Below are 288,358 nucleotides of genomic sequence, written 5' to 3'. Positions count from 1 at the left end.
GTCGGGCTTAAGGAGATGGGGTTTCTTGAGTCTCCAGCCCTGGGCATGCCATCACGCACATCACGGAATGACAGAAGAGCCTTGATCTCCATGTCGTGGGCGTGGGATGGGAGTTGGGGCCCAAGTGGACCCATCTCTGTTGTAGAGCTGGGACAGCAAAAGCAGGAGCAGAGCTGGCTCTAGCCCAGCCACAGATCCTGAGACACAAGCAGCTGCTACCAGCAGCAGGACTGACAAGATCATCTATTTCTCTGAGAAGCTGCAGCATCTGGGGAACATATTACATTTCAGAAACACTGTGCATCGATGTGTCTGAAACAGACTTTTCTTAGGATTGCTCGTTCATGTGAAGTATTGAGGAAGGCTTGCTTTCGTCTGGGAAAAAAAAAAAAAAAGTTTTCCACCACCTGGAAACACTGGGGTTTTAGCTGTCTCTATTTGCAATAGTCTATGTCTGAGATAGGAAAAGAGTCAGGCCAAGAATCCCTCAGGATCAACCTGACCCGTCCATTCAATTTTGCTTATTATCCTTTCAGCTGAGGCTGCTCAGAGCCCTGCATAGGCCTCATCAGCTCCAGCAAGTGGGAAGTACAGGCACGTACAGCCTTATGCTTCTCTGAACTGAGGTGGCTCGTGCACATGGATAAAATTCTCCCAAGTCATTGCAAGTCTCACAAGCTGAAGATAAGTGTTTGAAAGAAACATTTAACACTCTAACCTGAATCCTTAATTCAAGGTGACCTTGGAATTTTTATTAATGCTTTGATCACCTCCATGTCTATGAAATGACATGATTCGATTACCATGTGTTACATCCTTGCATTTACTTATACCTCAGAGGGCCTAATTTGTGCCTCTGATGTATTTCTGAAGTGATTTCTATGGAAAGATAGTTTTTAAATTCCTTTAAGTGTTTAAATTGTATTATTAATTCAACATACTACTTTTGCTCCATTGTTCTTTTTTTTCTCCTGCTGTTGGAATACGTGAGAGGAAATTTAAGTTGATGAGATGTTAGAAATGCATCACCTCTGTACATCACAGAAGGAAACATTTTGCTTCCATTCTTGTCCGTGTAGAGATAGGTGCTTGAATTCCTGCACAGATGGATTCTTCAAGATGAAAATCTGTGATCCACCATTGTCAGTAGCAAAATTTTTACTGATTTAAATAAGGTAGAATTAAACCTAGAGAGCGACAACAAGGCATCTCTGTTCAGCACGTTGGTCCCTCCTGTTATCTGTGCAACACATGGAGGTTGTTGATATCTTAATATGAATAAAATATTCATTGACATGTTTTATGTGTGTCTGCATATGCACTGCAGCTGGATGTACAAGTCATCATTCCAAAATCTTAACCCTTTTGTCTGATCACAAATTACAAGCCAAGGCAGTGATTTTCATCACTTTTATTCTATTTTCTTTAAGCATGCAATATATCCATTTAGGAATGCAAGCTGTATTTTGTAACTTGCTCACAAATAGTCTCTTCATGTCTGCCTTGATTCAAGAAAGAACTTAAATACGTCCACAGAAGGAGCTGCACAACATTTTTAATATTTCTTTGCCCACTAACTGGTGTCAGCATGAGCCTCAGACTTTGAGAAACAGAGCTGCCTCACTGGTGGTTAATGACTCCACATGGAAATCTTTTCCAAGAACTCATCTAGTCTCCCTTTAAGTTCATACAAACTTTCAGCTTCTACATCACCCTGCAACAAGGAATTCCACAGCTTCATTTCATGTTACATGAAAAAACATTGACTTGCTTTAAACCTTCCAACCCAAAGGGGATAAGAACTGATAAAACAGTTTTAGTAAATATCTAAGACTCTTGAATGGATATCAATATTCTTTTTCCACTAGAGAAGAAGAAATAATACATTATCAAGCAACGGTCAAATACAACGGCCAGCTCCTTACTCTGTTTCTTTCTACACTCTGCATTACAAGGAAATTTCAAAAAAGGCCACAGCATCATTTGTAGTACAAACATTCTCATGTATAATTATTTACTGCATATTTGCTACAATTCCTGCTTTCTGCAAAAATTATGGAGGGATAAAACCTCTCTTGCTCAGCTGTTCACAAATAAGCCAATAAGCCAGGCTGCAATTGCATACACTAGAAAATCAATCATTGAAACTTCAGTTGTTTTAGCTCATTTGGAAAGACATACACAAATATATTGGTGTGGTGTTTGCTTAATTCCAATATCGGTTCACGTGCCTGTATACATTTCCATGTCAAGATACAGTAATTAGATCTATAAAATACAAACAGCTCACATTTTTACACCATTCTCCCTCCCCTCCTCCCCAGTGCTCCTATATTAGTAACTAGAAAGAGCAACATGAGGCAATGGGGGAAGGGAAGGCGTAAAAAATGGCTGATAGCCACAAAACCTTCTTAGGGAAAACTTACTAAGCGGCTCAGTGTACCAAGGTGACCTGACAGTCTTCTCTTTAATTACCCGTACTTGATGTGACATGTCACAGCACCGCTGTGGTGGCACTGCAATGCACATCTGGCTCCAGAAAACACCACCTTAAAAAAGCAGTTTTCACAATATGTTACCTCCCTCTGAAAACAGGAACCAAAGGAACAATGGTTGTGCCTTTGTCCTGTGCAGGACAGAGAGGTGCAAAGGGGGAGGCTAATACCAACACAGCAACTTTGTTTTGGGGGCTCTGGGTGAGCCTAAGACACTCCTGATAACTGAAATGCTTGGGATTTCAAGTTAGCCATGTTTGTTTTTAAAAGGTCTTCAAAGAAATCAGGATGAATTCCCTTCTGCTGATGAGAATCCAGTGTCATTCATTTTCCCTTAAAACAAGGACACTCTGCCGGACAGGAGGGAACAGGTATAAGTTTGTCCAAAACCCTAGAGCGTGTGCATGTGTGCATCTGTGTGTACATGTGTAGACAAGAGAATTATTAGTGGAAAACAGCTCTTGCTTTTTAAAGGAAGTCTGGCTTGTGAACCCCTCCACCAGGAATCAATATGCAAATGGCAATACAGATGTTACCTAAGGTGCAAGCAAGATCAAAGTGGTGCTTGCAAAGTTCGACTTCAATTCTTGGCAAAGGTGCTGATGGTGAAGAGGGATTAAAAATAAGTAGGGCACAATAGCTCCTGCATGAAACTCCACTCCTTGCAGGTAACACAGCAACCTACACAGAGACTGCTGAAATGCTGAAACCAGCTAGACTGGCAGGTCTGATAGGGAAATGGAGTCCATCACACTTGAACTTCGAACAGGGTCAGGTAGCACACTGATCTGCATGCCAGGGGCTGGGAAGGTAAAAGGAGAGCAGAAGATCCGATACCAGGGAATTCATACCTGGCTTGCTGCCAGCAGAAGGGTCAGAGGCAGAGAAGGGCACAGTGAAGGAGAGGGAAAGCATTTTGCAGCAGGAAAATGCATTACTCAGGTTGTTTCAGTGCTCTGAAGGATGTCATTCAAGCTACTTTAATATCTGCAGAGTACAAAAACATGCATTACCAGTGATTTTAGTTATCCTGCCAGTTTAGCTTTAGTTAAGGTTTCATTGCTTGCTATTTAGTAAGTCTTTCTGGTCTGAATCACCAGTGCTTTTATCATAGACCAGATAGCTACACACAAACTCTCTCAAAGAAGAGCTATACCATCCACTTTTGCTAGAAGATCATTTGCATCTCTCCAGACTCTTAGCCAAAAATGCAGATGGAGGCATTCCCACCAGTAAAAGTATCCCAAATAGAGCTTCTCTTGGTGAACTCTGAGGTCTGAGAATGAGGCAAGTTTGGAGGAAGAGATAGAGAAGGAGGGAGGGAGGGAGGGAAGGATACAGATACACACAGATGTAGCTGGAAAAGACTCCACAGAAAGAGCAAAGGCGGCTCTTCTTTAGGTCAGAGACAGAAGCAAAATCTTCAAGTTAAAGAGATTCTGAGAACAAATGTTCTGAGATTCACTTAATTGTGGGAATCACCTTGTCACCCACTCTCTGATAAATGCATGCCAGTACTCATTGCTGCCTGAATGACAAGCTAAATTAAAAGGCCTAAGGTGAGAAAAATTTAGAGAGTATTAAAAGAAAGATACTAGACTATTCTCCTTTTATTGGAGGTCTCTTACACCAAAATGCCCCCAGCAGCTCTTACAGTGAATACGGATCAGGCCCATTGTCTTTTAAACAAAGTGTCAGAAAATAAATGTATATTGCACCTTTTACATTTTTTCTCTCATTGTTCATATAATAATGAGCAAACCCTGTCACAGGACCCAGAAGATTACATTTCCCATCTGTTACAGACAGCACAGAGCAATGGTTTTACATTACCATGTAGGGTTCAGGAGCTGTGTTCAGAAAAGTCTATTAGGAATGCACACTGACAGGCAATTCCAATTTGGCAGCTTACAAATGTAAAAAATAAACAAATAAAGAAAAAAAAAAAAAAAGGAAAAAAAAAAAAAAGGAGAGATTGCATTTAAAAGTTTGGCACAGAGTCTGAATTTCCTGGAAGACTATAGTGTTTTGGGCTAGTTCTTCTCCAGGTAAATATGCAGAGCTCATAGCACAATGAGGACAGCATCAAGACTGGCCATGCATCGTCTATTGTTCAATGTAAGAAATGCAAATCAGCCTTGTGCATGATTTTGCACAGAAGAGTCAATGAAATGTATTGACTAGTTTAATTCAGCTAAAGAGGAAGGTCAGGGACTCTGTTGGGAGAAAGAGGAGTTTAGACCACGCCTGGTAAACAGGAAGGGCAGGGACCACAGCGACAAGACCCAAATGAGTGTGCTGAAAGTTGGCGAGCAAAACAGCCACAGGATGGGTCTGTCACCACTTTGTAGACTACATTACCCAATGCTAGTCCCAGGAGGACAGGTGACTTGAAAAGCATGAACTCTACCACACAGCCTGTGATATTCGTCACCTCCCTTAGTCTCTGGTTCACCATGAGAAGGCTGACCCTTTCTCCTGAACTTGAAATGAAACTGGCTAGAGAAGTTGGCCTTTGACATTAGCTCTCAGCTTTGACTTTAATCACAAACATTGGCTAAAGATCAGTAGTCCCCCTTCTTATTCCTTATTTGTGCATCTTCTTTCCCACTTTTGATGTATTTTCTGTCCTTTTTTTTTTTTTTCTTTTTCTATATTCTTTTCAGCAAAGAAAAATAAAAAGCCTTTAGTTTAGGTGGCCAGCACTGATCTTTCTCCAAAGCTACTGTGACCAGGGAGATGGAAAAGAACATCATTTGTAAAATCAGCAATTGCTCTACTGCTGGTGGAAACACCAGCCTGAGAGAAGCCCATAGCTTCATTTCCCATCTGCCTGACTTCCTGGGCTCAGACTCCAAGCCATGGACACTGAGCCAAGCTTAGGTTACCTGTGGGTCAACTCATCCACTCATGAAGGGAATTTGCTCGTGTACCAGGTCATAAACTCTTGGCCTCAAGGTGTGGTGCCCAGCCTTGATCTGTGCTTGCAGAAAACTGAAGCAGAAGGTTGGCACATACAAGCTTGTTTACCAATGTCAGGCAGACCTACAACTGAGAGTCCATAGCACTTGGCAACAGAAGTGGAAACAGCAGTCTCCTCGTGGGTGCTTTTTTCCCCTTTGCTTTTTGAACATGCTAGTCTTGAAGGGATCACGGTCAGGCTCCTAGAACAAGAGAAGGTCTAGTCCAGCTCAGCTTACCTCCTCCCTCAGAAGGAGGTCGTTATCCTCTTTCATGACATCAAAAAGACAAGCAGATGAGGAGGTGGGTCTTCCTAAGCAATCCTCTGCTACCAAAAGGATACCACAGGTACTGTTAGAATATCATATTCTGATATTCTTTATATTTTATATAGCAAACATTTGTGGGATTTTTTTTTCTGTTTCCTGTACCTTTAAGAAAAAGATTAAGAGGTTTTAATAGTGCAATTGTTTGTGCTAGAACTCAGCAATGTGAAGACTTCACCCTCAAAGCCTGTACCCGATGTAGCTGTTTAATATTGCACAAGTCACAGAATTCACATTGACGCCTTTGAGACTCCAGGTCCTTTCAGTACTTTCAAATTAATCACAGCACACTCCGGTGCACCCCCAGTGAACCATGGCTGATACAGAAACCCACTGCACAGCTGGTACTGCCAACACTTTGTGTCCAACCTCTGGCAGGCACAGCTCTAGGAGTTTCTGGAAGAGCTTTGTTTTCCAGGGCACATGAAAGCTGTGTCTCCAGGGCAGTGTTGGGCTGAGCAGCCCCAGGTCCCTCTGCTCTGCAAACACAGCTGTGGCCCGGGGCATGCCAGTAGAGCAGCGTGCAAGTTAGGACCTCCTGCAGCACAGAAATGGCCAAGAGCTCTCTGTGCCTTTTCCCTGTCAGTCTGGAGCACACACCAACCTCTGAGCCATGCATGTCCCAGGAGCAATGCAATGATGTTAGCTTTTACCCTCCTGCCATTGTGTGAGGCAGAGGGTCTAAACATAGAAAAGATTTCACAGCTTTTATAGCATCCTCCCTAAAGCTCCACCTGGTTGGCAATATACGATGGTGCTTACACAGTCAAAGAAGCTACAGCTAAGCAACCAAGGGAGGCAGCTGTGATTCCAGACACAAATGCTGCAGCAGAGCAGGCTCTGTGCTCAGAGCCCTGCGCCAGCCCACAGACAGCTCTTGCAGGAGAGGCTCGCAGGTCCCATGGGTATAAAACTTTAAACCACTATTTGATCACTCACTCCATCTGCATGCAAACCTGTTCCAGGCTTCAAAGCAAGCGTTACACATGGCCTCACCACACAAGCAAGCTTTGTACACAAAAGCCAAGTTAAAAATTAACTTGGGAAAGGAGGAAAGAAAGGGGGTCACCTGGCCAAGCCGTGAGCTTATGAGCAAAACACTCCAAGTAAACTTATTACACATAATGTAGTAACATATGTTCACTAACTGGACCAGTCCCCTGCCCTCCTAGCAAAGCAGAACAGATGTCTCTGAAATCAGATCACCTAAATGCCCTCTATTTTTGGGCATCACCTTTTTTCCCTTGCTGCCAGATTTGAAAGTCCAATTTGCCAGGATAATATCCCCTGCGTGCATGGAGGCTTTCAAAGTTGAAGCATCCGTCTCTTAGCAACTGGAGCAGCTTGAAGGAACCTTTTCTTTTTCCCCTGGTACCCACTGAGACATGTCAATCTCTCCAGATAAACATACAGGACCAGATGTCCTCTCCCTTCTGCCCCCACCCCAGCCACATAGTGCAGAAAGACTGCACTCCACATAGGGGGTAAAAAAATCATTTACTTGGCAAAGGAAGAACGGGGCAGACAGGCTGTTGCATCCTTCTGTCCATTGACTCCGGGGCAAGAGTTACGTGTAGATGCTTGGTCTTGTAATAGAGGCGACAATGCCAGGAGGGAAGGCAGGAACCACAGGCCTGTGAGCCTGACCTTGGTGCTGGGAAAGGTTATGGAACAGATCATCTTGAGTACAATCACACAGCATGTGCAAGACAACAAGGGGATCAGGCCTAGACAGCATGGGTTCATGAAAGGCAAGTCCTGCCTGACCAACCTCATTTTCTACAACCAGGTAACCTACCTGGTAGATTAGGGAAAGGCTGTTGACGTAGTTAACCTAGCCTTCAGCAAGGCCTTTGACATGGTCCTCCACAGTATTCTCCTGGAGAAGCTGGCAGACCATGGCTTGCACAGGTACACACTTTGCTGGGTTAAAAACTGGCTGGATGGCCAGGCCCAGAGAGTGGTGGTGAATGGAATGACATTCAGCTGGCAACTTGTCCAGTTGATGAGGTAGGATTCAAAACTCAGTAACAGAAAATGGAGACATTGCCTCCTCTACCTCACCCTCAGTTGTGCTTTTAGGCATCTCAGAAAGCAGGGATCAAAGGGCCACATTTCTGGCTGGATTCCCAGCTCTAATCCAAATGCAATACTGTCCGCTACATAGATTTTTAACAGAGCAAAATACACTTGAAATAATTTGTACTGTAATTAGAAACCTTGCCTGCAATTTTAATTGAAAAAAATATCTCCAATAAACAGAATCTATTAAATACTCACCGCTACTCTGAGGTGTTTATTATACCATATTTACAAGTTTCCGTTCAACCTTTGGAAGGTTTAACAGGAATGAAAATACATGATACAAAAATAAATCTTTATCTACCTATGCCCTTCTTTACACACACACAAGCACAGTAAAATGCAACTAACCTAAGAAACCAAACCTGAATTAACATCTCCCTGTAATAAAGAGAGCAAAAAAAAACAAGAAACATTCACAGACACAAGAAGGATATTACATTTCTAGGGATACCTGTCTGAAAGCAATGGGCTGATCATTACAATTTCTTATATTAAGTTAGGAGATGATAGATAATTTTGTGGAAACAAGAGTCTCCTTTGCAACATCTACATCTCCTGCTAACTCGACACACAGATGCGAGCATATTTGCTGATGGAATATCCCTGAGAATGTGGGTGTGAGAAGAGGTAAGGCCAGTACTAAGTGCTTAAAAACCCACTCATGTCAAGTGATCTGGTCAGCAATACTTAGCCAGCAGGCAGGACACAAAGTAATTATGATGGGATTATAACGGTTCAGACCAGCAAGCGATGAAGTTGCTGAATTCTGAACAAGCTGCAAATGGACAGGGCAGTCCCAGCAACAAGAACCCTACAGAGAGACACAAGTTCAGCCTAATGCATCTCTCTGCTTTTAGCAGCAAGGGCTGTTCCCACAAGGTCACCTCAGACCTTAAGGAGCAGTTAATGGAAGCAGCTGTCTCAGAAAGCTCTTCTCACATGTCCCAACCCTTGTCTTACAGCCAGGAAGCAGTACATAGGACCATCACCCCATGCCCAAAAAATAGTTCTGCAATTTTGGAGTACTGCTGGGAGTGAGCAGCACCCCAGATGCCTTTGCAGGGCCTGTCCTCTGACTGAATGCGAGCTGGGGCTGAGGAATTTGGAGGAAAGTTCTTGAGCTGCTTTTGCACAAGGATTTCTTCTTGCTTTACCCCTTCTCTAGGCTGAGCCCTCAGCGGTACACATGGGAAAGTCCACTTCATAGGTGTACAGGAGGGCAGGATGAAAACTTAGCCATGCATCAAGACTTACCATGAAGTGGAATAGCTTACATTTTGGATTTAGAAAACAGACCAAATTATGAGATCCAGTAAGAGTACACAGGGTAGCTCTGTTCTACTGCAATAAGTGAAAAAATAAGGCATAAAACAACTGTCTGTCTAGTGATCGTGTCCCATCAGAAATTTAAAGGCAAAAGTTCCAGCCATTGCCTGCCCTTTTTTAAATTACTTTTGTCCCTATTCAACATGATGCTACTGCAACTTTGTTATTGTTTACACCAGCTGCTGATAAATTACCATTTTTGGACTTGTAATTATTTGCAAAACTCAAAGAATATCAGCATTGAGAAGGATGGTATTGTTTTGAGGTTATCTTTATTATTTCCTCAAAGGAACATAGCCCACTAAGACTGTTTAGTTTGCATAAACCTTGTAATCTTTTCTAACAAATCACGTACAGAAATATTTCCCAGTGTCTGTTGAACATTGTGATAGCAAATACATGTAGGCACAGCATGTAATTTAGAGAATATTTTTGTTTTATTTATAACATGGAAGTGAACAGGATGGTCTGTTTGCAGTTGCCATGGAAATTGCTGGCATTAGCTGACTTCTTACCAAAGAAGAAGCAAAGAGCTTTTCACTTTCTACTATTTAACCTCTTTTAATATTAAAACCCTATATACTGCAGTAGTATAACTCTCTCCTCTTTGGAAGGTCAAGGGCATTCTAGAGATATCATAGCTAAAAATAAATTAGCTAAAAAGAAATTTTGAGTACTGTGCATATGCTTTGTGAACATGATATTTCTTGAAACAGATTGAGCTCATCTGCTTAGAAGCATTTCTTTTTTTTTTTTTTTTTTGCTCTTTTAATATTTAAGACAAACCTTTGGATTGTGAAAGCAACAAAAACTATGGCAAAAGATTGGCTAAGGAAGTTAATGCAAAGCACCTCCACATAATTTTTACTAACTTCTTCCTACCACATTGCTGCTCTGAGGTGTAATCCCAAGGGATGGAGAGTCACACCAATGACAAATATCTACTGCACTGACATCCTTCTCCACTCTTAAAGTTCAAACAACAAAAGCAATACAAAATCCCTTCTCCCTTGCAGAACCTTGAAGAGGGAAAAGTGACTCCATGAATCCGTATGGCATTTCACTTTACCTTTGCAGCTAATGGCAACTAAAATTTTCTGTTTGATAATCAGGTCAGGTAACAGCAAAAAACTCCTCCTGGATATGACAGCAAAATCCGGTTTCAGTGACACTTGATTCTGCCAGGATCTGTACAACTACAAAGCAGCTATAATGAATCTAACACAACTCCATTCTGTCAAGGCTGAGTGTCCTCCAGAAAAAGGAGAGAAGGATCCACCTGGTCTCAATCACCAGTGGTTTACAGTGTTATCAAAGATTAAGAAGCCTGGAGGGCCCACTTCTGCCTCTAAGTCTGACCACTGTTTGAAAATATATATATATTTACTTAAACTAGAGTATATCTTTAAAGAGAAGATTTGAAAGTTTCTGGTGATGGAAAATCCACCAACCCTTTGAGAAAGGGGTTAATCCCTCCATCTGGAGTAGATATGTTAAATAAGCCTATCTGGTTCAGGGAGGAAACAGGTCAGCCTAGGAAAGGTGGCAAGGAGAATTTTTTGCAAACTCCTGGAACATGCAGGGAATAACATGCTCCTCTGCTTCCTCTATGCCCCAAATATCAAGGCTGTAAAATGTTATAGCTGTAAAGAAAAAGGAATTGGGCAAAACCATCAAAAACTTCCTTCCCAAAACATAGTCTCCCTTTTCCAGCCAATCACAGAAATTGAAAACATTTTAAATACAGGGGGAAGAAAAACAAAACAAAACAAAACAAAACAAACAAAAAAAACCACGAATGTCTAAATGCTAGAAGTAAAGCAGTAAAGCAGTCCTTCAACCACCTTGTTTTTAGTTAGATTGTGCACAATACCCCATTTCAACTGTCTCTTGCACCTCTTCTGCCTGCAAGGCCCCCTGGTACTCATTTTTTGGTTGGCACTTGGCAGTTTCCTGCAGTCTCCCAGTGTTTCTGGTACCACAATGTGGTGCATGGTGTGAGATGATTTCTCATCTACGTGTTTGCTGATGCAGGCTGTGTGCAGGCTTAGCTCCACAGCGCAGGGTACAGAAACTGCTGCATTTAGCCACAGAGGATCTCCAGCATCCAGTTTTGCGAAACACAGGGCTTATCAGCCAGCAGAGCAGGCAGGACCTGGCAGACATAGCCAACATCAAGTCAGGTTTTTACTATTAGGGTAGGAAATTAAAAAGATAGAGGAAAAAAATAGGCTGGGCTCGTGCCATCCTGTTTAGAGGTGAGCTGCAGACAGTCTGTTAGTAATGTGGGTGATGTGCAGTGAGGTGCCAAGTAACCTTCCTATCATCATTACACAGGGCAGTCAGCACCTAGCTAGGCTTTCATCTCACTTCTCAAAGCACGCGTGTGTGTTTGTGGATAAAAAAGTGCAGTTCATCTTTAACAGGGAGCTCTTCAAGTCAATATATTGCTTAACTGGCAAATAACACAACGCTTTGGACAGAGGTGAAATGTGGAGATCATCTCTCTATTACGAGAGCCTGGCAGCAGCATTCAGCACCAGCTGGAAATTGTACGGGGCCTTATCAGGCCAGGCTGTCAGGAGGGAGTCACAATAATCTAATCTTGATGTGAGAAATGCACGGGTAACCAATTCAAGGTCAGGACAGATACAGACCATAGATATTTGTTAAAAGATAAGGCAGCCTCTGAAATAACTTTCAGGATCTTGATTTGCTGAGGTAGACAAAATTTTTTTAAAAAAAAAAAAAGCTTTCCGGTGAGGGAAAGTGCAGGTAGCAGTGATGGACAAAGAGCGTTTCACCTCAGACAGAGCTGCCTTTCAGCACTGTTTCAGACGGTGATCCATCTGCATCATTCGTAAGGAACAGTAATAGGCTGCCAATATTTTAATAAGAAGCTGCCACAAAATTCCCTCTCAGCTGTGATAAATCTACAGGCTCCAGGGAAGGGTTGTTTGTGGAAGGAGCGGGCAAGAAATTAGAAAACTATCCATTTTTCTTGCCCTTCCCACTGAAACGTGCACTTCAGTAAAGCAGACCCAGGGAAGGAGACGCTGATACCATGAGGTGCAGCTCTCCACCCACACTCTGTGCTGGCAAGCCACGAGCTTCCTCCAGAACCTATTTAGACTCATTAGTGCACACTGAGCCTGTGCTAATGACTCCTGTCTCTCAGCAGGGCTCACCCCCGTGCAGGGTTTTTGAACAGGAGTGAGCTGATGCCTGTCTGGCTCTGAGGGGCAGAAGTAACCCACACACCAGCACCCAACCGTGCTGCCAACACCTAAGAGACCGAAACAGAGAACTGTAGGGCCAGGGGGTGAGGGGGCTGGGGTAGGAGCAGGTAGAAGGAAGGGAGAGCAGGATGCCAAGCAGAAAGGCAGGGCTGAAGGGTTTCAGGATGCTTATCATGTACTGGCACACCCTGCGGTATCAACGTTGATCTGGTTTTGCTCCTGTACATTCATCCTACCTCCCAGCCCACACCAACGCACACTGAAAAACAGGCTCTGCCCTGGGTTCACAGCACAGCTGTGCACCAGACGCTGTGGAAGGGGTTCGCCCAGCAGCAGTACCTTTGAACAGAAGCGTGATTTTTTCAGCTTGTTTGGCCCGTGCCCATCTGAAAAGCAGTACTTTTGGCTTTCCAGTTGCTTACGAATATGTGGAGCTTGTAAAATGGGTGAGACTTCCTTGGGTAGAGTTCAAAGTCACAGCAATCGGTGCTAAGAAAGACACGGGCAGTGTTGAGAACTGATCCAAACCCAGAAACCTGGAGTAAGATATAAAAGCAATTTTTGTCAGCTTGCTAAATTAAGAGACAAAAGGGGCCTCAAACAGACAATTAGATACCACCATGCTACTGTTGCTGACTGCTCCCTCCTTGTCCCTGGTTCCAGTGTACTACCACTGCCTGTTATTATTACTGAACGTCTGCAATCAAATGCATGCTAATATTTTACTTCTGAGTGACAATCAGCTGTTATAATGATAGTGCATAACCCTACAAAATGCTCTGCTGATCAAACACAACAGCTGACGCACAGCACATAGCTAAGGGCTTCTTTTTTTCTTTTCTTTTTTTTAAGGAATCATTGTTGGCATTTCTTTCCTTTTTCTTTTTTTTTTCTTTTCTCAATTATTCAGTAAGAATTCTGGTATAATGGACAAGTTAGTGGCTTGTTGGCTTTGCTTGTTTGTTTTGTAAACATCACCCAAGATAATTTTTTAACAGAATAATCCTATTTTGCCAGCTTTTCAGTTGTTAATCTAATACAAGGAGTAAAGTCATTGCAGTCCTTTGAATTCTTTTACTTTGGTCAAATAAATTTCTATAGAGGATGTTTTTCTTTCTAGCTATTGTAATGAAACACATTTGTTGACTTCACTCCAGAGACTGTAAATAGGTATCTATCCTTGTTTAATTTCACAGTAAATAAGGTTTTCTATACAGCTGAAATAGTTTAAGCTAGATTTATTTCCATTTCTAGTTCTTATGGCTTTGTAAATACTAATAGAAAACTATGCAGAACTGCTGCAAGGTAATCAGATCTCTGGTGGTAAAGCAAAAAAAAAGCACCAAATACATACTCTGAAGTAAAATGAAACAGCTATCTAGAGAGAACTGAAAATGCATTAATTTTGTCACCTCTCCCTAGCCCCCTTTGGCACCCCAGGGAATATAGAGCTGGTGAAGACTAGCATTCTTCAGAAAATGATAGAAAAAGAAAATTTCCTGTATTCCCATATGCTGCTGCTGCCAAATGGAAGAGGGGAAAGTAGCTGAATATAAGAGGAGCAGCAGCACCTTCCCCTCATTGACAGTACTTCATTGTGAAAACAGAGAAAAGACTGATGGAGAAGGCCAGTAGCACCTGATCCAAAGCTGTGACTGACATTGGGAAGGAATCGCTATTCCTGTTTCATATTCTACCACTGCAGTTCTCTACGTACTTCTAGAAAAGGTAATGATGCTTTATTAGATTTCCAGAGAGTCTCTTTCCATTCTGCGGTCAGTTTTGTTGTATAACTCCTATTTTTCCATTATTTCCCCCCCTTCCACTTAATTCGTAATTGCCATTTTCCCCCTCCAAAGCTCCTGCCAGTCAACCATCACATTGGTGATTTAGACTGAGGTAGTGCTGAGTAAGCTTTACGACAGACCAGGGACCCCGCTGTGCTAGGTAGGCTGCAGACACAGGAAGAAAGAGTCTTTTGCTGCAGAGGGCTTGCATTCCCAGCCCCTTCAGTCTGTAACGCTTTGTCTTCTGAGGCTTAAAACCTTATTTAACAGCATCCAGCCAACGTATCGCTGAGGGCTGTGCAGCCCTCCACACACACACACACACTCCTCAGGAGACCTGCATTGTCGGGGATACTTCCAAACCAATAACAGCGCGGCCTCAAAGTCTTCATTCAGCAGCTTTCTTCATTCCTCCTTCTCTGATTGTATACCCAGGCTCCCAGGGCTCATTGCCTTGGGCTGTCTTACAGGCTGGTGGAACAACCTCCTCTCTGAAGCCTCCCAGCACTACCTTGGCCTAGCCGGGCCCTGCTGTAACAACAGGCTCCTTGTTCTCCTCCAGGAGAACCTTTCCACATAGCACTTCGCACAGGGAGCCCGTAGCCCGGGCTCGCTTCCTGCCAGCGCGTTGGCCAAATTCTCAGCCATTAAACATGAATCCTGAGCTCTCCTGGATGCCCAGCGCAGCTCCAGTGCTTTGAGCATGAATAGCACAATCTGGGGCTTTATCCAGCTCCAGCCAAGAGCTGGATGTGAGGGACTTTAGAGCACAGTGAGCTTACTCACTGCAGACCTACAAAACAACCAGGGTCACCTCAACGACACGCTGAAAATTGGCTTTGATAGTAAGGGGATGCCAGCTCTGAAGGCTCCCTGTGTTTCATCATATACATGGGGTTAACAATCTAAACACCCGGATAAGAAATGATGGAAAGTCTCTTTCCAAAGACGAAAGTGAAAATGCCGTTGGATATCATTAGACCAAGAGGAAGCTTATCATTCCTGGGGTACGACAGGAGAGAGAGACCAAAGGTGATAGGGTTTAATGGCTTCTGAGGCTGCAAGGCAAGCTCTAGGAGTTGTGTATCATTTTTCAGTCACAAACATTAAACCACAGTGACCACAAAGATAAATACAAGTGCCCACACAGGATCCAAATTAAATAGAGTCAGGAAGGGCACCATGAATACAGATAATTAATCAATAAGCTTTGCTATCAACAGAGCTGGGACAAGACTGGATTATTTTTTATTTTTATTTTTTTTATCAGAACGATCACCTCAAAATGAAATATTTTGGTGGGCTTTGGTTTGCCCCAGTTTTCAGTTTTCTGTTAAGATGCTATCTTATGATGACAAATTCTTCCTTTCATATCATTATCTCCTTCCAAGTAAACTTAGGTTTATCCATTGTACTTCTATTGGTCCTCATCATACGAAGGCAAGCAGGTGACAAAAACTTTCAGACACAATAACATTTCAGAAATAAAATTTGCATCTTTCTCAGTTTCACTGCTCCCTATCCACAGAACCAGTGGATTGTACCAGAGTACAATCTGAAGGAGACTAATAATCTGTGAAAGACTGTAATTACCAGTAACAGCCAGCTATACCAATACTACGCTTCAGGGAAAGAACAGATAGCCCAACATTATTAAGCCAGGGAAGGAAAGCATAGGGAAAAAAAAAAAAAAAAAAAAGAAAAAAAAAAGCTAAAAAGCTTTTCAAAGGAAAAGATGACTATTAGTCTTATACTAAAATCCATTTTATGAGAGTTTATATTAAATACTCCTTATTGTAAAATTAATACAAGTAAATTTTGCTCATGCTTGTATTGAAAGCTATATATTCAGAAGGCAAAATATATACTGCTTATATATTCAGGGCAAAAAATCAGGGTTGCTCTGTATTTAAAAAATAATAATGTTGGTACTGATTCCATAATCAATAAAACAGGAAGAAGCCTTTCCAAGCACTTTAGTATGTCTCAGAGCAAAACTTCCATAGCTAACTAACAGATACTGAATGACCTGACTTTTCTGGTGCAACTTCAGGGTGACCAAGAGCAAGGACGCATCATCTGAGAACATTAAACCCAGCAGGGCACCCAGCAGCTTAGTAAGGCAGTGAAATATATTGATATATACTGAAATACACTGATCTTTCAAAAGACATGGAATTAATAGTTCCCTGCAAGTCTTCAGGCTTCTAGTAGAACAGGAAAAATCACCTGGTCCCGCTCAGCTAGCACGAGCCTAAAAAATTCCAGATGAAAATGTGAATGAACTAGCACGACCAGGCCAAAGTGGAAAAGAAAGACACAATTCTATTCAGAACTGGTCATAACTTAGTATTTCTCTGCTGCTGAGAATTCAAACGTTTCACAGATTTTATTGAGAGTATGTATGAAAACTTAAAAACCTCAGGTTCTTGTAGGAAGCAAAAGATTTTAATTAATTTTTTTCTGAAATAATTTTTTCTATTTTTTTTCTCCAAATGAGCTGCAGAAATTGGTAGTCCTGGCTCCAAGAAATCCTTCAAGCAGCCACAAATTTGAGGGAAAACTAAATTGCCTCCTGGAATCAAATGAGCTCCCACTGTGAAACAGAAGACTCTTTGTCACAGCTCAACCCCCAGGTCTCCAGCCGGTGGTACGAAGGCAGCTCTGCGCATTGGTACTGCTGCTATTAACCTTAGTGCTGTAAAGAAACCTCCCACCAGGCTACACCTGGAGTTCCTGCCCAAGACAACTTCATCTATGTTTCAGTGAAGTCCACTGAAATAAGAAATAGTCAATAGGCTTCTCAGGACAACCTGAGTTTTCCCTAGACCCTAAATTTCTCATGACAGAGAGAGAAAGAGAGAGAGAGAGAGATAAAACACCCCAAAAGTAATGAAAATAATACTACTCCAGCACCTTTCTCTTCCTACAATCTTAGAAAACTAGATTACCATACTGGGATGTTCCTTCAAAGCCCAGTCTTCCCTACCTACAAGCAATATTTAAATACTAGGCATTCAATTCAAGGATTTAAATATACAAACTTTACTGGCAAGGAGCAAAGTGTGAGCAGTCCTTCCCAAAGGTCTAGGCTTGCAGCCAGGAGACATGATGACGAACACCCACAGCGCATTCACAGCCTTCTATTACTGGACAAGTTAGGAGCATCTGTAGGTGCTGCCCTAAAGAAACTCAGTGTTCACAGCAGCTGTTTACAGAAGAAAACACTCCCTGAACAACCACAGCCCACATGAAAGACTTTAACTTAGCCTCAGGTGAAGAGAACGAAGGTCCAAAGCCAATTGCCCTTGGTTCATTGTAGCTCTAAACTAGTGGGTCTTAACTTTCTGTTAGAGAATAGGGACGGTACCCTAGAAATGTCAGAGGAGGGAGGGAACCAGTGTGAAGTGTAGTCTCTACAGTCTTATATTCCCTCCAGTCTTTGTAGTCCATGCCTTGTCTCAAATACTAAGTTCATACCTCTTCATGAGAAGTAGGTGAGCTGTCTCCAAGTGTGTCATGCCTCACTGCTTTCTACAAAGAGACATATGCATCTACCTCACAGTTGCCCAAATGTTGGGTTGCTCTTCTTCTTGTTTACAGAGAGGATAGCTGTGAGCTTCCAAATTTCCTGGACTTCACACTACCATGCTCCTCATTCTTCCAGAAGCTGCACTAGGCATGATGGTTATTGGCCAGGCTGCCTTTAGCAAGAGACTGGAAGATACAAGCCAGCTCTGATCGGGGAGGTGGCCAGCGAAAACACGCACTAAACTTCCAAACTGCTTTCTCCTTATTTCTGCAGCTGACCCTTTATCAGGGCAAGCACAGCATCTTCAGGCAAGCCTGGCCGCTCACAGTTAAAAAAGAGGCCCTGAAGGAGACAAAGGAAAAGCATGCAAGCCCTTTCCAGAAATGCTTTTAATTAGTGCTGTAACAGGCTGCCTTCTTTCAAAGACAGTAATGGCGAATTCCCTCCCACCTCTTTAACTAAAAATTAAGATTATAAATGAGATGGTGTATTTTAAAAGAAACCTATTTTGATTTTAGAATCCCACACTTATCTTTACACACAGTGTCAGGATGCCTTAAAGTGTTAAATAATTCCCTGCCATCCTCCTCTTTGCAGAAATGTCATTCCTCTATTGCTCCCTCCTCCTCCTTTGACATTAATAATTATAATTGACATTATTGCTCTGGCCTAGAACTCAGACTGTCTTGTGCTAGGTCTTAGCTCTGCCGCAGCATTCTTGTATGACCTTGGAAAAGTCATTTCATACCCATTCTTTGGTTTCCATGTGGCCAGATGAAGAAAATTTTACTTTATAACCTCCTTCTCCTCTTTGGCTCACAGGATGCATAGTGCTTAACAGAATATGGTCCCGTTTTAGGTTATCACCAGTAGGCATTACTGCTAAATAAATCCTGCTATGCTGCTGTGCATCTTTCCCACAAGCACTGCCAAAAACACAACACAAAAACCAATGAGGCATAACCTGAGCCTTCTGGTGGGAGAGACAAGGATGATTTTAGGACTCAGCTTCAAAGGATAAATGTTTCCATTGTAAAAGAGCTCCATATTCAGTAGTACAAGATCAAATCAGGACATCCTCCAACACATCACAGCTACAATCAGTCAAAAAATAGCACCTAAAACAGCAGAACAGCCAAATGCTAGTGAACATCAGTGGGATCTCGGTGCCCAATTCCCTTCCTGCTGTTTTGAAAGGCCGGGATGGAAGAACAGTTGATAACTTTTGGAGCTTCCATTATCCCTGCTCCCCATTGCGCTTCTCTCTGTACGCTGGGCCCTTGTCAGTGATATCCATTTAAGAGCACTCTCCTCAGCAGAGGCCAATAGCTGCACCTAAAATAAATTGCTCTGCTAATCAGCAAAAGCTGAAGTTAAAGGGCTGAGTGGCTCTGTGAATATCAAGAGTGGCATTCCATCTGTGGGATGCCATCTGTGGCTTAGGTTCAACCAGAGAGCCTATGTTTAATTAATGTGGCTGTAATTTGCTCTGATCTTAATAGATCATGGACCGTTCCACTTAATCACAACATGCAGTTTGGCATATCTGAGCCATCCCGCATGGTGCTCTGTGGGCTGAGCAAACACAGAGGCTGAACTACCTCTCACCCTCCGTAAAAAGTCCAGGTCACTGCAGAGGTCAGTGCTGTGTGAAGCAGCATGGCAAATCTCACATCGCCATTGCCTGGCCGGTACCTGACCTGGAAATATTCACAGGATTGATGTGCATAGCTTTGCCAGTGCCTTCTGCAAAAGCAGAGGTCTCTCACTTGAAACGCACGAGCGAATCCTGTAAGCAAAGTGAGGAAAAGCAGCCAAAGGCCAGAAGCAGAGAGAAGTCATGGGTAAACTCCTGCTGGACTCTGGAGGAGCCACTTCAAGTGGTGTTAGCAGCAGGGAAGAGGGAAGCACAGCTTGAAGGAGGTTGTGGCTGAACAGAGGTTGCTGAGATGCATGGGATGTGTGGGGAGGAAGGAGAGGGGTACTCTCTCACAGTGACCTTCCTACTTTTTCATTCATTGTAAGGCTTGAGTATATATCATCATACATATATTTAAAAAATCAAAAAGTAGGCAGCTACTGACATAGGTCAGACATCATCATTGTTTATTAGCCAAGGCATGTATTTAATATTGCTGAGGAGCTGAAAGATAAATAAAAATAGAAATAATAAACAAAAATAAAAAAGAAAGAGCTGTTTCCTGAGCTGTTAACATTCCTTGACCTAATCCTTGTTAATAAGGTCCCACTTTAAAAATAAGAACATTGGCCTACCTTAACCCTTACCCCATACCTCCAGTCCTTCCCCAGACCCAGCAGCCCACCGTTCATTTCCTGCTGTTCTTCCTTCAGCCACATGGCCAAAATTTAGTGACTGGTTAAATGAACATGCACAGGCACTGAAGCTTGAGGTCTGAGCAACCCAAAGCTGAGGATTAGCTGTTGTGATGGTTTGACCACTACATGGTAGGTTCTCAGGGCTGACACAGAAGAGAGCTGAACAAACAAGCTGCTCTGATATATCCTCTCCTAAGTAACAAGCATACAAAGGCTTCCAAAGTAGAGGGCTTTCTCCATATGCATGTCCAAATTGTTTGTCAGTCACCTCTTAAACATTTGGGCTGCAGGGACCATATGAGTGCATGTGCATAGTGCACACACAGACAGAAGGATGGGGACCAAAAGACAAGAAGGTGTTTCCCCATTAGCATGGGAGCACTAGGGCTGCTAAACAGAATGGGACAAGGAAATACAAATATTTTGAGCATTTCTTTTTACATTTTTATAATACTAGCGCGAACTGCAGCAAGTGATTGCATTTCATCCTCTCGAACAATAATGAAGAGGTGCCAGTTCATGTAAACACCGGATGTTTGCTTTCCTTAATGAAGCTTGATGAAAACTGAGGACGTGCAGCAGAGAGGAGCCGGGGATGCTCGGCTCAGAAGAGCCAGTGGGGACCTGTATTTCATGGCATCTAGCTGATGAGCCTGCAACATGATCCAGTGGAGGAGAGCTGGAGAAAGACAGATTCTGCTGGAACATAGGCACTGATCGGCCCTTTGCTGCTGCTGTTTGTTACAGAACTAACTGACCTACAAGAGATGTGGGAGGTCTGCCATCATCTGCAGCCCAAACACTTCTCCAGAGTGCTGTTTCTGAGGCAGCTTCTCAGATCGTGGTGTCTGTACCACCAGTAGGAAGTGACCCAGCACAGAAACAGGAGGCAGCGTCACCAAAAGCTGTGCCATCTGCTGGCCATGGCATCCTCCGTGTCACCCCTTTGTACCGCCAGCTCTATGCAGCAAAACCCTGAGCACAAAGGCTTGTAAATTGCTTTGGAGGGCAGAGAGACTCTCAAAAACACATCTCAAACACTGCCTTACTCAGCCAGCGTTAAATCAGTCTCTCTGGCATCTCTAGCATGTAGCCATGGATCACCCTGAAATATCAGCACAAGTGTTTCCCAGCAGTAGTAAATCCATCAGTTCTGCACATATCATGCCTGAGCTGCAGCCGTTTCAGCCTGCTATGGCTGTTGTACTTGACACTTTCTCAGGCCTTACGACTCAGTGCCCCATTTCACCATTCTTCCTGGGACTTGTAGATGTTTCCCATTACCCTGAGCAAGTGTTTTCCTAAATAACAGCACCTCCCAGCTGCTGGGACACCTTTCATAGCAGTGCTGCTGTTTGCAGCTATTGTTTCCGATTTCAGATACTCACAGCAGCATCCTCACAAAGTCCTGGCAGCATGCATGGCTTCAGCTGCCTGTGCTTTACCCAGCACTTTATACACAAGCAAGTTGCCATTGATGTGCTGCTTTTCAGCAGGCCACAACTCATGCCGTGCTAGTGATGCTTCACCAAACCACAGCCAGGCCAGAGCCTCAGCCTGGAGACCTGTTTAGCAGATAACTTACGGGACTGGCATTGCTTCCCTTCAGCCCACGGAATTACAGATAATTGGAATTAGCAGCAATATGCGCTCACTGCAAAACGCTTAAATTTACGCCATGAAATTCTGGATCGCTGTCAGAGTTAATAAGTCTACTCAAAATAGATGTGACAGGTCTCATCCCAGAGTTTGCTGATGTAGGAGGACAGCAGTGCTGTGCTATCAATCAGGTGTGGTCCCACTGCGTGTCCAGCCTAGTAGGTCTCTTTCTTCGGTACATCCCTCTCCTTTCTAGGTTAACCTTCCTTATAGTTTTCTGGATTACTGTATGCTTTCTATATATTTCAGTTTAGGCTTGATAACTTCATTGTCCTGGCAAACAATACTTTGTGCAGTTTCATTCTTTTTCAGTTATCCTTGCCCCATGCCACAGTTACGAATACAGTGAGGATCTCAGGAACCTAAATCCTGTTGCTAAACCAGTTCAGTCCCAGACTAGCACCCAATCCACCATAAACTCCAGTTCTCCTTAAATTTCAGTATTTCATGTTTGTGGTCCTGAGCTACAGAAAAACTAGTAAAAACATCAGGGAGGAAAAAAAAAAAAAAAAAAAAAAAAAAAAGTATAATTGAAATCAGGCTGCCTTCTGCCACATTCCAGTTTGGGGGGCACTTGTACCTTGCAGACACAGTGTAAAATATTGGGGATACATCTCCCCACCCCCCAGATAGCTTGTATTTTTAAAAATGCTTGACTCTATCAGAACTGTTACTTGTTTTGTTTTTCCACTCAGCATAATTTCATGTTTTTTTGTTGTTGTTGTTGTTTTTAAATCTTCTGGACCCCCAAGTTGTTCAGAAACCACTTAAAGCCAAAGCACTTGAGAGTGGCTTGATTTGAAATATTTCATCTCCAAGATGCAGTTCCTTGTGACTGACCCTTTGGGGCACCGACATATGCTAAGGAAGGGCAGCGATTTAAATACAAATGGCTGGAAAAAACTTGTCAGAGCCATAGCAGTACACCAAGTATGAGCATCAGTTAGGAAGAGGGCGGAGGGGGAGGATGGAAAAATACCAGCATTTAACAACAGAATTGTAATCTGCTAACAAAACAATCAGCAAAACAAATAGCATCTCCCCAGCACACAGAGAGGAGATGCGGGGAGGGAGACCCTTAGAGTGCCAGAGATAAGAAAATCACATCTGCTGTGCTCTGCTGGTGGGGCTGGCCCCCAGCCTTTAATGATCCCTAGCACAGCCACGTTTATGTCCCTGAACCAGAGTCCGCAGTTTACCAGCTGGAGCAACAGGCACCAAAGTTCCAATCCAGCCAATTTTTTCCTGAAAAATCATCACAAAATTGTTCATGTCTGGTCATTAAAATGATTTCAGCCCAAGCAGATGGACGTTAAAGATTTAACAAATGGTCAACACAGCACAAAAAAAGCCACCGGTGTTTCTGTTCCTGAATACAAAGCCCCAGTGGTAGCTGTGCCCATGGTGAGTTTGCCATAAGGGGAGGGGAGGCTTTGCCCCCTCCCTCAAGCCTGCCTTTTGCTGGGAAAAAAAGGCAGAGGGTGGGCAAGGAGGCACACGGTACAAGTCCAAGGGGGCCTGGCTAATGGCAGATGTCTGCAGTGACCATGTCACACACTGCCCAAAAGGGAGTGACTCAGGACACGGAACAAGGTGGCAAAGCCAACAAACCTGCCAGTGTTGCACTATGAGAATGAAGAGGAGAGCAGGGCTTTGAGAAAGGGTTAAAAAAGCATCAGACCAAGCATGGAGTTGGAAGGGATGCATAGAGGGAAAAGTGGAGTGGTAAAGGCAAACCAGGAACCAAGAAGATGCCTAATTTGTAGCAGCCAGACAGCACCACTCCCACCCCTTTAGCAGCTGGAGCATCGGGCAGCTGAACTCTAATGGAGTCAATTTGCTGCTGGAAATAATGACTAAATTACTCCCATTTGCCCAGTGAAGAGGCTGAAGTCTAAGTAGATGAACATCGGGAGGTAACAAACTGTTAGGAGCAGACTGCTGCGTTGTGAGGCCTTCGGTGCCTGTGAAAGGGAGCTGACACCCCCAGCACCCTTCAGCATCCCTGGGCTCCCGTTACTACTGCAGAGCCCTTCCACCAGGTTAAACAAGTTTCTCACTCAGTTCCTGCCAAGCCCCAAGGAAAGAGAGCTTGGCCGAAATGTCAGCTAATAAACTGAAGGGTTTATTTGAGGAATAAATGAGGGACAAGGCTTTTGGCAGCAGCACTTTCCACCCTGTGCTGCGCACCCCTCTCAGAGCTGGGGGAGACAATCAGGATGCTCAAGAGAAATGGGAAGGGCTGGCTATTTGCCACTTCTGCCAGGCAGGAGCAGAGCGGAGCTATTTGCTCTCATGGCAAGGGGGGATTTGATTGCTGTTGGGATTCTGACGGCATGCTAGGACAGCTCCCTGAAAAGCCCTTTGGGGTTTCTTCAGGGCTAACATCTCAGCCCCACAGAATGCTCACACTAAATACTGAATTGCAGCACAGATGTCAGGCACCTTGTACTTAGGTATTGTGATACCTGGCTTTCAGGATCTCATTTTCCTTGGACCTTTTTCCTAAAGGCCATCGGGATGTTTATCTCCCCATCCCATCCAGACAATTACTCAATTACTGTTCCCAGGGTAACACCCAAAGTCCTTGACTTTACAAGCCCCACATGTGAAAAGCCCTGGGGAGCCCTGTCAAAGGGGAAGCGAGGCTGCAGGAGACAGCATCCCCCCTTCAGTGCCAGCCGATGATTCATGTGCTCCCTGTCACTCAGTGAGGGAAATATATTGCAACACTCCATCAGCATCACCCAGCCCTGATCCACGCAGACATCCCTCAGCCAGGAAAACTTCAGAGTTAAAATCAGCAGCAGCAGCAAGGGAGGACACCAGGCTATTCCACAGTGAGCCTGGACCAGCTGAGGATTGCTGTGGATATATTCCTGTGACCATGCAGCAGTTCAGCAGCAGGCACTGCTCTGTGAATCCACTCGCCTCCCTGATTCCTGTCACCTCTGTCACTCCATCCTCCCAGTGCAGCTGTGAAGGATCCCTGCAAATCCCTGCTAGCACTGTCTTTAGCTGTTTGGCATTTTGGGAGCATGTGTTCATTTTATTTCCTAAAGGAGGTTGTCAGTTCTGGGCCCTCTTAGGGCCCGGGTAGGTTTGACATGTTGCAGGAGGAGTCAGGGTGACTTCCTGCAATGCCCTGCTCCTGGATTTGATGAGGAGCACCTCCCCACACCTTGCAATGGACAGGCACGAGCCACTTCAAGCTGCACGCACATGTCCAGCACCCCCACGGTCTGCATTTACAGGATGCCTGTCAGATGGCAGGACTGGCTCCTCCAAATAAAGCTTTGCCTTGAGAAGGGAGGGGATCTACCAGCCCATTACAGGCTCTTAAAATAGCTGCATTTTCAAACACACTTCAGCTGTCAGCTGCAGCAATCCCTCCCCACCCCGAGCCTCCCAGACACATGCCGTGAGCCAGGACCACAGTGCAGGCATGAGGCGGTGATCCCAAACACCATGCTGCCCCGGCATTTCAGTAGATGTGCTAGTAGAGATGCCCAGAGCACTTGGACTGCCACCTCATCGCTGGCTCCCAGCTTCAGCCTCGGGGCAGCAGGACAGGGCTCGGTCTGCTGGTAAGCAGATCTCTCGCCATCATCCCTCTGGCATGGGCCTGCTGTGTGAGTCATGCATTTAAGCAGATTAGGGCTACAGATAAGGTGCTCTGCGCATTAGCCGTGACAGGGAAGCAGGTAGTGAATGAGCAGAGCTGTTTCAGTTGTCTTCCTAACAGGAATGATCTTTCGCTCTTCATTACCCAGCTTACTGCATCGCAGCATTAGCATGCATGTCCCAGTGACTCTCTGGGTGAGTCACCAAATGTAACATATTACAGTGCAACTGAAGCTCTAATAAACAGGGCTCTTGGTGTTTTTTTTAACTTGATCTCTATTTCCATAATAAAAGCTTTCTGTTATTATCTGTGCATGTACTTGTCAAATCAGAATATTCACAGGGATATTCTCAATTCCCAATCACTCAATAACTTATAAGGAATGCAGAGCAGACACAAAACCCAGGACACCTGGGTCCTGCGTCTTGGAGAACAAACAGAGCAACACAGCCCTGAGTGAATGTACTGCATATCTGCCTGGGAAGACTTCCCAGCCTGCGTCAGACCAGAGAAGGAGCAACAGCATTGTCTTCTGAAACAGAAAACCCTCCAGTCAAGCTTTGTGGAAAAGGGCTCTGGTAGACATCTACCTCTGTCTCCCAAGGGATATAGCATGATGCCTGTAACCCAGCCATAAGGAGGATTTCCACACTAAGCTGTCTTACTGTGTGCTGTCCTGCAGACAGTCTTGTGTTTAGCTTAGGCACCTGAGTCTTCCCAGAGTCTTGAATAAAGACCCCATACATCCAAACTGGGGCGTAGGCCCTACTAACTGCCAAAATGCCTGCATGGTCCATGTCATACTCAGTGCTGAGACATTTACATCCCTTCACAGCTTACAGACCTTACAGGATATATCCAATTTGTGGTTTTTGTTGGTTTGTTTTAATAACTCTTTTCCAGCACTTCCTCCTCATGAAGGATCATCTTCATCCTACATTTGCACTCAGTCCACTCACTGTATCATCCAGGACTTCCATGACCCACATTCAACAAACAAACGTGTTCTTCAGATGAGTTTCTGTTGAGGAATGCACAGCTTCAGCACCCTGCACAGGCACTGAAGAGCCACGTCACTTACTGTGTCACTTGTGGCACATCTACCACACCGCTGTAGGTGGCCAGGCTGTGCCACCTTTCTGGTTGAGCAGTGACCTTGGTGGCCTGGACTTGGCACCACACTACCGATCTAGGTGTTACAGCACTGCTTCCAGCTCCTAAAGCAGTAACTTTCTGCTGTCTCCTCTTACCTCCAACTGTTCATTCAGTGTGGGCTGGCTCACCTTGGCTCAGAGACAGACAAAAAATCAATACTTGACCTATCTTTTGGTGGCACACCTGACATATCTCTCTTCAGTGCTTCTATCATATTTGTTTACCTACAATGAAGTAATGTTTTCAAGATTTTCTAATCGATATCACACAGGGCATTAAGAAGGTGCTGAGCAAGATTATTTAAAAATAATCTAAATGAATCAATGAAGACAGCTAGACCATCAACAAAGTTATTACTGTCATCATATTGGAAAGATGGAGGGGGCTGCTGGGTCAGGCTGATGTTCTGGGAGTTTGCTCTGAGACTTTGTGATGGAAGTCCTTGGGGCTGGGCCTCAGTAACACTGCTATAAACGCATCAAGAGAGTAATCGTGGAAAGACTTGGGAGGCAGCAGGCTCAGAAGAACAGATCTACAGGTAGAGATGGTTTGCAGGTTGGTTTCAGGAAGCGTTGGAAGACCAAGGAGGTGAAGGGACAGGAGGGGCTGACACTGAGATTTGTGCTGGAGGCCCAGGGAGGGAGCAGAAAGGGGCAAGAGGAGAAAGGGGGGACAGGAAGACATGGGCAATCCAGGGTGAAACCTAGACCATCGTGGCGTACTCATGTTGCCCACCTTCAGACATTCACAGTTGGTGCCTGAGGACTTTGGTCCACCTGGGTGCCCAGCAAGGATGGCAGAGAGGGCCTGCTGGAGGGGGGCAGGGTCTGAGGGGCTTCTTCACCCAGTCCCTCAAATTAGGCAATTAAATTAATTGAATTGCCTCCTGGCAGCGAGCCATGACAGGAGGCATCTGGGCTGCAGCTGTGCCCTTAGAGGCTTGGCAGGCTGGTGCTGGCCCTGCTGCAGCCACAGGAGAGGTGCTGTGCAGGGGACAGCGGGATCCTCACACCACCACCATGCCTCTGTGTGGAGACCTCTGTGTACCATGGTGGGGGATTTCTGCACAGCCAGAGGCTTTAAGAACATGCTTTTGTTTCCTCTCAAAGGAAGCAGAGTGCATTCAAACCCTGCTGATGAGGTTTTTTGCAAGTGCATCCTTTCTAAGGAGAGGTCCACATGGGGTCTGCCCAGCTCTCCTGCAGCCAAATGGGCTGTCACACAGCACTTCGTTTCTCCCTCTGGCCCCAATCCTGCCATAATCCCATCTATGAGCCTGACTTTGAAACTCTTCCTTTGAACTGTTTTTGTTTTGTTTTGTTTTTCCTTTTTCCTTCTGCAGTCAAAACTGTAACAGCTTAACCTCAGTGCAGCATCACAGGGGACACTACACAGGGGAACTCATCCCTGGGACATCTCGCTCTGTCATGTCACAGCCCTTTGCTCCTGTCTCATCCCCACCAGCAGAGAGGCAGGGTCTCTCCTTCACTCAGGCAGTACATTGCTAAATTATGCTTTCTGCCCAAGAGGATTTTTTTTTTTTTTTTTTTGCCCCAGGTTAAAAATGGCCACAGCCACACAGTCAGGAGTCTTGGTGACCTGACCCAGAGCTCACTCCAGCTGTGCTGGGTGCACTCTTCTGCCTTGCAGAAGGCCAGCAGCAAGGGAATTGCAGTCGGTTCAGATGGCAAAGGCCTATAGTATTTCACATAATCCTCTGAGACATCCTAAATCCTGGGAGCTAAGGCTACATAAGAAAGCGAGGGTTTCAGGCTCAGACTTTGCTATCCAGCAAATCCTGAAACAAGAGCTGATAAATACAGGCTTGGGGGAGCAATGCAAGAGCAAACCGTACCAGTCAAAGGAGTCAGGAGAGGAAATAGTCAAGGAAAGGGTGGGTACTGCAGGTCTGGAGCTCAGAGGAGACAAGCAAACAGCCTGTAGGGACACCATAGAGACTGCCTGGAGGGGACAGCTCCAGGGGTGAAATATCTCCAGAACAATACCTGGATTTAGACCCAAAGGAAAATAGCTGATTTCCTCCAATGGACTTTTTCAGACCAGAGCAACATCTGTGGAGCACTGGCAATACAGGAACCAGGGGGTGGAAGCAAACCAGGGCACTGGTTTATTTGGCAGTGCAGGTAACACCCCCAAAAGTACGGGTTAGTTGTGGAAAAGGCAGGTGCCTTATTGGGAGAGAAAGAAGTGGAGGACATTGCCTTCAAGACATACAGAAAGGTCCTGTCTTGACCAGGCTGGCCTCAAGGTACCCACAAGAAATAACAAATCTGAATTTCCTTCTGCTGTACCAAAGGGAAGGTCTTTCACCTTTTTTTGGATCCAGCTTGGGCATCTCTGCAGGACAGCATGACGCACTGACAAGACGTTCTCAGAGAGGCTTTTTGTGTCCCTACTAATTACCTATATTTTTAATTGCAGGAAGGAAATTTTGAAAGCCACACACAAAAAAATCTAAAAGCAGATTAGTTAAGATGAAATAAAAGAGTCCTGAAAGTATACGTTCAGGTAGCAATAAAAAGACTTTTTACCATTGCTTAGAGGCATACAATAAAAGTATATTTTCAGTGCTTGCCTGCCACAAATAACTGAACTACAATTAGATGTGTGTATTATAAAATTGTGTGGGTGTGGTAATTATCACCCTCTGCAGCAGAATATATTTATACAGATCCTAAATTACAGCACAAAGAAACATCATTTGAGAAGGCTGGGGAAAAAAATGGGGGGGGGGGGGGGGTTAAACTTTCCATCTTATTTTGGGGAAATATTCTATGAAAAAAGTAGGATGCATCACTTACGGTGTCAGTCTCTAAAAGTGTAACTAAACATCAGACACGGGGCTGGGAGAGGCAGCCTGCATACATTTCTCTTCATTCATCACAGGAGTGCACGAGGGAGTGCGTATGCAGGCACACACACCGGGCAGGGCCTCTACACAGATATTTTTAGAGCCACACGCAGTGTGAGCTCCTCCTCGCTGCGAGCTGTGCCCAGCATAGCAATCCAGACCTAACTTTGGATGTACAGCCATACAGTGCCAGGGCGAACTCATACCTGCAGAACTAAGATGAGAATCGGCCCTGCTCTGCCGAACCTTTTTGGTACTTCTGCACCTGCAGCACTTCTTCAGCACACAGAAAATTCATGGGTACAGCGACGGGAGCAGCTGGACCCAACACCCACGGGTTAACCTCTCCAAGGATCTTCCCTGCTTCCTCATCTCTTCAGCTGTAACCTTCCTTGCATTTGATTTCCAAATGCAAGAATCCCTTGATCCTATAATCTACTCACCATATAGCCTCCGAATTAATTGGCCCCTTATGCTGCAGTTCATACAGTAGCCTCAGATGAATCCATCACAGTGTTCAGCTTTGCCTCTACTGTGGTTTTGGGGAGATTCTCTTTATCCTAAGAAGTGCTTCTACCGCATGTGGATCCATCATGTTTATCTCTTGTATAAGACTGCTTAAGCACTTGCTTGCAACCTCCTAGCATCTGCCTAAAGCCACTACAGCTCTTTGCAATGAGATGGGGCTTGACTGGGAGCTTCTTATTATTTTGAATCCAATATTCCCAGCTTGCATATTATATTCACAGAAGCCTTGTGAAGCTTTATAAAAATTCTGTCACATTCTGATAGGGCTATTTTCATTGTGTTTCCACCTCTATTATTTAAGAATTTTCTAGCTTGCTCTCCCAAATGCCATTTTCATGCAATTTCTTCTTCTAATTTGATGAGTGCCTACTATGTCTCTCTTGCTTGTTATATAGCTCTGTTGAAATTTCCTAAAAGGTCAGCTTAGAGGGCAGGACATTTTCACTATAACCGCTGTATTCTGGATTTTCTTAGCTGTGTAAATGAAATTAATATGTTATCCTTCAGCAATATTGTATTGACTCTCCTTCTGTAGAAGGCTGTAGTTTTATTTGGTCACACTATTGTTTGCATGAATAGGGGGCCAGAGGTTAGTAAGGTCACAGCTTCACTACAATAGTTCTGTCTTCATGTGCCTCGTTTCCTCCCTTGCACATTGGTGTTTTCAAAGGACCAGCAGAGCTGGCCTGATGAAACATTTCTGCCTGCAAATTCAGCACAGAGCAAGACACAGAACTGCCTGGTCTTTGTGCTGGTACCACACTGCAGGATGATGCCAGGGAGGGAAGTTTTCTTAGTGTGTCCTTGAACTAATTCACAAAGCTATTATTCCCTGCTCCCTCAAGTGCTTTCTCAAGACACGCTTTATATGATACCTACAGCAATATAACACATTAAAAATGCCAGGCTGTTGTGACCAGTGACAGACACACCATGAACAGAAACCTGTGCTGCACCAGTACCCAGAATCCAGGGAGTGGGAGGAGGCTGAGGTAGCATGCAGATAGCATGAGGAATCTCCTGTTCTTCCAGCCTTTCTCATGTTACTGGCCCTGTGTGACACCTGAGACAGACCTGGTTTCAGGTCAGGCATCTGGACTGCAGGTGCCACCTAGAAGGTTAAGTCAATTGTGACAAGCAATCTGTCAAGGCAGCTTTTCCAGCTTGCATGAAGAAAAAACTCCTACTGTACATCTGGTGAAACCCAGGTTTCTTACAGCAACATTGATAGGGCTGGTGGGGGCCTGGCCAACATTGCCGATGCGTGACTGTGGTCAGATCCAGCAAGTGTACAGATTTTTCTGTGAAATGTGTAGTGGAAGAGCCAGTACTGCTGTGAAAACAGGGTGAATGCTGAAGACACAAGGATAGAAAGGAAACTGAATGATATCACGAGCCTAAAGATCTTCAGTCTGCACAACAAAAACAGCCATAACAACCAAGTCTCAGTCTACAGAGTGATGCCAGAGTGAAACAGCACTTCCATATTTATCAGAAATGTTGCACCTGTTGATCAGACAGTATTCAGAATGAACAAACAGCCGATTATACCGGTAACAAAACACCGGCATCTCCTGACACAACTAAAACTCAGATTTCAGTGTTTGTTTACCAATCATGATATATTCTCCTACACAGCAATGCAACAGAGAACTGCTAAAGTGGGAGAAAATACAACAATTCAAGTGCAAAATGTTAGCAGCAGCTACCACCCCAACATTCATTAAATCTTTACTGGAAATATTTTTTTTTCTTTACCCTAAAACTTTAAAGAAAAAAAAATATTTTGGCATACCATAGTTAAAGGAACTGTAGTTCCTTTCTTAGATCCTCTTTTCCATGGTGCCCAGTCCTCAAATGTCTATTTTCCCATAAAGTATCCAGGAAAAGGTAAGTGAGAGAACTGAAATATAACCAAAAAGGAGGAGGCACATCTGAGGAGCACAGAATGGGGGCACAAGGGCCACTTAAAAGTCAATCAAAAAAACACCTTTTTATTATTATTTAAAGGTTTATTAAAGGCATAACAATTCCTATTACCAACAGTTTCAAGAATATTTTTTGTTAAGCCATTCTTAAAGCCAGCTTTCCAAGAACGATGCCGTGTAGTCTTAAGAGAAATTGCCCATATTGACCCTATTTCTGGTTAGCCCACAGTTCCATGGCTTGCCAGCTTTTTGTAGCACCTTATCCTGAAGAGTTGCATGTCATAACATTAAACTGAACAGAAGAGTTCACTGTTGAACTCCTAACTAGCTGAACAGAGGCAGCCTGAGACCCTATAGCAGTGCTCAGGGTGCCAAACCCCAGGCATTGCCCACTGGCTGCATATGGGGACACAAAGTTCAGTTAGGGCCAGTCCTACAACCAGCAGACAGCTCAGCTGCTCACAGATAGCCATTCTGCTCCCTCTGACCACAAACCCCTCCCTTGAACAGAAAAATTTCTTCCCAACCCAAAGATTTCATTTTCCCAGGCTCTGTGATCAACAAGTCCCTCAGGCTGCTCCCTCCTAGGTACCTTCAGCTTTGCCAATTTGCAGCCTACTCCATGCAGTCCCAAAGGGCTAATCTTTGCTCTTTCAAGGATTTAAGGTCAGAAGCTCAGAAAGTTTGCTACACTGGCTACCACAAACCAAAGAGCCACCACCACTGGCCAGGTTTGGCCTACAACTGCTTTTTGAGCTAGCTTCTTTCTGACTGTCCACAAGCATCAGAGCAACAATCCCAACCATCAAAAGGCCCAGGCACAGAGCAACACAGCCCATAGCATTCTGCTGATGGACAAAAAGGAGCTTAAAGCCACTTCTGCACCACCCCAGAGCCTTCCTGAGGCATGAACCATCTCTACCCTGCTCTACATCCACTCTGGTGGCAATGTGGTTTTATCTCATCTCAAGGTTCCCTGACTGTCTACAGTTATTTCAGAGCCAGTGAAGATCTTTTCCTCTGTGATGTGACAGTAAGATTTATAACAAGACACACTTCTGGAATATATTTACCCTCTTCTCCCAGCCAAAAATAAAAATAAAATAAAAAACAGTAATATGCTGTACAAATAACTGTGTAAATAAATGACATTTGAAAATGTGCAGAAGTTTTATCACAGAAGTTTTCCCCTTTCTGCTTGTACCTGAGTCTTTTGATGAAAGGAAGATATTAAAAAGAAGCATCTTCTTTCTTTGAAAGTTTCCATTTTTAACTGAAAAAAAAAAAAAGAACAACCACTTCAGATGAGAACGAGAGCATTCAGTCAAAACCCTTGAGATTTTTCTCTGACAATTTCAACAGACTTGTTTTGGGGTCCATTGTTTCTATGCTGAAGGAAAAGCTGTGTGAGAATGTTTTCCCCAGTCAGTTCTGTAAATGAAAATTAGAAGTTCCTGCTTCTTTTATTGTGTTTTTCTCCACTGAGCCCTTCTCACCCAGGTTTACTATTTTTATATTGTGTCCCAGCTGCTAACTAAGCCTTGGCTTAGTGCTCTTACTGCAATGATGAGGCATTTCCATTTCTGATTTCTAGCATATGTTGCACTTAATATAGCACTGCCCTTGTGTACCAGTTACCCCAGAAAAATGACTGTGCCAGCAACATAACAGTGGTATAGTCCCCGGAGAACAACCAGGGCATGAAACCTTGTGTGAATATGCAGATATCACAGTTCATAGAACAATAATAGATCATTGAACTGTATAGAGAGGGTTTGGGGGTTGTTTTGTTTCTAATGTATACAGAAATATGTTTGATACTGTGATGAAAGGTTTTTTTAGCTTTCTCTTAAATGAACTTGGAAAAAAATATCTGCAAAAGAGCCAAGAGATAATGATGAAAATCTGAACAATTAATTCTGGGGATGAGGCATCCATAGACTGCACTGATTTTTTTTCACTCTTAGGTCTGTAGCCTGGACTAACTGATTGCAAACATGAGGCTCTTGTACACTATTTATGGGACTTTATCCTTTCCAGAGAGAAGACACAGTACTGCAAGAGCTTCCTAGCCCATGCAAAATGTTTTAGGACTTTTGCTTTGGACACCCAGAGTAGAACTGAAAATGGAAAATAAGCAACAGATTTGAAACCACTATTGAACATAAGTAGTAATAATTATCTGCTGATTTCTGATGTTCTACATGATGCCATGAGCAACGTCAGTGGAGATCTTAAAACAGTGGCATCCTGCAAGATGTTGAGCTTGCAGCATTTCTTTTGGAGACAACAGGAGAGGACCATTGCCAGCATTTTGCCAGGCTGGCCCCATCAGTGACATGACTGGGTTCTGTACAAGGCAGACCTTATGACTTCATGGGTGGTGTTTTGTTTTGTTTTTTTTCCTTCTAGGAAAGAGGAAAGATTCAGCTGAGCAAACATCTTCAGGGCCAAGGTGGCCATGAGGGGCAGCCAGTTTTCAGTGCCTAGTAAGCATAGCTCATCTCCTTGCTCTGGGACTCAGCCCAGAGCTGAGTTTTGTGAAGGTACAAACAATTATTCCACTACTTCCTAGCTGAATTGCCCAGAAGCCTGATCTGAACAACAGATCTGTCTAGCAAAAAATCCACCTTAAAACCCAGCTTTTGACTGATATAGGAATTTTGAAAACAAGTGTCATCTCCCATCCATGCAGTGCAGCAGAAGCAAGATGGGTAAACACAAAATGAAAATACTTGCAAAAGGGGGCAGCTTACACCCTCCTGCAGGAGTAGTTGTTTGTATTTCCAGCTAAGTCAAAAGTCAAAGGAAATTCTACCCAGGAGACAAAGTGTGCATTACATAAGACTTCATATAACGTAAATTGTCATCAGATTTATTGCAGCTAGAGAAAGGCTGGTCTGTCCGTTGACATAAAATACGGACTTTGTTTTAAGATGTTGGTGAGGAAGAAGGAAATGGTATATTTGGGGTTCCTTGTCCTGAGGCTTTCTGTGTAGAGATCTGTCAAGCTTTTGGAGCTGAAATGTTTCAAGGACAAAAATACAAATGTGAAGCAGGAGTTTTTGATCAATTTTGGTTGTATGCATAGTATCAGAACAAAGCAAGAAATCAGACTTCATATTCCACAGTAAATTCTGAACTTTCACTGTTTGTTTTTCTCTCCAATCCGGAGAAAAAGCTAAGATGAAGACCTTCTCAGAATTTGAGTTCAAAGATTATTTAAACCATGGAAGATCTTATTTTAATGTGTCGTTAGGAACAGCTTGCTCGAAGGCTATTTGGCAGCAAATGACTCACATGACAGTCCTTGGTGCCTACTGCAAGGGGGTGTTTGTGAGCACATTACTCTTATCCTTTTCGTGGTGGGCTGGGCTTCATACCTGGAATACATGTCTTATGATGCCTCTGTAGGGAGGACCATGACACACCACAAAGCCCAGTCAAAACAGAAATAGCAGTCAATGGGCCAGGTTTGTGCAGCTAGCAGCACTAAGGCATGGACAGACCCAATTTAACAGCAAGCTGATTCAAAACAGGATGCTTCTGTTTGGTTCAGCAAGCTAAGTATTTTTATTCAGAGGAAAAAAAAAAAAAAAAAAAAACACACTGCATTAATCTTTCTCCTACCTTGTGAATTTTTTTTTAATATTCTTTTCTTACAATAAATTATAATTTTGTAAAAACTGTGTCCCATACAAAAAACAGTACTATTCTTTAAGTCTTATGGATAGGTTATTAAAAATAATCAGAAGATCATTTTTGCCCCCCCTCAAAGAAAACATTTAGGACTGTAAAACCTGATATCTCGATTCGTTGTCCGTTAAGCTGATACTTTCCTGTAAGTCACACAAAAAGTCTACAGACAGGAAAGACAATGAATCTTGATCAGAAAGACAAGGAGGACAGTCAGTAAACTCTGATCACAATTAGCACCAGCTGTAACCCAAGTGAACTCCCCAATTTAATGGTTCACAGGAGAACACATAAATACAGTAAAGCTACCAACCAGATCAATTCACTCTCCTTCCCCCAGACTCTCCCCCTCCTCCAGGTCCTTCAGACAAAAGTCTATTTCCCTTCGTAGCTGTAAAAAATATTTTTAGAGCTCTTCAGATAGAGAAAGCAGAAAAGGAAGAAAAAAAAAAACAATAGAATTTGACACAAAAGCACCCTTCTCATTAGGGCTTTTTAAATAGCATTAGAGCTCATTGAATTTCATGCACTAATAACATTCCCACTCAATCCAAGGCAAACCAGTCAAATCTAAATCTATCAAATTTTACAAGCAAAGGAATATTGCCAAGTTCTAATATTTCTTCTGCATTCACTGTCAGAACAGGGCAGGGACTCTCATCCAAGCTCCATATTTCCTTTCTTCAAATCCCTTCTTAAGCTACTACTCCATGGTGGGGAAGGAAAAAAATAAGAGTTAAAAAATAACTAAAATCTCAAGAGCGACATCTATGCAGGGTTGTCAGACACACAATGTTTTCAGAGTGAAGCAGTCATGAAGCTGGCTTTAACTCAATCAGCCAGGATTTGAGATTAAAAAGTTGCTAAAATCCTACCAGACAAAGCTCTTGGACAGATGAAGCTGATTGCAGGAATAATTAAGCCCCTAAAGATGCAGAGACTTGTCTGAATCCTTGTTCCTCAAATCCTTCGGCCATACAAAACTGAGCTGCTATGCCTCCAACTTTGACAAAGCAGCCTGCAAGCCTTGTGCTGCTGCAGTCAGTGAGACCAGACATGGACCTGGCACTGAGCACAGGCTGTTGGCTCCTCTGGGGCTTCAGGACCCTGGATGCAGCTGGATTCATAGGAACACAGAACCACTGAGGTTAGAAAAGGCCTCCAGGATCATCTGGTCCAACCACCACCCTACCACCAATGTCACCCACTAAACCATGTCCTTAAGCACCATGTCCAACCTTTCCTTGAACACCCCCAGGGACTGTGACTCCTCCACCTCCCTGGAGGACCCATTTTAATGCCTAACCAAAATTGAGCCACTCCTGTGAGTCAGGCTCACAGGGCTGATGGCAGAGACATGCTATCAACCCTGCTAAAAGTGCCAGCAGAACACCAGTAGGAGATGTACAAGGCATTGTGGCTGAGCAAATAACCACTGATGGGGTGTGCAGCACGTTTCCATTGAAAGGCTGGTGAATATAAACAATAAGAAGAAATAAAACACTAGTCAGAGCTCATTTTATATGGTACAGGGCATTTTGGGGTTTTAATATATTTGCTTCTCACGTTGGGTCTCAGCACAGCCCTCCAGATGAGGATACCTACTTGTGATGCAGGTTGCACTACAACTCATCCATAATGAGTAAAACAACTTGTGAAGTGGATTTAGAAGTCATTGAGTTATAGATTATCTGGCTAAATAGGGTGCAAGAACTGTGGCAAGAACCCCATGAAGTCCATTTAAATATTAAGGAGAGTTATAAACTGAGAGCAGAATGAATAGCAGGATAATATCACAGCAAAACATGCCCTCCAGTGAGGGACCTGCTGCCATGTATTGATTAGAAAGAGCTCCAGAAATCATTGAGAAAACCCATAAGAAGTAGGTCATAAATGTGGACAGAAATATGAGCCCGCAAAGCCAGAGGAGAGATGGGATCCAGAAGATGGACCAAACCCTGTCTGCCTTACCTCATGAGAGATCCCACAGCAATTTCCTCTCCCCTGGTCTGTAGGGTCTGCACTAATGCAGTGTTAATATATTGAGTAGGAGTGGAAGAATCAAACCTTTTGACTGAAAAGCCATTTCTGGGAGGATTTTCACCATGTGAATATTAATTCTGCAAGTGTCCACACATGCATCTTTCTTGTGTCTAAACCATCTTGTATCTGGAGAGGTAAGAAGATGCTATGTAGTTGTCTCATTTTTCATTGCATCCAAGGGTTCAGATGGCTTGGAGTAAGAATTACAGAATTAACCCTCTGCTGAAGGTGTCCAAAGCAAATCTTGGGCTGTGAATTGCCAGCTGGACCTAGCACAGGGATTTAATTCTTGCTACTGCCATGTAGGAAGTTATTCTTGGAGCTAGGGGAGAAGCCTTACTGATTTCAACCTAAAATTGGTGTCAAAAGAAGAAAACCAAGATTGCCCTTAGTGCTAAGAGATTTCACAGCAATACTGAGCACACCCTGAGCTGACCAAAAACATACAGCTCATGGCTGCTTTGAAGCCATCCAACAAAGCAGAATCTGATGTGTGCCTGGAAAAGCCTGAAGGGCTTCAGATGCAGCAGTCCAGGTGAGCCACCTGGGCACAACCATTACCAGCAGTCACCATCACTTGCTGCAGCACCCAGCCAAGGCACAACCCACCCGAGGCAGGGAGGACAGAAGCAGCCTCTCCCAGAGGAGCAACTTGCAAGAGAAGTACTCAACCCTGTAAGGCACAGCCAGGGAAGGAAAAATTAATGATTGCCCAGGACAGAAACACAGGTGGCTCTTTCAAACCATGCCCATACGGTGAGCAGCAAAATGGGCTTTTCAAAACTTTCCTGGCGCACAAGCCCTGCTCAGTGCTGAGGTGTTTCATTAATGCTTCAGAGCAGCTCTTGAACCCAGCACCGTCCCTCCCTGATGCATTGTGCACAGTGAGATGAGGTCACATGCTCCAGTGCTAAATCCTCAGCCAGAGGCATCAGCAGCAGCCAATTCAAGTGCATGCAGAGCCTTGAAAATCAAGAGGTTCCTGTTCAGCATGCAAGGGCCCTTTGAAACACAAAAGCACTACTCCAGTTCCTTTGGGTTCGTCTCATTCCCTCCCCCCAGACATGTCTAGAGACTTCTCCCCTATTTGGGGGGATTAAGGGAAAAGGCTCTACAGCTGGCTGATGGGCCAGAAGCACCCTCTGCATGAGGCTAGGAGCTGCTTTTATCAGGAAAATTGAAGCTGTTTTGGAGGATGAAGCACTCTACCCAGCTGAAAAAAAGTGCTGAAGAGCAAAATTCAGGGTGAAGTGCAGGAAACTGTGAAGGTGTGAACTGTCGCTCGGCCAGCACAAAGAGAAACATGCTCCTGGTGGTACGGAGAGAACGGATAGCTCTGTCACGGTGTTACACCTAACCTTAATTTATCGCACGACATTATAACCAGTAATAACAATCTAATGGGAGGGCATAGCTGGCACTTCTGAAACTCTCAGATGTGAAGGTCACTCATTTTTATCATCTAGACAATCTAAGAACACCGTTGGTGTGAAGCATTAACAGGAGGTGATGAAGGCTTTTAATCTAAAGCCTTTTATCAGCAGCAGGCTGTAGCAGCACACCACGCACCTGAAGCCTGGGATGCTCCAGTGAGCAAACACAGCACAGCAGCAGCACTGGACTCAAATTGCCCACAAGTCCAGGAAGGAGGCTTCACACTATGCTGCTTCTTGCAGGCTGCCACCTGTAGTGGTGGTTGGTGGAGAGGTGCAAAGGCAAATCCCCATAACTCCATCCTGAGCATCTGCTGTGCTGTCACCCGGGCTGTGGCACAGTGGAGGCACCGTGCCAAAGGGGTGGCTTTCATTTAGGTCAGGCCCCACCTACAGCAATTAACTGTCAAAGCCTCATAACGGGATTAATTAGGATATTGCCAGAGAGACTTATTTTCTACCATGAGGCTATTTAACCCCTTTCTTGACCTCTAAGTGACTAGTGAGCACTCAGCAAGCCATGTGCACACAGAGTCAAAGGCAGGTGAGGAGGAATGGAGCAGCAACAGGCTGTAAGATTTCTCTATAAATCACATGGACAAAGTCCAGCCAAACTCTGCTGACTAAAGCCACACTAATACCAATGGATAACAGTCTCTTCACTGCTAATATTTTGAGCTCCAGAATTCATTTTATCTAATGGGTAGGTAAGTAATTTATATTAAGAATGACAAAACAGCAGTTATTTTCCTTCTGCTGTGACACTGAACTCCTTTCAGACCAGAATTAGAAATACGTTAAATACAATTAATCTAGTGGATTGCATTCTGTATTTTATCTTTTCCAGACACTTAAGATCATTGCTTTATGTAAGGCTTTTTACATGTGCAGAAGTGGAGACAATACTCAAACCTCACTCATTCTCCTAGTTTATAAAACCCAGGGATCAACAAGCCCATTGCACTCAAGAAATGTGAACTATTGGATACACCTCTTCTCCAGGAAAAATGAGCTCTTCAGTTAGAGTGAAGCCCTGAAATCTGCTCCCTTGCATTTTGTTGTTGCCCTAGGGTTATAAATTGGAGGTGCTATGAGACAAGCCCATGGCACCTCCACCTTACTCCTGCCGTGGGCCACATGGGAAAAATACACCCCAGCTCCACACAACAGTTCTCGGAAACATTCATCCCAAGCTCTGGCCACAGGCCAGCACTTCAAACATTTTTGGTTACACTGGAATCCCCCAGGACTGCATTTTGGAAACTTCAAAGCCCAACATGCTCCCCAGCACTCTCCAGCTGCTTGTCTGGCATGCAGCAATGAAACCGTAGCTGCTTCATATTAAAATTGGCACTGTTTCATTCTCACCTACCCCTTGAACTAGGTTTAAAATCCGTTGTTGCTGCTGTTTCAAAGGCCTGAACCTTTGAAAAGCACATCACAGTCTGCAAGTGTGAATCAAGGTCTTTTGAAGCAGCCCCCCAGCCTTGCTGGGTGCCCGGGTCCTTCACCGCCCATCTGGGATTCATGGCTCAGCAGCTGGAAAGAAGCCAGACAGGTGAGCTGGCAAGAAACTAAGAGTTTATTGGAGAGGTCTAGCATTGAGAAAGACCTCCAGGAGAAGTCAAGGCCCCTGAGGAGGTGCAGTTAGCCAACAGCAGCGCTCTCATCCTGGGCTCACCCACACCAAGTGGCTGCTGTAAATCCACCAAGGGGAATTGCACGCTCTCGGGTTTCCTAGTATTGCACCAGCACAAAGAGATCTGGGCATGCTAATTGCTGCTTAATGATCACCGTGCACAGCAGGATTTATTTTACAGCAGGATTTATTTTACCAGGTGCATCCAGCTTCCCTGGAAGAAAAGCCTGTACCAACACCGGTCAGGTGTGGCTTGGGGGAAGATCTGACCCAGAACAAGGGAGGCGAGGAGAGAACAAGTGAGGAGCAGTGGGAACTGGTACGAGCTAGATGTCAGGAGAACAAAATCTGGACTAACCATGAGATGCTTCCAGCTGGGAGTTTCAGTTCCTTTCTGGGGAGGGAGCAACCACATGTAAGGGCAGCACTCATCCTAGCTTCTACCACACAGCAGCAGACACTACAAGAAAATCTTTCAGGTTTAGGAAAGAGGGATTGCCAGCCTCCCCGTCCAAGCCTGACACCAGGACCTGGTTCCCCAACTCACAGCAAGGCTGCAGAATAAACACAGGGCACTTGCTCCATCACCTGAGCAATGAGGCTTCCCAGCAGGCTGAACAATTGCTCTCACCCTGATATGCGGAGCTGACCGCCAGCCATCCCTCACTGTGAAAGTTGTGTTTGCTCTGCACATCTGGGGTGCTGGGTAACTGTGTTCAGCCTCCCTCTTATTCCTTCTTCCACTTGTCCATGTGGATATTTAATTGAGTTAGAGTAGTCGTTCTGCTCTGCCCTGGCCCTTCCCCCCCCCTACAACCAGGGTGATTTTAGTAAAATTAATTGTTTATTCCAGTAAAGTTTTCTCCACTCTGGAGCCAGGCAAGAAAGAGAAATAAGCTTAATTTAGAAAGATTTGAAATTCCTGAAATAGATGACAGCTGAGAGAAGACTGGCATGTTAAATCATTCCACTTCATAAACACCCAGCTCTCATTTAGGCTTGACAGATGTAAATGCCAGCCAGGTACTACCTACCAGCAATGCTGTCTCTCCTTTATTTATGCAAATACATAATAAAAAAATCCTTTTTATGTACATTAGCTGTCTGTAGAGGAGCGGATCTACAGCCATTTTTCCCCAGTTTCTCATACATGTCATGTGCAGTGGTAGGAGGACAGGCTTGACATCTTTTTCAGGTTAAATAGCTAAGAGATCATCAAACGCTTCACCTTAACCTCACAAATCATGTCACATGTTCTGCCAGTGTCCTGTCCTGAATAACATTTTTCTTATGCAACCACCAAGAAAAAAAATACAGCAGGCCTGTAGTAACTCTGGTAATATGACAGCAGGATAAGCCCAATCCATAAGAAAGCCAGTCCTTGCAAATATACACTATATAAAAACACCTACCTGTCAAAACACAACTGAAACACACTATCCATTTAGAAATCAGGTAGAAAAATAATATTAAAAAAGAACATTCTGCGCCAGAATGAAATTCAAACAGAACAGGAGGTTTCAAGCCAATTGCCAGGTCTACCAAGAAGCAACACCTTCTGGTCTGTGTGGCAGATCCTGGGTTATTTTGGCAGGCACAGAGCTGTTCTGGGCATAGCACTAAGGTCACAATACTGCTTTTCTCAAGGTCACCCTGAGCACAATACGCTCCAGAGACTGGTTATCACAACTGGAGATGCAGGGGGTAGAAGGACAGGATTGTGACATACTTCAGATAAGCAGATCTCTGTGTTTTACATTCATCACTGATTTTCCATTAAGGAAATTCCCAGCTGCAATTTCAGACTCAGGAGCTGCCCCCTGTTTAAGAGGTGGTTGGCTTGAACAGCTTCCCAGCCATGACATTTTCTTGCTCAGAAAGTGAGTGCCAAGCTAGAACTTGGTCAAAACTGGCTGGTTTTGAGCTGGGAAGTTTGGTTATTACACTGCTCCCTGCTTTGCTGACAGAAGCCTACTGCAGGAAGAGAGATGGATGCACCTGCTTGTTTTTATCCTGGATTAGGGACTGATCAGAGAACAGGAAAAAAGTCAGGGCCACCTGTTTTACCCAAGCACTGGGTAAGTGACAGTCCGTAAACCAAAGAAGGACACCTCAGACATCCACCCTGGGGGCCCTAGAGTACCAGCCTGGATCTGCTAGGCACTATGAAATTGTGCTTGGACATAAGCTGCATGAAGCCAGACCCTGACCTAAACAACCTGTAGAGATTTTAAGATGCTATGCATGATTCAAGAGGAAAAAAGGGTAGAGGCAGAGATAGGTACCGTCACATCTCCTGCGCTGAGGAGACTACCCCATCCAGCCACCCCCATACCAAAACCTTATCTTCTGCCTCTCTTCTTTTTTAAGCCTGGGAAAGAAAATAAAACATGCTCAGAGCCCCAGGTCTTATTCTAATTCAATCATTCTAATCCAACCTCCTTTGGAAAATGCCAAGACTCAGCCTAATTTTTTTTATATATGTATATATATATATTTTTTTTTTTGGGGGGGGGGGGGGGGCAGTCAGGACAGAGGCAATATCAGAATGTGGCCCAGGGATGACAGAAACCTCTGGCATCCACAAGTGGGCAGATCCAGCACTCTGCATTAGCTCCTATTCACAGATGTGCAGCTTTAACAGGATTGTTCACAGCTCCTTCTTCTCAAGGCATTGACAGATGCCAAGCTGAGCTCACCCCTTGTTAATTACATCCTTCATTGGAACACTGGGACAACATTTCAGACATCTCTCCAAAAAAAATTAAGGAAGAAAACAGAGCTTTGCTCTCCTCACCTTCTTGTTAATTCCAGTCAGCCTCGTGCTCTTCTGATGTTGCCCAGCTCTGCTGTCTGGGTAAGAGAGGCTCTTGTAACGAGACAAAAAGACGCTTGACACATCCTGAGAACTGCAGGCAGCTTCCACACTGCCAAGCGCAGCTGAAAACCTTGGGGGCAACAATTCGGAGGGCCGCAGGTTTGTGCCTGTGGCAAGCTCTGATGCCAAGGCACAGATAACAAAACCTGCCCCAGAGAAGCATATCTCAGAGAAGCAGCTCTGGTGCCATCAGCTCCGTAGGGGCAAGTAGGGCAGGGCTGGTGTCCAAAAATCCCTGCACGACCCCTCCAAATGCTCTGCTGGGGCTGCCAGGACTTACCATGGCCAGGCCCTGGGGACAAGGTCTTCCTGGTGAGCATCTCTTGCTTGTACGGTTCCTTGTGACACCTCGCAGCAGCTGGCTCTGCCCAGGAGGTGACAAAATGCAGGTAAGGCCAAAACTTAAGTTAACAGGAGCAGAACATACAGTACCTTGCAAAATTATGAGTCTGCAACAAGTAAGAGCAAAGCTAAGTGCGATAGACACTGTACCTATACATACCTAGCACAGAATTCTCACTATAGAGAATGTAACATTTTATATAGGATATTAAATACATAGGATATCAAATTCTGTCTTGCAGTGCCCCTTGGATTGCTGAGTAGTGGCATCTCTGGCAGGGTTGGGATGTACTGCAGTGCCAGCTCCAGCAGGGATGTGTCCCTCCTACTCAGTAGCTGAGCATATCCTCCGGGAAGAGGCATCCCTCAGTGCAGGGAAAACATGTTAAACCTACCTCTAAATAACCCTGACAATCTTTCCAAAAAGAAAAAGTTCAATTTCCTTTGGCAGCAACTTCTGCCACACACCCAGCTACTCCCTGTGCCCACCCCAGCGCCTCAGTCCAGCCCAAAATCTGTCAGGATCTCTGGCAGAAGCAAGCCTGGAAGAACAGCCCTTCACTCCTCCAGATGCACAGAAAAAATCCCTTCCTCCCTGCAATGCAAATTCCAGCATTCTTCACACCTTTCCCATGCCCATCTCTCTGCTACCACCCCTGAGCTTAGCTGCCACCAAATTTGACTGATGAAAGGTGACATCTCTATTATGTTAATTCTCTCTAGAAAATGGAAAAAAGTCTTACATGCTTTTTATACCAAACAACATGTTTCAGAGTTTCTCTGCATGTGCTGTGGCTTGTCTGGTTCCTCTTCCGCATGAAACATGGCCACTGAGCAGAGCGTTCCCCAGACTAGAAGATGCTCTTGACAAACAAATGGCAGGTTTTCACTTATTTCCATATTATGCACACATCTAAGATTAAGTATGCTTGTCCTATGTTGGGCTGATCCAGTACAATTGCTGCCTGCAACTTCTGTTCTAATGGACCCAAGCCCTGTCTGCACTGCCAGAAAGGTGTTTGTAGAAGACAGCCCTCAGGCTATAGTCTTCAACGCACAGATTCACACCAGAAACTGACTTATCAGAAAAATAAACAAAAACGAAAAGCCCCAAACTTTCCCTAAGTAGGAAACTTTCTCTTCAAACTGTCACTGTATGAACTTGAAATAAAGCACATCCTATAATTTCATCTTCATTTTAATGACAGCCTGCTTCCATCCTCACAATCCTCTGCCCATTGCACTATCACGGATGCTTTTTACAGCTTAAACACCATCTTGGTAACAGCTAATTGCACCAATCAGCACGAAGTTTCTCCACATGACAGTAATTCCCTGCTAACACTGCCATTAGATCTCATGTGTCTCCAGATTTTTCCATAGCTCCCTTTTACAAAGCCTGTGCTATGGTTTGTCCCAATTCCACACCTTGCACATGGGCAAAACTGCCTTTTCACCACAAGAAAAGGATCTGGGCTAAAGACCTCCTCTCACCTAATAAAAAGGTTATTTACAGATCACCTTCACAAGTCTTTCAAGCCAAAGCAGAATGAGGAAGAAGGTTGCCTTTTGTGTCTTCAGCAACATCAGTCCTTGGTTGTTTCCCCACACTACATTTGTTTCCCAAGCAAGGCAGCTCACACAGCCCCAGCCCCAAGGGCAAGGCATTTCCTGGAGGACACCCTCCCACCCACAGCACCCGGTTTCCAGAGCAAGTTGAGCCCCTGAAGAAGCAAAGCAAACGCCCAGAACACCCATATTAAGACACTGGCCCATGCAGCCAGCTTTGTATTAAGCATGAATCAGCCAGAAAAGCTGAAAACACTTGACTGTTGCCTTCTCCATCTGGGTACAAAGGAAGGAGCAAACCTCCCAGCCTGCAGCCAGTGGACTAGCAAACACTAGCTAAGCCCCAGCTAACCCAGGCAGCAGGATACGGAAACTTCCTTTGGCAGCCAGACATTCCTTGGACAAAAGCAGGGGAACTAACTGCATTTTGCCACTCCTTGGTTTTGTGCCAGCTCCTCAATGCTGAAGCCTCTTTGTGCCGACCACCCAGAGGAACAAAGAGCTCAGGGACAGCCCCAGCTTCGGGCTACTGCTGCTCTCCTTGGCAGGAGGCTCTTCCTCCAAAGCCCTCCCGAGCCTTTTCCCTTAAGACTTGGTCCAAAATCCTCCTGTTTGTGGACTGCACACCATTCAATGGCCTCTGAGCCAGACCTTTCCAATCCATTGCCCTATGGACCACAGCTCCTGGGAAACAGAGGAAAAGCAACAGGCGGTGGGAAACGCATCGCTTCCTTAGCACAGATCACTGGTGCAGAGACCAACCAGTGCTGCATACAGGAGGCTGACTTCATCAGAAGAGGGTTATTTTAAAACCCAACAATGAGGGACTGTTCCTATTGGAAAAGGAAAATATATAGAGAGAGAAGGAAAGTCTCCTCTGCAGCAATTTCTCAGGAACAAGAGAGGGTATGAGCAGGTTTTGGAGGAGCCTGTAGAGATGGAGAATTGGGAGCTCCCCTTTACTGACTTTAAATATTGTGCTGAGAAGAGGGCAGGAACACTCTGAAGCTGGGAAACACATGTAAAAAGACTAAAATGGATGCACATGCAGACATGCACAATTATTCTGTTCTGCTCCTGGGGGCTCTGCAGCCAGAAGTCCCAGTGACTGGGTGTCTCCACACCACAGCCTGGCCCCACACCCCAACGGGCTGGTCTGGGGGAGCTCCACAGGCCCCTGAGTATGTGGGGGGACCGTGGCTCTCCAAAATTAGCAGCGTCTCTCTCCTCTTGTCAGATGAGATCTTCTACTTCACCTCCCCAGCACAGGAACACCTCCCCAATCCAAAGTTTTCCTTTGAGTGTGTCAACCAGACCAGACATCTTGCAAAGGACAAAGAGATTGTGAGGGTGCTTTCACAGGAAGGAACAACACCCCCCAAATAACTTCGTGTAGCCCACATGGCCAAAGGATTGCCTTCAACTGCTGTCAGTATATGCTGACCTTAAATACATAAGAAAATCTTGAAGGTTTTAGAAAACTGGAACATCTGTATCTGTTCAAGTTGGGCAGAGGAGGCAATGTGGGTGAGCAGAGGACACTGAGGCATCTCAGGACAACTGCATTCTGCCTTCCATGGCCCCAGCACTGATGTACTGAACAACTTGTGATAACTCCCTCCTTTCTGAAGCCCCAGCCTGCTGTCACAGGGCTGTGTGTGTTCAGCACCTCGCTGGAAACAGGTCCTGACCTCAGCTGGGCCTTCAAGCCTCACTGGAACCAGACGTGGTTGTAGCACCTATAAGAACAGGCACTCATTAATTTACTGGTTCAGGAAACTCATCTGCTGGTGGATTTAGTGAGAAGTAAGGCATCATACAGTCATGCCATCCAAATCCAGCATGCAGCATCCAATGTGACAGGCCACTGTAGCTTTGGGAGGACAGATGTAGCAGCATCTGAGAGCTACAAAAAAAGCTTCCTGACCAGCAGAAAAGTAGGAGGCCCATAATCTCACCCACCATGACCTGTGCATCTTGCCATGCTTTTAAAAGGTTATTCCCCTGCCATCAGAGCAATGCAGCTCTGCTAGGGATTTTGTATTCATTTGCTCTCCTGTCCCAGGCCTGTCTCCCAAGAAAGAGACTTTGCAGCCCTCTGCTCTTAGCCTCTCTGACAGACCTGCCACTGATGTATTTAGTGTTGACCTCTCCATTTATGTTAGCTTCACAACCTTGACTTGTATTATAAACAATGGTTCACCTGCTGACTTTGACAAAGAAGCAGGAAGGACCAGGACTGCGGTTTCTTCCACAGCTCAGAGATCCCACATGCCCAAGGAATTTCCTTCCCTTCATTACTAGCACTGTAAGTGAGCAATGGGGGCAAATCCATTATCCCATTAAACTCTGAAGCATCTGTGCTCACCTTCCCTGCTGCTCCCCACTGGATGGAAAGTGTGAACACTTCTCCCTCACACCCAGCACGTGGAGGGACCGGCAGCTCCGCTGTGGGGGCAGCACAGCACAGTTTGGGTTTCTTGCCAAGGGAGCAGAGAGGCAATCCAGCGTGGTGAAAAATCACCACAAGTGCTGCACTTTGAACTCCTCCAGCTCTGTCTCCATCAACTCATCTCTTATCCAGCTGTGAAAAAACTCCTGGAGTGCTCAGAGGTTATGTACTATGCTGTGGCTTTTTGCCAGTTCAGTGAGGATTTAAAAAAAAAAAGATTAAGGCTTTAAAATTCCTATTAGAACCAAGTCCTGCAACACAAACCTTCATTTCTATATCTCAGATGCCAAAACATTGCATCAGCCACCACAATAGCCTGGCACCAACTGAAGAAATACTGTATCATCCCCTCATGCTCAGCTCACAGATGCCAAAGCCATCAGTGGCTTGAGCTGCTCAGAAATTTAGGGATGAAACCAGTTTGTCAAAACATCCAAGTTCACTGGAATGAGAACTATTTTATTCAAAGCCTCCAGGCTGATAAACATTAGCTAAGCATAAGGCAGAGGCTTCCAGTAGGTCAGCAACACAAGCTGGGACCAGTTCTAAGGCAGGTGATGGATACAGTCAAGACTGCAGGGCCCCAAACAGCTGTATACTGTCATTGCAGTGTTGGCCACCATCCTGATAACAAAACTGCCTTCACTGAGCAGCTGTATGGTCTGGGGACATCCACTTTGCCAAAAAACTGGAAATATTTTAGTTATATTCATAGTGAGATCAAAAGCAGACATACAGAAACCAAAACTTCTGGCCAAACAGACTGCCTGGCTTCCAGATAACTGTCTTCACAGTCCCAGATCCAGCTCTCCACCTCCATTCTCCTTACACTCCCCCATCCTCATTCAATCATCTTGCCTTCCTAAGGATTTATTTTTTTTCAGCTTCCATGATATTTTTCTGTCCTATTTCTACTCACACTTCCCTCCACCTCTCTGAAGGCTCTCTTCATCTCTCATCACCTTCTTATTAGGGCCCCACTGGGTTCTGCCCTCAATGCTGTGTTGTCTCACTGAAGTTTGCCTCTGATGCCACCTCCACCTTGGACATGAATTCAACTCCATGTGGATGAATCATCTCCATGTGGATGAATCCTGGCTCAATCCTGACTCCAGACCTGCTCAAACAAAACCTTGCACTGTCCCTCCAGCGTGAACCTAGCTAAAGGCCCTCAGACAGACTACAGCCTCGCTCTTCTTTCCACACCAAAGTTCAAGATCACCTTTCCAGGGTCAGCACCACCAAGCCAAACCTTCCAGGTTAAGTCCATGTGATACCATTCAGGTTTAGCTGTACAGATTAATGGAAAAGGCCATAAGAGCAGCCCAACTTTTAGCATCAGTTACTACAGCATCATCTCTTCTGCTACTCATCAATACAACCCTCACCCTTTTCAGAGCCACTCTGAATGTTGCTGCATAGAAACAATACTCACACTTCATACCTACATATTTTGTCCCCCCCACCCCATCAACAACACAGGCCACTTTTCTTTCCCATCTCCTTTCCCCACAACTTATCCCTAGGCCAAGAGGCAACCTCTAAGGGCTCAGCCTGCCATGCAGTTTTCTATAGCCACTTTCAGCCACACTGCTTGCCACATCCTGCTCTCAGCAGATCCTTCAGATTTCTCTTTGCTTCAACACCTCCAAAAACCTGTATCCTTCCTGAACTGCTAAGGTGCCACCACAGCCCACTCTGCTGGCTGTCATCACATTACTGCCTCCTTGTGAGGCTTTATCTGTCCAGTACCTGCCTGCTGCTTCTAATCCTATGTACAGGATACAGACTGTGAGGGAGAGCCTGGCTTTTTCTTCGTTAGTACAGCACCTAGCACCACCAAGTTCTGGCAGTATTCAGATAAAAAAAGTTATGATTATTACTATTATCAGTATTTTAGGGACTAGTGTGCTTAACTATTTTTGAAAGAGATTTAAGACAGCTCATATTTATCAGATCCATTCACTCCCTAAGCACATCACTGCTCCCCATCACTCTCCTCCCAGTGCAGCTTCCTCAAGTCCACCAGCATCAGGCTGGTACCACAGCACAAACTATGGCCAACCCCAGAAGCACCATGCTCAAAGCACGGACAGATCAGTATCCAAGTCACCTTCTGGATGGGAATCCAGTGAGCTGCCTTGCCCTGCTTGAGAAAAGTGTTATTGTCCTACACAGTGTTTTTATGAGCTTTGATGGACTGTGCCACACGTGGATTTTTATGAGCCACCTCACCATACCTGCAGCATCATCATTCCTGTGCAGGAAGCCATCCAGCAGTTTCTTTAGGCTGTGTGCTAAAGAGTGCCACTAATCTTTAAGAGGCACAGTATGTTACAGCCATAGAGTCAGGCATGTTTCAACTCTGAGATAATGCTCACTGAGAAGAGACCAAGCTCTGCAGACACTAAACAAGGTCTGTTTAATGGGTCTGATTTTAATTTCAACTAACTGTTCAAATCCCATGTTAGCCAGTGGCTCTCATTTTGGCCATAGGAAGTCCAGAGGTGGCTGCTCACTCTGTTTGGTATGGTCATCCCAGCTGGTTCCAGTTCCATATGCTCACCCTCAGATATTGCTGGTCTCTATAAGACACAGCTGTAGAAAATGATCTGGAGGATCAGAAGAACAGGTGTTAGGGCTATGCTGAGTGATGGGACATGCCTCCATCCTGAGATTCCTGCTCCCCATGGGAGAAAACTGGTTAGCCCGGAGCTGCACCAAGCAGAACACTGCCCTCCTAAACAGGTCCTGACACTCAGGATGACCCAGCCATCCCACATGTCACCCTGTGCTGAACAGACAGGCCAGCCTGCTCAGAGGCACCTTGGTGAGCTCTGTTCTGATGGAGATGTGCCCTCAGCTAGCTATGGCTATGACCCCACCTGGAAGGCCTTTAAGTTGCATTAGCCAGATAAATTGAGTTGATCCGGAGTCACCTCTGCCTACTTTTTGTTCCCCTAAGTGCCCTTCTTCCTCCCCCCGCCACCCCTCAGTACCAAAGATTGTCCCTCTCCCTGCAATGTGTAACTAATTACATTGCACTTACCCTCGTGAGCTCTCCTCTGTGTCAAACAGACAAAAAACAGAGAAAACATCCACCTTTGAGCAGAAAGGGAGTGCTGAAGCTGCCAGCTGGGTACATAGCTTGGCCACATCCTAACTTTGTGTTGGAATGAAACCTATACACCCACCTTCCTATAACACCCATGTTTCCACTGGGAAAAGTCAATTTTCCAAGCCTGGATTTTTAAGTCTGAAAATCATGTTTGTGTTTCCCATGCAAGGTAATTTGCCTTAGCCCAACAGAGGATCAAAGAAACAGAATTAAGAAAGTGCCAAGCCAAGCAGCCAGCTACAATAAATGCCACAGGCTAGAGACTGCTGTGCTTAGATGGGCAAGCCTGCATCTGGTCATCAAATGCCGTATGAAAAAAATACACCAAGAAGCAGAAACCCAAGCTGTGGTGGGAACCACACAACATGTGAAATTAGGTACAACTCAGGACATAAGGGAGATAGTTTCTGGTAACTGCTCAGAGGCAGACAAAGCTCACAAGGATGGCTGAAGGAGCAGGGCTTAGATCAAGAAAATCCCTCAGCTACAACTGTTTAAGATGCCAGAAAGTCAGAGGAAGCAGAGGAAGACCATCCAGAGACAACCTTACCCAGTGGAGACAGTCAAACACCAGAAGCAGATCCCCTGCAAATAACAATTATGCCAAGATGACACAGCCCTATTTCAAAGCCCAGCATGCCCATAGGATGTGGGCGCCTGCTAGACCACAACAGAACGACAGTAAAAGCTATGTCCTTAGGGTGGCCTACATACTGGCAACCACTGGCTACAGGAAGTCAACAAAATGCCATACCCAAAGTAATAAAGGTTGCCAAAAGATGCAGTAGCTTGCCTGTAACCAGGAGAAGAGGTATCCAAGCTGCAGAAGGGAAAAACTTATGAGAAGCATTAGAAGTAAACCAGGATGCTATGAATGCCATCTCCAGACACATTTTGGAGATAATTCTGCTAATAAGGAACCTATGTCATTGCACAAGAAACAAGTGTCTCATATTCCCCAGCACCTGATGCACAGAACAAAGGGCCTCTTATATAAACACCAACTCTACCCAGATCATTTTTAGCTCATAAATCTGTTGCTGCTTCCAAGCCTATACTTCAAAGCAGCCAGGCCAAACAAACTTCACTCAGATGTAAGTAAAGAAAAAGGTAAAGTGCCTAGCAAGCCAAAAAATAGTCTAGAAAAGGGAAAATTTATAAGTTTTCTTGTAAAATAAACTTGCACGGATGGAGGAAATGATCTGGTAATGAGCTGAAAGGCAGCACCAGAGAAATTAAAGACTCCTATAACATCATCGCCCAAAGAGAAACTGGACTGCAGAAAGCAGATCAGTTATTTCACAGAAGAGCTGAGAAGGAAGCAAACAGATGGTGTCACTGAGAGGAGATCAGCATTTGTGTGCAAAGGAAAAAGGCCCCATGCTCCCTGGATTCCCAGGCAGCAGGAGCATGAAGCCAGCTCACAGGCCAAGGAGGTGACCATGGCCAAACTCTGGGCCACTAACACCAGGACTTGCACTTACCTCCCTACCTGCGAAAAACACTGCTTTATTTGAAGGAACCCCAAATCCAACAATGACAACTTGCTGGGTGTGCAAACAGAGGGCCTGAAACCTCACTTGGGCTCCACAGTAAACACAGACAAAACACTGCACAAAGGCCCCCAGCTACTGGTCAGGAGCTATCCACAGGTGGCAGCATGTCTTTTCTGCCAGCAAGAACCAAGCTAACCCCCCCCCCACCTTTTTTTTTTTTTTTAAGGGACACTGACATACATCAACAGTTTTTCAGCCACCTTGAGGCCTTCTGCAAGCTTGTATTGGCTGGACAACACATGCAAGGTGGACTTCTAATATCCCAACCTGCACATCAAGCCTTCACCCATACATCTGTGTTTCTATTCAGATAACATCTCCCCTTTGTCATGATTGCCTCCACTTCTCCTTTTTGCAGGAAGGGGGAGGAAATCCAGCCCATCTCCTCCACTTTGAAGTTGGCTTCCAGCAACATAATAGCTTTGTCTTGAATCTCCCTCCCCGGTGTGTTATGCCAATTCATCTCCACTGCCATAAACCATGTGAATAGAGCTAGGTGTGCAGGGAGACGGGCCAACATAGAAGGAACAATTCACAGGCTATGAAAGGAAAAAGTGTTGGAAAGCTCCCAAAAAAGGTCTCACACAGGTCAGTGCAGGAGGCTCAGCTCCGTAGCAGTGTGGGAGGAAGCAGCTTCATGTTACCAGTAGGTGAGGTGCATGAAAGTACAATAAACACCTCATCTGGGGGATGCTTTAGGTTACGCTCGGATGTTTCACCTCACACCTGAATTAGCACAAGGAAGTGACATTCACAATGGCTGTAATGCCACTGAGAGGCTGCAGCAGAAGCATAGGGTTTCATTGCATTAGTCCTCCCTGGAAGTCACAGCCTCCACTTGCACCCACAGAAAGGCACCTTGTCATCTGTCTGGGGAAGCAGAACAGTCTCACAGTGGTCACAAACGTCACCATCATAGCACCCTTCACTCTGGCAGGGGGCTGAACATGGCCCTGTAGCACAAATTAGAGCCCCATCCAACCTATTCTCTTAAGGGACCATACTGCCTGCATTATCACAGTAAACTTTTTTCTTCCACGAGAAACTAGGTTCAGAGGACAACAAAATTAATTTAAAAGCATATAAGCTACAGGATGACATGGTAGTTTTCTTACAGGGTCATCACAACAATTTCCCTCTTGTTATGCAGATTTGCTCTGTTAGTATTTTCTGAACATAGATGTTGAGTCCATATAGCACCTTTCAGAAGCACAGCTGGATTTTCAGCTAAGATGCATTGATATAGCTGGTCTCTTCTTTTCAAGCTGAATTTATTTTTCTCCAAAGTCAGGAGGAGGAAAAAGAAAAGAAAAACACAGGTCTTCCCTGAGCCTCGGGCGTCTCAGATCTAGGTTACTGCTGAAAAATTAGTCATTCATCCACAGCCAAGTTCTGCTTTCCCAGAAACTTCAGCGGGGGCCCGATCTTCCACCACCAAGCCCCAAATGCCCTTCCTTCCAGGCAGCACAATCTGTTTATGGGTTACAAACATCGCTGCAGGCAGAGAAAAATATTTTTAAGCAAAGCCACACCTTGCCCCAGACACTCCTGCGCCCCTGGCAATGCCACGGCCAGATTCTACCAGCAGATTTGTGAGTAGACAGGGACCAGGACGTGGTGCTGAGCGACTGGCTCGCAGGCAGTGCCCAAAAGGCTGCAGGTTCGCACGAACGCCTGACAGTGTGTGGTCGGGAATTAGGTTAGCATTGGTTGGGGTGAGCTGGCGGGAGCATCCTTCGCTTTGCCCATAGACAGGCAGTCACATGAGGAACAGCTGGAGTGCACACAGAGCCTTCTTTAATTAAAGTGCGACTCGCCATTTCTCTGGCAGGGCGCCCAGAAAAGCAATAAAATGGCAGCAGAGAAAACAAATGCTACATAACACGCTTCCCCACTCCTTTATGTTCCCAACTCCCCCTTCTCCCTCAAATGCAATCATCTTATTTTCTTTTTTATATTATTTTTTATTTTTTTTTAATAATCATTCTTTATGTGTGACAGGCTAGGAAAGGAAAAGGTCAAGAGTGAAGAAAAAAGGGTCAGGAGAATTGAAGCAGGCATTCATTGCCATTCATGATTAAACATGTGGAACAACGTACCTGCTTATTAGGACATCTCCTGCTCTGAGAAAACATCTGCAAAGTATACACACCTTTTTTAGGAGATGCATGTGTCATGAACACATGCCTACACCTTGTGGGGATGCTAACAGCATTCACGTCTCAGTCGTTATGGTAACATTTTTATTTCCCCCACCCCATCTTCCTCAGATCTAATGCTTAAACAAGCTTGGGATTGTCAACGCACCAATTGCTGCTGTTGCCTTCCAAATTAGCCAAAGTTTGTTTGGTTTGGGTTCGCATTTCTCCAAACTCCATCTCCTATTGCAAGCACACGGATGCAGGAGGACCGCCCTCTGCTATGGCATACAGCCCATTTCACAGACCAATCTGTTCCCAGCACAAAACCTGCCTGGTGCTAATAATAACCATTATACTATTTTTGTTGTTGCTGTTATATTATTAGACTCTTTTCTGTACAGGGCATAAAGACACAGGGACAGGCAGAACAGAAGTGTGAAACCAAAGGCAGGTACACGCTGCTCCCATTATAAAGGAAATGAGTAACCATACTCTGAACAGGAGAAAGGTTATAAGGGACGTGCATGCTGAAAAAGGGTATTTCATGCTGGGAGAGCACCTTGGAGCTGAGAAATTGGGCACTTATCCAGTACAGGCAGTATAACTGGGGCTCGGTGGGACAGGGCCTAAGCAAGCATCTCCCAGCATGAGGAAGGAAGCTGGACCTAAATTAGAAACTAGCACCAGATCCTCAAACCCAAAGCCCACAAAGGAGCTGATCTGAAAGAGAGAGCATCAGAAATTTGGATCTTAATTTTTCAGCTTGAGCCCATCTCTGCATCAGATTTACAGTTTGACATGTTTATATTGAAACAAGATGGCTATAAATACAGTATATTTCTCTCCCAGTAGAGTCTGAGGAGAAGAATGTTTAAAAGCACTCAGCAGGGGTCTAGCACAGCTCCCAGTGAATTTAATTATAAACTCTCCCTGCTTTTACTCCGAGTAGTTTAGGCTGGGAGCAGTTAGACTGCTTTTGAAAATCCCGCTTTATTTGTGTAGAGCTACAAATCATCTATATTTATATAGCTGGACGTGCATCATAAGAACATACACAAGAACATTTTTATTACCACAGATCAGGAATTTTCCATGCAGGATTTTTTTTTTTTTTTTTTTTAATTTAGGGGCTGAGGGAGAAAATACAAATTGAGTTTAGTCCATAGGCCAAAAACAGATTTTGACAAAAAATTGATATAGTGAATACTCAAATTATTTCACTTTAGCTGAGCTGGGGCTGAACCATCACCTCTGTACACTGCCAGCATGCCTGAGGTGCTGAGGACTGAGGGGAAGACAAGTTCATCTCCCAGGGCTAGACTGTCTCTGGCCAAACTACGTGCCCCATCTTGCATCAGTCTCATTGCTGCTCTAAAAGCAGCCTGGTATCATTCTGAATAAAACCAACACTGCTGTAAGTAGGCCAGCATTGCACAAGAAGTGGCAAGTTTTATCAGATTTGACTGATGATCCACAGCAGGGACAAGAACCTGTTGCAAGAAATGTTATCTGTGGCTGTGTAATCTTACCTGATTACTTTGCTCATTGTCTGAGCAGAAGTAGCTTGTATCATAAGCATTTCTGGCCTTTTGGTCTGCACAGAATGAACCAATTTTAAAAATGAAAAAAGGTTGAAGGCACAAAAGCTATTGTGGCTGTACAGAGCCCTTAATTATAACACTTTACCTTTGGAGAAAACTATTTTTCATTAACTGAACGGGTAATAGGATATGATGGTGATTAAGTTTAATGGAGCAGAGTCCAAGGTGGAGAAGATAAAGTTACAACTGAGAATCCACTTTAAGTGCAAAGCCAGCTTCTGTTTGGAAAGGTGTTTGATGGAAAACTGCACTGCTTCTAACTAAATGAGGTTTAAATAGACGTAATTTTGTATGTATTAAAATTAAGATTCCTTTAGGTATAAACCATGCAAGTTTCCATGCAATTACCACTCTTGAGAAGCAGAGGAGAGCACACACCATAAAGAAAATGGCACTTTCTAATTTTATAAATGAGACTAAACACATGCTTTTCCAATGGGAGAAGGAAATAGATCCATCAATGAGCTAGGTTTAGCCAAAATAACTGAACAAACTTCAAAACCATTCACTCCAGTGAGTTTTGCCTGTTCCAACCTAAGGGAAATATTTTCCTTCCTTATCCTGGCTCTGTTGACTTGGTCCGTATCACTTCTCCTCACTGGGTCTGTCTCTCCCCCTGCCTCCTGTGCGCCTTCCAGCTCCTCAACCCCAGCTGTAGCCACAAGGCCAGGAACTTGCACAGCCTTTTTGGCATCTTTTACCTGCCTCAGCTCCCTGCACTTAACCCAGGGGTTTCCCCACGAGGAGGAAGGGGCAGATGTTGCAAGTGGGAATTTCTCCACCTGGGAAATTTTAGTGGGCTTTTTAGTCAGCCCCCACAGGCTACTGCAGTGATCTGCCCCCCATCTCTCAAGCACTGAAAAACACAGAAAATACTTCATCAACCATTGTCCCCAGACAGAGCAGAATAATAAAGCAAGGGGGGGGGGGGGGGGGGGGGGGGGGGGGGAAGATAATAAACAGACACCATCTCACAAGGATGTCTTGATGAGACAAATATCAGACGCTGAACAAAATGCATCCCCTCTTAAGTGGCATTTCTATATTTAACACCAGCTAAAATGTGATAATTTACACTGTCACAACATGTCTCTTAGAAACAGTCCCATTTTATTTGCAGTCAGCTGAAGTCTGGAACTCAATTTCTGACCTCCTTTCTAGGAGGGGGAAAAAAGGAAAGCTAACATCTGGCAGAGCTGGGTATTTATTAGACTTTATAAAACTCCACGCTTCTGTTATACATAAGACAGGCACAAAAGGGGCCCCCAAAGTGTTATTTCCTCACTAGTGTGAAACAAGTGGCTTATTCAGTAAGTTTTCAAAGAACAGAGGCAAATGGATTATCTCAAGGAGAAGTCAAACACAGAAAAACGCACTGTAGCTCACTGTTGGGTTTAGCTGCCTGGTGCTTGTGGAGGGAATGAGGGGAAATCTATAAAATCCATCATCACAGTGTCCAGCTGAGACTTTACACTTCTCAGGGAAACCTGAGCTGTGAACCACCAACAGCTGCTTTTCTCCCAACCTGTGAAATCACCCATGGAAGGAAAGTGTTTTCTTAAAAAAATTCTCAAAACACAACAAGGAAGAGGCCGCTAAATCCTCCAACTCCTTGTGTTGGGTCAAGACAACAAGATTTTTCCAGCCTAGCTGTGACCATCAGGTGTGATGAGGTGTGATTTGCAACTAATGTAGCGGTGCTGGCAAAAGCCCCAGTCTGGTGAGAATTACATGGGCTTTTGCTTGTTTTCCTTCTCCATCACCAAAGCACAGGTTGCCCACTCACAGCCAGGCCCTCCCCAGGGTGCTCAGCTGGTTTCCCACCCCTAGATTTTTGAGCATGGATCTGGCTCAGACCTGACTTGGCCTAAGGTAGAACCTGCTGTCTCCTACACATCCCACCCTGGGGTGAAGCTCCTGGAATCTGCTTTAATCACAGGGCCCAACACTTGGGCCCCACACAAAAAGTGTTTTCTGAGGTGCATGTACAGGGAGGAAAGAAAAAGGCACCAGTGTTTGGTAGTGAAGTTCAGCCAGCAAAATCAAGGAACTGCAAGTGACCTGTAACAATGAGAGTAATTTTTCCACCTGACTTAAAAGAAGCAAAACTGTTCTAAGTTCAGCTTCTTAAGTCATTGCACTTGCTGCCATCAGCAAGGCCCCTCAGATGGAAGAGGAGAGTAGGTTTGCACCCCCACACCTGGATACAACTCCTCTCTTCCATCTCATCCACTGCTGTTGATGCAATGGGGCACAGGCAGCAAAGACTTTTGTGCACCAGTAAACTGCAGTGTTCAAACACACTGTGTGGAAAGCAGCAGGTGCTTTTAAGGTAATTATTTTGGGGAGTGAAGTGTTCCCAGTCTTTTGGGGATGAAGGCTACCAGGAAGATGGAGGGAGACTCTGCTGGGATGGGCAACATGGTACTTGGTCCTAGGGCTGTTGTTTGAAGTGAGGCAGAGCTGCCAGACAGTGGAGGAACAAAAGAGTTCTGGCTGACCCCTGGCTCTGACCACAGCACAAGTCTCCCCCCACCATCAGAGAACACCAGAGGGCTGAAACTGAGCCCTTCCCAGGTGGGTCCCACCAGCCAAGCTAATTAATCTTCAGTTAATCTTCCTTCTCCACACTAAAGAAATTACAGTTGCTACAGGTTCTTAACACCAAGATATCATCAACCAGTAACACCAGTTTACTGATGGGCTGTGTTTCTGCTTAGTGCAGCCGTACAAACTGTAGGAGGCTGACCTGACATAGGGGAAGAATTATTTAAAAAAAAAAAAAAATCAGAGTGAAGCTGTTAAAAGATCCTCTTTCGACCAACCTAGAACAATTTGGTTTGCGCTCAACAAATACTCTTAAGTGTATAAACAGTTTCAGGGCATTTGGCACCCTTCACAGACGGACACGGATGATGTCTCTTATTGCAGCATTTCAGGCATTAATCTCAGTTCAAATCCCCTCCCTGTTGAATTCAAGATCTTTTTCCTCCAAAAATAGCCTGACCATCCAGAGGTGGGCACAACATGGTCTCTCCATACACCAGGATCTGTGCTCCCCTCCTGGGCTCAGCCCCAGAAGACCAAGGGCAGAGCTAGCTCCCCTTTTCCCCCTCATCTCCTCATGTTTCCTACAGGCAGCAGCAGAGGTGGAAAGCAGCCCACAGCAGAGGCACCCTGCTCGAGGATCCACCTCCTCACCCCAGGTTATTGTCTCATAAACAAGGAGCCATGTAGTGAAAGGAAAGAGGAGAGAGTCAGGCCAGGTATCTGTTCCTACTCTGCGAGTCCAGCCCCTCAGTCTTATTTATAGGACTCATGCATAATGCATTTTTGGTCGAATAAAGCACTCATTTAACCCTGAAACATCTTTTTTTTTTTCCTTTTACTTTGCAAATTCAAAAAACAGTCAATTGGAGGCCAACCTAAGTAATTGCAATAATTACTTTAAGGTTGAGCTATTGACTCAGCCTAAATCAATTTATTCATTCAGCCTGTGCCCTTCGCCCCACCGGCCAGGTTTTATACCACCTAGCCCAGGGTGGCAGGTCCAACCAAAGAGAGAGACCAAAACAGCCGCCTCAGTCCCTGCCTCCCTCCATCTGCAGCAGAGATGTGCCGGTTACCTAATGGCATCAAATTAACAAATGAACAGGTCTGGTAGACCAATTAGCAGGGAGTGCAAGCAATTTTCAAACAGGCTGCAATTGTCAGCTAATGACCTTGGGAGACGCTTTTTTTTTTGCCTCTCAGAAAAGTCCACATTAAAACAGAGTTGATAGCAGCTGAGTGTCACTTACTGGGCTTTCATCTCATGGAAATGCACTGGGTGAAAAAGAGAAAAGAGGGCAAAACCAGGAGGCTGTGTCAGTGTAATTCAAGCTTTACCAGTCAGTTAAGAGGGCTGCAACTTTGCTCAGCAGACGGATCAGTTTCTCCCCAGGAGCATGAGCTTCTCCACACTGAGTTGTGCACTAGACACGAGCTGTGGGGACCATGCAATGAACTGGGAAACAGCAAGATCCCCTCAGTTCCTTATTAGCCCAGGTTTCCTTAGGGCTTTCATTAGTAAAAGAAAACCACCTCCTCACAGCATTCAAGGAACAGCCCAAGACAGTCTGGCCAAGAGACTTTCCCTATTACTCCTCCTATTTTAAAAACCAAACCAAGAACCCTTTGTGAGCCACAAGCAATTGTCTGCCTCTAACCATGCAACTATCAAGGGTTAGCTGCACTTGAGGCTCTCACTGAAGAGCACAGTGATGAACATAAGGTGGGACAAGCTGGGTGTTGGCACACCGGTGCATCTTGTCTGGGACCATGGCTCCATGTAGTTGCTCTGTGGGTCATGTTATCTCCTTCCTCCAGCCAGCCCCTTTGCAGGAGCTGCAATCAGTCCTGGACGGACCACTGAGGGAGTTGACAGTCACCATCACAGGAGATCTCAGGGCTAAAGGTGAAAGGCCAGGTCCTCACCTGTAGGATGCTGGCAGGGCAGTGTTAAAGGCAGCAATGTCCCAGTGATGTGCATCATGGAAGATGCATCACATTCCTGGGAAGGAAAATCCTGAGTTCCCTGAGCACACAGGTTTTGTTCCACATCTCTCCACTGCAGCACAGCAAAATCTTAGTAAGATTTAGAGGAATTTAGAGCAGGTTCCTGGTTTCTCAGCTTTCCCTACCACTCTCTTGGATTTCATGATTCCCAGATGGGTATCACAGGAGAGCTGAAAGAGGGAATAAGGTAGTCCATGAGAACAGAACTACAGCTGTGTGGTTGTCTTGAATGGCATTCACTACACCCCTTTGTAACAGTCCATGTTTTCTCCCAAGCTCATGATACTTCAGACCCTCCCCTTTCTACCACCCTCTACCCTGCCTGAATTTGGGAAGGTCATGCTGGAATCTCTGGTGGTGGTCCCCATAGTGTTTCTTTCTGCTGCCACTTCCACAAAAAACTCAAGACTGAAGTACCTCTGAGATCTCTCCCCCTCTGTCAGCTCCAGTTGGCATCAGAGGGGCTCCTCCTTATTAAAGGTCAAGGGGAAGATAAGAGACTGCAGGTGTATGGCTCCTGCAATTGCATCTGCCTTGTTCCTTTAGAAAAACAAGTTAAAGATGGGACTGAAGGGATTAAATTCTCTTAAAATGCTTCAGGACAGCTTTGCTGGGAAATATACTGCATATCCACCACTCCTCACAGGGAACAAGATGTAAAGATTTTAATGGTAATTTGCCTAGGAGGAACAAATCACAAATTACTTTTGTCTTGAATGCTCCTGACTAAAGGATCAGGCCAAAATGAGCCTGACAAAGCCTCTGTAATATCTCCTTACTATGAGGTAGTAATAGCATCATCTGTCCTACAGCGTCAGGGTCACAGATGATTGTGTAAATCAGTGAACTAGACAAGCATCTTTCATCTGAATCAGCTATTCTGTAAGCTATTTGGTAGCGCAGTGGCTCTGAAGTCTTAATTCTAGTTCTGTTATCAGGCCTGGTCTGAGACCTTCACAGGCTCCTGTGCCTCAGGTTTCCCACGACATAATGGGGATATTAGCAACAAACCAGCTTCAGAAAGGGCTTAGAAACAGAAACTGATATTAAAAGGTTACTGTGAACTACATAAAACCTCCTGCTGTCACATAGCCTTCAACGTTTGCACTTTTTTGACTTGTTACAGCAATAAAAAACTAATAACACTTGTACAGGTGTAGACAAGCTGTCCTTTAGGCACCACCAGAAGTCAAGAGAGAATAAAATCAAGTGCGAAAGTGGACTGTCATCCACCTTTTAACAGCCACTGTATTGAGGCTACAAGCACAGATCCCTACCTCTAGGGGCTTGTTCCCCCCCCTCAGCCTGCCCTGGTCCCTCCCTGGGGGACTGGGACAGGCCCAGGCTGGCAGTCCCCACAGTGCTTTGCTCCCCTTCTCTTACAGGGCAAACATCAGGCTAGTCACAAAATTTCCACAAGTATAACTTAAGCATTGCCACTCCTCACTGATAGGCAGGGAATTGACAACATAACTCGACAAAACAAACAAACAAACAACTGTCAGCCTTTTTTTCCCCATGGTCTGGTTGTATGCTGAGTGGCTTCATGTAAGCTCTATCCTCACATTACCTCCGGGAAACCAAAGGACAGAAACATTCCCCTAAGTAAGAAGAGTGAGCCAGAAGGATTCAGTAAGAGACAAGACATTTTCTGCTGAGATGGGAAGTGAGTTGAGGAGCTGATAAGAGGGAGAGATTTTATGTGGCTGTGAATACGTTGTGTTCATGTGGCCTTATACCACAAGTATGAGTTAATAAACAAGATCTACTTACATGGCTATCTATCACATCCAGCTGGTGATAAGTACATTGTAATGACATAACCCTACATCCTATATATCCTGATATGCCTTGCTTTTTTTAGCAACTTATTATAGTGTTTGTGGACATAAATGTATCTATTTGGCATTTATTTGGTGTATACTGTGTGACTGGGATTACATTTTACACACTTGAGTGTGTATGTATGCTTGTGCTTGCAACCCTGCTACAGACACCTTAAAATCTCTTAGGATTTCAAGCACGCTCATTTCCTGCTGCCCAAAAGCTCACCTGCACATTTCTGTAGGGAGCAAAATGTTGGGTTCAGAGCATTGCAAGACTGGGAGGGTGCCCAGCCTGAAGAACCCTCCATCCATAACGATGAGCACCCTGGATTTTACCCCATCACTTTGAAATCACACTTGACACAAGCCAGGTTATGCCAAAACCTAGCAAAATAAAATCTAAAGTGGACCACGGTATTTCAAAGGTTTGTAAAGACGTCTATTAGACAACGGAAATAAAAGGACATTTCATGTCGTTGCTTTAAGCTCAAAAGCTGTAGAAAAATCAACTCCACAGGGGTTAACTGAGAGCCTGGAGACTCTTACCTCACCAGGCTTGGTCACAGGATGCCCGCTCTGCATTCTCAGTTTGCATTCATGGAAAAAAAGTCCTGGATGAACACAGCATGTTGCCTCACCTTCTCAAATTCAAACTAAGTCATCACATCGAGGATGCATTGATCCCCCTCCAACTGGAGGTAATTTCACCAATCTTCCCTCTGGGCTAGGGAGAGCTCTTCTCTTCTTGGAAATGCAAATATGCAGTTGGGTAGCCAGGTGCAGCCATCTCCTGTGCTTGAAACCCATTAGCAAATCATTCAGCTCCTGAAGAACAATCTGATCTTTCCTACCTGGGCAGGTGCTCGGCAGCCCTCAGCGTGAAACCTTTCTCCATCCTTTATCGCAGGAAAGTGCAAATTGCCGGCTCAAATCTGACTGAACATGCACATATGTTAATGCGGGGTGCTCTCAAATGCCTCTTGGTTGAGACCAGACCCAAGCAGAATCAGTCACTTTAGGATGCAAATGCCCTCTGGGGGGACTGACCCCCCACATCCTCTCCAGGAGAAATACCGTAATACCCTCCTACTCTGCCGGAGATGAATTGCTTTAATACCTCCTAGAAACTTGCTGCAGGTGTGAGCACCAGCAAGGGAGTGCCTCCATATATTTCCAATTTGTACTTATCACAAAGAGCAGTTGTACTTAATTTACGTTAAAAAAAAAAAAAAAAAAAAAAAAAAAAAAACAAAAAAAATTGTAAGCAGTTAAAGTTCATTTGGAGCACACTGAAATAGTGACAGTATTTTTCCAGCCCCCCTGATCAGACAAAGGGATTTGCAAAAATATGCTCATTTTCCCCTTTTCTTCCTCAAATTCTCTAAACTTCTGACACATCCTCCCTAGCTCTAACTTACATCAGAGATGTTCTAGATTTCAGTAGCCTAGCAGTAGGTTTTGTTTTGTTTTTAAGCATTGGCCATGGGGTAAAATGACAAAAAAAAAAAGATCCTGTGAGCAACAGCCTTCAGATTTTCTTTTGGCAAAGAAGCATGCCTAAATCACCCCATTCCTGATGATGGAAGGTTATAACTGATGGAGGGAAATTATGTAAACTTGGGTATGCACATGAAAGCAGTGAGTCGTTCCATGGACGCCACTGCAAAACCTTCATTTTACACTGCCTTTGGCAGGAGGAGAAGATGTTTAAACACATTAACCAGTTTAAATAGGCAAAAGAAAAGGGAGTAATTTCCTTTAGAATCTTTAGCACACTGTAAATCAAAGACACTTTCTGGAAAACGGAACAGACATGCAAAACCAGATAAAAGACAAACCAAAAGGAAATCAGCTAATTGCTATAGAAACAACAACAACAACAACAAAGGTCAAACTCTGGTGTGTTAGATCCTTGCTCCCTGGTTGCAGGATTTTCCTTAAAAAAGGAAAAAGAAAGAGGCATGTCGATCTGGTTTCTGTCTGCCTCAGTCCATCCAGTATGTGCCCAAAAGGTAACCAAGAGTGTTTGGTCTGTACTGTCATACTTATTTAATATCTCAGTGAGCCAAAGGGATGCTGAAGATAGTAGGGAAAAGAGCAGCCTTGTTAGCCCACCTTTGATCTTTCATACACGAGATATACAAACAAAACACTGCACAAGAAAATTAGCTTGGTCCTTGAGTTTACTAGGACACAGAGCCAATGTTGAAGCACAGAGATGACTGGAAAGCAAAGTGGGTGCTGGGTCAGAGGATGGAGAGCACAACTGGTGACATTTGAAGGCCATTTTACAAACCAGACCCCAGCTGAGGGTCTCAGACCAGTTTCACTGCAGTGGATGGAGCTGAGTACCCCACTCAGGCTACCCAGCCAGCTGCAGTTAGCAGGGCTACTGCGTGGGGTGTGGATCTCATCTGCCTCTTTATAGTACATGATATCTCTGAAAACTTCCATTTATCTCTGTTAATTAATGGGTTTTAGTATTAAATAACTCCCTGAGAAGAGTGGCTGCTCAAGGACAAACGTCCCATTCAGCCAGCCCAGCTCCAGGAGGGGTCACACCAGGCAGAGGAGCGCTGCAGGTAAGTGGGGGCAGAACCTGGCCCGTCTCCCTCAGCCCACCCTGCCAGCCAGCATGTGTGTCACAGCTTAGTTTTGCCCGTCTTCACTTTCTTTCATCTACTGTGTGGGACAAGGATCTGTGATTTAAATGTCTGAGACCGTCACTTCAAATTGCACATATCCCCGCTGAGAGCCTGAGACAGATGCCAAGAATGCTGTTTTATAGTCAGTAACATCAAGGCTGACTCAGATTATGAGAGAAACTCGTCCTCTGCTGAAATCAATGAGATTCCTTTGCGAAGTGCCATACTGTTTGGTTTGTGAAGCATGAGGGCCTGGGAAGTCATTTGGTATATATATTTTTGCTGGCAGTATTTAATTACATAGCCACTTGACATTTCTTCCACAACAGCGCTGCCTCACCATAATGAATGTGCTCGAGGTATGAGTCAATGCTGGGCAGCAAAGGAGAGCATTTACTGCCTTCTTTGTCTGCAAGGAGAGAAAGGAGCGTGAAGGCTGGGGAGAGAAGAGAAAGCCATTTGTTTTAGCTGGGACTGACAGTGTGATCCCTGTCACTTCCCTCACCCGTCACTTGTGGTGTGCTCAGCACGGCTCGGTCCCTGGGGGCCTGCTGGGAGCCATGGGACATGTGGTGGTGTAAAGGTAAGGTGCTTGGACAAAGGAGGTGCACTTCAGACAGGAACTCAGCCTCCTGGCTCTTTGCTTCCCTTCAGCCATCCATTCACTCACTGGGCAGCAATGGGCACAAGAACCCTGGAGGGTTTGAAGAGAGCACAATAGCTCAGGCCTGGGGCTGTGCGTCCAACAATAAGGAGCCAGGTGTCTCAAATAGCTGCTCCGTAACAGAGAGCCATCGTTCTCTGCTTTAGCTAAGACAGGGTTTAGTAGAAAAAAAAATAGTTTGTGACAGGTTAAGGGAAGATGAGATCACGGTGAATTAAGGTTGCATGAGCAATCCTGAGTCTGGCTGGCCTTAACGCTAAGACCTGCACAACACTGAGCAGCAGTGGGGTCTGTGGGGAAGCAGCGTGTAACAGCTCACACTGAACAGGACAGTAATCACAGCGATATGGATAGGGCGACTAAAAATTCTCCAGGTTTTCAGTTTGGTTTTTTTTTTTTTTTTTTTTTTTTTTTTTTTTTAAATAATAATTAAAAAAAAAGGAAAGAAAAGCAAGCAAACAAACAAAAAACACTCCTCCTCTTACTTCCCTCACCAGCAGACAGAAAGGATATAAGACCTTCTCAGCACCAAGTTCCCATAAAAGCCACACAATTCTTCCCCAAATATTGTATTACAACAGGTCACATATCCTACAACATGGAAGATTTTTTTTTTTCTCCTCTATTCTTGTCTCTGTCCAGGATCTTCCAAAATGGTAAACATTTCTGGTTGTAGTTGAAGGTTAGTTGAAAGTGTCATTCTCTTCTCTTCATGCTCCCCGAGGACAGAGTAAAGAGAATAGATCAAGGCTGTGGAACAAGAGGTTGAGGCCTATGAAACACTTTCTGATGCTCAGAACAGCAAACCACTTGTGAGAGTTCTCAGACAGATGGCAGAGGTTTCTCAGGCCAGAAAAAGGCATCTGCCAGGTACAGGTTAGGTCGAGCTGATCCTGTCAAAGACCAGGAGCACGGACAGAGAAGTTCCTGAACTTCCTTCTTGCCTTTGCTCCCATTATTTGTGGCCACCAGTAAGGCCTTGGTGTAAGACAGGACTCACAGAAATGAGAACGTGTGTAACATTAACCTGGCTGAAAACACAGCAGTAAGGTTACAGGAATGGCCACACTGGGTTCACCATGGGTCTGTCTCACCTGATGTCCTGCTCTAACATCAATCAGTCAAGTTTTCCCTAGACACCTAGGGAAAAGGTAGGAGGATGGGGCAAGCGTATAGCAGTACCTCCTCAGAAAGCTCTCCTAGATCCCAAGTTTTTCAACTTGAAAATTTCTTGAGCCCAAACCATCATCTTTGCTACAAACTAACTCTGGTGGGCTCTCTTCCAAGTGTTTCTCCATCCCTTTTAAAATTTCCATTGATGAGTTCCAGTGAAGCTGTGAGCCATGTGACAAACGGCCTCCTGCAGTTTGCTTTGAACCTGCATCCCTGTGGGGAATTCCTAGTTTTCCTAAAGTATTTGAGAGAAAGAAAAGAGTCCAAATGCCAAATTATTCTTTATTTATCTGCTCCTGATGCTGTAAGGACTTTATCCCGCCCTCAGAGGACAGCTGATGGCCTCTGTCTTCCAGACCCTCACACAACCTGAAGACAGCCCTTTGCCAGGCGCACATCACAAGGAAGCCACTCCAAACCTCCCCTCATCTCTGCAGCATTTCTGGATCTGCCTATCTAATATGAGGTGTGTACACTCAGGGCTGCACAGAGCACTCAGTGCAGGGGGACCTTGCTTCGATACCATGGCAGAATGATGCTGGTGGTTTTTATTCTCTTCCTTATCTGCAGTGACATGGCAGGGTGGGCCAGGAAACAGCACAGGTCAACCAAAGCATGCAGCCAGACTGCCAGCGTGATTTAAAACTGCTGCCACTGCATCTTTACTGTTCGCATTGCCAGCTGTAGCTGGATTAAATGGTCCTAGCAAGAGCACAGAAGTGCTCTGTGTGTTTACAACTTCTATTACAATGGGGATCTAACCCCGGGATGACCGTACCACAGTCCAGCCCTCAGCACATCCCAAGCACACACAGCCCTTTCAGTCAGTGGGTTAAGACACGCAGATGCCCGTTGCCAACAGGACCTTTTCACTCTGTTTCTGCCCTGAACAGTCACCCAGGTGCAGCAGGGGCAGCTGGTCCTCACCTTTAGCTTGGCTGAAAAATGAGGCTTCACGTCATGACTCAAGCTTACTATCTGTGGGGACAGCAGAGGTCCTTCCTCTACCACAGTGCACCTAAAAAAAAAAAAAAAAAAAAAAAAAAAAAAAAAAAAGAAAAGAAAGAAAAAAAAAAAAGAAAAAAAATCAGTAAAATAATTGAGACAAATCTAAATACAGTGTTCTTCTCCAAAAGTGCAATTTGTTTTGTAACAGGAGTAAAATGTCTAGTTCTGCATGTCCACAGTGTCTGACAGCTTCTCCCTGCTCTACAGGCTGTTAGACTGGCAGCAATGCCTTTGCTAAGTGGAGTTTTACTTTGTTAACAATATCTCTTTCTTTTTTTCCAGACCACTGCTTCTCTTCTTCTTGGGGACATTTGCCATCTGTTTTATAATTTCACCATTATCTGATGGTAGGGCTCAATGACCTTTCTAGACTTTAATTAAAGTTTCTTTCTTTTTAAATCATCTTCATCAAATTCATGTTTCCAAGCCACCTCTCTTGTGAATATTTTATCATTCTGACTGCAAGGAGATACATGACAGAAATACATTAATTATTTTTTATTTTATCAAACTGATGAATTAATCTGCGATTGGGTATGAAAAGGGTAGAAAATGTCTCCTGAAGACTATATAGATGTCATGTTAGTCATTTTATGAGTCACTTTACAATTTTTACACTGTTTGAGTTTTCAACTGCAAATGCAGCTTTTAGCAGCTCAGAAAACAACATGTAACCACCCAGTTAAGCCTGGCTAAGCATTTACAGCACCCAGACTTCACTACATCACACGCAGAGTGGTGGATTGCCTTCCCCTGCAGCGTGTGCTTAAGGTGGTGGAAAGGAGGTAGCGAGGTCGTCCCAGATGGAGGGACCGGGAGGGGAGAAAGTGGGGACACGAGCTTTGGGCACGCAACCTGTGAGCGTGGCTGTGGATCCGGCTCCCTTCTCTGCTGTAGATTTATTTAGTAACGAACTAACTGCAAGTGCAGCCCTGGCTGCACCTGGTCACCTGCAGTTGCTGTGGGGACTGCTGCCACCCCAGAGCACACGCCTGTGAGTGCAAATCTCCACAAGGACTGAAAGGTGTTGCTCAGATTAGGAAACACACTCCTCAATTAGCACTCTGTGGTACAAGGACCCCTTTCTTGTGCTTGCTGACTAGTGTTTGTTGCACAGAAGTATCATAAAAGACTGTGCATTTAATATCTTCATAATATGATGTAAGAGCTTTTACCAGACTACCTCCATAATGGAATTAGAGAAACAAGTAGCCTAATGTTTGGACCGCTAGTTAAAGCATAAAAAAGAATGAACACTCAACAATTCCCTGGTGAGGAGGAGCAGGCAAGGTGAATCCATTCCTCTCTGATGAGTATTGAGTGGTCTCCTACATCCCACCTCTGCAAGCAAGCAAGGTAGGACTTTGAGGGATGGCACAGGCAAGTCCAGAGCATTTTAACTTCAGATGGCATTGCATTGTCCCTGCGCCTTCACCTCCCCTATGGTAAACAAACAAGGCAAGGAAACTCCAGCCTGAGATAACAGAGGGTGATTCCAGATTCACCTAAGGGAAAAAGAAATAGAAACTGGGTTATTAAACCACGAATATTAAAAAGGGGTCCTGAGACATAGCAAGTATCCAGCTCCCTAACACACAACCTCCAAGCCATTCGAAGGATGCTCAGCTTTGAGGGAGCAGAGACACCTTTTCCATTGAAGCAGGAGAGTGAGCAAGGACACCTCTGCTCTGTTCCTTGGTTTACTGTAAATTATCTGTGCTAATTGCTGAGGCTTTCTGTGCCTCAGTTTCTTCATCTTCATGATGGGGAGGATGTTACTCCCCTCCTGAGAAGCATTCAAGGAGTACTCAGAACCCCTGTATGGACAGTATGTTTTCTTAATGCTTGTGGCACTGGGCAGTGCTGCACCTGTCCATGCATCTGTCCATCCATCCCTCCATCTGCAGGAGCATGCAACCTGCTGAGGGATCTTGTCCCAGCCCCCTGCTCTTGCAGGCTGTACCTCCCCTGCAGTGCCGTTTTGCCTCCATCTCCCCATTGCCCTGTCTGTAGCTCAGAGAGTGATGTGCAGGACCCCGTGGGACTATTAGTTGCTCTGAAAGCAAACCTTTCCCCTCCTACACTGGCCTCTGCAACACACAGCAGCACCTCAGGGAAATAACTCAGCCCCTCTGCCTGCCGTTTATCTCTCTGATCAGCGATCCCACCGACGGTTCCCTCCCACCAAGCAACTCTCCCCTGATTTTACAGCACAGCCCAAACAAGCGTCTTGCGCTTGGGTTTTTCCCCCTCCGGTTGGAGAAGGAGGAGTAATTGCATTTGTCACCTCTGTTCCTACACCCACAAGCCACTGAAAGCGAGCCATTATTCTCATTTACAAACAGGTAGGTAATCTCTTCTCACATGCCCTTAAAAATCATTGCGCTATCGGAGCAGACTGTGCAGATTAGCCGATACTGGGAGATTGTCTTCAGCAAAGCAGTAAAAGCCCTAAGTGCACTAGATTGGTTTTTGATTGACTTTTGGAGGAATAGTATATCAGAAGAATCCCAATAAGCTCTCCCTGTGGTATTTTAAGTGGATATAATGGTCAGAACTGACAGACAGTAATGAGCCTTGTAGACAGGGGCAACTGTATGTTATTTAATTTCCACTAAAGAAGATATCTCAGCAAGGAAGCTCAGGTTTAAGACAACACACAAATACTCAGCAGCCAGATTTTGTTCCCATCAATGCTGAAGCACAGGGTGGTCGAGTTCCTTCTACAGCTTAAAATTTGGGGGCAAACATCTTAAATGTCACCAGCCAAGGAAGGCAAATAAAAAATTACTTCCTCTTTGGAAAGACCAAGCGAGCATGTCTCTCACACACACTGCTTCCTAGCATCTAATGGCTTTCAGACGAATCATTTCAAGCTGAAAATGTGAAATCACTGATTAGCACCTGGGGAATTTCAGCTTGGATGTGGGAGAATGAATCCCCTTCGCATCAAATGTCAGGCAGTGAGGCATGGACACCCTGCAGCCAAAGGTACTGGGGGGCGTTCTTTGAAGTTGTGAGGCTTGAAGGAGAGTTTTGTAGAGAAGGTGGATTAATCACACTGTCAAGACTCAAGAGGGTCTCCTTGGCTTTGCACTTTTCCCTGAATCAGAAGAATTAAAAGCAAAATTAGAAATAACCCTTTAATGAAAATTCCTGCTGAATTACAAAACATTATCTAAAATAAACAGGGCTGGTTGGGCGCTTTCATCTGCTCTAGCAAAGATGTAAACAGGCTCTTTTCTGACTCATGGTCTTGCTGTTTTCTCATGGCTTCTTCCAGACAGACAACCAGCAGATGGATCTCAGCCCTCCGGGTCCCAGTCAGCAGCGGGGTGGGACCGGGTGGTAGGGTGGGCAGTGACATGGGATAGGAACCTCTGCCTCCTCCATGCCCGCACCTCTCCTGGAAAAGAGCTGGTGCCAACCCATGCTGCTGTCTCTGGCCCACCATCCAGCCCAGGTGTGCTGCTGCTCCAGCTGATGCTGGAGTGATCAACGCCAATGTTTTAATTGGGAGCCAGCCCAGCAAAGCCACCTCGGCTGGGCTTCTTCCCAGAGCTCCATTCCACCTCCTGGCAGACACTATTCACCTGCCAGCCACTTTCCTAACACCCCTCCCTTCAGGTGTAGAAAGTCCTTCAGCTCCCACAAATCCTGCAGAGGAATTGCTGGCCCCAGAAAATTGGAGTTATTTTTATCATTGTTTCCTATTCTGCCTATTTTTATCTTGGTGGTCTCAGCAGCCTGCTTACTGCTGCCTGCCCACTTCCCTGCCTCTCCTCTTTCCTGACTTTTTAGCCAAAGACATCAAGTTCCTAAAAGAGTTGGTTAAAAGCAGCCTGAGACCTAAACGTATGTCTTTACGGTGAGAAAGGTCACTAAGACTCACACCTTACTGATGGTTAAAGGCGGTGATCAGCTGGCAAGCAGCATGCATGCATTGGCCCACCGCACAGCCAGCATTGCCCCAAGTGCATCACAGCATCTGCTGCTACTTGCCATCCGACGGGGAGCTGACAGGGCTGGAGGCACAGCTGAGAAGGGGCTGAAAAGAAATCTATAGGAGAGGAGACGGCAGTGATTCTGCTTGTTTAATGAGGGATTCATGTGCTGGGGTTCGGTCTGTTCTAGAGAAAAAAGAATTAGTCGCTGCTCAATCCACCTACTGCTGAAGCAGAAAGACCAATGTTGGGAGATCTTTCTTGTGTGCTGAGAGACGTGTCCCCACTGTGTCCGAAGGCTCCTGTGTAAAACTGATGGAGTCCCATGTGAGTGACAGCACACGAGCACCCTGAGAGCTCATGGCCTGCAGCCACACACATATGGACACGCTCTCCCAGGGTGCCAGCGGATGGATGCTATTATATGGATGCTTTTATATGGATGTCCCCAAGGGAAGGGAAAATGTCATGTTGAGGCACTCTGGTGAAGTTCAGAGCAAGCCTCAACATAGCTCTCTAAAATTTGTGTTTAGAGTGCAATGCATTTTCAGCACATGGACAGAAGGAAGCCAGGCTGTGTCAGGGGCTGGCTGCTGCCAGTGCATGGTGTGCAGCTGCTTCCCAGGGGATGAAAGCCCTGCTCAGATACAGCATCTCTGAGGGCTGATGGGTAGGGCAGTGTCTGTGCATTTCAGGTGGGTGGGAAGGGACTGCGAGCCCCCCTTCATGCTCTATTTCTAAAAGTCAGACCCACTTCTAGCTCATGTCCAGGTGAGATGTCTGAGGGCACTGGCAGTGAATTAAAGGGTTAAAGTGTGTGTAGAAAGCACAATTCTTATTCCACAGAACCATCACAGTCTGTTCTTTTTCAGTTCTGAAGTGCTTTACTTTGTTTCTTTGGAATTATTTATTTATTTATTTATTTATTTATTTATTTTTACAGATTTTGTGGTGTTCTGTGCTCTCCAGAGGAGATGAAGAACCATGGTTCAAGAAAGTCTGCCAGTGAGCACAGGGATGCACTGGATACCCACCGCTTCCCACCCATCACAGCCCACACAGAAACCCAGATTTTGTTTGCTGAACTCAGTCTCAGATGTGGGAGGGAAGCAGCTTTTCCTTCCTCTGGCACTGGCTCAATGGGCCTTGTCCCTGGAGGATAGTTCAGGAAAATTAACACATAGAAGAAACAGCTAAATAGGCTCTGACTTTCTGCCCAGGCTGGGAGAGGAATGACCGAGAGGAGCTATGATAAAGGTCTATAAAAGGCCTAGAAATGCGAGAGCAGTATGGAGAAGGTGTTCAGGGAGCAATGGCTCGCTGCTTTCATAGCACAGGAACGAGCTGGCATCGAATGGGTGGATGGCAGGTGAAAACCAAACAAAAAAAGAAGGTTTTCTCCAAATGACATAGGGGACCTCTAGAAGCTCCTCAAAGAATTGCCCTGAGGGTGCTGAGTGTTTACCCGGCCTTGAAGGAAAAACAAGCACATCCTCACAAAATAAATCCTCTGGGGATGGTTACACATCTGGCCAGGGAAGTCCCTGAGCTGAAAACAGGTATGGGCTGTGGGGCTGGGAAGGGGAACCACTGTCCCAGGTCTGCTCTGCTCTGAGGCCTGGCTCAGGGTGACCACTCCTGTGCTCACCCAAACCAGGCGATTCCGTGGTCAGAAGTGGAGGAACGGCTCCACTGGGACACCAGTAACGTAGTCAGGTGCTCAAGGCAGAGACTGAGTTCATTAAACGTGTCTGTGCTTAAGCAGCCTAAGAAAATGACTTGAAAAAGGGGATCGGGTAAACTTTGTTGGGCCCAGCCAGGTGGGCAGGCCCGATGCTGCGAGGCTGAGCTGCGCCCTGCCTCAGAGCACCCCACGCTTCTCCCCACGCAGCCCCTCACTGGCTCCATGTTCAGCTGCGCATTCAAAGGAAAAACACTATCAAGTGCTTAGATAGTGGTTTTCATTTTCCACTGCTTTCTAATCAGCGACTAATTAATTCTCAATGCCCCTGTGAGGTAAATATATCTGTTTCATGCATTAATACATATATATTATGTTTGATCTTTCCCTAACAAGTCCCCATAGCCCTGGAAATCTGCCCTGAAAACAGAGCGGGGGGGGGTTAGGGGGAAAACAGCACCAGCTTTGAAATCCAAAAGATCTTCATTTGTATGTCAGGCTGAAAGTAAAAAGAAAATAGTCATTTGGCAGCTCTGTTCCCACTGAGGGACTGCTTTGCCTCAATTTGTATTTAATAAGTGTACCACCAAAAAGTATTTAATGCATAATGTATAATATAACTAGCACTACACTAAATAATAACCTGTGACTTTAAACATTAATGACTGTTTGTGACTATTTCTTTTGAATTTCAAACTACAGAGAAAATATTTGTCAGCAATAAAAATAAGCTTGCAATAAATAAATAAAATATTGGTGCAATAAACCCAAGTCATGATGTGTCTATTTAAATGCATATATACCTCTGCTTAATGGAGAACAGTGAACACAGTAAGATTTTATGTAATACTCTACTAATGTGTACACTACGAGGTAGTAATAGTCAACATCTGCTGAAGGATTGCCAGTTCAATACAACTCTCACAGCTGAGGGATATGTTTATACATTCTCACTTCCCTAACTTCACGGTTTTTATGCAAAAAGAAATTCTTTCACCCACATACAGACAGGAGATTTCACATCAAAGACTATTTAGATGAGATAAATCAAATTATTGCGATTTTGTTTAATTATAGTTTTTACATTTCTGGAAACTGTACTAGGCTCACTCTCTTCATACAAGGTACCCATGGAGGCAAGAGCTTCTGCAGGGATCTTCTGAGCAGAAGTGAACTGGGCGCTGAAAAAACACATAAAAATTAAGTACAAAATGAAGGCTGGGAACACATTTAAGTTCTGTCCTAGCTAGGGCTGAGTTGAATCAACTTCATAACTCTTTTCTCAGTCAGGGCTAAAGACTTATGTTTTGTTTCATTTTTTAATTGGATTTGATATCACACTCAGATAACAAAATAAGATGCCCTGATACGTCTTTGATGCATTCAACACACCGACTTTTCGCTATGACAGTGATGTAGATCAGAGCCTAGAATTTTGGCCCTCCTAACATTTTTAGTCCTTCGGTTCCTCAGAAATCTCCAGATTTCTGAAAGCTGCCCTGAGCTGTCACTGGAGACCATGCTGACGGACCCACTGCTCTTCAAGCTGAAGTCATGCTTGAAAACACAAACCCCACAAATGTCACTTCACCCAGAGCTTCCGCATGGGGCAGGGCACAAGAGGCAAGACCTGGGTGTATCAGGCTGGGTGCTCCTTGTAGGAAAAAACATCCAGAAATGTTAAGGTGAAACAAAGATTTACTACAAAAGCAAGCTTTCAAGACGGCCAAGGTTTATTAGCTTGGACCAAATTCCTTGGTTTTGTTCCAAATATATATATTAAAAAAAAAAAAAAGGAGTGGGGGCAGGGAGTGGATTTCATGGAAATTCAGGCTTGCTTTTGAAATACATGGCTTTGTTTCAAACTACATAACAAGAAAAAAAAATAAATAAATAAAAAAGAAAAGAAAAAGGAAAAAGGAAAAAAAAAAAAAAAAAAGAAAAAGTTAAGTATCCAAGCAGTCAGTCATTGCATTCTTGGTAAACCAAAGCATTTTGTTTAATATTTCACCTTGCAAAAATAGTTTTGAAAAATCTTGTTTGGATTGATCTAGCTTGAGCTTCCTCTTCAGTTTTCAGTTGAGTCAATGAACAAAACAAAACAAACAAACAAACAAGCAAACAAAACCCAGACATTTACACAGTTCTGTTCAGGCAGATGTCCTGTGTTGTTATGAACCAAAACTGATCTTTCACTCCCCTGGTACCTGGTGAAAGGGAGCCCCAGCACCCCCTGCCTTACCCAGCCTCTGCTGCCTGTGTATGGAAGCTGGGCACAGGCAAGTGTCCCAGAGGTCTCAAAAAGCCCCAGATACTCTATTTCCAAGGGAAAACTACAAAGTGTGAAACAAATGCAGCTGATGCATTCTTGAGTTTGCTGAGAGCCTGGGACAAAGGTCTCTGGGGTGCCTGGCTCGGCCAGCTGAGCTCACAGGGCAGTCTCGCTTTTACACATCTTCAAGGCAACATAGGAACAAATAACCGATTTTATAACCTGGCAATCTGCCTAAATAGCAAGAGGTCAAGGACACTCTCATTTTGGTGCACAGAGACCTTTGCAAGCACATGGCAAGCACCACTCAAATTACAAATGCTCCAAAAGCGCCGTGTTCATGTCTGTGTTGGTAAATGCAATGTTAATCCATGGCACAAGCGCTCCCACAGCACGCAGTTGTCAGGGCGAGGTTGTACCCAGGTTTCTGAGGCATTTGGGGCTGAGCCGCTGCCTTAGCACTCGATAACCACTGATGGCTCAGAGGCATGGCCACATGCTGCTCTCTGTTACACTGGATTAAATCTGGAACCCATAGGATGCTAAATCTGGATTTGCACTTGCTTTCAAAACGTGGAGTCTGGCCCTGTGCCCCTGCAAGGTGCTGGAAAGCACAGCCACTGCAGACAGCGACTGCAGCATCCACAGAGCTCGCTGAATGCAGCAGCTTCCAAAATCCACAAGCATCAGACCAGCTTCCCAGCTTTTTTATCAGGAAAAATAAATAAAAAAAAAAAAAAAAAAAAAAAAAAAAGACAACAGAAGAGCAGAAGCTATTCCCAGAACATAAACTACACAGTGCTTTATTATGCCACTCTATTGATTTTAATGAGGATGCTTCAAAGAGGTACAGCGGACACTCTGTGCTTTTACAAAGAGCCCTGCAACCTCCATCACCTGAACCTCAATTATCCAATTTCCCCGGTACCTGGAAAGGCAATGCATGTTAATTACATCGAAAGTTATTTTCGTAACTCAAACATTCAAATTTTGCAAGGCTTCTCATAAATTCAGAGAAGCCAAGGTTATGCTGCAGACATGGGTGTGTTCACATCAGCTTTACGTATCTAAAAAAATTAAAGACTTGACAACAATTTAGAAAATGAGTTGCTGGATTTTTGTTCTGTTTTGTTGTTTTTCTTTAAACACAAAGCAGATCAAAGGTTTGAGGCAATTTGGGGATATGTTGCAATTGTTAACTGCTTTGGAAGGGATCGCCCAGCCAGGCTCTTAGTTTGAGCAATTGTCCAAAAATGCTTAGGACTGCTCCAAATCCCCCAGCCTCAGAACTAGCATGGAAATATGCATGCAATTTACTGCAGCAGGGAAAAAAAAAAAAAAAAAAAAAAAAAAAAAAAAAAAAAAAAAAGTGGAAAAAAAAAACCACTTCTCATTTGGAGTTGGGCTAATCTCAGAGCAAGACAGCTGAGGCAGGAAAAGCCATTTAAGTAATGTAGTGTTTAAAAGGCCTGGGCTGACCTTCATTTCTGTCTATCTGCTTCCTTGCAGCGCTGCCTCTGAAGTGCTGTGCAACACAAATAGCATCTGCCCTGGGATTTTTAGCCTGAGCTTAGCAGAAATCACTCTGGTGGCTGTGATGCACCCTTTCTCCGTGATTAGTCGCTGAAGTTCTGCAGTTCTTCTGCCGTTTGGAGCATGTGTTACACTTCTACTTATCCAGACAGGCCCAGGGAGGCACCTAATTAGGAGAGGTGGAGGGCAGCCTTGCTCAGCAAACCTGCACTCCAGATAAAAATAGAAAGCGCGTAAAGTAGGAGGCTGAGAACCAGCCCAGCACGGAAAGCAGCTTTATCACAGTTTTCCTTCAGCCTCCAAGGGCCTTGGAGTTAAACCTGTCACCAGGCAAGCTGGCAGAGACCCCAAGGTCTTCCTTGCCCTCTCTTGTGCAGGAATATGGACAGTGTCCTGGGACTGTGCAAGAAATCCTTCCTGCAGAGTGCAGCATCTGTGGGGCTTGAGGACCTCAGAGGGGCTGGCAGGCTGCAGCAGAGCATCCTTGCATGGGACAGAGAAACCAGGGGAGCAGCTTTTATCCCTGCAAACATCTGGGACGTTTCCAAGGTCCTCTTTGCCTTTGAGGGACCTTAAAATATTTATCACAGCACTGGCAAAGGCAGGCTATATGTTTAAGGCCATTTAGAAGCCCTGCACTTCTTAACACAGGCAGCAAGCTGCCAGCGGCTGATGGAGCAGAATCAGCAGCCCTGACCGGACAGTGAAACCATCCAGAAACATCCAGCCTTAGGCGCTCACTGGCAACAGCAACTCAGGCACAAAACAATCCACGCATTTCTTCTCACCACATCTCAGATGTCACACAGGAAAGAAAATTGCACGAGACCTCATACAAATCTAATCTGATGTGCTCCTAATCCCAAACTCTGCAGAGCAAAACACCATTTCTCCATAGGGTTATCTGGCACATCAGGAGGTGGGACCATCCCACTGCTCCCCTCTGGGAAAGCCTGGGATTTGTGCTAGCAATTTGCAAGGTCTTGCTTGGGGTTTCCCTTATGGTTCCTGCCTGGACATAACAGAGTACCAGGAGGCTCCCTGTGAGTTTGTAGGCACCTTGTACGGTTCTGCACACAAGAAATGTTGCCTGACCCTTGGTTTTTCATTCTGTGTCACATGGACAGACAAAAGATGGGCAACAGGAACAGCAATATCCTCAGGCTCCAAACCAGGCACTCTGGACAAGGTGCATCCATACAGTGCTCGAGGGCTAGGGATGGTTTTCCAGTGGCACTACATAAGCAAGAAGGGTTTGCAGAAACAGTAGACATACCAAGGGGCATGAAACTACTTCAATTTTCCCTATAACTAAACCAAGCCAAAAGGCATGGCTCTCTGGTGGCAAAGGGAGACTGGCTGCTTCTTTCTGCCAAGAGCAGCTGAAGAAAGAGTTATCGCCGAGAGATGAAGAAACCACCAGTAAGCATTTCCATTTCCCTCTCTCCTTAGATGGAAGATCACTGCCTTCTATAGAAAGACCTGGAGCAACACATGCCCTGTCCAAAATCAGCCATCCCAAACGGGACCCTGGTATCGACGTCCAAGTCTGAAACTCACAGTCCTTAAACAAACAGAATATGAAATTAATACGGAGAGCAGGCAGACAGCGCTCACCATTTCCAGCACATTTCCGAGGAGCGGTTTTCACTCCCTGAGCCTGAGGAGGGATCCAAAGAAGACAGCAGGAAGATGTTAATAAAGTTTTTCATGCGATTTTTATCTGGTGTCAAATGTCAGCCAGTTTGCCCATCTGGGATATTAATAATGCAAATAGTGTTAAAGGTTGCTTTGCTCAGAATAAGCCACAGGAACTTATAGAGTTCATTAGACTCACATATTTCCTCTCCTCCCATTTAAATAAAGAGAGGAGATGCCATGCCGTTTCCTTTCACACAAAACTGTTGGGCTTTGGCAAGGTTTTTACATTATTTAATTAGCCCACTCAAATTTCACTGAATCGGGAATATTCTAGTGACAATAATGTCCCTCTCCTGCTGAGTATCAGAAAGTGGAAAATAAAAAGCTCTGTCATGCAAATGCAGCCTCAGCAAAACGCCCAAGGTGGTCGGAAAATACCGTTCAGTCAAATTATTCTTCCTGCGTTCGCCTGTAGATTTGGGGAAATGGAATTGAACCTGGTTTCGCCTCTCTAAAACCTTCTGCTGTCCCCCCTGCAAAAAGCAGCCCACGTTTCAGCCCTACCCACTATTGGTGCAGCATCCCATAACACCCCGCAAACATGTCTTGCAATCACTACCAAAACCAACCATCCAAACAAAAAAACACCACAAGACATGCACAACGAAAGTAAAATATGATAAGCAGCCAACCTGATTCAGAACCTCATGTAAAATATCCCTCTACCATTCATCGAAGGTAGCAAGCCGACGCGTTGCTCACTGATTGATATATTATCCTCCCCTGCCAATGCATCTGGGCGCATCACAAAGTGGAAAACAGTACATTAATCTCTGTCAGAGGGAAATCAATGGGAATCAGGCACCTAATTCCCTTAGCTGCTTTGGGAAGGCCCACCCTTTCTCCACTTACCATAAATCACATTTGGAGGAACTCTTCCCCTGCCCATGTGCACGCCGCATCTGCCCAGCCCTGCTCCTCCTGCCGAAGCTCCAGCTCCAGGACCGATGCTGCACGAGGCTGTCACAGCTTTGTGCTTTCTACCCAATAATCTCCAAGAAGGGGAAACTACAGTGGAGGCAACACCTCAAAAAAAATATGGAACCGAGAGTCAAACATTAATTTTACAGCCAGATACTGGCTGGCTGAGTTATTCCGCTCCTCAAAGTGGCGTAGCATCTGCATGCGGTAGGAGCATTTGTCAAAATCACATCTGTTATTTGGTTGGTACCAGTTCAGCAATTTAGATACATATCTCTGAGCAATCGCTTTCTCATTCCTGGCTTACAAGGTTCTGGGTTGGCTCTTCGTTGGAAATGTTGATTAATTACAGGAATCGGAGGATAACGTCAGGAGGGCTGAGCAAGATGGAGAGCACCTGGTGGCTTTGCCTGCTTCACGTTACACACTTGGGTCCACCACAGTGTTGCAGAACTTTCCCACTGCCCACAAGCTTTTGATGTTCTCCCCCAAAACCACATAAGCCCAGGGCAGCCACTCTGGATGCGAACAGGCCTTACACCCACCTCGGCTGTGTCCACAGAAGCCCTGCTAGATGTGTTCCTGCTTGTTGCCTGGGGGAAGAAGGCATCAGCCTCCTGTGTCCACTGCTGAGCAGTGCAACCACCACTGTGCTAAAGGCAAAAACATTTTTCTTTTTGTTCCCTGTTTTTTTTTTGTTTTTTTTTTGTTTTTTTTTTTTTTTTTAAATCTTCAGGAGACGTTCATTCATGTTAAATTGTATAGAAATAATTCTCTTTTCACAGCGCCGCCAAAGTCCCTTTCTGTCACGACGTCCCACCTTTGTACAGCTGCTGGCTCCGTGCCTATTCATTTTCTCCTGCAGAAACCAGCAGGAGGACAGGCAGGCGCTACCCCTGGAGACAGAGCACAGCCAAGGAGCAGGGAGCCACGCACAGCCCCGGCTGCACCCCAAAAAACATCGAGTGTGTCAGTGCAGGACAGCACAGCCTTGCTTTATCTGCTGAAATCACCACCAGGGCAAAGGAACGATGCTGGGAACAGAGGTGTTGGGAGCAGGGGAAGGTGCTGGTGCTGGGGGCAGAGGCCCCATAGTGGCTTTGCCCAGCGTCACCAGGAAACTTCTTTGTTCAGGGCCTGTTCAATCAAAAATGAAGGTTTGGGTGGGCCCAAGGAATTCACAAATCTGTGCTGAAGTCGTTAAGGCAAAAGAGAACCCAAAGGATTGCTGGCAGGGGAAAGTCTGTACAGCACTTCTTAGAATCTCTCTATATAAGAAATAAAAAGGCTTTTCTTCTTGAAGCAGCATTTCCAGAGTTTCCATACAGCCCCTTACTGTAAATGTTAGGGTATCTTTGAGGGGGGTGGAAGTAAACAGAAATACACAGTTTATCTGAAGTGTAATAAGATATCTGGATTTAGATCAAGTGAAACACTTAGAACTGCGTTTCCTTCCCTGCAGCCCCTTAGCTCAGCTGGCAGACCCGAGCACCCATCACTGCCCCCCCCGAGCCCAGGGGGCAGCTCCAAGCCTCCCATCTCTACAGGGGCTGCCCACGAAGCCACCTTCCAAAGCGTGAGGGAATCAGCCCCAATGAGCCCTGCAAGAGCTGCCGAGGGGCTGAAAAAACATGCATGTGAAAGTGAACCCAGTCACACCAGGGGCCGTTCATTCATCTGACAGGCTCTGTCCCACGCAGCTAAAACAAACCCTCCGTACCGGCAAGGCTTTCCCTGTAACACACGCACCGAGCACTCGGAGCATGTCACTTCATCACAAGGAGCTCGTTTCCCAGCAGCTGCTCTGAATCCCGCCTCATCTCCCTGTGATCTTGCTATTTTTGCATCTGTCAGAGACTTCGGTCTCCTGCCACTCCAGCATCCCAGAAGAGGCTGGGGAAGGCAGGGCAGGCCCTCCTCTCCCACGCTGCTTCCCAGCACACCCGCTTGTTCGTGCTGTTGCTGAGATAAGGATTTACAGATTTACAGGCACGCGCACACAAAAAGCACACAATTTCCCCCAAAACACTGAACCCAATGTTCACGAACAACCCCCCATTTTACAGCTAACCCCAATTTGGGATGAAAAATGCAGTTTGGGAGACTCTGTTTCCACTCGCTGAAGCAGAGCCCCTTGCCCCGTGCCTCACAGTGAGAGCAGGCACTGGTGGGATGCTGGGGACACGTCTGCAGGAGCGGACGGTGGCCTGGCAGGCAGAACAAACACCTTCGCACCTTCCCTGGTCTCAGAGTGGTTTTCGCAGCACATTAGCACTCCTGCCTCTTCTCCTCACCCTGTCACAACATCTCACCCTGCCTTTGTCTGCCAGCTCCACTGAAATGGCATCCTGCATGCACCGTGCTGGCAGTGCGGCCGTGCCCAGGAAAGGAAAGTTCTTACTTTAAGGAGAGAAAAAAAATAATAAAATAAAAAAATAAAAATAAAAAAGTAGAAAGAAAGAAAATTGGCCAGGCTATTTTTAAAGAAACTTCTGCTCAATTCCTCCATCAGTGGGCCCATTCACCAGGTGATCAGCATGACCCTGCAGCATGACGTGCGCGAGGAAGTGGAAAAACAGCTGGCAGGAGAAAAGACAGGAGCTATAAACGTGCAAAGCAAAAAAAAAAAAAAAAAAAAAAAAAAAAAAACAACAACCAAAAACCAAAAAAACAAGGTGAGATTTTGGTGGCTGACACACAGCTTCAGCATGAGAGGCTCTGGGCAGTCAGCCAGAGAGGAGGGGAGCTGTGTCCCCACACAGCCCATGGGGTGCTGCCCCCAGGGGCCACACCACGACCCTTCTCCTGTGGCTCAGGTCATGGATTCGCAGAGCCATCTAGGTTGGAAAATACCTTCAATATCAAGACTGCCCATCAGCCTGACCTACTGAGTCCTGTCACGACACCATGTCCCTCAGTGCAGCATCCACACTTCCCTAACACAACTCTGTGGATGGGAACTCCACCACTTCCCTGGGACCCCTTTGGCACTGTTGTGCCCGGTCCTGCAGAGCGAGGGCAGCAGGCTGGGAAACCAGTGCCCTTCTTTTCAATGGGAAGCTTTATTTTACTCGACAGAAAGCCAAGAGCATGCCAATCAGCACGATCCCATCCCTCCCCTCTCCAGCCCCATCTTCCTGTGACATTTTTCTGTTCGCTTTCATTGACTTCCCTACTGGCCTCCCACCTCCTGGTTTCTGGCCAGGCCAGGTGCCGTATCACCAGTGCTTGACCCTCTTGGAAATGCTGCCAGGAGCCAGCCTGGTGGTGGGATGGGAGGAGGGTGCTGACCGTCACAGGGCGCAGGCAGGGCTCGGCATCAGCCCTAAGCACATTAATTTTATGCTGCTGCCAGGAGCAATCAGCAGCAGGATGGTCAGCGATGCTGGCAAGCACCCAGCGCCGGTCATTACATTTCAGACTCATCCTTGGGATGAAGGGAGCAGCCTTTATCTCCCTCTCCAAACAAACAGAACATAAAACCAGGAGAGACTTCACAGAATGCCGACAAACCTTCCAGTTTTCAGCCTAGATTACTTCACGGTTAATTTATTCTTATTTATTCTTATGCAACCTTGTTTTCATTGCTTTTCCCTTTGCTGGTGCTTGCCCCTTTGAAGTATTTATAGATTGAACTCAGATCCCCTCTTTGCCTTTGCTGGGTGAGACAAGCCATGCTCCTACGAGTCACTCATAAATGCTTTATTTTCCTACCGATCTGCTGGCATTTCCATCCACGTTGTTGCAGTCACCGGGACATGAGATCTGGATGTAGTCGCCTGCAACCTTGGGAAGACTTTGGCCCAGCAGCAAGGGCAGGTGATGTCCTGAGGCCACTTTTCAAGGCCACTGGGCTGCCAAGCCCCACGCGCCATGCAAGGGATGGCCTCACGCAACCAACTCATCCCCCTTTAGGGCCATACCTCATGGTGACCCCTTGCTTAGCATCCCAGGGGCCAGGCAGCTTCCTTCCCTGCGAGCACGGTTGGGTTCCTCCCCAGAAGAAGCCCCAGGGGTTGGCACAAAGCTCCCAGATCGTCTCTTTCCCATCGCTGCTCTGCTCACACCCCACCAGCTCTGCCCCCACGTGTTTCATCTTTCCTCTCTGTCAGGAGCGCTTACGGAAATTTCACGGTGATGAAAATCCGCAGTGATCAGCCGTGTTTGTCTGGGAAACAGCGAGCGGCAGGAATGGTCTAAATACTTTCAGGCCTCTGGCAGTTCATAGAGCAATACCCCAGGCAAAGAAAAAGATATCTTGATTAGAATAATTATAATTGTCTTTTCCTTCGTTCTTTCTACAGAAATTCCAGGCTAAATTATCATCTAATTTCAGAGAGCTCCATGACCGAGATTATCTATGAGTCATTTGTAATTATGTGCCAGATTGTATTAAAGCATGAAAATACAAAGGTTTCTCATCAAATACTAAGGGGGGGAGGTGAGAATCAAATTACATTGGAGCAAGATAACTGTTCCAGACACTTTCTGATTCATGGCGTCCAGCAAACGCAGAGGAAAAGGAGAAAATTCTCATTGTGATAATTGTAGAATTGTGAAAACTGACAAATTACAGGAAATTCCAGTTTAAGGCTGACATACCTTCCTCTTCCCATGCTGCTCCAAAAGCAGCGCTAGGCGCTTTACGACCCTCCCGTTTCGGCTCGGCCCCAATTCCCAGGGGAATTTCCATGGTGGCTTCGCCCTGGACCCGGGTTTAGAAGCGGGTAGAAGGGAAATGCAGCCCGAGCCCATCTGGCTGGGAGCAGCACACAAACCCTTGGCATTGCTGCTGGGTTTTGGGCAACCAGAGGGAAGCAAAACAGGGAATGTTCCTCATGTGGGGAGGGGATGTTGGCTGCGGGGGTAAAGCAGGGGCTGAGCATCCAGGGGGATGCAGCGGGATGGTCTTGACAAGGCTCTGTCAATGAATGCATGCATGAATTTTCAATGAAATGTTAACACGCTGGACAACTTGGATGGGGCCATTTGTCCTTCCTGAGAGAACAGGCAGGCTCATTTTCCCTCTGCAACAATGAGCAATTATTGAGCAGTCACAAACATCAGGGAAATAGCTCAAACCCCAGCAGCCATATAAAAACAAAGCACAAGATGATCGGTGGGGGCTGAACTTTTTTGTCCATTTTTCTCAGCGTTGCTGGTGGCATCTCCCAAGACTGACCCCAAGGGTCCACTCCATTACCCCATCCCTTGGGGGAGGGAGGTGCTGCCCAGGGATGTGAGCCCTGCAGCCTTGCTCACAGGTTTGCCCAGCCATGGGGCTACAAAAGCACCTTAAATCATGTTTGGCTCACCCAAAGTGAAGGTAAAATGCCATTAGCAGCACTGATTTACTCAGAGCCTATAAAACAGGCACCATGGTCATAAGTGTTTGTAAAAGTCATGGAGAAATTAAATAAAAATATATTCATGAGCATCCTTAAGGCGGCATGGGACCCAGCGAAGCCACCAGGCACCTGCACTGCTGGGGACATCAGTGCTGTGCAGCAGAGGCAGCGTTCAGGGACAGCTTCAGATTTCCCCATCTTCCTCATGGGTTGTTGGCTCCAGCACTGGCTTAGCCTGGCTCACACGAACTTCAGGTTTCCCTGATTAAACACGCACGTGTAGGAGGACATGAGACAACTTCACTAATAAAACTTCAGTGTGGGAAATGCCGGGGAAAGAAGTTAGCAGCAGCAATTAACGTGCAGGGCAAGTAGGCCAGCTGCAATTTATTCTGCATGTGCTTCAGACATTTCAGATTGTCTCCATTCCTCACGAAGTTTTTGTGATGCCTGTCGCACGGGCACATTTCAGGCACCAAATTTAGCTGCAGTGAGCATTGCTTAACAGCCTCCCAAATGCTCGCTCTGCCTTCCGTGAAGTGGCAAATAAACAAATTATTAATCTATTTGTGGCGCAACGTTTTACAATGCCTCGTCAGCTTGGCTATGTATGAAAAGCTCTTTTGTTTCATGGCACGTGATGGCCAGTTAATAGTAGGAGGGAGGCTCTCCAGCTCTTCTGGACAATGAGGGCCAAAAGGCTGAGGCACAGGGCAACGGGGTTTCCTCACAGTGCCTGCAAGGCTGACAGCTCCATCCCAGTGCACCCAGTCCTTTATGCTCACTGGAGAGAAAGAGGCTACCCGGGCAGTCGCCAAGCAAAGGAGACAGCTTGAAATGAAGCAGTGGGTTCTTCAAGAGTCTAGAGCTCTGCAGTGTGGGTGTCCACGTGTATGGGCATGGCTGGCACTGCTACATCTTGGAGCATGGAATAGCCAGTCTGGCAGTCAGCAGGATAAATAAGTGTGTAGGTGACACACTTTATCTGCAGAGAAAGGAGAAAGCTTTCCTTAACGGCCTGTGTAGTGCCTATAGCTGCAGGGCTGTCCCAAATCTGTAAAGCAGCTGTTGAGATAAGATCAGCTAGACCTAGAAAAACCAGCAGGATGGAGGTCTGCAGCAGTGCAAAGAGCTGACACTGATGCTTGGCCAGGTGTAACAGGGCCAGCAGTCCAGGGGAGGAACAAAGGGGTGGGAAGACTAAGAAGGGAGCCAGGCACTTACTCGCTTAGTAGGCATATTTTACTGGTTTTGTCAAGCCTGATTCATCTCCTAATATGCCTGGGGACAGCCAGTCCTCCGCCTGTGCAAACGAATCACCACATGCCCCTGTGAGGCCAAGGCCCCACATGGCCACCACGAACCCTCGCAGGAGGCCGGTCTGAGTGCCAACAACCCATGGAACATCACAACCAGGAGCTCACAGACTCAAAAGGACATAAACCCTCCTTGTCATGGCCTGGGAATGAGGATACTCATCAAGGGACAGCTCATGCCCCCGAAGAATGTGGTGTTGGTTACTCAAGGAAGAAACATAGGCCCGGAAGAACCACGCAGGCCTTGAGGTTTTGGGGTTTTGTTGACAACGGCCATATTCCTACCTGGCTTTCACCACGACCACCTTCAGGAATTTGAGCAATGGTGGAAGAAGAAAGCCAAAACTTGCCAGACTGTCCTGTGTGGACAGGGCCTCAGGGTCCTACCATCCCCTTTTTCTTATCCCCCATGTGCCAACATCCAGGAGGAGCGATGGCCAGAAGGGGTTGGCACATTGCTGCCCAGCCTGCGAGAGGGCTCCCTATAAACTTCTCCCCCAAATCTCTTGGCCACTGCAATGGAATGAGGCAAGTATCTGAGCAATGCAATATTTCTCCTGAACTGCGTCATCCTAATGACATTTCACTCTCCCTTTGCACCTCTGTAAATCAGAGCGAGTGAGGAACTCGGTGATGTTACGCTGATGTAAAATCGCTCTCAGGAGGGAGCCAGTCACCATAAATCATCCCCTTCTATTTCCTTGTACATAATCTGGTGCCAAGCTCTGCCAAAACAAGGAGAAAACATTCCCAGGATTTTTCCTAAAGGCAATAGCCCGCCTAAGCACAACTCTAAACGTCTGCTGTTAAAGTTTTCTTCATCTCATTAAAACAACTTGAAAAACCATCTGCTAGCTAATAAAGACTTTTTAAAGCTTAAGTCTTGTATTTTATAATGAAATATACTAAGGGAAAACAGGACATGTACTTAGAAAGGCAGAACAGCAACAATCTGCTGTTCTCTCACAGAAAGCCAATGGCATTCACTCCCATGACAAATTAAAGAGACTGAAGACTTCAGCCCTTTGACGATTTCTTGTACAAATACCATAATTCTGAAATGCATCCACATTTTTATTCAGACTGCTCCCAGACACTGCAGCATTGCTGATATCACACTGGTTTCAAGTTAAAAAAGGCAGATTTCACTTTCATGTCTGACTTGGTTCCATTTTGTTAGCGTTTTACACCTCCAATACTTGTTACAGATCCCAGGGACACCAGTGGGTAATTTTGCTTCCTCTAGAGAGATTCCTTGCTGGCAGATGGGGTGAGCACACGGGAGGACTTCTACCCGCCCATAAGGCCGACTGTGGCACCAGGTTTGGACTCACCAAGCACCGATGGCTGCACCAGCTGAGGATAAAGCTCAAGGTCTTGATGAGCTGCTATCCAGAAGCAAAACCCACTTTTGTCCCTAACGCTCTCCTCTGGAGCTGGCTGGGGAGCAGCTGTCACCCGGGAAAGCCTGATGGCATCCCCTGCTATGCCTTGCTCCCAGCTCAGCCCATTCTTGCATGCTGCTCATGGAGCAACTGATGTCTTCATGCTCCAAGTCTCACCACAATCCTCCACCCATGCTTCTTTTTGCCCCTCTTTCCTGTACCATCTGACATCACTGCTCTTCAGTAGTGACAGCTCGCTCCTGCTGGGCACTGAGGACTCTGCTTAGAAAGAAAGCTGCAAGTCCCAGCAAAGTGATGGCAATGTACAGAAATGGACAGAGTAAATGCAAATATATATATATATATTAAAAATCCACATTTTCTTGGATGGCAAGCTACCTGTGCCTCCAATCAATCCAAGATCTACACAAAAATTTAATGAAAGCTAAGCTTAACTGGGAAAGCAGGTTTGAAATGATGCTTCCTTCCAAACCTTACCTACATCCTGTAATCACCAACAGTCCTGCTCTGTATTCATTCTGCCCACTTCTGATCTTCACTTGAGGTGCTACGGATGGTCTCAACTGCTTATCTCCTTCCGAGCACATGTGCTGTGATAGTAAAGGTGGATAAACAGACGGGACTAATCCACGGGCTGAACACAGACCTTGGAGCCCCAACCCTTCTTTCCCCCACTCACGTCAGCAGCAGACTGGGACCAATATAATCTCCTAATAGACATACCCCACCGAGCACAGCCATCTGAGATGTGGCTTCACACCAGAATTATACCTGCAGGCACCAGAAATGCTTGGGGTCTCTCCTGGGCTGCTTTACAAGGTCTGGCAATGCTCCTCTGGATAGAGATTCCACGATTCCCAGGAGGACAGGGGAGATCAGAAAATTTATACTTGCGGCTGTGCCGAGCACACCAGCTAACGGTGTTTTAGATGGCACTTCATTAATGCAGTGCAGCCAGCTCCTCTGAACCTATCTAAAATATACAGGGAAGATCAAAAAGATGAAAGATCCTTCATCTTACCTCAGGCAGCAAAATCCACTCAGGCCCTTTCTCTTGGTGCCAGGTAGTCCAGAATGAAACTGCGATGATTCACATGGCACTGAGAGACCTCAGAGCCTACAGTGGGTCCTGCTGATTTAATGCAGCATGCAGCAGTATCAGGCACTTTCCCAGTGGCCTTGTGTAAGAGTTTGCTTGAAAACAGTGACTGGAGTTTTGAAACCATTTGCTTTAGCTGTATTTCACCCTGTGTCAGCCAAAGCATCTTAGCTGAATTGTGCTGGGGTGTGTGTGTAGAGCCTCCTTTGGTGGGCTCTCAGTGAACAGGGAGGAATCAAAGCAGATACAAGGATCTACACTGTTTCCCAGACACAGTGCTGCTGAAGAATCATTACTCAATTACAGATCCGCGTTGGAGTAGTCTATTACCACCTAGAGAGAGAAAGTTTTGACAGCCGCAGCCGTTCCCATGCAGAGCTGAAGAGGAATGCATTATGTGCTGCACGCTGCAGCGGGATCGCCACTGAAGTTCCCATTCCTCATTTATTTTAACACCAGCAGAATAGGTAACTCTGCTCTGCTGGTTAATGAGGAAAGGCAGTCTGATGTGCTTGACAAACAGAGTGTGAATTGGCTTTGGGCAATGTTCCTCAGCATCACAAACCCGTGTTTACCCCAGAGCACTTTCCTGCCTTCCTCTCCGACTGTTACCAGACCTCGGGACTGTTGTTAATGGCGCAGATCCTCAGCTGATGTAAAGCATGAAGCTGATGTAAGGCCTGATGCTGTGACTATCTATCATGGGTATTTTCATGTGCCCCTCTATTTTTATTAGTCCTTTGCATTTTTAGCAACCTCAGACTCCTCGTTACCAACAGACCATGCTTAGGGCATGGATCATGCTCTTCTCACAGGACTTCTACTCAAAATGTTTTCTCCAAACTCCTCATGTGCACAAAGGCATTTAGCCAAAACCAGGAGCAGCACCTCTGCAATAAAGGCAGGCTCAGGAAAGAACAGGAGTTGAAGACTTGCCAGCTCCACTTCCTTGCAGGCTACTTGAGGATGGACGGCTGCACCAGCCGTGGGTGTTATCCTCCAACACTGGGCCGTGCAAACAGCAGTTCGGCCTGTGTCTTGTCCTGGTTATAAAAAGGCAGAGTTAAGAAATGAGCGTGTTGCCTTTTTTTCCTGAAAACCTCACAGATTTTTCTTTGGGAATGACTGGCTATTGGTAGGAGAGCAGGAAGCATCCTCACCGAGCTGCAAACGTGTCCATGAGCCCATGGCTGGGGAACTCCACCACCCATGACCCACAGCAGGGCAGCTGACATCTCAGGGTCGGGTTAGAAATCACGCCACGACCTGAAAAAGCAGAGGTATCACAGAAACTGTTTGTATGGCCCAAGATTTCAGTTTTTAATGTAGCTGTGAGACCTGTTCAGTTTCCAAAGATGTGAAAATTGCCCTTGGTCTGTTCCCATGTTTACTGCCTGTTGCACACTCTAATACCTCACTGCAAAGAAATCTTAACTATTTTTTCTCATATTTTTATATTCAGTTTTGTACCTTAGTGACACCTCGCCATCTCCTTTTCCTTACCTGGCCAGGTGTCCTACTACTTTTAATATCCCCCAGCAGACTGATCCACTGGTCTGCACATTATTGAAATGAAGCGGGATATACCATGAAAAAGGAGTCAGGAAAATGGACAACATTTCATGTGTGGAAAATGGACAACGCTATCTCACCTCTGCTGTTGCCAAGATGCAGCTTTAGCACCTCTTAGTCTCTCTGTATAAATACATTTTACCATTCCCACAGAAGAGCACTGAAGAAAAATTACCTGGTAAGAGCAGTGTTGGTGCTGTTTTTTTTCTTTGCTTTGTTCAAATTCCTCTAATTTGCTGTATTTTTCGGGTTTGAAGAATTGAGAAATCTTACTAGGAGCACTAAGAGCAATAAGAAAGCATCCTTGCTGCAATAGAGACAGATAATAAAATGACTGCCGTCCTGGTGTCTAGTACAATGCCATTTACTGCCAACTCATACAATAACAAACATTAGATTCAGACTAGAAGTCATTAAATCCTTTGCTCCTAGAGTCACATGGCAGGACGGGAATCTCAGTTTGCATTTTTATGAAATGTATATGCCTCCCTCATTTCCATGAAAATGCACAACAGTCCCAAAAGAGTAAAACAATTAGGATGAGGAAACTCATCGAGTAAATTTGTTAGGCTGTAAGCCATGAGTTTTCCTCCAGCTTCATTTCTCAAGCACTTCATCCTTCTCACTAAACAAACAACCACTCACCAAGACCACAGCGAGGGATCAGGGCTAGCAAAAAAAAATTACCAAATAATATGCTATAACTCTTCTTATATATGTGACTGGAGTAGAAAATTACAACAGCCTTTTCTGTGTTACAATATGTGAACCTAAGAATGAGTGTGCTATGATTTACTGGTGACAAATGAAGCTAATGTGAAGCTTTGCAAGATTTCAGCTTTATTAATATTATTTTACTTCCAGACCCTTAAAGGAGGCATATTCGATGAAGGCAGTTGGGAAGACAGCATGGTTTTGGTTATGAAAGCCCAGTGTTGTAGGGAAGACAAAAAATACAGGACAAAGGTAATAAACTGTATTGTTTGGGAAGAGCAGATATGAGGCCTGGGTGGCCAGTACTTTTTAACAGCTTAGATGTTAGGACTGAGAGAACATCAGTGATGGATATCACTGGAGAAATACCCAACCACCAGTGGAAAGGGTTGGAACAGCTGAAAAGAAACTACAGATAAAATCACCCTGAAGTCAATGAGAGCAAGGCTGTACCTAGATGAGAACCCAGTAAAATGTTGGCATGAAACATGCTTAATGTTGTACTGAAACTACTGGTAATTGCCCTACTACATGCTGAAATTTTGCAGTAAACACTCCTGAGGGCCCAGGAAGCTCCACTACCAGGAAACATAAAAGAAGCAAATACCCAAGTGCATAAGGGGTAGATGCGGATTTTGGCCTCCAAATTGTGGTGACCAGATGCTGATAAAATAACTAGATATTTAAGTCAGCGTACACCTTATTTATCAAGATACTGCTTTCAGAAACAAGCATTGGAACAGTTCCATTAAACACATACACTGTATATTTTTCCCACAGTCATTTAATTATATAGCTTGGTGTAAAACCTCGTCAGTGTTATGCAGTTTACAGAAAGTATCTACATTTATCAGCAGAACCGTATCTTGCAAAAAACACTTACCTGATTAGGCTTGTCTCTGCTTTTAGAGACAAAAGACAGCTCTGAATTGCAAGCATTTTGTCCACTATCAACCAATCACACAGCAATCAAAAATGAGCATTCATAAGAATGAAGACAAGAATCAGAAATCAGAAGGAAAGTATCATCAACGATGGGTTTTGCAAGGGTTTTACTTTTTATTTACAGCAAATATATTACAGTAAAAAAAGCTTGACATGGCTCATAGTGTGGTGTGTAAGGAAGATACATATGCTTACATCAAACAGGTTTAATTTCCTTGGCACTAACTGAACCAAATGCAAGGTTTCAACACAAAAATAAGAAACAGAACATTTATTAGGCAAAACTCTACATTAACTGTACACATCTGCGACTAGAGCTTCAACGCAATCCAAAGAATACAAACAAGCCATCAGGATGGCAAGAACTTTGTAGACGAACACATTTAACCCTCACGACAAGGTTGTCTGGCACCATTTAAAAGTTGCTGTACTGAACACAGTGATTTTAAAGAAATGTCATGGATGATTAAGACACTGAAAATGCACTCACCACAGTGAAGAATCCCCTTATTTTCTTTATTTCTTTTCTTTTTTATCCCCACAATAAAAGACTGTTAAAAGGCTGCACGGCAGACAAGCTGGATGCAACAGCTGGAGGGTTTTGCTTGTCAAGCAAAGTGACTTGCAACGAGACATGCTTCATGGAATAAAACCTATGATATACAGCTTGTATGGGTTCAAGGAAAAAAGAACGAGGAACAACAAATATTGAAGCCTTATAATCTCTCTTCATTATAATCAGAATCCTGAAAAAAGCAGGGTCCAAATTACTCCAAGAGAATACAGGCTCACTTACATACAACAAAATTGTCCAGATACATCAACAGTAGTAAACAGAGTTAATGCAGTGTTAATCTTTTTACATTTTAATGACTAGCTATAAAAACAGAAACTAGCATGTTCTAATCTGTTTACATTTCCTGAGCTTAGTTAAATCAAGAAGGAATGAACATTATAAAAGTCCCGGTAAGTCACCAATAAATTAAAAATATACATAACCACTATAGTTTAAGAAGCCTTAAAATGCTCAAGGTGAAGTCTCCCTACCCAATACCATGGCTTTTCCTTTAGGACTCCTGTACAGAAACTGTGCCATTAACTTCACCAGCAATATTGAGATGCTATGGATTTGCAGGTCCTTTTTTTGCTCTCCAAGTGCCCTTCTGGCAGACTATGTGATAGCCTTCTCTAATCAAATCACATGAGAGCATTCAAAAACAGCATTTTTTTTTTCCTCTCCTATATAGAGAAGCATCCTCTACTCCCAGTGCAGGAAGCAATGTTCTCAGCAGTGCAACGTGCTACTGAAATTCAAATTTACTAGCAGGAGTTATTTGAGTGGACTCTCAGCTCTCGCACATAATGTCACTACATTGGCAGCAGGTTTAGTATTCTTTCGGGGGAACAAACCAATGAAAATCTACACAGAAAACTGCAGGAAAGACCCTTAGCAATAAAGAACTCATCTTAGCGGTTTCTTTAAGAACCAACATTATGCATTTGAGAAAAGCACTCGACCTACATGAGTCATACGCATGTTTATTTATGCATGTTTATTTCCTGCATAGAGAATAATGTGTACCTTGGAATAAAACCCAGCTTTGAGAATATACTGAGAGCACGGGTATTTGTAATAGTGCTATTGGCAGATTAATTCAAACCCAAATGCTCAAACTCAGCTGTCTCAAAGACTTGCAGACCATGAACTTTGATAAAACAAACTACTTTTCTTTTTATTGTCTGCTTACAGCATGATTTTGAATTATGGTATAGATAAAAGAGAGGTAGAAAGGTTTATCTCCTCAATGTACTTTTTTTGTGCAGTATTTATAAAGTATCAGAAAAAAAATCTATCGCTTTTGGGTGAAAACACCAGCTGTTCCCCTAAGAATTACACGGAATCTCTTCTTTCCCACTGAAGTGCTGCGAACCAAGTAACTGATCTCTGGTTCAGAAGAGCTTTTCTTCCCATTAGCCTCACTACATCATTTTTGTTACCAAGTTCTGCTGTTAAGAGAAATCACTGCAGAAACGCTGCTACTCACTACTCAGAAATATCTAGCAGATACAACCTACTCAACAAACTACATTTACCAGCCAAAGAAAATCAAGTCTGCTCCTAACACAAGCACTTGCTCTTGCTCTATTTACACAATCTCTCTTATGCATGTTACTGAAAGGGACAGAAGAGGTATGGAAGGCCATATGGTCCTTCCCCTTGTTGGTGATGACCACAGGTACAAGCACCATCGGTCCTTTCCTCTGTCACTCTGATTTGGAGGAGCTACACAGCTTCCCAAGGCAGGTTCTTCTCCTGCCACTAGCCACCCAACATGGCAGGAGAAGGAGAGGTGCTTTAATGATCAGTGCTCCTCAAAAATAGGAAGGATGAGCCGGCCAGGAAAGACAGCTTAACAGAAACCACGTTGGTAGGATGAACATTCATCTTTCCCCGGTAGAAGAGAAATCTACATTCGTGATTGTCTCAAGACAAGGGAGAGAGATAAAAACATCTTTGCTCCTGCAGCTGCAGTCATCAAGACCAAAACCCAGAGTGCCATGCCTCTCACACTGAGCTGAGAGCCTCAGGCCATGGCAGTGTCGGGTCAGAGGCGACAGGGTAGGATTTGGCTCCATCCCTGACCCCCTGTCCCACCGTTTTGCAAAGGCTGCTTTATCTGGATGAGAAGGACCTGCTGACATTTTGGGGCACATGCAGCTGGAGCTCCATGTAGCAGCGATTCAAGGGTGGGATTTGAGCCATGAGAGTCAGACTGCTGCATGGTGACCTTTAATTTACCCATAGAAAGTTAAATAAATTACATTAAATTAAATTCAGCCAAAGCAGATGCTAGCTTATTTATTAAAAAGCTCAGCTTTCTCTTGCTTTCAAGTGGTTTTAGAGCCAGGCAGCTCTGGGGAGCAGACCTGCACTCCAACTCAGTTGGACAGGAGCAGCTCTACAGAGGTGGCAAGAGTTACTCTCCTGCAGCAACATCAGCCACAACGAGACCTGGCTGTCCCTCAGGACTCCAAGCAAAGGTACGTGACACCAGCATTGTCTTCTGCTTTCCCTATACAATCCTTGCCTCACCCAGGATTTTTTCCTCCTTCCACATAAACATCTCACAGCATAAGACAACTATTCACTGCCACCGTTACCTTCTATTGTCATAACTTATAGAACATCTATGAATTGATTAAAATAAAGAAGTATTTACTTCATTTCAGAGAAACAGATACTGCCCTATGATATAAAACTTGTCATCAATTTTTGATAGGCTTGGGTATGGCAGCTTGCATACAATGACAGGGTCAAGTTTACAATAAAGATTGAAAATGTTTTCTTTCGGTTGTAGTATTGTAAGACAATTAATCCAAGTGTACTCAAATAATCAGCGGGTGGGCTTCTGGTTTTCACTTGTCCTTCTATCTGCCCTTCTATGCGCTCCCTTTCAACAGTGTGTGTAAAAGCAAAGTCACATAAATAAGAGATGTGTTGCTTCCAGCCACACATACTTTATACGCAGTCTATTTTGTCTCTTTTCTTGTGCTCTCTGGAAACACAACTCCCAGGAATTTCATTCTCAAACCATGATCTACCAAAATTAAAAAAAAATTCAAGTACAAACCCAAACTTAGTGCTGGGTTGTGGGTCAGTGTAAACTGGACCTGTCAGTGTAACCTGGAGTTCACTGTACTGAAGTAAGGATTGTTTGATGCCATTTGCTGACCATAGACAGCTTCTTTCACCATTCACACATTTTGAAGATTGCAGACTTGCTGGGAACAAGAAACTGTCCATGTCCTTTAGAAGCAAATAGAACTAATAGCCATCATCGTCGTCCATATCACAGCCATAATCTGAAACACATAAGACAAAGGCATATAAAAATGCAAATATTCCAGGTAGATGGAGTATCCAACAAAAGTACTGTTACTTTCAGGTTGTTTTCCTGCTGTGTAACTAGATGGTAAGTTTTGCCCTAAGCAGGCATTTAAAAAACCATGTATTTTCTAGGGCTAAAGAAGTTCTTCCAGTTCTTCCTCCACTAAATAAAATTATTTGTAAATATGTATGTGTAAATATTTCTTCTCACTTGTCACTGAGCCCTCACTTAGGGATATTTGGCACATGGATATGTGAAATACCTGGTTTAATTTAGAGGTTAAGGTGATCAAGCCTGATTGTCAGAAGTAATTTGGAACATGGCAGCTGAGAAGCAGCAGCATACATTTACAAGTAGGCATGATTCTCACTAGACATAGACACCAGTTAAAGAGCTGGCTTGTTTATATTATTCATAGATTTATAAGCTGAAACTGCAAGGGTTCAGAGATAGCTCAGAGTTCCCATCAACAACAAAACGAGTCTTGCAATGAATCGTGACCGATAGATCTGACTCAGATCTCCCACATTTACTTACTCCTACAGGAACAACTTATTTTTTTGCCCATTTTTTCAATCCAGTTCTGTTTTCTAAAACAATGCTGATTGCGAAGACTGCGTGTTTTGTGTGTCAGAAGGCATGTTTGTGTTTCTAATGCACTGATTTCTCTCCTACGTGCTTCCTGAAAAAAGTGAAACAGTGAACATTTTCTGTTGCAAAGTCAAACCAAAGGATAACTATTACATATGAGCATTCAGTAAAGTTAACCTTTATACTCCAAATTTAATACAGTGCAACATTTCATCCAAAGTCAAGCAAATGCTCCGAAGCAGAATTAAGTGTAATCTATAATAATTTGCGTAGAATGGGTGAAGTTCACCATTTGTAATTCCTGCACTTATTCCAGGCAGACAGGTCTAAAAGCCATGAAGAAAGCAGTTAGCAAGGAGTTATTTGTTCTGCTGAACAGCTCTGCACACCTGCATTTGAATTCTGGGAATACTCCTTTCCTTTTTATTTTTTTTAAACTCTGATTTTTCAGCTGTTGTCCAGACCAGACAGGGAGTAGTGGAATGTTCTCAGAATGGTTTAAAAATAGTAACATTTACAAAGAAAAAAAGCTCAGTGACCTTTATTCTATTTTTGTGGGGGTTTTATTAATAAACATGGACCCACCCTCCCCCACATGGGTGCCTTTTCTTGGGAACGTTATTCTAATAATAAATTCAGGCAACAAACTGTTTTTCCTGACATTCAGCAATTATTTTCCAGTGGAGAAATCAATTTAAAAGTAACACAGACTCTTATGAAATGTATACATACTGTCTATGAAAGCTAAATTAATAGTTCTGGAAAGATTTTTGGAGTAAATAAAATTTCAGTGGAAACCTTACTTACTCTCATCTTGCTTTTCCAAAATCCATAATCAGCCGCCCTTATTTAAAAAATATATATTTTAGTGTATTTTCAAACCTCAATTCCAAGGGGAAGTTTTTAATAAAGGATAAATGTGGATGTGTCCAGCTGCAAAAAACCACAATGGGAAGATACTGACTTTTCCTGTCAGTAGAGAAACCTAATTAAATGAGTGGCTTTGCTGGGTAACCCAAAGAAATTAGCACACATCTGTGTGCCATATAGCATGCCACACACTATCAATGTTATTTTTGTATTTGGAGAACTCCTTCTTCCTAACACTTACCCCAGAAACGGAGCGAGACGATTCTCTTTGCTTTGAGCTGGACAGCCAAGTCTGCAGGGTTCATGCACAATCATGAGGCAAGGAGCCCCAAGCACTGCTAACTGAGGGGTTGCTGACCCCTTAATTCCTCAGATTTGCTTTAATAAATAGAATTCTGAAGAAGGCATAACATTGGTTCGTTCTTGAGAAGCCTTCTTAGCCTAAAGCTTGAGATGCAGAGCTTTCTCTGGAAGTCTCCAGGAAGGTCATGTTTCTGACGGGGGTGACTCCGGGCTTTTCTGCAGGAATGTGCTCTGCTTGGGACGAGCTGGGACAAGCAGGGGAACTCTGTCTGTCTCGAGCCCTGCAACAACGAACCTTGCAGCACAGGCAGAGAAATAACAGGCTGTGCTTTAGGCAACATCCCAACTCACCGTTTCCTCCCATTAACTGCAACGCGCTCATGCAGTGATCGTCATCTTCTTCTGCTTCCTCCTCTTCCACCTCTTCGTCAGGGTTATAAGCTACTGGGCCACTCTCCACTAGCACAGCTGCTGGTTTTGATAAGTCAGGGGCTTCTGCTTGTGCAGTTGGTAAGGTCACCTGCAAAAAAAAAGACAGGACAGCATTGCAGCCTTTCCTTTATTCAGTATTTGTATGTAATGTTAGCAGCTTCCAAGTGGGGCAGGAAAGCTGGAAGCCCACATCTAGTGCTACAGGCTAAACTATTCCAGGGAACATCCGAGTTGCTCAGTGAAATGTTGCCTGAATCCAAATCAGGAATAAACATTCACAGCTTTCACGTATTCCAGAGCCAGGCAACTGAAGTATCCAGAGACAGCAACAGCAGAACAGGAGCCTCTTGCAAGCACAAGGTAAGGAGAAATTTGGGAGTGAAGGCTCATCAGCAGAGCTCTGCAGGAAAACTTACAACCTTCTCATTGTGTTTGACTCATATCAGGCCTATTATACAGTAACAACATTATTGACACTTTAATGACAGCAGAAATGTACCCTTCAAATCAGAAAAAAAAAAAAAGACTATTAGTTTTGACAACTCTGGTTGGATTTATTTGGAGGCACAATGAATAAATGATGAATAATGATGAAAATGGTGATGAATAAATAGCACTCTTTAGACAGCACTTAATGCTATGGTAGAGCACTAGGTTGATAATACATATCAGCACCTGTAACATTACCTATGGGATTCATCAGAGTAATGAGCTCCAAGCTCTAATTGAGGAATTGGACACTGATGGGCCCATTCCAGCAGCTGCACCTGCCCAGATGCTCTAAGGTGAGGCAGGACAAAGCAGGGAGGATAAGAAAGAGTAGCAGAGCAAGGAGGCAGAGGTGAATTTGGAGCTGAAGGTAATGGTGTGTCCTGTTCACTACAGACTGATCTGGGAATGGGGCAGGCTCCAGCTCCAGCCCCTGCAGCGTGGGGGTGTGCTCTGCTATGCTCAGTGTGAGGCACTGCCTCCCCGTCTCATCCAGGGAAGGAACATCACAGCTTCGTAACGGGGCACTTCTCCACTCTGTTCTGTACTTTGGGGTTTGTACAAAAATGTCCTACAGGGCTCTAGGGTTAAATCACAGCACACAGCAATGTGCTGCTGCGATTCTGTTGGCATTAAGGTCTGACTTGCATGAAGCATTTATTTATAAATGTATTTACTTGTGATGAAGTGACCCCCAGAATCCTTCCAGTTCCAGGCGCGTTAGAGATACACCGTCACAGAAAGCCCCGGTACCAGAAAGCTGATGGGCTAATTACTCAAACATCAAAGCTGCTCCTAAGCTTGTCACATACCATGCCAGTCAACCTAAGGAATCTGCCAGAGATTTTCAAAGTCACCTAAGGGTCTGCTCCAATAGCTCATTAATAGGGCACAAGACACCCATTAATTTTAACAGAAAATCAAGTATTTAGGCATTCAGATCACTCAGAGACAGGTTTTCATGATCTTTTAATGCTCAAATTAATCATCTTATTTAGAGGAACTTCCCTCCAGTTTATTTTAGATTTCCTACCACTGTTTTTGCCCATAGAGTGATCACACTGAGTCCATCTACACTTTAGGTATAAGTAGAAATAGACACAACAGTTTGAGACGAATCAGCATCATAATGTCTATCATTTTTTTTGCTTAAAGTATCCATCTGCTCTGAAAAAGTGGCCGAATATAAAAGAGCTACAATTGAGTCATTATTTTTTTAAATTGCACCATGCTAATTAAAATGTGACCTTCTTCTAATTATCATGTCCACTTCCAGACTGCTATAGTTCTAAAAATGTGCAGGGTTTTCTAATGAGCATAAAGTAAGTGAAAATGTATTTCCCTAGGCAGGATATCAAACTGTTTCTGAAAATCAACGGGTTTTAGTAATTTTAAAAATAAGGCAGTCCAACAACACCTTTAAATAGAACTTCCTGGATTCTTCCAGACAACCTGGACGTCTGTTTGGCTTGTACCTTTCCATGGGCATACATCTTTCACGTAGGCATTGTGAAAGCCCAGTAGACTATCAAAGAATACTAGCATACTTTCAAAAGGGCACCAGTGTCACACACACATGGGAAAAGCAAGAATGCTTTCCTTTGGTATATTAGGAACAGGATTGTCAGATACATGGTAGGCAGTTCTTTTATCATCTGCAAAACACAGGTGTTTGTTTCGTACAGTGGAAGTACAATAGCAGAGGAAAGCTGTGATTGCTGTGACTGGTAACAATCACAACCCCCTCGTCCCAACATACACATTCACAAAGCCACCCAGGGAAGATTTCTGATGGTGGCCAGTTACCAGCACTAACTTTTCTATGGAAATATTACTTCCAAAGTAAACAAAACAGAGTAAGCCATGCTCTGTTGGGTACCTTGTCGGTTCATGTTTCCTCACCAGTCTCCTGAGGCAGACCCCAGGACCCCAGCCCTTTCCTTGAGCCCCCACCAGCTCCACAGAAGCAGCACTGCGTTGTCCCCCTTCTCTGGGGGTACGGTCCAAGTGATGAAAGAGGCACAAGCTCTGCCCTCTCCTACTGCTCCTACCCACTTGTTCAAACGTGCCCTTTCAGAGCTTGCAGGGAGTTTTCTCTTTTTCCTGTCTAACCAGGGATTATGAGGTTAAGGTTACTGGTGGGTAAGTAAGGGCAAATCCTGGTTAGAAGGCAAGTAACCTCAGCTTTGCAGTGTTTGCATTAAGCAGCTCCTGCTCTGATCACCGAGACAAGATTCTCCTTTCTTTTGCCCATATCAACCGCATAACCTGAGCCAGGCTGAGAAATGCTTGTCACAATTTCCAGACTCTAACCATGGCACTACAAGAAGTGCTGGACTTTACATACCTCTTCGGTGGCAGCCTTTTTAGCTAGCTGTGTAGAAATCAAAGGTCTTAATCTGGAAAAAAAGGAAAGAAGAAACGGTGAACATCAGAGAAGATACACCACACACAAGAGTTTGACACACACATTATTCACTATCCAAACAACGAAAACACTTCACTAGAGTTATACTGTGCAATTACTTCTTTTAAGATACAAAACAAAGTTCACAGTGGATAGCCACATACTTCACAATAATTAATACACACATTCCCTTGTAAGCATCTGCCCCAATTCAGGATAATAAGAAAAAATGCCAATCAACAAGCTCAGTAGCAAAACTTCATCTCAGACTGCAGCTCCAGCTCATCCTGAAGGTCTGTAAAAGAGATGGCTTTATCACATATTACAAAAGTCAACAGACTCAAGGAAGTGATGAGGAAAAGAAGACCAACAACAGCAATGCTTCATCCCTCTGTTGCTGTCTGAATGTGTGGCCGCAGCACTTTGGAGCAGAGCAAAACCTGCACCTGCAGGCTGCCTGCCTGAAAGCACCGGGGATGGGCCCAGGGAGACAGGTCACGCTTTTGGGCACAACAACAGATTTTTTGGAACAATGCAGACATGACAAAAATAAGGCACTTTCTGAATTGCCCGGCATTACTCTACTTCCCTTTAGTTGATGACATATGCAGGATACCAGTAAGATTACATACACAAGGATACCGTAATTATCACAAACTGAATTTTAACCTCCAGCTACAGAAACCATTATCAAGAACAAGGGGACTCTGCATACCTTGAATGAGAAGTGACAGAAATTGAACCGTAAACACTAAAAATACCCTGCAGCGGATACAAAAAGACCTGCATATTTGGGGAGAAAAGATGGATCAGCATTACTCTACAGCTAAGTGTTAAATATTGTTCTTTTCTGAAAAGCATTTCACAGCCGGTTGTCTCCTTAGTGCCATGAAGGCTGTTCTCAATCCATCATTTACTGTTGCTTTCTGGTCTCTCCTCCTCATCGAGACATACCCAGTCATGAAAAGGATGACTTGTTTTCTACAGAAACACTGCTCAGACAGCTCCTCAAGTTTGTCTTTTAACTAAATCTCCACAAACAACTTAATGAATACCAATTTATGTCTCTAGAGATACAGTCTTTTATGATAAGCAGTATCTTTCTTATTTTTCTATTAGTCATTCCTTCCTGTTAACACGCAGATACTGGTTGTTTTCCTACTTCTATATTTCAAATGATCAGCAGGAGGAAACAAAACCCCGGAGAATGAGCAGGGCAGACTTTAGATCATTATCTCTGATAGAGAAGGCAATATTAAAATACAAGACCCTGGCTAAGCTCCAAACATGGTCAGAAAATGGTCATCTCTGGAATGCTTCACAATACCTGAAGGGCATTTCAGCAACCAAAGCAGCCCAAGGTGACTCTTTACAATAGATCTAAATGAAAAGATGGCACAGGAACGCTTCAGGAGCTGTACTACTGCACGGTCCAGAACAAATTATTCTGCTACAGATATTTCTTGTCATATTTCATGATTATCAAAAACTTCAAGAAAGAGATATTCTTGACCCACATAAATTATCTATTACTTACAATTCCTGGCAGACTTCTGGGCTTAGAAAGAATGCATTTCAAGGTACACACAAACATCTCCCTACATGCCTGGCCTCCTCTTTTCTTTTTCTAATGTGAACCGTACAGTTTTCCCAAAATTTGAGACTACCTGTCAATCACTGCTTTCCAAAAGTCACCCTGTTTAGATGCTTACAAACATACAAATGCAGCGGTGTCAAAAGGTTAAGTAGCTGAAGGATGCTAATTATCAACCAGGTTGTATTTCATTGACATAACTGGGAAAAAAACAACAGGGGGAAGCAACGAAGGACCTTTATTTTAAACCACTAGTAGTGATTATTGTAATTAACATTGTACCAAAGATAGCAACTATTGCTTCATGCTACCAGAAGACTTCAGACCTCCCTAGAGCACTCTGAAATCTTTCCTTCCCCCCAATTAAAATCAAGCTGTTGAGTAAGACTCACAAGGTAATCAGAAACTGCTGACACTTCTTTTAGAGCAAATTATGCATGTGCTCACACAGTGAAGAAAACCATCACAGCTATAGGAAGCAGAAAGTAAACATTCCAGTTTAATTTTAATTAAAACGGTCACCGAATGAAAATAAAAAGATTCATGCTTATGAAAGGCCTATTTGCAAACTAATGCTAAATCCAGGAGCCCTTCCACACCATTTTTCAGCAGCGAGTGACTCTCACACCCATTCTGAAATTAAAGGTGTATTTCTGCTCCGTGATAATTGCTCACAAAGCGTACTTCTTCACTCCATTACTAGAAATATAGCGTTGTCATCCAATTTGGGTAATTCAGTTTCTCCCTCAGCATAGTATTTAATGCACCCAAAAGCACGGGGCTGGTCTCCCCCCTCGGCGAGCTGTGGCAACTTGCCACATGGGCTGAGCCCTGAAAAAAGCTAAAACCATCACAGAGAGAGAAAAACTTGTTTTCCATCTAAAATAATACCTTTCAATGCAATTAGATTAAAATAAAATGTTGATTTCTCTCCCTTGGCTCTCTCAGGTCTATGGAGAAGCCTATTACTGTACAAAACCATTCAGGAGGGTTTTATAGGGGCGCTTGGGTTTTGTTTTGTTTCTCAAATGCCCCGATGCCTTGACCTCCTTAAACCAGAGCAGCTGCTGCCACACCAGCCATATGGAGCAATAAATTACTGGCTGCCATGGCTACAGATACAGGATCCTTCTGCTGTCTGGCTGCACCACACAGGGTGGAAAGAAGTGCAGGATGTCCTCATGGAGAAGCACGACTGCTTTCGAGGTTGAGTCAGGTCTGAGTATTAAGGATCAAAAAAGCAGCTTGAAAAAACAGGTAACTGAAGCATCTTACCCAACTTTTAATGGGCATTACTCAATCTCATCTATAAAACGCTTTCAAGGTACACATGTGCACATAGACCTTATCTGTGAACAATTTTGTCCATTTAAGTCCACTTTGAATTCAGGGTTGCCAAGTCCCATAAATAAGCATCCTATCCTGCACCGAGATACAACCCCATATATGCTAAAGCAACCACAGCCTCTGTTTTCTCAGGGACATGGTTTAATAGCAGTAGACTTGGCAGTGCCGGGTTAACGGTTGGACTTGATGATCTTACAGGTCTTTTCCAACCTAAAAGATTCTATGATGTCATGATTTAAAATGTAATGTTGTGACTAGAGAGCAGTGGTGCCCCTGGCCTTCCCAAACATTTCAGTTATTGCTCACTAGTGATGCCAATTTCTGGTTTGGGGCACTCTCATTATGAACTCTGCAATTTAATACAGTACACTGTGGGAGGGAGTAACAAAACAAGCAACTTTCTGAACAGCAATACAATCTGTAAAAAGAGGGGAAAAAAAAGATTTCACACAGCCCTAAGTGTTATATCCACATTTCAAACTGCTTCGAAAATTATGCAGATCTACAAATGCTCATGTCAGCCAACACACTTAACACTGGAAGCATATAATCTTGACATGTTCCCGACAAAAACTAGTGGCACGGTACATGGCATCAGAGGCTGCTCCCCGCCGAATCTGCTCCGCTTGCGCTTCGCTCGCAGTTAAGATGTGCACGATAACATCTCGGTTTGTCCTCCAGCTTAACAATTTAAAAGAAGATTCGGTATAATAGCTTCTGACAGGGCTGAAGATCACACAGACTGAACTTTCAAAGTGAACAAATTCTCTGAAAAACAAGCTGGCTGTGACAAACAACTGTTTTTATTTTGCTTATTATTTAATAACAAAGGATTACACCGCACAGAACATAATGCAGAAGGCATACTACGAGGCAATAAAAGCAGCTAACTCACATCAGGCTGTGTGCCCACTGAAAAGGTTTATGATACTGTAACAATCTCCTCAGTGAAATCCTGAAAGTAATTTGGAAACTCACCCAAAGCTCTGTTTCTTACTGAATTTTAATTTAGTCCATCCAAGTAGGGAACATCTTATTGCTGCTTACCGCACATACTAATTTTATATGCAGACAAACCCAGGATATAGGATGGCAAGCAGAGATACAATGGGGCCCAGAGCCACAAGCCTGTGGTATAATTATGCAGGTCATCTAAGACAAATGCGTATAAAACCTATATAACCATACCACAGGCATTTCATATGTATGCCACTTCAGTGACAGAAAAAGCTATTTAGAAACGATTCATTGGGAGACCGGTCAGGTTCTTCGTGCTGGTTGAGATACTCCTCCCACCTGAGGCCAGATGGTTTTGCCTCAGGAAGTCAGTTTACCAGACATCTGTGTGAGAAGGAAATTAATATAAATGTTTATCCCGGCTAAAAGTGCCCTTTAATTAGGTACTGTCAATGTTATCCTTACCGGAAAGCTGGGAATTACCTCCCTGCGAGGCTTTAATGCTCTTATTGGAAACACAGCAGCAGCAGGAGATACGGACCCATCCTTCTACCATCAGCACCAGAGGGAAGAGAGACCCACTTGGGCAGGGTCCATGGCTCTTTTCCAGAAGACGAAACACAGACTGGAATCATGACCCCAATCCCACAGCACTTCAGGGTTTGCATACATGTATAGAGCTGCAGGCCCACCGTCCTCTGCATCCTGTCATGGCTGTGAGCTGGGCCCTGACAGGAGCCATTCCCTTCCCCTGGGAGGGAAACCAAGGCCATGGCTGGTTGTGGCACTGATAAACGTCTGCCTGAGGGCTTCTGAACAGGGACTAGGGTGTAAAGGTACACTGTGACACATCAGAAGTTCAGATACAGCCACAGAAATGTCAGCTCTACAGAAAGACAAAAGAGCTCTGATGCTCACACCTTGACACCATGTGTGCCTGAACGTGAGGCAGAGAGTTATTTTTGGCTTTCTGGAAGCCAGGCTGACCGGCCCTTAGCCCAACCCGGCTCAACAGCAGCACGAAGGCCTCAGGGATCTTCTCTGAATCACTCTTTCTAGTGATAGGGCCACGGAGACCTCAGCTAATGACCGAGACGCCAACCAAGAGCATGTCCTCACTGCAGTGACCTCAGCTCACACACACTAAGCTCCTTTGGAGCTGGCTAACCCAGCACTGCCAGCCATACCAAGAGGCTGACGGGGCATGAGGCAGGGTAAGAACCCTACCAGACACAACCAGGCACCTGGCAGCAAGATCAGGGTGCGCTGAGCACCGCCTGAGCCCAACGCCTGCAAGAACTCCGTCACCTACACCAAGGTAGCCAACGTCTTCCTGCTATTTCTGAGCATGCGACACCACACAAAGAGCCATTTTAAGGAACGAAAAAGCAAAGCTAAAGTGACAACAGAAACTGGAGCAAAATGAGAAATTGTTCCCACTTTTGATTCCTACTCAGTCCTCTTTAATGCTGGATCAGAGGAGCAGCGCTTTCATCAGCACAGCATCAGACAACGCGGCACCGAGAACATCCTCAGCGCTAATGAGATCGGCCTCTTCTAGCAAACACCCAGGCTTAAGTACCTAGGGACCAACAACTCATAGGAGTAAACCGGCAAAAAAATAAGAACCCCTATCACTGGCTACAGGAAACAGTTATCAGCAAAGAGATAAGCACCTACACCATTCACCAATACACTCCTGCATCTCTCTTGGAAAACAAGAACTTTGCTTTCAAGAAAAAAAAATGTACTTTGTTCACAAGTATAGTGAACTAAACACCCATTTCAGACTTTTCTGAGGGGGGTGGAGGTTACCAACACCTGCTGTTACTAACCCACCTCAGAGTGGGCAATATTCTTCTGCATAGCTGTAGCAATCATTCCTCATTTAGGTGCCGTAAAATGTCACCTTGTTATTCTTTCCACTAAAACAAAAGATTTTCAACAGCAAAAATGAAAAGAATGAAATCTAAAGCCACCTTATTGGGACCAAATGAAATTATACTACAGCAGCAGATCCAAAACAATCTCTGCACATATCAGATTCTAAAGGAAATTGCTGCAGACCATGGGAAATTACAATTGCTCCAGGACAAGAAAGGCTGACTGATCTAATATTTCTGGTTGACACACCTTCTTCCTGGGCTTGTCAATAAAGATCCTGATGAGCTCATCTCTCCACAGGTCAGGAAAATATTAGTTGAAAATATGCTATTCCTTTCACCAGGCAAATTTTTCCAGACGAAATGATGGCAGCGAGGCATATTTGCACCTTGCTGGGAAAAACTATTTAAAATAAGGAAGCTGTGAAGCATTTTAATGAAGGTAAATGATTAATCATGATGGTTTCAGTTAACCAAGTCTAATGACAATGTCACTTTTAAGACACAAGTGTGAGACAACTCATGTGGTGACAATTCAAATACGTCCAACTATCTCATAGCATGGTCTTTCAAATGGTAACAGTGCAGAATGCATCTATTATAGCAGAAAGCACTATTATTAGCAGATAAGGCAAACATAAATCATTTTTAAATCATGCTTGGGACTACAGTAGCAGAAATGAAATTCAGAAAGTCAAACAAACCCATCATCTCAACAGAAACGTATTACTGAAAAGATCTCAGCAGTAGCACTGCCGTCTTTATTTCTGATACAAATGTATTTGCTAGACTCACAAAGGGAGGATTACAAATATTTGCTTTTGGACAGGTGTTTTGATCAATCTCAACCTCATAAAAACTGCTAATGAGGCAAAAGATGAAAAGAAAAACATCTTAGTAACCTGCAGCCTCTGTGAACAATCCGCTGAGACTGTTATACCCAAAGGTGCTGCCAGATTTATCATTAGATCTTCCTTGGTGACATTACAAGGACAAAAATCATGCTAGGCATAACACTAACTCACCACTTCCACTGCCTCTGACAACATATACCACTGTGCAAATTAAGTTTCTCTCATCAGATTACACAGCCAAAACCAATATTTCAAAATTCAGGTAACTATAGATTCATCCAAGTAATCCATCAAGGAATAAAGATGGATGACAGATTTTTTTTTTTCCTTGTGTCTGGTCTATTCTACATTAAAGAGCAGTTTCACTGCCAGCCATCTGGAAATCAATGTATTCCAAGCTTTATTTTATGATTACCAACATTCCCCTTCGTAACTCATTTCTAATTATAAGCAATAAATCATTCCCTCTTGCTTGTAATTTATAACAGCCAATTAAGGCAAACCTCTTATTTAAATAGCAAATCTAGCTTTAAAGCATCACGCATTCTGAGGTACGCACGGCACACATCTAATCAAGCAGATGAGTGGTAGATGACGATTTGACTTGGCTTTTGCAGCCAGGGAGGAGTCACAGAGGGAGGAACCTGCCCTGCTCGTGTGACCTAAGTATGCCAGGCCTTGCCAGAACCGAAGGCACGGGTCTTATCCGCCTGATTTAATGCAGAAGAGATTGACACGTTGTGAAACGTGAGCCAGTAGGCACCTCAGGGAAGTCTGGTGTGAAGACTTCCCTTGAACATACCAGGAACTGAATGAAAAGGCTGTAACAGGAGAAGAAGCTGTAGGTTGGTCTAGGGGTAAGTTCTGGATGGTTTTTAGTTTGGTTTTTACAAAGGTAAAAGTACACAGCTGTAAATTTAATACTAAAACAAAACAAAACAAAACAAAAAAACTAAAGCAACTTTTCCTGTGAGAGCATTTGTTTGAGCTCTCACAAGCAGCCTGGCCTCCTCCTTGCAAGCCCAAGGACACCATCACGCACACCCATGAGCTCACCCCCTCGGTTATCTCTGTTGAACAAGATTTTGCACATTTTATCCTATAGCGTGGCACTTGGCACGAGCACAGCATTCACTTGAATGACTCCTCTCCATCCCTCACAGCCAGCAGAGGGTCAGGCAGAACAAGGCCATGAAACGGTCTGCAAAGAGAAGGCGTCACCAAATAAATCCGGATTGTTCCTTTGGGGAGAAGTCTTTAATGGTGATTTCCTACGACAACTCTTACTGACAGAAGAATTATCAAAGAAATGTACTGGAGGATTTCAGACGAGACAAAACAAGGTGGGTCCAAGAGCACTGGCAAGGACACTGAGACATTTTTAAATGTATTTGTTCTTCACTGTAGGTCTGAATAACAGGCATGTGAGAGCAAACACAAGAGAGAGGCATCTTATAAATAGCTCTGCTGGGATTTGTCTGCTAGGAAAAAAAAGAAAGAAAGAACTCTTGTCAGAAAAGTATTTGATATAATTTTGGATGCAGAATTTATTACATGAGAAACTGATCTCAGGAACGTGGAAGTGGTTCCCACTGAGATTTTATTTGGTCATCACACAGCTCAAGTCTGTTCCAGCTTCGCATCGTGTCATCTGGTAACAGTTTACAGTAGGAATCGAGGGAACTGGATTTGGAAAAAATCCATCACAACTGACCTAAATCTGATCTGACCTGAATAATCAAACTAATACAAAATTCAAATACGGCTAGACAGAAGCAAGGAGAGATAATTCATTAGTGGCTGGAGTTCTTTCAAGAGTTTCCTTTCCTTATCCCCACACGAGGGTTATGCACCCCACCCTACTTTTCTTCCCAAAAAGCCATGATGTTAGAAGCTACCCTAGCATCTCCTTGTACCATTTGCTTTCCTTTTCAGACCCTGAAGGACGAGATGCCACAGCACCACCATGACACACAGCCTATGTGGTTATGCTGCCAACTTCACTTTACTCCTAAGAGCCAGAGCTGAAGGCATGCAGGTGCAGCAACATCTAGGCAAACACACAGCAAGTCCCCATAGACAGATCATTATTTATGTACACCTTGTACCGAGTGTTCAACAAATACTTTCGTGACTTTCAAGACTCCTTATCTTCTTTATAAAAGAGATCTAAGTATTATTTATTAATCTTCTCCAAACACAAAGCTCAAAGACATCTTAGCATCTGGTTTACACTCTCAGTAGTGAGAATGAAGCACTTGGAAGAAAGCTCAAAAATCACTGGTTTGATGTTGGTGAAACTTGGACAGGACTTCTGGCAAAAACTTTGGATGAGGATGCAACAAAAAAGCCTATGCAAAAGTGTAAAGGGTGAGAGAAACAGAGACCAAAGCTCATACATTTCAGTTTGAAAATAAGGCATCATTCCTATTCTGCCTGTGGATGTATATCTTCCCCATACAAAGTTTTAAAAGCTTTATATAAACTATACTTCTAAGTAAGCTTGTAATTAGCTAGGGACAGGCTTGGCTCTAATTATAACTTGTAGAGACACACATTATGGAAATACCTAGCTAATAATCCTAGCGATGCTCTGCTGATGGCTCAAGTCAGGCTGGCATGTGACTGCCTTGTAACCACTGGAGTACTTTCTGTCTTGTGCAAACCAGCATCCCTAAGGAAGCCTGAAGGACCGGTCTGCCAGGTCTTCCTCCCAGCTGGATAATCCAGGCTTGGCTGCCATCGGTGATGTGATCTTCTGTGTGCCTGCGTCCGCCTTCCCTGCTCCGTACGGTGTGCTGTGGGATACCTGTTCTCACCTCACCAGGACATGCTGATACCAGAAGGACCTGGGAACCCGATCGATGTGGCCAATCTTGTGCCATTTCACCCACAGCATGTGCCCAGCACATCCTTCTCTCAGATACCAGCACACACTGCGAGCATGAGTCATAGATTAGTCTTTACAGCCTATTTCAAAGTTAAAATGAAGCTGATCTCACGTCTTACCTCAAAGCCAAAATCTCTAAAAACCAAACAAAAGCCCAACAAGACGTTCTGCTGCGAGAGCATCACTCCAAGTCAAAGTCTCTGTAAATCTACAGGTTCATGCAGGTCTCTCACAACGTTGGATCCAATGTCTACTGAAACAATAATGGTCCAGAGACTAAACCATACACTTTTATTCCAACCTTGGAAGCTACTTGCATGGCAATCTCTACTTGGGTCTAAGCATACATGTTTAATAAATTATAAATATGGTATGAATCACCGGGAAAACAGCCATTTACCAATGAACATGATACAAGTGTAAAAAAGGAGTTGCCACACACTGTAAGCCCTTGCTTACACATCCTATTATGTACTAATGAATCACTGAACTGGGTCCCAGAAGCTCTTCACGTTATAAAAAGCCTGTCCCCTTAGCAATGCACTTGGTACAGACAAACAGAGCAGGGTAAAAATGTAGCCACATTTTCCTACGGAAAGAAAATTCTAAATGGAAGTGTTAATAAGGAAAACAAAACTAATTGCTGGTTTAAAATCTGTGTACAATATGTGCAATTCCCTTCAAGAGAGGAGGACACTGTTTCTAATGAAGGCAGCAGACAGTAATGTCTTCTCCATTGGCTTGGGGAAGCCCCATGCCACACAGCTCAAATTAAGTTTGCTTACCTGTTGAAAGGGAATCCTACATGGAAAGCAGATTTATTTTCATTTAGTAGTGGTTTGTTTTAATACAGCTTAATGCTAACAGATACGAATTAACCAACAGAAACCTCACTCAAACTGCAGGGGAGATGCCTCTCGCAGCCTCTTGCTCTGGTTTAACTGGATCAGTTGGAAAACCTCCCAGGTTAAGCCTGTGCTGGCCACAGTCAGGTGCATGGAGCTGCTCTGCGGTCACTCCGCTGGTCTGCTTGGGCCACCAGCCCCTCATTTGGCTCAGACAAAACCAGCTGAGTCAGCCTAAATAGATTTTTGCTACCTATTACCCTTTGAAATCGGTTAAAGGGGGCTTACAAAAGCAGGTCAGCCTGCAGATCTGAGGGCCACTGGGAAGGGGCTGAGATGGGCGGGCAGAGCACTCTGCCTTACAGAGCATCCAGATGGCTCCCGACACCTCCTCTCCCCCCGAACCCACACCTGAACGGGAGGAAGGCTGACCTCAATCGCAAGCATTTGGGAGGCCAAGCCTTCTGTAGCTGGGAACTGGTCCCTAAAGTTAATTCCTTAGCAAAGCAAAGCATGGCAAAATTCACTTGTAAGTATCTGTCCAAAAATCCTTACCCCACCTCATTTTTTACCCTTCCCTTTTAAAGAAGCTGTGGCCCCGGTGCTTAGTCCTTCAGTCACCAAAAATTGAGCTGCTGAGAAGGGTCAGTGTAAAAGCAAGGCGAGCAGTGCGTGTTGCCGACCCAAGTCCACTTAACCGTGGCTAGAGGATTCATTAAAAAGAAAATAGCTGCAGCTTTCTGGCTCCATCCTAGGATTGCTCATGCACATCCTTAACTCTGTATACATGGGAATAGTGAAAGCTCTAACAGTTGTGGTTATCTTTCAGCAGTGTGCTCCCTCGGAAACGCACAACTAAAGACCAAATCAGGTCACCTGAGGAGGAACATGGATGCTGTGCAAGCTACCTTCCTATCACAGTTACTAAGATAGGGACTGCGAACAGTAAAAGGAGTTTAACTGACCGTGAAATGTGCCAATACTACAATAAATAGATACTTATACGCTGTCTTATTCATATAAAGTCCCTCCTTCCCATCCTATCATTCATATTTTGTCCCTGTATTCTGACAAGCTTTTCAGACAAGTGTTGGCATACAGCAGATTTTAGTACAGCTCTAGTAAGAACGAGTAAAACATGAAGTAAACTTTATCCATCTCAACTAAATCCCCGCTCCTTCCTTTGTACCTTGGAGAGCTTGCAGCCTGAAAAAAACAATTGTACTGAACAGAGAAGACAGTGAATTCCCACTGTAGTTTAAATCCTTCTGCATACTAAGCTCTGTTTGAAGATCAATAAAAAATGTACTTTCAGGTTAATCTGCTGCACTTTGAACCTTAACGTCTCGCATGGCAAAGGAAAATTTCACAGAAAACAACCCAATATTCCTCCAAGACCTGAGCTACTTCAAGTTAAGTGCTAGGAAGGATTGTGAGCCTTCGCATGCACAGACCCTTTCTAGCCTTTGTGCTGCTCGCATCCCTCTCCAAAGCCAAAGGGCTCCCCGCTGCACACAAAGAGGAGGCTGTTTGGGCTGAAGTCACAACTTCAAAGACCAGCAGCACAAAATTTGCCAACTTGCTTCGCCATTCAAGCAAATGTCAGCTGGAACAAAAGCACACCCAGGAAAGTTGTTACAGAATGCCACGCTGGGAAAATAATGCAAATTTGTATCGATGATCAACGTAGCTTTAACTAAGTCTAACGAGCAACTTTGCCTTTGTTCTTTTCCATCACCACACTCGTTTTGTTCTGTGAGCTTGAAAAGGCATTTCTGAAGCATCAGTTAAGAAACGCTAGTTTAATAACAAAAAGAGAGCCCCTGCCCTCTCTTTTTTTTTAATGTAAGTCCTGAAAGTGTCGAGTTTAGATTTCCTACATACTGTACTTGGTCAAAATATGCAACAAATGCCTAAGAAGTGCTTGACCTCAGTGTGACAACAGTCTGTACAGCCTCACTTGTAATACATGTCTGCCTTTCGGTTGTTTAATCTCCATACACTGCGTTTCCTTTATCAGCACTACAGCATCATTCCAGTTTGCCCGAGTTTTTTGTGTCTACAAAGTATCGTGGGAACATCACTCCTTGGCAACCTCACACTTGGGTTTTTTAGCATGACGCTACAGAGCTTGCTGTTACTTTGCTCGGTCGGTTAGCAAAATGTTACAACAAATAAATAGTTGCACAAAGTATTTTTTTTTTAGTGCGATGTAATGTAAGTGCCATATTGTAATGTAAACACTTTTCAATGTGCCTTTTTTTATGGAAAAAGCTTTTTAGAGTAAACTGTTTTAAAGGAACTGAATCAAATTTAAACACTTGCACGATAGACTTACATTTGGAAATTAGTTTGGTAGCAATTTACGACCCTTTGACGTGAACTTTCACAGTCGTTCTTAGAGCAAGAATGCATTAGTTCAGAAGTGAAATGGTTTGGCCGCCCTCAATGGGAAAATTACAGCTGAAGCTCCTCAAAGGCTCTTGTTACCTCTAGGCTTTTGAATTTTAATACCTTATTTTAAAATCTTAATAGATGAACAAGAAAGAGGCATAAACCTCCAGTTTCTTCATGACCAAAATACATCCTTCTAGCACGAACCTGTCTCACACAAAGGTGTTAATTACCAACAATGGCAAAAAAAAGTTGATCCAACCAATACCAAATTTATTTACTGCCTCTACAACTTCCCACTGAGTTACGACATCCATGCAAGGAGTCTGAGCATTCAAATTCCCCGTTCATTCATCTTGCCCAACACAAGTGGAAAACGCACACTTCAGAGCGGCATATGAGCAATGTGATGTTTTTACCAAATGGCAGCACCACGCAGAGAAGCCCGGAGCAGATTTCTCTCATCTCCCTACAAAAGAAATAGGTGGATGCCATTGAGCGAGTGCTGCCCCAGCAGTCGAACCCCGGGGTCCTGGCCCGTCAGCGCTCCTGGCGACATGAAAGCACATTTGGCAAAACCCCATTGGAACAGGCCTCGCTCATCTGCCTTATGCTGATCTTTGCAATACCCCGTGGCCCCTGCTAACAGACGTAATGCACTTCAGCTCAGAGACAAAATTACACCTATGGTGTGCTCCAGCTTCCAGGGAGCTCAGGGCATGGGCTGGGAAGGCTGGGATCACCAACCCTTTTCCTGCAGACATCACCTAAACGATTCGTCCAAGAGGTGCCAGGCTGATGCTTGACCCACAGAGCCAGGCTCTGCCCTCCCCTCATGTCCTGATATTCAAAAGACAACTCCATTAGACTCTCACCCATGGGAAGAGCTAAATTTAGCAAAAGCATGATGGACATAACCAAAGCAAACTGCTCCCAAATGCTGGCATTCACCTTGGCCAGTGTGTGTATTCTCTCACATGAGCAGTATTTTTCAGACCAGCCTTTGCTTTTCCTTCATTACACAGATCTCAGCAGCACAGCTTAGATAAGATGATGTTCAAGATGATGCCCTCACCTTTTTTTAACAGATAACAACATCAGAAGTTGAGTAGGTGTCTTCAGGAGTAACAGCTAAAAACTTAGATCCTAGATGTCAAACTGAAATGCAAAGTTGGCTTTAGTTCTGACATAAAGAGCGTGCAAGCCTCACATTTATTAAAAACAGATGAAACAAGTCCCAATTCTTTTTGAATAGCAGAACTACTGAAGAGACTTGGTGGAGTTTAGCACAGCAGGAGTTTTAGTTGTCTATCAGTACGCGTTTAAACACTTGAGGACTTTGCAATAAATGCTGAATTGAATTCACCATCAAAAGACAAAATCCATGTTCTATCTGCCAAAACCTTTAGCAGCCTAAACAGAAAATGTCACAATTGATTTTCAGCAACAGTATGAAAATAAAAAACAGCATTTTAAAGTCTTCAGGGGATATATAGATAGACAGATAAACAGCATAACAGACAGATGGATTTATTGCTATAGGTAATTTTTTACTCCTCCTAAGCAAAAATCAGGCTTCAAATGGGTTGATAGAGCTAAACAGATTAAGAACAAAAAACAACTAGTGAGAAATTTTATTTTTAAAATCTCCAGTCTGTCAGGGTCATCAGCCCAGAGGTATAAAGCGAACAGATTTTGTTGTTACGGCACCACTGTTCTATTTGCATTAAGGTTAAAGAGCTTCGTCTCTCCTTGACTGGTGTCGGCTATAATAAACGAAAACATTTGAAAGGAAAAAACAAAACAAAACACAACCCTGAGCTATTAAAAGTGTTATTTTGGAGTCCCTTCCTCTCCATTTCTGTGAAAAAGTCATAAATTACACTCCAGGGCTGCTTCTCACCCCCAAAACCTCTGCTAAGGGTAGGTCCTGAGACCTTCACCTCTTGGCTGGCCAGGGACAGGCAGTTTTGTGGGAGAGGTGGAGTATTTGCTGATCCCCTCTTCTTTCCAAATTTAACAGGCTTTGTAACACTCCTGATTTAAACGGTGCAGTAAAATAAAGAGAGAAGGAAATGCAAGCCAGTGCCCATAAACTCTCAGGGTTGACTGCAAGCATTTACCAAACTCATGGCATTGGCAAGCAGCACTGCTGAACTGATAAGCTGCCTACCACACTTACAGACAGGCTTGCACATTTAAAAGGGCTGAGAAATAAGCAACTTTATCATACTGCTGTAAGGGAATCAATGTTAATATTAGAAAAAGGAGTTTGAATAATCAGGCTCTGGGAAATGCAGTTTTACCGAGCAGCAAGATGGACCACTTCTAAACATTAGCAAGTAAACAACCTGTTTTCATATAGATCTTTTTCCATATGAGCAACTGAACTGTGTCCAGGATCACAGTAAATCAGATTTTAGTTTTTAACTTCGATTTGCTGCATCGGGAAAAAAAGCTTGTCAAAGTAACTGTTCCAACTTAAAATGGAAAAAATGTCTCTGAGAATGGCAACTGGGGTGGGAAAATAATTACCTGAAGATTTGTTTCTTTAAGACTAAACTCACGTCAACAGGGTCAGCAGAAGCGATGGTGGATGAAGGCCAGGACAACTCCCTTTCACATGGGGGCAGCTGCTGCCTTTCCTGCAAACAAGCAGGAGGCTGCCGCTGCCTCCTCACCTGGAGGAGCAGGCAAGCACTAAGCACCTGCAGGAGACACGAACCAGCTCCTGTCACTTACAAGCATCTTTTAAGATGCTTTCAAATCCTTTCAACACTCCTACTTGTGTTATTAGCTGAAGAAAAAAGGAAAAAAAAGAAGTCTGAGGATGCTGACTCCCACACGGGAAGATGAAATGGGGCCAGAGCTGCAGTTGCACGCAGCAGTCCAGTGTCCTCCTCTCCCGGGACCTGAATTGACAAACTCCTTCAAGTGACCAGGACGTGCAGCACCCTCTGGATTGCCACAGTGTATTTAAGTTCACTTCCAGCTGCAGAGGATGCATATACAAAAATGCTTTACCATCACAGAAGGGTTATGGTTGGAAGGGAGCTCTGGAGATCATCCGGTCCAACCCCTCTGCTCAAGCAGGGCCACCTACAGCAGGTTGCCCAGGAACATTTATCTGTTTCTTCAAGCCTATGAATGTCTTAAGGAACAAATTCAGGCTTGGTTTAACCACATATAGCTCAAAAAAGGCACGAATCTCCTGATACCTCTCTTGTATTTGGCCCTCAACCTGTATTTTGACTGCGCTGTCTTCAACATGGCACTCAACCTGACCACCACCTTCTGCTGTCCCACTGAAACCTGCCTTTTCCTCAGTTTCATTCTAGTTCTGCCATGCCATATGCTGCTCTTTCACTCAGCTATGCTTTAAATGCTTGCATGTTCACGTATACGTCGGCTCCTACCATCAAACTACATATCTGTATTTCAGCATTTCCTCCACATCAGCGCCACGTTGTTTCTCGCTGAAATCACCCTAATGACTCCAATTCTCCCATCCAGGGACGTGAATGGTTCTCCAAGAAAGGCCTAATGCCTCCCTAATCCGTCACGTGGTGCTGCTCCAACACGTGGCCCAAATTGGTCCTTTTGTAGAGCCTCATATCTAATTTGCAGCCCACTATCTCTCTATCTCTTTCAGCCTTATGGCTTTTACAGCTTGTGATCCCATGTACGTCTGCATTTCAGATTATATTTCTTTGGATGCATTAGTCTGGATTTCTTCCAAGATGCTCTTTTTGTTTCCTGCTCTCAGTTGTATTTTTTTTTCTTAGTGGCCCTGTTTTGCACGGCTGTTTTCAGTGTTCTTTACTGTATGAGTCACTTTATTGTCTCCTGCAGATTTCATTAGCACAGTTTTCCATGTCATTATGAAGTAGGACTGGGTTTCACACATTGTTTGAGCTTTCCACTAAGCATCTTCCTGCAAGTTAGCAGCACTCTCACTGTTAGCTCGGGCAGATATTGGTACTCCTCAAAAGGAAAGATCTCAGGGTAGGAGAATCTGCCTAAATAGTGCAAGTTTCCTGAAGTGCTCTGAGGAAAGGGCTCGTGGAGGTGGAGAAGCAGGGTATGCTAACACCATTAAGCTCCTGGAAGGTTTTGTTGTTTCCCATGACCTGTTTTGTTAGGTATTTGAAGGTAACTTCTGCCAGGAGCAGATGGTGTTCGAGCAGACAACTGGCAAGTGATCTACAAGAGTGCACCGAGATGGTGCCGTGCGTGAGTCTGGTCAGTTATCCAGAAAGCGGTATGAATACAACAGGCGCTGCCAAAAGGCACCGTTTCTGAAAGAAAATATAGTAAGTAGGACAAAATAAACCCACAGGTGAGACGTTTTAAGAAACTTTCTGATTGGAGGATGGTGCCCTGCCTGTTAGCAGTTCTGTTTGTGAATTGTTTGTACCAGACGTGATGGCACAGTTAAAACAGAGGACCTGAGAGGCACTTTTTGAGAAATACTTAAACCAAACAAATCTTGATCCTCCATAAAACGCCTTCAAGTGGCTGAATAAATTTCCTCCAATTTTTTCCTCCAATATTATCGTCTTTAAAACCAAAAAAGGCTAACGCAGGCCTTCAAATGAATTCCACCATACATTATTTATGTGTTTCAGATAATCCCCGCTAACTGTCCAAAAACACTTGATTTGCAGCAATTGCATACTCTTCCAGCATAAACATTACTAATGACGGAAAATAAAACCAGAAGGGATCCGTTCCCTTTTTAATGCTAAATATCACACGAATAACTAGCATCTACGTAAATTTAACGCTGCCTCAACACGATTTGCAAAATCACAGACAAAATTGAAAATAAATTGTTAGGAGATTATTGAAGAGAACTCTCACCAGTGATCTCCTAATAAGACCTGGCACTTTGACCTTCAGCCATGTATTTTAACACCTCCGCTTGCTGCAGTGTTTGTGTGAGCCTAAGTGCCACGAGGAGCCCATTTAGGAGCAGTCCCTTGCGCATTACGCCTCAGCAAACCACAAGCCTGAAATAGCCATGGAACCGTTTAAAATATTTACAGCCAACAAGGTCAAGCTCTGGAGATCCTGGACAGAAATCTATCACGCTCTGAAAAATGGAAGGATTTCTTTCAACTCCCACACCCCCCTAAAAAATGTGTTCAATGAAGATTTCAAAGCAGTGTAACAACCAAACCCTGCAAACCCAGGGAAAATCATGCAGAATGTGTTTTCCTTATCCATTACTCACCTCTCTGCAGCGCATAGATAAAATTAATCTTTACAGCGTCCCCTGAAAAATTTAGATGTGAGGGGTCCTACCAACGAGATGTCAAGGCTTTACTACGTCTGTGGGAAGCAGGGCATGCTGCAGGTGGGAAGGCACAGGCAGCATTACGGTTCCAGGTGCCAAACGCTGCAGCAGCAAAGCCACATCAAGCTGTTTACCAGCGATAGCCCCGATACAGCATTACTCATCAGGGGATGGTAGGGCCAGGGCAGCTGCTCGGCTTCAGAGCGTGATGTAATTCACATTGCCACTGCAGGAGCTCCTCTACATGTCCTGAGGCTTCATCGTCCATTGTACAACAGGTCTATACATCTCTCATATCAGTACATATCTCTAGCATGTAACGGGCACAGAGACAACCGCACATTTTGGAAGATCACAATTCATTTAGCATTCATTTTGTGCCCCTCAGGCATCCCTCTTTGGTACGTAATCTTTAAGTGATTTTGACTGTGGTGACCTAAACATGGTCAAATGATTTTGATTATTACATGACGTTTTCATAATTAAGTAATTCATGGGAAGTTCTGGTTTTCTGTAGGTACCATTGTGAAAAAAGGTTGTTTGTCCTCTTGCTCCCATTTAAACAGAAACACGGCCCTTCTCACCCTAACCAGCAAGCGAATGATACAAAACAGCTAAAAAAGCCCCCAAAAAAGGTACCCGCACAACCACTAATTAAATATTTGCTGCAATCAAAGCAATAATTAAAATACATTAAAACCATTGAAAACAAATCACAGCCTGACCCTACATGTCTCAACCCCTTCAGATAACAAAACTGTCTAGAAACTAAAGCTGACAACTTTCCAGCTCACCAGGACATTGGCAAAAAAAGCCCCAAGAAATCTTGTAATTTTTTTAACAAGATCTAAGTCTATCTCACAAGTAAGGTTTTCCACTGCCAGATGGTCGATAGGAATGCTAATGGAAAGAGTTGAAGCTGAAATAAATCTGCCACTTTTAATCAATCACGGACAACTGTGTCATCAATAAGTGACTCGTGCTATGACAAACTCTCTTTGGTTAGCTCCAAGCAAAGCTGATAAAATGCATCACGCCTACGTACTCATTGCCAACACTGGGCAACTTAAACATTGGTATTTTTGAGCGTTAAAGATTATTTTTTTCCCTAGGAATGCTGTGATTTTGGATTCAGCCTGAAAGTTGCTCACTAGAGCAACAGTTTTTAAACATTAGAAGCCATTTAGATAGCCCAGTTAAAACACACAAAAACTTTAAAAAATCGTTTTAAATCAGTGTAATAGTAATCCACACATTTTGAAATCTCCTCCCATACGCACAAGGTGCACTCTCCACTGTAAATAAAAGATAATTATAAAAGGACAGCTATAGGACATGCTGGCATTTCTCTTTCACTCCATTCCAACCCTTCCACATGTCCAGGGACCACAAGATCTAACAGAGGTAGGAGTCACAAAACTAACCAAGTCCCTATGCCCTTTGTGAAAATCTGAAGCAGGAAGAGGAGACACAAATTGCTCCCCCACCAGAGAAGAAAGAGTTGACCATGTCCCACACAGGTATCACACAGGTACATGGCTCACAGAAAAAAAAAAAAAAAAAAAAGAGAGAGAGAGAAACAAAACCTAGCTCACAGAGGTTCACAGAGCTGAGCTGGAGCTGTTGCTCAAGAGGAGGAAGGGAAGGACCAAGGGAAAAGAGGCAGCAATTGGTAGAGGACTAGACTTTGCTGGTTACTCTGCTCATGGGACAGGTTGTTTTATAACCACATTTTTGACAGGCTTCCAAATCCAGCCTCTGTTAAGAATTCTGTCTTTTTGCTTTTACTGACTATTGTCCATCAGTGTTGCGAAATACAATTGGAAAAACAAGACTCTAATATTAGGCTAAGGAAATCTAATATTTTGCCAATTTAGAGGCAATATGGTATTCAGTTGCTTGAAAGGGAAAAGAATAAATGAAAAAAAGTTACTACAGCACGAGAGCAAACAAGTCATTTTGAATCCACTTATGAAGACTCAGGAAATTATAATTAGCCCAAACTTCATAACTTGCCTATCAGTACAGCAGTAAGTATATTACTAAAGATGTTTTTCCCTCCTTGCCAAATTACAAACTCCCAGAATCTAGCTTACGAAGACCAGAAGTCATAACAAAAAACTTCAGGTTGGTTTTGTGGCTCTCGCTGGGTGAAATCACGACAACACAGATGCTGCTCTTCCTTCTATTTATCAGCCAGCTAAGAGGGACGACACCTTTGAAACAACCGAGCATCAGACACAACCAGACATATTTTGCTTGCTCTGAGCTCTGCTTTTTTGGCGTCCATTCAGGCGTAACCGTGCTGGCCAGGATCACTGGAACAGCAGGATCACCCTTCAATATCATTTTGAAAGAATATTGAACTGTGTGCTCACAGAGAACAGTGTTGATCTATTTTATGAAATAATGAACGCCAGGATGAGTATCCCAGTATCTTCAAAATGTAAAAACAGCAATTTTTAGTCCAGTAATAATACACTGAAAGATAGTATGTTAGAGTTATTACAGACTGCTGCAGCATCATAGATTAGTCTCATAGTATTGATCTTCAGGAGACCAAATGGCAGATATGTGAATGTTCCCTACAGTTTAATCAGTGTGCACCTTTCAGTGTTTCTGAGTTTTGTTTCTCCATTTTCCTATTTAATCTTTATTTTGTGCTTTTGAAGTCCTAAGAAGAAGAAAAACAAAGCTACTTTTCCCTTTTCATGCCAAATGAAAGGTTCTTCTTCTAGATTTTGAGAAAGACTGAAGTCCAAACGGCACCTATGAGCCTAAGTGAAACAGAAAGAGAATAAATAACACTGAGATACACTTGATAAGAGCTGAAGGCAAGCAGGATCACTAAACGCAAGATTGATGACCATCCTAAAAATACTGCACAGGAGAGGGAGAAAAGAGAAGAGGAGAGAAAGAGGAGAGAGAAGAGAAGAGAAGAGAAGAGAAGAGAAGAGAAGAGAAGAGAAGAGAAGAGAAGAGAAGAGAAGAGAAGAGAAGAGAAGAGAAGAGAAGAGAAGAGAAGAGAAGAGAAGAGAAGAGAAGAGAAGAGAAGAGAAGAGAAGAGAAGAGAAGAGAAGAGAAGAGAAGAGAAGAGAAGAGAAGAGAAGAGAAGAGAAGAGAAGAGAAGAGAAGAGAAGAGAAGAGAAGAGAGAAAAGAAAAGAAAAGAAAAGAAAAGAAAAGAAAAGAAAAGAAAAGAAAAGAAAAGAAAAGAAAAGAAAAGAAAAGAAAAGAAAAGAAAAGAAAAGAAAAGAAAAGAAAAGAAAAGAAAAGAAAAGAAAAGAAAAGAAAAGAAAAGAAAAGAAAAGAAAAGAAAAGAAAAGAAAAGAAAAGAAAAGAAAAGAAAAGAAAAGAAAAGAAAAGAAAAGAAAAGAAAAGAAAAGAAAAGAAAAGAAAAGAAAAGAAAAGAAAAGAAAAGAAAAGAAAAGAAAAGAAAAGAAAAGGAAAAAGAAAAGAAAAAAGACTGGAAAGTATTTATAGCAATAGCTATGGAAAGCATGTTTAGTAATTTATCAGGGAAAGCTATAACACACGTTGGCAAAAATTCAGATGCTCTTAAGTAGATTGTTTTACCATTTCCTTCCAAAAGCATGCACAAAGCCTGAGAACGTACACTTGTTTAACTGTCTGCCTCGTCAGGGACCGGCTCTCACAACTCTTTGCAGTGCCTGCACACATCCCAAAGCACACACGGCTCCACCCTTCCATGGTGTGAACCATCCGCTGAGGTCAGTGGGACAAAATCCAGCCCTAGACGTGTACAGTACAGAAAACCTTAGGGTGATCCATTAATAAAAAACTTGGGTGATTGAAATCTTTTATCTATAACCTTCCCTACCCCAACTTAGAGACCTTTCTAAAGCAGCTAGGTTTAAATTCCTCTTTAAAACTTCTCTTAAATATTAGTGCTCTTGCCTTTGACCCTCTAGTTACGGTGGTAAATTAAGAGTATTTAAATCAGTTCAGATTCACCCTATTAGGACAGTTTAAATTGGGAACTAGCCAGATCCCTCTGAAGCTGTGATGCAGGGCATGGTGTACAGGAGAGAGGAGCTCCACTCGTCTCTTGAGCCTGCTTGAGGAAAGATAAGTCCTGCTATAAAAGCCTGAAATCTTCACCAACGTGTAAAATGGCTTGAAACCAGAGCCCAGTACGGGTACCCTCAGCTCCACTGTGCCTCCCACAGCTCCTAAAACTATGGGCTGTGGAGAGGTGGGATATTCAAGGCCACGATAGAAAAAGCCTTAGCTGTTTCATTTGCTTTAAAATGGGTCCTAAAATGAAATCAACAGATATTGAGATTGAAAAGAGAGGGAAAGTCATTTAGACAAAACCACATCTGTTACTGAGGCTGGCCTCTCGCTAGCACTCTGCAAAAAGCATTTTTGCATTTGGACTTTCCTGAGTTGGAAATCCTATCAGCAAATGCTGAGCCATAAACTTGAGTTTTCTAGTCTCCAATCTTCACAGAAAAGTTAATATAATGCTGTGCTTAATGTTTGTTAGCTACTGACGCTGCAACAAAATAATACTGCAAGCTCACTCCAGGCCCTGGGTCCCAGAATTTCCTACTGCTCTGTGATTTAAGATCTGCTTATGTTTTAAGGAGCAATTTCAAATTTCAACCCAAAGCTAATAGAAAAACTACAGCCTAGTAATCACTGGATCTTACAAACGTTTCTCTGCCAATTCTCCCAATGAGATCATAGAATCATAGAATCATAGAATATCCTGAGTTGGAAGGGACCCTTAAGGATCATCAAGTCCAACTCTCGACACCGCACAGGTCTACCCAAAAGTTCAGACCATGTGCCTAAGTTCACAGTCCAATCTCTTCTTAAATTCAGACAGGCTCGGTGCAGTGACCACTTCCCTGGGGAGCCTGTTCCAGTGTGCAACCACCCTCTCTGTGAAGAACCCCCTCCTGACGTCCAGCCTAAATTTCCCCTGCCTCAGCTTAACCCCGTTCCCGCGGGTCCTGTCACTAGTGTTAATGGAGAAAAGGTCTCCTGCCTCTTGACACCCCCTTACGAGGAAGTTGTAGACTGCGATGAGGTCTCCCCTCAGCCTCCTCTTCTCCAGGCTGAACAGGCCCAGTGACCTCAGCCGTTCCTCGTACGTCTTCCCCTCAAGGCCTTTCACCATCTTCGTAGCCCTCCTCTGGACACTTTCCAACAGTTTCATGTCCTTTTTATACTGTGGTGCCCAGAACTGCACACAGTACTCGAGGTGAGGCCGCACCAGCGCAGAGTAGAGCGGGACAATCACCTCCCTTGACCTACTAGCGATGCCGTTCTTGATGCACCCCAGGATACGATTGGCCCTCCTGGCTGCCAGGGCACACTGCTGGCTCATATTCAACTTGCTGTCTATCACGACCCCCAGATCCCTCTCTTCTAGGCTGCTCTCCAGCGTCTCATCGCCCAGTCTGTACGTGCAGCCAGGGTTTCCCCGTCCCAGGTGCAGGACCCGGCACTTGCTCTTATTGAACTTCATGCGGTTGGTGATCGCCCAGCTCTCCAACCTGTCCAGATCCCTCTGCAAGGCCTTTACGCCCTCACTTGAGTCCACAACTCCTCCAAGTTTGGTGTCATCAGCAAACTTGCTCAAAATACCCTCTATTCCTACATCCAGATCATTTATAAAAATATTGAAAAGTACCGGCCCTAAAATGGAGCCTTGAGGGACCCCACTGGTGACCGCCCGCCAGCCTGACGCAGCTCCATTTACCATAACCCTTTGGGCCCTGCCCGTTAGCCAATTGCTCACCCATCGTATGATGTTTTTATTTAGCTCTATGGTGGACATTTTGTCCAGTAGGATCCTATGGGAAACCGTGTCAAAAGCCTTGCTGAAGTCCAAAAAAAATCACATCAGCTGGTTTCCCTTGGTCCACCATACGGGTGATCTTATCATAAAAGGAAATCAGGTTAGTTAGGCAGGACCTACCCTTCACAAACCCATGCTGGCTGGGACCAATAACTGCTTTGTCCCCCAGGTGCGCCTCAATGAGTCCAAATAGATATATTGTCCAAGATAGATATAAGCGTATAAAAACTGCATTTTTAAGACTTTTCTTTTTATATATATTCACACATGTATATATATAACGCATGTGTATCCATATAAAATCCAGAAGCTGAAGATTACCATGTGCTGAGAGACAAACTTTCTGTGAGATTTAATCATGTTCCTATTTTCTGTGTTGAAAAAAAACACGAGTTATCCACTCCTGGAGAAAATACAGGAAGCACCTGAAAACGTCGATTCAACAAAAGCAGCCAGCCTTCGGAACAAGTTTGGGCGATTGCCTCAAGGGGGTCAGATTTCCCATCCATCACGTTGGGATTGGAGATGTGCATTGCTTTTAGCAGGCAGAGGTTTGAGTCTGAACGCCTGCCCGACAGCAGCAGGGCTGCTGCTGAGCTGCTGGTGCCAACGGGTGAAGGCTCCGGAGCAGGCAGTCTGCTGCCCCGATAAATCACACCCGGACACAACGGGACCCTTGGAGACAACGGCGTCCACAGTGCCTTCTGATGAGAAGGGCTTTCCTAATCTCTTCGGGTTGGATGGAGAGAGGCAGCCAGGGGCTGCAGAGGTCAGCAAGATGAGGTTTATTTTTACAAAGCGGGCACCTCCCAGCCCAGACCTCTCCAGCGAGTAGGTCACTCGCCAGTAAGGTACTTTGCATGATACAAAATTCATGCTTTCTTGTGGCTTACACACACCGCACTTTACATGGGACTCACTTCACTCGTTTCAGGAATGAAACAACACAAATGCAGTGGTTTTAAGTCCTTAATTATCCCTTTCTTTTTCTTTTCTTCCCTTCCCTCTGTTTATTTTTTTGTTGCTGTTGGTGGTGTTTTTTTAATAGAACAGAATTGAACATGGTCATTTCTTGCCTTTAGAGCTGATGAATCAGTATTCAGGTTTATTTTCATGAAATGTACGGCACAGTCTATCTGAGCCATAAAACATCAGTGTACGTTGAGCAGTAGCTCATCAAAAGCATTCAGAAAGAAAAGAACTGCAAGGAAATGTCATATACAAATCAAAATCGATAACTACGTTTTCCCTGTATGAAATATTTTTGTAATTCTTGTTATACGTTATGCAGTAAAATCAACAATGCACACAAAGCACCTCTACATCATACTACACTGACCAAAAGAGAGATATCAAAAAAGCCCTAAATGGATTCTGTAAGGCAACAAATAGGCCCAGCACTATTCTTGTGAGAAGGCTCATTTGCTTACACTTGATATATGTACAGACCTCAAATTTTCTTGAGGTGCTAGTATATTAACTGAAATTAGTTGTGTGCTACTCCAACCAACTACTTTTCTTTGGACACTTTTCTAACCTAGTTAAATCAAATTCCTTCATTCCTCCAATTCCTTCCTGGTGAAAAGGAATGGGAATACTTTAAGGAATAACAGGAAAATGAAAAAAATGGTTCCACAGATTAAAAGTAGCTCCTGTTACTACAGGAATTTAAGGAAATTTAAGTCATCTGTACTCTGAACTTTTCCCATGATGAGACTGAAGCTTTTTCAGCAAGTCCTCTTACGCTTTAGGAGCACATTATGTGCTGACTTTTAAAATAAGTTATATAAGAAATGATTGGACTTTACTGTCAGATTTTATGTTCCAGATTGTCCAAAGGTCAAAATCACATTTAGACTGAACCAGGCTGTAGGAAAAGAAAGCTCATACTTCCCCAAAGCATTCTGGAGACTTGAAGAGGTGCAGCAGAGTCAGTACCACAAGTAAACACTTCGGTGATAAGGTAGGGCTTTTTTATGCTGCCACATTACTGGGAGACATTCATGGTCCTAATCTTCTGAATATTGCCTGGAGGAGGAGGAGGTGGAGGAAGAAGAGGAGGGACTCTGGAGGGCACAGCCTGATGCAGGAATGCCCAGAGAAGCCCATAGGAGGCATCCATCAGTCTCGCCTACCTGTGATGTTCCACCAACAGCCTGCACAAAGGAGTTCACCTTTCCTCTACTCTACTCCAATCACTTTTTTTTCCCTGTAATATTTTAGAAGGTATGAATAAAGTGCAAACATGTTAAATACGTGCTATATTTGCCTATCATATTTTTAAGCCAATATTGCTTAATAAAGAGTGTTTGCACACAGTTCATTTAGCAGAAAATGGATAAAGAGCAAGTGTCTAACTCACCGTCATCTAAGTAGCACGCTTAGGCACAGAATTAACCCCTAATGTGACTTATTAGTGCACAAATGGGAAGGGTCCATGGGCTGCTTCCAAGGGGCAGGCAGCAGGCGATGCTCGCTGGGTATCCTGCCTTTCTGCCTTGCAATAAGCAGCCCTGTTTCATAAAACTTCCTGATTTCTGTCATGCTTCTCTACACCTAATCATTTGATTCACTGCTGATTTTAATCTCTGCTATTAATTCATCAGCTGATTGATTGATTAATTGAACTACAGCTTTAATCTGATGATTGTGTTGCTCAACTTCAGCAGCAGCAGGTTTAGTTTGGATTCCAAATCATGTCGTCTCTTTACTGCTGCGTTGATAAAACCCACACCGAGGCACACGCCATTTTTCTAGTAAAGCTACCGTGCCACCAGCCTAGGCAGGCAAAGATAACCTTACAAAATAAATATGCTAGCCCCTCCATTCTGCTTCCTAATTTGTATGCGCTTCCTTCATACTTCAGATCCCCAAACACCCAGATTAAATATATTGATATCTTTTTAAGAGAACACTGCACTGTAAAGCAGCATAGGTTTCTTTCACATGAAATGCTGCATCGAAAACATCTCTGAAAAAAGAGACAACAGCCTGTTAATATACACCCAATCCTTCCATCCTGAATGGGACCTCAGAGTGCTCTCAGTGTCCAAGGTTCCAGTGCTCCAATTCAGCAAGGTTACACTCAACTTTGAATATCAATACAGATTTCAGATCTGTCACACCATGTCACGCTGCGGGCTATAATGGGCTCATTGTATCCTTTCACTGCCAGCTATCAGGGCCCTGTTTAAAAAGAAAGATCTCAAATCATTTACAGTTTTTGACAGCTGCTGAGCCAAGCATGCCTTGAAAAAGCACTCAGGATGAGAGGATCTTGAATGTGCACTTGGGAGACGGGCTGCGGGTCCTTACATCCACGTACACTGACTGCCCTCTGTGCCTTCCCATCCGACCTCTGTAGCTGCACGGGTTTCTTTTCCAGTGTAAAAACATGGGGGGAGAGGAAAATGGTTGCAGAAGTCAGTGGTTTGCTCCCTTACACCTTTCTGGGTCATAGGGAAGGGGTCTGTATGAGAGAAGTCGTGCTGTTCTGAATCAAGTGGGGAAGTTACCTCGGTTGCTGCAAGTGCTAAAGACGGCAATCGGTTCGTTCAGGCTCTCCCCGTGCTGGATGGGAGGGAGGGGGAAATGCTGGGCAGGAATTTCTGAGTTAAGAAGGAATTGGAAATTAAACAACAGAAGAAGTTAAATTTGCTGCACGTCTCTTCCAAGAACGCATTTAGAAGTCATCTCAATATGTTTCAGCCTATATTTAGTAGCAAATGCAGCAAGGTAAAGCTGAAATCAGTCAGCACACCAGAAACATCACCGGGTAATGGAACAGCACTTACACAAATGACTAAGTTACAGTACACTGGCCAATTTAAAACTAATTATGTAGATTCTGTTAAATATTCTGTGAACAACACAGTACCTCAAGTTTTGCAACAAACTGCCATAACTTTCCAATACTTTACCCAGCTACAGTGAAGGAACAGCAATCACAGCCGCACAGACTGCCACTTACCCAGTCTGGCAATGTATGCAAACATCAAGAAACAAAACGCTTCTGTGACTGCTCTCCTGGCTTGGGTATTAGCCTTGGTACGGTAACATATGTCCCATCCTACTGAGAACAAGGTAACTTCTTGGTTTTGTCCCATTTCCTTCAACATTTAATAAATATCCACGGAAAATTCAACTTCATTTGCAAATGTTAAAGCACAACAGCCACACGGTTCCCTCACCGTACATTAAAAAAAAAGAGCAGATCAACAAGCAGACGCTGCTGGGGTAGGGTCAAGAGAAAAATCAGTTCTGAAACCAGCCACTTTAAAGCCATAAAAACAAACAAACAAAAAAGAAAATCAGAAAAATCTGCAGACGAACAACTTGAGCATCTCACAGTGCCCAAGACTCTCGGCTGTTAGAGCTGGATGCACACCTTTAGGTTCTGACAGCAACGTGCACTTTCTATTTTTTTGCTTCTTCCCACTCCCCTCTACACCCAAGACACTCACAACTGATTTTGCTAACACACTGTTAATGTGTGCATATGTATTAAGTCTCCCACTACACGTACCACAGCTAATTTGGAAGTAAAAGACCACCGAGCATTTTCTTCTAATAAACCTGAAAACGAGAATAGAGATAACAAGGAGCTCACAGCACAAGTGTCACACAAAATTATCTTCTGGGCTAAAATCGCTCCTATTTGGCCTTAAATGCAAGATGAGATGGTTTCAGACGGTCACTAAAGTCTGCTCTGCATTTTCGTGCTGCCCAGCTGACCTCCCCTGGAATCCGACGGGGAGACGATTTTCTTGAGTGGGAGGCGGAAAAGCAATATCCAATTTATATTAAACAAACACGGAGGCTGCTGTAAAAATACGGAGACTTGACCTGGGTCTGGGCCACAAGGTCAGCCAGATCAATGCCTTTTGAGTTTTAAATTGAAGGCACTCTAATCATTTTGGGTAAAGGGAACCGAGTGCTGAATTTGGCAGAAGCTTGTTACTGCTGAAACGCTCACACAAAGCCTAGAAGTGTCTTCACCCAGTCTTGAAGGGTTTATTTTTATATATTTCTCCAAGATTCTCGTACGACTAAATAACTGACAGCTCAGGAACTCCCCTCTGCAGTGGCAGCAGACCATGTTCCCTTACGCTTACACTAAGCTAACTCCTGACAACATTAAACGGCTGCACTATAAAAGTTGAATGCCATTAATGAATGATGTACAACTAAAGATGCTTTGTAGCATCACTGAGCTTACATTAACTGGTTCACCACGAGAAAGCCTTTTTATGTTATTTCTCCTATCGTTAAGTCATTCCAGGGGCTTTTGTCTCCAATTATATCTTACAGAGTGAAAACACAGGCGGGTTTGCTGCAGTACCGAAATTCTGGTATTTTAAATCCCAGTACTCAAAAAGAAATGACTCCAAAACTTTTCGGGGAATCGATCTTCAAAATATCCTGAGTAATCAGAATAAACACCACATCCTGACAAATATTTCCAGCTCCTGGAAGGATGGGTTTGGGATTTCTTTTATAAAAAATCTTTCCCCATCCTTCTGTCCCACCTCAGCATGAGGAGGAACGAAGTGGAGGGCAGAGAACCAACCCACTCCACCAATCCCGACTGTGGTGCATGCACAAAAGAAATGCATTTTTCTTCCCGTGTTAATGAAGAGGGAAGGACTGCTGGCTATCTGATTTTAGCACTCACAAATTTTAGCACACACGCTTGTTTGAAAAAATGTTGGGTCAGATAAGTTCCTGCACAGCTCTCGCCTCTGATTTCTCTTTGTTACAAAAGGCTTCCTCGCTCACCCGAAGAGAGCTACCTGCAGCGCTAGCCAGGTTACAACATTACAGCAGGCTTTAAGAGATCAACTCCCCAGACCTACCGTGAGCAAGCAAATAAATGGATGTCAGCTCCCTCCAAGGTCACTGATGAAGCTCTCTGTCCCCAGACAGGTACCCTTAATAAGGCAGATGCATGACTCGAAAAGCAGAAGCCTGGAAGTGTTGCATTCATTTTTTTCTTGGCTTTGTTTTTGGTAAATAAAATGCTAGCCGTAATTTGTATGAAGTTGTCCCTCTGAAGTTACAAGACTGAAAAATACTGGCAGGATTTATTTTAAGTGGAGGTACTTATCAAATGTCACCATTTTCCTGTTTAAAATGACTAATCATTTTGATTAACCTTTGATTTAAATGATTATATACCACAGCAAAGCACAAACATACATCAAATTACACTCCACAGAAATTCTCCAAGCAGAGCTCACATAAGAAAACAGTTATCTTGGAGCGGTTGGAGGATTTATTTACCAAGCACAGAAGACTCAAACCGAAAGCTGAAGGCTACCACATGTCCATTCATAGCCAGGAACCGGAGCTAGTTCATCCCCCAGCCAACACGGGACTGCTTTGGGAGGAAACACCAAAACGCCGACCGAAAAATAATTAAGCTCAGAGAAGAAAGTCCCAGCTAGCAGCTCAGCAAGCACTCCCAGTATCTGCTGTAAGGAATTTTGTCTCAGGGAGCACATTTGTGCTAGCGCATTAGTCACATATGGAAAGAAGGCCTGAAGCGCTGCACAAGACAAGAAATAAAGTTTAATATCTCACTTTGAGTAATACACACGAATTCCGAGCCATGTAATAGACTTCAAAGCAGAGAGGGAAAAACAGCCTATCAAAGGTAAATTAGACAGAGAGCTGAAGGAAATGCTGCAAAAAAATAAAAATAAACGGTGGAAAAATTAAGGCATATAAAAACACTCTTAAGATCCCATCTCAAAGGACCAATTTGTAAGGGGAATACACACTGAAGTCAGCACAGAAAAGACTCAAAAGCTTCACGTCTGCCAACCACGGGGACTTCTCCCTCTTCAGCAGCTCAGCTCCATCACGCAGAGCTTGCCCGGGGGCACCCCTGCAGACACCATCAGCCTGCCAGACCCCCTTGTGTCTGCTGCAACCCAGGAACCTCAAAGATACCTATTTCCAAATCTCTTAAACCTTGGTTGCAAGGTTATTTTTCCTAATAGAGGGGCTCTGAAACAACAACTCTCTTCTAGATGCAAGGAATCTAGAGTGCTTTGTAACCATCATGATCACCTGGGTCTAACTGGTGTAAAGGGCAGGCAGTACCCTAACAGAAATACCACTTTGGAGGTTTTTCAGACACTCAGGCATCCCTTGGATTACTCAGGCTGGGCTTTGTCTCATGCAGTTTTGGAGTGATCTAAGCAATCTGGAAAAACTGAGCTCACCCCCTTCCCCTCCACAAATACCAGTCCCGTAATGTAAAATAAACTACAAGAAGTGTACGTTAAAAAAAAAAAAAAAAAGTCTGCTTTGAGTTTATGAAAACAAATCATAAGCCATGGCAAATGCCGACAAGCATCACGGAGATGGAGACTTGCAGCTGGGCTGTGAGCAGCACGACGGCACGGCACCCAGCCCCGCACCGCCACAAGCCTGGACCACAAAACCCAAAATACAGGGCTTGTCGTCAGTAATCCTGGATGTGAGGGCTTCCTCCCTTCTTACTCCCCAGGAAGAAGCCATCCAGGTCCTGCTGGGCACCCACAGCAGGAGGAGGTGAGTGGGATGGGGAATTGTGCTCACTGCCCTCACCCAGCCATGCTGCTGCTGGCACATGGTGAAATACCCAATGCAGCGACAAGGCCTGTGGCTGCTGACGCTATTTCTCTGATACAACTTTACCAAAAACTGATTAGTAAATCAGGTTTCTGCTCATATTTTACCCTCTTGGGGAATCTGATTTCAATCAGAGCCAAGAAAGTACCAGGCAATGTATGTGCTCAAGTAGGAAGCCCAACACAAGGCTGGTAGACGGCATGACGCGCATCCTCCCTCATCATGTAGGGGCATTTCTGGGGCCGTGAAGCCAACAGAAATGTATCTGGAGCAGATGCCAATGCAAAGTGTCCTCGAGGGCCACGACAAGCACCCAGCCCTTCCCACATAACACTTGCTCCGTCCAGACCTCGGGGCTCAGGAGCACCCGTGGGGCCCCGCTGCCAGGGGCAGACATTGCCCCTGGCCAATGATGGCCAATAAACAGGGAGGCCACGGAGAGAATTCAGAAGTGAAATTCAAAATCTAATCAAATCTGAATTCTCTACCAAGGGCTTTAGTCATATTTGCAGCAAGCCTGATTTGGTTTTCTATTATATATTCATATGCTTCCATTCAGAACAACCTTGTTTCATTACAGTGGATTCAGCTGTGCTTTGCAGTCCTGCTTCAATTCTTCCAAGGCAAATTCTTCAGGAGATTAACCTGACACATTTATTCCCCCGATAATATATCCTGTCCTCTCTGGTATCATTACCAATTTCAAGTACATAGCAATAAATAGGCTGAAAATTTTTAAAAAGGAGTGACTTGTAAGCTTTTCTGGTCCCACTTTTTCTTGGTACAACACATTTCACTTTGCAAATATTGTTGTTAGATTCAGCTCAAGTAAATATAAGGTAAATTATTAAGCTTTTAACCAAAAGCTTGCAGACCTAAACCCCTTCTTTAGTGGACTTGAAGAGCTTTGGTGCATAACACAGCTCGAACTGGAGTTTAGGTTTTAAGTAGCTCAAAGTGGCAATCGCTCTTTCCCAGGAGTTCAACATATTAGTCTTCTGTGACACCTGTTTCATATGCACAGAAGACATTAGTGAAGATAAACTGAGCAACTGGTAATTGAAATTAAAGTTGCAATATCTATTATGGTAACATCCACCGTGCCACGTCTCTATAACACAATGAAACGTCTTTTCCTTTCACAGCACCAGTCGTGATGCCCACTAAAACAAAACCCAAACCCCAATGCATTAAGAAATGTAATGAAACACATTTACACAAAGTAAAGTTTCTTAAAATTGCTTGTGTTGGCTTTATCATTTTTCTACTGTGTTGACAGATACAGTAAGTACAACCCCAGAATAATTCTGGGAAATGCATCTGAAAAACAAAGCCTATCTTTTTCTGAAAGTCAGAAAGTTGCACAGCATTCACGGGGAAGAAAATTGTTCAAAAATCCAGGTTGCCTTTGAAAATAGTGATGTACGTAGTGTCTACTCATCTAAAAAGGGGGAACGCTGCGTGATCCTTGGAATAATTCTTTGAAATCACCTTTCCAAGAAAATTTCAGAAACCACCAAACAATTCTGTAACTGCTGTTTTATGCCATATTGCAAAACAACAACAAATCAACAGAAATTGCACCACGTCTGGCTGGGGCAACCATTTTTTAAGAGATAATCTGAAGTCCTCTCCCAGAAATACAAGGGTAGCACATTTTACTGTGAGAAGCAATTAAGAAAATGGAGGAGATCAACTTCCAGAGTGCTACATGCTGTATATGAAGATGATTTCTGAGACACCTGCCAAACTAAGCCGCATCATCTGTCCAGACCTAGTGAGGGATGTAAAACCTTGGCTTGCAAGTGGAAAGCAATAAAAACTACTTGCCTGATTTTATACCTTTACAAGAGTACTGCCTCAGTCACCAAGAACCAGTATTCCTCTCCTAGCCCGTGAAGCTCCCAGTAGCTTGGTATCAGGGCCTTTTAATTGGGATTGGGACTAAATCAGGAGCTCTTTAAAAACTGACTGTATCTGAAATGAATGAAAGGACTGGATCAAAGCATGGCTATGCAAGGTGCTGCAGCAGTCAAATACAGCTTACTAAGTATTTCAGACCCAGAAAGATAAACATGTAGGACTGTAAATCACTCCAAACCAAAACAGTTAACAAGATTTCCGCAAATGCCTCCTGGATAAAGCTACATTACGTGCCTCATTCATTTTCTAATGAGCAACGTTCAGGGTTTTTATTATTATTAATTGCATATAAATCACCACGATTTTTGTATCACTAGGAAAGCAGTTAGCCATTCACCTCTCCGAGGAACAATGCTGAACAAAGGAAATGGATGCGTGGCATCTAAGAACAATGCAGAACGCAGAAATTTATGCATGCCATTTAAAAGGCATGGCATTTAGACTACTAGCAAAAAAAAATCAGAAATATGTCATAAATCTTTAATTGTAAGAAATAAAGAACTAATGGTTTGCCAAGTCCTCGATATTATTTAAGCAAGAACACTGCCTACTTCTGGAGTGCAAAATCTTAACTCACATATCTGTATGTATCCCCAACCTTCTCTGAAGTGCTCTGCTGCAAAATTCATTGTATCTAAGATCTGCTAATCATCATCAGGAAACTCTGTTATGCATCTTAAGGACGTACTTTAGACTCTCAAGAGGAAAAATAAACACATTTTATTAGATGCTTTTGGAAAATACTGATTTGTGTATTTATTTAGAAACCTTTTCAAGTTGCACCACTGTTAAATTAAATATTTATGGCATGATTTTCCAAAGAGTTTAACACCTGTGAAGAGTTTAACGTGCTGGCTTCAAATGGAGCTCCAAGTGCCCAACATTTCTGAAAATTGGGCCTCGTATGGACAAGGCACAGATGTGGCACAGAAGCTCGAGCATCAATACTACTGCTACGTCCTGAAAAGCAATGGGGACCTCACAAGCCCCTGGTTCCCCCTACTTCCCAACGCAGCATTTCATTTCTGACAACTGAATCAGAGCCATGTTTTACTAGAGATGCCAGAAACATGACTCACTAATACCTGTTAAATCCAAATAAAACATACGTGCAGTGCTGTTAGTTAATCCTCAATGCATCTTTGCTTTCTGTCACCAGAGGAAAATGTGCGTGCTTGGGTCATTAGGCAGGACATGAGGTAGCAATATCCACGGCAGACTAAAACCCTGAGTGAGTAAAGAATTGGAAAGCAAAGCTGTTGATATTAAGGGTGAGAAGCTGAACGAGAACGAAGCCATCTTGGTAAAATACAGAATGACGAAGGAGCAGCAGAAAAAGAAAAGATGTCTGTTACATTGCAAAAAATCTGTATGCCGGTGACAGTGAGGCTAGACATGGTTTTGGCTGAGAAGCCTAATGCTTAAGCCAAAGCCAATGCATTGGCCAAAGCTAATTCAAATCAGGACAAAATAAGGAGCTTGTGTCTCGTCATCTGCGTTTGCTCAGCTTCTGAGGGAAGTCTCCTCACCACCCCTCCCACCTTCCCATCTGCAAGTATCCTGCGTCTCCCGCTCCTGCATGAAGAGATGGATTCTCACACCTCGAGGTTGTCCTGCTCTCCCAAAAGCTGCTTCGTTAGGATGGGAAAACACTGCTGAGGCACCACCAGAACAGCTCTTCCCTGATTTTAACTTCAGACACCCCCACATCCCTCCCATGCTCCCCTGCCATGGCCTAACCCCAGCTTTCCTCCACTCCCTCCATCTCTCCCCTCTACTTTATCCTCTAAACTATGGCATGAAGAAACAATCCAGCATTTCCAAACTAAACGCTTGAATTTCCTTGTGGTATAGTGCCTGGAAGCAAAAAAATGGTGTCTTTTAAGGAGTAAATAAATATCTAACAACTAAATAAGAAATGACTACATATAGAGACCATTCAAATGATCATCCAATGTGATTTCATGAACTGCAGGCTAATAAAACAGTCGAATATTGCAGATAGGACACATCAATCTCCTTATACACTTTACAGCACACTACAAATCTGCCCAGCAAGTCTGAATATTTTACTCATTAAAATAGTAGCTTTCATCACACTATAAAACATTTGCAAATGCAGACCAGAAAACCGACAAGCGTATTTACTGTAAAGCTTTATATTTGTGTCATCAATTAACAATGAAAGTTTGGAATAAAACTAAAATAAAAGCTAATCAAAACAGCTAGCTGTCAAAACAGATGGGAACTGTATTTTTCAAATCAAGCAAAAAGCCAAAGCTTTCAAACATTTAGTGTCATGTCAGCAGATACAGACAACTCCGAAAGGGAGGACAGCAAATGTCACGGATATGTGAAGAAAAGGTGTCCACGGCCAAAAGATTTGTGTTTATGAATTCCCATTGATTTTTTTTTTCTTCTCCAGAATGATTAACTCACACCAAAACAGACCTCTGATACGGGAACTATAAATAAGTTTCCACTGTGACACTGCAGGCAAAATAAATAAAAACAGAGCCCCAGCATTATTTTAGCCTCAAACAAATGTTTCAGTACCTACATTGTCTGGCTTAGAAAGATACATAGACAGGCTCACAGACAGAGATAGAAATGAACAATTGCAGTACCTTTTTCCCACACTGTTTACAGGGTTGGCTATATTCCTACTGGCATTAGATTTTCTTCTTGACAGCTTCTTGGTGTTGGTGCTGTCATCAGTGCTGTCATCCTCTTTCTTTGGTGTGTTACTTCCTTTGCTGTTCAGGTCCCTTAGCACATTATAATTAATTTTACTTGAGATTTTCTTCTGTTCTAACATCTTTTCAATTGCCTCTCCTGCTGTGCTGGCTTGAATTGGCTCCCGCTTCTTTGCAGATTTCTTTGGCTTAATTAAAATATAAAATTAGTGATGTAGACACAAACAAAATTGTTGTGCAGCAGAAGGGCGACCTGCAGCTCGGCAGTCCCAGCACAGGTGCCGTGGACTCGGGGACAGGATGGGCTGAGCTGGGGCAGTGCTTGCCGGCCTGCAACTGAGCAGGACTAAGGGCTAAAGGGCTTCTCTCTTTCTCCAAGAGATAAGTGTTGGCTTTCATATTTTTGCCAAATGCCCACGCAGTTTATTACAAATTCTTCACTGCGTATCTGTAATGCTGCCAGAAAAGAAATGTGGGCCATTTCTCACATGTGAAAAAGATGGAGCAGACTCCTGTTGCAGGAGCAGGGACCCTGATAACATCACCCAGCACGTAAATAAAGAACCGCCCCTGTTAAAATCGCCTTCAAAGTTAGAGTCAAGCTGGGTCGCTGCTTCCCTAGGCACCGACAAATCTGTATCAAAATGGCAACAGCATTTTATATGAAGCTCGAAAGCCAAATACAAAAATATCCACCCAACTCTTCCTCAAAACTGAAAAAAAGAAAAGCCAAGAAAATGAGAAGCAATTTTCTAAGCATGGACTGGCATTAATGCTGATGGATAGCAAGCAGGACGCTGCAGAGAGGCAACCTCCCCTCTCAGCCAAAGGCTGCAGGTCCGAGCCCGACCTTAACCCGCAGCGCCTGATGCTGCACAGACCCAGACAGAGAAATGACACCGGAGAACATTTCTATCCAGGTCTAATGCCTGGGTAGGTAGAAAATAAAGATCCTCTGTTTCTCATTCAGCGTTTTCCTTTTCAAAGGAAGGTTTTAACACTGAGCTCTGCAGGAGATTTATTTTTTAGTGTATAATAGCCCCTCTGTTTACCTACATGGGTCAAGTGCTACCTTGAAATTGGAAAGCACTATATTAATCAAGTTCTACTCTAGCTGTCGGAAACAATACAGAGTTAGAGAAAAACTCCTGTGTTGTCAGAACAAAAAGGTGGGTTGTTTGGGCTACTTTTCGGTGCCAGAGAGTTATACAATTTTGAAAATTGCTGGTAGAATGCCACGTCTCTGTAAGGGTGGGATGAATGAGAAACTTTGAGGCCTAAAACAGTATTTCATTGTCTGGTTTTGTTTTTATTGTTGAAATACCTAGGGGAAGTAGGAAACTCTGTCTTTCACATTAGCCAGAAAAAAAAAAGATACAGGATATACACATAAAAATCTAACGTGGATTTTAGTTGCATGTGGAAGATTTGACTTGTCACTTGCTCAATTACACAAAACACTAATGCTGTAAATTGTGAATATATGGCCAATTAGGCTTTTTAAACTGCTAAACATGGAGACAGGACATGCCATTTGTTAACATAGCTGTCACATTCTTTATGAAAGGTACAGTGAAATACTCCTTCAAGTGACTAACAAAGACCTGGTCAGTTCTCCATAAAGAAATCATAATTGAAAGAGCAAATAAAGCTACTGAAGGTACAGCAAGTACAAACAAATTCTCCATGCACACATTAAAAAAGTCAGGCGTGCCTTAAGAATTGCATTTAAATAAGCAAGCAATTAGGACAGCAATCATAAATGCAAAGGACTAGCTCTGACTTTGCCATGCACAGAATTTTCTCATAATAGCAATTCAAAATAAAAGTTTGGGCAAGAAAGTGTTTTATTCACCACCTGAAAAAAATACAGTTTTGTGTTTCTATAGCATGTAAATATATGCTAGGTTTTGCCTGTTTAGTGGTGACCTGTACCATTATTCCCATACATCCTACAGAGAGCTGATCGACAGATGTAATGAATTTACAAGACATTTTTGAACAGACACAAGTAGCACACAGTTTAATACCTTGTGTTCCTTATAAATCCCAAGTTCTTTCTCTTTTGCTATTCTTGCTTCCTTTTCTGAAAGATGACAAAAAGATAACCGGCATGAAGATTATACAGACTGTGTATTTCAGCAACACTAGCCAAAAGGAGAATTTCAGTCCTATACACTTACCTTTTTGTTCCTTCAAATAATCTGCATTTTCTTTCATCCACAGCTCTGCTTTTATCTGAGCTTCTGTTTCGTTAAGTATATACTAAAAGACAAAACAAGTTCATCTGCTTTCAGAAATCAACGTGAAAACCACAGACCAAAACTGAATTGAAAAACCACTAACAAGGTCAATTCATGTTTTGTTTTAAAACAAATTAATAAAAGAAAATATGACCAAGATGCAACAATTAGAAGAGAGCATTTCTAGAAACTTCTAAAGGTAGCAAAAGCTATGACCTGTTTTCAAAATACAGTGCTGGATTTCCAGACTATGGTGGGGTGACCAACAACCACCCAGGACTCATTGTATGTGATCCGTGATAAACCTAAAATTATCACTTTTATGATCTTTTTCAGGTGATAGGAGAGAGTACCATGACAAATGGCAGTCTGCAAGTGATTCTGTAAGGTGATGGTAGTCTTAAATTTGAAACAGTAAGGGAGCCATTGCCCCTGCTACCAAAAGAGAAAGACGTGTCTTCTTGGTAGGTTTCTGGGAAGGTTTAGGCACAGTTACTAAGATTATTATTAGTTCAATGGCCACTCTACATGAAGGAAACCAGCTTAGATTGATGGAGCTTTAGTCCTCTAGATTTTAGAGAGCTTGATTTAGAACCCACATCTAAACTTCCTTCAGTTAAACCTATTTAATCACAGTAATATTATTAGTAAGCGTGGAGCTGTAAAACACACCTAGAACTATTCATGTAAGTTACATAAATAAATAGGTAGGTAGGTAGCGAGCAGGCTTGCAGATTGCTGGATAGATCTCCCCTTCAACTACTCAGCTATAAAAGTAAGCCCAGTATTTAGCACAACTGTCTACAAAGAGAAGGGTCCCTATGGCTGATGCTATTTGACAGTGAAGAACTGCTGCAGAACGGAGGAGACAAACCAGATCATCCTTCATGAACGTGACACTTTATTTTTAAGCAATGGACCCAGGAATAATAAAACAATGTTTAAGTGCTAGAAAAACAATTTGAGATTTCTCCGTCTTACGGGTTTTACTATTCCAGATTTTCTCCAAAGTACAATGCACACATCAGGATTTTATGGGAAAAATAGCTCCATTCAAATGAAACTAATGCCAGGAGGAGTCCTTCTTTGGAGGGCAAACGGGGCGAGCAAAGAGCTGCACAAGTGCTGGTTTATCAGACCAGTATTTCACTGTTTCATCTGTTTCTATTAAAGGTGGGTCATAACAGTAAAACTCTCTTCCTCATAACTCAGTTATTCATCCTTCTTATGCTTTTGGAGAGTTCATAATCTTGGGCTTACAATATTACAGTCTATTGCCATGGAAATGAACATGAGGTCATAAAAGCAGAGTTATGACCTCACTACAGTCTAGAAGGTGGAGAAAACGTGCTTTTGCTTTCCCCGCTTGTGTTTAAAGGATGGATCTGCTATACTGAATCCCTTCAGCACCGGGCCTGTGAGGTCCCCATGCCCCCATGCCGTGTCTCCTCCATTTCCAGGACGCTTTTCCTACCACCCAGCCTGGAAACTCTGCTCCACTGCTGACCTCAAGCTGAGCGCTTGCCTGCTCCTCCATCCATCACCAAGAATATCCTGCAGATCAAGCTCAATTCTCAGCAACCTCTATGCAACCCCACTGTTTTCAGTGACTTTGTACCCTAGAAGGAGCTTTTAGCATCTGTTCAAATTACACTTTTCACTTTAAACTCTCATGGTGGCTGGAGAGGGCATCAGGCTGAAAATCAAGGAGATCTGGGCTCTGTTGTGTGTTCACGTGCTGACCTGCTGTGTGGCCTCCACCAAGCCATTTTCCACAGCTGCCTGTCTTTTATAGTCAGGCTATATGGCAAAGGGTATCTTGCGTTGCCGCACAAATAATAATAAATCAAGAAAATGTTACAGAAATCTTTGAAAGAACACAGGAGCCGTATGTGCTGCTTTTACAGTTTGGTTTCCATGGCAGCTTCACAAGCTGAATATATTGTAATTAAATAATGAATTTAGAGATCCAACGAACTTTTAAAACTTCTTCAGAAGAATAAAAGACGTTCTAAAACATAATTATTTCAGCACAGAAAGAAAGCAGCAGCGGCAGCAGTCCCGTATATCTATAAAATGGGCAAGAACAGACTAAATTCACAGCCTTGCATGAACATTAGTTTTGACCGCAGATCACTGCAATCACTTGAACCTCTCTATAGATCAGAAGCAGGCGCAGCCAGAGCGAAGAGGCAGGGAAGGAGAGGATACACCAGATAAGAACCATTTTTCTTTCTCAGATATCCAAATGCAGAAGAGACTCAGGATAAAAGGGTATCTTACCCTATCTATTTCACTGTCGTCAATTCCACTGAGATCTAATTCACCATCTCCTGCATTTTCACCTACATAAAAGAACACATTTTAATTAGCTAGATATTTCTTCAAAATCAATCGCAATTCAAGTTCTATGGTACAATAACACTTCATAATTGCTTCCCTTCTGTGTTCACCAGTGAGGTTTAACATGTTGCTGAGTATTCTCAATACGGGGGTATTTTATGCACCAGAATTCACCACGCTGAATTAATTTCAAATTCAGCAATCAGCAGAGTTCTCTTTGGTACTAAAAATCTGCCGTTCATTTCCAGTTGCCTTTTTTCTTCCTTTTTGGTTTCCAGCCACAGGTTTTCACCATGAAGCTGAGGAAACCATTTTAGGAAGATGACACCATTTTTCTTTCATCGTCACATGAATTTCTCTGTCGGGGCCTATAGGCTGCTGATTCATCTGTAAATTATGACTTAGAAAATATTTTCTGTTTACAGAGAAACAGCATGGGCCAGTGAATAATACATCATGCCGACAGTCGTAGCATGGCTTTATTCTTGATTCTGATCTCTCATCAGTTGAACCACTTAACTCATAGCAGTTCTCTAAAAAGATGTGCATTAGTCTTTTTTGTCTGTAAATGGGAATTATTAAAACATTTCCAAACTTTAAAATAACTTGAAAGCTATAGAAGGGTCTAAATAAACATTCATCGATAATGAGTTTCTGTAATTACAATTTCACTGTCATTTTTATAGTTACATAGTTACCAAGACTTCTTCTGAAAACACTGTTTTTAAATATTTTATCTACTAAAAAGCACAACAGCACAGAACTGAGGCCAAATTTGGGACCAGCATAACTTACAGCAGCAAAGTGATTTTCCACATCATATTAATGTACGGTAGTAATGCACTATTAATGTAGTCCAGGTAGAGAAGAAACTAAATGACTCAGCAAAAACTTATTTTTGGGAATGAAGCAAGCTTCTTGGTCATCTCCGTTACGTCTAATCAAGACCAGACAACTGATAACCCAACCAGCTGCCATACAGGAAAAATAAATAGAGTTTTAGCAACCCAAAACAACAAATGAAGAATGAAATGGTGCAGGACAGCTCGGTATCTGTAGGGATACAGCTCCCCGTTCCCAGCCACGTGCCTCCCAACTTCCCAAGACCACTGAATGGCTTTGGCTGCTCATGTTGGTGGCTCCTCGTAGAGCTCAGTGGCTCCTGCTGGAGCTGGGGCTCCTCGGTCCTTGGCAGGTAATGGCAACGTGGAGCCTTGAGGGGCGTCAGCTGGGACCAAGGAGCAAAGGTAGCAATGAGGAGCACTCACCAGAGCTACAAGTGATCCTCAGCTGGGCACAACTTGGGCATTAAAGCAATTGCCTGAAGCACGTGAAATCACAGCGCCGGGAGTCCTGCCACAGCTTGTGTAGGAGCAATGGGTGAGCCTCTGGAGGTGGTGTAAAGGAGCTGGCTCTCAGCTCTACAGGCACTTACTGGTACCAGACGCTGAGCGCTTACAATTTTCTTTTCAAAATCCACTTTAATCAACAGAAAGTTTTAAATTCTTTCCACGCCAAATCAAACACGGAAGGGGTTTCAGCCCAAAGAAAACGTTCTGTGGCAAGGCATCGCCTAACGCTGCGCTCTGATCTTCTGAGGTTGTCTCACGGTAACAACTTTACCAGTTCAGTTAATCTGACGCAAACAGGACAGAAAAGGCCTTAAGGAACATTTCTCCCTAGTTATATTTGCAAATCAACTGGACTTCACTCCCAGGGTGTGAAAGATTTGCTTTACAACTTATTTTCCCAAAAATACTTCGAGAATGTAAGGATTTCATAATACCTACATAATCGGTCATCACATGTACTTATCTCTACACTGCGCAGGAAGAGCAAAAGCTCTGGCACTGGGGCCACCAGCTCCTTGTGCAAGCTACCATGCACACAGGGATGCGACCCAAGGATATGGCAATACGTGCCCTTATGGGAGGCTGCAGAGGAAAATCAAGGTGAAAAAAAACCCATCCAGGTGGTTCATTGCCTCTTTAAAACAACTTGGATGTAACCCACTGGAATTTTTTAGCAAGCTGTAACCAGGCAAAGCGCAAAGAGGAGTCGTTGTGTGCTGCATCCCCAGCGGGAGGCCGGGCTGTTCTGCAGAGCAGCACCGCCGCTCTCTCCTGCTGGAACTGAAAGACGAATTTCCAGCGAGCTAAATGCTCGGCTTGTTCACCAGGGCAGGCAGTGAGAACTGCAGCCTCGTGTCTGAGACGCCTTCCCAGGAGACTGCACACCTGGCTCCAAGAAATGCTTCGTGACCTACCCAAAATAAAATGGCTCGACGGAGTGCAAGTGTGCCCAGGGCAAGGCAACCCATCCCCTGGGTCTGAAGGAGGCTGTGCAGAAGCGGGCCCCAAACCTGGCCTCCCAAATCCTGGGTATGTGCTGCAGGCACTGAGCTGTAGGGCAGAAGGGGGTGGTCTCCTCCCGTCTTTGTTTTACCAGCCCTTTGTCCAAGGTTTTGGAGAAAAAATAAAACTTTCTAGCTGGTTTATCAGAACCAAGAGGGGTTTTTTCCCCCCCATATTCATTACACATTGGGGATAAAATTAGAAAGGAGCCAGCCTCAACAACCACTAATAAGTCCTGAAAATCACATGGCTAGCAAATCAAAATCTGGAAGTCGTGTCTGAGAACTACTCTGGACTCAAGTCACAGCCCAACTTTACATAAAATTCTGCGCATTCCCAAATTATTTGCTGCAAAAACTGTCACAGTGCCTTGGGAACAATCAAAATATCCCACCAAAATCAACTGCCGCTGCTTTTATTCATCATTAAACACCTCGCTTTGCCTATAGTCTGCTGTATTTTTGGATCAGAGGTTTAAAATTTAATATGGCACAGCACAGTAGATGTCTGTTTCCTTATACAGCCCTAATATGCCAGACTGAAAATGATGTAATTTCAGGCACCATGAACAATTTCACATGTCATTTTAAATATAACTTGTTACTGAATTAGGTGCCAGTTCTTCTCATTGGATCAATTAGCAACAGGGACAGAAAACTCATTCTCCAACTGGTAAATTGCAGAGAAAAATCCAGAAGCAAGTTGTACATAATAAGCATTTCTTAGACCCCATAACGGCAGTAGAGGGAGTAATTGCAGGATATCCACTCCGCCTGCAAGTAGCCCCTTTCTTCTGCCAGTGTGATAGGCACTCATTAAGTGCAAGGAGGTTTTCAGAAGAGAAGGTGCCTTCCAATCCCTAGTTTAACACTTTCACTGGAAAAAAAAAAAGTGTTTTGTCACAGAGTGCCAGTTCGAAAAATAATACATTCGTTTTGATCTGAAAATTTCCATGGCAATCATTTCCAACACGAGCAAACCCTACCAGCCATAAACACTCAGCTGCTGCGCGTTACGGCGCTCACTCCGGGGCACGGCAAGTATACCCCTTCCCTTTTTACACACCAGAAAGATCTTCCCAGCTGCTAAACTTCTCGAAACAATTTCCAAATGATCATTTTCTCCTTTAATAAAAGGGTTGAAATGAAATTTTCGACGAAATGAAAACACAGATGTGACCAACATCTGGTCCAACCTCTTAAAAGCTTATTTAAAAGCAATGGTGCCATGTGACGCGGCTCGCAGCGCGGATTTCTTCTGTTAAAAAAAAAGAAAAAAAATGCTTTTCTGCAGGGCATAGGCAAAAAATAAGTCCTGCATTGAAAGCAGCAGCCCCCCAGCTCCTGTATTTGAAGGAAACTACAGTTGGAGGAGTGGATAGTGAGGCAGAGGAGAAGCGAAGCAGCCGGCTCCATCCTCGCCGTGATTTTCTACCACGAGCAGGGGCAGACGGCGCTTCCAGAGCCTTCGAGCAAGGTCCCCCCAACACCATTTGTGGAACTTACCACTGCCAGTCACTGGCTGGCCCCCTGCATATTTAAAAATAAAAGCAAAAAAGCCCTTTCTTTCCAGCTTTTTAACATCTCTGCCAGCCGACTCCAACAGACACGAGGGCTGCAAACAGACATTGAGGATTAGGTTTGTAAACCTGCAGGATTATTTACTCTTCTCGTCATTACCAAATGCATACTAAGCCCTCTTTTAACGCAGTCTCCCCCTCTCCTACCTCTGTGGATCCAGTTAAATGTATACATAGCCCGCTATTATGGGGATTTATTACGGAAGAATAACTCTGGCCGCTATATTTTAAAAACCCACGGTTTCGAAAACCGACGTTTGAAGGATGTGTTTTTCTGTTCCTCGTGCGGGAGGCAGAACTATTTATTGCGCTGCCCAGATAAGAGGATTTCCTCGCAGACAGAAATGAAGGCTGAGCACTTCTCAGGAAATCCTCTGAAGCTTATATAATGGCAGGCACCGGGTCCTCCTGTCCCACACAACGAACACGTCCTCGGCCACACGACCGCATCGCAGCCGCAGAGCTGGAGGAGCTTCAGCGAAGCAGCCTGCCCCCTCTCCAGCACAGCGCCAAACACCCGGAGCATTTCAGAAACGCTCTGGTGCCAGAGCAAGGCAACGTGCGAAAACAGCCGGGAACGGTGTTTTCACTGAGAAAAACACTTCAGCAAGGAGCCGGATAACCCGAGCCCTGAGCACGGGCATCGGGAGTTGCCGCATTGATTGCTGCTGCCCAGGGAGGGATGAGAAGCAGCGGGAGCCCCCGGGGCAGGAGGGTTTCTGCGGCCAGGTCTGGCGGTGCTGGTGCCACCCGTGGAGCCGCAAGGACCTCAGCAGGAGGCTGTAGAAGGAGCTCCACCACCTGCACCAGAATAAAATCAATCAGTTGGTCAGAGAGGACAAGAACCCGTCTGCAGGGGCTGGTGCTGATGGACCGAGGTGCGCTAGGACGGCCCTCATTAGGCTGGAGTAACCAGAGGGGAGCGGGTGCAGCACGGGGCAAAGGACAGAAGAGAGCAGGGCACCAGCAGAAATGGATGGGAGGTGCTGCAGCAGCAGCATGGCACAAAGCATGGTGTGCACGGACAGACATTGTGTCTGCGGGTGAACAAACCCACGCCGGGTCCAGGTGTGTGCTGCCCATGTGCCTGCAGGAGCAGGGGCTGCTGCCAGCGTTATTAACATTGACTGAGCAGGCTGGGAGGTCATCTCGGCGGCTTAAGCTGTTTTAAGCTGCTCGTTGCGTATTACACCCAGATAAGGCACCTCTCCGTGCAATTCCAGCCTGCCCTGCCATGCCCCAAAGGCAGAGCAGTCGCTGCCGAGGGCTCAGACTTCCCCCAGCCACCTTTGACAACGTCCGATGTGCTGTCACAGCAAAAGTGCACCAGCCATGAAAACCAAAACGTAAGGACAGAGCAAAATGCATTGCTCTTACTGACAATGTAAGTGTCACAAAAATACATGTCCTGTATTTTCATGTTTAAGTGAAAACGCGGGGTTTTTTATTGTACCCGAAGCCACCTTGAAAATTACAGTCTCCCCCTTCAGAGTGCCAATTTCACACCAGGATTTAGCTCCGAAGGACTACAGAGCACGCGAGGCCATGCATACAGCACAAAGATAGATGAAGCCTGTCACATTATTATTTCCCTCTGCCAAGGCAAGGTTACGGGGTCCTCTCCAGCCGAAGCCAAGTTTCCAGCCTCCTCGCTTCTTAAGAGAAAGCCCGGGGCAGCCCAGGGGCAGCGAGGCCCCTTCTGCCCAGCAATGCCCATTGCTGCTGGCTCTGCCTGGCGCCGCACTGCCCAGGAGCACACAGCCAAAAGCACTGGCACGGCCAAACACCCGCATTTGGGCTCTAAGGAGTGTGAAGGCAAAGCCCTAGAAGGGACAAATGAAGGGCAAAGAGGGAAGAAGCCTGAGCTAATAAAAACAAAGACATGTCACCTAGCTGCTACACACCGTGCTAGTGCAAGCAGGAGATAACAGCTTGCAGGAGCAAGGTGGAAGCATTATTATTGCTTGCAAGGCAAGCTTTTCCAAAAAAAGGGATGTGCAGGCTCATTAGTTTTGTCGCCGCTCCCGTCTACTGTAAACGTTTGCCAGAGAGCAAACAGGAACAAGAGCTGGGATCAGCCCGCCTGCTCTGCAGTTGCTGCACCAGGCTCAGCCACCTCGCTGTACACCGAAGGTTTTCCTTCGAGACTTGGTCTGAACACGGTGCACGGCTACAAACCCGTCTCTATTAAGCATCTGCATCTCTATTTCCTCGTGCTGAGAGTCAGGCTCCAGGTGTTAGGTTTCTCCCGCGCAGCTGACTGACGTCTCCTGGCCCTCCTGCAGCAGCCGCTTTCATACAGCGGTCACAGAACAGTTATCCCGTCGTGAGGACGGGATCTCACGTGTTGTATAAATTAAATTTCAATTTGGGATAAAAAGAAAAAAAATGCTGCCACTTTTTGGTAGCATGCCCACACTGAAAAAATTGTTTCACCTCCCAGCACATGGAGGATCTCACCAAACCACATCCAGACATTTATATCCATTTAAAGGTTATGCCACTAGCCTACCAGACATGGAAAGTTGCTAACTTAAGCACTAATTCATCAGAAAAACAGTTAGCTGTTCTGTCCTTTTCAGAGATCCCCTCTGCAGCGTGTATTTTTAAAGCAGGTAGTAAGAAAATAGTCCAGCAATAAACAATGCCACTCTGGTTCCTGAGTTTTTTTCTGAGAAGGTGAGCTCACGCTTATTGAACTACACAGCAACATGAAAAGCCCTTAAGAAAAAAATCCTTTCAACCTCCCAAAATAAATAAAACAGCTGAAAGTTAAGCTTTTGAACTGGAGAACACCTTGAGAACTGTCCTCAGCACCAGCAGCAGATGCTCCTCTTTTTTCATAACGTTCGTGTGCCCCCAGCACCTTTTGAAAATGGTGCAAAAGAGCGTCCTTTATGCAACCTACTTGCTCCAACTCTTCCTTCTTTTATAAGATCACAACTCCGCTGTCATGACCAAGTGCTCAGATGACAGCTGCTCTCCACGACGTGCCAAAAGCTATTTCTTGCTGACGATGCCGGTAACCACCGATGACCACCTTGACAAACGCCCAGAAACATACTAATTACCTAGCACGAGTGACATTTTTCAGCTCCAAAGCAATGGCACAAGCTCCCGTGCAAAGACACAAGCCCCCTCCAGCTCGTGATTTGTGTGTCTAACGATGCCAGCCCTGATCACGGTGTGTCTGTGGAAGATGCAGTGCGGCTCCTGACACACGCTCACATCTCAGCCTTTGTGCGTACACTCAGCTCCTTGGCCTGAGCAGCCATGAACTTAAAAGATTTTTAAAATGAAGACTACGTAGACAGAGGCTCTCCCCTACTTAGTGCTCTTTTCCATCTGATTTGGAAAAGTCACCAGTCCCCTGCTGTATTTCCCTCCATTCCCTTTTTTGCTGTTCTTGGCACCTTCTCTCTCCTTTCCCTCCCCCTGGCCCTCCTTCTTTTTGGTGCCTTCTGGCCTCTATTTTCTGCGTTTTTTTTTCCAATCTCTGCAGGGGTATCCAACAGTAACAGTTCGTATAAAGGGAAAGGCCAAGGAGAAGAACTGACCGGCATCTTAATCAGCTCCCCTCTTCACACCCCGCCAGCACAAAGTGCCGCTGTGCCTCCTGCAGCAGGCGCCGGCTGCGTTACGCCCCGGAGAGCCGACGGCAAAGGGAAGCAGGCTGAGATCACAGCCTCCGGCTCCCTTTCTCCGTGCTGCCAGAGCACTGTGTAAAACAGCGAGAGCACTTCGCACGGGAGCCAGCCGTGAAGGAACAGCTGGTTTTACGTTTAAGTGCTGGGCACCATTTCTGCAACTGCAGCTAGCCGGTTACGCAGCCAGGTCTTGCTGCGGGCGCTAAATGCTCCGCTGGCCGTCCCCACGAGCCCAGGATCCTTGCCTGGCCAGCACTCAGCCGCCTGAGCAGAAGGACATATGTTTTAGTGAGAATTAAACCTACCCCTGTGATGTCTCTCTTAAATCGACTCCTGCGATGTACCACTTCCTGCACCCTAAATGAAATGAGAACTGAAAAGCAAATCCGAGAATTCTGCTTGGATTATTCTTCTCTATGTATTTTTAATTATGAATTAAATTCTGTTCCAACAGGAAATTTCTTAAATATTTACAGCCATATATACACACAGTTTGTAAGGCAGAAAGAAAGAAGAAATCGAGAGGCTCAAAACACAATATTTTAGAGGCTGACTTTGACTGATTGGAACTGTAAAGGAAAGCTAACTGATTTTCCTAGGATATCCTGGAAATTCAAGGTTGGCTCAGATGATAGCCCAAGAAATTGGAGGAAATTGCCTTTAGCAGAAGTACGCGTGCTCGACCTTTCACGATGAAGTGCAAAACACAGCCCAGCCTAGCTCCAACACATCATTTGCCATGTCAGAGATCCTGTCCCTGTCCCTGCACCCTTACCCAACAGCTCCACGCCCCAGGCCAGCGAGGCCACAGACTCCTGCACACTTTAACCTGGCGTATGCCAGCTCTGCCATTAACGAAGCAGCTTCCTCTCCTCTGCAGGGTACAGCCTCTGTGCAGCCAGGTACAGCCATGTGGACCAAAGAGCTGCTCCAGGTTAGGATCAACCCAGCAAAATAACTCACGCCGGCCTGAGAAAGAGGAACAAGGTGAGCTTTCCACTTAGAATTTTCTTCTAATCATCCTTACCTCCTCTCAGCAAAGCAGCCTAATGTCTACCCCCTCCTTTTGAGGTTCAGAGCTGGCCTACGGTAGATAGATGACAAGCTCAGAGCCGGCCACCAGAAGCTACCCAGACCACAGAAATGCTTCAGCCAGCAATTATTAGCACTAAGACAACAACACAATATAGTGTATTAAATTATATATCTGAGTCTTCATTCGGAGAAAAAAAAAATCAATTTGTATGCTGGCTATTTACCACGCTGTCCAGGCGGGCTGAATGGCGAGAAGCTGTTAACTGAAAGAAAATTATCAGGTAAGAAATTTCTCATTTTGCTACCCAGCTTCTTCCTTCCTTCGCTGCTAATGAGAAATAGCAAGCAGGGAATTACAGAGATGGGGAGAGGAAAGAGAAGGTAAAAGTTTATTATTATTATTATTATTATTATTATTATTATTTATTATTACTAAAGTAGAATAACAGGCAAGAGTGGAAGCTCCTCCACAAAAAGCAAAAGCTTTTAAAAGGCAGCAGGCGGGTGGGAACCAGGCTCAGACAGGAGCCCTGCCCCAGGGCCCCAGGCATTTATTTCTGTGTCATTTTGCAGCCCTGTGGAGCACGTACGGATGGATCTCTGCAGCCCCAAGCATGGGCCTTGCTTGGGTGGCTCCAGGTGACAGCAGGGCACGGCTGCAGCTCGTTCCCATTGCAAGCAGCAGTCGTGCTTTACCAGGCTCCTCAGGAGGCATCCATTCCCTCTGCCTCTCCCCAGCCGTTTCAGGGACTCGAGTGAACATCTTCCCAGATGCACGTAGGCCGTGGTGAAAGATTGTAACATTTTGCCTGCAGCAGCTCCGAGGCCCCAATGCCTTGGCATTTGATTAGACCGAGCCGAGCAGAGTATAATTAGCATGTGTACTCCATATGCTTGGGATACATCGTTAGAGCACTGGAATGCCCTCTGATACCACAACTTTCCAACAGAAGAAAGTTGTGGAGGAGTTCCTGGAGAATAATTTGTCTCATTCTCCAGGAATTGTGGAAAAAGGCGCTCCCATGCACAGAAGGTTTCTAGAGAAATAACCTTTCCCCGACAAAGCCCAGCAGCGTGACTCACCTATTAATAACGGAGCCGGCTTCAAAGCCAGCCTTTCAAGCTAATGGCTACCAGGAAGGGCAGCCATATGCTTGCACAACCTGTCACTCTGATTAATCTTAACATCAGACTGTTGTATATGAAGTTTATATAGTACCGAGACTGTATTTCATGTGTCGTTTTAGCTAGGTTAGGTACTGCTGATTTTACAGGTTTCCACCCAGCTGCCATTCTTCTCTGGGTTGTGGGTGCACGGAATACCCAGTCTGAACGTGGATCAGATACAGAAAGAAGTGATGAGTTTAGAAGATTTGAGGAAGCCTAAAAAACCTGGTAGAGGGCTAACATATTTGAAAGAGAGCACTGGAAATGAGAAGGTCCCATGCCCTGTTAAATGTAATTTATTCTTTATTTAAATATCTTAGGCCTTTACTTAACATGGTATTGCAGAGGCAGGAAGAAAATCACAAATCATGGCTGTCTTACATACACTAAGAGGATTCATGGCTCTTTCCACCATGCACCCATTTTATTTTACAGCATATGGCACAGTATCAAAGTCGTTCTTCTTTAATTAACTGAATAACGATGCTTTCCCATGAGGCTAAATCTAAGTTCACCATAACACACTGTATTATGGCAACAATTCTTAGAAACACGACTACGTGTCTGCAGCCCATTTGGAGAGAGGGATGTGCATTTCATGTACCAAGCCACTTACACACATTCGGCATTAAATGCTATATTGATTTCTTCGAAATCATTCAAGTTTACTTCCAATTAACTAAGTCAAAGTTACCTTTACAAAATAAGATTTAGATAACTTTTGGTTTCCTTTTTCTCTAGAAAATGAAACAAAAACCACGAGATCCTCTTTTCAACCCCAGACTTACTGTTCTTTTCTATGGAATAGCTATTTATATTTTATTTCTTTAGATAAGACAAGGATGGACTGTTCTCTACATTTGCTTTAACTAGGCAAACTCTTTCCACAGGAGACTTAAGCATCATCAACTGTGCCATGAAATCAGCCTGGGAAAATGGGATAACAGATGGGAGAGATGAGGGAAGAGCTAGCTAACTGCATAGATAGAAACCCTACCTCCTGAAAGAGAAGGATTTTGAGTCCTACTCGCCAGATAAAGCAGAGGATACTAAAGGCCACACAAAAAAATTCCCTTATGCCATCAAAATCAACATATAAGTCTTCAAATGCTGAAACAAAGCCTAGCAAAGAAACATTACTGCCAGTGACTGCCAACTAAATCGAAGGATCTAGGTTGAAAGCGTTTGCTGGCAAGGCCAGAAGCTGCCACAAAGACTTGAAGGGCTCTGGCAGCACACGGTCCATGGATCAGCTCCTCACCTACCACTGAGATGAACCAGGCACACGGACCTCAGCTGTGCCATCGCCCCCAGGGAACGTGGGCATGGCGCTGGAGCCATGCCACTCGGGGGCTTTGGGGGAGCAGGACCAGCTGTATTGCTCACCCTACACAGGGCGTAACAGACCCAGAGCCAAATCACTGCTTCTGGCAGCGATGGCAGGGAGTCAACGACTTTCGGCCTGCCCTCAGGAGAGGTCTGCAAGTCGACGGGAAGCAGCGTGCAGCCAGGCCGCAGCCAACAGGCAGCCATGACCAGGCCCATGGCACCCTTACCTCAGGCATCCCCTCAGCAAGTGACACTAGTGGGCACCATCATGGGTTGTGACGGCAGGGATCCAGGTGTCTATATTTGCAGAAATTTGATTCCCAAGGTGCTCAAGTGCTTTTCAGAGACGATTTCAGCACTGCGGTGACGCTGCAGTCGGTCATCGTGACGGGCTGCGCATCTACAGGCCATGAAAGGCTACAGGCTCTGATAGCCCCCGCTTTGCCCAAAAGGAGAGGATAGACTTGAACAACACAAAGTCATCTAAATCACAGCCTTAATTGTACTGGCACTTAGAAAAAAAAAAAGGAAGGAAGCAAGAATAACAATTTCAAGCTTTTGTGCTATTTTTAGACCCTGTATTTTTCTCTGTATTGTAGTAAATTAAAAGAAGAAAACTTTGGACACAAGAAGAATGAGGAAGCTTGCCAAATTTTGGGGAACCGACAATTAATATCATACCATTTAATTCAAAAGAGTAACTACGTGACACTGTACAGTTCCGTCTGTTTTCTGTCCCAGCGATTGAAAAATCCGTTAAGCAAAGAAAAAAAATAAAAATTTTTCTTTGTTTATTTATTTCTAAATCACCAGCATTGCAAACTCATGCTGGTATTTGAAAGTCAATGTGGGCTCTCTCTAGTTATGCATCCTTATTACCATAAACATTCCACAATTGGAAATTACTTTTCGTGATGCTTAAGCCAAAAAGAAAATAGCTGTATTGCATCTGCAGAACCAAAAGCAGTAAAATGCAATAAACATTTATCTTTGTCATTGGTTCTGCAAACCGATCTGTTCAGCAAGTAGGTGCCATTTTTACACAGTTGCTTTATTACTACATAATTATTGATGCACAAGCCAAGTGCTCTCTCATGGAAAGACTGTTCTTAAAAATGAGCTTGTTAAAAGTTTAAGTGCAAACCTTAGGATAAAAAACAGTGGCTAGATTTCATCTGATATAAACTTTTAAAGAGAAAAAAGAAAAGTAGAGGGACAATTTCAAAAAAAAAAAAAAAAGCTACGTTTGAGGCAGGCATGAAATTGAAACAGACAAGAAGCTTTAATGTGATAGAAAGAAAGAATTGGGGACATCTGTACCGAGAATACGTTGTAACTAGCAGGAGGAATTATCAATCTAGTGATGTGCCAGCTCTCTGCATTTCAATTGCTTCACAGGCCATACCATAAAAATTGTTTGCAATGAAAGTAGTATGAAGAATTCCTAGAGTTTATTGCTCCCAGTGATATTCTACCCAGTTTGTGTACACGGATTGTATCCTTTCAAGTACAACACCGCTTCATATTAGTACCTCTTTAAATTGCTTGCCCACAAATATTGTTCCGTGTTCAAAATGCCTCAATATTAAATTTTCTGTTTCAGTCAAAGTACTTCAAGAGTTTTTATCAAGTTTTCAAAGGCAAGAAGGTTTCATGCAAGCTTTCTGAAAGTCTCGATAAAGCAACAAACTTTAAATTTAGAAGAAGGCTTTCTCAGGAGAGAATTCAGCATACCTCTAGAATCCCCTCCCCACCTTGTTAAGCCAAACTTCCCATTGCTCACAGATTTCTAAGTGCTGCATTGCTGGAGCCGAACGGCAAGTATGAACCTCACTCCCTGTGGAAAGACCACACATGCAAAACAATCTTGGACAACAGCACATCTGACATTGCCCATTCCAGTTCACCGGAGGGCCTTAAAATCTTTCCAGCACTTGTACCTCAGTGCAGGCATGACAGACACTCAACCTCCAAAATTTGCGTTCCTGCTTAAGATGCTGCCAAGATGGGCAACCGAGGGTGTGGTGGAAATGTTGGGAACGCATCTACAAGAAAAGAACAGCCTTCAAGAGCTTCACCAGCCAATAGCCCTTAGTCACTTCGCAGCCCTCGCACACCACACACTCAGTAAGCCCACAAGGGGACATCCCCCCGGCACCAGCACAAAGCTACCAACAGGGACACCGCACACCACAGGGGCCACATGAGACCTAGAAGCAGGAGGTGGACCTGAAGCAACAACTAGTCCTTGCATGACTTGAAACTGCTGTTACGAAGGCAGAGGGTGTAACTTTCGGTGGATTTAATCGTCAGACTACAAGGGAGAGCCTAGACCTGGGATTTTATCAGAACAGGTCTGCTCACATGGGCACGGGACAAAAAGCTGGCAAGCTGGAGCTTCCAGCAGAAAGTGGGGAGACGGAAGGGATTCATTTCAAGCATTGGAAGGGAGTGCTCAGAAACGCCTCCTGAGCACCAGGCCTTCTGACCCAGGTGCTACAGGCAGAGCTGCGCTTCTCCTCCACATGGACGTGGTCCAAAGCACTCCTCCAGCCCCAGAACCCATGCCCCTTCCTTCCCACAGTGGGTACCACCTCCCTCAGACCTGCTGTTATACCAGACAAGTTGTCATTCCCTTGCCCACATCATCTGAATGGCCCTGTTATTAAAATGCTTGCACGAGCCTGTGGTATTTGTGACACAAGCAGGTGAGGGAGGCGACTACACGTGCACTTAGGGCAGCAGATCTGAGGGGGCTGAGCTGGTGGAACAACACTTCTCAGTCTGGTCACACCTGCTCTGTGATACAGCTGGAGACCAAACTCAAACGGTGCAGGGGTTTCATCTTTGGGCTTGGTGAAGAACTAAATGCTCAGCACTGGCTTTGCTGCAGCTACAGAGCTGGAGATGCTGTGGAGGCATGGAGAGCAGCACTTCCACCAAGTGACAGAAACTGTAATGAAGATAAGGGGCGAGAGGCTTTATGGAAAAGCAATTTCCTATTTATGTTTTATTTAATGAAAAACAAGGATGGAATACAGCAGCACTACTAGTGATGCAACTTCAAGTTGATAAGGATATTTAGACTAGACTAGACTAGAACAGAACAGAACAGAACTAGAGAAGTTAGAAAAGCCCTCCAAGATCATCTGGTCCAACCACCCCCCTACCACCAATACCACCCACTAAACCATGTCCCTAAGGTCCACATCCAAAATATTGCTGCGTTTCAGACATTGACTTCTGTAATACCATGGATATGCATTTTTTACCTTTAACAGAAAAGCAGTTAGGAACATAATTTCACAAATCATCCTCCTATCATCTTGCTCCTATCATCTTCTTCCTGTATAATTGTTAACAATTTGGTCACAGAGAACTGTTTTACTTCCTCACCATCTGTGAAGACATGGTGGATTCCCCACCATAACTGCATTAAATACAGCATTATAGTAGTGAATTTTCTGGAAAATGGCATGTCCTTCCACCCCCCTGTACAGCTGTTTACTTCTGGCTCATGTGTTTACACCTATCTCCAGAGCATTGTTTCTTGCTCTGAATTTCTTTCCTGGTACTGCTTAGCAGTATTATTTACTCTCTCTTTTCATATTCATTCCCTTATTTCTACTACCCAGTTGTATATGTGTAGGTCTTTCATCACAGAAAACAACTTCCACGATCTTCAGTATAAACAGACATTTTGATTTGAAAGATGAGCCTTATCTTCAATCTGCTAACTTAAAAATAAAGGATTTTCTGCTTCCTTCTAGCAAAACGTAGCTGCAAAAAATCTGTAGAGTCAACTTTCTACAGTCCACACAATCCTCAACAAAAAATCACTTTTTTGTTATAAATAACCAACCTTATGCAGGTTCTTATCGGCCAGTTTCTACTGCTTTGCACCACTGTAATTAATGAACACTGAAAACTCTAAAAGCAATTTTTTCAGCCCTACTGAATGCTTTCTGGTGAGCACATATGAAAAAAAAAAAAAAGATTAAATTGAGAAGCTGAAGACTACAGTAGCCTCACGTTGACAGGTCACTCTGATTCCAGGTCAAACCAGCATCTATTTTTGGCTGTTTTGATTATAATTGCTTACCCAATAAAAAATAAATAGCAATTATCTCATTGTCACACAAGAAAAAAGACCTAATAAATGAACCGATCCTAAAGTAACATTGAAAAACAAATTGTTTCAGATGCAAACGGGAGTAATAAAATTTGGTTTCCAAAATTATTTTTAATTGCCAGCACTGTCAACATTGATGTTATTAGCCTACTGGATAATAAATCCATTTTAGTCAATGAAAGCATTTAGAAAAACAAAAATGTCAAACTGCTATCATACAAAGTGAAACTCGTGACAGTTTCCTCCAACAGTCTGTAGCATCGTATCTGAAAATCCCTAATTACAAAGGTCATCTACGCAAGTCTGCGGTCCAACCCATAGATATACATGTTTTTCTTGACCATTACGACAGTGCTGGGATTTCAGACTAACAAACAAAACAGATGAAGTATTTAGGGGTGTGATGAAGTTAATCCTTAAGAGGATACAGGAATTAATTTTTCAAACTAAATTCAAAGCAACCAAACAAAAGGAAAATGAAAACTGCTAAAAAAAAAATAAATCAAACCTTAGGGAAATGGCAAATCGTTTGAAGGCTTTACTTCAGTGCATTTTCAGTTTGCAGGTATTGCCTGCAACAGCTGCGCCTGTACCACAAGAAAATAAAGCACTAAATGGAGGATTATTTTAGCTTTTTCACAAGATGCAAGACAAACGCAGAGTGGTCAGGATCCACCACAGCACTGCGCATGGATTTATCGTCCATCATATTAAACCCAAAGTAGCTAAGCTGTGCAAATCTGTCTGCGCTGTATTTCCTTCTTCCAAGGGCATGTTTTGTGGCTTCTTGACCTAGGTTAATAAGTCTTTATTCTCAATAACAACTGGGACCATGAAGCCTCCCTGAACTGAACCCAGGTCTCCACTCCTGACACTGCAGATATCATGATGAATTGCTCAAATAACATTCCTCTAAGCAGTTAGCTTTCCATCCGAATTTAATGTTCTCCGTGTAGCCTCCACACATTTCACTTTCCACAGCTCTCTAATGAACAATTACAGTTTTCACCAAGTTTTTTGGTGAAAGATTTTTCTTCCTTTTTGGCAGCAGGGTAGGGCAGGAATGTCCGCTTCTTCAGAAAACAGGCCACCTAACCAAATAGCTGGGAGCATTAATAGGCTCACATTTTGGCAGGTGTGGAAAAGGAAATGTCATATAATTCGCATGCTGGCAGGGAGTTACTCAGGTTTTTTAGCCAGGTTTCCTGTGTGTCTGTGTCGTCAGCCCCCAAAACCACCTCCCCCAGCTCTCTTTCCATCCGCAGCCTACTTCGACAACGATGTAAGAGCAGGGGAGCTACTCTTGAGATGGAGAAGTTTCCACAGGTTCCCTGAAACAGGCCTGTGTAAGGATGGGAGCAATTATAAATGCCCCTAAAAGTATCTCCCACACTGAGAAGGAGCATCTTTTCAAGCACTAGGGTGTGCAGACAGGAGAAAACCTTAAAAAGAAGCCGCAAAGGAAGGAAAATTTTAGACTGGCACATACAAACTCTGACGTACCAAAGCCAACCCACAACACAAGTCCCTTTTAGTATTCAGGGAACAAGTGGTTTCACAGCCCTGCTGTTTAATTGTGGGGAAGGAACCATGTCTAAGGACCCAGCTGAGTTTCTCCCCTTCTCCCTGCTTGCTCTGTGCTGTGCTCCTGGACATTTCTAACATTTCCACTTCCCTAAATCTAGCCAGGAGAGCAGACAGAGCAGACGATGGCAGACCTGACTTCCCCTCTAAGAGAAGGAAAACAACGCATTACAAACCTGCCCTTGCCAATCGCTTCTCCTTGCTCCATTAAAAAGAAAGCAGAGGGGACGAGGCAGCTTTTTCCCTTTTTTCCTCATACAAGGGAGGGTGAGGCCTTGAGTGGCAGCTGAGCCTTCTCACCAAGCGCAACGTGAGGCTTTCACGTTACTCAGCTTGAAAAATAAAGCTGATTTTCTGTCAGGCTGTTACTGGAAAAATTCAAGGCAGAAGAGACACGTTGCCTATTGCCCACCCTGCAGCTGGGACGATGCGGGAGTCAGGGAAAATATCCAAGCCTGGAAAAGCTTTCAAGATTCAAAACCATGCCCAGAATTGTACAGAACGAAAACCAAGGAAGGGGAGAGAAGGGGGTAAAGAGATTCCCTCTGGAACAGTCAGGGTAAGGCAGCAGCCAGGCCAGGCCAGCTGGAGGCTCAGGGCAGCCTCGGGTCTGTGCAGTTCCCCTCAGGAGCCCGATTCCCCCTCGCCAACACTTTCTGCTGACTGCAGCAGCTTTTATTGACCAACGATCCTGCCAAAAGTGGCACGCACTTTCCTACAAGGAGTGTCTGCATTGATAAGCCTCTGGAAAACTCCTAACAGATCTATCCACGAATGTGTAAAATACATGATTCAGCTTAAGCTGCCACTTCAGTTTATCTCCCTGATGCCTATAAAAAAACCTGCACGTTTCTCTAAAAAATTCCCTTCCAGATTCCTTTGGAAGTCTTTCAGCCAAACTATATGACTATTTTCCATCCCTTAACCTTCCTAGTTACTCACGATATGAATAGGAACAAATTTATAGCATTCCTATCCTTTAATGATATGCAAAGATCTTGCGTGCAAAAAGCGTGTCCATGGATTTTGGAGTACCACATGCACACACAGCACTCATGTGGGAGGGCCGTACAGAGTCAAGAAAGAAAATTGTGTCATCTGTAATCCCAGGCAAAGACTTCAGGTATCAGAAAACTGTATTCAAACCAGCTGGAGGTCTCCTATTACCATGCTGGCTGCAGCAAGCTCTTCACATCTCATTAACAGCATAATGAAGGCTCAATCAAGGATATGGTCTATCAGGACTGCCAAACGTAGGAATATGGACGCTGGCTTAGAAAGATGAGCTAGTATCGAGGTTTTTAGTGCTTAGTTCTCTCAAAATTGGTGAAGAGGTAGCCCTGCCACAGAAAATATTCCCCGGTGATCCAATGGCACACCGAGAGGAAGAGCAAACCCTCCGAGCTATCACAGAAGGATGGTGGCACCGAGCAGGTCACACACTGCTCCTTTCCACAGATGATGCTTAAAGCCACAAAATCAAGAGCACCATTAAAGTCAGAGCCAAGAAGAGGAGCCACCAGGATGGGGACACGCGTGCTTACACTGATGACCAAGTGCACTTTGCATATATAACACAATTAGCGCTAAACTCAGCAGCTTTATTTCTCATCTGTGTGGTAATTATGATTTAATAGGGCTTCATAATGTTCCCTCTAATTAGTGATTATATCTTCTTGTATACTTTCATACGTGCATATACATTTATGTATTCTCAAACTCAGAAAAATGTACTCAGAAAATCTGAGGAAGAAAGGAAGATCACAGAAGAAATCAACAGACAGAGGGAGTCAACACTCCTCCAGCTATTACGAAGCGATGGTGAGTAATGTTTCAATGAGCCTCCTGCCCATCACGCAGGAAGCCAGGTCTGGGCTCCCTGATGGGGAGCAAATAAGCTTGTCTCAGAGTCACACACGCTGCTGCCAGGAGCTGTTCCTCGACCTGTTTCCACCAGTGCCAGGATGAAAAAGAAGTGGGAGCAGGCAGCTGGGAGGGTGAGGGGGGTGAAAGCTGGAGGAAAAGAGTATAAAACCCTGGCAGATCAGCCTACCCCTGCCTCTGTAACCCCATCTTCGGTCACTTTCCACGTCCTCTTGGATAAGAAGTTGGAAAGTGCTGGTACCCAGAGATGTTGACAACTATTGGATCGATGAGCGCTGTCTGCATGGGGTCTTTAACACCCCCAGAAATCAATGGAAACATCTTTCGACCTCGGCCCGTGTGTCAGATTATGCCTGCGGCAGAAATGGAGGCATAAACACACGGAGTAATAAATGAGCAAACTATTAATTACGGACACGCACAAAACCTTTCTCATGTATACTTGGTGAAATTAGCGCCGAATGCAGCTCGCTGGATGCCTAACCGAGCGCAAGACAGCACATGCACAGCGATTTTTCACTGCAAGAGCCACTTACTTTCACGAGGACATGCAGGAGCGTGTTACCACCCACTTCACATACATCACTTGAAACTATTGCCCAGAATGACTGCATGCAAATTTTGATACAAAACAAAAACTAAATCAGGTCTGAAACGCTACCTGGATTACAAAGGGGAAGTTACAAGAAGTTAGTTGGTAACCAACCCCCTGTAGTTTGTCTTTATCTCTGTTGTTATCAGACCTTCTTCAGCTTTAATCCTGGCCAGAATCAAGTTTATGACTTTGATTGATGTGGCACAAAGCGATGAACTGGCTGTGTATAGCCTAGAAGTGACACAGGAAGGACAAGGTGACAGTCAGCAAACACCAGAAGGCCAGAAACACCAAGAAAAATGCTAAATTACTTGGAGTGATATAAAAGGGACATAAAAATAAATCGCAAGGGGAAATCTTACACCGAAGAATATATTTCTTGAGAACAAGAGTCCGTGGTATTTGTAGATGGCAGTTCCTCCTGTTTGGAGGAACTTCAGATCCAGAAAGCACACGCACAGCGTGGAGAGGACGCTGGGATGCTGCACCGCCAGGAAAACCAAGAGACGGATCTACCACATCTCCACCTCCGAAACTGTGATTTCATAACAAAGCTTTTTTATCGTGAAGAATAAGAAGCAGTTTGCAACGACTCAAAGAGATTTCAGCTCAAATGTCTCTGCAAATTAATATACTTTGTAGGAAAAAAAGTCAAATGTAGTGTTTATTCTAAGCATTTTACTGCCTGTCTCATTAACCCAGTACCTTACATGCCCTCTTTGTAATGCAAATTTCCTAACTACTGTGCTTTCCATAAAACATTCACAGAGACAGTCTCACACTGCTCAAACACCAATTGTAAGCGAAGCAAAAATACACTGAATTTCTCTGAGTACCTAGGCTCTGCACCTAAGTCTTATCTGCACATGCAGTTTGCGAGAAACCTGCTGCTGCTGCTGCAGCCACAAAGGTGGAAGATTTCCCAAAGCAGATGATGTGGGCAATTATAAACTGAAATACCATATGCATGAGCCAAATAAGAAGACTTTGTAGAAGGTACCTACAGCAGAGCTTTTTTTTTCTTTTGTGGAAGAGAGATTAATGCAGAGAGGAGAGAGGATACCATGCATTTAAGGAGGTTAAGTATGGCACACAGTGCACCTGCTCGCCCAGCTTCTGCTTCATAGCCACCTGCCCAGCCACGCCGTGTATCACCACAAGGGTTTTCCATGAATCTTCACCACGTAGCAGCACGCACGCTGTTTCCAGCTGCTGTGCTGTACCCATCAGCACGTGGAGCCCAGCAGGAACTGCAGCACCATGCCACCAAGGTCTGCAGCTCAGCCTCACCCAGCCGCTCTGCGCTGCAGGAGGTGACTTTGGGTTGGAAGGGGATGAGGCACAGGCAAGGCTCCTGTTTTATGATTTATACAGCTGTGGAAGGGGCCCAAAATGTCACCCTAAGGGTTCAGTGTTATGATTGCTCTCCCTTTGCCAACTGAGGTGTTAGAACATGAAATACCACAGCAAACCCGTCGCCAGCCAAGATTCACAATATAAACTGCACTGAACTCAATTCAGACACACAGGATGAAAGCGGAAATTGTATTATCTTTCCTCCTCTCTCCACAGGTATCAACTATTTTTGTTTCCAGAGATGATCTGTGCCATCTCGAGTGAAACTTGCAGCAACTGCCTTCATCCTAGTTCTGAAAAATGCTGCTTCTTTTTCAGCCTTGCTGGGGGGGCTGGAAGCCGTCTGATTTTTACAGCCACACCAGCTGGCCTGATGGAAGACACCACCTCCGTGTACAAACCCTTCCCAGATTTCCCAGCACAGTGAGGCAGAACTCCAGGCATCAGTGCCTGAGATGGCAGAGACGTCTTTGCCGTTTTTTGATGAGGCTCAGTGCTAAGATGCACAGGCGACCAGCAGCACACATCTTTACAAGGAGTTTTCTTTATTCTACATGATAAGATGCAAACTGCGAGCCTGGTTCCCAATCACCCAGAACACACCAAGGCTTTGGTACTGTTTCTGCACCCAGACAGCTTCCCAAAGATAACCAGGACCTCAGAGACAACGCAGACACACCACCCAGCAAAAAGGTAGCACGGGCTACCGATGATTGGGACCACAACATATTTACCCTGCAGTACGGACAAGTGAATCTGATCCAACATGGAAATTTAAAAAAAATTAAAATAAATCCTCAGAGTCAGTAAAAAGAAAAAAAGTTTGGGACACAATCTACAATCAAAACACAACCAAAACAGTAATTCAGCATACCAGCTTCACAGCATATCAAGAATACAAGCACATGTTCAAATGCTCACAGTGATTTCCCAGATGCATTAAAAAATAATGAAGATATTGAAACCTATCTGGTTCTGAACATTCAGTTAATTTGGCACATCCTCCGCTTTTGGAAAAAAACAAAACCAGAAAACCACAGTAAACCACAGACGAGCCCTAGCATGAGCAGCCATGCATTCTCCTGCCCACCTGCCTGAAGCCCAGCTCAGAGGAACACACGGGGTTATATCAGCTTAGCTCATCTGTAGACTCACTTAGACCTCATTCCATCCATTAAAATGGTCAATAGCGATGCCAGCTGAGAAACGTCCATCACCGGGAGCTCATCTTTACAGGTCAGCGGCCAGCCAGGCAACAACAGCTTCTAGCCGTTACTGACCTCGCTTCGACACGAACCACTGATTTCCAGGAGAAAGATGAGCCATGAGCCATCCATTTTCTTAATCATAATTAAAATAAACACAAAACCACTCAAGTGTTTCTGTATGCTTTAGTTGATACCAAATATAAACGTGCAATCATCCTGCTATGTTTCTGGGATGTGAGCACTAACATAATAAGAATCTGCATGCATTCATTTCATCCATTGAGGCAGGGAGTACCCTATTATAAGGAGGTGCCGCTGAACAGAAATTAGCATCAGAACTGTTTGGATAACAAAATGTTCTGGTGTGTCAGCCTCCAAGTAAGCTGACAGAACAGATTTGGGCAGGTGTGTCTTGTGATGGAAAAATTAACTCTGATAAAGAAAAGAATAAAGTGCCCTTTAGACATGTTCAGTTCTCGGTGTCATTAAGATGCAAAAGGAATTTTAAAAAATGCCATCTCCATAAAGCTCAAGCACACGTAAGAGAAAGCAAACAAAGCTGCCTGAATGACTGGCTGTTTGCACTACTGGCTGCCCTATGGCTCTGGCAAAATTGGATTCTTTCATCAGCCCTGGTCTTACTGTTTTCTACAGAGCAATACATTACAGCCAGACTTCAGACAAAAAGTAAAACCACCAAAATACACAACAAAGTCCATATCGATGAAAAAAAAACAAGACATACATCCAATTATTCTCTCTTTCAAACATTTTAAACATTTGTCATTTGCAAATGACAGAAGATGCTCAATCAGAGACAGACTGCATCATGTTTGACTCCACTAAATGTCTCTTATGAAAGCCTCCCTTCATCTAAAATTCTTGTACTTGGGTTTAATTTCAAGCCATCCTTACACAAATCCGCTTCCTCCAATTTCCTAATTGAGACCGCAAGGCTTAAAATATGCCCATCAGCTATCGTATAACTGCAGATCTACTTGACTAAGAAATACACATTTTCAGGCTTCAGAAAATAATTAGGCACTCCAGATTTTCCTTCAGCCTCCTGAGGAACAGACGTCAATGACCGATATCAGCAACTTAGACCACGGGTCTCATCCAGCCTCACAACTCCTGCAGCTCAGTGTTACAGTAATTCACTGAATTGCTACCACAGTAACCATCAAGATACATGGAAATTACACAACATATCCTCTCTCAGCTTTTTCTGGAACTGATCTCTTACTCACCAAGTTCTCGGTCCTTGGTGGATATACACTCTTTTATGGACTCCGTTATGCCAAGACTAGCTGCAGTGGGGAGTGGACCAAGTAAGGATTCTAGTGCGGGTGGTCTTACAGGAGCTTCATTTCCATTTTTGCATTCTCCGTCTTCACTTGTTTTTAGTCTATCCTTCTCAAGAAATTCATTATAAAAGTCCTTGTTTAAGTGATTAGCAGCTGCTTCCAGTTCCTCATCTTCTGCCTCTTCCTCTCCAAATATGCTAGACGCATTATCTTCTATAGATTCTGTAAGGCGGAAAAAAAAATACAACAAACCAACACATCATTGCATACCATCTGTTAGAGAACCTAAGTAAATAGAGAGGGACTCACTAAAAGGATTTAAAATCTGCAGAGAAAAGCTGTAGAAAATATACACAGTATTTTAGTACTATGTATGAATATATGAAGTTTCCACATGCTCTTCAAATTCATTACCCTGGCTATTAAAATGTGTTTTTGTGAACATAGTCATCACTTAAAATAGAAGTATTGTGTTATTGAATTATGCCAGATAAAAGGTTTTTTTGAAAGAAGCCAACTACTTGTTGGGATAATTACAAATAAAAAATAGCCAATTAAACCTGCACAGAGACCCATCATGCCAATTTGTCAACTAGGGCATTCAGTGACCAAGGGATCTGCACAAAGGTCCTCTGCAACTCAGGTGTCAGTGCCAAACTTACACTGTACCAGGAATGAAAAACAACCAAAGTCATTAATGTACCATAATTGAATTGAACAGGTTTTATTTTGTTATTGCTATTTTGTATTATTATTTTGCATTGAGTTATTTTGGAGGCTGACATTTGAACCAACTACTTGGCATGATGTGTTGAAAAGCAAAGAGAGCCCCAATGCAATAAGTAGAGATTTTTTACTGCACAGGCATATACGTGATCACATTTATCATAATCAAGTTCATACACTTATGACTGTCTGCAGGATATGAACCCATTATTATTTAAGTAGTCACAACATTTTATAGACTTACCATCTTTAGTGAAATTTGCAAATACCCCTTTTGCTTTTGGTCTACTATTTTCTAATTCAATCTCTATTTCATCTTGATAGCTAGATATTTCACCTGTGGTGATGAAATAAAAATAAAACTCAGCAATCATCGATGTAATTTTGAGGAAATGAGTGATCTGTTACACTAAACACAACTTATACCTTCAAAATCTTCCAGCTTTTTTGATAACGCCTTCTCAAGCTGAAATGAAAACAAACAAAATAAATGTGAAATTACTACAAAAATACCTCTGTCCTACTTGTGAACTGTATACGCTGACACAGAATCATAGGGTATTTTAAAAGTAATAAGCAAGTTTCAAATCCCAATTCAAATTATTTTATTTTGTATTATCAGCCAGGCAAGACAAACAAGTTTCAGAATACTGACCCATTTCAAATATTACGTCACAAATCTCTATACTTCAAAAGGAACTTTCAGCTCTGGCGAGCTGCAAACAAAAGGCCTCATTCTTCAACAGTTAGACTTTGTGACTGTGTCTGTAGGTGAGGGTGAGTGCAAAACAGTGCTGGAGTCGCTGTGCAGAGGCCACACACAGCACGTGTGCAATGGCAGACTGAAGTACTGACCTGCAGCATCTGACACACTCTTGAGAACACCATAAACACATCAACAGCCCTTTAAATGATAGTATATTTAGAATATTATATATTACTGCCTTAAAAAAAGTGCATGGTTTCTGATTCCATTACAAGGCATGAACCTTTTCAACTCTGGTGTCTTAACTCTGGCTAAGTAGGACAAGAGAGCGCGCACAGCACAGGCAAGAGCAGCCCAGACATTAGGACAGCTTCTCAAGCCACAAGCTCAGCTTTATTTGTCACATGAGAGACTCCAGTTTTGTAAGGACACAAAGATCTGATGCCTCGCTGAAAGGTCAGAGCACAAGAAGAGAAACACGCACGTCATCAGAAAGCAAGCATAAGGGAGAGAATAGTGCTGGGAGTAACTGCATCACCTTGCAAACAGGAACACACCTGGGCTGCATGTACTGAGCCCTCCTCTACAGCACAGCAGTCGTGCTAAGCACCAAACAGTGGTATCCTGAGAAACATGGGAGCTCCACGGCTGCTCGTTTGCTCAAACACCCAAACATCCTGATCTGCACTAGCAAAAGCAGTGACTTTGTGCTTCCTGCAGTGGTTAACTGGGACTGGAAAGAGAGTTCGATCCCTCATCAGGGGATATTTAAAGCTAGATTTGAAGCTATGTATCTGAAAGAGCACACCTCGCTGGAGTAACCAGCAAAAATTATAGGGGAGAAGAATTTCTAAGCATTTTTTTTAATGGAAAGCTGTCCATAAAACAATATTGCTCATAAAACAAAATTGCTCATAAAACAATACTCTTTAAAAAAAATAACAAAAATTAAGTTAATGGGCGTTATATGCACCAGTGCTCACCCTTTTCTTAAGAAGCTCAAAACAGATGTTACCTGATCAGATGCTGGCCAGTTAGGCTTTAGTGCTATTTAATTCAGAAGGAATAGAGAGAGGGAAGAAAGGGGAGAAATACACAGCGCATCCAGCTTAGAATTCACCTGCTGTATCTTCAATTTTTTTTGACCGGCTGTAAACGAAGGAGGATCACATTCTTCTTCCAAGTCAATCTTCATAAACTCATCTATGGTTAGCTGGCTTGTTGGTGTATCTTCGAACTCTGTCAACCTACCAACACATACAGCATATTACCACGGCATCGTTAAGAACTTCTTTAAAAGTAACAAAATGCATCAAACTGCTGACTTTCAGAATAAACATGTCATCCTTAGAAACTTTGGCTCAAATACAGAATACATTAAAACTGAAGTGATACTAATTGTTTCATTTGCTGCAAAGTAAGTATCTTTTCATATCGCAAATTAGCTTTTGATTTATTAGAGTATGTAACACACACTTTTTTGATGAACAAAGACGGAAGAGAATTACCACAGCCACTACAGTCAATTATGTGCAGCCAAAATTGAGACGAGAACTGCGGTTCATTCCTCCTGTCTCGCTGCTTTTGGGATCAACAACAAAATCAAAACGGATTCCCAACCTAAAATATCTGCCATCATAGTTTAAGAGTATGCTCAGAAATACAGATGGGAAGAGGGACAAGCAATCTTCCCAGGACACAAAGAAGCAGCAGTAAAATAAAGGGCTCATCTGCACGTAGAACAGATGAACGCATGTAATTTTACAATAACATATTTTGTATTTGTTCAGCGTTCACATTTGAGAAGCTCCTGCCTAAGTGAGAGATGTGACTAGCTCCGTGGGGAATTGCCATGAAAGTGGCTGAATCTTTCAAAGAAATCGACTCTTAAATGACACCACGTCGTCATAACTTCATCCCCAGATTTCAGCGTTTTGCACAGGTGGTTGAGAATGATCACATCAATTTTACAGATGGAGAAGGCAAGACAAAAGGTTAAGTATAAAGCCAGGTCAGGAAATGTCTGGCAGAATGCTTTTCTGACAGAAAGTGCCCTTTTAATAATATCAACATTTTCCATGGGAAAAACGCAACGACGCATCTGCAGCTGCTTCACTGGAATATTCCCATCTTCCAGAGGAAGCAAAGCTGACAGCAGCTTCCATCGGCAAAGCTAGGAAACTAAAAACCTGTGATTCAGTCCTCCCAGCCCAGGACATTTCAGAATTTCTCTCTCCTAAAAAGCAATCATGGTTTTCTCTTTTGCTTCTGATTGCAAGAAAACTCCTTCAAGGAAGAAATTTTCAATAGGGCAGAAATTCAGTTTCCAACTCCAGGGCCAAGGTCAAGTGTACCTGGCCACTCTCTTTCCCCATACCCTTATCACTACCTAAATTATCGTTTTTATAAAACGAGGAGCAAGACAAGCCAGCTCAGACAAAAGGACCCAGGCCTGCTGTAACTGCAGCAGACTTTGCCTTGTGCCCCTGCTCCCAAGGAGAGCCGACTCCAAGCAAAGCCGACAGCAAGCAGCTTGCCGAGCCCATGCACAGCTTTGCCCACCAGCCCTACTGCTGCCAAGGAGAAGAAAGCTCTGCAGCCCAGTCCTGTCTGGGGTTAAGGCATCTCCGTGAAGCTCCAAATGAGCTGTGTACTTAAGCATGACCGACAGCCCAGAACTTTCCCTCGGAGTACCACTGGCCAGCTCTCGTCTCCCCTCTTTTAAATCAAATCGGAAAGCAGAGGATGATACTGGTGGCAGCAGCACCCAGCTTTTAATTAACAGACGTGTAATCTCGCAGCATTAATAAGGTTCCAGTGTGCACTACCTGCCTTACTGGAGGGGGCCTCATCTATCAGGCCAAAGGAAAGACCTGGCCAGGGCACTGTTGATGCTATTTTAATTCAGGATTCATTTAATGCCAAATCCAGGCATCCCTTTGAAGCAGGGAGTTTCCCAGCCGTCCTCATTCAGCTGCAGCCACCACCTCTTCATGACAAATCACGCACGTAGAGATAGTCCCACCCTGGCAGGGCTCTCCTCCCAGCCAGCCTCGCCGAGTCGAATTGTTATCCTCCTCCCACCATAACAAACCAGCACGTGCTTTGGCAAAGACAATGCTGTTTATCCCATGCTTGCTCAGAGTTTGAGATGAGCACCCAGGCTCAGCCAAAGCAGCAACTCCCTCTCGGCCTTCAGGGCAACGTGGAGAACATCAGTGGCAAAACCAGGGATTGACAAGCCGGGTTAAGGATGAGATGACCACTCTTGGATTTCAGCACCTAACATCATTCGCATGTCCTTGTGGACACCTGAGGCTCCGTCTGTCCCTCTCCTTGTCCACCTTGTGTGACTCAGGTCACTTGCTCTGTACCTGCTGGGTGTCAGCCCAGGGCAAGCCAACGTGGTCTGATCTCAGTCCTGCTCCGAGCCAGTACTATGCACCATGCTGCGGGAGTGCGAGCCGTTCGCTCAGTGCTTTCTCCTTTAACTCGATATAAATAAATACCCGTGATTGCCAACCGCCCGCCTGCCTCAACGTCTTACATCGGCTGATATCCTGTCTGCATATTTTTAAACATTTCTCTGATGTTATCCAGTGTTTGGACACATGCCACCAAGGCAAGAAACTGATGCACGCGGCAGTCTGCGCTGCGTGGAACAAGGTAACATCAGTTTGGCGGCTAAGAAAAGCTGATGCAGACTTAATTATAAGCACGATAGTTTCAGGGGCGAGGGAGTGCCCTCATGAAAAAAAATAGCTGCAGGCTATTTTTTAAGTTCTGCATAAAACTGATACCCAAGTTCGTTTTGTACTTTCGATAATCTCTAAAAAAAATCTGGTAAGTGTAGCCATTTTAAGTCATCCACAGGAGGAGGAAAACAAACAGATATACAAATTAAGATATTATTTCCTTGGCAGGAATTCAAAAGGGCTCTAAAAACTGAAATTTGGCAGATAAGTATTTTCTATTTATAGTTGAAGGAGAGGCAATCGCTACAGTTCAGGCTGAGATTCAACTTCCAGTCCAAACCCTTGTCTTACAGTTTCTCACAGACTCTTTCAAGCAAATTCCTTTGGGAGAAAAGCTTTTGCAGAGCTTGGTGTCATTTGCCCCTAACCCCAGACGTTTTTTTTTTCAAAGAAAAATTTCCACGGCTTTTGTTCAGTCAGTTTACAGACAAAAACACACCTCGTGCTCTGATAAAGCACTTTTGTGCACAAAACAGTAAACCAATTCTGTTCACACTTAATTTAGCTCCCAATAAGGGAAAATGGGTCAGTTACTTTGAAGTTGAGCAATGTTTTTTTCACTTTGTTTTGTTTCAGGGACACCGTCCAGTGGAGACTTATGAATCCAGTCTACAGCTAAGGACAAAAAAAAAAAGGACTCCCATGTGCAGCTGAATGCTCAGTTTTAGTGTTTATGTGAAATTCTGCGGTAGTGGGGTGCAATGAAGCATTTAAAAGCGCGAGGTCTTCTGAAGTCCAATTCACGATCGCTTCAGGAGTCCAAGTTCAAAGTCCAAGAGGGACTTCTAAGCAGGGACAGTTTAGAAAAAGCCACACTGGCCTCCACTCCCTGTTCAAAGAAGAGGAAAAGCATCTGAAACTGCTGGCCAAGCTCAGCCAAGACCGGAGAAGTCTGGTGAGCCGCACATCGTCTGACTGCCCTCCTACGTACACGGCCAACCCCGAACTCTGGAGAGCAGGCAGCACAGCACACAGGTATCCCAGGCTGGACCTCGGCACAGAATGGCAAGCAGATTATAGCCTCAGAGACAATTTTAAAAATGTATATAAATTGGTGAATAGATCAGCTGATTTGACAACTCCAACATCTGCAAGCTCAGGAAAAGTAAAGGACGTACTTTTGTATCTTACTTAAGTACAAAAATATTTAGAATCATAGAATATCCCAAGTTGGAAGGGACCCACAAGGATTGAGTCCAACTCTGAGGTCCCGAAAGGACACCCACAAATCAGACCGTATGTCTGAGAGCATTGTCCAAGTGCTTCTTGAACTCTAGCAGCTCAGTGCCATGACCACCACCCTGGGGAGCCAGTGCCAGACCACCTCTGGGTGCAGACCCTTTCCCTAACCCCCAGCCTGACCCTCCCCTGTCCCAGCTCCATGCTGTCCCCTCGGGTCCTGTCGCTGTCCCCAGAGAGCAGAGCTCAGCGCCTGCCCCTCTGCCCCCCTCGTGAGGGAGCTGCAGGCCGCCATGAGGCCTCCCCTCAGCCTGCTCTGCTCTGCGCTGAACAAACCAAGGCACCTCAGCCACTCCTCCTATATTTAACTATATCCTCCATCGTAACAGAGTGTTCATTTGTGCTGTCTACCACTTCAAACACGCACACTCACTAATATAAGAAAAGTCCAGAATTTGCATTGTTGTGGCAAACCATCACTGCTTATTACACTACAAATGTCTATTACATCCTCCTCCATTCCGTTTTTTTCCAAGCTATGCAATATTCATGCATGAACTATTTGCAGAAGTATGTAAACACATACCCTAACTGTGGTAGTTAATATAGAATATATATCAGAAATAGTGATGACGTGCTTCCTACATGATATGCAAGTTTTCCAGTAGTCACCAGTATGTAAACAAATAGAAGTGCAGTCATTGTAACTTTATATAACTTGATGCTTACTTGCAGCAACATAAAAGAGGTATTTTTAAAGCCTATATGAGCACGCATCTTATTACTAAAAAGTAAGGACAAAATCTGAGGTGATCTAGTTACCGTTATTGTGGTTTTACAAAGTACAACTAAACACCTAAGCAGGGCTACGTTACTCTCCCTGTGTTCCTAGCCCAATGCAACTGTAAAGAGAAATATTTAATAAGAATGGTTACCAAGAAAGATTTATTCCTTTAATAATGAGAAGTGCCCTCAACAATTAGTTGCTTTTACTTGCTGACTTTCGCTTGCTTACACAAAAACAGAGATTTGAAATTATCACAGCTCTATTAGCATAAATTTTGAAGTTCTGATTCTACCAACGCTTACACAGAGTTAACTCGGGTTAACACTTGTGCACGTGGTTAGCCCACTGATAATCCCATAGACAGGTCTTCCTGGGCGCCCCTGAAATCTGTCAGTCTGAACCCTTTGGAATTTTTTGTTCTAGTTCTTTTTTCCTGATTCTAGCGTTCACATCACGGTAATGAAACAAAATGCTTTAGCATTACTTAAAACTTTGGTTCATTTGCATGGTTCCTCCACTGCAATATGTCAAAACATTCTATGATCTCTTGGAAAAGAAAAATAGCACACTGCTTCACTTCGTAACAGAGCCACTCCGACGAGCTAAGTCAAACAAAGAGCAAACTGTTTACAAGAGCTAAGACCAACTTAGTGCTAAGAAGTTAATTATTGTATCAAAAGTAACAGCCACCAAATAACTTTGAAATGGCAATTTTTAAAGTAAGTATGAAGTACTGAAATATATCAGGAATCTAATTAACGTATTAGCTTTCTAGCATTGCCTGTAAAATTGGGTTCATCAAAAATAAAACCTTTTTTTCATTAAATCAGATTATCAAGTTTGCAAAGGTGTGTAATACTAACTTGCTTGGATCCAGTTCAATTTTACTCATTATACTAGAAAGATTTCTAGACATCACCTGTAAACCACTTGAAGGTATTTTACTTAAGACATCAAATAGTTCTCCATTTGCTCTCTTAGTGTAGCTCACTTAGTTTAGAGGTCAGTGAAGAAGCTTCACGGCTGCTGATCTGAGATCAGACTGGACACCACTACAGGCTCCTCACACAGCCACCTGCCCAGGTTTCTGAGAGTTTTTCTCTTCATACCACACTTTAAACAATCACACTTCAACAACTCAGACTTCCTGGACACCCTCGGCCCCTCTCCATGCTCAAATACCTTAAGCAAATGGCTCTCGCTTAATCCATCGCGTTCCTTTCACAGGATTTTGATATGGCTTTTCTTGTAACACAGCACACCACTGACTACATCACGCCTTTCCCTTCAGTGCTGACCTCGATATGGCTTTAGTATTTTGGAAAACCCAGCCTTGCAGCAACCACTCAGCCATGCATGGCCCTGTTATCATCTCTGCCCACCCTGACTCTGAACTCACGGATCAACCTGCTCCTCTCTTTGCTTGTGCTCGCAGAAGTCTACCCAGCTGGACACTGCAGCAGGAGTCTGGACATGAAGTTCATACGAACTGTGCACTGCTGCAATGAAAATAAGAAAAGCTGCAGGCAATACATTCATCTCTGAGCATGAATCTTTATTTTTTTCCAGAAAATTACCAACGCAATCATTGCAAGAGCTACAGCTGGGTCCCTGGACCATGAGCAAAGGACTCCAATTATGAAAATCTCCGCAGTATCTCCACACAGCCAGGTAAAGGGAGCTCCTTTGTCAAGAAGTCTGGTCTTCCTTCACTGAAAATACTGTTTGGTTGTGCAAAGAAACATTCACCTCAAAAATGAACACTTTAAACCCATTCTGGCCTTTCATTTCAGATTCTTCTACATCACTTCCACTGAAATGTTACTCTTTCTGAAGTTCACCACAGATAGTTTTTTTTACAGATAGTATGGAACTGAGAAGAAACATTTTTTTTCTTAATGCAAAAAGCAGCTCAATTTATAGATAAAGAGAGTGAGTAAGCCAGAGAAGTAAAATGCAAGTGTTAACAAAGATAAGCTGATTTATTTTTTTTTATTTCTATTGAAGAAATGCCTAAGATCTTCAAACAGGAATAAGGGCCGCACAGTATTAGATAATGCACAATGGAAAAATATCACAAAAAATTATTCTTATTGCAGATAAACTATAATTCAGTATGCAGAAAAAGTATGCAAGAGGTGAATAAACAGAACAAGGGTCAGAGTATGTAAAGGCTAAAGAGGCAGAAAAAAACACAGGTGCATGAAAGAGGTAGAAATGCGAGAATTAAACTAAATAAAAGAGTTAAATTTATTAAAAGTTAATTTCCGTTATCTCCACAGATGATTACATAAAAAATAACAATTTGACTAATTAGTTAATATTTGTACAGTACTTTGAATATATAAAGTGATATATAAGTTAATATCATTTCAATTAGCCTGGAAATGAGACAGATAGAATTATCAGTACGTTTATTAATATTTAATATGCTCTCTTTCAACAACAGCAACAAGCTTTACATTTTAATTGCATGCTTCAAAACATACAGCTAAAAGGCCCTCTGAAGTAACTACAAAGTTTTCTTACTAAGATCCTACCAAAACCATGCATATTAAAAACAAAGACACATATTTTTAGCCATGCAGTTAAATTAAGAAGTCCTGATTTGAAGATGGGTGATGGGGTCTATGGGCCAATTCCATGCTTTGTTGCTTTTTCCTTCCAAAATAGACTGAATTTATGATCGGGTCATTTGTTTTTATGACCTGAAGGTATGTCACATTTTTGTGAACCTCCTCCTAAAAGCCATTCCTGCCATGCACAGCAATGGAAGTGGTGGCAGACCACACGCTCGAAGGGCTTGGTGCTCTCCAGCTGCTCAGCTGCTGGACAACAGGGTGACAAATCCCCCTGTACACAGCTGCACGACTCGTAGTGCACAGGATTAGAAACAACTTCTTAGCTAAGGGTTGCTACCCCTTGCTGAAGGTCTTCCCAAAACAGGAAGAAAACCAAGCATGGCTTTCTTAAAATCCATCACTCCTACCTGCTCAGCCACCGCTCAGCACAGCCCCACCCCAGCCTGGGCTGGAAGCATCGGCGTTATCTGGGCTCATGTTTGGTTTTCCTTCCAAAGCTTTCAGACGAAAGCCATCAGCAATGAGTGCAGCACCCGAGGCTGCACTTCCACCCAGCTACACTCCACACCTTCACAATGCACAAAGCAGCAGCAGCTCTTTGCAGATCTGAGCAACTACAGCAATAATTAAAAGGAAATAAAACTACATAAAGCTGAGAAGCGAAGAAATTTTTAAGAACACGAAACAAGTGCTTATCAATTTCTACTTCTACTCGATGGCATTTTGAGAGCAATTCTTGAAAGAAGAGGAAAAAAATGGGGTGCAAATAACGGTTATTCAAGGGTATTTTTTATTTGCCCTCATTAAATACTATATAACGTGCTCTTATTTGAAAAACATCAATCAAATTTATAGATTCGTGATAAATACAGTTGTAATTATAGCTGCCTGAAAATAATTCAGCTGTCACGTTTACCCTGTCAAAGTAAATAACGCTGTCATTTTAGTTGACGTGTGTGACTTGAGTAAACATTTCAAAGCATGAATTTTGAAGCTAGATTTCTTCGCTTGAAACAATTGCTCAGATTAATTTTCCTTCCAACTCTAATTTATTATGCTTATTTTCATAGTAAGAATGAACTCTTTAACTATTTAACCAAGGCATCTTGAAGTCAATTCTGGGTGCATATATCATTAATTACACAAAATGTACATTAAAACATATGACCTGTTGACCAGAGAAAAAAAAAATGTCATTTGTACTCATACATCCTTGGTCTTATAGTGCCTACAGCCATTTAAACAATTTAGACTTATCCCTATACCACCAGTGAAAGGCAGAGCAATATTATCACTCCTGTCCCACAGATAAAGATCTAGGGTAAAAACATTTTTCAAGGTTAAGAAATTAATGTTATTTATTGACAAATATTAGATCCAGTGGGATGTGCCTGAGCTGGTCTCAATGCAATTGAGAGAAAGAGAAACATCCAGAAGCTTTCTAAAGATAAACTCTGGTTCAACAAACTTCCAAATACACAGGTGGTAGAAAAACTTTGTACTAGGGGCAACAGAAAGCACAACTTTTCACAGTTAAGTCATTTTTTTACTAAACTATGGGAAAATAAAAGGTTACAACTTTCCAAAACTAAAACAAGAGAGACTGGGTGATTGCTATTAATATTTACTTCATCAAAATGCAGAAAATGTGGAAAATGTTACTAGACCTTTTTTAGGAAAAAAAAAATAAAGAAGAAGACAAAGTTCATGTGAAATTGTTATTTTCAGGCTCACATTCTACTGATAATCCTACTTCTGACCCCCCTCAGAGAAGGTATCGTCGCTACACTTATTGTGCTGTCTTCCATTTATTAGCAGTTTAACGCTATTGAAAATGACCATTTTTTGAAAATATTTGGAAAAGTTCTGTTCAGTACCAGCTAAAAGACAAGACCTGTCAGCATTCTATTCTGGATTACTGCAAAAAAAATTCCCACGTTACATCCTCAGCTTTGAGAATTAATCAGTTATTGCTTCCGAGAACTCATGACCATCCTGTTAAAATTTCTGACCCAACATTTTTTCGCCTTAAACTCTTCACCCGTTAAATAGGCACAATGCTTCTCACCATCTTTGCCAAGCATTTGAGGCCTTACATAAGAGGCAGGTGTTAGCACTTAAAAATGACCAGCTAAACATGTTGTACTTATTTTATCCTTGGCACTTGTGAAAAGGAAAAGAACATGTTTTTCTCTGACACACGTCCATTTTAGACTACACCACTTTTCAATACAGTAAACGGAAGATAAAAGTAATAAAACTGCACTGACCTTTTCCTTAATGTAGACTCACAAACCTTGACCACCCTGATGACCTCTTTAACAGTGCGTCGGAAATCATGCATTCTTGCTGCCACTAGCAGGGCTAGGGAATAAGCAGAGAAAGTCAATGTCAAAAAGAGGAAAATTTCCTCAAGAAAAGCAGAAAACTGTCAGATAACTATGACCTCCCTTTGTCCCAGCTTTCAGCTGAAGAGCAGTAAATTCTTGCGTTCAGCTGCATCCTTGAATACAGGTGATTGATTTGACGTTACAAATGTTGCTTCCTACCCAAAAAAATTAAGCTGATTGCAAATTGCACCCTAAAAAACTCTAAGCTTTAGCTCATTTTGGAAACTGTGGTTAGCTACTTAAATACAGCAGAAGAACATGATCACACATTTTCAACGCTATCATCTTTTTAGCAGAATTAGTAGTCTTGAATAAAAAGATCTCCAGTTAACTCCTCCAGAAGCAAAACACTGAATCTGCTTAAGCCATTATCCTCACTGCAGTCACCATAATCACTGGCTTGCTGGTGCCCAAGTGCTCTCATGCAAGACCCTCTATATAGCCAGATAACCAGCACAGGCTGCATTTGCGTTCCTGTTTTGAGTCAGAGCAATAGCTCAGTGTTGAAGCACCAGCCCCACTCATCACACAGCAGTTCAGTGGGCAGAACAGGTTTAAGCGGGCAAAAGCGTTTTCTTTTGGAGGAAAGGAAAGCGGAGCTCTACTTCAGGTATGTGTGGGAAGTGCTCCAGTCCTTGATGGAACATCAGGGGCTGAACTAAGGACTGGTCCTTTACATAGCCCCAAACCTGTGGCCCATTTAGGCCACGGAACTCTTCTCAGCCCAGACTACAAAAAATACACGAAAGGCTTATGACATGGATGGATACAGGGGACTTGGCACCTCCTGCTTCCATCTATTGGATCCATGTCTACTGAATCAAATCACTTGCTCACATAGACACAGTTTATGTAGTGAATCAAAGATGAGGCTGGTTTCCTACACAGCCTGTACTCGATTTTTTGGTGATGTGCAATAAGTAAGTACTATTAACAAGGAAAGGCTAGAAATTTCAATATCATCTCATAATCCTGGGTTCCCTGTGGTTTGTTCACTATTTCTCATTCAAGCATGCACGTTTAAGATCTTTCAAACAAAAGCAAGGGCATACATGAACTGTGTGTGCACTCTTCATCAGTCTGACCTCACTGGCTGGTACTGACTGCCTTTTAGCTTAGCCCTCCCAAGCCAGCAGATTTTTTATAAGCATCATGCTGGCAATGAATCTCGGAAAAAGCTGAAGAAGGAGAGGAAAACAATTTCACAGATTAGGTCAGAGAGGGCATTTCTTGCATAAGAATCAGTGTGAAGACACAAAACAAAGTGCTTGCACTCGTGATGCGGTTTTAGCTGGCAAAAACCTAGAGCTTGCAGAGAGTGGGAGAGAGGGGAGCACCAGAAAGAAGGTTTAAAAATGCAAAATGCAAGAGGCGAAGGATCTGAGCAAGTAATGTAGGGGCAAAAATGACAAAATGCTGTCTAAGCTGTATGTGCCTGACAGGACAAAACCCAGAGAATATGGGATCATCTAGGAAATGAAGAAACCTGCATGCATTCCCAGCTGGCAGACCCTCCTGTGCATCCTGCTGGGGTCAAAGCAGCACGCCCAGCATTTCACCTACCTGCCCCGCAGAGCCCGGACGGCCTGCGGCCGGTGTGCATCCAGTCTCGCTTCATCCTCTGCAGCAGCCTGAGAGCCGTCATGGACACCTCGTGGTTCTTATCCCCAAACTCAAGCATATGTGCAAAACGAGGAATGTATAAACACGGATCTGAAATAGAAGGTAACATGATTATTTCGAGTCCTGAACCTTGATTTATGAACCACAAAACTTGAACGGCAGCACCGTGGGGCTGTCACGGTCGGCTTGCTTCACATCTCAGAAAACAACTGGAGAGCAGCACAGACTAAGCTTTTGAAACACCTTTTCACTACGGGTACAGCTAAAACAAAATCCTTTCTTGCTTTGCAGACAAGAGGCTTTTAAAGCACCACACCATGTTTTCCTTACGTGCTTTTCAGGGTTCAAAGCTCCACATGCTGCATGTATTCAGGCGTACCCTCTGTCGGCACAAATTGCTGGAACCCAATTAACGTCAGCAGCACTATGACAATTTACATCAGCCGTGGATCTGCCTCGTGATGTATAAACTTATTTCAAGTGCTGGTGTTATCAGCTTCAAACTAACCGAAATCTGTCAGTTCGGATTGTGCTTTGCCTAAACCAATTTATAATTTATCAAACGATCTTGTAAATGCTACGCTTAACACATGTTTACTCTTATTTGAGGTATCAATTTCTCATTTCCTGCCAGCCTTTTATCACTTGACCGAAAATCCATGATGTACGGTAAATTGTTAACTATTAGCCTCAACTCAATTTCCTTAGCTGATCCCCTATGTGGACACTTAAACCGATAAAGATGAAAACCCAGCTCAGATCACTGCGCCAGGCTTCGAGATTTACAATTAATCAAAGCGGTTTCATTTAGCACCGAGTTCTGACAATGATGCCCTGTTGCTCTCCGTAATTACCACGATCACAACGAACGTGATTACGCCTGTCAGTCCTACAGAGGCACGTAAAGGAAAGCGTTGCGCTCAGCGAGCAAAAGCTTCCAACCGCATCTCCCTCAAAACTTCAGAAACGCCCAAGTGCAGCCGGCTCCTAAACGTGATGACAAAAACCAAGGGATTGACCGATCCCTGTGATTTTTTTTAGGGCTCCGTACTTCCAACTATCCGTGCGGTGTGCTGGTAGATCCCTACCACATTTAGGTGCTCGTTGCAAGTAGATTGCCTGGGAGAACAGCTGAGGAAAACCCAGTTTTAAGCACTTTCTTGCATAAGTGCCTCTTGGCACAACTACAGATTGTTACAAAAGTATGGCTTCTAAAACTAACAGAAACCATCAATCCCAAAACAGGAGAAGGAATGCTTCCAGGAGCGATGGGTGCTTGGCACCCAAAGACCCCCAGCTGCCTGTTTTGGGGCAGGGACCGGGCTCCTGCTGAGGACAAGGATTTCAGTGGGGGCTCCTTGACCCCCTCTAGGGTCGGGGAGCAGTGAGGCCGGTCCATGTGGTGGCTGCTCTGAGGTCTTTGCCAGCGCTCGTGCCCACGGGTCATTTGATCAAACATTACAAGTCGTTAATTCCAGTTCTGAAAGCTCCCAGTCAGAAAATGAGCACAGGGATGGTTTTTAAGCAAAAAGCCATAAAGAGGCCGTAAATGGACAGGATGCAAAGCTACCAATACATAAATTAAACATGGGGCCAAAGTTAACAGGACCTGCACGGACTGACAAATAAAAGCAAATAAACACTTTTTAAGATGCTGCTAAACCCAAGGAGGGCGAATGAACCCTTTTGGGGTTCGACCCCAGTGGCAGCCGCCTGGCACCGTGCTGTGCCCCCGGGAGGAGCCCCCTGTCCCCAGGGGCTCTGCTCCTTGCCCAGGGACTGCTGCTTCGCCTGGGGCAGAGCTGGCTTTCTACAATGGGGGCTGTGATGCAAACGGGTTTATTTATTTTATTTTATTTTATTTTGTTTTGTTTTTAAGGGGAGGCGCTGCTCCCTATCCCAGCTGCAGTTTGGATGCACAGAAGTAGCAGGGAGAGTGAAAAACCCCAGTGAAGCGTCTCAGACAGCCTTCGCCAGCAGTAACGGGGCTGTGGGGTGGGGGGGAGCGAGGAGGGGGCACTGTGAGGGCCTTGGGGTGATTAAATAATCAATGTGGGAAAAATAAAGGGGGAAAATAAAGGGGGAAAATAAAGGAGGAAAGAAATAAAGGGGGAGAAAAATAAAGGGGAAAGAAATAAAGGGGGGGAGTAGGAGGGGAATAAAGAGGGGAAAATAAAGGGGGGAAAACAGGGAGAAAAATAAAGGGGGAAAATAAAGGGTGGGGATAAAGGGGGGGAATAAAAAGGGGAAATATAAAGGGGAAATAGATAAAGGGAGAAAAAGAAGTGGGGAAATAAAGGGGTAAAATAAAGGAGGGGAAGTTAAGGGGAGAAAGTAAAGGGGGCAAAAAGGGGGAGAAAGGATAAAGGGGGAAAAGTGGAGGGGAAAAAGTTAAATGGGGAAAAACTAAAGGGGGGAAAATTAAAGTAAAAACTAAAGTAGGAAACCGGGGTGTGGGGGCAGTACCCGTCAGATACGGTCTGGGAGGAGGCCCTGGGCTCCCCCAAGTTATCCCATATCCCATATCCTATATCCCATATCCCATATCCCATATCCCATATCCCATCCCCTCCCCTCCCGCCCCCCCTCCCCAGCGCGGGGCAGCGGCGCCCCCGCCCGGTGCTGCCGGGAAGGGCGGCGGGGCGGGGCGGGGAGGGGCCGGTTCGGCTCCACTCGGCCCCGTTCGGCACCGCTCGGCTCCAATCGGCTCCGCTCGGCGCTGCGCACGGCCCCGGCCGCTCTGCGCCCCCAGGCGGGCGTCGGAGATCGAGGAGGGGCGGGCGGGAGGAGGAGGAGGAGGAGGAGGAGGAGGAAGGGGGGGGGGCGGCTCCCCCCGCCTCTCCGGATTGGCTGAGGCGGCGGTGACGTGAGGCGCGGCGCTGCCTCTTAGGGCGGGAGGCGGAGGCAGGGCCCGGCAGAGCCGAGCGGAGCCGAAGGGAGCCGAGCGCGGCCGAGCCGCGTCCCGAACAGCGCCGTGAGGGGAGCGCCCAGGGGGCAGCGACGCCCCCGCGGCTGGGGCGAGGAGGAGGAAACTTGGTGCGGGGCAGCCCGGAGCCAGCCCCCGGAGCCAGCCCCAGCGCCGCGGATGTGCCCCGACAGCAGCAGCCGCCGCCGGGCGGGGAAGGACGGAGCCGGGCGCGATCGTTCGCAGCGCTGGGGAGCCGGCGGGGGGCTGTAGCGGCTGGAGGACCCGGGGACTGAGGCTCGCCCCTCAACGCTGCGCCTGCTCTGCTGGATCTGTGGCTTTTTTGGTGGTGTGTGCTTGGGTTTTTTTTTCCCATTTTTCTATTTTTTTTTTTATATATATATTTTATTTTTTTTTTTTTCTCTCTCGGGGGAAGGAGCTGCCGGCCAGCCCCGCTCGCTGCAGTCGTGGCGGTGCCGAGGCCGGGCAGCCCCCCTTGGAGCCAAGGAGGAAAAAAAGGAAAAAAAATAAAAATAAAAGAGAAAGAGAGGCCGCCCCACACCTAGAAGCGAACCGCGGGACCTGCGCTTGGGATCTGTTAGTTGTCTTGCTCATGCCACTGCCCCATGGGTGCCTCAATGGCAGGATCATGAAGTGTTTGACTTTTTTTCTTCTGCTTCCAGAGACCTTAAAGAAGTCCAAAAAGAGCGCGAGGCCAAACGGCAAGGTGCCAGGATGCTATGAGATAGTGCCCCTGGCCCTGAAGAGGAAGATGGCTGCAGAACTTTACCCTGCCAGCGCCAACACCAACATCGCCAACAGCAACGCCGCCGCCACCGCTGCCAACAGCAAGAAGAACGCGCTGCAGCTCCAGCAGAGCGCCCAGCCGCCCCCGCCGCCACAGCTCCAGAACCTCAACAACAACAACTTGGAGAGCGCCAACTGGCAGTCCTTCCACCCCACGCTGCGCGAGAGGTAAGGGACGAGGGACAAGGGGACAAGCGACCCCGCCACCGGGCTGGCTGGGGGTTTCGGGGGGGAGATGGGGGCGCTGAGCAGCCTCTCCACACCTCCCTCCCTTCCCCTCGCTTGCAGGAACGCGCTGATGTTCAATAACGAACTCATGGCTGACGTCCACTTCATCGTGGGCCCGCCAGGGGCATCCAAGAAAGTTCCTGCCCATAAGGTTTGTGCAGAGCATTATTTTTGTTTTTCCCCCCCCGCTTTTTGTGATAGTGCTGAGCATCATCCCCCCTTCTTACCCCCAACCCCAACAACTCGATTCAATTTTTTTCTCTTAATTATCCCTCCTGCCTAATCCCAGAAGCAATTGGCATATATGGCAGTTAAAGGGAACTGTCTAAGGCGGGCGCCTGCCTCAGCTGCAGCTTTTAACTTTCCCTAAGTGTAGCTCTTATCAAGAGCCAGCACGCTCAGTCATCGCAGACGCACGGTACTGAGGCTTCTCTCCCTCCCTCTCTATTTTCCAGTACGTTTTGGCAGTCGGTAGCTCTGTCTTCTACGCTATGTTTTATGGTGATCTCGCAGAGGTCAAATCTGAAATCCATATACCAGATGTGGAACCTGCAGCCTTTCTAATCCTATTAAAGTAAGTGGCCACTACAAGTTACTAATTACGTGGACGGAATCAAAGTAGCTTAAACTATACATCTACCTCCTAATTGGCATTGTGCAATATGCACATATTACTGTTTACTTCATGTGCTGACAAATACCGAGTGTCAGACTCGCTGCCAGCAAAGATGACTACAGATGAGTTCTTTTTTTTTCTCATGGGCTATACATACATATATTTTTCCCTTAAGAAACTTCTTTTTTTCCCCCTCTAGATACATGTATAGTGATGAAATAGACCTGGAAGCTGACACAGTTCTGGCTACGCTGTATGCTGCCAAGAAGTACATCGTGCCAGCCCTAGCAAAGGCTTGCGTCAATTTTCTGGAGACTAGTTTAGAGGCGAAGAACGCTTGCGTTCTGCTGTCTCAGAGCAGGCTCTTTGAGGAGCCAGAGCTGACACAGCGCTGCTGGGAGGTGATTGATGCTCAAGCAGAAATGGCACTGAAGTCAGAAGGCTTCTGTGAGATAGATCAACAGACGCTAGAGATCATTGTAACCCGGGAGGCGCTCAACACCAAGGAAGTGGTAGTTTTCGAGGCCGTTCTCAACTGGGCAGAGGCTGAATGCAAAAGGCAAGGGCTGCCGGTTACGCCACGCAACAAGAGGAATGTATTAGGAAAAGCGCTGTACTTGGTGCGGATTCCCACTATGACTCTGGAAGAGTTTGCCAACGGGGCTGCCCAGTCCGACATCCTCACCCTTGAGGAAACTCACAACATATTCCTATGGTACACGGCTGCCAACAAACCCAAACTTGAGTTTCCCCTGACGAAAAGGAAAGGACTCGTACCTCAGCGATGCCATCGATTTCAGTCGTCCGCGTACCGCAGCAACCAGTGGAGGTACAGAGGGCGGTGTGACAGTATTCAGTTTGCCGTAGACAAACGGATATTTATAGCGGGACTGGGATTGTATGGGTCAAGTTGCGGCAAAGCTGAATACAGCGTCAAAATCGAACTGAAGCGCTTAGGAGTTGTCCTTGCTCAAAATCTGACAAAGTTTACCTCCGACGGGTCCAGTAATACTTTCTCTGTGTGGTTTGAACACCCTGTGCAGGTTGAGCAGGACACGTTTTACAATGTAAGTGCTATTCTCGACGGCAATGAACTCAGTTACTTTGGGCAAGAGGGAATGACTGAAGTGCAGTGTGGAAAAGTGACATTCCAGTTCCAGTGCTCCTCGGACAGTACCAACGGAACTGGAGTACAAGGAGGACAGATACCTGAGCTCATCTTCTATGCATGATGCATTTCACCTTGATTGTATTCCGATACTGCAACAATGCACATTAAGGGATTTTCCAATTTTACTACGAAACTGTACAGCAGTATGGAATGTTATGCTACTTACCTATCTGCTACATCAGCCTATACAAATAAGTGAAGGAATGCTCTCGAATTTAATCTTATTTTATTTATTCATAAGCTATTTGACTTAATTAAGACTGCAACGAGCAGAAAAATGTTAAATTCCGCACGTACTGTGCATTTATTTTGTATATAGATAACTAACTTGCAGACTGCAGCTGACTTAAACAGAATGTTCTAAACTAGAGCAGTTTATGAATCTGTGAAATATAAAACCTTTTTACTTGCCCTAACTCCTGTGTACTTGATTGTTACTGATCCTATGGCTTGTGTCTGTTAATTCAATTACAGTTGATAATGCCATTGCCCCTTACATGTGGGGGTGTATCCCTGCCCCTATGAAGGCTCCCTTGCCTGCTGAGACTATCCAGCAGGCAGCTTTTACTTGCTTTTATTTTCCTTCACAGGGAAGCTGATATAGAAGCTTAGAGGTGTTTTGTGTATTGCCTAAGTTAACATAGACAAAACTTGAGTGTATCTAATGCCAATTAATATCACCCTGTAGTTATACTTGAAAGCTTATAGCATCTGTTCACAACATGCTCTTGGCATCATCTGCATTAACCTCCAGCCTGCCCAGCAAACAGCAACGCTGATGCCTGTCAAACTGCACCAGACTCAAAGAGCCAGTCAGGACATACTTATGAAGCTTAATACAGCAACAAGCTTCATCACAGGCTTAGCCAAGAGCTATACCACTCACAGCCACTATCTAAATACACATCACAGGAGCATACATTAGAGAAATATTTACAATATGGTCTTTAAGTTCACTCGAAGTTACTAATTGGTGGAAGCTGCCTTAAGCAAATGATGCTGCATCTCCTTTCTCCCTCTGTGTTTTTGTTGAGAACTGTAAGTCCCTTCCATCCATTATCAGCATTTAATAGCTACTATCCTTTAATTGTCTCAAAGACTGACAAAAGTAGGTGTATTCCTCAAAGTTCTGACTATGATTAGAGATGAACCGCTTAGAAGTACTTTTCTTTATAAATCTCATAATGACCTTGGAAAGACTATTCAAACAGCAAGCTAAACCATTGTTTTTCCCCCTGTACAACAGGTACCTCTAGATTTACTTTAGAAGGGTTTTCTGTTTGTCTTTACCTAAGCTGCGTTATTTTTGCACCTTGAAATTAAGTTGCAATACAGTGCCTGTTTTCCCTCTCAAAAGGGGAACTAAATCTTGAAAAAAAAGTAGTTTGTACCAGACATCAACCTCTGTTAACTGAGGCAGTTTGCTGCCGTGATGGTCGATAGCCATGTCCTGCCATATGCTGTCTGGGTGCCATTAAAACAAAGCTCAGTACAGGAGCTGCTGGTTCTCTTGCTGCAAACTAAACGAGCAAGAACACAATTATATGACCAGCTGAGTACATCTGAAGGAGTTCTGAAGGAGTATGCATGTGTTTTTGAACTCAAAGGCATCTGATTCTCACTGCAGATTAAGGAGAGTGGGAGTATGGGTGGATTAAAATACAGGAAAAAATGGTGCACAGAGGTGGTAACAGTCACAAGACCTCTCTGTAAACTCCTCCTTTTATAGCTGGAATTGGTATCAATTCCAAATTGGCTCCAAAGTTGCAACTGAGGCAAGAATATTTTTTTAACCCTTTTAACAAGGTGAAAACCCACCTCCTTATCACCGTGTGCTATAATTTCAACAATAACTTACTAATTAAAAAGTTACTAAAATACTTGGGAAAAAGTTGCCAACTTGGAAAACACTGCACCTCATTTTCCATCAAGTCACTTGTAATACAAGTGCTGAACTGCTCAGCTACAGGTGATGGACTGACAGTAAGTTTGGTAAATGTTTATGAGATGGAGCATCTTCACGGAACTGAATTTGACAGGCCTGTGCAAGCTTGTAGACGAACACAGATGCCACACATCAGTCCATTGTCTTGGTATAGCCTAAACTGCTCTGAGAAAAGCAACAAAGCTGGAAAAGAAAACGGCATCTTGCTCTCACACACACACAATTGTTTTAAGTAACCATGCAGCAAATAAACCAAAAGTTAAATAATAAAAAATACCTATGGCTGGAGCATTTATGCAGAGTTCTCTGGCCAGCAGAAGGAAAGTTTTTCCCAGCACATAGACATTCACCTATTAAAAGACAAAAATTGTTATTTGAATCTTAAACCACAAATGCTTTTAAACAGACCATTTATGTAGAAAGGAAAAAAAAAAAAACATTTTTGAAATTGTAAAGAGCCTGCTTTAGGAAATTCAATGAAAGTAATACAAGAAATATTCACAGATACAGAATAATACCTGGTGCTTGTCAAAAGCAGCATAAGTTAGCATTGTAAATCAAAGCCTAAGTTTATACTGAAAAAAAAATACAAAATGCTGTTCATTATGCTCTTCAGTGGACTCAGTGTCACTCTGTACTACTTTGGCAAATTTCCAGTTGTCACCTAACATGTTAAAGTATTAAGTAGACTTTATAGTGTCATTTGTCTTGTAACGTAACCAAACTTCAGCAAATCACAAGCATCTCTGCTTTTACATCATCTTTCACATCTCTGTAAAATCACGTGAAGTGGGACACTTCAGTATTGCACAAGCACAAACCAAGCTTCTCTGCCAAAGAAAGTAGCAGTGCTACATGCCCCAAGGGTATTTGTCACTTCTGATTGTTTGGACATTGCCCCACATGAAAAAGATAAACAAACAAACAAACACAAAACCACCCTGAACCACAGCAAAGGAGCAGGCATAGTCCCACTCTTGCCCAGGAGGATGTAAATGGAAGAAGCTGTTCCTCATACTCCGATTTGCAATTTATGGCATGGTAAGTACAGCGTTTGAAAAGTCTGAGGATGTTTTATTTCACTATCTGAAGATGTGTTTTTGTGGTGAGCAAGAAAAGCAGCATGTATTTCAAATCCCAATTATCCCCAAACGTTCCCATGAAGCTCCTGGCATACCTTGCTCCCCCGAAGGGGCATATAAAGGTTAGTTTAAAAAATAAATAAATAAATCCAACCTCCTACAATGCAAACTTTTCATTTTTAGTTTTAGGGGTAAGTAGCATGCCCTCCGTTGCTTTCATGTAATAGAACTGCCCCTCTCTTTCCTACGCCAGCATAATGAAGGTGTTCACTAAGCAATTACACAACAGAGTTGTCCATTAAGGTACAAGCCCGTGGAAATTAATAATCTGTTACTAAGTACTGTCTTCCAGTTTCACGGAGCTTTACCAACACTGGTTTAAAAGCAGCCAGCCTCCCAAGTGTATAGATGCTGCTGCCAAGCTAGTAAAAAAAAAGCAACAAACAAATTCTGACACATCTTCGCCTAGCCATCCACTTGCAAAAACAACTTTTTGCTTTACGTGAGTTTTCCTAATGTGATTTTTTTTTTCTGAACTCAAATTTAAAAAAAAAAAAAAAGGAAAACTTCAAATAAATTCTCAGAATTCACATGTATGCTGAAAATGACTGTTCAAACAAGTAAGTGTGTATGACGTGATGTTAATTTAGGCCATATTTAGTGGAAAATGTTGAATACCTCCCATGCTTTGTCTGTCTGACCAGTGGTTTCTCTGCCCTAGAAGGCTCCATAGGATAGTCTGAAATTTTACCACTCCTTTTTTCTCCCAGATGCCAGGCAACATAGAAATACTATTCTAGGGCAAGGAAGAAAAACAAAATATATTTTTTGAACAAATGTAAATAGAAATAAGTGTAAATAGGAAATAAGTCACAGAATTTTACACAGAAAACCAAGCATCCCCTGAACCTGGCAGTTCATATAGGCGTTGGGGAACACGTGACTTTCCATGAGCCACAGAGACATTACTTAAAATATCTGCAGTGTTTCAGTTGGCTTTCGATGCTCTACATTCACTGCAAGTTTGGGATGGCTTTTTTTGACCTTTTGTCTAAAAAATATCAGCATAAAGAGTGGGGTTTTGGCTGTAGTTTCAGCCTTTAAGTTGGCTGACCGAGTTACTATAAATCTTAAACCTCATCACTTAGATCTTGTTCTGCAAGGATGATTTCACTGCACAAATCAATAAAGTTACTTCAGAGGAGCCAAATCCATATGATATTTCCATCAGAGGCTTCACAAACTAATCTAGTTCCTTCATTTTAGTCTAGAGAGAACCTCTAATTCAGACAAGCATTTCTCCCTCTGGCTTTTTTTTTGTCAGGACATCCAAATACTTTGTGCGTATCCCCATCCAGCCGTGTCACTGGAAGAAACTCCTCCTAAGCAAACTTCCTATAAATGCAATCCAAACAGATATGAAGAGACAAAAACTTTTTTTTTTTTTTTAAAGCTACACTCTAGCAACAAAAACAGACGGATTAAATACAAAGCAAAGACAAATGCATTATAAAATCGCCTCATGATTGCTTTTCATCCTCCTATCCTTACCTGCCTAAAAGTCTCCAGGTCCATGGTCTATTTGAGAAGTAAGATACTTTAAAACTAACCTGCCTTTCCACTTTATGCACATCGCCGGTGTTTTATGGCCGACTTCAAGGTGTAGACAGTGTATTTACACAAACTAGTAAATTCAAATAGAAATGGTACATCAGGGAAATTTCATTCTTTTGATCACAAGTGCTCTCTGCAGTTTCTCATTACTACCAATTTAGAAAGAAGTAGGATACACACTGCATTACGTACTCTGTATTGTTTTCCTCATGAAGCTGACGCTCTTTTAATGTCAAGGTAAAGTCACAAAAAGGATCGGGAGCACTTAACTGGTTCCAGTTCTCCTGGCAAATCAGTAGGAAGAGACACTTCAGGCCCTCTGAAGCAAAACACTTCTCATCTTTGAAAGTTACCAAATATTCAGAAGTTCTGGGGCATTTCCTACAGGCAGAAAACTAAAGATGACATAAAGCTCACTCAGAAATCAGTGATGGTGCTGAACTGCTTAAACGAGGCACTTAACTTCTGATTTTAGTGGAAGAAGGCCCTTCCGCTAAATTTTAATGCTGCTGTCACTAATTTGAACTATTCCATACACACACCCCTCCTGTGATGGATGAGATGATAGCTATATTAGGCATATAGAAAGAGTCTATCTTTCTTTACTCATCTTTTCTATGTTTCTTTTTTTTTTTTTTTGCACTCTACTAAGCCTCGAAAATTAAGAGAATTAATTTAAAGGCCTACTTTAATTTCTAGTTCTTTCTTCATTAAGAACTTCTTATAAAAATTCATATACTCCAATCCATCAAAAGCTTAATGCTCCAAATTTAGAACCATATGACATTTGCATTCATAAAATCTAATTTTATGAGTCCTTTGAACAGTGAATAAACAAAAATGCCCTTCTAGAAAGCTGTGTCTGGCTTAGACTTCAATTGCTGTAGCTTTCAAGCTTACCACATTAACTTCAGTCTCTTTTCCCCATTTCTTGATTTATAAGGATCATAGAGAAAGACTGTATTTTCCCCAACTGTCTCCAGTCGATAGTTTGAAAGCATAGCAATTGTTTTATAGACTTTCCTAAGACTTGTGCTCTCTGTGCTGTTTTTCATAGTTTGGTCAAATACTAAAATCTCCTAAACTCCATGCAGTCACTAGGTTTAAGCATCAACACGTGAAACAACAGAGAGCAGCACGGATCCCGTCCACAGGGAGTATTGTTACATATCTGCATGCCCCAGTATGTTTTACCGCATAGTTTTACATTCATCTGGCATTTAACAGAATGCATTTGCAAGCACACGGACCTGTCACTACGCATTTTGTTTTGTCCTGGTTTTGAACTAGGTACTTCAGCAGGAAGACGTTTTTCAGACAAAAAGTACACACTCTCCAAAGCACTGCACACAACCCATTTTTTACCCCTAAGCTTTTGCAGGAGAAATTCAGATTGTACAAGATGCTGTCCTGTACCGATAATTTCTGCTCTTATTATAGCACAGTTTATATCAGTTAAGAGTGGCACTTGGAGAAGGAACGGCTTCCAATTATTCACTTACATCTTTATAGAAAGATCCTCCTACTTGTTATACTCTTTGCCCTTCACGGTATTTTTCGGAGACACAGCCTTTTCATTTCACATCTGTCAGTCATCAGATGCTGATTTCAAAGGGACACTTCCATAGGGACTCTTATCCTTTCATAATTTCCTCTCGATTTCACATCATGCCCGATGTGTTCACAAACACCAATATACTTCCACTTCTACAAATAACAACAAATCCTTCCTTCCCAGTACCACGGGAATTCATCTGTTCATCAGCCTAACGCGTTCCAGGATTTTAAACTCTCTTTGGGAAACAGGGAATCTCCCATCGATACCAGATTATGGTAATTTCGACAGTAGCAATCAATAAAGCTGTGATCATGGGCAAGCAAAAATTTTCATTTAACGAGTTCCGTAAGTTTATGAATCAAAACCCTTTCACTACGAGCAATTTCCAAAAAGGCTTTCCAAGACCGTGGTGCAGCACTGTGGAAAACACTCTAAGTGGTGACGGTGCTTAAGGTCTTCTATCGTTCAGAGAGACGAAGACCGGGCAGTTGGAACTCAATGAGAACTCACACTGTGAAATATCCGTGGCTGCTTGCCTAAATAATTAAGCAAGCATGAAAAGCAAATGAGTTTTTAAGGAGAGTGTCTGTTGCTGGGGAAAGAGGCACCTGTGGTTATTTGATTCATTATTAACATTTCTAGTATAGTAATGCCTGAGGGTCCCAGCCAGGTTGTTTAAATTAACTCAATCAAAATAGCAATTTGCATAGGGGCAATAAAGGCAAATGCCGTCAACATGTTAATATCTTTAAATGAATAAAGAGTATCAAAAACTGAGGCAAATTAGTACTGTCTTAAAAAAAAAAAATACTGTTTTACCCTCCTCTTCCTCCTTCTACTGAAGTGTCTTATTTTTTGGGTCCATATTGCAACCAGAACATTACATTTAACCTCAAAAGACAAACAAAATGTGAAACTACAAAGATGTACCAACCCCAGCTTGTCAGACTGCAGTTGAAAAAGAGCCACAAATCAAAATTAAGCAGCTTCTTCTCTGCTATGCTTTAAAGCACTGCCTCCAGTGTAGGGACCCCACAGAGAGTCTGCTTTCTCTAATGGCATATGCTGCAGTCCTCCCACACCACAGCTGTACAATAAACTACAATCATACCACCTATGCAACAAAGTACGAGAGTAATTTGTGACAAGCGTAGAGGAATCAGGAAGGCTAATGCTGCCTTAAAAATAAAATAAATCAGGTTTACAGAAATAAGTCATAATAATGATCCTTCCGGACAAGATAGTATTGTTACCTGATTGAACAAATTCAAGAGGAAGAAACAGAAGAAGCTAAGAGTTATGTTTTGAAGTGGAAGAGAGGCTGAAGAACTAGACCCAGCAAGTACCAGTTACTGGCTTTCACTTCTGGTACACCCTCTTCCCTTGTCTAGAATTGTAGGATGGTTCGGGTTGGAAGGGATCTTGGGAGCTCTCGGTCTGACATCCTGCTCAAAGCAGGGTCAGCTACCGACCAGGTTGCTCAGGGTTTTGCTCTGTCCAAGGACAGAGACTTGGAAATTCCTCTGAGCAACCTGTTCCCACACTAGACTCTTCTCATGGTGGAAAAACCTTTTCTTGATACCAAGTCCAAACATCTCATTTTCATTTATTACATCCATTGCTGCTAACCCTCCTGCTGCGCGCTGCTCTGAAGAGCCTAGCTGTGTCTTACATCTTTTGAGGAAGCATTAGCTTTATTTAACAGCAGGACACACCACAAGGCACACTGAAATGATATTCTACTAGGCTGAAATGGGAGATCAAAGCACTGCCAACATCTTCCTGAAGTCTTTTATGACTACGTCGCGAAGACCATGACACTGGAGATTACAAGAGGCTAAAAAAGAGATGGGCATCTCCCAGGATTAGAAAGGCAGCAATCAAAACTCGAGCCAAATAGTTCTCCAGGTGAAAGGAATGAGAGTGCTCTGAAAGAGACTGGCAAACCCAAACTGTTCAAAAGTTGGGCCAAGGCTAGACAAGCTTCCCTACTCTCCTAAACAAGCAAGTCCTGTCACTTAGATTGGAAGAACAAAAAAGCAAACAAAGGGCCTGATTATAGACCTCTCTAAAGAGTGTATTTGCAAGTAAAATGCAATATCTGGAAATATAAACAAGTACTTTCCCTGTCAGAGCCTGATGACTGATCATCCTTCCAACTCAATCAACACGAAGCACGACTCTGCTCTGCACGAGGAAGGAGCCTGATTTGTAGCAGTGCTCTGTGCATTTTCAGTCATTTCAGATAACGCTTCCAAGTCTAAATGCACCAGAGGCATATGGGATCTGACAATGCTTTCAACAGGTTTCCGAGACATGGGACACATTTCACCAAGAGATAAAATGGAAGACAAAACACAAAAAGTTGGCCTGTCTGATAAAAAATAATAATAAAGGGGGGCATTTTATTCTGATGGCAATTTGAGTTCCAAAAGTTGCTATGCAACGTGCAGTTCCCCAGTGGAACAAGCCAAACTCTCCCATCTCGGTCATCAGTACAGGAGGAAAACTGATAGGGCTTCAGAAACAGACTGCCATTAACAGTGAAAGTTAGCCTCTTCTATTGCTAAATTTTAGCAGCATAATGCTAAGCTAAAAGCATATAATGTTATAAGGGATAGGTTTGTTTGTTGTTTTGTTTGTTTGCTTCTTTTTTCTTTTCCATTGAGAACTGGGAACCAAATCCCAAAGCAGCACACTAAGTACAGGAAGAGTAGATGCACAAGAGGTGCAGAGCAGAACCTCAGAGGACAAACTTCAGATTTTCTCTCCTAGATTCATCTACTCCCCTTCCACACCTACACACCCCCCATTTTTTTTTTTTAATTTATTTTGAAAAGCTAAACTGAACAATGAGAGAGAAAGAACATGTACATGGCAGGTCTCGAGACAGATAACGAGTTGCAGGTAACAGCAGATTTGCATCTTATTCATCTTTCTCTTACTTTCAGCTACCCAACTCTCTTACACTGAGCTCCCAGAGGGCCTTAGCTCCCCAGTGCCTGCAGGACACTGCTTCAAGGTCACTGATGCAGAGGTCTGTCCTCCTGCAGCAACAGAGCTGCATCAAATAGAAACAGCACTGCTACTGGCAACCCTTCTTTATTCATTCATGACATTTACACCTCAACTTTACAATAAGAGAGCTGAGCTTGAAAGAAAAAGCCTCATCAAGGTAATAGTACCATTCAATAAATCAGTTGCTTTTCTTTTTTAAGTATATAGTCTGTAAGCAAAAGACTGATCTAAAGCAGAATGCACCAAAGTTTTCTGCCTGGGCAGTAAATGTTTTGCCACCAAGTTTACAAAGAAACAAAGCAGCAAAGCTAAGAACAATCTAGGAAGCTTTTGTTGGCAGGTAGATTAATTTGATTTTATATAGTTGACCTAAAACAGGAAATTGGAAATGGTTGTTTTTTTGTTGTTTGGTTGGTTTTTGTTTTATTAGCCAAACTCAGGCTGGGGGAGGAGATCTAGAGAAGACCTGAAAAGCTCATTTATGGATTCTTAAACAGGGCTTTCTGGCTAGCTAGTTAACAATAATGTTTAACATCTCTGTTTGCTCAGATTCATCTTTCAGAAACTAGAATTTGGAGCATACCAGAAATCTTGCATATTTAAATACAGATTACAATAGTTAAATGTTGCATTTTCTTCCTTCCAGTGTTGATTATTTCCATACCACTAGTCTATTTCTGGCTCTCCCATCTCTTCAGTTACCCCTCTTTAACCTTTTGGTTCCCATATGCCCCCATCTTGACACCTTTTCTGGCTGGAATGTACAGAGGGGAAAAAACAAATCATTCAATCTTCATCTGCTCATTTTTTTCTTTTACAGATTCAATACCCACTTTTCTTCATATGTTTAGAATATGCTCCATTTTACTACGATCATTCTATTTCATAACAATTGCCATGAACAATCACCTGTGTTTAAAAGAAATATCACCCCCTGCCCCCATTCTATAGATGCAGTATTTGCTTGTAATCAAAATAATTCAATGAGAGTTTGGAAACAATGAAGAAAGTTAGTAATTTTAAGAATTAAAGATTCATTCGATTATTGCAATTCCAGCAGATTGCTGTAAGCAATAAATAGCCTTCAGAGGGATGCCATTTACCAGGACAGCTGGGAGGACAAAAATAGATGTAACTAACCTACTCACATTGTATGTAAAACAGTCCTAACATGGAAAACGAGAGTAAGACAGCGTGTGTCAGCAGAGCTTTCTACTTCCACATAAAGAGCAAATACAAATTTATTTGAAAACACATTTTATAAAACACGTCACTTTAGTGCACTAATCCATTTACACCATATTACCTACAAAAAAGTTAGAACTTCAACTGTTTTTTTTAAAAAAATGCGTAACATCTTACTTTGTGCCACTGCATCCTGAAGAAAGCATCATACTAACTCTTGATACTTTGCAACATTAAAAGAAAAAAAATAATTTCATTGAACAATTACTGAACTACAAACCCAGTGATTTTCCAAACTAGAATTTTTACAGAGAAATTAAAACATCCCAAATAGCCCATGCTGACAGCTCTTCACTTGAAATTAATCAAAGTTTAACAATTCAGCAAAAGTTTCAAACAAAAATAGATACAATACCTGGAGAAGATCACTGAGGTCAAGTAACATGTCTGTGAAGAAGTCAAGGAATACACACTCTTGTTGACTGTGACAGCATTTCTAAGTGTCATGAGCAACCCAAACAAGGAAGAAACAAACCCAGGTTAAACTGCAGCATAAACCAAATGCAGGTGAGGTGCGTGGATGCAGTGCTTCTGCTAAGAGCCAGCACCCAGCTAACAGGTCAGCTGCCCAAAAAATCCTGCCTGCACTTGCTGAAGTTCTTGCACAAGCTGCCTGTGTAATGTGATGGTCTGAAAGAAAAGCCAATACCTTGTGTGACTTACAAATACTCACCATATATCGTAGCCTAGGAAGAAAACAGTAACAATGATATTAGTAATGAGATAAATACTTTCCCACTTCAGGAGTATAAAGATCATCCATCTCCTTTGCTAGCTCAAGAGTCAGGGATCCCATTGCACTGAAAAACAGTTGGAAGAGCAAACTAGGAAAATGGCAATGCATTTTTTTTTTTTTTTTGCCTTCATCTAGCATGACTTGCCAAAGATTTAGGAACAGAAAGCCACTTTGGCTACTCGTTCTTCTGACCAGGGCAATCAGCTGTTATCTTTGAATCACTGAATCATTAAGGTTGGAAAAAAAAAACAACTTCAAGATCATCTGGTCCAACCACTGAGTTCACTGTAATCCTATATTGTTACAACTAAAAGACCAGGTCACCATTTACTATACCTTATGAGCACATTTGAGACTTACAACAGACCAAAAACAAGCCAAAACCACAAGTTACCACCGGATTTTACTGAAAGTAAGCACATTTAGAAATGCATTGTCTTAATAACACCTAAAACCAAACCCAAACAAACATTAAGCTTAAAGTGCAAAGGTAGCCCTGTCGCTGATAGCAAAGCAACAATCACAGGCTCGATCCATCGGCCACTCCTTTACCAGTCAGAAAGGAGTTCCGGTATTGCCATTAAAAGCAGTGTCAAAGTAAAACATATGAGAGACAGAGGAAGGCAAAGGAAACACGTATGCAGAGGTATATGCAAATTTTTGTATGTAACAATGTGTGAAGAAATTGAGTATTAAGAAATAGAGGGACATCAGTCTAGTTTGGTACACCACTATAATACAAATATTAGCGTATGTTGTTTTTAAGGTATTGTTGGAGGACAAACTTCTAAGTATCAGCCATGGAAGAAGACTAATTCAGCTAATAGAGTCAGTTTATGCATACACATTTGTCTCACTAAAAATATTTATCCTTGAGCATTTCTATCCTTAGTTTGCATTTAAAATTATAGGAACTTAGCATTCCAAATTCGCTACAAAATTCAATACATTATGTTAATAATATTTGGTGAAAGTTGTCAGCATTAAAAAACACACAGTAGGTCTGTTTGGATAATTTATTAGGTAAGACCTCACCAAGTCTCTGAAAAAATCCCAAATTTATTATAAATAACGTTATGCAAGATATCAAAGTAATCTTAAATTTTAAGACAGTATGGGAATTGCTAACTAAACCAATCTGTAAGAAATGGAGCTTAGAAATCTACGCAGAGCAATACGGAATTCAGTGCAGCTTTTTGGTCAAAGTGGTGAGAAAAAAGAAACCGAATGAGTTTAGTAATGAATCTGCCAAGCAACCACAGCTCTTGACAGCTCCTCAAACAGATCTAGAAAGACATCACCAATTTTATGCTTGAGAAATACTCTAGACCTAAAAACATTCTTGGCTCGTTACTGACTTGAAGTGTCTGGTTGTAATATGCCCACTTGGAGATACTTTCACCACTGAGATAACTGAAAGTTATTACTTCTATTTGATAGACTTCATCACTATTTAGGGGGGGAAATAAAGAAATACATAAAGAAACCAGAAAAAAAGCAGCTTACAGGTTCCTGAAACACCAAAGTGGGCAGACACGTTGCCCTTGAGGCTGCCTACTGCCACTGCAGATAGAGAATCACTGCCAGAGGCTAATGCAGATCTCAGGTGAAAGAGAAAGCTACATTTCTAACCTAGGCATTTCTATTAGAGTTATGAAATGTGTGCAGCAAAGTCTTCTTCATCCTCCTCAAACTGCTAAAAACACTTTGGTGGAAGAGCTAAACTTAATAACACACTACAAGTGCCCAGATTTTATTACTGTAAGAAAAATCAAATCCCCCTTTTTGTCTAAGTAAGGAGAAACAGAGAACGTGCATGCAGCTGTAGGGACAACAGATGAGAGCTAAGAAGTTGGGAAATTCACTTGCAGGGTTCAGGCAACTCTGAGACAATTTGGAGCTACACTACAGATGCTTTAGCATGCAGTTGCTTTGCTCCGTAGAGAAGTTAGTTCAAGTGTCCACTGAAACTGTAAAAGCAAAGGTCACCGTAAAAATGTGGCATTTCTGGATTTCATTTAAGGTAGCCTCCAGCAATCCCTCTCAATGATTCGATGTGTATGCAGTTGCTACGGCGAAGCAAAAGCAAAGGGGAAACTTGAGTCATGCAGTAGCAATGGGTTGGCCTTTACTATGAATATTGTGAGCACAATTATCAGCAGGAAGTAGTTGTAAAAACAGGCTGTTGTTTTTAAACTCCTTTTCAGAGCTGGAACAGTTCAGGAGAACACACAACAGCTGAAAGCAGCAGATAATACTTAATATGTATTCAAAAATTATACAACCCAAAGATAAATGTTTTCTTTGAAGCCAGAAGAAAACAATGATAATTTTACATATGGAGCCTGCTAGCACACAGGAAAGTTCTCAAAGGGACAGAAAGCTACCGATATTGCAGATACACACATGCAAAATGACAGAATATAAACACAAGGGGGGCAAGGTTATAAATGCACCCAATTTTATTTTATTTTTAAAAAGTTTTAATGGTTTCAGCTGCTTTTCTTTTGCTATTTTTAGCTAATTTCACCAAGGTATGCAACTGATTGTCCATCACATGGAAACTTTAAAATCAAAACGAGAGGAGTCTAAAGGCTTAACTTCAAAAGATTTAATTCAAGGGAATCCTTTGACCAACATGATGCAAGAGGTCAGTCTGAGTGGTCACAGCACTCCCTTTCTGCCTTTATAATCTGGTAATCTGGGGATAATGTGAGAGCACAATGAATCACAGCAATAATGATCTCATTCTCAGCACCAGAGGAAACAAAAGTTCATGATGAAATGAATACTACCGGAAACCTAAAACCCCAAATACCAAAACAAGAATGCATTTGTCCTTTAGACAGGCCCACATTTTATGTATTCCAGCAATTCTGAAGTACTTATATGGAGAAAAATCCCCTAGGTTTTGGGTATCATTAAGCAGGAGGCAAAACTGCCATTTGACAAAGTCATGTACAGAAATGCAGGAATAACTGTGCCCCTCCTAAAAACATCTTGGTTTTAATGTTTGACAAAGTCTACAGTAATCAGGAAACCCTCAAACAATTTTGTGGGGTTTTACTGTGTCAATTTTAGTGTGTCAAGGATCTTGCACTACTTGCCCTGTCATGCTTGGGAGATACAGGCACGTATGCACAGCATGGAGAAGGCAGAGTCTGGGTTTGGTTGGTGGGGCTTTGTGTTTTGCATTCTCTTTTGGGGTTTATCTGGGGGTCATGGTGTTTATTTTATTTTTAAAGTTTTCTTAAGTTACCCTCTAAACTTATTATTATTATTTTTTTTTTTTTTACAAGCGTACTACAAAATGTGTCACAGCCCAGAAAGTTTAATGCCAAGGAATCATGACTGCAAGCTACTCAGCAGAAATGTGACGTCCCTAAATCCTGTGCTGTCCACTGATGAAGCTCCACCTTCTTTGTTTGAAGCTAAAATGCTTTCTGCTTCTAACAAAAAACTCCTCACAGATCCACTAGGTATATAAAATAATTAAATTTGAATTCTCTCTGTATTCAACAAGAACATTTCAGCTGGCAGCAAACAACCAAACAAAAAAGGCAAAGTTTAATAAGAAAGGTGACTGGAAAGCAAACAAGAAGTTCTGAATGTTAATTTTTTCCCCTTCAAATTCTAAACAAAACTAATTATTTACAGTTTTGAATACACTATGTAAGAGACATGAACTTCCCAGCAGCACTTACAATAACAAACATATGCAGATAAGATAAAAGTGGGTGGACAAAGAAGTACAGTGATATCAGGGAAAAAAAAAATTAGTGACTGCATTTGCCTGGCCCTGAACCTAATTTTCCATCACCCTTTCCATCAACATCCTTGTCCTTCCATATTTTCATACAGCTAGCCATGTCTGATTATGACTTATCGCAATTACATGTCTGCTGCTTTACAAACTTTCGCCATTTTAATTAGCAATTAATTAAAACTGACCGACAGCACTAATTGTTTTAAGTAAACATTTCTCTTCCTAACTTCGTTGAACTAACAGGATTAGAAAATAATAACAAAAGCCAATTCTTTTGTAGAAAACTCATTTCTCATAACTCTAATAACGCTTTGCCTTGAGGCCGAAATCCTATGGAGACAGTTTCTGAAGTTTCCTAAGCTTGCAATTCTGTCTGTGCAAAGAACAAGACTGCACAGCACAGTCTGCACTTCAGTATAAAGACAGCACTTAAAAACATTCCTAATGCCATTTTCATAAAAAGCCATCTTTATTTATGTGCAGATCAATGCATGAGAAAAAAAAAAGGGCTAGATTTTGGTCTGTATGGGTTCTTCCTTTTGTTCTTCTTTTCACATAACTGCAGGTCTGCATGCCATAAAACTATATCCTAAAATCCCTAGTTGTTAAGGACAAAAAGCGCTGCCGGACTCCTTCCCCAGGTCAATCATTGTTTCTCCCATAGCTGCTCCCTTTTAGTGCGTGGAACACCTTTATCTTAATAGTTACAACAAAGTCAGCGGTGGTAATTCAGCGCTGCACAGCCACCTAGGCAGATCTATTAAAAAGGAGACAGACATTTCAGGCTGCATTCAGCCTGCCCGATTTTAGCAGTAATTGAAATGGGGAGAAAAGTAGCTTTCTGGCTCACCTAGGATCTGAATTAGCCTCTGACACCAATTCTCTTTCTCCTCCTCTATCCCCAGCGATTGCAGACAAAATCTAGGGCAACTGGGCTGCTGACTTCGGCGCCACCACCAGCGAGATGGGATGAATCCACCGCCTGCAAGCTACATTAAACTTCCAGCTCCCTGATGCACGTACAGTTCAGCCTTTACAAAATTAATGCTGTAGCTTTTCTTAATAATTGTCTTCAGACACATCCCCCTTTACAGTACCGTTTTCAAAAGCATGCCAGGCTAGCTGAATATTCAGTGAGCGTTCAGCACTTTTCCAAATGCTTCCCTTAGAGAATAGTCTTCAAAGAGCTCCAGCTCGGCTCTAGTCCTAGTGTTACTGACTTCAAGTAGGTAACCTGCTTTGTGTGATATTACAAAGTATTTACATAGTCGCATGTAAATTTATTCACAGTGCAACACAACCAAAAAAGTAAAAAAAAAAAAAAAAAAAAAAAAAAGATCCTAAAATGTTTGTCAACTCTCAATTATTCAGGACATTAGACGGATAAACTACACAAGGAATATGTGAACTCTGGCACTGAGAGATAATCTAGTTAGTACACTTTAGGAAAAGAAAATTAAGGCATAGTCTGAAAGTGTAAATGTTAATTTTAAAGGTTTTAGAGACAAGTTGATCTATAACCTGGGTGATGTGATGATGTACAAACAGTTGGCTACCATCAAAAAACAAAAAGTCTCCCAAGAAGAAAGAGACCCCTTCCCCTGAACAAGCACCGGTGAGGTTGGTAGGAGAAGCAGGTTAAAAGAAGAGTGGAGCTGGCGGACAAGAACAGGAGAGTGGCACCAGGAAAGGAGTAGAGCTGAGGCTGCAGGAGAAAAAGAAATAGTAAATAGGAAAAATCACTGCAGAAAACATCGTGAGTCTGAAGAAAGTTCAAGCACATAAGCAGGTATGAAGCTGCACAGTCCAAAAACCCTGCACAGAATGGCCATTTAGTAATAGAAGGACATAAAAAAGCAGCTGGGAAGGAGGACAATAGTAACGATTTAGGTAAAAGTAAAGCAGTTTAGTCTTCTCTTTCCCCTGTATCCAGAGTCTATAAAGGTTATGACTTGTACCAACATTGAAAGAAATTTCACAAAATGTAAGATTTGGAAGAATTACTCTGAGCTGACAATCAGGTATTCAGCACAGCACGTGGCAGGTAAGCTTGCAGCTGGCAGAGAGAAAAGTGGAAGAAAGGAGCAGAGAAAATCATTCCCTGCCCAGCAGTGGCAAAGGAAAACCAGAGCTGCCGTGAGCCTTTACACTCTGCTGTTCAGAAAAGTCCAAATGGAAGTGTTTGGAAAGATCTGGGGGAGGCGGAGGGGATAAAAGATAAGGCTATGGTTTGTCTGGCACTTGACACCACCACAAACAAAGAGAATAATCTCAGCCTTGCTCCAACTGGCTTGATTGTTACTTGTCACCACCCCTTTCCCTGGACTGCTGTTTGTGCAGCAATAGGGCACACCAGCCGAGGGAACTGTCTGATATAAATACACTCCCCTCCCTTTTTTTTTTTTTGGGCCTGTTTTCAACTGGATTAACTCCCCCCCAGTTCACACATAACTGCACAAACACCTGGGCTGATACAGGGCAGGGGACGGACTGGGGGAGGAACACCCAGCCAAGGGCAGAGCTCGATGATTTCTTTCTGAAGCCGCGCCAGCTCACCCTGGCTCAAAGCATTCATCCCAACTGCAGCCCCAGCCAATCTCCCCGTCACCCAGCCCACCTTCTCCAATTTCTCTTTCAAGTAATGCTGTTTGCAGAGTCCTCCCCGGCTGGCTCCAAAACACAACGCCCCACCTTATCTGAAAGAGAAACCTTAAAACAAATAAGGAGCAGAAGTCTGCAGAATAACTGCTTTATAGTATATCACGATTTTGTGAAGCTGGCTAACACCTTTGTTTTAGGCACATACACAATTCCCGTGCCAAAATTCATCGTAGTATTGCTCTGGTGTACACATGGTAACGCCCAGCTCTACCTTTAGAAATGTACCATTGCCCTGCTCTGTTAAACTAGAACAAAACCAAATTGTATCGGTGCAGAATGTTTTACATTTTCCATGCTAGAAGCCAAGCGTTACATCTTTCCTTTCATGCCCACGCTGAGTCTAATGCACTGGTATTAACTGCTCCTGGGAGAATTAGCTCAACAGAATTTTGCAGGGATGGGAGCGCGGCAGCTGCTGTACAACTGCGCTGGGACACAGCGGAGTTTGCCCAGAATCTCAAACACTGCTCTCCTGCCACTATCAATGAACTTGATTTATCCGTGCACATGCATTATCCAATATCTCACACGTAAAACACCGCCACTCAGCAGGAAGTTTCTGACGCTGGAGGCTTTATTTTAAAAAATAAGAGCACGGCTTTAAACAGAAATTAATTGCATCCTCGCCATTCTGAGGCTGCTGACTCCTTAATGGCCTTTGCTAGAAAGTCCAGCAGTTGGTTGTGTTCAGGTTCCCCTTGTAAAAGGTCTTTAATAGGATCACATCAACCTGTATCACGTAACACAGTGATGGAATAAAGCTGTCCCAAGCCCTTCTGTAGCAGTTGCAGGTGGGCACATGCCTGCAGGAGCCCCTTTCAATCACCAAAAGTGCACCAAAGGGTGCCCTTGGATTCAGAAAGCAGGTAGAAGAGGCACACGTGTCCCACAGCAGGGTATTCCTGTTGGCCAGCAACCCCCACTCTTGGCAGGTGAGGAGGCTCTGCACTCCCAGTTACCCAAATCCACAGAGATCTGGTGGGAAACAGCGATCGTGGTGGCTTTGTGCACGTGGCCAGCTCCCTGCTAGGGCATGGATGTGGCAACACTTCCACAAACACCACCAAACTTAATTAGTGCTCAAAGCACGTCTGATTAAAGGCACTGCTCCAATCACCCACCTGCCTTTGGAACACATCTTAAAAACAACACAGAGCTGTAAGCTCGGTGTTCAGCGCTACTTTATCAGCCTCGCTTGGAAGTCAGTACAACGTGCCACTTTTACGCTGGCTGAACTCCACAAAGCGCTCTGGTTTAGTCACCTTTCAATAAAACAAATCAAAAACATGGAGCTCAACTGATGCATTGTATCAATGGGTTGGGGAAGTCTCAACCCATGCTTTCACTTTAAGAAATGCCTACACTAAACATAAAAAAAATCCTACATCAGACCATTAGCCGTAGGAGAAACCTACATAAGTAGTAACAGCACAGAGGTGTACACAATTTGCTATCTCATTAAGAATTTATGTTTTCTAAATCAGACTTGCATTGCAGTTCATAAATAACAGCTTATCCCAAATGAGTTACTAAAAAAAGCATTTTGCCAAATAAAGCTTAAGGCATTTTGCACAGGTTATGCTTCAGACTACTGCTGTAAGAGTATCTGAGGGACATTTATTTGGAAGTGTGTGGGCAGAAAACTCGTGTTACTTCCTCAGACAGCTCGCCAGGTATCTTGGGATGCAGCAGCAAACACTGGCAAGAGAGTTAGCGTGTTTGAATTGACCAACCTGTGACAAGACATGATATGCAACCTTGTCTTCACTTCTACTTCCCAGCAATGCACAAAGGAGAGATTACCGCTAGCTGTCACGGTCAGGGTGAGAAGATATCTTCACTTCCTGCAAGCCGAGGCTCAAGAAGAAAAAGATGAAGGAGAAGGGGGAAAAAAAACAACCACCAACAACAACTTAATAGTTTTCCTAACTTAAAATTGATATTTTATAGTTTTAAAGTACCTTTCAGGGTAAGGGACAAGCGATACATCACGCTTTGAAATGGATACAGTTCTCAGCATGACACATTCCCCTTCAAGGACATAAAACACCAGATTTTAAATTTAAAGCAAATTTATGTCTTGAAAAGTTGTCCCCAAAACAAGATTAAATTTGGTCCTTGAGCAAGTATAACACTGCAGGTGGAGGGAGGAGTTCCCATATCAGGGCAGAAAGACAACATATCTGAGATTTTAAGGTAGCTAACTTTTCAGAGAGTTCAATTACTACAGTAAATCTTCATGATGATCTATTCAGCTGGGAAAATACAGTCACAGGCATTTGATACACTTTCCACTTTATCTATATGAAAGGCTGGGAAAATAGAAGTTTCTCCTTTGGAATCAGTTTTCCCCAAGAAAATGAAAGGCATAGCCCAGAGGGACGCTGGGCTGTGGTTCAGGACACTGGGTTTCTGTTTCCAGTGCTCCCAATGCACTGCAAAACACATTTTATCCTTCTATCTTATGGTTTTTATATCTAAAAAAAAATAATAAAAAATAGTTCTCCCTTCCTTTAAGATAAAATGCTTAAATCTTCTTAATTATCTTACTATTATAATAAACATTTTCACTCTGGGGCTCCCAAGTATCTCCAAAGGGTCAGAGAAAAGAAGCTGTCAACTGTATTTTTGGTGTAATGTACCATTAGTTAGCTTTATGGTCAATCATTATTTTTCAGACCATCTCCTTGCCCTTGAGAGACCCAGGCTATACCCTGCCTTAATGCAGTGCTTTAATATAACTGGTGGGTTATGCAAATTTGCCCACCTGTCCAAAACATGCAACGAGGGCTTAAGAGCTAAATTACATACTGAGTTCCTTATGATGAAAATAGATGCAATGCATATCGGATATTCACCCCCAAGTATGCCAGTTCTAATTTCCACAGATCTGTTATCCAAAACACATAGCTAAGGAGCTCTTGTATTAACCCTGCCGCATCCCTTTATTCAGTTTAAAATTTGAGTTTTGCACCAATTTACTAAAATCACTTTGAACATACACGTACCAAGTGTTTTAAAAAGGTAAAGCAAGAGTCAACTCCTTGTTATTGGGTTACTCATGTTTATGAAGGGATCCTTAAGGAGCAAAAGGAAAACACTTTTGGGGTGAGGCATGGGGTGGGGAGAGCAGGGCTGGAAGTGGCCAGAATACACATACAAATGTCCTACTGAAAATTCAAATCCTCAGTAAGCAGTCTGCTGCAATTCTCTACTTGTCATGGATATTGCAGTTCTGTTGACATTACTGTCAATATTTACTTCGCTTAAACAGGAACTCCCACAGCATCTCAGTACAATGCTGCACAGAACCAGTTAGCGAACACACTGAAGGTAATTTACTTGCAAATGCCATTTCTCACATTCTTAAAAGTTAACAACCTTCATTAAATGGTTTTAATCAAGATGGAAAACGAGGAATATTTTCTTCAAGTGTCATTTTAACTTTTATCCCTGTATTATCTTTTGAATGCCGTAGCAATGGCAAGCACTTATCTCATGTCTCCCTTACAGCACAGAGGCTGCTCTTTCATTATCAGTTTTAAGAAGCTGTAAACTTATCTCAGCTGCTGGAATTCTTCGCCAGAAAAAAAAAAAAAAAAAATCAGTAGTGATGTACATATCATCTGCCTCTGGGAAAATAAAAACTGCCAGCGATATGCTGGGAAAGATCTCTTTAGACTCCTTTCACACAGTCTTGCAGCATTTTTATTGTAACCAAGCAGTGTAATTTCAAATAACATTCTGCAGCACGCTGGCTGCAAGCGCCTAAAATACATCTCTGCTCCGAACAACAACTGAGAGTGCTATTGTGGGTCCCGTGTTTACAGCTGCTTGCTGATTTTGTCATATTTGCAGAGCTTTCAAGAAAAATGATAACTTCTTTCCCCCTACTGCCAAGACGTACAAATTCAGCGCAGACTTCTGATAAGCTCAGCACAACAGCACCAGTGAGCCTTCAGAACCTGCTCTTTGTCACAATTTTAGCTAAAAATATGGTTGGAAAGGTATATTCCAGGGTCTTCATGAAATCACAAAAAGGAACAGTGTGCAGGGACAGGACTCTGATGTTTGGGAGGCAGCGTGCTGCTGGGTGCCCAAGGGACATGTGTCTGCACCATGGTACTGCCCTGCTGAGCAAGACACTTGGCTTCACCTCTGTGCCTCCCTTGCTCTGATATTGGGAGATGAGGATTGTAATGCCGACCTCCTCCACTTAACACTGCAAATTTTACCCCTCAGCTAGGAGGGAGCAAACTGGAGTTACAGCCCTGCTGCCAGAGCTGCTTATGTATTGGGTCATCACAATCTTACATAATAAATACATTAAAAAAAACAAACAGAGGAACAACCTGAGAGAAAAGTATGCACCCTCTCAGCCAAAAAGCCTGACCATTCACCTAGAAAAGCTTCCTCTTTGCTCTCCTCCTCGCCCCACAGCTGTGGTGCTTGGGCTTGCACAGCACCCACAGCTTCAGAAGGAGAAGGGCCATGGCCAGGCCCCGACCGCTCCCTCGGCCTTGACACCCCTCAGGGAGTGAACCCCGGCCTGCTGCTGCTCTGGGAGGGCCTTCAGGCACCAGCCCCAAAAATCAGCAAGCACCTGCCCCTGTGTTGCCCACCAGAAGAGAGATGAGATGGTCTCTGTGCAGGACTGGCCAAAAAACAGAACAACTGAGGAGGGCAGCGCGGAGGCGCCACAGGCGCGGTGTTACCAACCCATGAAGTTCAGGTGGCAACCTGGCTGATGGCATGGGGGACATGAAGACATGGCCTGCCACAGTGCTCAAAGCCAAACTGCTGAGACATTACGATTGAGATCTGTGAGGTAAGCACAGAATTGGCTGGGCTGCCAGGCTCCAAGGGCTGTGACGAGTGGTACAAAGCCCAGCTTGCAGACGGTTACTCCAGGCACCCCTCGGGGCCAAGCTGTCTTCACTCAGAAGGAGACGCCAAGGCAGAAGGCACCGCAGGCAGGTCTGCAATGCCATCATGCTGGGGAAGCAGTCAGTGCACCAGGAGGGAGGTCATTATAAAAGCCAAGTTCAGAGGAACCTTTGCGACTTGGAGAACAGGGCTGGCAGGCACTGCATCTGCCTTTGAGTTTAAGAAGTCTTCTGCCTGAGGCATTACAACCCCTTGCTACAGTGCAGGTGGGGACTGACCGGCTCTGAACAGCTCACAGAAAAGGATATAGAGGTCCCCATGGACAAGGGGAGCAGGAGTAAGCAGCACACTCTTCCATCAAGAAAGACCAAGCACTGTCTTTACCTCACGATGGTGTGCAGAGAAGACTGAGCCAGATTCTTCTTGGACACGGTGACAGCACAAAAGGCAACTGATGCAAGTTGCAGCAAGGCAAAATCTGATTAGATACTAGGAAGAAAAATATTTACCATGAAGCGAGCAAAACACTGCAATACATAGTCCAGAGAGAGTAGGATATGTCCGTCATTAGAGACGACCAAAACTCAGCTTGAGTAGGGCTTCAGTGATCTAATGAGGATGTGAGTGGAGAATTGGAGCAGATGATCTCCAGAGGCCCCCTCCAATCTAAATTATTCTGTGATCCTACAGAGAGCACAGGCATTGTCTCTTCTGCATTTTCTAAGTTTCAAATACATTGCCTATGTAAGCATTTCCCTGTATGCATCCCACCGTCTCTGTCTGCTAGGAAACTGATGGAAAAATCTCTATTTTCTCTTCCCTTCCACCCTAGAGCCCTCTGAATACGTTGGTGGGAGGGATTCTTGTGAACAAATACTTTTTTCAAGCAATATTTTTTACAGCTTCTGTTTTTGACACTGTCCTCTGCTTCTGGATGCTGCAACTCCTCAGCCAACATTCTTGGCTCTTGATCTTGCTCCCAACTTTTCCAGTTGCAACAGTAGGAAAGTGACTTGCTTACAGCTCCACTGGGAGGGCTGCCAACATTATCAGCAAAAAAACAAGGACTGGAGCACCCTTGTTTCATCACTGAATGACTTCAAGAAACAGCTGAAACGATGAAGCCATCAGTTCCAGGACTGGGGAATGAATAGAGTAGCAACTAATGCTTGAGGTTTTTTCTTTGCCACAGCAGAAGTCTAGATTCTAGGTGGAAGATAACAAGTAGAGATGGATAAATATAATACTGAAAGCATACAAAAGTATTTTTCAGCTGAGAAAAGTGTTATCTGAATATGCACTGGAAGTAATTATTGGCAATGAACTGGGTCCTCCAGATGCAGTAAGAATGCAGTGATTTGGGAGTCCCTAAGAAACAGCAGCACAGATGTAGTCCATCTGTTGCATTCCCTAGAAGACTAATCCTTTAAGGACCAGAAATTGTCATATAGAAAAGAAAATTTAACTTAGATCCTGCAGAAGGTAATGGCACTCACATGGGAAACCCAAACTTTCAACTCCAGATAAGTACAGAATAGGATGTTCTCCAGTGTCAGGTACCAACTGAGACCCAGCAGCTGAAAACTCCATATGTTTCTTCAAAAAACTTCCTCGGTAATAACTTACAATTATTTTATGACTTTTCCCTCAGCTCCCTGAAGATGAAGGATGGCCCACTGGTAATTTCAACAGCACATTTCAAATAGAAATATTCTCAGTGCAGACTGCCCAGCCTTTTTGCCCAACAGGAAAAGTCACAGAAAAGAGCATCTACAGCCTCACAACCTTTGGAGCTGAACAGGCAGAACTTCATTACTCCGAAGGCATGGCTTCATTAGGGAGAAAATAAATAAACTGTTCTTAATGCAAGTTAGCTAAAAGGGGACAAAATCCTTGCAAAGTAAGGGCACAGTGGTAATTTCTCACAAACCAGCGCGTTCAGGCAACGTCTCAAATTTTCTGCAGTCTAACCTGAACCATCAGCTCTTTGTTTGTCCCACAATAGGGCCACACAGTACAGTACCTGAAGTGACAATAACAACGTTGTTTCCTCTTGGAAACTGCAAGGCCAAAAGGCTCTCTACAAGCACAATATAAAGTTAAAAGGACCAATTACAGAATGAAAAAAAAAAACACCACCACAATGGCAGAACACATAAAGGTGAGAAAATCTCCTGACAATAAGACAGAGGCAATTTCTGGAGTGGTTTTTTTTTTTTTTTTTTTTTTTTTTTTTTTAATATATTGTAATATATTTGTGTATTTCAGTCAGTACATGTCACATTGCTGAATATGCCTTTTTAATGCCTTATTTTCTCACCATATTATTTTTTCAGCTTATATACTTAAAAGGTTTTCCCCTCTTTCAAAACTTGCTTTTCATCATTAGTAATTTGTATGCGGTATGAGAAATTACATTATAGATACATTTACCGTTCCTCCCTGCTTATCAATACAAAGAGAATTTGAAGAGCACTGATTTCTACTGTCTAGGAATAAAATCTTATTTTTGGCAGACAAGATGCTCCACCATTGAAGAAACAGTTATATATCTCCATTTAAAAACACAGATTAGCAAATCTCATAGCACTTTACCAACACATGCAGTCAAAACATTACTGATACTACTGTGTTTCTCCCAAACTGGAAGGATGTTGAAAACTTAAATGATTCACTTACAGCTGATCTAAAGACGAGAGCTCTGCAATTTATGTTTTATTGTCAAATGTTTAAAGGATCAAGTCTAAATAAAATACACAATACACTAGCTTCAAAGCACACATTATCTTCAACATCTTATTTCCAATTAGCAAGTCAAAATAAAGAAGGCATGGGGAACATTTGGCTTCAAATGCAGAGCTTGGAAGAAATCAAGATTTTGGATGTTTGGGTCTCATTTAAGACTCCCATTTTCCCCAAACTACTGAAACTGAATAATATGGAAAAATTCTCTTTCTCAAGGGGGAAAATAGCAGCTATACCACCATGTGACTGGGTATTACATCATTCAGTCTTACAACAATACTGAGCCAATCTGGCAGTTAAATTTAGAAGATATTCTCCTTCTCCTTTGAGGAAGGACACGGACTTGCCATAAAGGCAGGCTAATAATGAGAAGGTTAGGAAAGGCTCAGCTCACAGTTATACTTGCCATATTACAAAATGCTAGAAATCCTTGATTGCATTTCCAGTATGAAGCTTGCGTATGAAGATTACAGCATGCAAACAAAATCCTAGTGACAAACATCTGAAGAAATAAGAGAGCTCTTGAAGAGTTTTTGTTTGTTTTACTATTTTTTAAAAGGCTTATACTTTATTAGGATCTAAGAAATCATTCTCAGGACTACTTCCAAGATAGAAGGAAAGACCAGTATGAAAATGACTTGTACTTTTCCAAAACAAATTCAAAAGGTGACACTGTTTCTCTGATACACCTTTAATTTATTCTTAAAACATTAAGAAGTGCAAGACAAAAAAAAAAAGTGTAAGACTTAAGAGGATGATGAAAGCAGAAACAGTTTTAGAAGACCTCAAGTTAAAGCAGTATTTGCAGACAGCAAGCATATTAGCGCTTATAGCTTTCAATTCCGTGGATTTTATTTACCCTATTTTGTATTACCTATCTTAATTAAACTATTTAAGAATATGAATTTGCCTGCTAAGGCATCATTCTTACTGCATTAAAATGCAAATATACAGTCTTCAAAATGATTTTAATGGAAGAGAGCATTTAATTTTCTAATTGATTTCCAAAGTATTAAAATGCAGAAATCATTAGTGATGGCTACAATCAGGAATATTTTTCAGCGAACGCATCAAAAGCATTAACAGTAATTGATCGTGTTTGCTACCAGGATTTATTTAGACAAAGCATCAGGTAACATTTTTTTTTTTTTCTCCTTTCAAAAAAGGGGAAGGTGGGGGTGCAGAGAAGGAAGAGGAAGCTTCTTCTCCACATCCCTCACCACATCCAGCATATCCTCTGACAAAAGCAATAACGTGCTATACAATGACCGGCCACACCACACCGCTTTGTATTTAGCTAGTGTTTGCAACGTATTAACTCCCATCAGGGCAAAACGCTCCCCATTTATAATGCTGCTTTTGCTGACATCAGCAGCAGAATTCAGATGCAGGGAGAAACTTCTGAATTAAGCAGAGCCAACCCAGTCATTTCCTCTTTTAAACAAGCTTTAAGAGATTGTTAAATATTTATTTTCACAACCATGCAAGGACTGCTGAAGGTCAAAGACATCAGAGGTGGGATCCCCTTCCTTATCGCCCCTCCTTTGTATTTGTTTCACTTGAAGGAGGCCCCTCTGCCATCACATTTCTCTCCCCTCATCCATCACCCCCTCTATCCACCCAGAACTCGCCCTGCCTTCCCTCACCTCATTAGCTCCTGGGGCTCTGCCACCGTGTTTCAAAGCCTCACCCCCACTCTGTGCTGCTGGTATCTGAGGGCCGCAGTCCCCAGCATTTGTACCCCACTACTGCCAATGCCTCCACAGCTTTCCTGTTCTTGTTTCTTTCCTCGTTTTACCTCCACCACGGGAATGTCTCATCAGTTCAGAAACCCCAAACTGGAAGCCACTTACTAAGAGGGCAGACTATGCAATGAATTTAAGCAGACTGTTATTGCACGCATAAAAAATCTGGCCCAGGTTCTTCTGCTGTAAGTATTTCTGTGCTACACAAGGCCCGACGCAGTGACAGAGCACGGGGCTGCCAAACAATAAGCATTTGTTCTACCTGCCCATAACACAACTCAAACCCACAGCAACAAAGGCTTCGGTGGGCCTAATCCATAAGTTTTCAGAGCAAAGCTTGTTCCTTCCTTCCCAAGAGGGACAATGACTGCTGGCTGTGTCCCAGCACGGACAGGTATGATGGGCAAGGGCAAAGTACCTGCAAAAAATTAAAACAATCTAGGTGCAACAGCTCTACTGCGAGCAAAAGCTCTGTTTTTAGCAGTCACATCCATCAGTGTGCTTGGAGAAAGAACTGCCTAGAGACAGACTTGAAACACTCTGCTCTGTAAAGCAGAGAAAAAAAAAAAGGACTTCTGCAGTCAAATTTCAGAAGAGGATTATTTTGACCTTTACTGCTCAAAATTTCACTTGAATGGGAAAAACAGAAATAGCAAAACTATCAAAAACTGCCTAATCTGTAATCTTTATAGGCCATCTTGTGACCCTGTCCCCCCCCTCTGTCTCTGCAGACACTTTGTTTAACGCTGCATTATGGAAAAGTTGACAATTTGAGCCACCTGCTGGGTGCCAGCATCCTGAGGGGAAAAAGTTGGTCACTCTTCCACACAGAAGCTGTGAGAATTTTGACACCGCATTTGATGAGAGCAGGACCAGGTGTCCCCCGCACCCGCCAGCCCCAGAGGTCAAACAACTTTTCTATCCTGCGTTAGTAGCAAGTTCATAAAAGAGCAGATTTTCAGAGTGTGCAGTTCTTAAACAAAACGTTAGCCTCAATACACACAGACATGCAAAATTACAGTCCTCCTGCTTCTTCTGGATGATATATTTAGAAATCCTATTAGCTGGAGAGATCAACATTCTTATCTGAATTTCCAGGATGCTGTAACATGCAAAATTAGAGCAGCTCTCTTAAGTGGGTCAATTATCACTACTGCACTTACAGCAGCTTTTCCCCTCCCTCCCCGCAGCATCCATAACGGGCATTAAGCAGGAGAATTGAAACAGCAAGATGGTGAGTTGACACACTCCACAATGTAAGGCTCCCTTCCCTTTTTATATTTCCAAAATCTTAAAGGAACAAAGAAAATCACCCAAGTACTGAATCTCCACTTTAAAATCACGGTGTCCCTCTGGGAAGCTTCAATAACTTTCAGAGGCAGGACACCCTGGGGGATAACGCTGTTCGCCAGTCACACTCCTTATTTTCCTGCCACTTGGTATGACTCAGAAGTGAAGTTTTTGGCTTTTTTTTTTTTTGTCCCTGAGGGACAAGAGGAGAAGCTGAGGGCCACTCAGCTTCTGTTCCTCTGGGGCAGAGCCATTCCACCAGTCTGAAAGGCTTCAGGTCATTTTCTTCTGAGCTAATTCTCATTAAAAGACACTGCAAACCACCAGATACACGTGGAACAAAACTGTGCGTTAAATGCAAGTACCCAGCAACATTTTAGATACTACAAAGACGTTCACAGGGGACTGACAGGAACAGCACAAGGCCTAAGGGAAACACAGGCTCTTCTGCCTGGCAAGATACCTTTGAGTGAGGCAGCTCCGACTGTCCCAACAAGTCCAGCAGCGCAGAGCAGCACCAGGAGCAGCCCCTGCAGTGTGGGGATGAGAATGGAGCTGGCTCACCTGGAAGATGGAGGACTGGCCCCAGATGCCTGCAGGTGGACAATGCTTTTCAAACAAGCACCCATATGCAATAGCTAGAGCAGTGGCCACAGATTTTCCTCCCAAAACAGAGTTAATCTCTCAATAGCATTTTGTATGGGTTCAGATTCATGACAAAAGCAGAGAGAGAACAAGCCTGCATACGGCATCAAATGAGCACATGGAAAGGAAAACATGTCCATCCTTGCCATCAATGGGAAACATTAAACATCCTCTCAGAAGCGTACTTGCATCTATGGCAAAAAAAAAAAAAGTGTGAGGCAGTATTGTCAAGTGAAAAAATATGATTTTTTCATATACACGGAAAAGGAGACTGGATATGCTGGCTTCAGGTCATGAGTCCTGCTGTTGAAATCCAGCAGTCCCAACCCTGGCTGGAGGAAAGGGTTGGAAAGGCTGGAGAACTAGAGGAGAAAACAAACGGAGGTGCTGTTTAGAAACAGCACCTCTTCAATTTAGCTGAAACTAAATTTCTGTTGCTATACCGGCCTTCTTCATTATAACTCTAGCACTTTCACCTATGGTATCAAAAAGGAATCACACAAGCCACATACTACAAAATATATGAGCTCTTTGGAAACAGATGCAACTAATATGGGACAACAAGAGCTGCACTGTATTTAACGTGACAAGTTTTCATTAACAGGGTGAGACTCTCCCAATTAAAATCCAGCCACAAAAAAAGCTTGCCAATTTTAAAACTTCATTCTGAAGTGCAGTGGACAAGGCTATTCTAAGACTAAGTCCTAGCACCTTTCTAGGAAGTAAGACCACAGCATCTTTTACCACAAAAATAGTCTAGTGAAATGAAGCCATTTGCTTTGGTACATATTACACGCATTTTTAACTATACAATTTAAAATCAGTTTTTAATATCTTATGCCTTTGTCAAATTCAACACTTGGGCAAACTACATTTTGACCGCAATCATATTTAATCAAGAAATCAGTGACTAAAAAGACTGTCCATAAGCAAAGAGAAATAGAAACTATTTTTATTAACTTCCCTAACTAGAGCTCTGAAATTTTGTTGATTAAAGAAAATCTCATTTCAAAAGTTAACTTTTTAATTGGGAACATTAGGGCCTGCTGGCTTCCTGGAAGCTTAGCAGAGGTCAACAGATTGCTGGAGATCTAATTTTTCATTTCTAATAAAGAAGGAAGTCTTGCCCTTTTCCTTGCTAAGATGGACCTTGAAGTGTTAGCAGGGGAACAAAGATGTATCCATCAAAGGCTCTCATGGTGAGGCTGCACAAAGCCTCCCATGACAGTATGGAAGCCAACAGAACCTGACACTGCTCTAAAGGAAATTAGCTGAACACCTCTTGCAAAATCCAAAAAGGAAGAAAGGTTCAGTGGCTACTGCCTAATCCAGGAGAAAAGAAACCAATTCCTTGCTCCATCTCAGATTTTCTGGGTAACTTTGAATGTGTCACTTAGCTTCTGTTCTGCACCTGGAAAATGAAGATAAATACTCTCAACTTCCCTTACTGTGACATGAAAATAAACACATTAAACCGGGAGGCATTCAAATAGCTTGGCAATAGAGTGCAAGTACTGCAGACAAATAGGAAATAACAAAGTACTGCCCCATTCAGTGAAGAGATGCCCAGGTTTTTTTCCCAAACCCTTGCCTGCTGGCATCCTGCATTGCCTCTGTGATCCTTCCTCAAACAAAAGGGTGGCTCGGGGGCAGAGGAAGCAGGGGAGGAAAAGTGCCTGACACTTTCTAACCCAGCACAAGTTTACACACAAGAAACCAAGGCACCAAACTTTCTCCTGTCAGCCTTAAACTCCCAACGCTTACATTTAAGAGGTGTTTTTCTTGAATGTTTGGCAGAAAGGCTCTCCATGAACAATCCAGAGAAAAGGTCTCATTTGGCTACCCTGCACTGACCATGGGAGGAGCCCACATCTTTCCTCTGACTACAAAACACCACTGAAGCCACCTGAATAACATGGACATCAAGCTGAGAAGGCTGCCCAGGGGGAAAAACCTGCCCTGAACTTACCTCTGCAGGCAAACACTGGGATATTTACACAAGATAGCTGGTGAGGGAACTTTGTGAGGACTCCTCATGTGGAAAAGGTTTTATTTACTAAGGTCTAGTATGACAGGATTTGGTTTACAGCTAAGGGTGCATTTTCCAAAGAGCATCAAAGGGGAAAAAAAAGGGAAAAAAAAGGTGGTGATGGAGATAAAAGGTATCTACCATGCAAAATGTTACTCATAAAAAGCCCAGGTGGCAGCATTGGAAAATATTACAAACAGAACTGTGGACAGTCGTACAGTTTTTATCGCAGTTGCATACAGTAAAAAGGATCACAAACAAAATGAAATGTGCCTCGATTTAAACAAACCGATATCCCACCTGGAAAGCCCTAGCCAGCCTCCCATTGTTTCTGGGTGACCCCGGGGCAGCCGCAGCCTGCGGCCCGGCCCGAAGCCACTCCAAGCGCGGCCTGGCGCTTCCCAACTTCTCCCTCCGGGAACAGCAGGACCAGCGAAAGAGCCCTTTGTTTCCATTCAAACATATGTAGGGGTGGAAAAGCTGTTCAAAACATTAAAGAGAAACAACTGAGGACTGTTACTATTCCAAGAAACAAATTACCAGCCCTAGCCGGCAGTGCCCTGAGTGCTCGCAGTGCCAGCTGAAGTCAGATGTCGCTGGAAGTGCTCAGAGCTGCTCAGCCCCGGCAGACCCGATGGTTTAAAACCAGCAACCCCTCCATACAGGTTTTTATTTTTTTTCTTTTTCTCTGACACTGATTACACAGACACGTTTTACAAAGAGAATAATAAATTAAAGCTTTGAGAGGTAGCTTGCCCAAAGGATGAAACCCCTCCCAAATCCAGCTAATGGCTAGCGAGCTGTCTTCCTTTGGAGCATTACCACTGACAAGTAACATAAACAAGGTAAAGGAAAAGCTGTGTCAAAGTTACTGCACTGTGGGTTTGTGTCAAATAAGCTAAAAGCCATCAACTGATGTAAAATGAACTCGGATCTCAGATGAAGTGTTAATCTTTCCAAAGAACTGTAAATAAAAGCTGTACTTGTAATCATTTTTGAAACTGAAAAAAATAGTTCTATAACTTAAAGAAAACAAACTGTTATTTGTATTACATGAGTATTTTGCATTTTGCTATTAATTCAACAACACATAAGAAACAAGGAGAACTTAATGTTTTTCTGTTTCAGACTGAGGTTATTCAGGCATAATTCCGACTGCACCAGCAGACTTGGCTAGAGTTTTCCTCACATTTTCACAGAGGCTGGCTGGCAACATGTACATTATGAAAAAAAGAATAAGCAGATATCCACATAAGATTAATACATTCCATTCCCTCAAACTGAGTTCAATGCAGACAATTAAATCCTGTTCTCCCTCTCCAAATGCTTCCCACTCCTTTGGTCCTGGCACTGGTGAGTGCACGCCACCATTTCTCATCACTTCAGCCCCTGGCTATATTTGAGTATAACTCCCCAGGACACATACATATTTTGCTCCTTCTGCCATCACATATATTTATTTTAAATGCATTGTCTTCCATTTCAAAGGCTAATCTGTTCCCATCAAATCTCTCTTGCCTCTATGACTCCAGTCACTCCACTCACGCAGGCCACCCAAAACCATGGCATTATCTTTAAGCCCCAAAAATGCTGCTCTTCGCATCTTCTTCCATGTTATCTCTTTCCTCTAAAATATGTTCAAAGTCTTTAACTTCCTTTTCTAAACTTCTCCCAAATAATTTCTTCATAAGAGTTCTACATCCAACACAATGACAATGAACATTTTAAAGTCTGTAAATCTTCTTAGCAGTGTTATATAAACCTAAAAGTGTTACAAATATTGTATATATTTTGTACATCACATTTCTTCTCTTTACGTGCTATCCTCTACTGATTTCTCCACAAGACCAAAACCAACTGCAGGCTTATTACCCTGAACATGCATCTTTGTTCTTGCTAAAGCATCTCACCACTTTGCCATTCTCTATACCTGCTCTTGGTCTTTCTTGCTGTGGGAGCAAGTCTGCCTCCTATAGCACATCTGTATATTGACAGATCTAGGCTGGAAACAAATATAACACACTGATAATGATCATCATAATTAATCTGTGGAGATGCGAATGTATTTTAGTTTCAAAGGCCAGCAATATGTACCTGTCTCTCCCAGGTTTTCAAACTTCTAATGAAAGGGTAAGAAACCAGAAAAGCAATATATGATTCAATGTTCAGAATCTGTAATCTGGGATTTGTTTTTGCACTACACTGGCCTTGAAACACTTTAAAACAAAATCGAGAAAAACAAACCGGCAGAACACAGGCAGAACCTGAACTCACTCTCCCAAAGGATCACAGTTACATTCTTAATATCAACAACAAAATGAAGTTTGATTTCAAAAAAAAATCAGCACTAAAAGAACTGAGCCATAGAGTCACGCACTATCACATCTTGATTCCCAGGTCACACAGTAACCAAGCAGGTAAAGATGGAGTTTTGGGGGATATTAATATAAAAATACAGAGCCTATATTTGTAGTCTTATTCATAACATACTTCTACCGTTTTATATGCAAGATTACATAGGAAATGACCTATTTTTAACAAAAAAGGTGGAAAAATTAATTTAGGTATTTTTTAAGTGTTGACCAGACCAGTATGTCTTGCACATTACTGAGATAGAAGCTGAAATATTTAAAAAAAAAAAAAAAGTATATGTCAAACAAAAACAGAATTATTGTTTGTTTGTTAGAAGAGTTAGACATACTTGTTGCACAGATAGCTGCTGCGTTACAATGTACCTACTTGCCTATTACAGCTTAGTGTTCCAAATACTTTTATCACTGCCAATTAGGAAAAATGGATTTGTATATTATGGTTAGGCTATGATTTAGTAATATCAGATAATGATTATAAATATAAAAATGTGACATGGGCATAAAAAAGTGGCAATGCTTCTAGCTGAACACTGTCTTTACAGTAACGGAGTTATACCATTCAAAAGTTTGCACAAGATACATTAGAAAAGATTAGTGTAATAGGCAAGCCTTATTTTAAATTCCATTATTCCTGCAAAAATGTTTGTTTTTTTAACATATAAACATGATGACTACAACATTATCAGAAAACACAAGTTTTAAGATAAAGATAGATCTCAAAAGTAAAAATAACTCAGATCCTAAAAGGAAAAATAAGCTGTTCAACTGCTAAAAGAAATATAGAATGAAAACAAGCAATCTAGAAAAAACATCAAATAGAATACTGATGATTTGCACAAACTGCTTTAAAGCAGAAAAGGACAGCTAAAATAATACAGAAGTAATTGCCTGTATTCTCTTGGGTTCATGATACTAAACTCCAAATTGCAGTTACTGCAACACAATATAAAAAACATATATAAAGCAAATAAATTTGAATACCCATCAGTATTTAAGTTTATAGGGATTTAAAAGAATATTTACAAAACAAAAATATTGATGTCTAGAGCAATGAGTACTTACTTGCAACTCTAACCCGTGCCATCTCCAGCCATTGACTTCCTGCATGATCTTTAAGCAAATTTCAGAATTTGTCAAATGTCTTTTCCCCCCAACCTCAATCATGTTACCGTCCTTCCCACAAGCATTAAAAGAAAGATATCCAAGTATCTTGTTGGAAAACCCAGTGGAATTAAGATCTGGTTTTTAATGCTGACGGTGCACAAGGCTTGGGGTTAATTTTCAGTTGGTTTACTTTCTGTTTTTCCTTAATAATAAAAAAAACAAACAACTAGCAAAGCACAAGAAAAAAACAGCTTTTCACTAGAAGAAAATGTTGAGAAACAAGAAATTAAGTTACTAAGGGTATGCAGACATAAATTTATGGATCCTTGAAAATAATACTACGTATTTAGAAAGGGAAGAATTTTACTTGAACCACAGGAAAATATCCCACTCACTTCATTATACAAAACCAACAGACATAAAATTAGGTCCTAAACACTTACCTTTTCAATTTTATTATTTTTTTTAAATTATCTAGCTGATCTTTTTTTTTTTTTAAATGATCTTAACTTGCTAAAAGTATGTTTTTTATTGTCACTGCTTGAACAGTGAACTTTTTGCCCTCCATCATAGGTGTGTTACCTAGGGGACCGAGTGGTAACTCTCAGATTGCACAAGCGTGAAAGGATACGAGGAGTTCCTTCTGTTCTGCACACCAGGTAGAGACATGCAGCAATTACATGGGTCATCTTTCTCCCCCGGGTTAGGTGCTTGCTCACAGCCATCTTGAAAAAATTAAAGGCGGTATCCAGACAGTGTTGATTCAGTTGAAGCTGGTTTCCCAAGTGGTGAATCTGCCGTTTTCCTAGAAAAATTAACAAGGAAAAATAAATTCTTAACAACTTCATAACTGAAGTGCTTTTCAGGGTAGGGTTTGAATACAAAACCAAGAGGGTGGATTTTGGATTTCATCTCTGTATTAAATACAAAAGTTAGAACACAGCAATGAATCAAGTTCCAGGGAGCTACATCACTGGTGGGCCAAAAAAAAAAAAAGAAGCCTGGATTTGCACTCCTAAACCGAAATGTATTCAAGCTATGAGCCCTGGAAAATGAAGTTGCAAAGATCATTCCAAGAGAGGATCAAAAACACAGTCAAGACACCTCAGAAAGAAAGATTACACCCCCCTCCCCAAACACAGTTTGAAAATTGGCACTACAGAGCTCAGCTTTTGAAAGCATCAGATCATGTCAGATTTGGTGTTAGCGTGCAAACAAGTGAGACATTTTGCTTCATCTCTCCAAGAGCTGATGAAGTTTGCAGTTCCTCTGACCACAGCCTAAGCCCATAAGGAAAGGGGCTGCTCTGAGAGCCGGTCTGTGATCACCACTGATAGGGAGGCACTTCCTTCCTCCAAACACTTTCACAGCAGTGCCTTCATTTAAGGCTTGGCTGCCAGACTGCGGAGACTCGTTTGTGGCTCCAGGAAAACAAATGGGCCTTCACCCTTAAACAAAATAATAATAATAATTAAAAAAAGAGTGCTTCAGATGATTCATTGCAGGAAGCAGTACAGCTGCTAAGACAGATGTGGAAAGCAAGATTCAGTCCATTCTCACAAGTCCAGCTATAAAAAAGTGCACCGAAAAGACAGCTTAAGAAAAAAGATGGGGGGAAGTCATGAGGAAAACAGTACTGAAGTTCCTCGCCATAAAGGGGTCAGACAGCACATCAAGAAAAATCCTTTAATTCAACGTGCTGGACAGATGTTTCCAGTATGCATATTTACAGGAAACACTCATCTGTTCCCTTCAGAGATGTCAGAAGCAGCTTTGCTGAAGCGGGCACAAAGCTTGTGTGTGCCTCAGCAACCCTTCCTGCAGAAAGCAATGGTGACTGCACAACACTTACCCCAACAACGCCTGCAAACACTGCACTTCTTAATTTTATGCAAATTTCCTACATAATCATCACTAATAACACGGTAAAATGGTTAACCTCTGAACAACCTCCTGCCGAAAGCGCTGGCTCGACTTGGCTTTAATAAAGAGTGACTCCAGAAACCCACCAGGGCCGGAAAAACTCTGGACGAACAGAAGTTACAGCAAAGCCACTGCTCCTGCTCTCTGTAGGGATGGCAAATGGAGGAGATCTCGGTGGTGAGCACAAAGTCACTTGGGGCAATCGGGTACACCACATTTGGATGAAGAAGTAATGACAGGAAGGATACGTCACCTTCCACAGGAGGTACTGGGACAAAAAGCTACCCAAGAGTATTCCAAAGCCCATTAAGTGAATTGCTTTTCCATTAACATCAGCAGGCACTGGACTGGTGGCTTTGATGCCTTAGAGTCTCAAATTCATACACATCTCCCCACAATTAAGACACTACCTAGCACTCTTCCTCCCTGAGTTTTATTTCACAGTCGACGACGTGTGCTCTGAAGCAGGCTCTGGGTTTCTACAACCCTCAGTTAGCAGAGGCCAGTGGGGATCAGCGAGGCTAGAAAAGGTGCCTCCTATCAGCTAAGCTTCCTATTTTATCCCCCAACTTGATCCTGAGAGACCCACCCAATGGAGCAGAAGGCAAGACATGAGCAGGTCCTGGTCTGGCAGTGACATGCAGGCAGAGCTCATGCCTCAGGTCTCCCCCAGTTTGGAGACTGGGACCCCATCTTCAGCCACCCTCTACCCTTTCCTCACACAGGAAAAACAAAGAGCTGTGGACATCCCCAAAGCTTACAGATCCCCCCACCACGGTACAAAAGCGACGGCAGGAGCTGTGCAGCTATCGAGCCCCAGGATGAGGGGACAGACTGCAGAGATTCCTGCTCTCCAAACTTATTTTTCAAGCAGAGACACACTGGATCCACCTTGCCCAGGCCTCTGGGCCAAGAAAACAGACAGGCAACAGAGAAAGAGCCATCAGAAACAATCCACCATCTGACAGAGCACGAAGCACGGGCAAGGAGAGGCAAGGAGATGCTCCCCTGTGGCTTGTGACCCCAAGGAGTCCAAATGGAGCCCATTAGGGCTCTTAGGTCAGAAGTGCCTTTCACTGGTGGTGTTCTCCATTCTGGTCACACTTCATCAGGCTGAGATGAAGACACAAAGAACTGTCATCTGTAGAGACTTTACGCACTATGTGTAGATGTACAACCACTTAAAAATAAATGAAGAAATAAGGAGAGCTGACCACACCACTGCGCCTCCCCCAGCTTCAGGAGACCCAGACCGGAATCACCTCAGCAGCGAGAGCACGTCATTCCCTCCGACTCAACGTCTTCAAAGTCACAAAGGCAACTAACAGGAAACAATTCCAGAAGTTTTAAAAGCAAAACTCGGACAACACTTGAGTAAAGCTTTCATAACAAACATAAGAGCAGCTAGTGAAGGGCCACCAGCTCTTCCGAAGGCTCCTGGGCTGAAGGCAGAAGGCCTGCAGGGCCAGCCTGGCTCCTCAGGGCAGTGGCACCCACAGGGTGCAGCCACCACACAAGAGGTGACGAGGAAGCCACATCGCCACCAGAGCAGCCCAGGGCACACACCAGGGACCAGCCCAAGTGAGCTGGAGATGCAGAGCACAAACTGGACAAGCATCCCTGAGGGGTATTACCCCAGCACCCCCTTGGCCTGTCCCCACTGCGAGGCATTCTTCCTCCCAGGAACTCCCTTCCCATACAGGCAGAGCTCCACACCTCGCGGGGCACTCAATAACATCGAGAAAGGTGTTTATTTTTTTTTCCCCCCAGTCTTTCCCACTATCTGGCCTCACCCCCAAGCCACCATTAATATTCTCTGAGTATTTAACCTTAATTTCAAATGTTGAAATAGAATTCATCGTAATCCATCCTAGGCAAATACTATGCTTTTTTGAATAACGTACACTTTTTTAGCTGAGCTTTTCACCCAGCATCAATATTTTAAAATGCAATTAATTTCGGGGTGGCCAGTCATTGTCTATGGACAAATACCAAAGAGATCCGAGAGCCCAGAAAGGTACTCATCCCTGTTAGGAAATGCTATTTCATTACGTGCCATACACAGCCTTCTGCAGACTAGCAAAGGCTTTAGATCTGTGTGCTGGTACTTCCTCAAGCTGCTCTGCAGTATTGTCAGGCAGACAGCTTGAGCAAAAATACGGCTGTGATTCTGCCAGTGACCCCCCCAAACGAACAACGTTACGCAGAACAAGCAGCAGCATCTTAGAAGCGACATGTGTCTCGATGACTAACTTGGTTTTGTCCTCATCTGCTACAGAAGAGAGATAAATGTACTATTTATAGCACCATCGGCTAAGATAAACATTTACTTTCAGCAACCAGTCTCCTATTTACCAAAGGAAGATCAAAAGATATGTTGGGTTTCCCTCCTGCCCTGAATTTAACATGACAACAAATTTCTATTTTCCTGGTATCTTATGCAACAACAGCAACAAAAACAAAGAGCTGAGTTACCAATATTAACTGCATTTCTGGATTCCTACACAGGGAACATCAGATCCCTTGTACTCCTCCTGGTTCCTCTACAAATTCAAGAAGCATTTCCACTCAAAAGGTAGCAGCCAAGAGAAGGCAGGTATCAGCTAAACAGTTTTTGTGCCAGTACTGCAGTAGCAAACTGTTGTACAGTGCCCTCAGCTCAGCCAGATGACAACCGAATGGAAATCACAGAGCAATATACTATCTGTTCTGCCAATCTCACCGATCTGGTATTTCCAGAGCTGAAAAATATAGATGTTATATTTTATTTAACTATAAGTACAGCAATTTTGCTCTGTTGGCATGTGAAGAGCAGACGTTTGCACTTAAGAAAAAATAGGGCATAAGAAAATAACTCATCAAAACAAATTCTCTATACAGCACTCCAGATAGCATCAAGAAAGACAAATATGAACCGAGACCAAACTCCCATTCGTACTGCCGTTCCTCAACATGAAAAACCCTCATAGGAGTGCGATGGTATCTACAAGGCTGCTAAGCATTCAGAGAGCCTACCGCAGCAGTACAGGCAATGCAGGGAGGAACTGCCGAGAAGCTGCCAGCCCTGGGGCTCAGAAGATGAGTAATTCCCTCCAGCAAACCCACGATACTGCAAGCATGCCCACCAGCCCTTGGATGCACTTTCACTCCCCCTGCTCCTTGCTAGCCGGGTGGCATTTTATAGCCTGCTATTTCGTGTTCTTCTCCTGACTATCTCTGGTTTGCTCTACGCTTACCAGCATGGCTTCAATCAGCCCGAAGTGCTGGCTGATGCCCGTGCTGCTGGTCTGACCATATGGTCCCAGCGTGCAGCTAGCTGGTCCAGCTCTCTGCAAGGATGCAGCAAGCCTCATGATCTCAGCCAAAACAGTAGGAATATCCAGCATCGCAATGCAATTTATTAGCAATCTGCTCAACCCAGCGTTCACCAGATTACACTGCAGTGTTACAAACTCATCAAATAAATTGAATTGCTCTACTGGCTGGAAAAGAAAAGAATTTACCTTTAAACCGCACCATGCTCTGGGTTATAAAACAATATGCATGACAACTTTCTGACTTTCTTATCCATTATACCCAGTAGAACGATAAAAAAAAAAAAAAAAAAAGCTTGAGAGGACAACACAAAAAACTGGCAACTACCATCCCAGTATTATAAAGTAATATCATCGTATGAAACAGTCATAAATGCATATTGAATTTTTTCTAAATTGCAAGACAAGACGAGAACAAGCAGACAAGGAGACAGAGGTAAAGCACACCCCCATTAGGTACGTTTTTTGTGTATCAGTAGCGTGCAAAAATAGTTTCTTTTCTTGGGCCTTACAGGTCATTGACAGAACCTGGGATTTCTTTTTGAACCAGAAGTAGTTTATAAGATCAAAGCTTACACTTTATGCTGGCCTTGCAATTTAGTGATGGCATTCAAATGGTGTCTGTATCTCTGGGAAAAGGACTAGGAACTGTCTTTTTAGAGGCTGCACAAGCCCATCAGCAAGGTTACAAAAATCCTTCCCCTTCCCTCACCAGTAAAACAGTAAATTTATTTTCCTTTAAAGAGTAAAATAATAAAAAAAAAAAGTCTAGAAACAACAGAAATTTTATGATGTTTAGGACAGATACCAAGCAGTTCCCATTTACTTCTCTAAGGCACATCATACTGGGCAGGGTGAGGAACAGAGAAAGAAACAAAAGGAAGAGAGAAAAAGAAGCTTGCGTTTCTATAAGCAGCACACAAAATCAAGTTCCCAGGCTACCAAGTAGTAAAGTTTATCACGCTCCTGAATCTGCATCTACAAACAAAAGGCCCTTTTCTGGTTTTAGTTCCAAGTCTACTAAAAAAAGTGTTTCTACTCATCCAATTCCCAGCACGCTGAAAGAAACAAACACTCTCATCTCTTCTCAGCTGATGCCAATCTCAGTGCTTTAGACACGCACGTAAGCCTCAAACCGAGAAGTTCAGATAGGACAGCTGAATTCCTCTGTCCTTTTAGGTCAGAAAATTTACACACTTTGGACAGAGGAAACTTGTTATTACAAAATAAAATGTAGAGGTTAGCAATCACTGCCACAGAAACAGATCTGAAGAAAAACCTTGGTAATATTAAATGCTTACACAAGTGGCAGCTGATAGCAAAACTGCAGCTCCATTCTTTTTATAGAAGCAAAATAGAAAAATGGGGAAAAAAAATCAGACCCATTCTTTACAAGCAATTTTCTGTCTTTTATGATCTCGTTACTACAGAAACATCTTATTCTTTTCCACTCTTCAAGAGGGATCATACCTTTTTTTGGATCCCTTAAAAGTCAGTTATGTCAAGTAGCTGCAGCTATTTATTACTCTCCTCTGGCTTCTGCCTGCTCATCCGCAGCTCTTCCCTCCGACCAACGAAGGCCGTACTGCTGCTATTTCAAAGTAGCGCTTTTTATAAGTTTCATAAGTTTCCAGGGAAATAACAGGCAACGCACAGCCAGAGCCTAAATGAATTGTTATTACAATACTAAACTGCATCATCAAAATCAAAGCATAAAGATTTCCTCCCCGTCTGCTATTTGCTCGAGGGGCTCTGGAAACTAATGGTACCTGAATTGGGCGATGGAGTCGTGTTAACAGCACTAATCCTTTTCTGCAAAAAGGGATTGTTATGGTAACAAACACTGGATTCTATTAAAGGAAATGATTTGGGTGACTTTTACTTGGGTATTCATTTTCCGAATCTGAATTACTTTATTGACTGAATTTTACGTGCAGATTTCATTCTGCATTTGGTTTTACGCTCCTTTTATTTTCTTGCTTGGAAAAAGCTCACCAGAAGAACTCCCTGGAAAAGAAAAAAGAGCAGTTCTTATGTGTGGGTATCCCTGCATGCTTTGTCATATCTTTCAATTTCAGTAAGTCCCAGCTCAAAGCCTGAATGAATTTCCTGCTCTTTGCTCCATGCCAGGCTTCTGTGCTGTTTGTATTACAAACGAGTAAAACAAACTAACAAAGCCACAACAGGGAAAGTCCAGGAACATCAGCACGGCTACATTTATGAAGGCCGGTCCCAGAAGCCTAATCAAGAGTAGGGTCCCATGATCAAAGACAAGAAAAACATTTAAAGGCCAAACAATGGCGGGAGGAAGGGAGGAAACCGCAGCGCTGACTGCAGCGATCGCACTGAGCCTTTCCAGCAACTGGCACCACAGGCAAGTGAGAAGCAGCTTTATCTCCGCGAGCCTGCAAGGAAAACAGCCAACGAGCACTAAAAGCAGCAGCACAGCAGGGCATTATAGCAGCGCTGACCTAGCACAACAGCTTTAATTTTATTAAGGATGGCTAAGAGGCATTCCCAGCAACACCTCATTCATTGCCTGCAAGGAGAGTGATGGGAGATGCTGGCCTCACCCCCATGCTCTGCCCACCTTCAGCCAAGCCCCAAACCCTGACCCTACTGTTGCTGAGGTGCCCGTGGTCCCTAAACCTGTGTCTTTTTTCCCAGAACAAGCCCCAGGTCCCCCAGGAGAGGTGTGGGGCCTGGGGCTGAGCGCTTCAGAGGCAGCTCCTGGAGGAGCCGGCTGCCACTGGGGTCTCCACGCAATGGAGGGGATCCCAGCCTTGTCCCTGGACGTTCCCACAGCTGTGCCTGCACGACTGGGGGGATGCACTGAAAAAAAAAAACAAAAACAATTTGAGAAACAATCCTTGTGAAATTAAAAAAAAAGACTTAAGCCAGACCTGTTTAGCCAAGGATTGATGCCTCTACTTTACTTTCTTATGGCCAGAACCACGCTACGTCAGTCCCGACCTGCAGCACTCAGTTCCCTGCCTGCTGACATCCACTCAACCCAGCCGTTCTGCCTCCTGCGGGATCACCCCAACCACCAACTGCAGCTCTCCATCCCTCCTGGTGAAGAAGCCCTTCTGTCGTGTGTCAGAGGCTTGTTCGTTCAGCTACAGAGAGCTACAGCAGGCACCGTCACGATTAATGGCTTAAAAATTCAAATAGTCGTCACTGCCCCAACTACTTCTTAAATATTTGATACTAAGCTACTTTTCTTCCACCTAGAAAATCTGCTGTTAACATCTCTTCCCAGCACTTATCTGTACTTCTTTAAGTATTCATTCCCTCAATTTTGGTCCTTGTGTTCCATTAATGCCAACACAGGCCTGCGAAATGCCCACATAACTCCCCCCCAACCCCTTTTTCCATTCCCTGATTATAAGATATCACTCCCACATGGACAGGCTCCTTTCATACACAGCAAATGGCCATTTGAATTCATTTCCCCTGCAGTTCTGAAAACTTTGGCACTGCGAGCAGTTCCTCTGATTTGCTGCGTTGAGTTCCTGGATCCCTGCTCCCCTTGCAGGTGCTGCTGCAGCCTTGTTCCCATTTTATCCATCTAAACACTACTCTGGGTTCAACAACAGGCTGCTGAAGCCCTAGGGTTTGTTCGTGGGCTGTACCTAACCGATTGCTCTCTTTCTCCATCATCCTTAGACAGTAGCTTCCTTGCTTCTTATCCTTAACTATTATTTACTTGCTTTTTAAATCCAGCTAAAGAACTTTTTGCTAATAAAATCCTTACAGAACTTAACTTCTGCTATCACAAGTAGGAAAACCACGCTTGATGCTGACATTAAAAGAAAATACACAGAAAAGCAACACGTGGTCAATTCACTCACATCTGAAGGCACGGCATCACGACTGAGCCGAGCTGAAGCCCAAGCCGTTGCTGCAGGCAGCACTCCCACCTCCAGCCCGACGTTTATGACAGAGAGGAGGGAACCTGCCCTGCTGAAAATCAGCCTGAAGAAGAACAGAAAGTTAAGTTTTCATTTGGAGCAGCTCCCCCATAACTCAACAAGTGGCCTCCCAAGCCCCGAGCTGGTGGAAGGTGGCTGGGGCGAGGAGAAGTGCTGTCAGCAGCAGCACACACGTGGATCGACTTAAAGCGAATGTGAGAGCACAGCCTAAATGGGTCAGAGAGAAGCGTACACACAATCCCTACGCTTCCTCCCGCTTCTCGGCTACTGCTCCCAGCCCTTGCTGCTCTTCTGATCCAACCTGCTTGCACAAGTCTGACTGATCACAGCTTAAATACGTGCTAACCCATTCATTTAGTTGTTAGTGCACTGAAATGGGTTTTGGGTTTTGTACGACCCTTTTTATTTCCTGAAGTTTTATCAACTGATTTTTTTTTTTTTTTTTTTTACTGTTTTAAAGTTGAAACAGCTGGAAGGCCGCACTGCTGGCAAGAACCTGGAGTACACGCATGATTAATATAAGATACCCCTTGCTTATCTGACATCACAGGAGTTAGAATGAAAAAATTAGGGTATCAGGAGCTTTTAGGTCATGGTAGCTATTGAGCATGCAAGGCATCCTTCTGACAGCACCATCAGTTAGGCTATGCTTTAAGCTTCCTCTGTTTTATTTGGACAGTGATTTTTTTAATTACACTTTAAATGACAGTTTTTTCTGATTTTTCTATACCTTTATGCACGTAAAGCTTTTTTTCCCCCCATGCTTACCAATTACCAATTGTTACTCTTGTCAAAACAAGAAATGAAATATTTCTGCTGTCACACAGCATTACTGCTGATCCAAGCACTACGCTCAACCATCCAAAATTTCTATATTACTGCAAGAAAAAAAAAAATTGCTTGTGACATAACCTGACAGTTTGGATTTTTTTTTAACTTTTAAAAAACAGTAATTTGAGTATTATTAGAGAGGTCAGAACTTGTTTCCCACCTACAAAGCAAAAAGCATCTAACTAACAAACAACTTTGTCCAATCTACACAAGGAGGAAAATTCAAGAATGCAGCATCATATGCAAGCAGAATCTGTTGCCTATCGGTGAGAGTTGTCAGAACCTTTAAAACAAAACAAAAAAGTGAGGGCTGAACACAACAGGATTCACTGCTGCAGTGGAAAACTTTATAGATGCGCAGGGTGTATAAATCAGCGCAATGTTATCTGCTCGCTGACAGCAAGTTCTAGTGCCTTCCCTGCGGATCAGGGCTTTTGCAAGGCAAAGAGTGAGAACTGAAAACTGACAGGAGCCGTTTTTCAGAGTCCTGCGGACACCGCAGAAGGAGGCAGGAACCCCAGATATTACTGATCCACTTGGGCAAGGAGGCAGGAGCTGGAGGTATCCCCTGGCCAGAACTGCAGCTGGATGAGGGCAAGGAGATGGAGAGGAGCAGAAGCAATCGAGTGACTGCAGCTGAGCAATTACCTCTCCGCTGCACTGCAGTGACTATTAGCTAGAGCCATACATACTAAGAATGTTTTAAAAAAAAGTTTAATCCACCTTCCCTGCTATAAAAGCCAGCACAGCCCTTCCCTTTTCCTGACGAAAGGCTCCTGTGCATCTCTGTAAGCCTTCCCTACCCTCCTCATCCACCTTTTAATACTTATCTTTTATTACATGCCTGAGAATTTCCTTGTCCTCAGACACATGCAGAACAATTTTGCTCCCCTAGAGTTCAGCTCCACTCTTCTGCATGCCAGTTGTTCTATCAAAATACAACCGGCAGTGGTAAATTATTTCCACTCCCCATCGTCCAACTGTGCAGGCAGAGAAAAACCTTACTGACAGAGACTAACACCGCTTTGCTCGCAACCTGTGCTTGGCCTTAAGGTTGCTGCTGCTGCTGCTTCAGGACTGGAAAAGGCCTGCAAGCCTCATGCTACTTCCAGCATCTGGCTTGGGGGTTGCCTTTTTTCTTTTTCTTTTTTTTTTTTTTTTTAAATGTATTTGTTTTCTCCAATTCTACACGCAAATGTAACAAAAGGCCCTCTCTCCCCATCCAGACCATACCCAGCTGGCAAACACGAATGACACAGTAATTGCAAAAGTAAAAACTTCATAAATATCAACTAATTGGCAAATTCCTTAAGCCACCTCAAAAAGGGAAATGCGGAGAAAAAGCATCAAGGGAAAAAGGACGCAGAGTGAAGTAGTTGGAGGGGGTGTGAAGAAAAAGAGGCAGTTATTAACAATATCAAAGGGATAAGAGATAAAACACGATCTAAAAATGGAAGCAGAAAGAGAAGAAGTGAAATCAAGCTGGAAAAGGCACAGAGCCATAACAAAAACAAGAAAGATTGTATTAGGTTAATACTTATTTAAGGTATTTTTATGTGAGGCTGACAAGAGCAGTCAAATATTTCATTCCTTTATCTAAAAGGGATAAGAAGCCCAGCGGTTAGGTAAAAGAGCATCAATCTTTATTCGGGCTGCAGCTAAAGAATGCAATTCTGCCCTCAGTTTGTCCCTGGCAGCTGAGTCCATCAGCTACTGATAACGAGGAGCATGAATGTGAGGGGGCTGCTCTCCTTTACTGCTACAAAAGGCCTATTTAGATCAGAGCTATGACTGCCCGATAATTTTATCTGCGCACAGCCCCTACACGATGGAAGAAGTTAGGGACAGAGCTTCAACCTCAACTTCTGCATTTCCTTCCTTTTGAAACTAAAAATAAGTGAAGGTTGCCACAAATCTCAGCTAAACAATGAAATAGATGGGTGATGCTATTTATCAAACCGCTCTCTTGTGCTATCTGCTTTGGCTTGGAGTTGAGAGGAGATTTATGGCCAACGAGAGAAGGCACATATTTCAGACACAGTCCTACGTTTCTTTAAACAATAACATTTATGTAAGTCAGATGTACAGACTGTTCCAGTAAAGGGTTAGAACTACAATGCCATCTATGTATTCCTACAGAGCCAACATGTCCCTCTCGGAAAATATTTGGCATATTTGAGCAGTATCCCTCTTTATGTATGTAATCTCTTCCATTTATAAGAACCTATGCGGCACATACAATATACCATTAACAACTTTTCCAGGTGGAGCAAATTATCCCCAGGCTTTACTTTCCTCAGGAACCCCAAACACCCTCAAATTAAAGAGGGAGAACATGGTGGTGGGGGGACAACGACGACTGTGAAAGACCCAGGGATCGAACGTCCAGCCTTCATCACATTACTGAACATGATTTGTTAAGAGAGGAGCAGAAAATCAGTAGATTTCTGGAAGATAATGGAAGTTTAAACCATAAATAGAAATGTACATGAGCTCATGACTAAGACCTAATGACATGAACTTAAAGGAAAATGTAAGCACCATATTAACAAGAACTTACCACACAACTCATCGGACCTCATAACAGTTTCCCAAGGGAACTGGTGGAAAGCCCCGCTGCTTGGAACAAATGAATCCAGGAAGAGCAAGACACAAGAAAAACCACACAGCATGGAGCGATTCCATAGAAGAAAAATAGGCCGTGCTGATTTCCTAGGTTGAAGTTCTCATGTTTTTGCAAAATTGTAAAGCTTAAGAGAAAGGGGCAACTTTCTATGACAGAAACATTGTGTGCTCTGAATGTACAGAAGAGGAGGAAACATCCTCCCCCCACGTTCCCAAAATTGCCATCTCTGCTGGCTCAGTACAGCAGCATTTCAGCCCGTTTGCAGTTTGGTAGCACATCAACACAGACCCAAGGGCAATCTGACAGAACAACCCAGCCTGTAGAGCAAAGATCCACCTACTCAACTTCCCACCTCTTCAAAAACCTTTTCCATAGTCACCACTCCATTCTAAATTAAATATTGCATTAATGACACTTTGAGCAAACCAACCAACAACAATAAAAACACAACACCACTCAAACTGTGTGGAATTTCTTCCACAATCAAATCTTTAGATACCAACTTCCTTGGCTCTTCTAGATGATCCACCCACCCCCTGGGTGCTGGTCCTTAGTAGTTAAAGACAATTTCAGGTAAGGACAATTACATTCTCCTCTTCACGTGCTAAACCTCAAAGATCAACTGCAACACACTTTTCTGTGCAGTCTGACTCCAAGACAGGATGTGAGATTACCCATTAAACATACATATCCAGGACTAGATGCATTATTAATTCATTTCCCCCTAGGTAATATGGCATGGTGAAAAATAGCTACCAGAGAACATACTGACTAAAGACTTAAACAGAAATCAGTGGATTTACGTGATGATTGCTATGCAGCAACCTAACGGACCTCATTAAAGGAGATATGGATTCTCCTCCCCTGACACCGCCACTGCTCCTACAGGGTAGGCACTGATGTTTCACACAAGGAGGAATATTGATCGTAACCTATCTCAAAAATTGCTCTTATACCAGTCATGAGAATGATCTGTCTCAATAACATCCAAGCCTGAATCAGACAGGTGTTAACTTTTTAACATTTTTCTCATTAGTGACAGTGTTTCGATTTCTTTTTTTCTTAATAAGCTGGCTATAAAACACTACCTGCCTCAGAGTTTCCATTTGGTAGGTGCTGTAAACACCAAAATTAATTTTTTACTTTTGTCCTCTTTGACTTTGTGGAGCTACGCTCAAGGAAGCTTCCCTTAGGAATCACTTAACATCAGCATCATCTTGAACCTAAAAAAAACACAATGTATTGCTTTGGTAGAGTCCACAGAGTAAGTTCTACTTACTAACCTCTTAAGACCCACAAGAAAAAAAAACAACTCTTCAATCAACTGCCTGCCTCGGATCTGTTAACGCTACGAGCGGCCTCCTCTCTGAAGGCCTCAGAGGTTGTACCGCTGTACTGACCAACCCCAAGGACCCCGCTTCCCTTTGCAGAACAATCACAAACTGGCTCTTTCTCCTTCCTACCTTCTGTATTTCACTCTAGAGCAGTAAGAAAAGACAGGCAGATGAAATTTAGCCTAGCTCTGTTCATGATGACCCGATGTCTGTATAATCACGGGCCCGGCCGACAAAGTAGCTCCAGGACGTGCAGAAGTTAGCATTTCCGTATGATCAAACGCCATCCTGCTACTTTATCACACAACAAGAGGTATAGGCCCCACTTTGTTTAAACCAGCTTTAATTATCATAAGCTTCAGCACTCAACTTCCTCCTGAAAGCCATGCTCATGTGGAGGGGGAGCTGACCTTGGCACAGCCACACATTTCTGAGGGCTCCAAATCCATCACGGGCTCAGTTTCTTGTCACTGTGCCTATTATCCTTTGGAAATAGGAACACTCCAAAACTTCAGCGCAGCATTTTGTTCTAAGTGGCTGCTATTACGCTGTCTCCCTTTTATGTCTTCCTTCCCACGGACTAAATCAGGAACGGGTATCTGACTAAGATCCCTCGTAGCTTGACAGTGAGTGACTGCACCTGGAGGAGAACACAGGCGGCTCTCCGCACCACACCATGGAGGCAGGTCCTCTCTTCTGCTGTGAGACAAAATGTTCCATGGGTACTCTCTGAAGAACTTGACTTTTGTTTCCATGTCACCACTTAGACTCCCTCGTACTCTGAAGTTTTCTTAGGGTAGTATTTAGTGTCACTGTAAGCTCACAACTTGACTTTCCTAGCACGACAAGTCAACGTTTCGCAGAAATCCCAAGCAAGCTTAGAGCTTTAGCTCTCTATGCCAAAGACCTTGATTAAAAAACAAACAAAAAAACCACAAGCTTCTTAAGAAAGAGACCTACCCACACATACAGTAGGAAAAGTGTCTAACCAATGACAAAAAGAACACGCAAGCAGCCCTGCAACCCTTCAGAAAGAACATTTTTTCCATTCCCAGTTCTGCACAGCCAGAAATAGTCTCCTTAAGGACATTTTGGCACCCTATCTTCCATCAACGAACGGCAGGTTCACTGTGGACTGAGAACAGAGACAGAAGTACGTTTATGACCACAGGATGCCAAACAACTTTATTTTGACCAAAGCCACAGATACCCGCTTGCTCTCAAGAAAGAAGCTGGCAGCAAGCAAGAGTTAACTTCCAGTATAGGGCCAGCTGGAACAACACAGACCACTCAGACAACAAACGTCACCTCACAAGCACCCTGGATTTGTTCCAAAAATCACTTGAAAAGTGGTATTCTTCCTTGACACGCTCAAGGACTGATTCAGCTTGCACCAGCAGCAGTATTTTTCTCTAGTGCATGGTAGGAATTATAGTCTCTAAATCTATTTTGAGATGATTTTGAATGGTCTCAGGATCCATATTTTCCCACCGTATCATTAGGAAAGCTGACAAATTATTTTCCTGGTATTTAAACTTTAAAACAGAGATTGCATGCAGCTAAAAAATATCAGACTACTTCATCACCTCCCACCCCCCAAAAGAAAGAAGCCTTTAGGTACAGAAATACATTTTCTGAGATGGAAAGAGATTGCACTTGCAAAGCTATTCACCCACATTAGTATTGCTTATGAAATCACTTACAAGATTTCAGTTGACATTGAATAATTTTATTTCTAGCTACTTCCCTGAGCTCACGGAGCTTTCCCGGCCACGGAAATAAGCAAACACAACACCTGCTTGGATTTGGCAGGCTGCATGGGGCTCAGAATAACAAGGCAACCCCTCCGAAATCTTCTTCATTTACAGATGCTGATTTGCGGATGACAGCTGTGCTCACCTTTGGAAATGCGGGTGAATTTGGATTAGCAAATGCTGACAATTCATCTCACATTTAAAATGGAGGCTGCTAGTTAGAGAGGGGTGAATGATAAACTAAGGGCTACTACCGATTTCCTGATTTCTCACACAAAGGCAGCTTCCTCCATTTCACTTCACAGCAGACCTAGGGGAAGAAACAGGAGAGGTATCGTATAAAAACCTCAGCCTGAAGACTAGGTGCAACTGGAGCAGCTTGGTCTGTACTGTTAATCATTTGTATTTGGCAAGAACATTTTCCTAATCTGTCAGCAGTTAGATTTTTTTTTTTTTACTTTTTTTTTTTTTTTAATAAGAATTCAGGTAAGTATTAGAGGATGAATTTTGAATTTACCCAAGGCAGTTGAAAGGGGAAACCCCCAGCCCCCTTTTATCCTCCCCCCCCCCCCCAACACACACCTCTCACACCAGCTCCCAGCACTCCTCACATTTTGTGCTAAGCCACTAACTCAGAAAAAAAGAAAAAGTGGGCAGTTTCCTAAAGACATCAGTCTGAGCAAGGAAGGGAAGTGAGACACATGCAAGAAGTACAGCAGCAAGCCTCGAGAGCAGTTCCACAGCATGCAGCTCCTCCGATTTATCTAAGACGCTACCCAGAGTCTGAAAGCAGAAGTTTAAAGCTGTCTGCACTGCCTCATAACGTGCAGTATACATATTCTATGAGCAAATTAATCTCTTAACCTGATTTAGAAAGCATCTTCTCCCACGTAAAAGGATCTCCTTAAATCTAGGCTTGCACGTGCATGCACGTGTCCAAAGGAACCAGAAATGCCCTTCTGCACTGAGGGCTGTGTAACACCCTGAACTAACAAGACAGCTTCCAATGGTTAGCACCCATGCTATGCCCCACGAGACTCTGCAGTGTTTTTGTCTCCCTTTTAGACAAGGCAACGTGATGCTTCCCCAAAGGCCAGAGCATCAAAGATGGCTGTTTTATACATCAGTTCTGCAAGGACAGGAAAGAGGTTTTAGCACCTTCAGGTTTAGCACGTTCTGTATGACCAAAGTAGCTCGGTACTACCTCAGACCAGACCTACTGCTTGGTTTCTGGAGAGCTACCCATTCTCAGAAATTCATCCAAAACAGGCTACAAAGTGAAGTGCAAACTACTGAACCCTGCACAGCTCCCTTTGGAGCAATAATAAGCTCGTGATTCCCACCATAAAAATAGCATGGAATGTTTTCCCTGAATAGGGATTTATGGAAGTCATCAAATAGTGCACATAAAGGTACAGATGTAAATATTCATGTACTTTAATGAGTGACAACCGCACACAAGAACCTGTGTCTAATCCCTGTACCAGAACCCATCCCTGTATACCCCTGAAATCTGGAACTAAGATCCTAACCTGCTTCCTCAACATTACACATCTCATAATATACTGTCCAGAAGTACTAATAATCAACTGTGTGGTTTCGGAGTACATGAAGGAAAAAATATACTGCCTTACCCTAAAAATCCAAACTCTAATTGATTTTGTTAAAAAAACAAATCACAGGTTCATTAGCATAATATTTCTTAGGGAGTCACACAGTTGAAGGTAATTAGCCACTTGCTTAGCTGCATGCAGTGCTAATGGCCTTTCTTTGAAGAAAGATCCACATCTGTTTGATTTTTCTATTGCTCAAACTTAAGAGAAGCCTCTTTCAGTTGAAGCAGGAGTAATCTGAGCTGACTTTAGAACAGCTAAGCAATCAATTACCTTTTCACTTAATTTATGCTGTGTTTGTTTGGGACAGCTTTGTCTTAACAGTATAAAGGCTTTAGATCTAGGTGATTAAAGCCAGATTTCTAGATACATATTTGGGATCCTAAAGAACAATAGCAAGCAAACACAGCTCCTGCTGACATCCAGAGGAGGTCTAAAGAGCACAGCTCAAAAACAGGTTGAAGCATGCTGAACCTAACATCCTACCTACACAGCAGCTTGGGTTCAAGGAGATCTTGCTGTACTTTTTCTCTGCTTTATAAACATCATTTGCTTGTAATTTCTATCAGAAATTAATCAATGCATAGTAAAATAAATAAGTGTGAAGCAATACAATTCATTTTTGAAGTGTTACATTCTCAATGTAGGAAATCACAACTAAAGTTATAGCCACGCCAATACCTTAAGGAGAGCTATCCTTTGACAACCTTCTCTCTCCCACAATTACTTAACCTTCCTTCATTTTACCTACACATTCAACAGTACTTAGGCTTAGTCTACATGGGCTAGTATTTAATTGTCCGTATTGTCCAAAATTATTCAATTACTTGAATACAAAAAGACCCTACAAATCTTCACTCGATGGAACAGTTTGCAACTTTTTTTCCCCCATTTCACAGTTCATCCGTGAATAGCCACTTCCACAGAACCTTTGGAAAAAAGGAACTTTCTTTACAACGCTAATTACTATAATTACTATACAGCTTTAGAAAAAAAAAAAAATGACTATTTTGTGTGTATGAAGTTATTTTTTTCCTAGAAAAAAGAAGGGGAACATGACATGTATTGAACATATTAAAAAAAAGTCACTTAGCCTGATTTTTATTTTTTATTTTTTGTGTAAGGAGCCTCCTCCCATAGGAGGCTGGAGTTCTTGCCTTTCAAAAACTGTAAGGTTAAATTAACTGCTATTCAGGAAACAGGTTATTTTCAGCTTATGAAGAGACATCACTCTTCATTCTTCAATCTTTGATAAAACATGCAGTACTTGCATGTTATCCTCCCTCATTATCTAATGAGGAACTTCATAAGCTCATCACCCAAGTAGAAATCACCAAGGCTACAGCCCAGCTATGGTCCCACACACCCAGCACGCAACCTCTTGCATTACCCCACACTCCATTTTTACAGCAGGAACAACACGTGGGAAATTCACACCGAGCAGCCAGAAGAGCAAAACCAAAATTCTCAGGACGAGCTCTACTTTAAAGACATGATTAAAGAAAAAAACAGAACTCTTTCTCGCCACTCCTCCCATGAAATTACAGCTGAATAATTACGACAACGGCATTTTCTTTTAGAATTTGAACTCTATTAACAAGTGCTTGTATCCGTGTGTAACAGCACCACCTGGCGACCTTCTTTAGTGCCATATAAAAACTGTACAGTTAAGGTACAGTAATCAGCATAGAAAAACATTTTAGTTCTGGTTCTGTGTAATTTGGATTCTTTTCAATTAGAAATACATGCACTTTTTATCAGTAAATAGTAACATTTTATGATTCTGCTAAAGAAAGAGCTAAACACCAGCTGATTTCTGCTGGTAAATAGGGGAAAGCTCTTGACACAGCAACAGCCAATTTAGTAAAATTCTGGAATTCATTCAAATGTTAGAGTATAACAGGTTAATGAACTTAATGAATTTAATGGTTTGGTTTATAGTTCATACAGACGAAAGGCCACCTCAGAATTAGAAACCATCAAGCCTAAGTTATTAAAATCACTTGAAAAATCAAACTGAATGTCATGTATGCTATATATTCTAATTGATTAAATATATAAACAGAATTAGCATTTTGGTCCTAACGCATTAAGAATTTTACTGCTGTTCCAGTGGAGTATCTCAGAACAGCTAATACATGTTGCTGAAAAAATCCTTAGGGATCCTGACATGAAAAAGTACTCCCTGAAGACGTAGCGAGCGACAAGAATTCTATTAGAGTGGAGCATTTCTTCTTCATCATTCCTTTTTAAGTTGCGACTAAATTAGCACAGCCTGCACACTCCAGGGTGTGTGCTGGGAGGATGGAGGGGGGGAAGCGGAAGATATAAAGGCCTGAGGCACTTCAAGCAGAGAGCATCCATCTGCCAGCAGCAGTCAATGAACAGAACATTTCTGAAAGCTTCCCACTCATATTAAGTCAAGCCAAAAGAACAGAAAACACCTTCCTTCACTCTGACTGCGCAGGATTGAACGTAACAGGACGGTGAGTTATAAATACATGTAAAAATATAAAGGAGAACAATGTGGTCCTGCGTTCAGCCTCTCCTGCTGCAAAGCTGGTTTAAGAGGCTCATCTCTACAGCATCCATTCCCTCATCTACTCTATGGCAGCATGCAGAGGAGCGAAACGAAGTGAAGCAGAAAAAAAAGTTGGTTTATTTATTTTTTGTTTTGGCTGGTGGGTTGCTTTTGTTGTTGTTTTTTTTATTTGTTTTTCTTGTGTAACCCAGATATTTTCACTGAAAGGCAGGGAACAAACCAGCTTTACTGCTAGGCATGTACCACGGAGCCAGCCTCCAGAGCTGTAGCTGTACAAAGCGAAGGCTTCGGATAGCAATACCACTTAAAGAAGTTCCCAACCCTTTACACAATACCTCACTGCCACCCGTGCACCACAGCACGTCAGCTCCCAGGCTGACACAACTACCCACAGGAGCACAGCAAATGACAGAGATCACTCAGGTTAAAAATAACTTGCATGCATGCACAGAGTTGTCCTGGTTGGGAAAGTTTGTTTGTTTTTTAAACTCCTGAGGGGTTTCTGTTGTTGCTTTGTTTTTCTGGGTGGGTGTTGGATGTTGGCCAGTCTGCCACTGTGTTGGATGTGGGACCCTCACACGGAACATGTTTCATATCTGGTAGAGAACCCTGTCATTTCTACTCATTTGTAACTAATAGCAGCTGCCTTTATGTTTGGGTCTTTCACCCGTGTACTACACCTGTCTGAGAAAGGCTGGTGCAGCAATACAGTGAGCAGGAGCCAAAGCCTTTCCCTGAGCTACCTGTGAATGGCACATACGATGGCAGCCCTCATCCATCTGGGAGAGGATGTTGCAGAACCAGGAGGGCAACGAGGACGATCAAAGCTACAGATCAGCTTCTGCATGAGGAACGAGACGAGAACGAGACGAGACGAGTGGGAAAGCACCACCACACGCACTACTCTGATACTGCTCCCTCAGCCACTGCAGGATGCATGACAGACGCTCTGCCAGATGTGCCCGGAGGTGTTATTGCATCCCTATGAGAGGGATGCACACAGCGTGCCTGCATGACCTGTGGCAGGCAGGCCGGAGCTGTCACCTCCAGGATCCCAATCCCACGTTGAATGACACCCGCCGGTTCCAACACTGCAGCCACTACGTGCTTACACTGACACCATTCACCACGACGTGGAGAAAGCAGCTCAGGATCACAGCTTCTTCGCCTCCAGCTGCACAGCGCAGGTGACAACGAGCACAAGCATGTCTGCAAGAACTTAAACAAGTAAATCTTCCTTTTAAAAGCAATGTACACAGACCCTGAGTTTACTCTGGTGTTTGTTAATCCCGTAGCACAGGGGTCCGGAAGGTCAAGGCTGGGGCCATTACTTAGGAACAGCCGTCTTCCAAGAAAGCTGCAACAGCTCCATCAGCAAGTCACGCTTGCAGATCCTCAGGCTGAGATAACGCTTCCCTGCACTGCTTCAGCACGTGAAGTAAGGAACTAGGTGCTATCAGGGAACAGCATTAAGAAGAAACAAAAGAGTTCTCCCCCTCTGGGTTATATTATGGTATAGCCATAGTGCCTAGAAATGACACAAACACTCCAAAAATCACGTTTAAGCATTTAAAAACAGTCCTATGCCCTGTAAGTGATGTACTTTTTCATGATAAAAAAGAGTGGCAGCTACAGAGAACTGAAATCAAAGCTACGTTACTCAAAGTGCATTTTAAACTTGTCTAACAACCTTCCACAGCTCAAATGGTTTAATTCAGAAGCTGGTTAAGAGAGGCAGCACGGAAATTCATAGACATTACTAGAGGGGTGGGGAGAGAAGCAGTTACCTATTCTCTGTCACAGTGTGCAAGTAGGAAGCTAGACCTATTAATATCCAAGTTCACCTCCTTATGAATGGTACTATAAAAAGTGAATGCTTCAAAAAACATTAGCCCGCTAGATAAACTGTCTTTACTTAAAGGATTGCTCTCGGGAGAAACGACAGGTTCCAATTATCTACAGAAGGCTGTAGGGAGATAAATCTCTGTCAATGAATCCCACAAACGTGCTAGGTATTGTCCTACTCTGTGTCACATAGACATTGTCAAAGTTAACGGGGAAAATTCTTAAGATACAAGACACCAAAACCTTAATACCAAGTAAGAAATTTCACAAGCGTGCATTTCTTCTTTTGTTTGACAAAAAGAAGCAGAGATCTGTGCTTCCCTGGCACAACAGTTTTCTTGCCCACAGCCAACTAATAAACTCAGAGACAGAGCAGAGACAGGAGAGGAGACAGAGCACAAGAGTCATGAAAGACGCCTTTAACGCCAGTCAGAGTCAGGCCAACTCAAAGCGGCTGAACACCAAGGGGTTTTTTGGTCTCAGTTAATACAACAGAAAGCATCTCTTAACTCCTTTAAGACTATTTTTTTCTTCCTAATTTTAAGAACAATCTTGAAAATTAAGAGAAAGCAACAACAAAAATTGTCCTAAGTCTACATACAGATGAAACCAACACCTCCAAACTATTTTGGAAGTCTCTTCTAACTTTTCCTTTTTCTGGATACGCGAACACATGAACAGAGTAGGGAAGACAAAGCCTGATGTATGTATTCCAACTGGCCAGGATGCTGTGCTGAAAGTTTTACTGATGTTTGCTGATGGCAAAATCCAACCATTACTGTACTTCCAGCAGATCCTCTACTGTTAACTTGAAGAATCACAGCCCCTCTTCCCTGGAAACCCTGTGAGGACAAAGTCAGCAGGACAAGTCATATTTTTTGGAATAATTTATCACTGGCCATAAAGTGTTTTTCTGCCTGTTTTTTTGTTCCCCCCCTCCTTTTTTTAAATAATATTTCTCAATTAGTGTTTCTTCAAGTCTTTGCTGAACAAGTTCCCTGCAAACCCAGAAAGCTGAAGCTCTGAGAAAGGTGTGTAAGCTGCTGAGATACCCTGAAGGTCAGCCAGCAGAGCCTCCAACATCTGAGCTGTGGGCTGTACTTTTGGGACTTACCAGAGCCTGCATCAGGGCAGAAGACCAGGAAAGCCAGTACCTACTGAGATTCAAGCAAAACTTAGAAGCACAGAGGAGCGACACACTGGAACACAAGCACAGCAGCCCCATAACAACAGAAAAATTCCCTGTTGAAAAGTTATGGGATAAGTAACAGTGATCACAAATATGGAAGGACAAAGAGGTTGGGAAAAAACACATTCCTTTTAAAATTCTTCCATTAAGTTATTATGGTACCAAAGATTTAACATCCCAACTCAAAACTTTTCTGCTTTCCCAACTCTGTAGCATGTTCTGACCAAAGAGTGAGAGCAAAGGTCAAGAGACGCTTGTGCAAGTAACAAATATGTGAGTGTTATGTCTGAGACCCATCCATGTTAGCAGAAAGGATGAATCTACAAAATAGAAAGAGGGAAAGCTGTGAGTGACCTCAAAGGGGGAAGCTTGAGCTTGTTAACATGCAAAAAAACAGGACAGTAGGATGTGATTCAGTAGTTCAGTTTTGACCATGTTAGGTCTCTGTCAAGATGATCCCCAAACACAGACACCAAAGCGTAGGATTCATCACCCTTATCCTCAGAGATGAGCATCTGAGCTTGGTCAATCCAGACTTCCTTTCGGTGAGTGAAGAGGCACTTCAAAGAGTGAGTCATGTATGACTTCCTTTCAGGTCACTCCTTAATCACACCCTGAATCTGTCCACCTCTGCACAGAGACCCTCAGTGGAGTTCAGGACAGGGAGCTCACGCAGACATCCAAGATTTGGCAGCTGGATCCCAACCTACCATGAACTTGATGGAAGAGGTATGAAGTAATTAAGATGTTTTCCAGACTAAACAGCTGCACTTAGTAAGTAGAAAAGATTATCCCAAATGAAAAAGGAATCATACATCCTCCCCAAGGAGACGTGGCAAAAGCTGACACACTAAATGGAAAGATGAAGAAAATGAGTTAAATAAGTTCTTAATTACAAAGGACTAATAAAGGGACAAGTCAATAGATCAGTCAAAGAGGGTAAGACCAAAGCAACGGTCTGGCTAGAAGAGTAAGTCTTTCAAAGCCTTAGCAAATAAAAAATACATGACAAACCCAGACAAGGACAACTTTAAGCAATGATTAGTTGAAGAGGAAACAAAAGAAAACGCAATGGGGGTACTAATCGAAGGTGGAAGGATTGAGACTAGCTTGTACCACAACAGAAATGAAAGCAAGAAGGACAACTAAGTGTAAGGCAGAGAGATTAGACTCAAAGTTTCATTACTGAAATCAAAGCCAGATACATTTGTAGCTGATAGACAAGGAAGAGCCAAAGAAAAGATTGCACCCAGCAAAGAAAACAACCAGAAAGGATTTAAAGACCATGCAAAACTGCAAAACTACAAACTTGCTGGGAATCACAGATACATGGTTGGACAGGTAGCATGACTGGAATCGTAAAACGGATGGTTACAGGCTCTATGGGAAGGACAGACAGGGAAGGTGAAAGGAGAAAAAGAGGTGTTCATTTTATGCAAAGGAACAGCCTGAATCACGGAATCATTGTCGTGGTTTAACCCGGCTGGCAGCTAAACACCACGCAGCCGTTCGCTCACCCTCCCCCCTCCCTCTCTGGGACGGGGGAGAGAAATGGAAAGTGAAGCCCGTGAGTTGAGATAAAGACAGTTTAATAAGACAGGAAAATAATAATAATAATAATAATAATGATGATACAATGGTGATAATACGAAAGTAATAATAGTATGTACAAACAAGTGATGCACAATGCAATTGCTCACCACCCGCTGACCGATGCCCAGCCTAACCCCGAGCAGTCCGGCCCCCTCCCCCCGGCTAGCCACCCCTATATATTGTTTAGCATGACGTCAGATGGTATGGAATACCCCTTTGGCTAGTTTGGGTCACCTGTCCTGGGTCTGTTCCCTCCCAGCTCTTACTGCACCCCCCAGCCTGCCCGTTGGCAGGACAGAGCAAAGGCTGAGATGTCCTTGGCTTAGTATAAGCACTGCTCTGCAACAATTAAAGCATCGGGGTGTTATCAGCACTCTTCTCATTCTAAGCCAAAACACAGCATTCCACCAGCTACTAGGAAGAAAATTAATTCTGTGCTAACTGAAACCAGGACATCTATCCACCCCTTATTCCATACCATTTATGTCATGCTCAGGTTACACTCTTTTCCATACATTCTAATTAGTCACCTATAGTAATCATGGTAGTGATAATATACAGTATAATATACTATTTAACATGGTGCAATTCAGTTCATGGGCTATTCTCACCCAGTATTAAATCTCCTTGAGGTACACACCGGACCTCTCCGTTCTTTTGCATTACCCACCAAGTATATCCAGGTCCCTGAGCGAAAACAATTCCACGAATAGGTTTGCCTTTTCCTGAGGCAGGAGTAGCCCAGACTGTTTTACCCAGGAATATTGGACTCCCCTCCAAGTGAAGGCAAATTGTGGCCTGCACTCTGCTGCTAGAGGGATGGAGAAAAATGCATTAGCGATATCAATTGTGGCGTACCACTTGGCTGCCTTCGATTCAAGTTCATACTGAAGTTCCAGCATGTCCGGCACTGCAGCACTCAGTGGTGGCGTGACTTCGTTCAGGCCGCGATAGTCCACTGTTAGTCTCCACTCGCCATTAGACTTTCGCACTGGCCATATGGGACTATTGAAAGGTGAATGAGTCTTGCTGATCACTCCTTGGCTCTCCAATTGACAAATTAGCTTATGGATGGGAATCAGGGAGTCTCGGTTGGTGCGATATTGCCGCCGGTGCACAGTTGTGGTAGCAATTGGCACTTGCTGTTCTTCGACCCTCAGCAACCCCACAACAGAGGGGTCCTCTGAGAGACCAGGCAAGGTAGATAATTGTTTAATGCCCTCTGTCTCTAAGGCAGCAATACCAAAAGCCCACCGGAACCCTTTTGGGTCCTTGCAGTATCCTCTTCTAAGATAGTCTATGCCAAGGATACATGGAGCATCCGGACCAGTCACAATGCGGTGCTTTTCCCATTCATTCCCAGTCAGACTCACTTCAGCCTCCAATACAGTCAACTGCTGAGATCCCCCTGTCACTCCACAAATATAGATGGGCTCTGGTCCTTTATAGCTCGATGGCATTATAGTACATTGTGCACCGGTGTCTACTAAAGCCTTATACTTCTGTGCGCGTGATGTGCCAGGCCATCGAATCCACACAGTCCAATAAACTCGATTGTCCCTTTCCTCCCCCTGGCTGGAGGCAGGGCCCCCCTAATCCTGGTCAGAATCTTCCTCGTTTCTGTGTTTGAAGGACTGTCTGCTGGAAGTTGGAGCAGCAAACTTTTCGGAGAATCCCTTTTTCCTGATTGTTTTCTTTTGCAACTCACGTACCCGTGCCTCTAGGGTCGCGGTAGATTTTCCATCCCACTTTCTCATGTCCTCTCCATGGTCTCGTAAGTAAAACCACAGGGTGGCACGGGGTGAGTACCCACCATATCGTCTTCCTTGTGTGGGTGAACGCCTACCCCTGACAGCTGAGACACTGCTTTGTACAGGTGCGAAGGAGAATAATCTCTCTTCAAGTTGGTGAACCTTTTCAGAAAGTTTCTCCCAAGTGTTCTCCTTTGGTCGGTGGGCACTGGTTGGTTCAGGTGGGGAGGACAATAGATTCTCTTCAAGTTGGTGAACCTTTTCAGAAAGTTTCTCCACAGCTGAGACGCAGGCCTGTAAGGAAGAGGAGAGACTTTCTTCGTACTGCCGGAGTTGTTTAGCCGCTTCACCCACTGTGGGTTCCTCATCCTCTTTCCAGGCCATTATTGCCAATGAGCTGGCATATGATGATGGTGCACTCCGTACAAACTTCCGCCACATGGGTCGTGTACACTTGACTTCATCTGGATCTGTGGATGTTTGTTTGAGGTCTGGATCCTCATAAATCACTTCCCGTACGGCTAATTCCCTCAGGTACTGGATTCCCTTCTCCATAGTGGTCCACTTGCCTGGTAGACATAAAATATCTTCCTTGAAGGGATACCTTTCCCTCACAGCTGAGAGGAGACGCCTCCAGAGGCTGGTGGGTCGTGCTCCATCTGCAATTGCTTTGTCAATACCGGCGTCTCGAGCAAGGGATCCCAGCCGCTTGGCTTCCCTGCCGTCTAATTCCACACAATTGGCTCCAGAGTCCCAGCACCGGAGCAGCCAGGTGACAAGCTGCTCACCTATACAGCGACCAAAATCTTTTCGCACATCTCGTAGCTCGCGCTCGTTTAGGCTTCGGGTAGTTACTGTTGCTCTTTCGGCATCCTCATCTTCCTCCTCCTGAATCCTTGACGGCCCAGCGTCGTCATCATCTTCGTCATCTCTATACTTAGTTTTGGCAGAAGCCTTACCTGGATTGGCAGAAGACTCTCTGCGTTCTAAACGACTTGAATTTCTATACCATATTTTCACCTTCTCTACAGGGGCAGCTTGCACTGCTACTGCTCGTTTCTCTGACTTTGTTACAGGGTCTGCCACAGGGGTTGGAATGCCCTCTGCAGGGTCAACTTGCACTGCTACAGCTCGTTTCTCTGACACGGCCACAGGAGCTGGAGCGGCTACAGGAGCTGGAGCAGTTGCAGGAACCGGAGCTGTAGCGGCTACAGGAGCTGGAGCTGGAGCAGTTGCAGGAGCTGGGACTGGAGCAGCAGTAGGAGCTGGAGCTGGAGCGGCTTCAGGAGCTGGAGCTGGAGCGACTTCAGGAGCTGGGACTGGAGCAGTTGCAGGAACTGGGACTGGAGTAGCGGCCGGAGCTGGAACTGGAGCGACTGCAGGAACTGGGACTGGAGCGGCTTCAGGAGCTGGAGCTGGAGCAGCTTCAGGAGCTGGGACTGGAGCAGTTGCAGGAACTGGGACTGGAGTAGCGGCCGGAGCTGGAACTGGAGCGACTGCAGGAACTGGGACTGGGGCGGCTTCAGGAGCTGGGACTGGGGCGGCTTCAGGAACTGGGACTGGGGCGGCTGCAGGAGCTGGGACTGGAGTGGCTGCAGGAGCTGGGACTGGAGCGGCTGCAGGAGCTGGGACTGGAGCATCTGCAGAAGCTGGGACTGGAGCGGCTGCAGAGTCCACCGTAGGGGTCACAGTGGCCGTTGGATCTGTCACGGGACTTGGAGTGGCCGCAGGGTCTGTCACTAAGTTGATAGCAGTATCCATGGCAGCTCGATAGGCGTAAGCCAGGCCCCAGCATGTTACAATGATTTGTGTTACTTTGGAACTTCCCGAATCGCGACACCTTTTATTCAAGCATTCTGCCAGTTTTTGAGGATTTTGCACTTGTTCAGGGGTGAATTTCCAACACACTGGGGGTGCCAACTGGTCTAGATGCCTGCCCATATCCTCCCATACTCCCTGCCACCCACAACTATACTGCCTCCGGGCAGATCTCCGGATGAGCTTCCTAAGTAGTTGTTTAACTTTAAGCAGAACCTGAAGTGCATTCAGGAGGCAGAACAACAGGACTATGCTGGTCTGAGTATCCCAAGGATATTCAATATCTTGGAGAGCTATTGTAATAAACTCGGAGGATAAGAGGGTGGTGAAGGAGGAAGGGAGAGTGATCAAGGAGGGTACAGGGGTGGTGAAGGAGAAAGGGAGAGTGATCAAGTAAGAAAAATTATCTTCCCCTTTCCCCTCCACAGATTGACTCCCTAATGAAAAAAGGCAACAGATACAATTGCTAATAGTTTCCAAAATACAGTTTCCAAAGTATAGAATCGAAGATGTTACTGAGTACAAATACCAGGTTAGAGTCATGGCCAGATATTTCATCATCTCATAAGCCACTGATACAACACACAGTACCATAATGGTCTGAAACCAGGGCCCGGAGAGGATAAACAACATGACAGAGAGCACATACGGAAAATAACGTGCTATAATACTCAATTTGGAAAACAGGCGCAGCACAGTTGAGATTAAAGCAATCAGCATTATGACAAGTGACTATTAAGCAGGTCTAATACTTATACCAATTTTAGTTTAACACACTCTGGTCAGATCTGCCGTTATCTCAACCTTTCGTGCCCCACGTTGGGCGCCAAAAAGACTGTCGTGGTTTAACCCGGCTGGCAGCTAAACACCACGCAGCCGTTCGCTCACCCTCCCCCCTCCCTCTCTGGGACGGGGGAGAGAAATGGAAAGTGAAGCCCGTGAGTTGAGATAAAGACAGTTTAATAAGACAGGAAAATAATAATAATAATAATAATAATGATGATACAATGGTGATAATACGAAAGTAATAATAGTATGTACAAACAAGTGATGCACAATGCAATTGCTCACCACCCGCTGACCGATGCCCAGCCTAACCCCGAGCAGTCCGGCCCCCTCCCCCCGGCTAGCCACCCCTATATATTGTTTAGCATGACGTCAGATGGTATGGAATACCCCTTTGGCTAGTTTGGGTCACCTGTCCTGGGTCTGTCCCCTCCCAGCTCTTACTGCACCCCCCAGCCTGCCCGTTGGCAGGACAGAGCAAAGGCTGAGATGTCCTTGGCTTAGTATAAGCACTGCTCTGCAACAATTAAAGCATCGGGGTGTTATCAGCACTCTTCTCATTCTAAGCCAAAACACAGCATTCCACCAGCTACTAGGAAGAAAATTAATTCTGTGCTAACTGAAACCAGGACAATCATTAAGGTTGGAAGAGACCTCCAAGACCCTTTGGTCCAACCATCACCCTGCCCCCTAGCACCAGTGTCACCCACTAAACCATGTCCCCAAGCACCACATCCAGCCTTTCCTTGAACACCCCCAGGTGCAGTGACTCCACCAGCTCCCTGTGCAACCCGTCCCAATGCCTGACTGCTCTTGCTGAGCAGAAATCTCCTTATTTCCAACCTGAACCTCCCCTGGCACAACTTGAGGCCATTCCCTCTAGTCCTAAACGAATGCATGAAGCTTTGCTGCAGAACAAGTGCCAGGCCGATAATGACATCGTGATCCTGCACAGTGCCATTCTGTACTGACGTGTTCTTGGGGCCAACTTGGCTTCAGAGCAGCTCATGATTCCCACTGGTCTTCAGCAGCAATATCATTTTCGGGTCTCACAGATCTCTTCACCAGAGTTTGGAGGAAACTAAGTACTATACATGGCAGACAAGGACTGAGCAAAGGATCACTTAGCAAACTCTAGATTCACAAGCCCACAGGATTGGATGGGATATACCTGAGGATGCTAATGGAGCTGGTAAAAAGCAGTATCTCTAAAATCTTTAAAAGGTTGTAGAAATTGAGGTTCTCTGCGACTGGAAGAATTACAAGTGTTTCAGACTTTTCTTCCAGAGGAGGAAGTAGGAAACCACAGGTGAGTCAGGCTCCCCTCAGCCTTAAGATCATTAAGGGAGACCTTAAAATGCCACAAAATACAAGCTGACAAACCTCACACAGCTCAACAAGGCAAATGCAATTATTTCTTTTTGCCAACAAAGAACCAGCAGCAACAATACAGGCTGGGGATTGTTTGACTAGGGAATAGCTTTGCAGAAAAAGCATCTGGAGTCCTTAGGGAATGATGAACGTGACTGAGCAGCACCCGATTGCAGTGATGAAGGCTAACTCTATATTAGAACTGCATTATTAAAAGCACAGCCAGCAGGTCAAGGTAAGTAGTAGTTATCCCGTTCCGTGCTTGTGAGACTGTATTTTGAGTCCTTTGTCTGGTTCAGGACTTCTTTGCACAAGAAAGGCATTGACATATTGGAGCAAGTCCAGCAAAGAGCCGTTAAGATGACTGGGAGACTGCAGCACATGATGTGAGGCCAAGAGCTGGATTTGTTTGGTCTTCAGAAGAAAAGCTAAGGGGGAGGTCTTACTGGTGTCTTCAGCTACTCAGTGGGGGGTTATAAAGAGTCAGATATGCACAGTGAAAGGACAAGCAGCAAGAATCACATTAAATATAAGGGGAAAAAATCTCAGTGAGGGTGGTCAAGCATTAGAACAGGTTGTCCAGGGAGACTGCATCATATCTATCCTTGGGGATACTCAAAGCTCAGCTGCGCTATGCCCTGAGCAGCCTAATGCAACTTCAAAGCCACCACTTTGACTGCAGACCTCCAGAGATCCTTAAATTATTGTATGATTCTACTCACTTCTGCCCCCTTGTTGTTTCAGGTTTTGTTAGATAAAGATGTGTTCTCCAGTTCTCTTCTTTGGATACATCTGTTCTTCATGCACATAATATATTGTCCTGGTATAATTCACACTGGACAGTTCTGGTAGGAAATAGGGCCTTCTATAATTACTTGCAATAAACCAGCTATGAAATTAAGGATGACAACAAATGCTAAAGAATTAAGTAAATAGTTTAAGCAGTCAAAAGTGCATTAGAAAACATCTTCAGAAATGCCTTCCCATGTAGAATTAAAATATTGTTAGCTACATTTTGGCATTTAAGAGGACTGAGGGAAAGCACATTCATTTAAAGTAATGATTAAAAACACAGCACAACAGTTCAGAAATTGGATTAAGCTAGATGCAGCTGCAATCCTCAAACTTAGTTTTAACCAAATTTGAATATCTGCAACTGAAGCTTTCAAGTTATAATCACACCACTGACCTTCCTTCCCCTCTCCCTTTTCTTTTCAGCCACTGAAGACTATTGAAAGTATCAGAGCTCCAAGTCAAGAACAACTCCCTTGTAACTATGGATCTGACATGGATATAGTGAGAGCAGATTGCCTGCAAGGAAGCAAGAATAAACCAGCTATTTAGAGAGATTATGTAATGTAGCAGAGCTGTAAAATGAGATTTAAAGAGACAGAACTCTCCATTTCAGCCCTGTAAATGCCCACAGAAGTTGGGCAATCCTGTGGCAATTTGAAGAGGCTCAGACAACAAAGGAAAGTCTTGTCACAGGGTCCCCTCTCTGAGCTAACTCTTCTCTCACTGCTCTTCTTTCTCACAGAAAGAAGACTGCGTGGTTATTTGGTCAAACCTTTTAAAAACAAAGCTGAAACACCTCTCCGTATCATCTCACAGATGTGCAGGCTTTTACAACAAGAAGGAGCTCTACGTGAGCAGAGATGAGCCATTCTGTGGGCCCGACGTTGCAGAACTCGTGGAGCTTAGCCTGCTCAATTAGCGCAGCGCAGCACACTGAAAATCAAACTGGTAATGAACAAACACAACAGTATTAGGTCTTTCTTGCATACATATTTTAAACGAGTGTAAACAAGACTCCAGTTTTTATAACTGCAGCCAATTCCTCACCAAACACCCACAAACATCAGCTGGTTCAGTAAAGAAAGGCAGAGAATATGAACTGCCACGCACCACCACGTTATAAATAGCGAGGAAACATACAGCAAAGGCATGTGTGATAAGGGAGACTAGTGGCGTGTATCCGATATTCTTACACAAGCCTGGAAACTGTAAAACCTTCAGGGCTTGCCCGTGACTTTCTTGAGAGCATACATGTAAGTACCAATGCACAAAATAATGATTTTGCAGAAAAGTTTCAAGCAGTTGTTGTTGGGAGACTTTACTTTGGCATTGCTTCACTTCAGAATGGAGGAAAAGAAAAAAAAACATGAGTTACTACTTTAGATATTCTAATGAAAAACTGTTTTTCATCTAATTCTAAACATCCCTTAATTATAACCCTCAAAAGATGGCAGCATCGCACATTTAGCCAACCCCAGCTGCTTTACTGGGGATTAAATAAGAGACAGTGAGGCCAAATCACATCCCTTTCACCTCCCCTGAAAAGACAGACATTACAGGCAGGAAGAATTTGGCCCAAACTACATGGGGGAGGGAAGTGCAAGCAGGGGGAGGTTGTTGCTTTTTAAAAAAACAAGTTCCTGCTCCGTTGCTGGACTTCTCCCCGGATCATGTCAAGCTTGCAGGTTGCTGGCAAGCAGACCAGGCACGCTGCGAGACCTGCCAGCACGCTCAGACCACACACACGCGCTCCCAGCTGCTCTCATCCACCAGGGACAACCTCCAGAGCAAGCTGGGCTCCCCTACCCATTGCTGCTTTCCACAGAGCCCGGTTCTTCCCTTGGGCAGCAGCCTACACAGAGCAACATAGAGAAGGACACAGCGCAATCATATACTGAAGGCAGCACGCAGCCTGGACCTAAGTAAGGAGCAGACCTCCTGGAAGCACGTTTATAAGTCATACTGCACCAGAATCCCCATGGCAGCTCATTTCAGCAGTCCATGTGCAACTCAGGTAACTCTGGAAATGTAAACATGGGAGTACGAGCAAATAAATAAACAATTAGCTTCGCGTTTCTTCCCAAACGCACAGAGCAGTGCTCCAGGGACAACTGCCCATTTTTCTTGCAGTCAGCTATCAGAGCGCTTCAGTTTCATTCAGTGAATAACCTCACGCTTTTTCTTTCAAAAATATACAGTAAATTCATGTACCTTGCTATGCTGTAAAGAATAAATACAACGGATATTAACACAATTACAAAAAAAAAGTAATCGTGAACACAATGGCAGGGTGAGATTTTATAAGTTCACTGCCATAGCTCAATTTGCAATTGAGAACTACACAAAGCTAAAAACGTGATTAAATGCAGCAGACAACTAGCTCATTACAGAGCAGCAGAAAGAAGGGCCTTTCAGACACCAATTGCTCTACCTGAAATAGCAGCCGCTGTTGTCAAGCCTGGGACTGAGCAAGAACACTGCTTTGCTCATTGAAACGAACTTTCTCAGAGACAGATTGGCACCGTGACAAATACAGGTTGGCTGAGGAGATCAAAGACCAAATGCTCCCCCCCCCCCTTTTTTTTTTTTTTTTTTTTTTTAACGTAAAGGATCACCACAAAAGAAGAAAAAACGTAAAAAGCCTCAGACAGGTATAACTAAAAAGACAAAATATTTTCCCATTTCAAAACTGTTTGGGAGACCATTTCGTTTCAAACAACTGTAATTTCTTTTCTATGATGCTGTTAGACTTTAGCCAAGTAAATGATTAGGGTGTTCTGACAAGTCCAGTACACACAAAAGCTGTTGGGATGAAAGATGCTCAGACCTTCGCCAGCAAACATTCAGTCAGGAAAGAAATCACGTCTATATTCCAGAACAATCCTAGGCTGTGTTTAATTTCAGTTACCAAAACGTGTTTTTGAACAAAAAAGAGTGCACTTTCTCCCCTCAGTTTATTTTTTCTACAATTATACTGAAGTAACTGAGCAGTCCCTATTCGCAACAAGCAGATTTTTTTTAAATACCTATGCAAAATTACAGCTATGATTAGAATAACTTCATCCAATGACAAACTTCACCAGCTGTAAATGGTATTCTAGTGGTTTTATTCCACTAGAACAGTTTGTACAGAAATTTTCAAAATTCAGTGTCACATCCAAAGTTACTGTCTTATGAGACCTGCTCACAAACTGCAAGCTTTACTCTGTCAAATAAGCAGGGCCTGACACTGTTTGGTACAAACAGCCCAGTAAAATAATCTGTACATAAATCAGCCAAATACTGCTGAGCAAAGCAATCTGGGTATGTTTCAATAGCACAGATCAATCTTACCCTTTCTATACGTATGCAGATGTAACAGATCAATCTTATTCTTTCAATATCAATGCAGATACAATACCAGCCAAGATTCTCTGTGTTTTAGTTGTTTATCTAAGATTTGAACTGAAGAAAATACCTCTATTTAAAATACCCCCCAAAACAAGCATCATATCAGTGAAACCCATCTAATGCTCTTGGTTAATTACACGTCAGCTTCTGAGCCTTTGATATGGCAGTCCATCAGCTGTCATCTCCAGGAGTCACGAGACATGAGTATTAATTAGCTGAAAAATGACAACTCCTGTCCATTGATATGAGCAACAGCAATTGAAACTGGAAGAACATTAGGTTTCTGGAATAAAAGCTGTTTTTATTCATTCTCTTTAAGGACTGTACTTTAGGAAGAACTCAATTAAAATGGATAGCATGTAACCAGACCATTTCCTTAAACATTCTCCGAACACTAAAATCTTCTTTCTACTTTTCTCTTCTCTGTTCAACAGTCACATATTAAGCATGTGATTACTATGAAGCGTGCATAATGTGTGTTATCTTTACTTTTATACTGTATAAAAACAAAAGCATTTCAACAATTATAATTTAAAATAAACATGCATTAAAAACACTCCAAGAATGCTGAAAACTGATGAAATAAAAAGCTGAAGTAGGTTAACAGATAGCAAAAGTGTGCAATTGGCACATCAACCTTGAAAAAGCCCTTTTAAACTCCAACAGTACTGTACGGTGCCATTACCCTTTGTCAGCCATCTACCTGACCTCATAAATCAGGTACAACAACCAAATGAGAGCAAAGGAAAAAATCAGCACTTGGCAGACTTGTCTAGTGACTAGCAAGTGGCCTGCCAAGGTTTTGAGGTCACATTCAAAACTACAAATTAATAGCAAATCAATCATGTTAATTAAAAAAAAAAGTCACATCAATAAGATTAAAGCTTGTGGATACCATTCTGTAGAGTTTGTGCTCGTGACTCCTTTCCCAGGTTGGCATGGAATCCTCCTCCTAAGGTCGGTGTTTTGCCTGCACCTATTAGGGAAGGAAATAAAATATGTCAAATACAATACCTGAATAAAAACATTGAAAGAAAACTTAATGAGCCACTGAACTTGGTATCTGTATAATTTACAACATGCCAAATTACATTAAAAAGGATACTGTAGAGTGCTTGAAGGACTTAAGACAGAATGCAAACCATGTGTCATTTATTTCCTCCTCAGGATACCACTGTACATACAAAACTCTGTAAGTCCCCCTAAACTCAGCTCCAAATAAAGCACAAAAATGTCACATCCCTTATTTTGGGCAGAAAACAAAAATCAGTATCATGAAACACTGCTCAAAGTAAAATGTGAAAAAAATCTTAGTTATATTTTTTGTCTGAAGACTATTCAATACTGAATTTTACTAGCTAATCACTGGCACTACAGAACATAAAACCATAGTTAGCATTCAATAATGACTTGTGTTGGCTACTACAGACGTAATACACACTTTATAATAACTTTGGTTTAACATCAGACACACAGAGCGAAACTTTGGCTACAAAAACTGCAAGTCTGGAACTGCTATGTTTACACCCTGAAAGGCTGGAGACTAAAATAAGTCTGTGTTGTAAATTAACATCAACTAGAGGCTGGTTTATGCGTCTGTGCCAATGCTGAGGAGTCTGAATGCGGAGTCCTCTGGGAGTCAATGGAGCTGCTCATGCAAACGAATCTTCCAGAGCAGGGAATTAAAACTACTAAGGACAGAAATAGTCTCTTACTAAAGCAGGAAGTTTTTAAAAAATAATCAGGCCACTCCAAGCAGGATATTAGAATCTATCAGCTTAACAGCGTGACCAAAAAGTTAAATTGCACAGGACTGAAAACAAGAAATTTGCTAGTAATTGGACTTTAGTCTGCTCTTCAGAACAAGAAGCAAAGTCATCTTGTTTCCTGCCATGCCTGCAGTTTTACTCAGGTTCTTGTCGCTGTGTTTTCTCATCTTACACCTGCTCTCTGGAGCAAACTGCAGTGGCTTTGGGACAGACATACACGAAGGCATGGAGTACCACTGGAAAGCAATTCAGGGCATTTCCACTACACACCTGAGTAAGACACTTCCATAGCAAGTCCAAACCATGAGAAACGACGGCCTGAACTTTTATTAGACTTCCTTAGCTAGTCTCTCCTAGCTGTATTTAATAAATATCTTGTTGAGAAAGAACAGAACAGCTAATATGCTGGTAGAATTGCCTACAAGTCTTCCGAGCTTACTTTTCCAGGCAACCTTTCAATTAGGTTTCCAGCACTATCCACAACAGAAACCAAGTTCACCTTCACTTCATTAACAGATCCTTTCAACAAACAATAATCAGAAGCTCTCACATAAATGCCCCAAAGCTTAAGTACCTCAACATCCTAATTAGAGATAAAAATAGTCAATGGTGACCTCCACGCTGAATACAGAGGTAAGCCTCCCAACCCTGTATTTTGCCTGTTATAGTCAGCAACATCTCCTTTCTATTCTTACATGTACCAAAACAAACAGATCAGGCAGAACAGAGACTACCAAATTATCCCAGTACTCATGCTGGTTTTGGTGTACGACTAGTAAGAATGGTTTACCCCACAAAAATATGTGAACCGTGACAAAGTTTTATGCACCTTTTCCTCAGCAGCAAATCTACCTCCAGAAATTCTCTTTCCTACTCTCCCATTTTTCTTGTTTCAAGGTTTGCTTTACCACAGGGTATCTCCCTCGTCTGACTTCCAGCAGGAGAGGGCACAGCAGCAGAGACACAGGACAGGAGTGGGACGGAGCAGCAGGGCGTGCTGGGGGTAGCAGGCTCATACAGCAGCTGCCTCACAGCTCCACGATGCTTTTCCAGTCCTCTTGCTCTTTGAAGACATGAAAACACTCAACTCTATCAGACCATGACTGTCAAAAGAGCTACATCGCTCTTTAATAGGTCTCTGTGTTACCAATAAAAAGCCTGCACTCAAACAATCAGACAGCGGTGATAACAATACTATTAACAACAAACTTAACTTACAAACTCTGCCAGCAGAATTGCTGCGTCCATTTCTCAGCTGGAGCTGGCATTTGGCTTTGCAAGCTGACAGAAAGCTGCTCTGCTGGGGGCACGCACGCTCAGAGCCGCAAACTGACGTTTCCACGGACTATGAAGTCTCACCCTCAGCTTTAATCTTTACAAGGGGAATGCAAAGCACACTCATTAATACAACTGTACAGCTGGGTATTAAAAAGAGAAACTATAAAAAAAAAGATTTTTTTAAAAAATCTGTGAAATCATCGAATTCGTTTAAAGACCAAAAAACCCTACAAAGCTAGTCATTTAAAAAGTACAAAGGCAGGGAGCAGCGATTGCCAGGCACAACTGAATTAACATTCCAGCTTCACTGAAGTTTTTACATTTCTTGACCTTTTCTATTTTTCCTCTACAACTTCAGAAATGAATTAAACAGGCTTTTGGTTTTTCACATTCAGCTTTCGAGACGGAGGAAAAGGAATACATCCGAGAAGTATTTGGTGTCTGCGAGCGCTGCCTGCCAACTCCTCAACGTGAACACTAACACTTCCCGCAGCCAACTCAAATACCCTCCTCAGAGAGGTGGTGCCTCCCAGGGCACCTTGTCATCTACTGGTTATTTTTAGAAAACAACTCAGATCCTCAAGCTTTGCTTCACTGAAGCCTCCTCTCTCTCCCCTTCCTGTTAGCTTTGGATACTTTTGAAGTTTTGAACTGGAAGGCTTCAGTTGGATGGGACCTAAAAAAACATCAAGTCTTTGGACAAGAAAAGGCGTGGAGAGATGTGCTAGGCAGATCAAGAGGAGCTACTCAAATTTTTGGGGTCATCTCGACAGGATGCAGTACCCGGGGACACAAAACGAGGATAACCAAAGCTGATGGAGGTCACACACCTGGAAACGTGACAATACCTGGGCAAAGCTTCCACAGGCCCAGACCCAGCTCCTAACCCCACGCCCAGGGCAGGGGGTTTGGACTGGATGACCTTGAAGGGCCCCTTCCAACCCCAGCCCCACAGCTCCCCTCAGACCCTGCCACCTTGGCTATTTCTGAGCTTCAGGTTCAACACCTGGAAAAGAACCAGCACCACTCCCAGTGAGATGGATTTTGTTTCCTCTAAACGAACAAGCAAGTGAAGACCAGGAATGAAGCTGCTTCAAGTGGAACTGAAGCGTATCTGCTGTTCGATAGGACCATGGCTACCAAAACCCTTCCCTGTGAAATTAAAACTGGAGAACTCCAGCCCTTTCTTCTGCACACGATAGGAGAAAAGGCTTCAGTTTAAACCGACGTATTTATAGACCCATCATAAAAATCAGTAAATAATGCAAACTGCACCCCACCAACTGTTTCATAGTCAGGATGGGCTAGGTAATCTATCATAAAACTTAACGAGCTTCCTATTAAAGTCAGACCACAAAAGTCAAAAGGAGAGTAGGTCAATGTCCCGTTACAATTCATGCCTACAATAGTAAAATGATGTAATTAAAGTCTTCCGAGCATAAAAAAACAACTAAAATCAGTAGACTTCTTTTCTCAGCCATTTTTAAAGGGAAGTTAACAAACCTGCATGCATGCACCACAGCCAGCGCAAACACTACTGCTGAATAAATTTATACAGACAAAACTTTTAATCTAGTCCACCCATAGCTAGTTTTCTATGTGCTTATTTTCATAACTACCAACCAGGGAGATAAACATACCGTTGTGTCCACCACGCCCAAGTTTAAGACTGCACAAGTCTCTGAAAGTCAGTCTGCGTCCAAGCTACGTGCAACGCTCAGCATCTACCCAACCGACAGCAGCATACTCTGCAGCACTGAAAGCAAGCGCTTGTTGCCATCACAAGGACAGCACAGAAAACATTCAGTGTAGGAAAAAAATCCTATGCTCAGCTCTGATGCAAGATTGCCACCTTGAGGATTTCAGAAGAGAGGCAAAAAGTGATTCCGCTCAAGTCACAAACCTGCAGTCATTATTTTATGCATGAAGCAGATGCAAGATTCCCCTCTTCCTTCCCCAATGCAAGATGATTAGTTTTGTAATCAGAAAAGTGAAAACCTAGCACAAAGTGAAACGCATATATACTCTTCAAAACTTCCCCAAAAGGTCTGCAAATCTGGTATACCAATACTTTCTTCTGTTTTGCAAGTTACATCATGACTACTCTACATAATTTAACACTAACCATGAATTTGTCATCTCTAGAAATCCAGACCACAAATAAGAGGCATTTTGCTGATATTTTTATTTTCAGTTCACAGAGTTTCAAGTTTAGTATGTGCATTACTGCTGGAATCCATTTCAGAACCGTTCAAGGCTGCACTGTAAAAAATATTTTATGCCAGGACTTTGTCTATCAATACATCCTACATGGAAACCCATTAAAAGCTACCAATTAAAAACAAAACCCCTACTTCTACCACTTCTGTAAGACTGAAAAATACATAATAATCCTTTATTGTATACAAGTCACCATTCAAAAAACAAATAATCTGATAGGAATACAGAAATCATCATCTTTACCAAGTGTCCCACTCTGTCAGTACTTACTTTCAAGTTCTAGAGGGGAAAAAAAGGCATAGAAGATAAATAGTTAATAAGCTTAACTTAAGTATTATGAAAGCATTCTCCTCCCTGTGTCTAGTCCCTCTCGTCTTTTCTTTTTGCTGACCATAGCTTTCCACTGTTCAACATACTTCATTTCCACAAACCCCAGAAGACTCAAATACTTTGATCAAGTCAAACTGCAGTCACGTACTGCACTTGGGGTCAATATTGCTCACACTCTCAGATCTAGGAACAAAGTAGTTTTTAAGGATAAAGTAGTAAATACAAAACTCTACACTAAGCTTCCACATGCACAGCTGAAAAATTGAGCATACCATAGCTTTACAAAAGGGTAGCCTACGTTAAATTTGCCAAGGGACGCTCCAGAGTGAGAACACACATTCAGCATTTATGACACCACAAATGGGTCACTGCAGTAAGTTGCTTATAATATACTTGCAAGCAAAGATTTGGATTAGCAGAACTTTCTCTTGATATTCTAATACTTGAAACAGACTACTTAAAGTTGTGGAACCTCCTGTTCTAGGAGTTTTAACAAATGCTTGCTGGTGCGTTCAGGGCTACTGGTTCACAATTTGCGTTTCACCTTATGAGCAAAAGCAAGCAGGTAACTTCCTACAAGTGACATTCATCCTATCAGCCTTAATTTGGTATTTTGCAATCTTATGTACATTTGCAGATGGAGAATCTTACATATGTATGCTGCACAAGAGCCATGAGCTTTACTTGATCCTGATTCAGTGCCGAACTTGGACTAATGTTGTCAGTGCCCCTTGCAACCTCCCATTTCTGTGACCATGCCTATACAGCTGCGACCCTCCTAAACCCTCCTGGCTTAGTTACTACATAAGAACAAGATTTTAATTCGCACCATTATTGTACATCTCAAACAACAAATGTCAAGCTGGCATTCAGAGAAAGGTACACGGTTGTAATTTAGTTGATCACATTTTTAATCGTAAGTCACCGAACCCAATAGAAATTGCAAATAAACCTATTTTAGGACAGTCATGTTGCTCTATTTCACGTGTAGATGCTAGTGATGTACACACATCTCAGATCCCAAATACAAGCTAAGTCCTCTGGGGCAAGAATCCTATTTTGGTGACCAGCCCACAATCATTCCATAACCCTCCTATCAAGGCTTTCCACAACATGCATTTGATGATAAAATATCCTGTAGGTCTTATATGGAGTTGGGAAACGACCCTAGTTCCACTAACTTGTCTTCTCCATTTCACAGTTTCGTCACCAGAATGACTGTGTCTAAATGGATGTACGATTTCCTTTCATGCTGCTATGAACTAGCCAACTTGAAAAGACACAGACAGCATAAAAAAAAAAAAAAAATCAGAAACACCACTACCTCCATTACGTACCAGGGACTTCTTTTTTATAGCAGCCACCAATATCTGAGCAACAAAGTCCCCTTTTCACTTAACTCCACACTAACCTTCTTGACTGCATCTAACGTTAAATGACCAAGGTAAAGCAAAGACAAGATCTTTAATTTAATACAAACTGAGGTAGAGGTCTCTATGAAGTTTCTCTACATTTTGTAAAGCTACACAGCTGGTTAGGGAAGACAATGCTGAGTAAGAGCTAGTCAAAAGCTTATGCAAAAATAATTCTAATTTAATTTTTTACTATAGATACGACCACAAACTTTGTAGGAGGCTGGGGGCAGCCCCAGCCCAGGGCATCAGGCATCTCCGTGCAGGTTACTCCTACGAAGCTTATCAGATGCTATTTCTCTCAATTAATTACCACGTGTTTAAGGACCATTTCTGAAACTTAAAGCTCAGCTTCCCCAAGCACAGTGCCTTTCAGGATCACAAGCTCAGTGTGCCTTGCACTGCTATCTTCCAACGCTGATTTGTTTCAGTTATGTCTTCCAGCTCGCTGCTGCACTGCTTGAGCATCAGCACGGAGCTGTTTTCTTCTCCTTTGATTAGTGTCAGATTGAAGCCTTAGACTTCCATTTTCTCAGCTTCTTTAGAGAAAATCTGAAGAGATCTGGACTATCAAAGTCTGCTCCACGTTGAGCTTTCCTCTCCACACTATCTTCGCTTTCGTACTTATTTTTCCTGTCAGCCTCAGGGAAAATACTTGTGAAACCCGTTTCTCCCAACAAGTACCACAAGACTGGGTACTCCTGTACAGACACAGTACAGGAGTGATCAGAGGATACGCTGCTTTCAGATGCAGCATACAACTAAATTTGCCTTTCTACAAAAGCAGTGACTGTAAAATCTATGCTGAGGAGGGCTCAGCAGAGCTCCTTTTTCCAGTGTACAATTACAGGATAATGAGGAGGTGGAAATGTAGCTCATTCCCAGACCCTGCATCACTGTACTTCAGTGTCAAGGTGCATTCAAACGTTATAACTGATAGGAGTCTGTTAAGAACTTGAATACAAAGAAAAAAACAGATTACATTAACTTCAATTAGGAAAACGAGGAATTTTAATTCAAACACTTTGCAAATTTGGCGCAAAGACACAAACAGCAACCTCTTTGGATGATTTTGTGAGAGTCTGAACTTGCTATCAATTATAAACTGAACTGTTATTCTTCAAAACTAGATTCTTGTATGAAAAGCACATATTTCAAACATAGCTTGTGCAGATAACAGTTCCTTGGAGCTCACATGTACATGTCAACTCTCTTCCACTATTACTTGCAGACTTTTGAATCAGTTTAATAAAGTTCAGGAATGACACTCTTCTGCATGGTCTTCACAAGCATCGAGAGAATAACATGGCCAGGATCAAGTGTTGAGGCTAGGTTCTTACCTGGTTGTGACCACTTGCAACAGAATTTAGAAGTGCAATTAACTGGAACAGCATGGGGCTTACCAAAGCTTTCACTAGCTCGTGCTTGGAGGACTTTCCCACCAGAGAATGGACAGATACACATCAGCCCCCTCATAGGGCATGAAGATGGCATCCTTCACACTGAAGGGACTTACCAGCCCACCACCCACCAAGGGGTGGGTGCTTCACAAGACTCACCACTCCCTGTTGGGCAGCAGTAATAAGAATTGTGGGATTAGGCTAACTTGCAACCACATTTTCCTCTTCCATCAAGATCATGGCCATGAAGAGCATTGGTGTCTTGATGAGACAGGCAGGTCATGCCCCTCTCCAAAGGGTGTCTCACCAGGACTGACATGGCCTAGCACCCTCTTTGTGTATCTATAAATGTACAATACCTCATTTTAAATGCCCCCAACTACCATCAGGGAAAAATTCATGATCCCAATTACAAAGGATGGCATATGGAACTTGATAAACCTCACTCTAAATAAGCTTTTGTCTTGCAGTCTGGATATCTGGACACCTAATAATAAGACTCTCTCATAGTCATAAATATTTCTACTATCAACTTCTAACCAAGTATTCTGATCTTTTTGTGAAACGCTTTCAAGAGATAACATACCGATAACTGTCAACATCAGAGAATTTTTGTTATCACTTCCCCAAACAAAAGCTGAAAGAAAACAGTATTGATACTGAGGGACACCTGATGTTTATAATGAAAAACTATTGCCCTCAGATTCTTAGACCAGTTTTAACAGGACAGTCAAAACCCTCAAAAGCATCTGGGTAGAGCTCAGAAAAAAAAAAAAAAAAAAAAAAAGACACAACCTTCCTCTGTAGACTCAGCACTGCTGCACCAAGTCAGACCAAAGGTCTTAGTCCAGTATCCTGCCTCTGAAAGGTAATGGCCATTAACAAACATACCTACAAGCACAAAGCATAAGAGCAAAGCTCGTCATGTTGCCTTTTCATGATACAGCACTCCTGCAATCGCCCTGATTCTAGAGATCTACGGCAGATGGATTTCCTGAGCCAGAAACTGTATCTTATTCTTAATGGCCACGCCACATTTTTGTCCTGTTTGTTCAGTCCTTTCTGAACCCGTGTGAACTTTTAACACCCACCACTTAAGACTCACAATTTAATGAAATAGGGGCTTGGCTTGTTTTTTTTCTGGGAGAGAAAAAAAGAAAAGACAAAAATAAAAGAACAACCACCACTCGTGATGCTTCTGAACATCCTACTTGCTACCTTTAAAAGCTACCTGCTACCTTTCTTAGTGCTCCCCCGTTTTTGCATTATGTGATACTGAACAATTGCTCATTGAAACCAGGATATTGTACGCAATTTCAGACCTCCATCATGTTCCCATTCAATCACCTCTTTCTTAGTCTGAAGAGGCTGAGTGTATTCAGTCATTTCTCAAGAGGAGAAATGCTCCTCTTGATCACCTTATCTCCCTCTCTCTTTTCTAGCTCTACTAGACATTTTCTTGAAGATGGAGAGAAAAACAGAGGAACAGACCAGAAATGCACGCAGTATTTAAGTTGCAGACAGGGCTGTGGATACAGAACAGTGACTTGCACTGTTATAGCCTTTTCCTGAAAACTTCTAACATTACCTTAGCCATACCGTGTTTTATTTGTTTGTTTTGTAATGGGAATGAACATTGAGCTAAATATTTTTATAGTTATCCATTGAAACCCTAAAGGACCTCTTTCTAAAGTTACAATGACTGGTCCAAATTCCATCATCTCACACATGGAGGAAAGGAACAATCCTCACTCTCACACAACTCTTAACCCCATGTGCTACCCTACTACCCAGACTACTACTAGCAACTGGCTATTGTACAGTTTTTACTATCCCAAATAATTTAGTGTTGTCAGCAAGTCTCATTAACACAACATTCACTTGTTTTCCACATTATCAGACAGCCCGAATGTCTGTGGAACTTCACTGCCACCTCCTCCATGAGAATTACTATTATTTAGTTATATCCTATGTTAGGTAGTGTTTAAGTAGTTTCTCTGTAATGACTTTCTCTTACCCATGACAGCTCAGACTCTTTAGCTTCTGGTGAAGGATCTCATTGACCTCCTTTTGCAAATCCAACAATCTTCTTTGTCTACATACTTACTGACTTTTTTTAGAAAGCTCCAAAAACTCTGCTAGGCATGACTTCACCTTGCCATAAACCATTCTTCCCCCATATTTACCTGTACATCCACCTGTTCTGTCTTTCACTGTTTCTGTCCTTTTGCCCATTTCTGTCCCTTTGCCCAAATAGCCTGCATTTTTTCAAAACTTCCCTTTAGTAGCGAACCAAGATCTTTCACTCAAACCCCCCTCATTTTCACAGCACACCCATGCTCAGTTGTTAAAACTGTCTGAACAATGAAACAGACACACACACGGGCGTTGGAAAGTACTGGCAATACCAACCCTCTGTGAGAGGCATCAGCTTCCTATGCTAGGCACACTGACATCCAAATTTCAGTACTGCCTGTGGAAACATAACTGATCTCACACCTTCCTCCAACCCTTACAGGACAAAAGAAGGGATTTCCCAGGTGTCGGTTGCTGGGCTTACTGTCAAGGACTTGGCAGGAGGCAGACAGGCCGTTTTGCATCAATGCTGAGAAGCACAGGACTCTTCCCTCTTTCAGCAAACAAATGCAAGTTTCTGAATCTTTAACACGCAGCTTGGCAAAATAAAAGGTTTTGCCAGATGTACCGAAGAGAAGTCAATAACAGTATCTCAGTGCTTTCCATTTCCTCCTCCTTTTCTATGAATATGAAAATAAATAATGAATAAAGGCATCTATAGCTATTCTACATATATTAGCACACACTTGGGAGCTCTTATGGAGCCTGGAGGGGCTTGGGAATCTCACAAGATTTGTTGCACAACCAGGAAATCCAAACTCCTCAGACAAAAGAGACCCACTCGAATCCCAGCTCTGCACCAGAGAACCTGACAGCCCTCACACCTGGCAAAACCTAGGCAATGGTCTCCGAGTCGCCCACCTCTACTGATCAGAAGTCAGGGTCTCAAAAATGGTAGCCCAGGCACCTCTAACACTGCAACACTCCACACTGGGGGGCTGCCCACGAACACCAGACTGCAGTCGAAGGAAACTTAGCCCAAGGCATTTCTTATACTGGGGATCCCTCAGAGCCACAGCGCTAAAAAGCCTACAGAGATGATGAGAAAATAAGTTAAAAACAGGTAACTTTGATTGAATCCTGTTTATATAATCAGAAGAATCACTGAAAGCTACAGCTTACCAGAAAACCTTGTTTTAAGCAAACACATTAAAAGAAATGTACATTCCACTGCAAACTACCCAGACAGGACAACACTCAGAGAAGGATGAATTCTGTCTTCCTTATATAGGAAACGAGTTTCATCCCCATTCCCAAGTACTTAAATCAATGTCATACTAGCATAATAGACAAGCATACATCACAAAGACACTGTTACTACAGCTCAAATACACCTTTTCAGATTAGCTTGTATTCCTCAGTTTAAAATCAAGGAAAAAAATATCCATGACATAACAGAAGCATTTGTCTTGGAGCATAACAAATTGTACCTATATAAATTATCATACCCAAATTCCCTTAAAACATTTACTGTGTGAAATAGGACTCCTCACTCTTCCTCACGTTAACTTTGTAAATCTACAAGAAGCACTGGTTTCAAAGTCGTGTTCTGTTATTTTCACAAACAATTTCACCAAAATGCAAACATTAATGCACACGGGGACTTAAGTGCTGGAAGATGACAGTATCAGCATGCAGTGAAGCCCCTGAAACCACACCTTGTGCCAGCCAGATAAAGCCACAATACACACCCCAATTAGCTTTTCACTATTACACACCCACCTATCTTCACAGTGCTTATGTCTTCACAAGTGCTAGAGTTATTCTTCAGTGCGATGTGTAATAGGTAACTATTTACACGAGACCAAGGAACTGCCTATTGAAAATTCATTACTGCATTGTCCATTAAAAAGAGAGGCCAATTACAGCATCCCAGCACTTGCACAAAACGTCCCTTAAAGGAACTTCGGAAACTGCTGTGCAGCTCAGCCCAAAGAGGAAAGAACCTCAGGACGGTGCAGTTCTCTCTTTCTCTCCTGATATTTTTTCAGGGCTCCCAAAATGAGTTTTAGCTTGCACTCCATCTGTCCTGCATAATTTTGGGTGGGAGGTAAAAAGCAGTACAAGTCCGTAAAAATGGAGTCCCCACATCACTACAAGAAAAAGCGCAGGATACGTGAGTTAGTCAGGAGCTTATGAGGAAATGTAATGCCAGCGCCCTGAGATGGAAGATGGCAATGGCACCAGACATCTGGAGGAACCCTACACTACAAACCCCCAAACTCTACCATGCAGTGCTGGCCTTTCCACCACACCAACCCTTTCTTCCCCACAGACCATAAAACACTTCAGGCCTCTTCTTTCACTACTAAGCTCCTCCACAAGGCTCCTTCCAATGTTTCTTGCTTTTTCTTTCTCCCTATACCTATTCCCCACAGCTATTTTCCTCCTCTCCTCTTCCAACCACCCTGTCCTCTGCATGCAGCCCTGTGCCATGCACACATCCTTATCCTCCAGGGCTACACCCCAACCCCCCTATTTACAGAATGAGCCCCTTCACCCGTTGTTTCCAGCCTCTTTTTGCCTCCACATCATCTCCACGCCTCCATTCACTCCCTCTGCCCACCAGCCACCTAACTGTCCCGCCTCCCACCCCAAATTATTCCACAGCTCCCCATACAGCCACCCCTTCCACTGGACACCTTCCCTCGCACACCCAGCCCACCCCACACACAGCTCCAGCCCCTCATGCACTTATCCCTGCCACACACGAAGCATTTCCCCACCTCCCACAGCACCTTTCCCCACCCACCCCATCTCCCTGTCCCCCACCCCACACAGCAGGCACTGCCCCTCTCCCACATCCCCCCCCGTGCTTTGCAGAGCTCTTTTCTCCACGTGCTGCCCCCAAAACCCACAGCACCCTCACCCCCACACCACTGCCACCCCCCCCCCCCCGCCCCGTCCCCTCCTCGCCCCCCGCTCACCGTCCAGCGACACGAACTGCCCCACGGCGGAGGAGCCGCCGCCGCTGTTCTCCACGAACTGCACCTCGGAGACGATGATGTTGTCCTCCAGCACCGAGCCGCAGCCCGTGCACACCGCGTCCCCGCGAGCCGAGTCCACCTCGATCTCCGAGCAGCCGCAAGCGGCGCACACCCGCCCGCCCGGCATCGCGGCACCCCCCTCACCTCAGCCCCGCCACCCCCCGACTGACACCGCCCGGCACGGCCCGGCTCGGCCCGGCCCCGCTCAGGCCTCGCTCGCCGGTACCGGCACGGGGAGGAGCGCGGCGGCGGCCGCCCCCTCGCCGGTTCTCGCGAGACATGGCCGCGCCCCTCGGGGAGGGGGGGCGAGGAAATGGCGGCGGGGCGGTGCCTGAAGGGCCCCGGGGGTGTCACCACAGGGGTGTTTGTGGGGATTGTCGCCGATAGGGTTGTTATAAATGCGTGTCTCAAACGTATTCAGTGTTTTGTGAAGCCAGCCCGTCAGCTTTTCGTGTTGAGCTGCGGGAAAGTGAGAGGTCGCAGGCTGTATGAAAATTCACTCAAGTTTCCCCAGGTTTCGTTCATTTCATCATAGGCTTCTTATCTAAGCTTATTTAAGTTGTTAATCAGTTCATGATGTGGTTTCTGTACAATAAAATGCTTCCTCTCTACCAGTCTTTGTCCTTCCTATTCGGGTGGTTTCATTTCAAGGGAAAAGAGTATCACTAAACAAGGAAATTTGCACTTCGGATAGCAAGTGGTATAGAATCATACAATCTAGAATTATTAAGGTTGGAAAAGACCTCCAAGATCATCTGATCCAACCATCCCCCTAGCACCAATGTCATCCACTAACCCATGTCCCTAAGCACCACATCCAACCTTTCCTTCAACACCCCAGGGACAGTGACTCCACCACCTCCCTGGGCAACCCGTTCCCATGCCTGACTGCTCTCTGTTATTCTTGACATGCTATCAAGCCTATAATAATTAAAAGGTGTGTATACGCCATCAGTAACTAAAAGTTGTGTAAAAATATGCGGCAGAGAAAAGTGTGGGCCTCATTTTCTCATCTGTATGCCAATTTGTGTTCCCCTGAAGATAAAATTGGAGCTACAAAACTCTTATTTCAAAATAGCGCATCTGTTATTCTTCAAAAATTATGCATCAATCAAATCTGTTCAACCATTCTATGATAATAAATAGGTAAAAATGTTATGGGGCATAATGAATCGGTTTCAGGTAGGTACTTTGAGTTTTGCCTAAGGTACCATAGCATTTAAGTCTAGTGCATTGTAACTGTTTTGGTTATTCGTTCCTGAACCCAACAAATACACTTTCAGCCAAGGTTATTGTCTGCTTTATCATGCAGCCCATATGTCATGAACTAGTGTGGCATTCCATGGACCGAAACTGAGCATAATAGATACCACAGCAGGATTTTTGTATACTTTGAGCTGTTGGCATTAGAAATACACAAGTCCATTAATGCAGAAATCTCACAAAATTATACACCATGTAGATAATGTCAGAGGAAAATGATATTCCAGATGCAATTCCTGAACAAATATTTTTGTTATTTATAGGAGGAGAAAGCCCCATGAAAAAAAAATAAGAAGAATATTTTTTCTCAGTCAGAAAAGTCTCTGCAGTATCAGAACATTTTAATTAACAACTACGAAACCAGATCATTCATCATACAGTTCTATGACAGAGATCAGCACCAACACAAGAAGCCCTGCAGCAAACAGTTATGAAATACTTTTCCCTAAAAAAGTTTATTCTTAACGCACTTAAGTAGAGGATGATGTATTTATGATCCATGAGGAATTAAATTTTGCATCCCCATTCCAAAATTAGTGGTGTTTTAGCTGTTTAAGTGTTACCAGTCTTTCCTGGGAGTCCCAAAGAAGTTTGGAGCGTTTTGAGTTTTTCGTTTTGAATGTGACCAGCAGAGGGCCCCAGTGAGAGTATCACATACAGCTGATGTGCCAAAAAAAAAAAAAAAAAAAAAAAGGTTATTTAATGTGATACTGAATAAGGAAATGTGTCCTTTGCCTCCTGCTCATGAAAAGCTTTCTTATACAAAAGTCATTCGTTACCACTGTAAGATCTTTGTCCTTTCTGCTTGCAAGAGTATTAACTAAACCCTTTTTGACCATTTACTCAGTTCACTTAGGATAGCATAATAACCTATTAGTAAACCATCTCAAGCTGGAATTGGAGTTAGAACTGACAGATTAAAAATTTGTGTTGACAGAACCCCAGTATCTGCACCATTTTCCCCTTTTGGTCAAGAGGAGGAAAGAACCTGCTTTCCATTTTACCTACCCTCATATTTCATACCTCTTATTTTCACTCTAAATAATAAAAAATGGTGATCAGGATGTCTGTTAGCCCAGACTGACCGATTTCCTTCCTGCTGTGTCTGCAGGAACCCCGAATATAACCCCAAGCCCCCCCCCCCCCCCCCCCGGGGTTATGTTTGGGTTTTAAAGAAAGGAACTATTCTCACTTGCTTGAAAAATATAGTATTTTTTTTTCCTACTGCTCATGCAACAGTAGGAAGAATGCAAATGGGCTGTACAAAAACAGGCGGGAGTGCAAGGGAATTCCACTCTGCTAATGCTGAACAGCACAGCGGGGACTATGCTAGAGCAAGGTGATGACACATCACTCACTGCACTTTCACAAGGAACAAGTCTTCTTCTATAAATAAACTAAATTGAAGCAGATTCTTACGTACCATGTGAGAAAAAACCCATGGACTCTGTGCCTTGTCATCATTGCTGAACCTTCTGCGTACTGAGCCTCCCAACCACGAGCACCCAAGTGCGTGGGAAATATTTTTGGTTAAAGTTCGAGGCACAGAGTTTAATCCCTTGACTTGATCAGCTGCTGTGAGTATGTGAGTATCCACAGCAGACTGGGATTTCAGCTGTGATCATGCACCTTAAAATCTGGTCTAAGAGTCTGGCTGAACTCTCACGATAAGTTTGGGATGTGCCCACAACAGGGGTGGGGGCAAAACACAGAGGAAACCTTCTTTGGTTCTGGACTGTCCAAAATAAGCCAAAATAAATGATGCATTCAACCTGCAAATTTGCACACAGATTCTTTGGAGCTGAAGTCATATGGAAACTAGATAGAGGGGGAACAAAGGATTTCGAAATGGATTAACCTTATAAGGATAGTGATGGCAGCTGGATGCTTCTTTTTCTGTCTGTGCCAGGCCAAATGCATTTGGCTATACTAGTGATGGACACGAGGGGGCACCCAAGGAAAATGAAATGGTCGAGGAGCTGCAATGCTCCCCGGGTTAGACTGATTTTCCATCTGTTTTCCTTTTTTTTTTTTTTTTTTTTTTTTTACTGCGTCTTTTCTAATTATTTCCTGACATTGTTTTCGTGACGTTTATCAATAAAGGGTAAATTAAAAAAGCTTTGGGAAAAACATTCTGAGAAGTAAAGTTCTTGGCATCTGTTAAATCAGGTGGCAAAGCAGATTAGCAAACACTTGAATTTATCTCTGTGCAATCACGTCTTTGCTGTTCAGCGACAGCACTTTGCAACTGAGCCTTATTTCCTAGGTAAGTGGCAGAGAGACCAAACGGCTCTCACAGCTGCCGTTCCAGGATCTGTGCCTTGCACAATTCTTAGTATGTGAGGAGAAAGCTCAAATGCTGCATCTTAGAAAATCCACAGAGAAATCAGCAGATGGAAAGTTACTGAGTACAAAGGTCCCAAAGCAACCACCAGTTTGGGAAGCCTCTCATCAGCTAATTGTAGGAAGCTGTGTGCAATACTGCTGTCTAGCTCTTCTATTCCTAAAATCCCCCCTGCACACACACTACTTGAAGATATACATCTAATAACTGAATGCTTTTAGGAAGGATGTAAATAAAGCAAAGAACAAACACATATGTCCTCACAGTTTCCAGCAATCTGCAGCTTCAGAACTTCATCAGCTGAAGGTTAATACACAGCAGGAGACTTTTTATCTGCTTGTTTAATCAGTTTTTGAACTGTGTATGCATTCAACATCCACAACATCCGGTGGTTTAGGGTTTATCACAGCTTAGTTGGTTAGCAAGTGAAAAAATTTTAAAACGGACTAAACATTTCAGTTGATAATGTTTAGTTCTTGGGCTATAACGAGTGATGAATAATTGCTCCCTTCTTACCTTCTTCATGCCATTCAGGATTTTATACTCCTGTTTTACAGCTTCTCTCAGTCAGGATCACTTCACAAGAGCAACTCTTCCTCCAGAAAATTGCAATGCTGATCAGCAGCAGTCTGGAAAAAAATAAAATCTGTTCAAGGCAGTCGCTTAAGAGGAAACCCTTTTTAAGGAAGCACAGAATCATAGAATTGTTCAGGTTGGATGAGGCCTCCAAGATCATCTAGTCCAGCCTTTAACCTAGCACTGACGAATCTACCACTAAACCATGCCACTAAGTTCTACATCTACACATTTCTTGAAGACCTCCAGGGATGGTGACTCAACCACTTCCCTGGGCAGCCTGTTCCAGTGCTTCACAATCCTTTCAGTAAAGAAATTTCTCCTAATATCCAGTGCAAACCTCCCTTGGCACAACTTAAGGACATTTCCCCTCATCACTTCATGCTTGGGAGAAGAGCCCAATCCCCACCTCGCAAGAACTTCCTTTAAGATAATTGTAAAGTACAATGAGGTCTCCCCTGAGTCTTCTTTTCTCCAGGCTAAACAACCCCAGCTCCTTTAGCCACTCCTCATAAGACTAGTTCTCTGGGCCCTTCACCAGCTTCATTGCCCTTCTTTGGACACACTCCAGGGCCTTGATGCCTTCTTGTAGTGAAGAGCCCAAAACTGAACATAGTGTTCGAAGTGCAGCCTCACCAGAGCTACGTACAGAGGGACAATCACTTCCCTAGTCATGCTGACCACGCTGTTTCTGATACAAGCCAGGATGCTGTTGACATAGTATTGCTGTTGATAGCATTGGTTATATTCTGCACTGAATAACTGAAGGCCTCCATCACCTCAGGTTGCAAGTGCAGAATAATATTCCTGTGAAAAATACAACTCTGCTTATCTGCAGCTGTGGTATTCTGCATCTGGTTTGTTCAAATGTTCATGAAATCCTCACTCACCATCAGAGAACACTTCCAGTCAGCTAATTCCCTATTTAAGCAACTGTCTGCATACCTAGAAATCAAACTGAAATGAGGAAATGCCTGGTTATAAGTGCATTGCTGTGTGCATACTTCATGAGGGGCTATTTTGGTGCAAATACATTTTCTATATAGACTGAAAGTGAGGCTTTCACTCAATGTTAATATTCACTTAAAAGGAAACAAACAAACAAACAAACAAACAAACCCAAACAGGTATATTACACCAGATGGTTTTACACATTCAAATGCAGGCACAAGCCACGTGTCTTATTGATAGTTTCCTTTTTTTTTTTTTTTTTTTTTTTTTTTTAAGTTTGGAATTACAGCCCAGACCTTCAGACCAGTGTGTGGGAAACTGTAGAAGCACATCAAAAATAAGATGAGTTTCCTTTCATTTTGAAGAATAGATTTGGAAAAGCAGCTACACAGTAGTGGACTATCTGCTTAGCGTTGAAGTAAATTCAATGCAGTTAAAAAAAATAGGCTATAAACTATGCCTGTGAAGTGCCTAAGATACTGTTGATCATTAATGGTTGGACTTGATGATTTTAGAGATCTTATCCAGCCAAAATGATTCCATGATTTAGAAATGATACCTAACAAGTCACACGTAGGATTGTAAGAAGAAACAACCTCTTGAACACGGATTAGCTAGCTACATTAGAGCTGGATGTTAAAAATCCTGAGGTCACCAGGTGGTATTAATAATCCACACTCTCTGTGTTGGCATTTCATAGGCAGGAGTCTGCCATAGTCTAAATGGCTGTGCTAGCAGAAAAGCAGAATATGCCAGTCAACTGTCCTTTAAGACCATGAAATGTGTGTTTCAACATAGATTGGAAGGAGTACATGTATGTACGGTAATGTCACAACTCCTCTGGCTGTCAGGGACCCCCTTCACAGAGAAACTTGCAGAGAGAATAGAGAGCATTGCTGCTGTCACACATAAGCCTCTGCCTCTGAGGGAAAGGGAACAGGGCAAGGAACAGCATCCTCCTTCAAACAGCCCACTAGAATCAGGAAAAGGTATAAAATAGCAAGCAGCTTGGACAAGCAAGATAAAATAGCAAGATCTATGGACAAGGGCAGCTCTCTCCTGCTGGATGTCTTTTACAACCCAAAGAATTCTGCTTTCAGTGAGCTGTGTGTCATTACTTGCTTTTCTGAGGAGAGATTACCAGTCCCTCAAATAGGCCAGAGCTAACCCAGGGCTAAAGAAACCATCCGTCAGTACTTGTAGTTGTTGCCCAATGTCTAAAGCTATGAGTGGGCTAAATAAAGACAACGCTAGAGCTTAGAGAACCCACAGTATAATCCTTTCCTGTCTCTGGAGAATTTTCAAGAATTTGGCAGATTTCCCAGTTTGAATTAGATGAATAAATTAGATGACCTAACATTTTGCAAAGGGCACCATAAAAATGTTTGGAGTAAATCAAACTATTTCTTGCCAATAATTTCAGTTAGCCTATGTTAAATATATATATACGCTTTTTTAAAATGTGAAACTTTCAAAGAGAGAGTATATATAAAAAAAAAAAAACTGCCACAATTTTCAAAATGAGACATTTAACTTCAGTTTTTATCACAGTGCATCTTTTTTTTTTTTTTTATCAAAAAAAAAAGTTTCTGAGAAAAATTCTAGTGCAGTGCTAGCTATACCTTTTCTTCTCTGCTCTCACCCAAAGGCAGGAAATACTTTTTGCACCTCCAGAATCAGGACAGGATGGTTCCCAAAGCAGTATATCTTGCCATTTCTTCAGAAAACTGTCAAAGTCAGTAGTACAGAGGGGGAACACCATAACTATGGCAGTGCCAATCTCTGCTTTATTCAAAGGGTAAAGGATGATCGCTTGCTTCTGCATTTTTCAGCACATCCTCTTAGAAGGGCATTGGCAGCTATGGCACAGAGTCTGCCTGAGGGGCAGTTCTGGGAACTAGCACCACCCTGGGAGGAATCACCGGTTCACATCTCTTAGCCCACATCTCTTCACATCTCTTAGCACATCTAGTTTCCAGGTGCTGCCAATTCACACTAGCAACTGTCACCAATAAAATCTCAATTCTGAGCTCTTCTTCCCAAGCTCATGGGATAAACATGCATTTTGTACAGCAAATTGAAATTGAGAATGTGATATAACAATATGCCAGTAAGATCTGGAGCCCTTGGCTTGCCCTTCCATTGTCCATTCTTCAATCAGTCAGCTCACACCAAGATTATAAAAAACCTGAGCTAGGAGTTTACAGTCTGAAGCCCAAATTGAACAGAGCTGTCAGCAGATTATGTATTCCACTAAACAATGAGGTTTTCAGTCCCTTTTTGAACCACTGTTCTTTGCATGAGTTATGTTTGTACCATATTGCTGAGAAATTCACAAAACTATTATTTTTTAAACGAGTACAGTAGACAACAACGTTGTCAATGCATGTTGTCAGTAAGGTTTCTTTATTAATAGCAGCATGAGAAGCATTTTGGAGTGCCCTTTGCATGCTCAATCCCACACCCATATGCATGCAGCATTTCAGAAAATGTTAAGCTTAATTAATATATGATTTTCTTTGGAAGGGAAAATTAGAAGAAAGACATTCCCATATATTTTTCACCCATGATAATTTATATAGAGAGAGCCCCTAATGAAAGGAGCTTTCTTTATGATATGAGTAGAAAGAATGTCAAAAAAAAAAAAAAAAAGAAATCAGTTATACTGTTGGCATTTCTAACATATCCTGTCTTCTTCTTCATAGCCTATCCCACGCTAAACAGTAACAGTAGAACTTTCTTCCTAATAAAGCTTTGGAGCTACTACCATGACTTCTCACCCGTGCTACAGAAATACTATCCAGATGACCAAAGATTTTGTAATCAAACAAGCTGCAACAATTATCCAGCTGAAACAGCAATTTATCAGGCTCAGAGCAAAAACAAACTATTTTTGTGACATATAAAATTATGAAGTACGAAGAGCCTTTCCCAATATATATTGTGACTAATAATTACCAGCCCATACAGCAATGACCTCTTAGCCACTCCCTCCGTGGTCACCTTTCATTTGCAACCATCGTGTCTGCCAAAAGCAAGATGAGAAATAGCAGCTAAAAAGTGAGATATTATCAGCTTTCCCAGACAGAACCATGCTGGGAAAGATCAGAAAGAGAAAATTTCCTGTCAGAGTTAAAGGAATAAATGAGCAACTAATAAATGTTCTAATTCAATAAATGCATGCATCCCGATATAATTTTTCGTTTGAATAACAAAACCAAATGGTTGTTGTGCTGCTTTGTTTTTGTCTGTTTGTTTGTTCAAAGAGAAATTCCCGCAATTAACTTATAAGAATAATGGGGGAAATTGCCCAATATTCACACAAAGAGCTTGAGCTGTGAAATCACAACACAGATGAAATAAAATCCTACCCTACCAATGTAGTATCCTCCACACCATTTTTTACTCAGCTGTAAAGCAAACAGCACTGGACAGTGTTGACAGTCCTCTAGAAAAGCCTGTGAACCTTGAACAGCATTAGCTGAAATCCTGAGTTTCTGCTACGACTTGCTAGGTAGTTGGGACAGAGCTGATGTAACTGCCTTCAGTTGTACAGTTGCTACACCAACAGAGCTGTTGCTTTCCTTTATTGACATGATGGGACACTGCTTGCTCCCTGCAGCATCCTCAGGCCGAGCAAAAGGACGTGGCTGGGATGCCATGGTCCAGCTCACCCAATGGCTCTTTCATTCTTCATCTGCCCAGTTCCATCCATCACATCTCATGATTTGAGCGTGAGATCTTCTCAGCCAAGCTCTTCTGCAGACAGGCTCATAGCAGACATACCCATGGTACTGCTCCATGGTTGCTTTCCTTCTGCCTGACTGCCCTCCTGCACCAGACTACCTCTGCCCTGCCACATCTCAGAGAGAAAGCCAGGCTCAGGAGGTGACATCTCCACACAATTTCACAGAGTAGCTCATATATACTTTCAGCCTGTTGTTTGCCATAGGACCATGGCTCATCAGAGCTCCCACCACCCACAGCTCTACTATTTTGGCCCTTCACTGTCACATAATCCCACTTAGCCGACATTTCCTCCAGGGTGCATGAGGCTTTGCATTATTTCTGTACTACAGGAGGTGCCTGAAAGATTCAAGTGACAAAAATCAGCCAGTTCTGAAGATCTGGAAGATCATTACAGCACTTCTCAGCATGTTAGCAGATATAGCACCCTACAGCTGTGGAGTCTTCTTGGGCAAATTTCACCAGAACTGGAAATTTAATGTAAACAAATGACTTCTTCTGGGTTCTTCCACCCCAGCAGGCCAGAACAGGTAAATATCCCCTATCTCAGCATTCCTGCAGCTATTAGAAATACCCACAGAGGTTTCAATCATGCTTACTAATTAAAAGTAGGGAAGGGAGTTTCAAGTATTGTGTTAATCAAGAGGTGCTAAAGGAATATGACCTTCCTCTGAGGCAAAGTCTGGCATGATAGCCAATGTTTTCCATGACACATACTAGAAAGCACAGAAACACAATCAGCAAAATGATTCCCTTGCTTCAGGATTCAATACTTTAACAAATGACTCACTGATACATGCTTCAGATATTCCTACGCTAAAACCAGAGTGTAAGTCATATGTATAAAATTCACTGTTGCTCCATAAGCAACATGACAGCTTTTTCCCAAAACTGAACTAGAGAATGTCTGGTATGTTTGAACTGATGTAAGAAGTCTGGATTTTATGCTCACAATTCCAATGCATCAGTAGATAAACGCTATGTGAATGGACTTGTCTCAGCACTGGTTTCGGGAATTAAGGACAATTCAGCAATTAACTTTGCTGATCCATGAGCTGAAGAAGCTAATTGTCAGCAGAAGTATATGCCTCCATTGCTTTAGTAAAGAGAAAGCATGTTTTTAAGAAATCATTAAATATAGAATAAGAAAACGTTCATTAGTATGTGCAAGGAGCAGTGTAGAAGAGAGCCATTATAGGTACTCTAATGCCTAAGAGAAGGGTATGAGAGTCAGAAAACTGGATATAATTGCAGGTTTTGACACAGACTTTCTTTATGGCCTTGGGCTACACACCAGATATTGCTGGGCCCAAGTTCTTTAGCTATAAAAGGGAGATATGGATACTCAAAACCCCTTATAATTTGTTTGGCTCTCCTAGATTATTACATAGAGACATACACCAAGAAAGAGATTTCTTTGACCACAAAGGAGAGCAAGGATAAAGTGGAAGAATCAAAGATGAATGTGACCTGATCCAAGACACAAGCAGAACACGGGTTTGACCAGCCTGGGGACTGAAGGAGAGGCCTCATCCATGCAGATGTCATGGTGGTGAGCTGGTGGGACAGAGACTGCTGCAGAGCTGTCAGGAGCATTAGCATGGCAGGGAGGAAAGATCTGCCTGGGAGGAGGACACAGGATTTACCAAGCAAGGTCTCAGGGGACAGCATGACACTGAGGCTGGCACAGAAGGCAGGGAGAGAAGGGAAGCATTTGGGAGACCTCACATGAAGGAGATATTGATGAGATACCTCAGCCAAGCAGCCTCTGCTGCTCTACGTCCCTTCTTGCGGGGAGCCGGAATGGGACCTACTCCTCGAAGCACTCTGGTGGATACAAGCTGTGTGTCTGCTAGGAGGCTTTGCTGAAACAGATACACTGGCGAAGCAGCTAAGGGCATCAAAGCCAAAGTTGGCTCCTTTTACTTCAAATCAGAGCTACATTGACTTGCTCCAGTGAAACAGCTGGTTCAGAAACCAAAATAGCTCATTAGTCAAGAGCATATTCCAAGGCTTGGATCATCTTTAGCAAAGGAAAGGGGCTCAGTGTCAGTGAGTTTGACAGGGGACACGGGAAAGGCTAACTGACCTTTACGGAGAATGTCAGCTGGGGGAACCAAGGCTTAATCCTCAAAAAGCTCATGCCAGTGCCAGGAAATTTGTGTGCCTCTGAACAGGCAGACACACTTACCAGCAGAGCATGAAGGTCCAGATGCTCTGTGTGCCTTGGTTATTGCATAATATTATCAAATAGGATTTTACATTTTTTTAAGTGCTCTGATCAAACAAATTAATCTTACTTTTTTTTTTCAGACGTCAGCCAGAAGACTAGCTAATTTCTTTGATGTAACTGTTAACTAATGAACTAATGTTGTATCTGCTCCCTCCCTCTATCATCTCTTCCATGAACAGAGTAAAATGACAGCTTGTTGGGTGCAATTATTTCCCCTTTTATCAAACTAAAATGCTGTCACTGAAGAGTGAATTGAGGGAACTGAAGAATTTGATAAGGATGGGATACCTCAGGAAGTAACAACACAAAGCAGAGTGCTAACAGCTTTTCCTTGTAAGGATGAGAAGCTCTTGGCATTCACAGATCTCCAAGTTTCCTCTAAACCTACTGGATTCCTTGTAAAGCAAATTTAATTGTCCTGGCACAACCACTAAGCCTTTATGGGAATGCCTCTGCCGCTTGCCCTATGATTCTGTCCGCCTCTTTCTGTTTCTTTTCCAGGTAGGAACAAGCCACGAGTCACCAAGTTGTGTGACACGCTGCCAACATCACCGGACAGCCTGCCACTGAGGGGGGACAGCTTCTGCTTTTTGCTCACCGTGACAAATACCATTGCATTGAGAATTACGGGCGTTACGGAGGGTGCTATAGTTGTGCGAGTATAAATAGACACACTGCTAGTAAAAGACTCTCAAGGATAAATAGCATAGGTAGTGGATTTTGTGAGACCGAAATAACCCCATGGTGTGCACTGAAAGTACCTCTGGCGAGTACCTGCTGTCACCAGCCAGGGTCCTTGTTTTTCTCCGAAAGGCAGAAAACATGCGTGACTTCAAAAGCCATGGGGTCTCACCAGCATCTCCCACTCCCAGGTCCTCTTCTGGGAGTTCCAGCCACCCCAGGTGCTTGTTCCATGCCTCCAAATGAGGTTTACATTTGGTGCAAATGAACTAAAACATATAAAAGTGTGATCTCAGCAAAGCAGAAGCAAAGCAGAAATATTTGGCCTAAGGTGAGATGCGTATTTGGTCTGAATGTACCTCAGCAGTTTGGGTTAACAAGTCCATGGTGCTTGAGAAAGCGAGGGGAGAGAAGGATGCGACAGGTCCTAAATGCTTGTGTTTTGTTGCAGTGTGTGCACTGAACGAGAGCCAGGGGTTAGTTCTGCAGACCAGGCCAATTCAATACCAATTTAATCCTGGACTAATGAGTACTGAAAGAGTCACAATCCTGACATGTGACTCCATTGATATTAGTCCGTCAGGGACAGGCTTGGTTTGGGTGGTACCTTGGATGAGAATGTGAAACCATGGAAGAATATTCTGACAAAATATAATACACAGACATGTTTCTAATCTTCAGTGTAACTGACAACACAGACTTACATCTAGAACTCATTTCAAAGGTACCGCCATGGTTTTGTATTAATAATGGTCACGATGAAGTTACTGTTCCACTGCTTCCTGTTTGTTTTTTTTTTTTGTTGTTGTTGTTGTTTTCTTTCTTTCTTTTTTTTTTTTTTTTTCCCCTCTGTTTTAAATTAGAACATTATGGAGAAATCCAAAATTCACACCAAGTCTAGATGTTCGTTCTCACCTAATAACTCAGCTCTACTGGGTACAGTGTTATTTACTCTGAAAGGAATCTTTCAGTAATCTTTGCTAAAAAAATATCCAGAGACAATTCTTAGCCTGTAATGCTTACTGTATTACAAGTAAAACCATTTAGGCAATAAATTAGTCTTGATATTGAACCTTGATTCATGGATTTTTACCTGGCTTTCCTGCTTTGCTCCCGACCTTCTGCTTGCTGTTGTACATCAGTTGTCCCTTCCTTGAAGAGAATGTCCTCTCTAGAGTGGCACCTGTGTCACAACAGGCAGGTGTTTCTGACTGGGGAGAGAAGGTTTTAAAACTAAAAAGGAATATGGTTGTAGTCATGTCAAGTGCAAATTAGCACAGGAATCAGGCCCCGTTTGGAAATGAACCCTTAGAATTGCACCAAAGCCTATCACTTTCATGCAGATATGCTCTCAGCAAGGTTTCTCCCTTTTCCACATTCACACAACTTCTGCTGAAAGATTGTATGCAGGACCACCATTTGGACTTTCATCAGCCAATAATTCAGACACAACTTCAAGAAGAGGGACTGATCAAAGAAATTATATAAAATGTCCATTTAATTACTAGTAGGCACACACAACTTACTCCTGTTTAAAGTGCAATCCTTACTACAAAGTTAGGTTCAGTTGTTTTTGGGGCTTTACTCCCCAGGCTTTCATCATCCTCAGAGAGGCTTCAGGAACTCTCTGAGTTTTGCTCGAGGACATCCATGGCTCCGCTTGGTCAGGCAGCAGGGGACGGAGTGTCTCACTTGTAGAGATACAGTCTCCTGCTACAGGCCTGGAAAAACTGCTCATGCTTCCAAACAGAAGTCTACAGAGAATTAAATAGCCTAAAAGGCAGCCCTTCTGAAATAGTGTTGAAATAAAGAATGGCAACATGTCCAAAACACTGATTAAAGCTAAATTAACCTACATTAAACCTGAAACACTTATGGTAGCCTTCCTGTGGGTGTGAACCTGCTGAACCAGCAGCTGTGCAACAACATCTGAAGGATGTTCTGAAGGGTCAGAAGCTGCTCAGGGACAAGGTAAAAGCCTAACAAGAAAACCAGGCCCTTCTTGGGGTCTGTGTGCTGGATGTCTGACCATAGCTGCAGGGTTAAGTACCAAGAGTTGTGAAGATGCAGTGGCACAGGTGCCAGCCCGCCCTAGCAACTGAGTGTTTGCCCAGGGATCTCAGATAGCTTGTCTGCTGGTGACTAACACCCTGGCAAGTCCTGCACTGCACTCTGTACTGCTATTGTAACCCCTGCCAGCTCGGTGAAACAAGAACACATCAGCTCTCAGCTGCCGCAGTTGCTCAAACTCATGTCAGCACCGTTTCAGTGAGGTCTCGGCCTACCCAAGGCTCTTGGAGAGAGATCTGTTAGGGACTTACGAAGATTTCAGAGTGTGTGACACCAATACCTTGAGCACTGGGAGGTTTAGGACAGAAGTTCTGGAGCACACCTAAAGGGTGAGAGGTTAGAATGGAGCAGCAGAGCGCGCTGTGTAAGCCCTACAAATCCTCATGGCAAGAGGTCTTCCTATCAACTGCACTCCCTGTACCACCATTACTGCCCTTTCCTCTGTATGTCCATGTTCTGTGGGCCCACTCAGGGCTGGGTGGCATTTAGGCCACGCTGCGTTGAGTGCTGCGCATTTTAAGGGTGAAACTTATTTCCAGGGACTCTTCAGTTTATGTTTATATTCCAGACACCTACTGGAATCATAGAAAAAAATAGGTTGGAAATGGCTTCTGGGGGACTCTGCTGCAATCTTCCGCTCAGTGAAAGGGTGGGTTTCTTCAGGCCTCATCTAGCTGAGCTCTGAGTTCTTCCAAGATTAGAAATTGTATACACTTTCTGGTCAGCTTGCTTCAGTGCCTGAGAGCCCCCACTATAAAGAACTGTCTTCCTTATGTCTATCTAAACCGCCTCCCATCCAGTCCCATGGATTTGTGTATGTCAAGTTTATCTATGTCACCCCAGCATGATCATCTTCCACTGTGGGTAGTATCTTTCTGTTCCAAACTCTGCCACAAGACATAGATAATGGGAGCAGACTCTACCAGTAAAGACAGAGAAAATACTGAGAACCTCAGACTTTTCTGTGTCCTTCATCACTAGATCACCTGCCCCATTCAGCAGTGGACCCACATTTTCTTGGTCTTCCTTTCACTACTAACATGCCTGTAGAAACCTCTTCATATTTGTACTGCTTTCAACCGTAGCCAGGCCTTGGCCTTCTTAATCCTGTTCTTACATACCTGGGTAGTTCTATACTGCTCCTTGAATGACTGTCTTTGTTTCCAGCTCTTACACATTTCATTTCTTTTTTTTTTTTTTTTTTTTCTTTTTTGTTTGTTTGTTTGTTTTTTGTTTTATTTATTATTATTATTATATTTGTGTTTTTTTTTTTTTTTTTTTTCTCAGTTGGTAGTTCTGTGCACCCACGCTGGTCTCATGCACTACCTGCTTAGCATCCTGTGAATCAGTATGGGCCATACCTGGGGTTTGAGGAGGCAGCCTTTGAAGACAGACTAACACTCCATATCCTTTTACTCTTCACAGCAATATGCCAAGGGATGTTGCTTATCAGTTCCCTCAACAAGCCAGTCTGGTCTCCTGAATCTCAGGGTCATTGTTCTGCTACTCACCTCTCTCCCCTTTCACAGGATCTTAAATTCTGCCACCTCTTGGTCTCTCCATGGCTACCACTGACCATCACAACCCCTACCATTTCTTCCTTGCTTTTGAGTAGTGAATCCATCAGAACACCTTTCTACTCAGCCTGTCCAGCACTTATATCAGGAAATTGTCCCTGACCTACTCCAGAAACCTAAATTACCTGTGCGCTACTGCTTCCTGCCCAGCAGATGTCACATTGGTTGATATCTCCCATAAAAAACACGGCTTGAAACTGTGACATTCTTCCACATGTCTAAAGAGCTTTCATCTTTCTTCTTGACTCTGTGATCTGCAGTAGATGCCTACCACAAAGTTACCTGCGTTGGCTTTTGCTCTGATCCTGTCCCATAAACTTCTGACCAGCCCATCACACCAGTCCATAACAGAACTTCATGCATCTGAGCTGCTCCTGTCTGTGCAGAGCACAACAGTCCCACACATCTCACCTGCCTCCTTCCTAAAAGCACGTATCACAGCCTTTCAGGTGTGAGAGCTCTTATAGCTTCTAAGCACAAAGGAGCAATGGGTGGGTCAATTCCCTGCCTATCCAGGCCTGCCCTACTCTGTCTCCCAATCCAATCAATACAGAGATCTGGGCACTGTCTTAAGGTGACCTGCTGTGAACACCTAAATTAGATGTTCCTCCTCTGTCTCTTGATTATTACACTGAAAAATGTTAATAGCAGCCTTTGGGCAAGTCTTTAATCCACAATCCCCACACATCCCATTACTGTCAGAAACACATCATGCACACCCTTCCAGGTTCAGCAGAAGGAATAACCATGCTCTTATTATATTGTAAGGACGGTTGATCAGTGGAAGCCCTCTCCCAGAGATCTAGTTTCCACAGCAGGACTTGGAAAACTCAGGAACTGCTGTGTTTGCCCAGACGTGGTCATGGCTGACGTGCTTAGGTTAGCTTGGTACAGAAGAGGGAAAAATAAGGAGCAATGTAGAGAGGGACTCTCTTGAGGTCAGACCTTGTCAGGGCCAGCAGTCTTGGGAATGTGTGTACAGAAACTATTCATTTGTGTTTGTTTCTACTGCATTCAAAGAGAGGGAAAAAAGGCTCTGTGTTTATCCTTCTGTAAATAACACAGAACACACCAAGGAATAGACTGCATTCATATTATCACATCTCTTCCAAACAGAAAGGCTGCAACAGATGACAGCATATTTACAGCCTGTTCTTTCAACCTTTCTCACATGGAAGAAGAGCTAGAGTAAGAATATCTTCACATTCTGTGAATTGCAGTTTGTTTTATTTTTACTGCAAGCTGTAAAAAATCTCACTGCAAACATTTATACTGTAGTTTGAGCCACAAGAACTGTAGCTGGTACATGGTGCTTCCAGTGCAGTTTGTCTACAGGATGCAGGCTTTAGTCCTATCCAGTGCAGGAACACATACCACCACCACCACCATTAGGAAGCCTTTCTAAACAAAATCCAGATGGACAACTTCTCTTCCTACTGCAAATCACTGCCTGGTTCAGTTTCCAGTCTGACTGCTGTTCTCTTTCCCCCAGCACACCTGGAGGTAAGAAGGCATCACAAGCATCATGCTGGCGAGGAGCACCTGAGGTGATGGTGTCAGCTGTCCATACCAAGGAGCTGCCATTGGTTCTCCTTACCTGGTTGGTATGTGCAGTTTGGCCTTGAGAGGGCAGGGAAGATGAGCAAACAGGAGCAATGAGAAGCCTCTTTAGGGTTCTGTCAAGGATTCATGGACTGTTTTGTCTAGCTGAGAGGGAAAAGAAGGCTGACAAATATTCCCCACCTGCCCAAGGCAGAGGATCAGGAAGCATGTTGGCATCTTTCACCACTGCAGCACCCAGCAACAAAAAGCCACATTTGCAAAGGCATATGAATGCTAGTCTTCTGATTTCATTGGGGCATAACACTGCTAAAATGTTTGTGTGAATCCAAGCAAAAATGGACAGAACCTGTTATTTGCTGACGAAGTGCTGCTTTTGGCATGTCTTTCTTGCACAGGAAAATGGGAAGGCTCAGATTGACTGTTCCCTGTGTAACAGATGCTGTCCTTAACAGGACAAGACAAACAGGACTGAACCAGAGGGTCCACAGACAAGGAAACTACAAGAGCTTCAGGCCCTGCCATGCTCACAGAGAGCTTGCTGAGCCCCGTAGCCTTGCTGCTGTGTGAGTGCTGCCTTCATAGGCTACTGCTCCAAACCCCTCTGCAATGCAAATAGAATGGACCTGAGCTACTTTGCTTCTTTCCATACCTCAAGACACCCAACTGCACGTAATGGTCATCCCGTGTCCTGATGGCTCCCCTTGCTGCACTGCCATCGCTGTCTCAGGCCCAAAGCCTGAAACCAACAAAGGCAGAGTTTCCTTAATTAACCATCAGGCAGATTTTTTTTCTCTGTCTCTTTTTCCATCTCTAAGTTGCGACATTTCCTGCCAACTTGCTGCTTGGCATGAATTTCTACAACAGAGCGATATAACTTCTGAAAATAGACACTTACACTGGAAAGCCTGACACACCCTCTATGGAGCCTATGAGTGGCAGAGCCATAATCAAAAGCCAGTCAAGACACTAGGCCATGCTAGCAGCACTCAATTAAGGCTCTAATCAGGCCTAAGAGAAGAAAGTAAATGGGGACTCGATAAATGCTGTTGCACAGATCCCCCAGGCTCTTTTCATCACTCCAAGGCATTCAAGTTTGTACTCTTCACAGTAACCCTAGCTTGGGCAAGTTATTCCGATATCACTGGCATGTTCAGAATCCCTTTAAAAGGAAAAAATCATGGAAATGGCCAACCTGCTGTGATTTCCTAATATGAAACTGCATGCAAAGCCTATGGAAATAAAAGCCGGTATGATACACTTCTGAGCTCTGCCTCTCATTAACAAGGGTGGGTTTCCCAGAGTAAAATTCTCCAGGGCCAAATAACAGGAGACTGATAAATAAGCTTGTCAAGTGCCCTTTCTGACTCAGTCTCTCCTGCTGGAAGGATGACTCACTGTCATGTGTGAAAGGCTGCCAGGTCTTGCTTACATGCTGAAACAAGCATGGCTTGTCCGTGTTGGCTGTACATCACTTCAGAAGCAGCAGACACTCAACACCGTGAAGGCAGCCCTGGAAAGTGCTCTGCTGACTAAAGGATCTGAACTTCAAGGTATTTCTCAATCCTTTCTGGAAAGTTCAAGGATGTTGTTAGATTACCACCGGAAGCATAGGCCCAAAGCCATGGCTGAGGGCTTGCCTTACTATCACAGTGTCTTCAAACTAGACCAGGGCCATCAGATTTTACCCTGAGTGAGCCTGATGGCATGTTACAGGTGCAGACAGAAGTAACTGAGCTGCTGTTTGTCCATGGAAAAGAGCTTGCAAGAGCAGCCAGTCACTTGTTGCTCTCCATTTCATGGTGAGGAAGTACCCCAGTGGGGCCATTCCCCTTAAGGAGACTGTGAGGAGCCTACCTGGAACCTGGAAAGGGACAAGCATATTATGTTGAGCATCATCTCTCAGTCTGAGTAGCTCATCAGCTGCTTTTGATCACCACTGGTAGCTGCCCAGTGCTTCCTCCTCCCTGCAGTGACACAGACCTTGCAGGTAGGTGACACTGCACAAAAAGCTCATTCGCATCCAGGAGCTCTGCTGCCTACGTGAGTGTCTGCTCCACCCTTTGGTCTTCTCCTGTCTTCCTGTGGCTGCCCCAGGCCCACCACAAGCCAAGTGTGTAACTCCATGAGATCTCTGCCCCAGGCACTGCAGGGGCTTGTTCACGGATCCCAGTTATTAGCAAGCACCACAGACTGCACTGCCCTGCAGGATCAAGGTGGCAAAGAATACTTTTCCCTCATACTCTTTTCTAAGGCCCTGTACTATACCTGTCTGTGTGGACATGGCAAAGCAAGATGCTTTTGAAAGGATTAGCATCCTGGGATGTCAATCCACAGCTCAGAGAGGGGACAGTGCCACACTTAGAGAGAAAAAACATCACCCAGCCTTGTAGAGGTCCCCTAATGCAGAAACCAAAAGGTTTCTCCCAAAACCATGAGAAGGAAGCTGTGATGTAGTGTCCCTTAGCTCCAGGTATTGGCCAACATCTTGCTACATCATTCAGTGGAGAAACTGTTGCTGCAGGGCACTGATACCACAAATGCCTCTTGCATGTCCAGCCAGGAGTCACTCCTGCAGCCTGGAAAAACAGCTGCACATGCTTTGGCCCAACGGAGCTCTCAGGAAACCTGCAACTAAAGCACCATCTCAGTCTTCCCACCATTTTTCAGACCATATGAGCACTAATCTGCCTGCCCAAAATGAATGCAAGCATATAACCTAGAAATGTTAGTTTTAAACAAAGAGCGCACCACTCCACATCATGTATGTGAAGAAGACATAGCAGTATCACACACAGTTTTAAATTAATATTTTTATGTATTTTTCCCTCAGGAGATAATGTGTTTTCTGCCCCACAAAATTTCTAAGAGTTTTTTTTTTATTATTTTTGCTTTGTACAAGATGCAGGCCACGGCTCATCCCATGATAAAAGGACTCACCTGACACATGGAAAACTAGCCTAGGCCACAATGCCACTTAGGTGTTAAAATAACATGTGCCAGCCTAAGTGAAGAGACTAAATAATAGCTGTGAATCTGCAGTTCAAATGTCTGTCTCAATAAGGTGGTGCAAGAACATCTCATGTAAGTGACCTAGTCCCTGGACTATTGGTAACTGCAGAAGTTCCTCACAATAATTTCAGTGCAAACCTTTATCCTTTTAAAGACTGAACCACACACTGCAAGGGAAAATTGTGTTGTTATTTTTATCTAGCAGAAATATATTTCACTGAAAAACTTCCAAACCATCACTGATGCAGCAAACTTCTAAAAATGCTGAAAATATTACCTCTCAGCTTTTCTTTCACTTTTTAATCATCCATTATTTTTTCATTGATTCTTATTGACTATGCAAAGGCCAGGATTTCATCCTAAATTTTCCTCCTGATGATAAGGATTAGTACAGATATTTAGTCTTGTAGGTAAAGTGATACATGATTTCTTATCATGAATGCATTATGTTTCAAGATATTGACAACCCAGCTGCATACTTTGATTTTGAACTTCTAAGATTTGCTTTTCCCATCATGTAAAGTCCATGATAAAAATAATATATATATATTATTTAAAAGATTAAATGAAAGTTGGTAGATATTTTAAAAAACAGCTTTCCTCTTTGCTATACTCTTTTCACAATGAATCATAAATTAGGCTAAGAACAAAATGAGAGATGATGGAAATCAAAAAAGGATTAAACAATATATTAAAGACAATATATTAAAGAGTAACTTCCTTTAAAAGTACAGTTTCAGGAACTTTTAAACTATAGTAAGTTCTGTCCCCTCATTGCTTTACTAACCCTATAGAAAAAGAGGGTTGACATTAAAATCAATAATCATATTCATCTGCAGGTGTCAAAGCACTTTCCAAAATAAGTCAGTAAAATAGTCTTCTCAGAAATAGTGCAACGAAAGCACTAAGATGAAAGAGAAATAGTTAGTGACAGAACCAGGAATTACAGTCCAGTTCTT

General features: G+C 43.5%; 2 protein-coding genes across 4 annotated transcripts; one reads left to right on the top strand and one right to left on the bottom strand.

Annotated features, from left to right (window-relative positions):
- Positions 1–95,518: 95,518 nt before the first annotated feature.
- On the bottom strand, positions 95,519–267,509 carry BRF1 (BRF1 RNA polymerase III transcription initiation factor subunit). Of its 2 annotated transcripts, none has more exons than XM_032187558.1 (18): positions 267,326–267,509; positions 254,749–254,829; positions 220,075–220,248; positions 195,819–195,850; positions 187,224–187,296; positions 179,215–179,364; positions 177,532–177,625; positions 168,079–168,205; positions 166,679–166,718; positions 166,497–166,589; positions 165,470–165,748; positions 142,290–142,351; positions 139,947–140,028; positions 139,794–139,849; positions 137,695–137,951; positions 101,571–101,622; positions 98,654–98,822; positions 95,519–96,512 (listed from the first exon to the last, which is right to left on the bottom strand). In XM_032187558.1, exons 3-18 carry the CDS (start codon positions 220,166–220,168, stop codon positions 96,475–96,477), a joined length of 1,698 nt encoding a protein of 565 aa, XP_032043449.1. In that variant the 5' UTR covers positions 220,169–220,248; positions 254,749–254,829; positions 267,326–267,509; the 3' UTR covers positions 95,519–96,474. The 2 variants fall into 2 exon arrangements, with proteins under 2 accessions (XP_032043449.1, XP_032043451.1); XM_032187560.1 differs by lacking the exon at positions 267,326–267,509 and adding an exon at positions 256,841–256,906.
- BTBD6 (BTB domain containing 6) lies at positions 182,204–185,417 on the top strand. 2 transcript variants are annotated; one of them, XM_032187562.1, is made up of 5 exons: positions 182,204–182,528; positions 182,863–183,154; positions 183,275–183,365; positions 183,670–183,788; positions 184,030–185,417. In XM_032187562.1, exons 2-5 carry the CDS (start codon positions 182,952–182,954, stop codon positions 185,060–185,062), a joined length of 1,446 nt encoding a protein of 481 aa, XP_032043453.1. In that variant the 5' UTR covers positions 182,204–182,528; positions 182,863–182,951; the 3' UTR covers positions 185,063–185,417. The 2 variants fall into 2 exon arrangements, with proteins under 2 accessions (XP_032043453.1, XP_032043452.1); XM_032187561.1 differs by lacking the exon at positions 182,204–182,528 and having other exon boundaries at positions 182,588–183,154.
- Positions 267,510–288,358: the final 20,849 nt, after the last annotated feature.

The sequence above is a fragment of the Aythya fuligula genome, chromosome 5 (assembly GCF_009819795.1).
Source record: "Aythya fuligula isolate bAytFul2 chromosome 5, bAytFul2.pri, whole genome shotgun sequence".
Classification (NCBI taxonomy): Eukaryota; Metazoa; Chordata; class Aves; order Anseriformes; family Anatidae; genus Aythya; species Aythya fuligula.
The sequence above is the reverse complement of the archived record's forward strand: the minus strand, read 5'-3'. Positions and strand labels throughout refer to the sequence as shown.

Excerpts from the sequence above, each read along its gene's own strand:
- BRF1 (XM_032187558.1), bottom strand. The coding sequence starts at position 220,168 with ATGGCTGTGAGCAAGCACCTAACCCGGGGGAGAAAGATGACCCATGTA. Across the intron at positions 187,297-195,818 it reads ACCTCAGTGATCTTCTCCAG|GTGAATGTCTATGTGCTGGG; the intron begins GTATTGTATCTA and ends GTCTTTTAATAG. Across the intron at positions 166,590-166,678 it reads AAAGCTGGAAGATTTTGAAG|GTGAAATATCTAGCTATCAA; the intron begins GTATAAGTTGTG and ends TCATCACCACAG.
- BTBD6 (XM_032187561.1), top strand. The coding sequence starts at position 182,793 with ATGCCACTGCCCCATGGGTGCCTCAATGGCAGGATCATGAAGTGTTTG. Across the intron at positions 183,155-183,274 it reads CACCCCACGCTGCGCGAGAG|GAACGCGCTGATGTTCAATA; the intron begins GTAAGGGACGAG and ends CCTCGCTTGCAG. Across the intron at positions 183,366-183,669 it reads AGAAAGTTCCTGCCCATAAG|TACGTTTTGGCAGTCGGTAG; the intron begins GTTTGTGCAGAG and ends TCTATTTTCCAG.